At 40.1% G+C, this 235,711-nt stretch overlaps 4 protein-coding genes across 10 annotated transcripts; 2 read left to right on the top strand and 2 right to left on the bottom strand.

The window, feature by feature from the left end:
• Positions 1-21,648: 21,648 nt before the first annotated feature.
• On the bottom strand, positions 21,649-99,342 carry CNOT4 (CCR4-NOT transcription complex subunit 4). 6 transcript variants are annotated; one of them, XM_040062266.2, is made up of 14 exons: positions 98,991-99,341; positions 80,783-80,891; positions 64,626-64,869; positions 57,137-57,334; positions 54,394-54,480; positions 53,773-53,874; positions 52,625-52,750; positions 47,744-47,868; positions 43,595-43,750; positions 40,925-40,982; positions 40,165-40,414; positions 37,794-38,291; positions 22,989-23,201; positions 21,649-22,223 (listed from the first exon to the last, which is right to left on the bottom strand). In XM_040062266.2, exons 2-14 carry the CDS (start codon positions 80,812-80,814, stop codon positions 21,922-21,924), a joined length of 2,391 nt encoding a protein of 796 aa, XP_039918200.1. In that variant the 5' UTR covers positions 80,815-80,891; positions 98,991-99,341; the 3' UTR covers positions 21,649-21,921. The 6 variants fall into 6 exon arrangements, with proteins under 6 accessions (XP_039918200.1, XP_039918199.1, XP_039918205.1 ...); XM_040062265.2 differs by having other exon boundaries at positions 47,735-47,868; XM_040062271.2 differs by lacking the exon at positions 22,989-23,201 and having other exon boundaries at positions 47,735-47,868; positions 98,991-99,342.
• Positions 99,343-115,613: 16,271 nt separating this feature from the next.
• Positions 115,614-161,247, top strand: NUP205 (nucleoporin 205). 2 transcript variants are annotated; one of them, XM_040061957.1, is made up of 43 exons: positions 115,614-115,702; positions 118,788-118,930; positions 119,886-120,057; positions 120,991-121,135; positions 121,991-122,150; positions 123,331-123,559; positions 123,716-123,880; positions 124,466-124,641; positions 126,858-126,974; positions 128,157-128,294; positions 129,355-129,505; positions 130,286-130,491; positions 131,906-132,088; positions 132,724-132,774; positions 133,360-133,569; positions 134,345-134,444; positions 135,946-136,083; positions 136,332-136,521; positions 137,200-137,320; positions 137,844-137,925; positions 138,358-138,522; positions 140,583-140,707; positions 141,668-141,782; positions 142,766-142,915; positions 143,904-143,978; positions 144,715-144,872; positions 145,853-145,933; positions 146,753-146,944; positions 148,517-148,787; positions 149,231-149,329; positions 150,482-150,630; positions 151,329-151,520; positions 152,243-152,364; positions 153,406-153,544; positions 153,762-153,888; positions 154,850-154,926; positions 155,723-155,851; positions 156,379-156,505; positions 157,206-157,372; positions 157,771-157,894; positions 158,416-158,544; positions 159,259-159,332; positions 160,331-161,247. In XM_040061957.1, exons 1-43 carry the CDS (start codon positions 115,675-115,677, stop codon positions 160,481-160,483), a joined length of 6,045 nt encoding a protein of 2,014 aa, XP_039917891.1. In that variant the 5' UTR covers positions 115,614-115,674; the 3' UTR covers positions 160,484-161,247. The 2 variants fall into 2 exon arrangements, with proteins under 2 accessions (XP_039917891.1, XP_039917892.1); XM_040061958.2 differs by lacking the exon at positions 115,614-115,702 and adding an exon at positions 115,938-116,063.
• A 487-nt stretch (positions 161,248-161,734) lies between these two features.
• On the top strand, positions 161,735-167,894 carry ARL1 (ADP ribosylation factor like GTPase 1). The gene is made up of 6 exons (XM_040062470.2): positions 161,735-162,003; positions 163,801-163,938; positions 165,273-165,354; positions 166,366-166,477; positions 167,172-167,350; positions 167,540-167,894. Exons 1-6 carry the CDS (start codon positions 162,000-162,002, stop codon positions 167,568-167,570), a joined length of 546 nt encoding a protein of 181 aa, XP_039918404.1. The 5' UTR covers positions 161,735-161,999; the 3' UTR covers positions 167,571-167,894.
• Positions 167,895-168,356: 462 nt separating this feature from the next.
• Positions 168,357-233,067, bottom strand: UTP20 (UTP20 small subunit processome component). The gene is made up of 62 exons (XM_040062469.2): positions 232,932-233,067; positions 232,255-232,335; positions 231,070-231,136; positions 230,731-230,863; positions 230,070-230,258; positions 228,999-229,080; positions 227,764-227,901; positions 227,228-227,383; positions 224,752-224,898; positions 224,119-224,253; positions 222,614-222,691; positions 221,780-221,958; positions 219,685-219,840; positions 219,084-219,172; positions 214,037-214,142; positions 212,703-212,853; positions 212,250-212,312; positions 211,778-211,936; positions 210,798-210,874; positions 209,871-209,950; positions 208,976-209,219; positions 208,197-208,409; positions 206,459-206,549; positions 204,618-204,703; positions 203,937-204,062; positions 203,239-203,405; positions 202,525-202,733; positions 199,660-199,803; positions 197,257-197,336; positions 196,161-196,387; positions 195,089-195,233; positions 194,562-194,649; positions 192,566-192,709; positions 191,915-191,965; positions 191,671-191,823; positions 190,997-191,152; positions 190,466-190,606; positions 189,540-189,677; positions 188,163-188,302; positions 187,587-187,666; positions 186,495-186,784; positions 185,883-186,022; positions 185,279-185,435; positions 184,386-184,484; positions 183,610-183,777; positions 182,218-182,384; positions 181,215-181,356; positions 180,807-180,923; positions 179,840-180,010; positions 179,250-179,378; positions 178,677-178,787; positions 177,358-177,437; positions 176,539-176,608; positions 175,558-175,740; positions 174,576-174,707; positions 173,284-173,416; positions 172,015-172,214; positions 171,584-171,655; positions 170,892-171,158; positions 170,090-170,216; positions 169,117-169,262; positions 168,357-168,757 (listed from the first exon to the last, which is right to left on the bottom strand). Exons 1-62 carry the CDS (start codon positions 232,974-232,976, stop codon positions 168,602-168,604), a joined length of 8,391 nt encoding a protein of 2,796 aa, XP_039918403.1. The 5' UTR covers positions 232,977-233,067; the 3' UTR covers positions 168,357-168,601.
• Between the last annotated feature and the right edge of the window lie 2,644 nt (positions 233,068-235,711).

Raw genomic sequence — 235,711 nt, forward strand, 5'->3', positions numbered from 1 at the left:
GAAGGGACCTAAAAGATCATCTAGTTCTAGACTAGAACGGCACAATATTCCTCTGGGACTAGTCTATCTTCCCAGTAGATTTTTATTTATATAAAAAAAATGTCTCCTACCTCCAAATTTCAGCCTAGCCTCTGTTCAATGACTCCTCAGTCCTGCCATAACCTTGTTTTCAGATGAGACCCAGGCATGCAGTAGCCAGGTCTTCTTAAACAATTTGTATAAACTTGTGTAACATTCAAAAGGCATGGATGCATAACAACACCAGTGTCACTGTCTTAAGTTGCAATGCAAGATATAATCAAAAGTATGTATTCTAATGCTATCTGCTGGAACTGGTTGAAGAGGTGTTTATCTCTTGTATAACCCATTCCTCATAACTCCGGGGTTGAAGGGGGGGGGGGGGGGGGGGGGGGGGGTTTGGTGTCGGGGCGGGGCAGGTGTCTTCTGTTAATGGGCCAACTGTTAAAACCAGGCAGGGCAGTGTTCTTATCTCTTCCATGGCCCATCCTCCCTTCAGGGTGATATCTTCTGTCAATGTGCCATTGAGTCTCACTGCATGACTGATAAAATGACATCATCCTGTTGTGAGATGCTCCACCCAGTGGGAGGAGCCAAGCATTCCACAGATAATATCTGAGAGTCAGAACACCAGGACAGCCTGTTTTCCATTGGGTTCCCAAAGGAAGACTGGACGCATCTCACCACCACTGGACATTCAGAGGAAAACTATACCCTTCTACAGGATCATATCTGCTCCAACAGAACCACATCTGTCACTCCAGGAAGATTTAATGGGACTGCTACCAATACCCTGACCAACAGGGTTGTATTCTGACTCTGTCGGTGTTTTCTTTTTGTTTGTTTGTTTGCTTTTTTTGTATTACTACATTTTAATTTTTAATATTCCTAGTAAAGAACTGTTATTCTTGTTACCATATCTTTGCCTGAAAGCCCATTAATTTCAAAATTATAAAAATTTGGAGGGAGGGGGTTTACATTCTCCATTCCAAGGGAGGCTCTGGCTTTCCCTGGCAGACATCTGTCTTTCCAAACCAAGACAGTCATCTAGACTAGCATGTAAAACTGCCCACATAAATAGTATTAAGTGAACAGGATGAGAAGATAAAAAAAATAATAACATCAACAATCCTTTTCCTCAAAAAAGCTGGGTAGAAAACCAGTTTGCCCACCTGGGAAATCCTCCAGTGCAAAAAATGCACTTTTTAAAGTACCAAGAGATTGTAGATTTCAGTAAAAACACAAGAAGTAAGTCCTACATAGCCAAAAGCCTGAACTTCAGAGTAAGATTGTTAGGAATGAAGAATTTAACAATACCAACCTCTGTCCAACACAAGGTTAATAATCTAGAATCTAGGTGAAGGTTATGAAATAGCACAATGTATATGTCAAAGTAGAAATTTATGCTTGCATTGGATTACGTAACCTAAAAATGTGTATTCTACTTCCACTGTTGAAAGCTGGTTTTTTGGGAGATGTTTTATCCTTCTCTTGTAGCTCCAGGGGGGGAGGGGGGCAGATGCCTTCTGATAATGGCCCAGCCATTAAAACCAGGTGGGGCAGTGTTTCTTATCTCTTTCACCACCCCTCCATCCTCCAGGGGGACATCTTCTGATAATGGGCCATTCGGGCCCACCAATGACATGACACATTCCATCATCCCATTGTGAGATGCTCCACACAGTGGGGGAGGAGCCAGCTGTTCCCAGCTAGATAAAAAGTGGGACTGAAGGACACAAGGTATCTGGTTTTTCCACTGGATTCCCAGAGGAAGACTGAACCCATCTCATCACCACTGGACTTTCTACAGGACCATCTCTACTCCACAGAACCACATCTGTTACTCCAGGAGGACGTACATGGACTGCTTCCAACACCCTGATCACCAGGGTGCCAGGTTGTATCCCTGACCATGTCAGGGTTTTTCCAGAATTTTTGTTTGCTTCCTTGCTTGTTTGGGGGTTTTTTTGTTTGTTTCTTTTTGTTTTGGTTTGTTTTGGTTTGTTTTTGTACTACTGCATTTGTATTTTCCTTTTTTTAAAATATTCCTAGTAAAGAACTGTTACTCCTATTCCCATATCTTTGCCTGAAAGCCCCTAATTGCAAAATTATAATAATTTAGAGGGAAGGTGGTTTACATTCTCCATTCCAAGGGAGGCTCTAGTTTTCCCTGGCAGACAACTGCCTTTCAAAACCAAGACAATGGGGGCCATGTGAAATGCCCCAGCCTAGAATATCCTGCCTTTGGAAATAAGCAAGAAAAGTAGGAAATCTCTGTGTACATGCAAATATTTGTATACATAATGTATACATGCACATTTATGTGCATATTTAAGTATATATAACAGAATTATCAATAAATTACTAAATTGTGAGTTTTTTCAGAACAAAGAATTATACAATTAGCAAAAATGCATGTTTGAACAGCAGTGTTGTAAACTACTGATTATTGATGACAGTCTACTCATTATATAAATGAGTTTTAAGTATAAATTGGCAGGTACACACCTTTTCAAGTTATTTAAAATGTTTTAGGAAAGAAAACAAAAACAAAAACAAACAAACAAAAACCAAACAGAGATTGCCTTTAGACTTGTGTGTTGGCATATCGCTTGCTATCAGTCAAGTGACCTGGCCAGCTGCTCATGATAGTAAAAAACTGGCTCAGTTCATGCCCCTGCAGGGGGCATAACTCTTACTTTATGCCTCTGCAATGCAAGCACTGACACAGGGGCTCCCTTTGCCATCAGGGGGTACCTCCAAAACTTCCAGTGCGCCTTAAAGTTGGAGTCCCAAGTGAAACAGATTCACAGATTTACGGACTATTCTGAATTAGAAGGGACCCACAAGCATTATAGAGTCTAACTCTTAAGCAAATGGCCCATACAGGGATTGAACCCACTGCCTTGGTGTTACAAGCATCATATTCTTTCCCAAATTATGAACCAACCAAGAGTGACTGGCATGGATGAAGATGACTAAAGCTGAGTGAGAGGCATCCCTCCATGTAGGGCCATATACAATGTAACCTGGGGAGATGCAGATCTGCTGAGTTGTGCCAAGCCCCTTGCTGAGAGGGCAGGTTCATCCACAGTGCTCTCATAAACCTGTGGCACTGAATCTCAACTACTGGGTTTGAGTAACAGTGCGTTTAAAGGGAACTCAGAGCTGTGAAATAAAAGCAGTGCAGATGGAAGAGGCATGTCATGGAGACTTCGTGCAAAAAAGCCCAACAAAACACCAAATACTGCAGACATCTTTCTGGAGAACAGTTTGCTCTTCCACAGCTCTAGCCCTGTTTGGTTTGCATGAAGGATGGACTAGCAAGGGAACTAAGCAAGTGACAATTACTAATTTAGTTACAAAACACCTCTATGTCCTTCTGTCTGCAAAACCTTCTGCAAGCAAAGAGGATTACTCGTGTCACTGACTTTAAATTAGTACCTGTGCGTTCACTGAATCACAGAGTAGTTTGAGTTGGAAGGGACCTTAAGTGTCACCTAGTTCCAAGCCCCCTGCCATGGACAGGAACACCTTTCACTAGACCAGGCTGCTTCAAACCCCATGCAACCTGGCCTTGAACACTTCCTGAGATTGAGCATTCACAATTTCTCTGGGCATCCACAACTTCTCTGTAGTTCAGAATTCAGTAGTGGGAGTGTAGGAGAGGGACACTTCTACAGAGGGAAGATTTAAAAAGGTTCAAAGGGGCACAAGAGAAAGTAGGGGGAAATGCCACTGTGGCTCAGGAAAGGTTTACCCCTCAGGGCATCCCCATTAGCCAGCGGGGAGATCTGAATGCAAACAGAAGAGACACTTGAGCCAGCTTTGAAAACCATCAGCTGAGCGTTGCCTTGCTGTGATGGAGAAGCAGCCCTTGAAGGAGATCACCCATAGGGAATGCACCGCAAAAGTGGATAACCCCAGCCAAGACTGGAGCTAGGAGAGCTGCAGCCTTGTGGCCATGACAGCTTCCCCATTATCTCCTCCTTCCTCTTAGCTTTCCTCACAAGGAAAGGCCTTACAGACCTGGGGCATGGACATGTTCCTCCTGCAGGAATAGCCTGGTGCCCTGCTCTCCCGCTTGATGCAGATGTCTGCCTCTGGAAAGCAGGAACTGGAAACAGCACTGAAGTCCCACTCCAGCAGGATATTGATTTTGTAATAATAAGCCCCTTTATCTCCCTCAGCCACAGGGTAGCTCTTAAGAGCATTAGCAAAGGGTTAATCCATGTCATCTACTCAGCATTTTGAGCACAAGTGTGGTTATTGTGTCACGCGGGTTTTGCTGAGCCTGTTAATTCCCTGGCATGCGTGACAAGACTTAATGCTGCCAACCCTTCACTGAAGGCCATGCTTTTGGCATGTGCTTAGTCCAGTGCGTTCACATTGGGACACATCCAGAAGCAGGAAGGAGCGCTGCCTTAGGTTCTTCCCACTGTCTTCCAGCCATCAGCAGCAGAGGGACCAGCTTGTAAGCCACAGCAAAGGTACACAGATTCCAGGCTCAGGCTCAATAGAGGGACCACTTCTGGCTCGGTCCTGTCCAGACAGATGTATTCCCAGAGCCCAGGAGGCTGCCTTCGCTCCTTCGCTTCCGGCTGCCAGGAGATTAATGGTGTTTGCACCCAGGGCATGCCTCAAGGCAGGTTCCTCTGCCATCAGTGTTACACCGTCACACAGTCCAGCCTGCCTCAAAACTTTTACCTTTATTGCATGAGCAAACAGCAAAATCCCTGCTGTCAGATGAAGAAAAGAGAAAACTTAAAAACCGAAAACTCCTAAGAAACCGGCAATATTCACTGAGACAGGGAGGAACATACCTCCTTGGTCTGCTCTCCAGGAAGAACCAAGGAAATGTCCCTGTTTAAGAAGGATTAACCAGAAAAGTGAAGAAATGAAAAGTAGTTTCTGAGTAAGATCATTATGAGTCATGGGAGGCTGAAACAGGTTTTTCTGAGAAATTAAGTAAATCCCTTGGAGAGAAGCCCAGAAGCACCAGTCTAGCCAAAACAAATAAAGGACTGAGAGATGGATGGGCAAACAGAGCAGGATTAAGGCGTTCCCACATCCAAAGTCCCATGGAGGTGACAAGAGACCTCTTTGTAAGTGCAAGGAGGGCCAGAGTACTGCTGAACTACCCCAAGTGAGAGCAAGAGCAGGTCTCACTGCTGGGGAGGAAGGCAGGCAAGGTCCAGCTAGTGCCTGGCCCCATAATTCCTTTCCACTCTGCAGATGGCCTCATCTGCATCCCTGTGTTGGGATGGGATGTGACAAGAGCTTGATTCTTTATGACATTTTTATTTCTCCTTTAAGCACTACAGTAACTCACACTGAGATGGTAAGGCTGGGTTTTAGAAACAGAAGCTGCTCACGCATCCAAGGCAACATTCCCCCTCCAGAACCCTCTGGGGCAGCCATAGGCAGCCAAGCATACTGGCTGCAGCTAAAGGCCACAGGCATAAAAAGAGAAATTAACAAAAACTGAAGCATCTCCATGCAAAGCTGTATTTGTGCCAATGCTATTAGGAAATAACAGCCTCCAACTCTCATACCAGCAGTACGTCCCAGGACAGGCAAAGATGCAGTATAGAAGAGGCAAAGGAGACCCACAGGGCCAGGGGAGCTCCAGGGGATACAAGGAGGGGAGAAGAGAGCCACAGAAGGGGATGCTCCAAAAAGTCACCCCAAAGTCCTGCTGGTCACACAACTGATGTACTGGCTGCTGGGGAGAGCCTTGGCACAAAGGCACTGCCTGCTCCAAAACATCTGGCTCTCAAGCACTCAGGCTACATAGAGCATCTTTTCTCTTCATGGGTGTACACAAGTGACCCGGCAGGTAGGAGTATGTAAGAGGAACATGCATTCCAGGAGGCAAGATGTCATTGCTACTACAGCCCCTCCAGCTATAAAACATCAAAGCCTGAAATGACAGGCAGAGAGATGCCACACAGACAAAAGGAAAAGGAAGAACAGATTTCTCTGCAGTTCCCATAGTGGCAAACCCAGCAGGATTGCTGCTATGAAACCCTTTTGATTCCCATGGCTGGTATTCCTCTCCACTGCTGTTGAGAGAATATCAGCCCTAGGTTCTGACAGGAAGGGAAGAGCACAGGAGGGTCTGCAGCTTAAGAGTCTCAGCAGTGAGCTCGAGCATGGATTTTGACAGGTAGAGGAGGAGGAGAAGGAGGAGAGTTCTTGCTATGCAGTTCCAGCACCTGGAGAGACGTTAACAGCCAGTCTCTGTAGACAGGGACAGTAAAGGATGGATCCTACGGGTCTGCTCTTTCTCACTCCGTTTCCTACACCTCATTTCCTTCTCTGCGGGGCTCTGGAGCCGAGTGGCCAAAGCAGGGCTGGCAGTGCTAGGACTGGGGACACAGGGCTTGTGCCGACGCGGAGGAGACGCAAGCTCCGGGGGAAGAGCGGCTGCTAGCTTTGCTGCTCAGGGCTTAATGCACTAAGAGCCCAGCTGATTCGTGCTCAGACACAAAGGGAAACGGCAGGCACCCGGGGCGGCCAGGCACCCAATGGTACTGTGTTGTCCCAAACCATGACGGGACAAAGGTTCGGGAAATGCATCGTCCTTTGCCTGCTGCCCTGGAGCTGCCTGAGCTTTGCCTGGAGTGATGCTGCTGGGCCCGGGACCGCCTCACTCGGTGCAGGACACGTCAGAAAGGGGCTGCCCAGAGACGCCGCCAACGGGAGCGATGTGCAGAGCAACATCTCAGGTACTGAAATGAGCGATCGCCCGCCTCTCCCTCTGAGCGCTGCCTGGGGCCCCACGGTGCAGGCACACAGGGGGAAGGGCGCAGGGACTCGGTGATGAAAGCACGATGGTGCTTCTCTCGTCGGGCACAGCGGCACTCCCAGGGCCTGCATGAGCACCGCAAGGCTTTGTGTGGTGGCCGCAGCAGCTTCTGTGATATAGGAGAGATGTGTCAGACCAGAAGCAGTCAGGAGGCACAGGGAGGAAACTCGACAGTGGATGCTTTCCTTGAGAGTAAAGTCCTCTTCCGTGTTAACGTCTATGTATATCATGGTGGACCAGCTGTCTGCTCAGGGTATAGGTGCACTGAACACATTCCTGTCCCTAGAGGAAATCTCCATTTCTTCCCAGCTCAGCTGGAGACCCTTGGGAAGAAATGGAGATTTTTTTTTAAAAAAAAAAAGGACAAATAATCTCCAACTGCTGAGGGTGATTATTTTTTCTTTAATCCACTTTCCAGGGCAAAGCACACATCATTCCCCAATGAGTGAGCCATGACCTCAGGTCTGCTCTGGGGTGACCACCAACCCAGGGTTGGCAGCAGGTCAGAGAGCCCATGTCATACTCTAAATCATGGTGACTATTGGCAAAGGTCATAACAACCAGTGCTGGACAATACAATCACACAAGATCCAGTCCAGGCATTCAGCAGCCTCCCTGGCACCGCTGAATTAATTCATATAGACATCTGTACTACCTGTTAACAGCACTGCTGAAATTAGAGAAAGTCTGATCTTACTCAACCTGATTTGTTTCTTTGCAGCCCCACTGGAATAGAAGCCTACACCATCTCAGTCAAAGCAGAGGGAAAACAGACCTCTCTCACACATTAGCTTTACTGTTCCATTTGGAATTCCCCCAAAAGATCCCCCTAAGCTAGAGAAAGCACATTTCTGCCTGCAGGTTTTAAGCTTGGTTAAATTAGAGTTGATCAGAGCATTTTCTTATAGTTTAGGATATTGATACCCATGATACCTGTTACCACATTCTCTTGGCCTTGTGGCAGAATATCCAGATGGGGGGAGGCTGGCAAGTATATGGTCAGACTGATGTTCTTCGTGGAGCCTACCTCACTTTTGGCTCTCCCTAGGTATTAGTGCAATACAGGGGAGATGGTCTAAGCAGGATAACTAAGTAGGTCTGAATAGCTGTGGGTTACAAAGTAGTTGAAAAATTAAAGGCTGGGATGATAAAAGCCTCTCTCTCTCCAGCAGAGAGTAATATTTCTTTGTTTTGAGTTTCAGCCATCAATATTCTCCCAGAATACTGTGTTATTAAAAAGCATGCTCTTCCTTTCCCTCCTAAAAATTGCTCTCTGCATACTTTCCCCAGCCTGTACCTTTCCAGTCTCACTTCTTTTATTCAGTAGCTGTACACACTGGACAGTCTGCAACTGAAAAACTTGTTTTCCAGATAAAACTGCTAGATTTTCTAATTTCCTTTGGACTATGCAAAAACCCACATACACACACACAAAAAATAAAACCAACAAAAAAATATCCCAGAGACTTGCAGGTCCTGCAGGAGTGACACAGGGGCCTGGAAGCCTTTTCACAGCATCATCCTAGTGATGGGGCCTTTGTTACCACCGACACTTAACATGTCCCCCTCTCCCTCAGTGCCATGCACAGCTCTCCCACCGCCACGCTACGGGTACTACTACGTGGACAGAGGTTCAGGCGTCTCCTTGGGCTCGGTGCTCGTGTACTGGTGCCAGGAGGGATACCAGCTGGTGGGCAGCGAGAGGCTCGCCTGCCTCCGCCAGGACAGCACTTCATCCTGGAGCCACCCCCCACCGCAGTGTCAGGGTAAGGAGCCCTCGGGCGGGACCCGGCCGCGAGCCCACTCCCAGGGGCTCAGGGGGCCGCGGGGGCTGCGCTCACTCGGGTGGGGAGGTGCAGCCACCGACCCTCATACGGGGGCTTCCTCACTCTGACCAAGCCAGCAAGGTCAGCAGGAGGTGGGATGACCTGGCCATCCTGAACCGGGACAAGGAAGGTCCAGCTTGACCCGGTCGGTTCTGGTCAGCACCGCTGAAATGCCTGCTCCAGCAGCAGCACTGCAACAGCGTTTCAGGAGCTGCAGAAGGCGGGGGGCTGCCAGGGGGTGAATTCACCTGAGATCAGCGCAGCAGATAACCAGAGCTTCCCTCATTCCCAGTAACTGCTGCCCAAGTCATCAGGCTGGGTCAAAACCTGGTACTGGCTGAGACCCAACTCCTGGTGCCAGGCACAGGGAGTCCAGGGCACCGCCAAAGCTTTGAGAGCAGGAGGAAAATGGAACTACACAGTAACCCAGTACATGCTGAGCACGTGTCAGTTGCAAGTGGCCCTCCTTAATACTTTTAACTTCTCTTTTTCCCTTTTTAACATTTTAAATTTTCTCCCTTTTTTATATGTTTTCTTTCACCCTTTTACATTTTTTTCTTTTTTACATTTTTCAACGTTTTTTCCTTTTTAGCTTTTCTCCCTTTTAAACTTTTCTTTCCCTTTTACCCTTATTATTTTTTTTTTTTCCTGTTTAGTCTTTTTCCTTTCTTATTTTAGGGCTTAATTTCTACTACCCTTCTGCTTTATGCAAGACATATCATTTTTTTTTCTGCCCCGTGTGATTATTTTATATTAATTATCTGAAAAAAAATATGACATATTAATATGTTGTGGGGTTTTTTTCCATTAACTTTCCGGTGTATTGAGCCGGCGTGGCACCACCCACGTTCACCATTAGCTTTTATAGTGGTTACGGGGAAGGCGGCCGGGAGTAAGGGGGTGGGGGGAAGGAGGGGGTGTCCCTTTTCCCGGCCCCGCTCATCGCCCCCACTCCTTGCCCGCAGCCGCCCCGCAGCCCTCGGGCACCGGGTCCCGCATCGCGGTGGCCGCCTCGCTGCTGAGCGGAGCCGTCATCCTGGCCCTGTCCGTCTCCTTCGCCGTGTGCTGCTGGAGGGACAGGGCGAGGAGGAGCCGCGGGGGGTGAGTATGGAGGGGGTGTGGGAGCGTTGGGGTGGGTTTGGCAGGAGTGAGGAGCAGCTGCGGGAGCTGAAGGAGTGTCGCTGCTGCCATCTGCTGAGACACGCGGGTTGCGCCCGCTCGGGACACTTGTGACCCGCCTATGCCCTTTCACACCCCTCCTGCTCACACATCTGGAGCTATCAAGCATAAAAAAAGTTAAACCACTGCTCCAAAGCCAAGGTATGTTTGACTGTGGAAGGGATTTCCATCAGCGGGGATGCTGCTGCTGATTGCAGAGGAGGCTCTTGTTACATGCGTGAGGAATGGGATGCCATACAGAGGGACTGGACAAGCTCACGAAGTGAGACCATGGAAACCTCATGAGGTTTAACAAGACCAAGTGTAAAGTGCAGCACCTAGGTCGGGGCAATCCCAGGTATCAACACTGGCTAAGGGATGCACAGATCAAGAGCAGCCCTGCTGAGAAGGATTTGGGGGTACTGGTGGGTGAGGGGCTGGACATGACCCAGCAATGTGCACTCAGCCCAGAAAGCCAATTGTATCCTGGGCTGCATCCAAAGCCCTCTGGCAGCACAGTGAGGGAGGGGATTCTGCCCCTTTGCTCTGCTCTGCTCTGGTGAGAGCTCACCTGCAGTGCTGCATCCAGCTCTGGGGTCCCTAAAGTAAGAATGACATGGACCTGTCTGAGTAAGGCCCAGAGGAGGCCACAAAGATGATCAGAGGGGTGGAGCACTTCTCCTATGAAAAAGGCTGTGAGAGTTGGCATTCAGGCTGCAGAGAAAGCTCCAGGAAGACCTTATAGCAGCCTTCCAGTATTTGATGGGACCCTACAAGAAAGAGGGGTACAAGCTTTTTAACAGGTCCTATTATGACAGGACAAGGGGCAGTTATTTTAAAGTGAAAGAGGGTTCACTAAGGTTGAATATAAGGAAGATATGTTTTATAATGAGGGTAAAACACTGGAACAAGTTGCCCAGAAAGGCTATAGATGCCCCATCCCTGAAAATATTCAGAGTCAGATTGGATGGAACTCTGAGCAACCTGATCTAGTTGCAGGTATCCCTGCTCATTGCAGTGAGGTCACTTTAAAGGTCACTTCCAACCCAAATTATTCTATGATTCTGTTAGCTTGGTGATTTACAAAAAGCTCCCCATTATCAGAGAAAGAAGTGAACAGACAATGCATGGAGGATGGTTGATAGGAATATGACTTTTCTGAGGCTAAGTTCAGTGCAACTGTCTGCACACAGCACAGGGCAGGGAAGGGAAAGGAGGAGTATTCTTCTCTGGGAAGAACTGGGAGAAAAGTCACGGTGGGAAGCAGGACTGGACAAGGAGAGGTAGCAGGACCACAGCCACAGAACATCATCTCTGCAGCAGCACTGCCCAGTTTTTTTGGCCTACGCTACAGTCCAGCAGGGCCTCTTTTGTATCCTGGGCAAAGGATTTCAGTAACAGACACCATGCCACCTAGGAATGCACCTTTAATCAAGAGCCTAACTCATTACCAGAAGTGCACAAGGACAAGGAGGAAAAAAAACCCTGCAACAAGAGAGAGCATCTCAGTCTTTCAGCGGGCACCAACCACACCTCTCCCCATGGGCCTGCTCTTCCCCAGCTGGTGCAACCTTTTCCTGCAGAGCTGAAACAGCATCAGTCCTTTCCTCTGGGAACAGAGGAAGGGGATAAAAATCATTGGGTGACAGCATTGCCTTAGTATACAAACATGCCAGATCCTTCCAGGGGTGTGAGTAAATAAAAGCCAGACCACAGAGCATGAAGAAAGCATCTGCATGGGCGTTTCTCTCTCACCACCCTGCAGGCAGCAGCAGCATAGAAGGAAAATTAGAGGATGGAAGCGTGACCCCTCCAGCCCCGAGAGGGGCAGGAATGCCTTTGGAAGACTCAAACACTACCACCGGCGCGATTACCACCTCTCGGCGGTCTCTAGCTCTGTGTTCCCAGGAGCATTCGCAGGCTGCAATAACCTGGCTTTCCAAAGGTACCGCTCATCCCCTCCCCTGCCGATGCCCACCCGAGCTCCTCACACAGGGAACAAGAGCTGCTCCCAGACTGCCCGGAGGCCGGAGCAGCCAGCTCGCATCGCTTGGGCAGTCAATCCTTTGCTTCACCTTCTTACATGCTCCCCACCTAGCACCTTTGCCCCCGCTCTGTTTCAAGGGGGAGGGGAGCCAGAGGCCCCGGGCTCCTCTTTGCCCCGCCTCAGCATCACCTGTGGGCTGCAGCTCCCTTACCACGCCCTGTCCCGCTTGCCTTTCCCAGCAGCCCTGCCCAGCAGCCGAAGCTGCCCTTGGGAGGACGGCGCTCCGAGGCCCAGGCCCTGCCGCTCGGCCCGGCCCCGCTCAGCGGCCTGCCCGGCCCCCGGCCCCGCACCGCCCTGCTGCCGGCATACCTCCACAGCGACCTGCCGCCCCCCTGCTACATAGGCGTGGAGGAACACAAGGTCTTCAGCAAGTTTGGAAAGCCGGTTTGAGAATTTCGACTGCCATTCCACTTTCCTTCCTTGTTTTCTTTTAACGCTATCAGCTCCTTGAGCTCAGGAAGGAATTTCAGAAGAGCCAATTACTGCACCTGGCTTTTTAAATGGAGAAAAATCTGTCACTTTATGCTGAAAGTTTTTTGTTTGTTTGTTTTTTTGTTTTTTTTTTTTTTTTTTTTTTTTTTTAATCCTTTCATTTCCCTCCCCTGTCCAGCACATTTCAAACAGGAGTTTCTGGGTTATAAACTTCTTAATTGATCATTTTTGCATAAAGCATAAAGCCAAGTCTGAGCGGACCCAGCTTAACCTAAAGTCTATGTGTAGACTTCTAGGTTTTGATCATGAATCTGATTTTCTGTTTAGGGCTCTTTTAAAGGCTGAAAGTGAAAAGAGACAGTTATCAGGAACAAAGAATGAGATTAGTTATCTGAAAGTATTTACAATTAATTACACTTGAATACAGATGGAGACTTACAGGGTTTTTTTTTGTTGGCATTCAGAACTCACCATATCCTCCCACTTCTATATGGACAATCTTAGACTTGGAAGATGTATTGACAAGAGTGCAAAGCTAGCCAGTCAAGGGGAAAACATGAATTTAATACAAAGAGCCTAGCACTTCTGAAAACAAACAAACAAAACAACACCCCCCTCTAGGAAAAAAAAAAAAAAAAACAAACAAAAAAAAAGCCAACCCCCCCCCCCCAAAACAAACAAACAAAAAACCCAAAACAAACAAAAAACAAACAAAAACACCACCAAAAAAAACCCCAAAAAACCAAAACAAAAACAAACCAAAACAAAAAAAACACCAAACCAACAACAACAAAAAACCACCACCATCACCGACAAAAAAAAAAACCAACAAAAAAAACCCCACCAACAACAAAAAAAACCACCACCCAAAAAACCCCCCACCTAGCAAACATTTGGGGGGTTTTTCATCCCTTCTCTCCAGCATTAGAAATTCAAATCACATGTATCAGGACCCATAGCAGGACTCAAATAGCTAACCCAAGTGCCCATCAATTGCATTCAGAAAGCAATGACTGCGTATTTCTGTCCAACATTTCCTGGGTGGAAGTCCAGGGGCACGTTCCAGGCAGCATATGCAGAGCCTGGCCAGGCAGCTTCAGGACACCTCAGCCCGCTTGCATCCCAGGACAAACCCGTGCTTCCGCAGCATGCCTGAGGCTCCGGGCTTGTTGAGTAACATCAACACACTTGTTGAGTGGCATCAGGTCTGCACAGAGATGCTGTTGGTATCTGGGGAGGCACTGTGGTGGTAGTCAGAGGAGGGGCTGGTAGCCTCAAGAACTGTTGCATGCCAGGGGCTGGGAGTAAGAATGAGCACCCCCAGTATGCCCTGTTTGCTCAAAGATCCAAACTGAGATACTCAAATAATCCTGCTACAAAGGCCAGGAGTTTTAGTCTGCTTACTTCATTTCTGTCAACATTTGCATCACATTTCAAGGAAACAAGCCTTAAAAAGATGCAAGGTAGCACTTCCTTGTGATAAAACAGGGTTTGGTAGATGTTGATATCACTGCTGGTTTCCCCTGGAATGACAGCCATGAACACTGTTTTTTTCTATTTCTAATAAAGGACTATATCCCAATTTCCTCTCCTATATATATATATATATATATATATTTTTTTTTTTTTTTTTTCACATGACTAAGCTATGGGAAGTCTGGAAGCAGGTGGTAAACTTTTACAGATCCCTGGAAAATGATGATTTTTCACAGTGGCCATTTACCAGCAACTGCATGAGAAGGAAGAAAAACCTTTCATTCGCTTAAGGCTCCTGATGCCTTAGAAATGACAGGGAAAACAAGACCTGCTCTGAGATTCCCTTCAGCTTATGTCCTAACCTTACCTTCTCCTCCCTCTTTTTCCAGCCAAGTCTAATGCACAGGGAGGAGAATAATACTGCTTCAAGGTAAGCTGTTCAAAAGAAAAATTGAATAGGATAGGAATGAGACTTTTTCTATCCATTTCTTTCTCTGTTCCTCTCCCTCATTGTTTTAATGAATCCAAAAAACTTCACTACAATCCTCTCTCTCCAAAGAGATTTTTGTTCAAAAAATACATTTGGGACTCAGTTTGTTCTTCCTTGGATTGAAGGGAGGCTTTAAAACCAAAAGTGTGATTTTTTTTTTTTCCTACATAATACCAGAGACTGACACCTGCTTTCAGTACAAACTGAAATGATGCACATTTCAGATGCAAAAAAATTTTGCCAAACCTGTCCAGAAAGTTGCTGATTCTGAAGTGCCATGACAAAAAATTAGCATTTTCAATAAAAAACTGACAGAGTAGTTTTTTGTACAGAGAAAACTGTCAACTTGAAAAAAGCATTTAATATTCCTTGGAGTAACATTTTCCTGACTTCCACACATCCCCCCCCCCCCCCCACCTCCCGCTTGTATGCAAAGCTCAGCTTCCTAACAAAACTATTTGATCCCAAAATATTGTCTTAGCCAAATTTCTCCATCAAGGAAGAGTACACAGCCAGGTCTTCCTCAAAAGTCATCTCAAATAGCAGGAGAACCAAGAAATACGGGTTAAGGGCAGGAAGGTCAGCTCTACTCTAAGTTTCCCTGTCTACCCTTTATTCTTTGCAACAGCTCCTTGGACCAGTGCAGCAAAGAGCTGAGTTAAAGTGTAAAGAGCCACACTCAGCTTCAACTCAGGAAGGCACCGTCAGCTAGGCAACAATAAGCAAAGTTTGCTTTTATTTACCAAATGAGGAGGGAGGAGGACAGCAACTATACAGAAGCTTAAAAGTAAACTGGAAGAAGCGAACCTCTGAGACTATAATCCCATGCATTCTTGCCATGTTAGTCAGAGGTTCCTGTTGGAGCAGGCATCCACTGAATCACATATATCACTTTTTTTTTTTTTTTTTTAATTATATACATTCAATATCCTGCAGAGAGGTGGACCTTGGAACTGAAGGAAATCATGTGAAGAGGGATTGAGATAGCTGCAAGGCCAGCTCATTGCCCATTCTGTCCCAGGCAAACCTCACAAGCAGTAGCTTTCTGCTGAGGGTCTGAACAAAGCACCCTCAGTTCTTTTCTTTAAACAGAATTTTAAGCTTCAGACTCCATACTGTAAACCTCAGCCTGCACGCTTATCTCAAAAGAGCTAAACAAGTTTTGGTCACAACTTTAAATTCTCTAGTGAAGGTTGGTGTACCAGCCTCCCGTGACTGATTAGCACTGGCAGAAGAGGTCTTAGATTCTCTGGATATCTGGCCAAGATTAATGCTGGGACTTGTAACATCCAAATGCTAAAGCCATGAATTTCTAAAAAGATACTCATTGTGAGCTTGAAAAGCATGGCCACCTTCTGGCAGTACAAGCTTTCAAGAGTAGTATTTTAAGTGCTGGTAGGAAGAGGAAAGAGCTGAGCAAGTGTCATTGTCTCTCCATGCACCTCAAATACACATATTATTTGTCAATTTTTTAAGTCTGAGGACTGGGAAAAATAAATAGCAATCTAGCAAGATTTCACAGGAGACTACAACAGTAACTACGTGATGCCTGTATCCCACTGAAAGGCTTATCTGTGTTGCAGGAGATGGAACCTCCTGACCATCAGATGTCAGGCAGACCACTCTCTCACAGATTTTAGGTTATAAAGGACTTTTCTGTACTGTTTTCCCCTGCAGTGACACCACCTCTGTTCAAATGACTTCCACATCTTAGTCACTGCATCAGACCACCCTAGACCAGTACTTTTCATCAGCAAAGCCAGTAACAAATCTGCAGCTGCCAGGTCACCCAGCTCACCTCAAACCTTCACAAGGCAGCAGCTTGGAGTCCCGCAAGTCACTCTAGCTCCCTGAACTTGTATGGCAACAACTTTGTATGGCTATTTTCATCTCAAGGGCCTTCAGTTTGCCACAGAAACAAAACAGCAGTATGTCTAGGACAAAGGCAAAGCCCAGAAAGTAGGGAAGATGAACATCTCACTCATTTACAGTACTCTCACATGTAGATTTCAGCATTCTGAGGCTATGCCTTTTCTTACACTGCAATCCAAAGTTATGATGATACTTCCTCTTTTAACTCTTTAGAAGCTTTGTTTATGGTCTCAACTATTAAAGAGAACTCAAGAGATCCTTCCTATAGTTGCCTGGAATCAAGAGATAAAAACTTTCCAAACAATATTAAGAGTGGTAAGATAAAAAGCAATTATTTAATGAAAGCTTTCAGGTGCACAGGTACATATGCACCGTGATAAAGGATTTCTACAATTTTTTATAAGGTTAATTACTTGGTATATCTAGCAGGTACATCCAGTAGGAGATCAGTTGCCCCAGTAACCCACCCTTAAGGTCAGCCCCTTGGAGTTGGTCCAGGGGCTTCTTTGCCTTACTTCTTGTTACATCTCAAGTTCCCGTGGAAAACAAGATGTCCTTGTCAGAAGTTCTCTTTTTAAGAATAAGACTAAACAGAATTCCAACAATGTGTTAGAAAGATTTAGCTTCTTATTCTAAAACACGAAAAAGGAAAAGTACTACAAACCATACAACTGTATTCAAAAATCTACAAAGTTACAAATATATGAAAAAGGTAAGAATCTTTAGGCATGACTATCAGTTGAACATCCCAAAGAAGGAAAAAAGATACTGAGATTTGGGCAAAGGGCAAGGAGCACAAGGTCTTACACTTCCTGCATCTGCATTCAGCTTGCACAGATGACCATACACGAGTGATGTGGAAAGCACACCCACAGCAGGCCATACAGCCACACACTGCTGGAGATACAGAGCAAGAACCACTCAAAAGCACAGATTCATGCCAAACACCACTTTACAGTACATGCTTGGGCCACACTGAAAACTCAGGTCACTGACAGCTGGTACTGTAGGTACTTGCAACTTCTTGAGGTCATCCCCCTCAAGAAGTTACAAGTACCTACAAGCCCTTCAAGTATGACTGGTGACAACCCCCAACCCTTTAAGCACTCTGCCTGCCACCCCTCAGTTTTTTGACACACCTCAGTTCTGAGCAGTGAGTTTTATTCCAGCATAACAGCTTTCCTCAGAGGGAATTAGTCCCAGGCAATGCAACAACTGCCATGCACTGGATTTATGTGTGCTAGAGACCAACACCAGTGCCAAGCTACTTCGCAACTAAGGCAACTTCCACATGTTCTGAGGAGAGGGATGAACAATAAGCACCCAGGCATTATAAGCTTTTCAAGTGTGTTTTTCTAAACTCCCTCGCAAGCATAAGGATGGAAACTGATGCATGACCCTTTCCCTCCCACCAGAAGAAAAAAAAAGCCAGAAATCTCCACAGCAGCATGACCAGTTCTACCAAACTATAAAAAACTCCAAACAGAACAAACAAAAGCACAAAGCCAAAACCATCTCCCATTTTCCCTAAAATCCAAATACTTCAATGTTTATGATTAAATGAGCATCCCAGGGTGGAGAAAAACCGTACTGAACAACAGAGTCTGTGATAGAGAAGAAGCAAATCAAAAGTTGAGTTCAGGAAATCCCTAAACCGGGACAAGGAAGGTCCAGCTTGACCCAGTCGGTTCTGGTCAGCACCGCTGAAATGCCTGCTCCAGCAGCAGCACTGCAACGGCGTTTCAGGAAGGCGGGGGGCTGCCAGGGGGTGAATTCACCTGAGATCAGCGCAGCAGATAACCAGAGCTTCCCTCATTCCCAGTAACTGCAGCTCAAGTCATCAGGCTGGGTCAAAACCTGGTACTGGCTGAGACCCGACTCCTGGTGCCAGGCACAGGGAGTCCAGGGCACCGCCAAAGCTTTGAGAGCAGGAGGAAAATGGAACTACACAGTAACCCAGTACATGCTGAGCACGTGTCAGTTGCAAGTGGCCCTCCTTAATACTTTTTAACTTCTCTTTTTTCAACATATTACCCTTTTCCCCTTTTTAGCTGTTTTCCTTCTCCTTTTTAGTTTTTTTTCTGTGTAATTTTTTTGAAGTGTAATTAAAACAGCTCTGTCAAGACACTGTATTTACAATGCCAATACCTGCTGACATTTGATTTCCAACTAAGAAATGAAAGTTATTAGAGGAAAAAACATTCATGCAATGGCTCTTCACCTCAGCCAAAAGGTGACATTTTATTCCTTAATGTAAACTAGAAAAACATCATTCTCTTGTTCAATATTACAAAGATGGGGGAGAAAAAAAAAAAAAAAAAGAAAAAGACTTGGGCCAGGAACGCTTACTATCAATCCAGCACTGCTCACCATCAAATTATTACACCTGAATTGTAATTTTGTTGAAAATGTCACACAGCTTCTTATGCCAACAGATTCATGGCCAATAATTCCTTCCCTCAACACACCCTCAAAACATTTTGGAAGAGCAGTCTGGCCCATCCTTTATCTTCACCAGACATTATGTACCAAATGTGTTGCTAGTCCTGGGTCACCAGCCTTTCAGTCAAGCATTGTTTTTTGCTTAATGCATGAAAAAGCTGCAAGTATCCATACAATATAAGAAACAGCAGCCCATGAACTAAGACAACCACATGGATGTTCTTTTCTCAATAAATGTTCCTGTACAGAATTTCTTGTCATAGGAAAACTCCATCAAGTAATTAAAAGAAACAGACAAACAAATCCCAAAACAAAACCACACCTAAAACAAACCCCCCAAACCCCCAACAAAACAGAAACAAAACCCCACCTTCCTCTCCTCTCCACCAATAAATCCAAAACTTTGTAAGAAAAAAAAACAGGTGAGCTCCACACAGTTGAACAGAGTGCAACACCAGGTTGCTTCCCAGCTGAGGTAATGCAGAATCCACATCAGACAGTACACAAAACTAGGCTAAATGTGTCAAAAGCTGCACCCAACACACATCCATCTGATCACTGATACACTTTACTGTTGTAATGCCAATGCTACCCACCAAGAAATCTTTCTTGGGAAAGCACCATCACATGGAGAAAGTCATTATACTTGCACACCTTCTTCTGAAGGCTAAGGGTTTGTTGGTAGGCCAACCACACAAGCTGCTGCATGGCAGCTGGGAGTAAGCATCTCCCAAACAGCTGAAGCTTGGTTTCCAGTGGCAGCAGACAATGGGCACAGGGTTGCCACAGTACCTCCTAAGCTGCAACACAGGGACAACTGAAAAACTGAAGAAGGCAGCGGCTTCAGGAATTGCTGTGGTACATAGAAAGCAGTTGGAGCTCCTTTGGGAGCCTTGCTAATTTTCAGGGTCAGGAAGGACCCTCTTCTAAAACAAAATGTTAAAGGTGGAAAAACATCTAGCAACTGTAGAAGGAGACAAAAAAAAAAACAAACGAAAGATCATTATCATCTTCACCAGGACCTCCAGCAGACAGTTCCTGCTGGGCTGCACCCCCAGTTCAGGGACACCAGTAGGCAATGCAACAGATGAGGCCACTCCAGCCCACAGCACTTCCCTTTCCACTACCAGCAGTTTCAGGAGATGGCTGGGTGACAAAAACATAGTTTGTTTTTTGGGGAGCACTGGCATCAAAGGGTGTGCATACTCCCCCAAGTGACCAGGGCACATGACATCTGCAGCAATGCTGCCAGTTTAGAAACAGCACATACAGGCCCATAATAGAGTAATAAACACAGCACTAAAATGGCAGTGCAGGTGAGGGAAGAGCAAAAGCACGTAGCCACCAAGTGATGTTTTGCATAATAGGATATTTAGAAACACTGCACAGATTCAAGACTTGGCTCTTTTGTCCAGTGACTGATTCAGGATTTGTTTCTACTTCCTGAAAGGCCAGTTCCTCACCCCACTCCATCCCCATTTAGGTGCTCATAGTTCATCAGTGGAAATTCCTTTCCTTGCCCCTGCCAGCAGCAAACATTTTCAGAAGGCTGCCAGTCTGAACTATACAGCTCACACTAGAGGTGAGAAATCCTGCACAGGCATCTTTAAAATTTCAGGCTCTCCGCCACCCTTGTAAGCTACAGCAATCAGCAGCCCAACCACAAGGTTGCAGGTTTTAAATAAGTCTGCTTGCAAGTCTAAAATCTTACTGGAGGACTTCTATCCATTAAGAGCTCTTCATCCCCTGTTGTGCAGTGACAGTGTTTTATACGTTTATGCAGGGCTGATGATGAACACAGGGAGTCATAAATCCTCTGCCCTATCTTCAGACATATTATTGCATGCTATCTACTGAGTGCCATGGCATTTAATTCAGAAAAAATAAAAACAGGAGTTTAATGTTTCAGATTTAAAAGGATACCACCAATAACAGTTAGAGACCGACTGCCTCTAGCTATTGCTATGAGTCCCTTTAAAAGATTTAAAGAATTATGCTTTTTCTACCCTTCAATACAGAAGTACCTATACAAAACAGTATTTCCAATGATAAAGTCGTTCTGGTTTAGATGAATAGGAAGAAAACCCCAAACATGCAATGACATGCACTTTTTGCCAGATGCAGTAATTAAAAATCCAAGGTTAAAAAAAAAAAAAAGGCAAACATAATTCATCATCAAGTTTCCTTTTTTATTTAAGATTTTAGTTTTAATTCTGAAGAAAGAGGTACATTTCCTTGGTTTTAGTTTTAGCGTCAGGTTATAACCATGTTTATTTATCTGTTTCTTTTTTCCTGTCTTTTCAATACTGCACAAACGTCCAGAAACTACAGGGTTAAGTGAAAGCTGCAGGCAGAGGTCAGAGGTTGCTCCTGATGGTGATCATGTGGCCCCAATGCAGTGCTATCCCAGAGTGACCTAATCACGTGAATCTTTTTAAAAAAAAAAAAAAAAAAAGAGACCGACAGAGGAGATAGAAAGACTGAAGTAAATATCACTTGTGTTTCAGCTGCTTATATTATGTATATGCTAGGTATTAAATCTGTGAATATTTTTAAAACATTAAAGTTTACTTGAAATCTAAAGCCAAAATTAAAGAAAAATCTTATTCTCCCCTCTTTACACCACTCTTTAGCAACATGCCAGTTACTCACAGCTCTAAGTGTTTTGTCTCTCCACACACGCCATGTCAAACTCTGACTGATGCAATAAAACCCCCTGCTCAAAAAAACCCAAAACAAAAACAGAAAAAAACAAACAAACAACAAAAACCCAAATAAAAACAAAAACAAAACAAACAAACAAAAAAAACCCCCAACAAACCAACCAACCCCAACAGCAATTTCCCTGTGTAGTGCCACACTGAATGCAAAATAAATGCTGGGCCATTGCTTGCCCCACATGTTCAGTAACTTCATTTAAATTAAATACCTTTTTTATGTTCTTGCATTTGATTCTGCATTGCACTTTTCCCCCTACTGCAGACTGACACTTTTCTACTAGGCAGAAATACTCATGTGCAAAAGATGTAAGACAGTAATATTCTCCTTAAGCATTGAGACTGCATTTTGATTTCCCTCTCTCTCTTTTTTTTTTTTTTTTTTTTTCCTTAGAATGGTTAGAAAGTATTTCAAACAGTGTATTTCAAGTTTCTGCAGAAACTTAACAAAAAGAATGGTCATGACCCTGTGATGGCATTGCATTTGGGGGGGAAGTTTGATCAGGAACTGGATTCTTTAGAAAGAAAGATATGACAGGGGAACAGTAGGTGGGCATGGGGAGGAGTCAGGGTGGGACACTTCCTGCATTTCTAACGTTTTGGGTCTTATTTTTTTTCTTTTTCCTCCTTTCCTAATGACGATCCAGCGCTGAGCTCTGTAGTAGATCTGTGGGGGTTTTACTGGGAGGTCTGAAGGCTGTCTGAAAGCCTGGAGGTGGGGAATGGAAACTGGTGGGGTTTGAAGGAGGAGAGTAGGGATTCCAACTGGCTCTGTGCAGAGGGATCTGTGTGCCGAAGGGGTTACTGTGGTGCGTCTGTGATGGCGCTGCACTGGGGCCGTCCACCTCTGTGAGGGCCTGAAGAGATTTTAGCCAATGTGGAGGATTGTCATCTTGAAGGCTGTCTAAACTGTTTCCTGTGGAGGCTGGGATACCTAAGAAAAGAAGAAAAAAATAGGGATACAGGCAAGTCAGAGGAGAAGCAATAAACTGACCATGAAGGAGGTCAATTTAACCTAGCAAAAAGCAACAATGAGAAAACATGATTAGTTTGTACAGAAAATGCATTATATATAATTACCCTGCCCACAAAAACATTTAACATTAAATCGAGATACGAGAAAGTTCACCCTCAGAACGCTTCTTCATGAAACACACATTTTTCTATCAAACATTCTGCTCAAGAACTGCATCCTGTCAACGTGACCTTACCACACCAAGCTGCCAGTACACTACATCCTTCACCTTTTACTCTGCCTACTTGAATCATGCTTCAGCCTCTCTAACAGGGGAACACAACCAGACAGCCTTATAAAAGAGAGCTTTATAAACAAGTGGAGTATGTCCCTTTTTAAATAACCAAGTCCAGTGATTGCCTTCAGTGCCTCAGGACCAGCGACGCACATACCGGACATGCCATCCTGCAGAAGGGACACCTTAAAGATTGACCCTATAAGAAAGCGCTGATCCACCTGACTGCCTACAAAGGTCCTGGGCATGCATTGCAAAGGCCTAAGTGATGCTCTGTTATACCTAGAGGTTCCACAAAAAATCCTGGACCCCTGAGGTTTTGTGGATGGAAGCTGGAAGAGACCACCGCATAATGACTTTTTTTTTTTTCTCCTCAGATGTAAATCAGTTTGTGCCAAATACCCATGTGATGGTTTGCCAGTGGAGCTGAAGGAGTGAGAAACGGTTACCTGTGATGATTGCGGGGTCCATCCAGCTGCCAGGGCTGTCCCAATTCAGGCTGTCGGTGGTGGCAGTGTTGGACGTTGGTACACTGTGGTTGGCGTTGGAGGGGGAAGAAGCATTGGGCAGTCCACCAAAGTTGATGTTAATGTTCGGTAGAAGTGCCCTTAGCCCGTCCTGCCATTCCTTCATATTTAAACTCTCTACAGAACTGCTGTTGTCTGGGAGATTTACCAACAAAAAAAAAATAAAAGATAAAAAAAATAAAAAGCTGAAGTTAGAAACAGATGTCCTTCTTTGGTGGGGTATGGGATTTTGCTTTTACTCTTTAAGCTAAGCATTTAATACTTTCCCTGTCCAAAAACCTAGGCTCAATGTTTCCATAACTGATTAATTACTCTGAGGGGCTGGCAGGTTTTAAACAAAATGTGAAGGAATGGGAGAAAGATATAACTACTCCCCCAATATGTATTTCCCCATTTTGATTCAGACTTGAATAATCAAGCGCCTCTCCCTCTATTACTAACAGGGAAAAATCTACCAGGTGCTTGATGAGAATACTTCTGCTGCAATTTGGCTGCTCTATTCATGGGCAGCAGGCTCAAAAAGGTTGTTTTGTTTGATGTACATCAAAATAAAGAAAGGCTAGGTAGGGCTCTGCAATAGAAATGGAATGTGAGAAACCAGGGAGGCTGAGGAAAATCACAGATGTCTTGTTTTGTTTTGTTATAGCTTGCTCATTCACAGCCCTACAGACGTTCTTCCGAAGGAAACGGCAATGAAGTTGGAGGGAGTTAATTTCCCTCTTGCAGTTGAAGGATAGTAGTGAAAATTCTTTAAAGACCTTTCAGAATGATTTCCAACACAGCAATATCCTCAAAATTTTGGTAAGAAGCAAACCAGCTGGACACCAAAGCAGTCAAATCTCAACTAGTTGCTTGAACGTTTCAAGACATACTGACTAAGGACAACAGGATAATGCGGTTATTAGCACTACAGCAAATGATCCCTCAACACAGAAGTTATACCATGCTATCTAGAACGGACTATCCAGTTCTATGATCCATCTCTTGCTTCAAGTATCTCAAAGCACTCCAGTATTTACCATCCAATACAGGAAGTCATACTTTATTAGCTTGTGGTCAGTTATATTTGGAAAGGAAGTGTTAGGCAATACGTTGGCACATGGTTGTCTTTTTGATAAATATCTAGATTACAACCTTATTTTTAAAAACATCTTTGCCTATCCTGTCTGAGGAAAGGACCTTTATCTCAATCAGAATTATCATAAAGAGATACTTTCACAATACTGCTACTTCATCAACAACAAGAGATTTAAGTCTTCTTGGAAAATTAGAGGATATCACTAACTCACAACCTTATGTTGGAGAATAAAGAAAGCAGTCTCAATTGCTATCAAAACCTGCCCTGGCAGTTTTTGTAAAGCTGAGTGTTCAGAAAAAAGTGGTGCCTTGAGCAATTACCTTTTGTTTCTAGAGTGGGGAAAAAAACCCCAAAACAAAACAAAAAACTCAAACCAAAACAAACTACCTACTTCTTGAAATCCTGTCCTTTCACAGCTCCTTCTTCTTCCTTTACAATACTAATGCACAGAATAAATGCTTTTAAAGAATTTGGTGCCATATGGTTTTCATCAAAATCTACAATCCTGAGATTAAAAATAATACATCAAAAATTTTAGAAAGTATTAGTAGAAAATGTCCTCAAGAGATTTTGTTTCACAACCCTCTTGAATATCCATAAGCCCATTCAAGACAAGTTCTAAATTAAGTTTTTTGAACAAAAGTAGCCAGCTCACCATCACAGAAATAACTGCAGCAAATTCTGCATTGTACACCACTAGTTTCCACTTTTCTGCTGCTTCAAAAAGCTTGTGCAAAGAAACACAGCTCTGTTTAATTATTCACTTCTAGTGCAATGCAAAAAGCATACAAAAATGCTTACTGGGTCCATATGTGAGTGAACATACTCATCTCAATACCTGTGAGCTAGGGATCTGCAAAGGTCTCAGTCACTGACTTTACTAACCCCCAAAATGCCCTCAAAACTCTTGTGTAAGAAAATTAACATGTAGTTTAACTACCTGCAACATGCCATGGAGGAAGACTAAGACAAAGCCTGCAGGATATTGCAAGGAACAGGCTAGGAAAATTAATGTCATAAAGCATTAGGCCTCCTTGGGCTAAGAAAATATGTATGTTTTTGTCATGTTATTCTCCGTTAAAAAAACCCCATCACACAAGGGTCAAGAAAGGTAGGAAGTGTTTAGATACAAGACTCTTATGGAATGGAAAAGGCCAGCACTTTCTGGTGAGGACATGCTGCTGTCTGAGGCAGGCACAGTGCACCACTGCTGTGTATTCTCTCTAACACAAAACAGGAAAGAAGAAACTGAGGGAGACTGCTCTTTACCTCAACTGTCTGAACAAAATCCACTTGGATTCACAGAAGTCAAGAGATGAAAGGCCTAAAAGGATTCAGTATCTACCAAAACAGTGTTGTTAGCTAACCATAAGAAAGTTAGTTTAATAAAATCTTGTGCTCCTAGGTATAAAAGTGACAAAATAGAGAATTACAAAAAATTTACTTTACTGTCTTTCCCAAACAGGTGTGTTTATGAGGCCGCAAGGCAAGCTCGGCCAAAAACATTGTCCCCTGACACAAAAAACTCCAAAGCACATGTCTTTGCTGGAGTCTGGCAATTTTAAACAGCCTAAGTGAAAATGCAAATCGACCCCAGAGACAAAAGTTACTTCTACCAACTGAAGGAAAGTAATTTCTTCAGAAATCATTACTGATCCCTCAGCTAGTTTGTACTTCCTGTTAAGTAAGTCCATGCTTCATGATGAAGCCAGGACCATAATTAAAAATGAGAAAAAGCTAGCTCTCAGTTAATACAGATCTATTAAAAAGGGCATTTGCCTATTACCTTTCCCTGCTTCCAAAGTTAACTGGTTGGAAGGAGTAATTTTCTGACTATTAATGGATTTCTCAGTTGGACATTACAACCTGGGGGTGTGAGAACCAATACAACACTGTTTCCCCCTCTCAAGGAATGAAAATGCTGTCTCCTTCCATAGGCTAGTCTTAAAAGGCTTAAAGCAACATGCCCACTGATAGTGGGAAAACACAGAAGAAAACAAGATAGAACCCAGATGACTGCAAAGAAAGTATTTTATATATCAAGATAAATATGAGATTCCTCCCCTCATGCATTATCTTCATCACTCAAACGAGAGAATAACCTGGTGAAGCACCACTGAAAGCACCACTATTAACATGAAAAACATTTTCAAACACACCCCCTCAACTCTGGTCTTCCCTTGATGCACATTCCATAATCCTGTCTGATCTAGTGGAAATTTGTGTTTACAGGGGTGAACAGATCCCCCAGTTCTAGCACTGAAATCTTCTTGTGTCTGAGGAGGTATGTCAGTGTGAAATAAAAGCACTTGTATGTAAGATTTGCAAAGTCAACCACCATCTCAGAATGAGAAAAGGAAAGGAAAAAAAGCTTCAACACAAATCCAACTTGTCCATCCAATCTAAATAAAAAGCCATTTGAAGTTAACTTAAGAAAAAGAATACATCTGAGAAGCCTGAACATTAATTTGTATAAAACTAGTCATTTAATGAATTTCTAAATAAAATCATTGCCCCGTTATCACATCCAACCAGACAGTCAAGTAGTTTTACCTCATTCTCTACCTGCAATGCCTTAATGCTATTTCTTCAAATCAGACAAGGCAGTGTATATTTGGGGGAGAGACCATGAAGAGGATTAATGGCTGAGCCAGAATACTGTTCTGTTGCACATAATCAGTACTTTCGAAGATGTTTGCACAAGTATCTGCTGCACTGATGTGGGTTGTTCTGTGACTTCCAAAATTCTGACGACACTGCAATAAACCCAAAGGTGTTTCAAATTTGGCTGTCTCATTTTGGTGACATTGACACACTCAATGTTTTATATTGATGGGACAGCAGAATTTCCAGTTTTCTTGGTGTGAGACAAGCCCACTAAAATTAACATACCACAGTAACTAGATCATTTCAAATCATTGCCTCAATTCTGATACAAGCCTATGGTAAAATCCAAAGCAAAATTCATCCAGTACATGCTTAAGTAAATACAACCAATAGGAAAGATCACAAGACTGTTACATTAAGCATGAAGCAAGTGTATGTCTTTGCTCTACCAAACTTATATTCCAAGCCATTGCAACAGCCTATTTTCATGCTAATTGAGTAAAAACATCAAATACCTTTATGCCAAGTCTTAAATATTCTAGTCCCACTGAAAATCAAACAGTCCTGCAAATCTAGTTGCAATTTTATTTTTAAGAACCCATCAGTAGGTTGTATGCATGACCAAGACACACAACAGTATGTAAACTACAGAAAAGCTTCAAATAAGCAAAATAAAATCTGAGGAAAATCTTCATATTAGAAAAAATAAACTTCTAGCCAATGCCACATACCTGACTGCAAAGAGTGGCAACAAAAGAAGCAAAGAGACTGTCAAGGTGTATTCAGTAATATAATAGCTATTTCAACAACCTGCCTGTAAAAAAGCCCTTGTGAAATCTTCAAGGACACTGTACAATAAATTCTGAAGCCAAAGAAAGATGAGAGAAACAAAAAAAGAACATGAAAGACTACCAGGAGCTCACCAAGAGTCTTTCAATTCAATTAGAAACAAATGGGGCCACCAGAGGAGCATGCCCTTTCAAGTGACATCTCTGGTCCCAGTCTCTGTCTTGTGCTACCATGTTCACAGATAGCGCAGATCATACTTGCTTTCCCTGAAACAGCCTGCTGCCCTGTTCTGAGAAGTGACTGGGGTTTCTCTTTTTAGATCTCAAAATTACTTTCAACTATTAGTATTTCTGTTTTGAAAACAGCTGTCAGTACTTCCCTTTAAGGGGGAAAGATAAGGGAAGGACAAATTGTCACATCCAAAAAAGAAATTATGACCATCACATTACATAAACTCAAAAGCTTTTCATCCAAAGGCCGTATACTTAAAAATCAATTAAGGTAAGAACTATACCTGTTTCACTCTAGTATGACTAATAAACTTGCTTATGAAAATATTTTAACCATGAATAAAATCCCATCTAAACACCTAAAATACGAAGGATTTCTCTCGCAGCTTCACTGATTCTCAACAGCTACGATTCCTAGTAATCTTACAAGGCTTAAACCAAACAATGAAGTTTCATCCATTCACAGAGACCCAAGAATGTTACTGGCAGATTAGAGAAGGAGGAAACTGTCCATATTTAAACAGCAGTGCTGCCCATCAAGAATACAAGTAGCCACCTCATCATATTAGGGAGACATTAAGTGACGGGAGCACTAGAAGGTAAAGCTGTTTGCAGGGAACCTTTATAAGCCTCACAAACACTGTCTATACAAGGGAAACAGATCGACAATTCACAAACCCCAGCTTTTTAAGTGTCATTTCACAGTGTGAATTCCAAATGAGAGTTTAAAAGTCATGAGCTCTAAGAGCTGGGGAAACAAAAGATGCACACATACAAACAATTTATGTACATACACACACAGAAAATTGCAAGAGACACCAGACTACCCTCAGCTTTAAAATACTGCAAATAAAACACATTTTATCTCTATTCCATATTGATTTCCAAGGTTATAGTAATTACATTCCATTTAAAAGACAGCTATGTAAACATAAGCACACTATTCTTCAATGTCAAATAAATCCAACTGCAACTTAACTTGCCAGTTAGCCAAACTATGAAGTAAAATATATTCATTCTAAAGTATATTCTTAAAGGGGGGAAATAAGATTTTCTAAATGAACTTGCTTTTTGATGATGATCTGACAGTACAACTTTTAAGGTTTCTGTGACTAAATAAGTGTTGAGTCAGAAAATGTCATTTCTTTTCAGGGCAAATCCCTTCAACAACATTAGTATGGGGATGGTAAGAAGACTCATATTTGCTTGCATGTATAGAGTCAGAATTTTTAGGCTTGAGAAAAGCAGTTTTACTGGAGTATCTGGAGAATTCTTGTGATTGACTTGCACTTACCACAGCTCAAGAGACCAAACTATAATTACAGCAACCAGCAGCCCAATTTTAATCTCTAAGCAAATTTCAAACTGAGATTCCAAGATGGTTTGAAAAACATGCTTCTATAGAATCCCACTATTTTTTATTACCGACTCCAGAAGAAAATAGGTTCTGGTGCTGATAATCTTTAATATTGCCATAAATCTAAACTAAGCGCACAAAGACTTAAGATACTGAAACAAATTAAATAGATACTTGAATCCTACACATAGAACAGTTTGATTAAATATCTCAGAAAGCATGCAATTCCATTCATCTGAGAAATAAAGTTAATTTTAACCGTAACTGCTTCCTCTCACATGCATCAGGGTTCAATCTCACCAGACTACCCTGTCTGTCAATAGAACAAACTTTGACTTCAAACGAAAAGCCCACATGTACAAATGTACTTGGATAGATACACGCATAAATAAAAACAAAATATTTGAAATTTGCCCCATGGGCAATGCAATAACTAGAAACTGCAAAATGAAAACAAAGATCTTCAAAGCTATAGTAACAATTAGCAAGAGCCTATCTTGTTACAGATTCTAGATTCCAGGAATATCCAACCAATAAACAAAACCTCTGACTTCAGGCTTTGAGACCAGCATTAGCACAATGAAAGCATGGTCTGGCAAATGATAAACTCATTTTTAATCTTCCTACATCTGCAGACAATTAAGGCTTATATATTTGTAGATTATGTCAATAATTCTGTGGGAAAATCAGATAAACTGCAAGGAAGCCAAGTTTTCACCTTCCATGACATGAAATCCATTCTGATTACTAGATGATGTCTTCTAATAGAAGTGACCTTATTTTTAAAAATTATTCCTCCTAGGACAAGATGAAGTTCAAACAAGGCTGTGTAGAAGAAACCAAGAGAGAGCAAGGGATGGGATTTTTTTTTCCCCCCTCAAATGTGATTTGGCAGTACTGGGAGGAGAAACACTATTTGCAAAGCAGCTCTTTCAGTTGCTGCTATTCCTTCAGGATTCATTTATGCTCCTCCCCCAGTACAATTTTTAAAAAGATATTTGCTCTCTTAGTTGTTTTTCAAGCTGGAGTACTTAAAAAAAGTTTGTACAGAAAGCCTGTGAATTATTTGTACATTTTGCCAAAATGCACCAGTCATTATTAGTATATTGTTAAACGGACCTAGAAAGAGCCAACGTTTCAGGTCCACACCAAGGCACAGCATTCTGTTAAGACACTGAGGTGGCAGTGCCAAGTGCACTCACTTTCCTTTCAAAGACTCCAGTTTTTAACATCACTAAAGTTGCACCTTTTAACCCATGCCAGCGACCTATTGCATATTTTGAAGTGACTTCAGAAAAGCATCTAAGAGAACACAGCGTCCTAAGGCTAAGCATCTACCTGCTGGAGGAAGGAGACACACTATGTAAGGAGACTGAACTGCCTCTTACACAACTGCAGGGCCATCCCAAGATCTTACCAGTTACCTGTGAAAGGAAACAACCTAAGTTTTGGTGAACCAGTCCTAAAGGGGTTTTATTAACAATAAAAGCAGTCTTCCATCCCTAAAACCCAGGCAAAAGCCAGCATTGGCGTAGCTGAAGTTCCTTTGGTGACCACCACAGACACAATCACTCACAAAAACTGATGTGAAAAGCCTCCTGTCTGCTTGTTTCTTCCTGTTTCTGGAAAGTTATCAAAAATGCTGTCAGGACTAAGAGTCCAGAATACAGACTGGGTCAACTACTCAGGCCACCTATTTCAGCCAATCCCACGGTTATTTCAAATGTAGTAGAGTTAATGTGATTAGTCACTCCTCTGATAATTGCAGCCAAGTTGAAGACTTTTTTTCCACTTTCCTTTGTTGCATACATATTCTTCTTCCAAAATAAAATTACACATTTAAAAATAGGCATCTTGCTACCCAAAAAGTAGGATGCCTCTCTTTCACTATCATGCCTAAAAATCTTGCAATCAAAGATTTTAAAAAAAATTGTAAGAGCTTAAAACCAAGCCAGGGAGATGAAGACAGATATTTATGTATCCAACCTTATTTGAAACAGTATCACCTATATAATCAGAGGAAAAAAATTCAACTGAATTTAGAAAACAGTTGCAGTATTAGCACTGAAAAGGCACTGGAAGGAAAGTGGGTGGGTGTATGAGATGAGATTTTCAAACAGATGAAGTAGCAAGACTTAAAGGACAGGTGCTGTGGATGAAGTTCTCTCAGAGATCATGACAAGATTACACCAAGGAAGCCAGGCCTTTGTAGTAAATGTAGGAAGTGTATGGGAATTAAGGGACAAGACACCAGAGCTAAGGAAAGAAATATCCCCAGTGGATTTCAATCTTGACACTGATTTAATATTTTGGAAATTAATCTGAAGTCCCACTTCCATTTAATTTAAACCTGGATGCATTAAAAAACCCACTAAACTCCTCCAGAGAAACAGAAATGACCAAGCCAAAAGTTTATTTTCAGAACACATTAATTCCATATTGTGCTGAACACTTCTTCACCAGTGAAACAGAAAATTATGATAGAAAATAAAAAGAGAATGAATTTCAAGGTAGGGATACACACACACAGAGCATCTCCTTGATGAGGAAGAACGGAGAACCCTAGAACCTCCCTGGAAAAAATGGGGTGCTGTGAGCAAAATGACTGATGAGAAGAACAAAACATTCAATGGCAAAGGCTGTACTGAAAGTCATTCTTGTTGAGGAAACCAGGATATATACGAATCAATAGAAGCAATAATGGAAACAGCTGATGGGTTTTGTACAAAAGGTACTTTTAATTTAAAATTTCAAAGCAGTTTCAAATGAGGAGTGACCCTGTTATCAGAGCAACACATCCACTTTGACAGCAGCTGCTCTGCACTCTGGAAAAGATACACAAGCCTTTGGAAATGCAGTAAGTGGTACCTACAACTATTAGTTGTGTAAGCCAAGATGTTCACCAGATTTGCTATTTTCAATATTTATCCCTCATCAGAGACAGACTTCAGGCAGGCATAGATGTAACCAGGGGGCACAGAAAAGATGTCATTCAGCTGCCATGCTTTCTGCCCAGCTGCTATTGGAAAGCCAAATATCAAGGAAGATCACCAAGTGCTCAAGTGGTCTTCTTTAAAAGATTTGGACAGAAAGTAATTTACTAATGCCTCTCTTACTGTTAAGATAAGGAAACCAATATTTAAAACAGGCATTAAAACTTTAATATACTGTCAGGTCAAGAAGAAAAATAGAGGAAAATGTTCAACCATGGCATCCAAATAAAGGCATGTGGGGCACCACTGTTGAAGTCACACTCTTGTTGCTGTTTTACACAGCAACTGGAGAATTTTTACAGCATGCTGACCTCAATAGCCATAGTACATGGCCCAAATCCTCTTTTAAAAAGGCATAGTAGCAGAACACACCCAAACCCCCATATCAAATTATTATCCTGGACAACAGGAAAATGTCAGCTGGTATGCCACAAATTCCATTTCTTGCCAAGATTGTATAAAACAAGGTATGGGGCATGTGTTTGCTTGTTTTCAGGAGACAGAAACAACCAAGGGAGAGGAGACAAAAAGACAAAGACCAAATAAAAAATGTGTCGCAAATGAAAATGCAATTATGTTATGAGAAAACAGCAAATCAGACAAGGAATTTTAGTATTAAAGGGAAAGCATGTTAACCCTTACTCTGGTATCTCATCCTTTTTTGTGCTGTAAATAGTCTTTAAATAATATGACCACAGCAACATACAGGGATCTGCCCTTGTTTTATGAACATCTTGTCCCAAAGTTAGCATTAGGCAAGAAAGGATTTGATGTTCAAGACAAGTTCAAGGCTGGGGGCATAGAGGCCAGAAAATTTAAAGCAGCAGAAGATGCAACACCATAAATTGTCCAGAAATGGAAGAGCTCAGTATTTAAAATGAGTGTAAAGACGTTGGACCTTCTTAATAAAACCGTCATTGCTTTGTCCTCTCTGCTACCTGCTACTGTTTCACAAAAATCTTAATGCAGCCATGACAGGAAAACATGTATGCTAATCTGTGTCTGGATAAGGAATGCAACACCACCCAGCTGGGGGACAGCCAAAATTAATAGAATTGTCTACCCATTTATTGTTTCATCTTTAAATATACTTAATATCATCAATAAGGATGCAAATATTCAACAGATATAAGCCACAACATCAAAACTAAAAGGTCTTAAGAGAATAAAATTTTGATTCTTCATTATATTCTATTACACAGACTTATTACACTCAACTGCCCACATTCCTGAAATATCAGGAACCGCTCACAGAAACCTACAACAGCTTCTGTATCAGTCAGCTGCATGGTTAAAATATCTTAATGAACTTTACATTGGTTGTCTTCAAAGACAATGAATAAAACATTTTTCCCTATCCTAAATAGGGCTTAATTCTTTATGCTTCATATCTGTCTGTGTCCACTTGACTCTTTCCTCTATTTAGATCTTCAAGATATGTATGATATACATAAACTGTCTCTGTTCAATTGTCAAAGCATTTGGACAATGCTTTGAGACATACAATTTAATTTTTAGGCTGCCCTGTGCAGAGTCGGAAATTGGACTTGATGATCTTTGTGGGTCCCTTCCAACTCAGGGGTTTCAATGTTTTTTTGGGAAGAATATATACATATTATTGTGTAGGAATAGTCTCGTAAGAGTTCCAACTACTTTATTATGGTCTACAATTAATTACAATTAAGTTTTACATTCAGGGTAATTATGACATTTATAAATGAAGTTATACTCAGTGTTTCAAAATGTTGAGTACTTCATCTTGTATAGAACTGATGGGGAAAGTGGACAAACCATTTTCAATTTTTCCTAATACTTTTAAGTCTGAATTTGTTAGTGTACGTATCTGAAACAAAATCAATGACTATCAAACACTCAGTAAATTCCAGAAATAGAACTATATATTTCTATTTTCAAATTAATATGCGTTCATCTCATTTTCTAAGCATCTGTCTCAAAACACACTGTTAAACTGAATCCTACCTTATTCTATGATCCCACACTATACCTATTATTTTTGAACACACCACCAGGCAGTAGGGTAGCAAAGATGATAGTGTACTAGCTATCAAATTACAAAGAGTTTCCTGTTATCCTATAGTAAAATAAAGGCACACACCCACCCACACTACTGTCAGTAAACCAATCTTTCCTTTGGCATTATCTGCAGAACAAAGCATAGCTGCTGGCCAATATTTTTAGGACAGTTTGCATACAATCTAGGGTAAGATTGCTTGTAGCAACAATCACACTGTCCATGAGGAAGTCACTGAACCTTTCTCCTGAAGCACAGTTACACATTTATAATCTCACAGTAAACCATCTAATCAATCCCACTCCAGAGAGCGGCAATAAGCTCAATTGTCTCTGAAGATGACAACATTAAACATCTGCTACAGCTTGAAAAATGATACAGTGAGGGAAGGGGAAAAAAAGGTACTTTGGGAATCAATCAATCAAAAAGTTCATTTAAACATGGGACAAATGTATGCCTGATGAATATGACACATTTCAAGTACATAAATCTATGAAGTCAATTGTGTCATTTTGCTGGGAACTGCATTAAATACTACTTCCTTTGAGAAATAAGCAACCAAATTCCACACAGAAACTATTTTTAAGTGAGAGCTTGAATTTAAAAAAAAAAAAATGTAGTAGTGCCTGTGTTCCTCTATTTAAATTGGGTACACATCACAGAACAGCCTTGCCTGAAGCTGTGAACTTATGAATACAGCACGCTCCGATTCTCAAATAAGCAAAAGGCAAATTACATTTAACATGCCACACACAAGCATTTCAAATTCATGTGAATAATAATGTCTAAAGCAGAAATAGCAGCAGTTTAAAATATACCATTTTCTTAATAGAAGCTTCCATATCAAAAATACACCTAGTGAAACCAACTTAAATTTAGAAAGCCTAGAAAATACTATACTAACATGTGAATTTATAGAAATTATTAGATCTGCTTGTTTTCACATAAATAAAAAGCTTCAGAAGAGTTGATTAAATAGAGCAGGCAGACAGACTAATGTGCCTGTTCTCAACCTGCCTTTTTTTTTTTTTACCTGTAACTGGTCTAGTATTAACTACTTTAGAAATTTATAATCCAGTAAAAACCTGTGATTAAAGACCTTAAGAAACATGCAGCTTTTACAGCAGTAGAGGGTCTCTGCTACTAGACAGAATGTGTAGTGGCACCTGCACTTGGTTTCTTTTCCTGTCACATGTGAAGCAGCCAAGTTGGTAACATTTACTAAAACACCCTAATATGGACTAATAAAAGAGCCAAGAAAAAGGAGCTTCAAGTGTACTACAACTCACTGTTCCACACTGCTAAACAGCTGTTATGATATGCACTGCCTTTCTAGCAGGTCAGCTAGGGTACATTACAAACTACTGTAAATAAAGTCTTATGCATGTACTTGGACACCACTTTCTTGCCCCAACCCCACCAGATAGATGTATCTGTAAATTACCTGAGGAAACTAAGAAAATTCTGTAATTAAATACTTGCTACTGATAGATTAAAAGCATACAAAGGATGGGAATTATTTTTTTCAAACAGGATATAAAAGGGATTCATTGAGAGACCTGTACTCGAGCTGCAGATAAAAAAAAAAAATAGTCAATAAATTGGAAACTACTAAGTCAACGCACAAGAAAAGAGCTATGAGGTCATCTCCTGACTTTTCAAATTATTTGTACTTCTGAAGCAGTTAGAGCACTAAAATAGATATAAATAATACAAACTCATAACCCAGCAAACTAAAATGAGAACCGAGAGTTAATTTCTGGCAGCAGGAAAAAAGAAAGAGGTAATCTGTCCTTGTGGAAATTACTCTTTTTTTCAAGATATATCAAAGCTGATATACATCAGCTGAGAAGTATTTGCACTGAAGCAACTGCTATCTAATTGTCAGCCAGTCACCCAGCAATGTTTTCTATAAGAAGAGATTAAAACCAACACAAAGGAACTTTCCATGGTTACTACAGCAGATGTTTATTTCGGTTTTAGCATGGTATTTGCCAAAAATATTTTTAGATTAACTGGTTGTAGCAGTTGCATACAAAAAAAAGGACATACTTAAATATCAATTCTGTTACCTTAAAACCTATGGGGTAAGTAGATAGCCTGGGCTGTGCACCAAGCAGCACCACACAACCCACTCTTCAGAAGTTGAAAAAAATATCTACAAGTCTTTGACAAATACAAAAGGTTCCAGTTTCAAACTGCTGAATAAAATTAAAATAATGCAATACTTTTGCAAACCTAGAATCAACCCATACTATGAACAGATCCTTTTCAACTCTAAAGGACTTTTCTGGTACCCCAGGCCATAGACAGTCTTGTTATTGACTCGTCAAAGTAAAAGTGTTTACAATTGAGTGGTAGAGTTGGAAAGTGATGTCCTGTTGTTTTCCGGAAAGTTCTTGTGTAGCTTAGGGAAAAGGGAGCAACAATGTAGCTGTGGATGCCATACTTTGTTACTCTGTGCCAGAAACAACTTTTTTTTTCTGTGCAACCTGTACCGGTCATTTTAGGCTTAAAATGCTGCCACTGCCAGTATATAGTTTTGAACTACTTGCATTTGTAGTATGGACCATGTTTATACTTGAATCAGCCTGAAGACCCTACAGCAGTACACTAGCTCCAACAAGCCTTCAAAGAGGACAAAGTAGAGCTAAGTAATAACCAAAATTAGTTCTTGAACTAGAGCATCAAAAAACCACTAACTTTTCCTAGGTCAATTTCTTATAGTAAAGCTAGTACTTCTAAAATCCATGAAAAAAAAATAATGCCGGCAACATCTCAAAGAGCAGTTTTCTCCCCCTCAAGGCTACAAAGAGCTAAGAGAGACTTTCTACCTGCAGTTCATGATTCATGTAATACAATTTTTTCCCCTGTTACAAGAAGAGAATTTGTTTGGGACAAGCTAAATTGGAAGAACTTCAAACCCCAGAAGTGAATTTTTAATCAAGACAATTATTGTTACACTCAGCTCCCTAGTTGTAATGTTTGATGCAAGAGCCTATTAATCCACTCAGGGCAGCCTAAACTGGCATGACTGCACATTTATTTTTCTCCAACATCACAACCCTCAGAATCAGGACGAATCCTCTTACACACATTGCAAGCATCCATGCAGTGAAGATTAGCATAATATTAAGGCCATCTGAAGTACACAAATGAACAGCACAGAACGTTTTATTGTGCAGCCATTTGGTTACATGCAAGAGGGAACAACCCAGCGAAGACATTTGGCACAAATTACCATCATTACAATTTTTTGCATGATTTTAAGAACTCTGGTCAACACCTGCATGCCAACGTCAAAGTCACAATGCACCTCTAGGGCCTATTCTCAAGTAAAGCCAGTCTGGCAAGACTGAAGAACCAAAATACCAATCTGTTTTGGCACAAAATTAAGTGGGCACATAATACTCCACCTTCCTTATAAAGCTCAATATTTACAAGGCTAAATATCCAGTTACTTTTATTTTAATACAAAGGACCTATTTAAAACAATATTCCTCCCTCTGTTCATAACCTAGTATGACAGTCAAGAGATAACAGTCTACTGCTTGTTGCTGGCTATTTCCTCTTCCTGTTCTGACCCAGAGAAGCTGAGAGCATGAATTAAGTCATATTCACCGCTATCCCTATTCACCTACCTGATATAGGGATCCCTCCCAGACCTGTGCTGTGTTGTGGTGGGAGATTCAAGTCCAAGAAATTACTGTTTGAGGTGGGATTTGCTGTGTGGTTCAAGTGCATGATGCTATTGCGTGGGAAGGCCATCCAAGGATAGCGAGCTGCTTGGCCCGGAAAACTGAAGGAGTTGTAAACTGCTCGATGCTGTTGAAACTGTGGAAACCTCTGTGGCATAACTGGAAAGGTGCTACTGAGAGAGTTGGCATTTGTGGGTGCAGCAGGATGCAGGAATCCAGAACCTGGCCCTTTGGCAGTTGTAGTGTGTGGGGCAGGGTTCTGAAGAGATGTGGGTGAAAGGGAAGGTTGGTCTTGGACTGACAGTTCCTTCTCAATCAGGTCTGCTAAGGCTTTGCGGGTGATGTCAAAGGGATCAAACCCTAAGTCATCCTCTTGCTGTTTGGAGGAACCAAACCCAAAAGCTGCTTGCCAGTCTGTGGAGGAGGATACTGGTATAGTTTCTGTTGGAGAAGAAAGGAACAGGATTTAGAACCAGAATTAGACATCATTTTTCCATATAAAGACTTCAGCCTGTATATCTGACTGTGGTCTTTTATCTTTCATATAATACTACTTTATACACTCCCCAAAGACCCCTTATTCATCAGCTTAGAATGCCATTTTCAGATCAAACTTTCATAGACTTCTACTAAAGGTGAAGTGCTAGAAGTACCAAACAACATTTTTACTGCACAGTTGGTCTGTTTTTGAACTACAGAAAAGCCTTATCCAGAAAGTATTTTCAGGAATAGTCCCAAATAGAAAGAGACCAACGACCACTTGCTTAGAACCTTCTTTACTCCCTATTACTTCATGGAGGTGTGAGCAAACAGAGTTTAAATAAGGTTGTTGCTCAGATCAGTATTTGGCTTTCACCATTAATGCTGTGCAAAAAAGATAAGCAGGATGTTCCCCCTCAAAAGAAAGAACGTCAGAACAGTAGTTCAAAAACAAAACCAACAAACAAAACCCACAAAAAAATCCCCTACTGTCAACCATTATGAAGAGAAATAAGCTAAATTCTTGAGGAGACACAATGATAAAATAGAAAAGGGAACTGCATTACAAGATATTGTTAAATATTTTGAGGCAGAGTTACAGAAAAAGTTATCAGAATTTGCCTTCATTTTCAGTTACTGCTTCTTTTCATGATTGCATTAAGTTTGTTACTCAGCGAATGCTGGTCTATCTTCACATGATCTTTCCTCAAAATTGTGGTCAAGCCAGCTGCTAAGTACAGGGTAGCATCAGTCACAACATTAGCTCCCTCTGCTGGTAGGGACCTGGTCTGCCTTTTTAAGAAGGTTCAGTATCCTCTCAGAGCAGAAATTTACACTTCCATTTTCACTCTAAAATCCCTGATGATAGATAAAGAGTTGCTAGACCAACAAGAACTTGTCCTTTTCATTCTTATTTAAACAGCAACTATACACTCTGTATTAACTATGATCTCTACTACCTGGAAATTGTCTCTCACTGCTACCTAATCCTCACAAAATTGGTGCATCACAAAGTAAGTGCCTTAGCAGAAAGGAATTTCCTTGGTAATATTGCTTACAAACAGAATTATGATATCCAGGAGCAAGATAAACATCAAAAGATGACTATTCACTAAGTAAACTAACTATATTATAACCTGTTATTTACATTCAATTTTTTACTGATACTGTTTAATTTAGTTTTCTAGCAATTCTCTCAGACTTAAAATTTGTGAGCTCTTAAATACTGTTAACCATTCCCAAGACAATATCATTACAACTAAAATGATGTTTCATGCATATGACAGGGTATACATAGGAGAGTACCTGAAAAACACAGGTATCTTTCAGCTGATGAAATTAAACATAAATTGTCCAAATTTATAGAATCTCACCTCAGGAAGAGAAAGATTAGACACCTTCAGATAACTGTGTGGGATACTAAGAAAATTCTGAATTCTACAGAACAGCTTCTGTTATTAGAATTAGAGATTATCACACCAATATATACTGATATCATGTATTTTCCCTACTCTCAACAAAAACCTCTAACACTAAATATTAAAACATACGTATCACATCCTATGCATATTGCTAAAAAAACCCTAAAATAAGCATCCTGATAATTTAGCCATGCAGCTTGAAAGCTCTTCTTTAAGAAGAAACCCTTAGGTCAGTGCAATTCAGCTGCAGCTAAGTGACAAATTGTAACCATTTGTAAGGGGGGGAAAGCACAGTATGGAACAAGTCCTAGAGCCTTAGGTTCTACAAAGTTTTGAGCTCTATACAACTCTGTACAAAGTTTTAAGCAACTACAAAAGCAAGCAATACCCGGCCATGTAATCTGGGGACGTACCTGATGTGAAGAGGCTCTGTGGTTCTGGTGCTGTGGGCCAGTCACTCGAAGTCTGTGGAGAGCTGGGGAATGGAGGAAGTCCACTAGGGATGGGGTTAGGGTGCCGGAAGTTGTCAGAGAAGAGTGATTGTGATTCTGTTACAGCCCCTTCAAAAGGAGACCGCGCACTGTGATTAGATGAACTGATGGGTATAACTGGATTGGGTTTTGTTAAACCAGGTGGTGGTGAAGGTGTGTCACTGTTTGTTATCTACAAGCAAGAGAGAAAGAGAAAAATTAGGAGTTTATATAGAAAAGAAAGAAAAATGAGTTTATATATAAAATATTCTTCACTAACTCAGATGAAAAGTTTCCTCAAAACTTCTGGCCACAGTTACGTTTGTTAATATGCAGCTCAGCACAAGGTCAAACGAAAAATCAACTTAGCAATAGCATTTTTATTTTTTTTTTACAATTATCACAGAATCAAGCAGAGTGGAAAAAGGTCCTTTGAAATAATTGAGTCCAACCTATGACTAAACACCACCTTGTCAACTAGACCATACCACTAAGTGCTACACCCAGTCTTTTCTAAAACCATACCACTAAGTGCTACATCCAGTCATCCGCCCAGAGACAGAGACTCCACCACCTCCTGGGACAGCCCATTCCAATGCTCAATTATGATACACTTCAGAAAATACTTGCTTCTCCAACTGCAAGGTGCACTAAGTCCTCAAACCCACTTGTTACTTTCAAAGCACTTATCTTTGTGTCTTACCTGCTGAGAGCTGTCACCATTTCCTATACTGAGGGAATCTGAAGGTTTATCGATAGGGCTGCAAAAGTGGGAGGGAAAAAGACAGTAAGAGACTCAAGTATTCAATGTGAAAACTCAACATTTGCTTTTGTAGTGGAAGAAAAGCCTTAAAATAAAGACAAAAATTAAGAAGTAGAAATTAGGAAGGAAAAAGGTCCACTTTTTTTTTAATGAGACTGCTTTTTTAATCATAAGCATTTCAATCATTTGTCATAGACTGTAATACTTTTCACCTCTCCATTCTGCTTGCTGACCACCTTAAGGAATAAAAGAAAAGTTTTGATTGTGTTCATAGCAACTCTATGCCATACAAAATCCCAGAACTCTGTACTGTGACAGTATTTTGTAACAGTCAGTTCCATCTACAATACTACTGCAAAGAAACTTGAAAAGATCTATTTTACGAACGCACAAGTTTTCAGTTTCCATACAAATTCTAAATAAATCTCAGAGAGATGAAACATTAACGATTTAGTCTTGGTGGCAAGTTAAGCTTCCTACCAGCCTTTAGGATTTTAACTAGCACACATTAGTCCCAAGTCAAAAAAATTGAGGTTTGAGATGACAGAAGGGGAAAAAAACATAGCATAAAAAACTGCTAAAAATAAGGATAATATAAGATACAGCAGAAAACCACCTCAGAAAGCTATTCACTGCAAATTATTGTGACTCGGCTAAAACGGCACATCTCAGGATTCAAGATTCTTATGGGCATCTGTGAGTTGCCTCAATCATGCTAAATACCGCATTAATGAAATGGTATTATTGAAGTTCACACTAAAACCTCTGCTTTACAACTTCAAGGTACTCTCATTTTCATCTACATGTGAGAAAAGATGCACAAGCATCAAGCTGCGCAGGTCAATACACAGATTCTACAAACCAGCATCAGAAATAAGAACATGAATGTCAGTTCCACTAGGAGGCCACAATGTGATACAAGTCAAATTACAGTCATGATGTTGAAAAATATATGTAACAATTTCTTTTAACTGGGTGCAGCCTTCAGATTCTAGATACACCTTGTTTTCAAACAGCCCTTGCTGCTGCAAAGTTTGATTACTGCATACAGCCATATAGTAAGGTCAACAATTCATAAGATTTCTTCCACTTGTAATTTTTCCCCTCACCCCAAAATGACTAATCAGAATTCAGCAGAATTACTTCTCCATTCTAAAAGAAACTGTAAGAGTAATCATCAATACATTTTCTTGTGAAAAAAGAGCACTGATTGAGTCAGTATCTCAAACAGATAAATTAAGCTGAAATATTTTTGACTATAAAAGAAAAATCACCACGTTACTCCAGTGAAGATTTACAAGTACTCTCTACTTAGTGATCCAACAGCACAAATAAAGCTCTTCCATTTGAAACACACTGCTTTTGGTTAGTAATTTCCAAATACCTATAGCACAGAAGTTTGCTGTAGACTCCTCATTACACAATCAATTCTGATTGAAGAGCTGATATTCCAGTCAAATTCTTTTCCTACAGAGCTAACAGTCACAATACTGTAGTTTAAAAAGCTATGAGTATGATAACTTTTACTGACAATCTAAGTGATGAAAATGATTATTATACTTGAACCTGCCTAAGGCACCTTTATTTGCAAGACAGACTTCAAGCGCTCAGGAATGACTAAAACTCATTATCTATTGACTACAATATTTTTACTTACATTAAATACATTATTTTCAGGAAAAGAAAAAAGAATTTCACATCACTACTGAGATGCAATTCACAGGCTCTCTGAGCACTCCTCAATGAGACTGCTATTTAGCCTAACAAGAAGGTACCACTTTCAACAACCCTCTCCATTTTAATGCATTGGTTCAAAATTGATTTAAAATTAAGACTGGCAACCTAATCAGCAGCACCACTGCTTGAAATAGGGTTTACCTTGCTTTTTTCCATACAACCTCTGAATGAGCCTAGCATTTATTACCTAAAGAGGTCCATAAACAAACCAGCATGACTACAGACTAAGATTGTAACTGCAAGTGATGCATAAGGAGGAAAAGGACACCAGTTCTATTCAAGAAGGGCACCAAAAAAGAAAAAATGTTGGCTGGCAATAAGAGATTACTGTAAGCAGATGAATTACTTCCTCTACACAAAGAAGCCTCAGTTGAATCTGCTGCCCTGTTGTCCCTCTGAGTCGTAAATGGGGAACCTTTTCCTTCATGTTATGTTCTGGAACACATCACTGGAAGGAAATGACAGATATTTTAGCCCTAACATTCAACTTGCCTCTATGGAAGCTCTTCCAAGTGACAAGCCCCTTGATGTACAGCAAATAGTGTGTTATTTTTGTGGAAACTTCTGTATAGAAAAAAAGGAAGGGCTCAGCTCTGACTGGGGCTGCACAGCTGTACAAGCTCTCAATCCACTGGTTATTCTGTTCCCCTCAGCCATTACCTGTACTGTAACTTACTAACTTCATGTTAGGGTTCTCCTGCACAATCTGCCAATCAGTCTTTTTAATATGGGCTACACTAAGCCCAGCTTTTTGTGACCTGATCAGGATTTGTATCCAGCTCTCCAGCCAGAGAGACTGAAGAATCATTCCCTCCACACCAATCAGTGAGAGAGAAAGCAAGCTATCTGAAGTATAAAAGGCAGCACAATTACCCGAAATCTGAGTCTGCACCATCTGGAGTCATGTGTTCTGGGTCTGTGCCATTTTCTAATATAGGAGGCGTTTTCCTGTGTTCCATTGTGAAACCGTTGGCTGATTTACTTGAACTCTGTAATGATGGCCAGGCATCTTTGTTATTACTGTTGGGTCTGGAAAAAGGCAAGAGTAAAAAAAAAAAAAAAAAAAAAATAGAAGAGTTCAAGTTATGAAGAAAGTGTTTTAAAAATTGTAAACACTGGGGAAATAAATCCTTGTGCCAGACAATCCATAACAATAGATTTATCTGGATATTATTTTTCAGATTTTAAATGGCGATGACTTAAAAAGTTAGTGGGATAGGTAGGGTAGAGAGAAAACCAGAGTAAATTCTGTTTTCTTTCCTGAATAGATAGCTGCTTTGCCAATACTAAATTGCAAACTTGTCCAATTGAGGGAGAAGAAAAAAAATGTAAATAAAAATGAAAAATGCCATCAGTAGTTCAAGTCTCCAGACCTCTGCATACCTCACTTAGAATTACTTGCTTTAGCCCATAACTATTTTTAAGTTCTGTAAGTTATGAGCTCAGTCATTCTTTTTTTAATATGTTTTATATTCCTGGTCCTATCAAGCCTGGCCACAACAGATAAAGTTTTATGTTTTACACCTACACAGGAATCCACACTGTTCAAGATGCTGGTTCCTTCAATTCTAGTTTAATGCCATAATTCCTTCCTTTTTAAAAAGTAATATTAAATTTCACTTTAGAGTGCACATTAGCACTGAAAAAAGTTCAAGAGAGGACTCAAAGCTCAAGTTTTCGTTGTAAACAGTTACATTCCATACAAATTTTCAGCAAAATGGAATATAATCTATAACCAAATGGATTCAAATACAGTGGTGTCTGCTAACCCTGCAATCTTACTGTAAAAGATCTGCTTTCATGTTCTCAAATTCTTCTACATTACCTGCAGCTTTTTGTTTGCTTCTGTTAGGAGCTGGTTTTAGTGTCCAAGCCCTGTCTTCGTAAGGAAGCAGCTTTCACAAAAAAACTCCAACAACTTAACATAGATGTCCCTCCTGATGTTCCCCTATGTTAGTATGCTCCTATTACATGGTCCAACATTTCCTCTACATCTTCAGGTCAATTGACTAATTTCACAGTCAGAATCTGAAAATTTCATGAACTGCTTTTAGAAACACAAATGTTTCCTACTTCTATTCAGATAAAATTAGTAATAGTAGCTCCCTTCAAATCTCAGTACTTTTTAAGATTTGCCATCCTATATCTATCTTTTCTCAACTACCTATACAATATGTGCATAGATGAGTACCTTGACCTGACTTACAGATCTCATCTTGGTTTTGCACACATTTGGACTAAGTTAGAGCTAGTGAGTTGATCAGATACAGAACATCAGGGAATGAAGAGACAGCAGCAGAATATCTGTCATTTAATAGTCTCACTTGTACAAAAATTAACTGAACTAGATATATCAAAATTGTCAATCCATTAACAGATTTATTTTAAATATCCAAATTTATGTTCACTACAGTGCAAAGCCATCTTTATACTGAAACTAACTTTAAAATGCCACTTAAAAGTCAGTTTTGCATCTAAGGAGAAAGGGAGAAATAAATCCAAGAGAAAAAAAACTGGTTTATGTTTTGAGGTGGAGGGTTTTGTGGGTGTGGGGGGTTTTTTGTTTGTTTGTTTTAGTTAAGTTCAGGCTGCATGCCTCTGAAGGGCTGTTTCCTAAAAGACTCGCATGTGCTTCACAACCAGCACTGGTACTTCTTGTAGAAAAAGAAAAAAATCATTTCAGTTCATCAGAAAAATGTCATCAAGAAAATAAAAAAGCTTAACCTGTTTTAAATGTGGAATATATACCTCCAATTTTAAGAGAACATAGTCCATAGTCACCACGACTATCAAGTAACATACCAAGAGAGAGTACACAAAGTGGCCCTAGGGGATTTTAACAGTTGCTTTCAGCAGGATGAAAAGGTCTGCAAGTAGGACCTTTCAAATTAAAACAATTGTAGAAAAACACTTAGAGTTTTACAAACTGTTTTCTACTACTGGATATTTATAATTAAGCATCTATGATTTAGAACTCAACTTCTGTTTTATTCCATTATGAAACAGAAATTCTGCACCCCAGAAACACAAGAACCACTTCAGAGTTGTCAGAGGCTGTGACAAACTTCTAGAAATATGAATATCGTGTCAATGAATCCTACAAAAACAATCCTACAAGAACCCAACTGGCTAGAAGCTGTGAAAGAACAATGTGCATTCACCAGTGCAAAAGCCACATTTTGTACTGATGAGATGGGTCTTCACAAAACACGTCAAAATCCCAGCTGCAAGAAATTCACTTCGCAATCCTAAAGGTGGTGCCTAGGCATTAGCAAAGAACAGAGTCCGAGTTGTGATTATGCTGTTCAACTGACAAGAGAAACTACCTCCAAAAATTATCACTTGCTGCCTTTAGAGTAACATGAAATTTTTTCCATAAGTGCTGAATGTTAGCACCACGGACTGGCCAAGCTCCGTCTCTTCATTGCTTCCTAAAGGCTTAAAAGTTTGCTGGAGTTTCAGACAGCGCATTCTTCCCGCACTGGTATAATTTGTTTCACTGGGATCTAATTAGGTTTCAAATTAAAATTAGTTCAGTTTTCAAACATAAAATAATCAATACCCAAATTCAAGAAGTGGTGTATTTGTTTTGCTTGCTGCACTTTGCCTTTGGAGTCAGTATCGAACCAGCGCCTGAGAAATAAGAAGCAGCTCTGTCCTTAAGAAAAAAGATTCCACTGGAAGCCCTGGCCATTTGCAGTCGAAGTGCATATGAAATTGCCTTCAGAAATTAAAATAGTCCCAAGTATACCACCTAGAATACCAGTTCTCAGAATTGTATTCTGCTCATTCAAGATGCTTTGACAGTATTTTAGTATAGTACCCGCTTTCTTATTTAGACGGCTGTGCAGTGATGCTGCCACTGGCAAACTATTGTCTGAAAAATTCAGCAGTGCATGAACTGGCACACAACCCAAACCCTGAGTAAAAGGTCAAGGTACATATGAAGTGCAATCTAACTTTCACACTCCCCTCTGCTCACCTCCTTTATCAAACTCCTACAAAAAGAAGTGGAAGAAATTACCAACAGTTTTTACTTCTTTATCTTAAATATGACATTTGAATGAATAATTAAGGACTGGTAAACCTCAGACATTCATTTACCTTTGTGTGACTTATACACGCATATGGACAAATCTTTTCACAACTTACTGAACAAACTACTTCAACAGAATATTATTTTAGCAAGCCATAGTAGGTGATATCTGCAACTACAACATAGTAAAAAAATATATGGACTGCACTATAAATCATGATGTAAAAAAACATACTAAGGTTATAAGATATCCTAGTTGTAAAAATACAAACTGCATTTATAATGACGCCATACCAAGAGAGTAGACATCTGGTCTTTAACAAATACATTTGGTTTTGCAAATATAAAATACAAGGTCCTCTTTCAGAATATCTTGGTCTGAACTACTGATCCAAACACAGACACGTTTCTTTTCTAAGAGACACATTCTGATTTAGAACAAAGTGGTGCATGTGTTGTGGTTCTGTCCCAGACAGGGTTAATTTTCGCAGCAGCCAGGAAGGGGCATGGCTAGGACAAGGAGGCATCAATTCTATACCACCTTAAGTTATTTTCTGGGGACTGGGGAAGGGCGCTCTTATGGGTCAGCATAGCCTAGCAGACAAAGTGGTCAGTACTGCTGGGGCCTTCTGCAGGATGAGCAATCACTTGTGAATCACTTGACACCTTTGTACCCGCTGCCATTTGTATTGTTGCTGTTACTGTTTTTTTTTCTTATCTCACTGCTGTTTCCAGTAAATTGTCCTGATCTGTGCCTCCAATTCTCCTCTTCTAGGGGAGGAATGTGGAGTGGTTTCAGAGGGAACACTAAATTGGAGAATATCACTCCTAAACAGTTTCTCCACAGAGAAAACCTATCAGATTTTATCATATATAGGTACTAAAAACAGTAGGCAATATTGGGAATCAGATAGGAATAAAAGTTTCCTTTGGAATAACCAGAAAGAATAACCAGGCAGTCCAGCATCAGTACTTACGCATCATACCTCTGCAGTGCTGTCACTTTGTTCTTGTTCTTGTCAACTGTACCCGTAGATAACTGGAGAAAGTTGGGGTTTAGTTTGTATAATTCTTGCAGTAGTTTCTGTTCATATTCCTGGTGCTTACCCGCCTAAGTAAAGAGAAACTCTCAATGAATGAATACTCATTTAATATATATATTTATAGCTATATTTTAAATATATTTTATATATATATAAAATAATGTTCTAAAAATACTTAAAAGGCATTTTATCACCAAAACACAGATTAGTGACTAAATGTCATATTGCTGCTTCTTTAAAGTTTCTCATCCTGTCTCCCAATTTTCAATCTTTCTACATTGCATTTTAATATATATTTTTATATATTATATAATATATATTTTATATATTATAGGTATTACATATTATAGATAATACACATATTTATATATATATAAAAATATCATATGTCCCCTTTACAACTTATCAGGTCACTCTTGCCAAACTCAAAACAGTGTTTCTCACTCTCAGCACAGATGTGATCTCAACAGCTCTAAAACTTGCCTAGAAATCACTTGGATCTACCTACCTATTTATAACTTGTTGAGACTTCAGAAAAAGCAGAAAAAGCACCTATACCCTTACCAGAACTTGCTCCTCAGTTCTAATCAAGAGCTTCACAAATATACCATAGAAATCATAAAAAACGACATCTCCAAGGCAGTCCTGCATTTCATATTTCAACCATATTAAGCTTTTCAGAAGATGGGAAGAACAAAAAGTTGCTTTTAAACAAAAAGTTCTTCCAAAATGAATGTAATTTTATATTGGCTTAATAAAATAGCTGATGTGTATGACATGACAAACAGTATATTCTAAATAATAACTGACAAATCATTTTTTTTAATAACTGAAAAATTTAAATATTCTTTCAGCTAGTTGAATCAATTGAGAAAAAATTTTTTTTTCAGAAATTGTGGAGGTCCAATCCAACTTCAGACTACTAGAATCTGGCAAGTGAAGGGAGTATTTTTCAGTCTAGCTTGCAGATAATATTCTGTGGCTTAATATATAAAGCAAAACCAGGAAGATCTACTCCTACCCCCGACATTTAAACTAACATCTGAAATTCAAGATGAGCCTTCATCATTTTTGTATATTATGACATCCCAACCTAAGAATAACTACTTGAAAATCAAGTATTGTTATGAGTTGAATCAAGATACAAAATAAAACAGTGAATTTGTTCCAGCTTTCTCTACAGTTTCCAGATACTAGAATATATCCTCTACCAAAGGAAATAAGTGCCAAGATTTATGGTCGGGTCTCATGAATCTTAAGTCTGAAACATCAAAGTTATTATCTATCACATCTTCAGTACTGATTTAAAAGCTCTCACACTACTTGCACATATGAAATATAACTTTTATTTACATTAATTAATTAATTAATATTTTGTTGGAAAAAGAATGGAATTACTGCACAGGCAATGTGGACATACCTCTAGAAAAATTTCACAACCTACGAGAAAAATATAACTTTTTTTTTTAATAATTAAGCATGAATAGACAAAATTCAAAAAAATAGTACTGTTGATAAACTACATTCCCTTATGGGTGCCTGTAGAAGGCCAACTGTGTATCTCACTGAAATACTTCAGATCAAACCCTATCAATGCCACCATTCTTTTGCTACTTAATTCTCCAGTTCTCCATTACTGTTTGATTCTGAACATGTCCTTATGTAGTCAACTTACACACCTCTCAAGAAGGATTGAAACATCTGGTGTACGCATCATCTTACCCACTTTCTCAGTGTCTACGCCCGAACTGCTACCTATAGTAGGAAAGAGTGTGGTTCTACAGTACAGTTCACCTAAATGCAAACCTTGAGATATTCTGCACCCTGCAAATGCCTCTTTCACCATCCAACTATGACTGTAACAACTAGGTAGATGCAAAGATTTGCACAATCCAGAATTTGCAAATGTTAAGCAGCTGAGTAAGAAGAAACTTCTCTGGATCTCTCAACTTGCTTCAGTGACTAAAGACTGAATATCATGGCCAGGTACATCAGGGGTCAGTCTTCAGTTCATTTACTTGCCACATAAATGCAAGAAAGAAACAAGTTTAAAATCCTGTATAGGAGCTTGCAGCAATGATGTTTTATTTATAACAACCCAGAGGCCAAACTTGGCATCTCCAACCCACCTAAAATTCCCAGCTTCACTTTCCAAGACTTCCTGGAGTTATACCAATTATTTTTAGTTTGCCACAATAATTAGATCTATTAATTATTTAACCTATAATACAAATATGCCCATTGACAACTTTTTTTTTTAAAATACAAAGTCTGCAACAATGAACATTCAATCTCATTAAATGGACCTGGAAATTCACTGACAATTCACTTCCCAAGTGCAGGAAAGCGGGCACACCGAAAACAATATACTTAAGAGGTGTGTAATTTCCAACTACTTTTAAGAAAGCAATATGAAATTCAAAAAAAGTTTAAGCAATATAACAAGGAACAGGGAAGGAAGATTCATGTAAGTCACCAAGATGATGTAAAATCCACTCAAGACATCCAAAGAAACTCATACATGAAAATTAAATCCTGACAAAGGTACATAGCCTATCAATTTTAACTAGCAGTAAGGCCAGAGGACTGACAGTTTGCCTCTGACTTCTACATAAAGGGCTGTAGAAAAGATTCTGTGAACTACAGACTGCTAAGTAAAGCTCCATCCTTCCAAAGATTACAAGGAAATAATAACAACAACAATTTTTAAAAACAGAAGTTCATGGATAAACACAAGTCACTGGGATTGAATCTGTCTTTTGTAAAGGGAAACCCTGCTTCATTAACATGAATCCTTTATAAAATCAGTAAGCATAAATAAAGAGGTATCACAAAACTTTAAAAGAAGTTTTTGATAAGGTTTCACACCAATTATTTATTAATCTGCCATGGAAGAGTGTGTGAATTGAAGATGGTTCAAAGTGTAACTCCTTAGGGTGCAGAAGCAAGCAATGAGGACTGATGACTGGCATCAGTTCTATGCAACACCATCAGGATGCATGAGAAAAGACTGAAAAGCAAGTTCTTTGCTAACAATATCAAGCTTTTTGGGTAATGTTGATAATGAGGAGCTCCAAAAGAATCCCAGAGAAATCAGCAAACAAGAAAATGGAGACAAATAATCTTCACCAAAGATATGTCAGATGACACAAGAAAGGAAAAGTAGCCTAGACCATAGTAACCCACTCCTGATCTGTGAAATGCCTGTTACAGCTCAGAAAAAAGATGCTGAGGTTACTGCCAACAGAAATCTGAAACTGTTAGTTGATTATGTACTAGCCACAAAAGATGTGCTGGGCACCACTAAGAAGGCCACTTCAAATAAACTGAAATAAAATGAAAAAAAGCACATATCACACTACATAAAATGCACTGAGAACTGGTAAATTAAACTTGGCTTCCCTCATGTCATGCATCTGAGCTCTGCATCTCAAGGAGGACACAACTAGAAAATATAGGAAGGGAAACAGATATTGCAGAAATGGAGCAATTGCTTTAAAAAGTTTAAAATACTAGAAACTATGATTTGGAGAGAAAGCTAGGAGAGACTACATCAAGTATTGCCGCATCACAAAAGCAATGAATAAAGTGAATAAACCATTTTGCTTTCAGCAAGCACTGCAAAGCTAAGATTAAGGGACACTTGACAAAACTTAACTAGTTAGCAGTTTAACACAAGTAAAAGAAAGCACTTTATAAAACAGCTAGTGAATTTCTAGGGCTTGCTGTCACAAAAGACTAAAGGGTTGGCTGTATCAACAGGTTCAAAATAGATTAAATAAATTCATGGCTGACAGGTCTATAAAAAACTAAAAAGACTAGACAAGAACATACCCTCAAACATGCACACGTAACAGATCTAGGTGGTAGGAGAAATACAGGGGAAAAACAGGGAAGGTAGTCTGGTTTGCACATTGTCCCTGAATTTCTCCTATTGCAATTGTATGCTGAAATCCTCAGAAATAATTTGTGCAAAGTATTCAATAGATACAGACATTCTTCGTTATTCTCTGGCTTACATCAGCCTAACACATAAAACAAATTCTACGAGAACAACATTTGTGCTGACACTAAGGGTGGGAACCCACCGCTTCATGGACAGACCACATGCAAAAACTACAGCACAGATGCAAGGCTGGCATACATGAGTTTAAAAGCTTTACCATACCTCATGTAGAAGGACAGAGGCAGATCAATAGACCTCCAAATGCAAGGCATTTGAGACAGTAAGGCTATCCATTTACTTGGCTCCCTAACCTAGACAATAAGCATTTTGATGCTGAGATAGTAAAAAAAAAAAAAATCCCAGCATCATTTTTTAATGTGCTATTATAGTGACCCTCAACATTTTATTTGCAAATGGTTTCTAAATGCTTCACAAGCTAGAAGAGTTATCAGCATTCTGACAGCCTGGTCAGTCACAATACAAGAGTCAATCCATGATAACTGTCCACACACACCAATTATACAGTAAAACCTAGATATGCACTAACTTCTTTCACAGAGATCTAAAATGACACTACCTTACTTTAGTATGAAAAAAGGGATAGTTAGCTCAGGTTATTTGAATTCTTGGCTAGGAGTTTGTCTTTATCTTTTTTGCTTCAAGAATACTCACCGGACTTCTCAGACTTTAAAAACAGCACGCAATGAAAAAAATTGAACTAACTGTTCTTTGCAATACCCAACTGGTTAATCACCTTCTGGATTTCGAAATTCATTGCTGACATAACATTCAGCAAACACATTACACATACTAGACTAAATCATAGACAGTAAGACACACATGCCACATTTCATGTGTTTCCCATTCACTACACTTACCTGCATTTCTTCTTTTGTGAAACTGGCTGCTTCATCACCTAGTTCATGTAGATACATGCAGTCTGGTTTTGGACACTGCATATTTTTTAGAAAATAACTGCAATATTTTGTTGTACCTAATGATGCCTGAAGGAAAAAGAAAGTAAGTACTGGAGGTTAAAAATGTCTCTAGCCATATAATACAAGAAAAAGTTATATTTAAAAAAAAATTACCTCAAGATTTGTAATTCCATCATAATGCATTTTTGATGCAAATAGAATAAAAAGTCCATTTGTAAGAAATATTCATATTCTTGAGGATTAGATAATTAGGATGCATTTTTATTTTTAACAATTCTAAATAATTGCCTAAGTAAGAGCTTCAGTAAATATTTGCATAATCATACGGAGGCAAGTAGCAGGATCAGGAAATGAAAAGTAACTAGATTTTCTATAGCCACCAATTTGGCCAAATCAGCCTGAAAAACTGTTTACACATACACCAAAAGGAAAAAAACCTTTGATTTCCCAGGGAGCTTTTGAGAGGTGTATATGGACTACAAAAATGTTCTGTGAAAGCAAACAGTGGGTTTTCACACTGTACTATTATGCTATACAACAAAAAAGCCACAGTGAGCTTGAGAAGGAGGTACTTAAAACTTTGTTTTAAAAAGTTATCTGCTAACCCACCAAAATACTGCCTGCTGGATGCTCACTGAACTTCCATTTTGATATTAATACCAAGAAGAGAAGTCAAAAACCAATGTGTCGCTAGAGGACACGAAAAGAATGGCACTTACACAGCCAAGTTTAGAGCAAAAAGAAGGGAAGTTTATTTACTTGACCTCGCTTATATAGATTCTGGACAATGACCAGGGATTGGAGAATAAGGTTGCCACCTCTCCACCCCACTGGCCAGACTAGAAGTCCATCAACTGTCCCTCATCAGAGAGGAATGCAAAAACAACCACTTTTGTTTATGTTACAATCCGTGAGAAGACTCCACTACAAAAACGCAAACAAATCAGAAGGCTAAAACTCAGAGCAACACCAATGCACTGGACATTCTTGTTCAGCAATACAAGCATACCTATGCAAACAAAACTGTATACTAATCCCTGATATTAGTGTTCTAGAACATATATGCATGAACATAAAACTACTACCACCTTAAGTGTTCTGCCGTCTACCACCACATTATTGACACACTGTATGGCTCTGAGGGCATCTTCTGACCGGATGTAGGTTACATACGCGCTGGCACTTGGACCCTAGGAAAAAAAACACACACTTATTACTTGTTTTTCTTTCCCCAGACAGATCTGATCATTAAGTCACCTTTTAAGCTGCTCACTTCATAAACTGGTATATTCAGGGCTTAATGTTTTTAATAAGAAACTGACAAAAAAGGTAGAAGCCATAAAAACTCATATGTGATGCATTAAGAATGAAGAAAAGAGGAAATGCATCAGTATGTTGCATGAATGTTCTAAAAATACTTAAAAGGCATTTTATCACCAAAACACAGATTAGTGACTAAATGTCATATTGCTGCTTCTTTAAAGTTTCTCATCCTGTCTCCCAATTTTCCATCTTTCTACACTGCATTTTGCATCCAACTTTGAGGGTCTGGTTGGAAAATGCCTCAGTAACTTAACAGTAATTTGATTCTTGCAAGGCCTTTCTTTCTTATCTACTGCTTAATCAGAAACAGGGAGCCCTAGATTCACTCTGCACACATGTATTCTCTAAAGGAATTAAAAATAAAAAATTAAAGACCTCTGGCTTACCTGTGAGCCTGCATATGATGTGCTGTTATTAATGACAACTTTATGTATTTTACCAAACTTCCCAAAATATTCTGGTCGTTTCAAAACCTACAAGAAAAGAAAGTTCAAGTGGTATACTTGTTCTTCTCTGAAACTGTGCAGCTAAAACTTTTAACTAATAAAAACCAGGTCTCTCCTAAAAGGAGAGCACAAAGACTTAGATTTGCTTTCCCACATAAAAACATTGTTACTTGCAATACAAAATATGTTGTCACTGCAGAACTTTAATGACAAATATCCCACATTTCATGCTGTATTTAAAAAAATTCTTTCAGTACTCTGATTACCCAAATCCCACCCTGGCAAAATATATCCCATTCAGCATAAAACATTCCTGCATATATCTGTTTTATAATTTGATTTAAAAATTAAAAATCACATTCATTCTCATTTCCAAATAACCATACACCTTAAACTTGCATTCGGCTATATTAATTCTAAGTACAAAATGCTGAATCCTGACTACCCTGCTCCACACTCCAAAGAAAAAGGGAGTAAATCAATCAGCTTAAGATAATCTCTAATTTTCAAAAAAAACAGACTAAATAAAGGAAGACAATAAAGAAAAATTTTCAGGGACAAGAAAAAACATATCAGAATCAACATCATGTCGATACGAATGAGTGACTATCATATCAGTAAAGGAAAAAAAATAGTCATCTTGCCCTTTCTGGAATCAGTACTAACAGATGATTTAGGGACCCTCTGCAAAGCAAGAGCATCACCAGCATACCAAGCAACTCTGCTGAATAACTGTTACCTGTGTGCCATTAAAATTGGCAACATATTTCACGAATTTATACCAAAGGCCTTCCTCCTTTCCTCCCGCCCCCCCCCCCCCCGCCCCATCCCTGTGATGGAAGAAGGTGCAGAAGTACTGACTACTCAGACTGAAGCTCGACAAAATAAAGGCATTTCTGTTCTAGATAATAACCTGAGAGTTTATAAAGGAAGACTTGTTTCCTCTGCTCCATCTTCATGGAGCATCACACTTGGAACATCCCAAAGAACTACATGGTATGTTGTATAGACAACCAGTCATTCAATGGTCTATTCTGACTGCTCTTCACTTAGTCTACACCTTCTTGAAACATTCTACACCCACTCTCCAAGCATCATTCCAGAAGAGATTGACAATCCTAAAGAAACTTCCCTTTTACCCAAGTACACTGCAGATTATAGTCCAGGCACTATATGTCAGCATAGCCTTCACAATCCTCCTAAGAGCATGTCAACAGAAGAGGATCCACCTGTACTACATCATGATCCACAGACATATTTCCAGAAACAGCACATAGCAGCCAAGCTCCCACCAAATAATCTCAATTAATGAAGGAGTTTTTTGCCTGCTTCAGGAGAAAACTTGAATATATTGTATGTTTTTTTAGCTCATCTTTCTCAGGCTAGATTTCTTGAAGATCCAGTCAGCTTGTGCTATATGCAATAGTCAGTAAGTACACGTTATTTTCTGGTATGTCATTGATAACACTGCTACCAATACACAGAGTGCAGCACATCCCCACCCCCCAAATAAACCCACTCCTAGTTACTTCAAATATTCAGTGTAAAATTACCAGAGGTTTTTTAAAAAAGGAATAAACAGTATCTACTACTATTTCTCTTAATTACAAATCCTCCATCTGGTCAAAGAAACAAAATTTCAATAATAAATTCATATTGCTTTTTCAATGATAAATAGCCCCAAGCCAGTGCTGACAGCTGCTTGCAAATACTTTTAGTACATACTGAAGTGTTACACACCAGATCAGTTTTAACTTGATTTTTTTTCTCCTCCCTTCTTATCCTTCCTTTTTTTCTCCTTCACTAAAAGCAGCTTTCCACATTTGTTCTTATACCAGTCTTCTCATACCAGTCTACCAAAATACAGACTATACTCTGAGACCTCAGAAACAGCCACTTCTGTTTGCGACGTCTCCAGATAATTTAGTCTGATAAAATTAATTTAATCTGGCACCATAATTTTGAAGACATCTATCTTCCCCTGCAGTACATTTCCTCTGTATCTAATTCAAGATACTTTTATGCATTAGCACTTACTCCATTGGCCACCTGCAGCGATGACTGATGATTGAAGTAAATAAAGCATTTTAAAACATAATCAGTTTTCTCAAATGAAAACCTCATTTTTGATGATGCAGAGCAGTAAGCCAACTTTTTCCAGGGTCTTCCTCTTATTAACTTTCCCCCACAACTTCTTAAGGACATAATCCTTATAGTTCTTCCTAGTATACACTTCCAAGTGCTGGCTTTTTTCTTCTGTCTCTACAGATTTGTGTGATACTGTGTATCAGTATCTTGTAATCCAACCAAGCTCCCATTTTAGAATTGGTGATTCATGATATAGCTGTATAGAGCCAGCAGCTCCAACCTAGGAAAATTGAGTCCTTCTGCTAATTTTTAGTTTAAAACTAAACACCCATTACTAAAAAAAGAACTTCCCCCCCACCCCCCCCAAAAAAAAAAATTTATATATCTATCACAGGGCACCTGTACTCCCTAAAACAGGGACAAACACTGAGATTATTATGGAGGAAGAAGCTAAGTTCTTTTAAGAAGAGGGGCCCTAATGGCAGTGAACCTTTTAGACATGACTTCATTTTGTACCCTTCAGGGAGACACAAGGGTATTCCAGTGTTTCATGGCAGCAAATTAAGAGCAAGATCTGCAAGCGTGAACTGCTCACCTCTGGATCTGCTAGGCGCTGAGATAGCCCTACCACGAAGACAAGGTTCTTCTGTACAACCCGTACACTGGCCAAATGTTTGCGATTCTCTGATATCTTCTGTTTCCTCTCATTTTGTTTCTGTTTCTTTTCATTTTTTATCCTCTGCAGCTCTTCCTGGGAGAGTGGTTTGTACACTGCTGGATCTTCTGGATATGGCTAAACATAACAAACAGCATTAAAACCAACCCATATAAGAAACAACAGCTTTGAAAACCATTAACCACCATGGTTTAAAGTAAAAATTTCTTTATTATACTGATCTGAATATTATGGCCACCCACATTATAGAAGTACATTCAGTCCTTTGGGAAAGGTAAGCATCTTGCATATTTCCATGGATTTCTTCTATTTATAGACATAATATTGATTTGGGCAACAACCACATTCTACCCCAGCTGCCTAGTCAATTTGGTCAACATTACAAGCAGTTGCAACATGACAGCCAATGCATCCTATTATAATTCCACTAACAAGAGCTTAGTGTAAGCAGGATGAAAGCATGCACTTTACTGTCTGATACAGACCTGGGTACTTAAATGTCCTCAAGACTGAGGTATCAAAATACAGACATAGCTTCAGTGCTCTACTAAGTTCAAGACAGTAACACCATTATACTACTCAAACTTTACATGGTTAATTTCTTGTGAAGAGACAGATTTCAACACAATTAATGCATGCTGACTTAACAGTATTCTTGCCATGCTTATGTACAGGTTTGAAATTTGGTCTCTCCCTCTTAAAGGTAACTCCTCAAACACAGATATAACATTATATTTTAATCTCAGAAGTATACAAGAGAAGTACAAGTATCCTCAAAGTTACCTAGAAAGACTGCTCTATTCATGCTATAAAAGCACTGTTTTAGCTGCATCTTGCAGACTACAGCACACAGTTGTCTGCCCCAGATTACTCCTCAAAGGAGTCCCACATTCCTTATCTGTCCCAGTTTTTTCAGACTGAAAAGTCAAGTTTCACACTGTACACAGAAAACAATGCTAAGCACAAAAACAAGTACATAAAACAGAACTCAAACAAAAAGTTTCTAAACACCAAGAAGTAAAAAATGAGAAGAGTACAGGAGATGTGAATTAAGACAAAGACTTCAGACCAAGAAGCTAAGCTCAAGCTCACCAGTATGTTGAACTAAGATCTTTGCTTGTACTACCATAACCAAAGGTTTCAGTGTGCAAATCCAACAAAAATGAATTTAACTTTTTCCTGACTGTCCTGTGTAAATGACAAGAGTACAAAACTAGTTGTCATACTAAATAATCTGAGAAAAATCTAGAGCAGATGAATATGTTTTAAGGTAAAACCGTATCTTCCTCCTAGTAGCATGATGTTACTCAAAGAGCCACCAAGTGTTCAGACCTGATAGTCTTCTGAGTACATCCCCAAACAAATCCAGATCCATTTTTCAGTTTAAAGTTCAGCATTGTTATGCTATACGTGAGATATCTTCTGAAAATATGCTACAGTTGACTTGAGCAGAGGGCATCTCACAGTCAAACATCAAGTCCTCTGGAACATGTCTTGGTATCACAAAGGAATTTAAATGTATAATGTACTTTAGCAGTAGCCGAAGGTGTCCTTAACATGAAAACACAATACAGACTCAAGTTATCCTTGAAGGACAGTCAAAACCATAACATTTCTCAAAAAGATATGTTACTCAGAGTTAACACTGAATATGTTAAATAGATTTCAGAATGTACTGGATGAACACCAATGACCTACTAGTAAGGTCATCTGAGATTTCCTATAGCCAACTATTATCTTGTGTTTTAACACATCTACATATGAGGAATTCTGAGATGCAGAATAATTTTATATTTAATGAGCTTTTCAAAATCTGTATTAGTCGATCTTGTAAACTAAAGAATGAAAATGTAGGGTTTTTACAGGAAAGAAAGACTACTGAGTACAAAGAGTGAGTTAACTCAGTTATCTTTGAGTTCAAGTAGGAATGGGAAGAAAAGTGTACCAATATAACAGATACAGTTCCAAAAATATGGCTTGCTCTACATCAAGTGATGTCCTATCATATCCACAATCCATTCCTTCAAAGATTAATTCCTACTCCACATCCCCTACAATGCAAGGCAAAACTTGCAAGAGTGCTGCTCTCTGGTACTGTACAAGAAATGCATTAATGGAGAAATGCATCAATGGTTTTCAGTAGGTTCAGTAAGGCTCCTGAAGTTCCAAGGAAACTACAGCAAACAGCGCCAAAATTCATCAGCTTCTTTCTTGCCAAGTACAGCCACATTCAGAGCATACCCTCAAGTGAGTATCAGGTCAGACAGGACATTTCTTCCCTGTACAGCTATTTGCTGCTGGAGGCTCTGAACATCAATCAGGAAACATCCTGGGTAGCTCAAGCATAACCTCAAACAGAACATTTGTATGTCCAAATAGTAGTTTGTATTTCTACAGGAAAGCATAAAAACTCCCAGTAGGAACACAACTTCAGCAGCTTCAGAATCAGGGGAGGATAAGTGTCTCCATCTCAGCAGAAAGCTTGAGGCTAGCTGAATAGGAATTTCAATCATTAAGCAGCAGCAGTAATTGGTTTGCCACCAAGGATAACCACACTTGTTTGAGCAACAGAATCTTCCGAAGTTCTCATTAGATACTGCAGAGCTGTATTAAATACATGTTTTGTACGTATATCACTCATATGACATGCTTATAATGCTTCCAAGGAATAGAACTAGTTTGATATCTTGACTTGCAGAATCTGCAAATGAATCTGCACACATCTCTTGAATCCCAAGAATAACTCAAACACAACTGATGAGTAGATGATTTTCCTATCTATGTATTGTGTGTGGCACAACAAATTAGGAGATATTGCACATTTAAAGAGGGTGGAAGGCAAATAAGCCCAGCATCAACATCTCAAAAACTAATTCTAAAAAAAAAAAGTATTAGAAATAATTTTCCTTTCAAATAAAGGACAAAATCAGTCTAGAGATAGGAATATAAATTATTTCATCTTCAGAGTCATTGTTTCCCACAATGCTGAAGTTCCTGAACTTGGATGATGGTTCAACTACAAACAGGTGCATGCACTGAAGACTGCTGGAACAAGTCTCTGAAAGCCAAGCAAGGTGGACTGACAGCTGGTGTACCTCACAGCACCATTACGCTGTCTGACACTACAATTCCGAAGTAGAGAGAGGACTATACATACCAGAAGCTCTCAGGTCTTGCAATAATTAAAATGGAAATGCTACTGACATGCCCACATCTTACTGTTTTTTAAACAATGTACTTGCTTAACATACTGTCTCTAATGCCTTGGCTGATAAAGGATTTGAGATCCAAACAAAGTAGCTACCTCAAGTGTTATCAGCACTGATGTATTCTCAGATGCAAGACATTAGGAGATATCAACATCACTGATTCCTTAAGTTTAGCTGACACCTTTCATTTAAGTTATACCAGAGCTTTTCAGAAAAAAAACATTGAGGTTCCCCAAACAACTGTGCCGTCATGGAATATGACCAAATTTTCTTTACACTAAGTGCAAGGTAGTCCCTCCAAAAACTTGAACAAAAGTTTGAATTTCTCTTTTGAAGTCTTTGTTTCTATAATCAGAGATAGCCCTTGATGAATTCTCAGTCTTCATGACTAATTTTGTCTTGTTATTTAAGGTTTGCTTTCTTTCAGACTTTTTTCCCCATTTCCCAATAGTTGAAAGCTGAGCCGTGATTTATCATAGTTTATTATGACTTTGCTTTTGTTATTCCCAGATGGGTCACATTCCTTCCACACAATGGATGCACCAACATTTCCCACTTGTTGTCTTGCTACCAAGTAGGTCCTGAAACAAGAAATACAAAAAAAGACAGTAAAGTTTATGCAGAGTATACACTACTATACTTATATTAAAAAAAAGGCAATTTCCTACTTATTTCAAAATATCAATTGTTGCACCAAACTACTTAGTTGTGGGATTAAAAGCATAGGAGGAAACACTAACATTTGAAGACTGTGCATTAAGACTAAGTGTTCCTTTTACACAAAAGTAATAGGAGAAACATGGACAAAAGCATGCTTAAAGCATATTAATTTCTTGATCATACATCTAGCAATATACTACTTCCTTCATCCGTAACACAAGGTGCTAGGAGAAATAAAGGTTGCTCAGCCAAGGAACTGGAGAAAAAGCCAAAGCCACACCACAGGAACAACTGTGTATCAAATTATATTACTTGGTGGAAGAGCAAAGCAATTAAGAAACATGAACAAGATAGGCTTTTTTGTTGCTGGATTTAAAAAGTGCAGGAACTAACACTAAGGGCTGAGAGTGGCATATTCTAATTAAGCACTTGAGATGGTATGCATTATTCACATGACAAACAGGACTTAGACTGCTGAATTTTACAGAAAGGAGATTAGAAATATCACTGCAAAGATAAAAATCACTGTCTTTACAGTCAGAACCAGCATGTTTGCTGATCGCAAACCAGCTTTGCCTACAGAAATCTCTTCTGAAGACAGCATATATTCATTCTAATTTGACTAGTTAGAAGCTACTTCACTCACAATTAAGAAATTGATTAACTAGAAAAAACAGGAAGCCTTGCTAAGTATCTTAAAATTGGCTACACCTTCAATTCCAAAGGGCAACAGGATCCCAAAGCAAGACAATTCATTTTTTTTTAAGTAGGTATTTTTGCAGTTAATGAATTAAATAGAAACAATTTCTATTTCTCTAGAAATAGACTATTTTCTGAGTCTATTTTAGAAGATTTAGACAAAGTTTAGAAATTTTTTAGTATGTTAATACTAAGAAGTACCAGTTTCCAACCAGCATTTAAGTTTAATTCACAGTAGCACCTGACTAAAGCAAATGTTTTTGTATTACTATTATTCACAGGAGGAAACTTAAGGCAGACTAAATCAATTGACTGCAACCACATGAACATATTCTGCATGTGCAGATGTTAAGCTATACAACAGTCCAAACATGTAGAAGTACTCCCTCCTAGGTAGAAGAAACCACAAGCTAACACCTTTTCAGTTAGAAGTGAATTAAAGAAGCTTAGGAAGACAAAGCAGGTATATATGCAATGCACAGTTAAGAGCTAATGGCACAGGTGCCACTATAGCATTCAGCCAACTATTTTATTACAGACTTCTCCAAAATCTCCCCCAAACACTTCAACCACAACCCCAGAACAGGGAACTTGTTCACTGCTCCTCTCCATGGATTACTGCTCAAATTACTGGGTAAATCATACTGCATTCTATAACACTGGCACAAATAGCAGATTTCTACTATATAATTGTAAATAACATATTCGTCCTTGTTTTAATATATGTTTATCCACAGTCCATTTCACAGTAAGTATTCTGCACTGGTATACTCATTATAAAAATACGGCATACCTGTTGAAACCATTGTACCTATTAAAATCTTTCCTGCTAAAATTTTGTTGCTTTGCCATGTTCTATGCATCAGCATTTTGGCCACAATCAATGTACACTACAGTAGTTATGAACAGAAAAATGCTCAGATCTTTCCCCAGAAGCATTACTATGCACAGACAGGGACTACTTAGACCCACTGAAAACAAATACACATACCTGGCTCCCTCTGTCCAGTGCACTTCAAAAGATAGCTTCTTTACTGCAACTCTGTAGCTCAAGATGATGCATTCCCAAGATCCCGGTGCAGTCTCTGCATCACAATGTCTTTGTCTATACCACAGAAGAAATGTCCTCCTCAGCCAGCCTTCTTTATGCAAACCTCTTACAATCCAGCCACACTGCTCCAAATCTGCTCAAGAATATCTTGCAGTCCGTGGATGAAGAAAGTATCAACATGATCTGTTATGACAGAAGACGCAGCCTTTCTCTCCAGGAATGGTGAGTATGTTTCAATCCAATTGTAGCACTTATTTGAAGTTTCCTCATGAAACAGCTTTTCTGACAAACTGTATCCAATTAGGCAAAATATTTGCACATCCAATCATAGGGCAGTGTGTTCCACATTTAAGAGTTCAGCATATTTCAAAGAATTCAGATATCCAATGACAGTGAATAGCACACTGCTTCTGTGACTCTTCAAATATATTTCACAAACTTCAAACAGCGAACAGGTAAAAAGTAGTGTAACAGATCCAGGAAAACGAAGCAACTTACACAGACAAGGAAATCACAGAAATCTCGTGTTGTATCAGAAGAGTAGAAACTTTCTTGTACTATGGGAAATTATTATACAGCATGTGTCATCTACAGGAGGTATCCCGAGTGGAGAATGATTTGGCTGACGACATGTGGATCTTCCTTGTACAACATGGAGCTCAAATATTGCAGCAAATTTGCAGAATTTTTAAACAAACATGTTGCTGTGGGATAGCCTTCAGGCTTGCAGAGGCATCCAAACACAGGTGAACAGTAACAGCTCTAGTGCAGCCAAAGCCCAAAAGAGCAGCAAGAAAATATGACTGGAAGTGCTTATAAAAAACTGTGCCAGTGAATAAAGATAGTGAGACCAAGTAAGATTACTTGGGGTCTGAAAAGGAAGCTGTAACATGAGACAGGAAGACAAGAAAGGCATAAATTTGGGACAGAATCATGATTAAATAGGAAAACAAGAAGACATAAGTAGTTGCAACTACAAGAAGAGAAAGGCCAGGCAAGAAAGTTACAGTCAAGGGAAGTCTTAAAGACAGGAAGATACTGAAAAAGAATTTTATTAAACACTGAAGATAAGGAAACAATGAGTTTAAGCAAAACACCAGAAGGAGAAATAAAATAATTCAAAGGAAATAACAGGCAACTTAGTGAAGCTGAAGTTTTTAATTGTGGCCAGCCCAATCAGCCAGATATCAAGACACAGGGAGATATCAAGTAATACCTTCAAGCATTTGGCAACAAGACCAGAATACTAGACATACAGTCTAGATTTTTTAAATTCTTCAAAATTTAACACCACTGGATATTTTTCCTAAGGTTTTATACATTTAGTATCCACTAAAATATGGATTAAAAGCTCCAGTGCCACAAACAAAACAAGCAGGTGCTTTATAAACTTGCCTCCCAGTCAGCTCTGTCAGTTTAACTGAACCTTGGCTCTCAGCAAACCCCTGATGCTGGAATTCTCACAGTTCTTCCTAAAAAGACTGTTAATGCGTGAGCATCCCAACTCAAAGGATTTTTACTTCTGGCAGTTCTCTCAGCATCAGTGTGCCTTGGTTCTGATCCACAACTTCCCCTATCAATCTGGTTCTGAATTTAATAAATCAAGACCAGCTGCTTCATAACAGCTTCAGTACATATGCAGACAGAATCTGAAAGATCCAACACCTCATCTTTGATCTAGGCCATGACTAGATGATTGTTTCCCTCAATGAAAAGGATGTCTTTGGTACCAACACAATGCAAGAGCCTTGTGAAATATGCAAGGCAAGCCGCTGTTCCAGGGATTTACCTTTCTGCAAGCAGGACAAAGTCCATTCTCATCAGTGCGAATACGATGCCAACAGAAACGACAGATTTGGTAGCCACAGGTGCAAGGGAAGAAATTGATGTCATCAATTTCCAGAGGCTCCATGCAAAGAGGGCATTCCACAGGGTCTTCCTTAGCGTCAGGGCTGCGAGACATCTTTATATGTTCACAGAGCAGCAAAAGTTTATAATAACTTAACAGACCAAGAAGGTCAGCACTTGAAGGTCTGCAAGAGGGAACAAAAATGAGAAAATATTATTAAAGCTGTTGACAATTTTTCTTTTGTACCTTTGAACATTTCACTTTTTCATCACTTTTCTTGTCCCTACACAAGTTACCTACTAAAACACAAGTTTCTGCCAAGATTGATTGTTTTTTCCTACTTATGAGCCTCACAAATAATACCAAAGATGGTACTGATGATGCACCCTCCCCACCTGGACAAACAAGCACTCTGGCAGTTCATTAGCCTGATTTGGTTTCAAAATGTAGATTGCAAAGAAATCAGTGTACACCATACATTGTTGCATGCTATGTATGTCAACCTCCTTTAATTATTGCTTTCTTGAAGTCCTTTACAAATCCAAAGTCAAATCCTTGAATGCAGGACTTAATGCTTAAGATCGATTTATTCCTTTGCTCAGAGACTTAGAACAATGAGATTTGCAGTAACATTTAAGTCATCCATTAATATTTTTGAGTATGTTACAAAATTAACAAACAAAACCAAGGAAAGCCTCTTACTCTGGCCAATTTATTTCTTTTGTCTATCTCATTGTTTTGGTCCAGAGACTGATCTGAGATCAGCCTTAGGACTACTTCATTAGCCATGATTTTTCAGGTATGCATCTTTCTACACATGTCAAACTTTCATCCAAGTCAGTTATGCTTTTCATCACCACCCAAATCACACCAAAGACAAAATACATGCAATGTGACTGAAAAACCACAAGTCGTAATTTGGAGTGCAGCCACAAGAAGGTATTTATGAACCACAATTTTGAAGAAGGCCAAAGATTCAAATCATCATTTTCTTAATTAATTTCCTGAGTTCAGACATTTGAGTATGTTTCTATTCTCAGTTTAAGGATACAGCACAGGAAATTTATTTTCAGACTCAAAACAAGACACTTGGAGTCACCACTGAGATAATTAATTGGGTGTTTTCTTATTTCTTTTAAGTACTACTCTGGATATGTGAAACTGTATCTAATCACAACAAGCCGTCTCCATCTGCCCCATGAGACATGCATATAGATGGACAGAAATCAAGGGCAACAGTAGATTTTTTAGGTGGACCTTTGGAAGAAAAATAAAAGGAAAAAATGAACAAAAACTAAATACCCATTGAAAAATACTGAAAAGATAAGACCAGAACTGATAATCAGATGGTCATACTAGCTCTAGTGAACTATACCATTTCTTTAGAAATAAGTGAACTCTAAAGTTTTTTTTAAAATCCAGAATTCTTTTTTCAATACTGTTTTCCCAAAACATCATTAATTAAATTATAATTGAACTACACACACACAAAATTTGGAGACCCCCTCTGCTTTTCCAAAAAGTTTTTTGTTTAATTGCTAACCAAAAGCTATTACACTGCATACTCTCCAATATTCCTCCAGGCTTTTAGGAGCAAATCCAGAAACCAATTGTCACATCCATCTATTTGAAGAAGAATGACATTTAATTCTGTCCCTGGAAATAAGATGACAATGTTGTAAGATCAAACCCTTGTTCACAGATTTCAGTATGGTGTGATGTTAGCCTTACGCAGCATTGATATCATACCTACACCACCCCAGAAAAAAAGAAAAACCAATCAACTGGTTGTATTTTCATCTTCCTCACCCCATATCATACTTCCTTGCATGAAGTCTATCTTAAAAAGACCAAGAGGTTACAGCTCAAGTTGCCCCCCCACCATAGAGAATCAGATCCATTTAGCATCAGTCTGCAATACTTGTCTATGTCTGCACACTAGGGACAGAAATTCCTCTACAAGCAGCCAGGAAAGAACCCTGAGGAGGACAAACACACATGCACACAACCAAAGCACCATCCAAATACAAAGCAGAGAGCATACAGCTTCGTATCCGGGAACGGCTGCACTGTAACCAGGTTAACCTGTAATCACAGGCTGATACCAGCCCAGACTACCTGCAGTTCCAACTAGTTTGGTAGGGAGCAAGCACAAAGTGTAGTTCTGGTAAACGTATACCACTGCCTTTGAGAGAAAAAGTTCCACTGCATGACAAAAAAGTAAGGATGAGAGAGCAACTTTTAGAGCTGTAAGCGTAACTTCTCTATATAGTATGCACTAGCAACAACACTGTCCTCTCTCTGACCATCACAATGACTAAAATCAAAGAGTTAAACTTCAATGATAATACAGCAGCTTTGGTTTAATTATCTATGCTTTCATTCATGCTATATTCACAATCATTTTGATAGTCTCAAAAACAGGTTTTGGAAGTTTACCAGTGTTTTCTACAAAGAACACTAGCAGAAACTGACCTGAAGGGAAAAAAAGGATTAGTTTGTTTGGGAGCTTTGTTTTTAAGAACACATCCCCACTGGCTGAAGAGTGGGAGGGACTGTTAAAAGTCCCCAAAACACCATTCAAGTGGCTATTAGGCAGATAACACACATTTTTTCAGTAGCCTGTAAACATTTAATGCAAACTTTTCACACTTGTTTAGCAGCAAAACCATAACAATATGAAAGTGACTTTAAACCAAAGCATAGGATAAACTCAACAGATTTTGTTCAGTTTGGCTTTGGATTTAACTTTGTCGCAGATCTCCAAACAACAGGTCAGTAAGCACCCAGCATTTTCTCTTCTACTGCATACTCATTCCATCACATGCTCAGCAGGTCTGAGCCTACTGAAACACATTTAAATGAAGCTATACTAGTGAAACTGTAGTTAAAAGAGCAGTTTTGAAGAAACTTTCACTGCTAGAGTAAAATTACTGAACTTAGGAAGTTATTATTTGGAATCTCCACCAAGAAATGTCACCAGTTCACGTGGAAAAAAAGCATGAAGTATTAGCTAGTGCCTCAGGGATATGCAGATGAGATTGAACAAAACTGCAACATAATTAACATTTATGAGCTGTTTAAGTTAACCTAAGAGTTCAGCAGTGGCTAGGAATAAGGGCGATAGCTTGCTTCAGTAAGCAAATGGCCCGCTATTTTACAAGTAAGGAGTAAGGAACAGCTGCGTGCCATGTTTCTTCAATCTGAGGAAATACTTATTTACTTGGCCACAGACCATTCAAGCATCCATCCCATGTAGAGATACTCCACTGAAGTGTGTCTCCATGTCAGAAGGATTTACATACTGGGATTTGTGCCTGAAATCTGCATCGGAACAGTGCTTGTTTTTTTTAAACTGGAATAACATGCATAGGAAGGCATCAAAAATGCATTCTGCACATAATTCATTGTCTTGGGTTGCAATATGTAACCAAAAATGTGTATTTTATTTGCCATCTGTTGAAACTGGTTGAGGAGGTGTTTATCTCTTATATAACCCATTCCTCCTAACTCCGGGGTGGAGGGGTGGAGGTAGGGCAGGTGTCTTCTGTTAATGGGCCAACTGTTAAAACCAGGCAGGGCAGTGCTCTTATCTCTTCCATGGCCCATCCTCCCTTCAGGGAGGTATCTTCTGTCAATGCGCCATTGAGTTTCACTGCATGACTGATAAAATGACATCATCCTGTTGTGAGATGCTCCACCCAGTGGGAGGAGCCAAGCATTTCTACCTGGAAATAAACAGTCCAAACACCAGGACAGCCTGTTTTCCACTGGATTCCTAGAGAAGACCAGACCCATCTTGCCACTGCTGGACCTTCACAGGAAAACTACACCCTTCTACAAGATCATCTCTGCTCCAACAGAACCACATCTGTCACTCCAGGAGGACTTAATTAGACTGCTACCAACACCCTGACTAACAGGGTGTCAGGTTGTATTCTGACTCTGTCAGTGTTTCTAGGATTTTTCTTTTTTGTGTGTGTTTGCTTGGGGTTTTTTTGTACTACTACATTAGTATTTTTTAATATTCCTAGTAAAGAACTGTTATTCCTATTCCAATATCTTTGCCTGAAAGCCCCTTTAATTGGAAAATTATAATAATATGGAGGGAGGGGGTTTACATTCTCCATTCCAAGGGAAGCTCCAGTTTTCCCTGGCAGACACCTGTCTTTCCTAACCAGGACATTCATGCACTACCAAGCAACACAGTTAGCTCTAGGCTATTCCAGATAATTCCAGATTAACAGCATGGGAAAAGTACTGCAGCAATAGCAAAAAACAAAAGGCAGCATTACATGCTGTGCTTAATTCAGAGTATTTGGCCTTTGGGATCAAGTTCAAAGAGATTTAATTAATTGCATCTCAGGAGTGGAAATGAAGAAGATTGTGCACATGTACACATGCCTTACAAGCAGCTAGAATTTGTACATACGTTTCCAAAACTCCAGTAACTGAAGTTAAACATGGCTCCAACAGTTCCACATCCTGTTTGCAGGACACTATGCCAAAACATTCACACAGGGATGGAGCAGGAGTAACAGTATGCTTTAGGGGTAGTGATTTTGTAAAAGATAATAGCCAAACTACAGAAATATGAAGTTGTGTGCTTTATCTCTTCTACTGTACCAACTAATAAGTTCTTTTCCAAACACATACAGAATGGAAAAAAAGGAGAAAATTTTATTAACTTTAAGTGCTTAGCAGATGACAGCTGTGTCTAATCAGCTTCACCAAACAACTGTTATTCCTGATAAAACCCTCTGGATTTTGCAGTTGAAGAAGAAGTGATCCTAGTGTTTAAGAGTACTCACCTAAACACAACTTAATTTCTAATACAGCTAGTGATTTCAGTCCATTTAGGAGGCAGATGCTTGTTGCGTTTCCCTTTTACACTTGAGGTGAGCAAGTTTAACTCCCAGCAGTTTACCTTCCCTATTTAATTTTAAAAAGGGTCACAAAAAAAGGAGGGGAGAAGGCAGGGGAAAAAATTAGCTTGTTATGCATTTCTTTTCCTCAACAGTTTGAGACTTGACACACACTCTTCTTCTTTCCAAAGCAGACACGAGATCATCTCCATTTGCTAGTAGTTCATTTTAGTAAACACATCCCTTAAACTTTAAGTTCTCCTCCAGGAGGGCAGCTAGCTCCAGGGAATATAGATACATTCTTTTTCTCACACAATGGACTAAATCCAGGCTTGCTACTTGCTTTACGAAAATACAAGTGTCACAGAAAAAAGTTCTCAAAATCTAGTCAAGAAAAACCTCAGTAAAGACTCACATCCCAGAAAGTATTTAGAGACTTAGGGCCCCTTGAAGGAAAAAATCCAGACATACATTAGCTAATGTTTCACTTAAAGTTCAAACATACCTGACACTTGAAGTGAAACAGGTCGGAGTCTATGCACTGAACCTTTAGTAAGGACTCACTAAACTTAGGCAAACATAAACCCTTTCTTTTTTTCATGGCCTTCTATCTCTTGAAATTCATCAGCCATGAGAAGTCTCAAAACATCAGTGTACGTAGATGTTTGCCTGCATAATGCCACTGGGAAGGCAGCTCCCTCTACTAAGACCCCTGCCCCCACTCTACTGAAGGATCACTTCCCTTTCTACACTTCACCTCTGTGCTGATGGGCATACAAGCTGGAGGGAGAAAGACAGACTACAGACAGCAGCTATAATGGGTTGTCCCCTCCTTGAATCAGGGGAGAATCAGCAGTTCTGTCAGCACAGCACTCTCCTTCTGTTCAGCATGGGGGCAAGAGCGGCTGAGGCACATTTAAGACTACCTGCTCCCACTAGTGACTGCTGAAAGGAAAACAACACCCACTGTCTTCAGACTGCAAGTAAGAAAGGCTATCACTTCACTGCATTTCAGTGACCACTTGAAGCATTACATTAAAACCTTTTATAGGCACACTACAAAGGAGAGCCCATTTTTACTGATTTAAACACACAGAACTCATGGAGATTCAGTGAGTTACCTGATGACCCATATGGAGGAAAGTTCATGTATGTACATCCCGAATTCTTGTAACAGACGCAAAACTAGATGCTTGCATAAAGTCATCCACACAATTCAGAAGAAATCTCTGAAACTTCCACAGAATTTTCCATCTCTTTGACGTGCTACCCTGTATTTGCCTGTCATTCTTCTGAGCCCTACCAAAGAAGGGCCCCTTTCTCCCATCAGCCCTTCACTCACATCAAAGTACAGTGATATTTTACAATCACCTGGTTAGCAACACTGACATATGAGACAGCCAAAATTTCCAGGAGTACTGAAAGGGGATATGTTTTTCTGAGTTTTATGGCTCTGTTACTGACTGAGAACAAAGACACTTCAGTAGCAAGCAAGCAGACTTCTGAATTCATCCAAGTTAATTTTCATTTGAGACCAATGAAAAGTTCACTTCCTACTTCTAACTCTTGACTGTGCTGAATATTTAAAGCAAAATGTACTACTAATTGTAAAATCATGTCGAGTAATTACAAAGTCCATTTTCCCCCATGTGCTCTTTCTGGGATGTTTATTACTCTGCTTGTGATCTGCAGCTACATTTTGATCACAGTACAAACAACATCTAAGAAAAGTAAAGACCTTGACAAAATCCCAAATGTTTGGAAAGTATGACCAGAAATCAGGCAGTCATCTCAGTATTTCTAAAATCACTGTTTGGCTGGCCAGGATTATCCCAAAATTATTTAGTTCAGAGGTCAAAACTGAAGCCTCTAGACACTCCTCTGCTTTGTGTCTCTCCACAGATACCTAGAGAGCTCACCCTCATTGTCTCAAACTTTGAATTCTGCCAGTGTAAGCAGTTGTACTGTCACTTGAACCAAAAGACCAAAACATAACTATCCCTGCATGATCATATTTAACTAAATCAATCCTCCATCTCCTTCATCACACAGCTAGAGAAAAGCTTGCTCAAGTATTGTGAAAACACAGAAACAAGTATTTAGAGGTAGCAACTGCTCAAGCAGCTTATTCAGCAACAGTGCAAAAACTCAGCCAAAGAAATCACCTGAGAAACTGCTATCTAATGCCTTCAAAAAAAAATATTTGTCCTTGTTTAGGGCAAATTTGTGAGGAAAACTTCCACAGAGGTCCCTCTAGAAAACAGGTTCAAGTGGTCCCTCCCCCCTACTCGTTCGGGAAAATATTTCCTTGGAGAAAAGTGGAAAAAAACTGTCTATTTAACAAGCAAAGTATTCACAAGCATAAAAAAATTGAATAATATTATTCAATAATAACCACCGTGGGGGAGGGGCTGCTTGAACCCGCTTTCTAGGGGGACGTCTCCGGAAGTTTCCTCACAAATCTGCCCTAAATCAGGACAGCAGCTAATAGCAGAAATAGTCAGATGACACTTGCTAAATGAAAAGGGAACTAATCATTCTTTATAATCCCAATATGAACACAAACTATTTCAAGACAGTTATGTGGCAAAGAGAAGAAAGTTATGGACCACAAAAAAATAATCTTCTCTCCTTTAAACTAAATCAAGAATTGGTCATTATCAGTTTATTGTAACTGCACCCAGAACACTGCATAAAGGGCTACATACTATCAGTGACACATAAATGCCAAGTAAGATATTATTTACTCAGATAACTTACTTTCTTACAAGTCATGAACAGAATCAAGACATTATATTTTAATTAGAAAGAAAAAAAAGCCAAATTAGATTTTGACAAATTCATCCACAAGCTCATAAAGGTCTGGACACAATTATACAAGACAACACTATCCCAGCATGTAGGTCATCTCATTCAGTGGAATTAAAAGCATAATACTGCTCTCTGATTGTAAAAATTAATTTCCCACATTCATTCACATTCAGTTCTGCAATTCCTTTTTTTTCCCCCACTTTCAGCATGCCCCCATTTCTTTTTTGTACTTAAAGCACCACTATATATAAATATGTGTTTAAAGCAATTGGATTGTGAATTAGAAATAAGCTATACAATTATTAGTTTACATATTTCAAGTCTCTGTCACACACAAAAACTATGTAATATTGGCATACATATTCCAGCACAGCTATTTCCTGCTGACAAAGCAGATGCTCAAGTAACAAGTGAAGCAAAACACATATTTTGCTATACCTGTACACATTTGTATACAGCAAATCATATATCACCAATTGTTGTCAAAGGATGTTGAAGAGACCATAACATGCAATACTAAGAAATCAGAAATCTGTCAGCTCCTGTTAAATATGAAATATGTTCCATCTGAACTAAATTCCCCAAATCTCTCATTACTGGGAAAATGGTACTACTCCATTCCTTGTACCTTTTCTTCAGAGCATCTGCTACCAGTCACTGTCAGAAAAAAGATCTAGATATATCAACTTGCCAATCATGCAGCAACCACAGGTCACTATTAAACAGGCTGTTTGAGGAATGGAGTGCCTTTATGGTGCTCACACAGCATGCTATCTAGCATGAAACACTCATTTTGCAGTTGGGGTATCTACACATCAGCGTAGATAGTTCATAGTTCAATTTTTCCACAATGCTGTGTTCTATCTAGTCCCTACTAAGGTGCTACATACTCCTACACATGATCTACATATCAACGTAAAACTTAAACTCCAAAATTCACAAAAACTCAACATGCCACCCCAAGTCACGATATCACCAATATCCTTCCCCTTTGCACTGCCATTTAGGATATTCGTCCATCTCCCATGGCACAGCTCAGCTCTCTGCCTCTCAACATCTCCCATTTTCATTTGATCACCATTTTAGCTCTCTGTCTCCTAGGTAGTTCTCTCACCATCTCCCATTTTCATTTGATCTCCTGGTGCCATTCAAGCTATTCACATTTCTATAGGATGCCTTCAGCCAAAAGATGAAAAAAAACAGCATTTGTTTCAGGCTTCCAGGTATCAGAGATTTTATCAGTCCATTTATTTTTTCATAGAAGAGGTAAGAACATGCAATTCTATAACAAAAGTGTCTTGCATTAGCTCTTATTAGATTGCATACTTAATAATAATGGCAAATATTCTCAAATCCAATTAGAAAGAACAGCTCAGGTCTGAAGAGCTCCACATCCTTTAAGGAGCAATGACCCAGAAATTCTGACACACACAGGAAAAATCAGCCCACTTGAGACTGTAAGACTGGATGTTTTTGAATATAACCCATTTGTATAACTCTGCCTGTAGCCATCACCTTCTACATAATTTTCCAGAAGGATTTACTTCTGACCTGTTGCTTCAACTGATCTGAAAGTCATACCATCACTGAAGAACAACCTAGCACAGAACACCGTCATTACAGTATGCTCAGAATGAAGCATATGATTTTTTTTTTTTTAACTTGCACTCAAGGACAGCTCAGCTTTTACCTTATAAAAAACCTCCTGATTTGCATTTTCACCGCGCAGCATGAACAAGACAACTGCAGCATCTTTAGAAGTCCTAGCCTGCCCATCCAGCTGTACTCTCTAAAACTACAGCAGTTATACTGTCTAGTGCAAAAAGCCTGTAAGCAGTCTTCTTATTAACTCCTGGATATTTATGTTATCCAAATGAAGGAAAAAGAATATTCAGTTAAACTTCCTGCAAACAGACCTCCAGAGATTTACGTATCTATTAGATAACTGCCTTCCTCTATGGCAGAATAATTATCTCTTATCTCCCCCTAAAGAGGCAAGTATAGAGACAGTATCACACAAAGTACAATTAAAGAAACTAACTTGTCATCAGAGCAAAAGCACACTACGCATGAAATTTTTCTCGGGATTTTTAAAAAAAATTCTAAGATCTTTAATTGTTAAGAGGCAGCACTTTTGCTCTTGGGGGAATAGCATCCAGTAGCAAACACACACACTTCTGAAATTATCTGGGGAATAATACTTAGAAAGTTAGAGCTGCTATGGGGAGGGGGGAAGAAGCACAGAAAAGGGGATAGAAGCTGACCACACTGAAGAGATATGCTCTCTTATTTGTAGCACCATGCATTATAAAGACACACATATATTCCTTTAGCCACTAAGAATTACCAAAATGGCTTGCAGAAAATTAGCTATAAAACCCAAATCAGCACGATTACTGCTTATGGCTTCTTTTCTCAGCCTGCTAAGTGTATCAGGAATCTTCCAAATTCTTTAACTCTCCTTATGAAGTGCCAAGTTGTCAGAGCAATATTAAGTAATAAACCAGGGAAATGTAGCAGCCACATACTAGTATTATCAAAAAACCCTCACACAAGACACACAGGAAATAGTAAATTTTTTGTTTATGCATAAGTGGGGGGTTTGACCACTCCACATGCCTTGTCTCTAGTCAAGAGCCCCCTTGAACATCGTTCGTGATTTCACAGACTGTTTGAAACTATTTTCTTGAATAGAAAGAGTATAAATCAATGCACAAGAGTTTTATACTTGTCTCTGTAACAAGGAAAAAGGTTAAAAATTATTCACTCTGAAGCTTAATAACATGTCACAGCTAGTCTTTAGCTAGACAAAATAAATCTGGTCACAACAAGCCCAGTGTGGCTGACCTGGCTTATTCCTGAAGTCCCCAGGTGAATAAGAGAGCTTGTGCCAACACCTCAGCCAATCCAGCCAGTCCAGAGAGCAGACACATCGCTGCTCAAGGAGCTGGGCAGGGCTAAGGCTCAGACCAATCACTGTCTAGGGCCGGGAGTTTTGAACTCCCCATATAAGGGAGTTCTGAACAATAAAACACTGCTGTTTGTCACACGATCAAGAGGACTCCAGTCATGATTTCTGTCTCCCTACCCATGACCCCAGGTGTCACAATACGACAGCTAAATATACTTCAGATCTAGGGTATGGAAGATCCAGCCAGGCTTAGTAACTACTTCTCAGTTCCCTTTCACTGCATCCTTGAAATCAGGAAAGCAAACTAAGACACCAGAAAATCTGAGACAGAAGAAATTTTAAGTAATTCTCAAAGATTTTTTTATGTATATGTTAACTTTTTATTTAAAACAACCTTGAAAAACTAGGTAAAGAGTACATAATGTTTATTTGTTTCTGCCTTCTCCATTAAAATGTTTTTATTAGGCTTCAACTCATGAAGTTGTCCAATATTTTCAAATAGCTTGACCTTTACAAAGCAATGGAGTTATTATGCAACTTTCAAGTCATTTTAAACAGCAAACGTGAACATAATATCAGCCTAATTACTGACTTCTTAGCAACAACAGTAGTAAGTCTCTCATGTTTTTCCATGAAAGTAAAAATACTTTTTAGTTAGGTTGAAAGGCGAGAAAAGTACCAAAACAAGTTTAAGACAGAGAAAGAAATCTATAGGTTCTGGATGAGTAGTGATTCCAGCTTGAGTGCTTCTACTAATCAAGTAATAATGCAAAGCACTGAGCTCAGAAGAATAAAAAGTCTTTGTCAAAATCCATGCACTTCTCAGTGCTCACAATTCCATCTTGAACCTCACTGGCAGCTGACGCCAGAAATTAGAAGACTGGCAATAGAGTATGCTGTATGACACATTGACTGACAAGTTAACAGCCACATAAAGGACTACATTGGAAATGCTCTCTTATACTAGTAAAACACTATTACTGCATCACTTCTCTGGTCACAAACTGGGAAGCATCTATGCCAATGCCTCCCCTAGCAGTTTGTACTTTATATCTAACATTAACTTAAAAAAAAAAAAATCATTTCACTCTGAAATTACATGGATGCTTACAATGAATTCAAATCAACATCTGATTCTCCAGATTGTAGCTTTATTCCTCACAACTCAAGTGTCCTACTGGATGACACAAAGCAATGAAGCCTTCAGTCTTTTTAAGTATGAACTGTGATAATCCACACAACTTGAATAGTACAGATACAGTATCAGCCAAAAGCATGTCTCACTGCAAAAAGTTTCTAAAAAGACCTCAAAAGATAAAAAAAAAAAAAGGAAAAGCAGCCTAATATGTATATAATAAAATCATTTTTTTAATCAGAGTCAAAAAACAATGGAGGAAGCTCCAGAGATCCCTCTCCTCCAAAACTGCAACTGCTCCTCTGGAAAGCTAACAGGAACCACACTTTCCCTTCTCAAGGCAGTGTTTCCACACCTAGGTCAGCCCTTATGAGCAGCAGCATCAGCAGATGGCTACTAACTAGACCTCTTGGCTTTAACTGAAGAGGACCACAAGAGAGTAAGTAGTGATAATGATCAAACCCCCACCCAGTAATCACCATATAAGCCATTCTTGAAAAGGTCAAGATTAAGGAGAGACAGCAAAATTATTTACTTAAAAACTATTAAACACTTTATAATTCTGGACCTAGAGAAATGGTGTAGGAGCAATAGTCAGCTGCTGCCTTTCCTCTGCATAAGACAGAATTCAAGGAAAACTGCTGGAGCAACAACAGCTTCTGACAGACTACCAGCTTTTTTGCACTATACCATTTAAACTATTTCCAAGTCTGAATCAAGTATTTTGCCTTTTAGTGACTCTGATTACACATGGTCAAACCAAGATGAAGAGTTTGGGGCATTTTTTAAATCAGGTAACTCAGCAGTAATTTATCTTCATGTAACTCACTTTTTTTGAATACGCTGTGGTCTACAACTCACTTAGAAAAGAAAGAAAAGGAGGAAAAAAAAAAAAAAACAAACAGATCTCCTGACTGTGTTCCTGATTCAGCACACAGAGAACAATGCCAGAATTTTCTCTTTAGGAGAATCAAGGCAAAGTTAATGAAGTTGCACTGTGAATTTTCAAGAAAAATACAGTTTGGGAAAGACAATGACAATTAGCAATCAGTTACAGAATGCTGACACATGAATTGACATTCCCAGTTACCAGATACTACAAAGATATTGAATGTATTAACCTGTAGTCTAGAACTGGGATTTCTTGCCTCCATTGATAACTATAGAAGCTCCAATGCATTAGTACACATGGCCAGAAAAGTTGGCAGAAGTTTCTCCCTCCATACATGCATATTCATTCTTTATCCAATAATTTTTCAATACAAGTTCTACTTGCTACAAATATGGAGTGAAAATTTATAAAATCAAACATAATTAATGCTTGATCTATTCTGAAACAAACTTCAATGAGGTAAAGAATAAATCTATTCGCAAACTCTGTATGCAAAAGAGCTATAAACTCTAGTTCATATTTATTTTAAAAGCCATTTTACTTAAGAGTTTGACTGGGTTTGTCTCTCCAAGTTTATAACTTATTTCCAGGTTTACTTTCATAAAGTCTTGTCAGTAACACATGCTGATCAGGCAACTGATGATAAGCCCAGTTTTTACCTGCTGAGCCTGTACTTCACACAGAAAAGATAGGAAAAGTATAAAGATTTTCATCTTTAACTTAAATCAAGAAAAGCTCTCCCACCATAACTTCATTAGAAGTCCTCAAGATGGTTACCAGGGGTTAGTCAGGCAACAGATACACACTCCATGAAATTTCACAGCTCTTTGTAGAAGTACATCAGGAAATTATATTGAATGTTAGGAGTTATGTTTCTGATCAATGACACCTATGAGAAGCTAATTACAAATTGCTGAATCACCCAGGTAACCACACTCACACTACATGCAAAGATCTGCACCTGCATCGCTTTTATTTTCACGGTAACAGGTGAAAATTCCCAGAATTCACTGTTGTATTGCAGTGCTTTCACTCAGAAGACTTTAAAAGACTTCATAAGCACATCTCCAGAAAAAAGCATTTCTCTGTACAGCAATACCAGATATGGAGAAACATTTATCCATAGCACTGAGATACTGTCCACAAGCATGCTCTTCTAGTCACTAGGAACAGATAAAAATTTGAAGTAGACATTAGTTACATTGAGATTGGTTCAATCTACTCATAAGCCGGGAGGACAGAAGTTTCTGTAGTATTACTTGAACATCATAACACCAAAAAAAAGTTATAACTCCGCTCCTTTAGCATTTACAGAAGAGACTAACCTACCTACTGCTAGTATCACTTGGAACAAGCTGCTTGTGACCATACTATTCTTTGTTGGTTTGCTTGTTATTATAAATAAAACTTTTTTCTTGGCACAGCAGTATCTCAAATAACCAGATTCAAGCACCTCCTAATATACTGCAAATTCATACATAATCTGTACAGCCAGCCACAATTCAAATCTTAAACATTTGAAGAAAAAAAGAAGCAACATGTCTACAGTCAGTAAATTACATGGCCTCATACTCCCTTATTAGGACTCTCCTCTAATGTTTTTCACACTGGTACTGTTAGTTCTGTTAGTTCTCATTAGCAAATGGTTTTCAACAGCCAAGAGGGCAGTTTCAATCTAAAGAGCAACAGATGTAAATTCTGGAAAAGGGCAGCATCAAAATACACAGAGCTCAGAGTTGAGAAGAACTACAGGTATACTACACATAAAATGTGCAGGGAAAAAAAAAAAAAAACCAACAAAAAAACCCCCACCAAACCTAAACAAAAGTAGGCTATACAAGCTGAGTTTGAGCAGTGACCATGGGAGTCCATACTTATCACCTGGTGGCAAACTTTATCATGTCAAGATTCCCTCTAGGTGGGAAAAGATCATCTTCAATCATTTTCTGCTCTTAGCTGAACAATATAGTCAAGGGTTTTGATCCATGCATTTTTACTTTGCCTTGGATAAAGTTTCTGTGAAGAAAATTACTAAGTAATTTAGTTGTTCAGATTAAGAGTTTGAGCCCACTTCTGTCAGTAACTCAGGGCCAAACTTTACACTGCTCTAAAGTTAGATTAATACATTAACACTGTATTTATGATAAGGTAAATCAAAGTTGTGACATAAGCCTGTACCCCAATGTTCCTTCCAGTTAGCTACCAAAGTAAGCTTCTCATTTTATTTTGCCTTCATAGGTATAAAATAGAGGAAGCAGGCTGTCATGGATCAAAATAGTCTACCTAAATCTTTAGGATCCAAGGCATGAGGAAGACTCCACAATGGGCCAAAAAGCCAGAGTTCTTCTGTAATGAGGAGGATGGCAGGAGTACAGAGATCATACTGCAACTAGCATCAGTTGCACAGCATAACATAAACAAATCATCACACTTAGCCCAGGCAGGTTCAGAGAAAGCCCGAGTCCCCTTGGCAAGGGCAAGCACCCCAGAGAGGTCAGTACCACAATCAAGTTGCTCTTTACTTTTTCTGGTGATGATCAAACCTACAACACCAACAAACAAGAATGAGAGAAGTCCCTAGATAAGCATTCATACAACCAGCATACAAACATCTACCCATCTTTACAAATCTGGCCCTATCAAAGTAACTTGAGAAAAGCCTAAATCACTTCCTGGAGAAGAAAAAAACTCCAAACCAATCACAGCCCAGAGTCATGGTTCTAAGAATTAATCAATGTGTCCTAAAACTTTTGGTTTACAAGATATTCTCACTGACAACTATCAAAGATTCCCAACAAGGGAGGTCAATATGCAAGAATTTTGTTTTAAAAGGCTACTGTTAGTCCCCCCAGATAACTGGCATCTTGAATCAAGGTAAGGTCTTTTCCTTGTCCCCCCACAAGGCACCTATACTGTGAAATAGCAACATTAAACTTTGAAAGTCAGGCATCTTACCCCAAGCTGCAAGCTTCTTTGCACAGTTTGTTTTACAAAAGAACCCCTCATTTCTACACAAAGCCCATTATACTCAACCACTGCACTAGACATAATGGAGACATCATGCATTATGTGCACAGAACCTATCTTGCAAAACAGGAATTCAGAGGGCTGGTGCTAACAAAGCTGAGATGACAGTAGTAACACCGCCTCACAAAAAAACACCTAGATTTTCCCTGAAACAGGACTACACAAGATTTCAAGAGCTAAGGAGAACTCGTAAGAACATAGTATTTTCTGTGGATTAGGTTGCTATTGAAACAATCAATGTCTGAAACTACAACAGAAAACTCATACCACTGTTAAAAAGTGTCACATCCCTTATAATTCAGGATCAGCTTTCAGAATATATTGGCAAGTATGCTCCATTCCTGGAAAATCTACAACTCATTCCTTAACCGTATTAGAGACCAGTGAAAATAGACTTCGGAGGCTGAGTGTTTAGATCTCAGTAAAATCTGAAAGCACTTGTAAAATATTTCTTACCTTTCTACAAAACAAGCTGAATGAGTTTGCATTGTAGCCTTCCACAGCAGCTGAGATCCTTGCCTTTGTGATAGGTAGTTTACCACATTAAGGCTTCACACCATCCAACCTAGTATGGTCAAAAGATTGTGGAAGCATCAAAAAAAGCAAGTGGGGAAAAAAAAAAAAACAACTTAGTATGCCATCACAACTTTCTGAAAAGCTGTAGCTTTCTCTGAAAAACCTTGGGCTTGATTAGCACTGCCCTTTTATCCCACTACGGGGGGAAACACAAGTAGATATCAGTATCACTAACAGTACAAGCATTTTTTGTTTGGGGCCAGAGATGTGAGCATCAGGAAGAGATTTTTTTGGACCGTAACCTATATTGGCTACACATTACTCTCAGGGACAACTAAAAAGCTCTGTTTATTGTGGTCTGTTACAGTGCCAGACTCTGCACAGCCAGCACAGTGATAATCGCCAAAAGTTCTCAGGACTGAACAGTGCCAAAAGCTTCAACAGTCCTCTCTAGGTAAAACGTCAGGAAGAAAAATTCTAGAGAAACCTCAAAGTAGTAGGTCTAGAATGTTAAATACAGAAAGAACATCTTTGTTTCTTGATCAGTATTGCAATCCATCATAAGTCTTTCAGCAGAACAATCCTTTCTCTTTCAAGACAGTGGTCATGAAAGAGGCCTCTACAGTGTCAGGAAAGCTTTCCTAGCGTTTTCTATAGAGAAGTTGAACCCACACAAAAATGTATTGAAGCAGGCCACCAAGAAATAAAGTTACAAGCTGCAGGGGCTTCTTCAAAAAGCAAAAAGTACCTGGTGTTTTACTCAGAAAATCACTAGTACCAAACAGCAATTTGAAAGAGCAATAGATTCCAAACAAGCCAAACACTAAAATCAATCTATCACGCCGACCAATTTATGATCAGTTATTCCGAAATTGAGGCAAATCAGAACCAAGAGGTGTCTGCACCCTTACTTCTCCTTATTCTTTCAGCAACCTGGGCCAAGTACAACAGCTACTCAGGACAGATTTGTTCAGTGTGTCCAGCCTAGCATACAAGACCTCTAAGAACAGACTCCAGTGAGCAGCAAAACATTCTTTTCCCTTGCTATCACCACATGTTTGAGATGTGCTGTTATTGACTCTTGTGCTTTGGTTTTCAGAGCTCAACAATTTCTGACTAGTCTTCTGACAATGTCATTCTCTTTTCATTAAGACATTTAACTTAGTAAGATTTATGATATTTGAGTCTTGGACATAACTACAGGATTATTCACATATATCCTAAAAACCGGTTCTCTAAAAAACCAAGTGACACTCTGAGTTTGGAGGAAAATAATTTGCAAATCTAATTTTAAAAGGGAAAACGGCTAACCTACATAGCTGTTATAAACAGCCATAAACCCCTGCTAATCAAGGTATTTGAGAAATTAATATGCAAATAAACCTAAATCAGCCCAGCAGTTGCATTCTACGAGAATTTCTAGGGTCTTGGCATCAGGAGGCCAAGTAATAACAAACCAGAATGAAATACAAATGTGTGCTTTTTAAATTTATGCTTACTATGGGTACTTACTACAGGACAGACAGCACTGGCTGTATCTGACATGCAATATACTTTAGGAAAACAGTTAAGCACAGAGCCTAATTTGATGAGAAAAAGTCTTTCAAGATTAATCTTAAAGACACAGATGCTCCATCTGAAATGTACGTGCAGAAATAAGAAAATAAAACAATGGGTTGTGTTGCACTGCTACTTTTGTGTGGGCTAGCGTGACTCCAAACATATAATAGAAACTTTACAGGGTGGCTTAGTCTTCATCTCCAAGGTGCTGAATAATAATTGAGTGTTTTAAAGAACAATCTGAAAACTCTTATTACTGTTCCTATATCAGAGTGGAGTGGTTGCGGCTGTCCCTAATAGCAATGTCCACTTTCAAAACAAAAGCATTAGATTTACTCCCTGAGTTATACAAAGATATTTCTCAAAACTTTTTCTGAGGGCTTTGGAGAGACAGCAGAGGAATATCATATTATTCAGGGATATGATACCCAGGTTATCTGCTTCCTGACAAGGAACAGTTTACACATTCCAGGTTCTTTTAGTACCCATCTGCATAAGGGTCAGAGCCATACAGTAATGAAGAGAGGATAAAATAATCTGTACAGACTGTAAGGCCACAAAGTATCTTTTGCTCCTCTGACTTAATAAAATTACAGATTTTTATCTGCTTTTTAAAATGGGACACTTGTCTTTGGAAGAGGTTAGTGTTTTATCCTTACTTACTGTATTAAAAAAGGCTTGTGATCAGTATTGTGCATACAGATTGGTAAATCAGATGCTATCAAGAGTTTACGCTGATAACGCACATGGAAAGATGCTGTAGCTCCAACTGCCTATAAAGCATTACTATGGCTTTAGATAGTTAACAATGAATATCCAGGGTGAGTAAAAGTACCTTTGGTTTTGTCCTGTTCTCCTGTCACTTTGTTTCCATTCTGTTTAATAATATCTGGTTACATATGCAGTCCCCAAATTTATAGTAGAATGTCAGTCAGATAAAATCCCACCTCTTATACAAACAGCAAACCTTTGGAAAGGGATGAAGTATTCTTCCTACTGCTGGAACATCAGCAATTCAATTTCCTGACCTTGTGGAAGCAAATGCACATTGGGTTGTGTAAGTAGTACACAGAAGAAATCCAGTTATAGAGTAATAGAAGAGTAACATCCTCTCCCAGGCGGAGGAAAACATGCTCACATCAGTCAGTGGCAAGGACATGCTTCCCACTGCCCAATTCCTTAGGGTAACAGATTGCAACAGCTGCCAGGTTAGCTGCTTTCTGTTAGGCAAGAGCTCCAAACCAACCACACCCAGATTTTACATTACTTCTCCTCCACGAGGAATCTCAAGGTAAAGAACTATGTTTCCAGTAATCATCTTTCAATGAAAATTCCACAGTTTAGTTTTTCAAATTTCATATGAAAATAATGTCTGTGAAAGATTAAAAATTGTTCTGAACACTTTTAAAAGGGCATTAATAGACACAGAGTTTTTTAAGTCCTTGAAAAACATGGCTACGCATAAGACTAAGAATGTTAGAGCATATAGAATATTCCCCCTAGATTAAATTCACAGACAGCATATAAAATAGCACATGACTACGCAGAATTAAGGTTTTTGACATGAAGTCACAAGGCACTTTGCTACACCTGAACACAGAGGTACCAAAGACAAAGCATGTGCCTACAGTTTTCCTTCAGCAGGACAGTGATCAAGGACAGCCACAAGAGAAGATGAGTGTGAACACGAAGCAAAAGAAAACTTGTCTCCTCCTACCAGTGCACACCTCTGCAGAGGCCTGAGACTGCCAAAGTGCAGAGTCCTGAGACTGCCAAAGATGAGGAAGCCACATCCTTGTGCCTTGCATACACTCCTACATTCATCCTACTCTAAAAAAGCCACAGGGTTTGTAGGTTGAGATTAACATCTTTTATTAAACCAACACACATAATGAATTAGAATATTGGTCTAACACAAGGTACTATCTCTGCATCCAAAATGATGCTACTTCTGCAGCCCTCATCTTGGACAGGTATCAGGATGACAAAGTCTAACACTTTAAAAATTCAGTAATTACTCACTGATATATTAAAAGTCCTACTTATAACTTACATTCAGCACTTGATACAAAACTACTGTCCCAAATTTTTATCACCATTAATGATAAATTTATCCTAGAGTGTGCATAAAAATTAAAATTACTAGCAATTTACCTTGTTATTCTCAGTGAACAGCAAAAGGAGAAACATTGATTGGTAAGTAAATAGACTAAAATGAACTACATCAGGGCAGAGAAAACCAATAGCTGAGGGGGTGAGAGGGGTAAAAGATCTTTAGGATATTCTTGGAACACGCACATTCTAAGTTATCCACTATAGCAAAGTCTTTTCAGACAAGATAAAATGAACCCCGCCCCCCCCCCCCCCCAAAAAAAAAACCAAAAAACCCAACACCACAACCAGAGCCTTCAGCATATTACAACTGAGCAGTAAAATAAGCATCTTGCATCAGTTTAAATGGGATCAAAAATCCCTGAAGTATCTATTATACAGTCATTACAGTGTCTGTAATAGGCAGCATTATCATTGCTGAACATCTCAACAACAATCAAAGCTTTCTATTTAAACGTGTTTATAAATCTCACATTTGCTCTTTTCTTACAGATCAACACAAATTTGGGTATAGGTGGCAAAATTCATTACATACAGGAATGTAAATAATGCCCAGTATTTTAGGCAGAACTGCAGTGGTGTATAGTTAGAATACCTTATCACTATGCACTTTGCACAGAAAAAAAATAACTTAGCTTAAAAACGAAAAGTTTACTTCTCTCCACAAAACATTCAGGATCTGCTTCTTAACTTTCATCAACCTTTAAAAGCAATTTTGTCTTTCAAAACAGTTATCTTATGCTAATTATCTATAAAAGGACTATGATGTAGAATTGAACATATAAGTAGCCTTTCCCCCACCTTTCAAAAAAGTTTACACTTGTTACAAATGTTACACTTGCATTTTTAGACAAAGACAATATTATTACAGATGTAATTCACTGATAAATTATATTGGAGGGAAAAAACCCACAACAGAAAACACCTTTTAATGTTCGACAATTCAAAAAAAAAAAAAAACAACCCAAAAATAGTACTAAACAAACAAAAAGCTCACTCAAACACTTCCTTTACAGCATTCTGTAGAGGTTTACAAACACATGTATTCATATATCAATCCCTAATTAGTTCTACTTTGCAAGTGCCATTAAACCCCCACAAGTCTTAAGAGTCAAAAGAGTGATTACTGTCCAGTGCTTTGTTTTTAAAGGAAATAGAAATCCTAATGCGCTGAAAAATTACATGTCCTTCATATTTCATCTAAGAGCAATACTAACATAACAACGGGTTAGTTTAAAAACACTTTTCTAATTACTCAAACAGAATTCCCAAGCCTGGGAAAGAATATCTGCAAAATCTAGAATAACTAATATAAAGGACATTATCTATTGGTACAATGCAAAGATGAAGATAATTGCTTTGACCAGATTTTCCTTCATTCTCCCAAGAGACTCTGCAGAAGATATGAAACATCATTACAATGTTCAACACTTAATTTTATCTTTCATTAAGGGCTCTATTCATAGTCCTGATCATCACACTGAACCTACCTAAAGACTAAATTCTGCCATAAGATATATCATAGTGCACTTGCAGTTTTAAATTGGGAGAAATTATTCTGGATTATCAAAATTGAGCTTTTTAGACAACAGAAGTAAAGTACATTTCTCCTCCTTTCTAAGTAGACACAACTACAGAAACAAACATTTAACCAAATACAGTGTTGCTGGTATTCCTGGGGCTTTGGACAGAACTACCTAATCTGAAGGACAAACAAGAAAAACCTTACAAGGGAGACTAGAATAAAAACACCCACAACCACCCCACATACATACAATTCAGCCCAACTTCAATACTAAATCACTTTTATTCCAACACTCTCAGCCTGACTACTGTGGAAGTGAAACGTCAGCAACTGCAGTACCATGGACAGTGTATGGAAAAGTTGACAGAATCCTAGACTAAGCTGAGTTGGAAGGCATCTGTCAGGATCATTGAATTCAACTCCTGGCCCAGCGCAGGACACCTCACGAGTCACACCATGTGCCTGAGAACATTGTCCAAATGCTTCCTGAATGTGCCACTGACATCTGTGTACTCCACACAGTCTACCCCTTCCATTGAAAAAGACATCACCCTCATCCTCCCCACACCTCTTCTGCCCAGCCTATCCCTCCTAAATAGCCTGCAACCATCTGACAGGGCACTCCAATAACAAGACTCATCCCACCGAGTTTCACTCATGCCAATATCAAATTTCTGGGACTGGGCCAAAGCTTGGAGCTAGTCTTGGTTGTTCCTCATGCTGCCTGCATTGGTGTAGAAACATTTCAGGTGTGGTACTTTGTAGACAAACACCTCCTGAAGCACATTGGAGGATGCCATTAATGCTCATTTCCTCAAGTTTCAGCACACCATCCCACTGCTCATCACTGGCAAGCCTGGTATTTTCCCATTCCCTTTTGAGCATTACATCACTGAGTTTTTAAGCAATCACCTTGAACTTTAGGAAGATAAACATCTTATGTCAGTGCAAGAGATTCAGAGATTCTGCATTACATTCATAAGCTTCAATATTTACATCAAGGAGTACCTTTAAGTTTAAATAAATTTTCCTGCATTTCCACTGAAGCCACACTAAGTGCTTTAAGCCTGTTAACATCGAATCACAGAACAGCCGGGATTAGAAGGGACCTTAAAGATCATCTAGTTCCAACACCCCTGCCATGAGCAGCGACACCTTTCACCATAGATCAGGTTGCTCAGAGCTCCATTCTTCCTGTCCTTGAGTATTTCTAGGGATGGGGCATCCACAGCTTCCCTAGACAACCTGTGCCAATGCCTCACCACCCTCACAGTAAAGAATTTTTTCTAAAATCTAAGCTAAACCTCTCTCAGTTTGATTGTTGCTATATGATGCTGAATAAAGTCCCTCTCCATCTATTTTCTAGGTTCCCTTCCGGTACCATAAGGCTGCAATCAGGTCACCCCAAAGCCTTCTCTTTCCTGGTCTGAATAATCCAAGTTCTTTCAGCCTTTACTCAGAGAGGAGATGCTGCATCCCTCTAAACCTCTTGGTCACCTCCTCTGGACCTTCTCTTGCAGGTCCATGTCCTTCCTGTGCTGGGGACCCAGAGCTGGATGCAGCACTGCAGGTGAGCTCTCACCAGAGCAGAGCAGAGCAAAGGGGCAGAATCCCCTCCCTCACTGTGCTGCCTGAGGGCTTTGGATGCAGCCCAGGATACAATTGGCTTTCTGGGCTGAGTGCACAGTGCTGGGTCATGTCCAGCCCCTCAAATCCTTCTCAGCAGGGCTGCTCTTGATCTGTGCATCCCTTAGCCAGTGTTGATACCTGGGATTGCCCTGACCCAGGTGCAGGCACCTTGCACTTAGTCTTGTTAAGCCTCATGGGAGTTTATAGGCTCACCACTAATTTTTAGCTTCAAGCTCTAACAGGGGCAACTTTATACTCATGAAATAGAGTATGGTTATAGTTTTTGCTAGAGATTCACAGAATAATTCCGACCAGAAAGGATCTCTAGGGTTCTCTATTCAACCTCCTTCTCAAACCAAAATCAGCAAAGTAAGTCTATATTACACTGTGCTTTATCAAACTGGGCATCAAAATATGCAAAGCTGAACACTGCAGAACCTCTTTCACCAGTTCCAATAACTGTCCTGAATACTCCATAGAGAGTCTTCATCTTAAATGAAGTTATTTTAAGGCATGCCTGCCATCTCTTGCCTGCTTTCCACACCACTCTAGCAAGTTTGGCTCAGTATTCTCAATAGCATGCCCATAGATACTCCAACAATTAGTTCCTCCTGTTTCCCACAGTCTTTTCTAGAGACTGAGGATGCATTTCCCTAACAGCAGACAAGAATTTTAGCAAACTTACTTCTTACACACATCTGCTCGATTTAAAGTCTTCTAACACAAAGTTTTGATGCAAAGCAGCTGTTACCTTTATCCCTGCACTTCCCCAGATACAACTGCAGGAACCTCATACTAAAATCTGTTCTAGTACAAGCTAAACTGAGTTATACACTGCCTTTCTGGGCTCACTATAACCCCTCTCTATGATATACATCAACCCTAAAGAGAGCATCTCCTGTTCAGCCTGCAGCTCTGTTTCTAAACTATAATTAAAAATTATGGATGAACTTTGAAAGAAAACCATACAGTTGAATGAAGAGTTATAGTTTTACAAGCTCATATTTATACACACACAGATACTTACAAAGAAAATAAGATGCCCTGAACTGAAGGGGAAAGAAAAGACCAAACCAACAACCAAGCCTCAGAGATCAGAAATATATCACGGAGGAGAATAAAAGTACATTATTAGGGCTGCTGTCTAAACAATTGCTGGTTTAGGCAAAAACCAACAACAACAAAAGAAGTAAAAACATTAATGAAGATACCACAAGTACTCCAGTACCTGGAGCTAACTCCTGGTAAGGTATAGTATCCTACCAACAATTACAAACAAAAGTTCCTGTATCAGTCTTCCCCCCAGTCCTCCTACGTTACTTAAACAGTAAGATATTTCAGGACAGCAACAGCTCTTTAGAAAAAGTCCCACACTCTTTGACAAAGCAAATAACATCAGGAATTATTAACCACTGGAAAATTCCCAGCATGACTAGTCAAGAAATCCCAGACACAAGGGAAGGGGTGAAGAAGAAGAAATGTATTCCAAAGCTTTATATACTTCCTATCAGCAAGTGAGATGTGTTCCAGCACTTCTCAAAAGAGAAGGCTGGGGGTGCTACAGCTACTGGAAGCAGTGATCCTTCCTTAACAGAAAAAAAAAAGCAATCTTCTCCACAGACCTCCATATTTCTCCAGAAAACCGACATTCTGTATTTCACTCACAGCTGAAGGGGAGCAAATATGTCAGAAAAAAAAGTCTGTACTCCTCATCCAGCGCCTATTAAAATAATCCATACAAATAAAATAAACACTTGCACAGGCTTAAAATCATTCTTCAGAGTCCTTGAGAAACTACCAAGAAATACAGGGAACAAGGAGGATTTGATCAGCCTCTTCAAACTCATCCTAAAACTTGTGAGACAGCAGCCACTGCCCCCAGATTCACTCTCAGCCATTCACACTCAGTATCTTTAGTCACAAGTGGAAAAAAGCAAAATTGACTTTTGCAAAATGTGACATTTGCCCGTCAATACATAGTGAGGGGAGGCAAGTCAGTTTAAGCCACAGGTTTAAATGAACACTGGATAATTGCGAGACAACATTATTAGCTGAATAACTAACTGGGGTGCCCAGCATAACAAAGAAGAAACTGTTTCAGTAGGTGCAGAGAAGGGTCACAGAGAGCAGAAGCTGAGGTTATCCAGCCTGCAGAAGAGAAGGCTCCAGGGAGATCCAGATAGCAGCCTTCCAGTATCTAACAGGGGGCCTACAAGAAGTATAGAGAGGGACTCTAACAGGAATCAAAGTGATAGACAAGGCATAAAAGTTTTGAACTGAAAGAGGGTAGATTTAAATTAGACGTTAGGAAGAAATTCTTCACTACGAGCGTGGTGAAGCACTGGAACAGGCTGTCCAAACATGCTGCGGATGTCCCATCCCTGGAAGTGCTCAAGGCCAGGCTGGATAGGGCTTTGAGCAAGCTGGGTGAGTGCAAGGTGTCCACGCCCATAGCAGGAGTGTCAGAGTGAGATAATCTTTTAAGGTCCTTTCCAAACTAAACCATCCTGTGATCTATGAACTTGTCTATACTTTCCACTTTAAACCTAAGTCAACAAAGAAATGCATTAGAACTTAATTGCATTTAGGTGGTGCTCAAGGCAGAAAACCAAAATACTGCATATTAAGGCTGTGATCCTACATACATTTAGGTAGTAAACTTTACCCAATGGAATAGACCTATTGATGATAATGTAGTTAGAGAACACGTTTCAAACAGAGAAACATGGGCTACATTTGTAATATTAGCTCCAAAAATACAAGTTTTACTACAACAATTCCCTACCACGAGCACCGCTGTTACACAATATGAAAGTCTTAATATATAAATACACAAGGCACAGTGGAACTCTAAAGATACAACAGGAGTCTAATACATACAAACCCACATCCACTTTAAAGTGATTACAGTTACACCAAGGTACCTACACTTAGAATTTTTCAAGAGTGAAAAAGTAAGTAAAGCATTAGCCCCTGTAGCCAATAATTGCAAAGCCCGATGGAAAAATAAATGAGCGAACCATTTCAGCTTTTTCTTGATGTGTATCTGGGATGTAAAGTCAATTCCAAATATAGCACATGTCCTGCGCTTAAATTTGTGGCACTATCTGAAAGTAGGTGGAAATGAGGACTGTGGCTTATTTCTTGTTTCATGCTGAAAATGACAAAGGGTGACGCTTCTCTAAAATCTGAAATTCTCTAGCACACAATTCAAGGCAATAAAGTATCTCTTTTAGCAACTGATAAAACAGTTGGATAACATAAAAGGTACATCTAACTAAAATGCAAGAGCAAATAAATCCAATGAGCTATCTGTTCTATTAGCTGAAGAAAGAGATCAACTTGGAGTTCAGTATGGAAAATAAAAATACTATGCTTAAGACATCATCTGCCTCAGACAGGAGCAGGATACTGCTTTCAATAACATGCACTGACATCTGAGTCAACAGAAAATGGTAAAAACATCTACCATGTCACAGACACACTCAATCCCAGTTTGGAGCTGGTTTGGCTTCCACAGGGAATACTTAGAATTTTACTCTACTTTCCATTCTGTAATTTAAAAAATTAAATTTATTTCAAAAAGCAAACAATTCATTTAATGAGAAGCAGAGAAAAGCTTCAGAGAGCGGAAGAACCTTCTTATCACTCATACTCCACATACCTGCTAGAAATCCAAAAAGGTAGTTGCTTTGTACAATATTCACCCACATCATAAATACCCATTCCCATATATCTGGTAGACAAGCTACTACAGCCTTCTTCTGCTTTTCAGGGATACTTTCTGCATACTTGTTACTAAAAAACAAAGTTGAGAAAGATCAAGTCCTGCATTGATGGAAACACCTTTATCCCAGTGAGGAACAGAATATAAAGAACTACTTGAAGATAATCTATATGCTGTAGTAAACAAATTTTAGAGACAGACACATATAAAGCAATTTCTTAGATGAGAAAAGGGAGAACAGTGGGAAGTAACAGCATCAGCTTCCACAATTTTAAGCAGGACATGTAGAATTGGATTTATATAAATTCCTTCTGCTACCTCCACTACCTGGAGCCGCATTAACTCAGGCAGGTGAAGTTAAGGAGTCATTTGGTACATATGAAGTGCTGAATGAAATTCCAAACATTTTGTCAGACTGTGACAAATATATGCTGTAAAAAGCACACAAGTTCAAGTTGACTGCAAATACACTTGCCCAACACATCCTCTAGATGCTCTGATTTTTTAATGCTAAGGGTCAGGTCTGAGGTTTTACCAACCAAGAGCAGCTGAATACAGTTCCTTTGGAGAAGCCTAAGCCCATATGAGATGCAAACTAACCAAAACCCATAAGAAAAATCAAACAACCGCCTTAAGAGAACAAAGAACTGGCTGATAGATTTAAGTTCCTCTAAAACCAGAAGAAACAAAATACCAACTGAAGACATTAAGGATGCCTCAGAAACATTTATGCTGATGTCAGCTTTGAGAAGATGCTCTTCGATATCTGACTTTATATTTAGTAAAAAAAAACCAAAAAAAAGTGAAACAAAACCCCAAATAAAACACAGTAGTCCGTCTCCTTCCTTATACTTTCATATACCATGGTATTTTCTATGTCTATCACGAGTCTCAGGAAAAAACAGTACAATCAAAAGATGCTGCACTGCACCTCTGTAGAAGTTACCTTCACCATGCTTTCAGAGGCAGCACACACCCAATACAGAAGAAACAGCAGCTCGTACTACGCAGCTCATTTTTAAGAGTGGATGACTACAGCACTGCAAATACCAAAAGAAACCTCACTCCCTCTCACCTCATTACACCAAATTACATGTTTTTGAAAACAAATTTTCCTTCACCTCTGTCAACAGTTTAATAGATACGTGCAAAGAATTTTTTAAAAAAATTCTTCACAATAGCTAGTATTGAGTAGAGACAGAATAACCATTTGCCTCCAAATCTGCCTGTTTTCTGATTCTTCACCTTTACTTATACTCTATACAACTATGCTCAAAGAATAAAAGCCATGTGCCACTGCAGGCTTCCTTATAAAGATGGCTGCATAGTGTTCTCTTTTTGGACACTGAAGTCAAAAGCAAATACCTGGTTTCCCAGGAAAAGATACTACAGAACCAATTCTGAGCAGTTTCTGCCCAAGGTATGGTGTTTTCTTCAGACTATCACAGTCACGTGGTCACACAACACAGCTGGCTCTCAGCAAGTTTCACTGTGCTATGTATTCATACTGTAGTAACCAGAGGAATAGTTCTCATACAAGGTATGCCCCTGTCCCACCCCCAGAGAATCACAAGCCTCAAGTTGAATCAGAATGCGACCATACGCAAAAAAATTAAGACATTAATGTCCCTAAAATGGCTCAATGAGAGGAGGAAGCCATTACACCGGTGAAAACATGAGCATGGACATACCTTGAGGCATGGTTACAATTATAACTACTATTCAAGAATGAATGAGTAGTTTCATTCAAATGAAACTCTAATTCAGACAGATGATAACACCACCCATGTGCAGAAGACAGCCTGATATAAGAGCTGCTATTTCCTTAAACTTCCCAGCTGTTCTTCCATATTTTCAATGTACACCAACAGTTATGTAAAGGAAAACCAGCAATCATCTTCTGGTTTCAGACTTACCACCTATGTTCTAGAACCAGTTTGCCACTAACTGTGAAACTGCATTAATATGTTAAAAACATGCTTTACTAAATGAAAGGATTAGCAAAGGAGCTTTCAAAGACGGGAGGAAGCTCTAACTTCTCTAACACGGTTCCTCAGTTATAAACTACTTTACCCTTTACCTAGGATGAAGTTTCATAAAAGGGAAGATTTCCTTCTTAGGAAGAGGGATCCATTATGCTAAATGATCAACAGAAACACATGCAAGAAGGTTTGTTCAGAGGAACAGCAATTACATGATAAATGGCAGTAAGATTAAGTCACTAGACAAATTGGATTAATGCCACTGGGCCTCCCTCACTTAGACCAGTGTATTTAGCATAATTTCAGGAGTTTAGGGGTCCCTACAGTTCACACTGATTGAAGGAAATGCATTCAAATTAACTATTGGGCATGCTGACCTATAAACACTAATTTTGACCTAGCAAGTTTTGGCCTTTTATTTTATGCTAGTTTAAGAGCTCTCAGGGGACAGACACATTTTATGAATGAGATACTGAAGATTAATTCTAGATTTCATTCAATTTAAAAAAAAAAAAAAAAGCAGCACATGTCATGAAGCAGGAGTTATTCAAAGACAGGGAATAGTTTCTACTTCTGCAACATCCAACAGCCCAAGGTAATATCTACAGCTCATAGAGAAGCTTTAGGTCTTTAACTGACAGGCACAGCCACAGCTACACATACTTCATTCCTCATACCTGGAGAGAAGACAGAAAAAGACAAAAAAAATATCTGAATGCTTTCTCCCCACACCTAGTGATGATTGCTATGTGCTTCAACCCTATCCTGTTTTTCTATAATTCTAGGCTGTAGTAGAAAAACTCTGAACAACAGCCACCACATGCTTACCTATCTGGGACATAACCTTCATCAAACTTCTATCACAAACTCCCTCAGGTAGGCAGTTCCAAAGCACATACAAGTATAATTACTTCCTCCCAGTCCTACACTCAAATTCTATTGTTCTTTTTTAAGATGGCAACCTACTGTAACAGGTAACAAGAGACAGGTTTAGAAATAACAAAACCACTCCACTTGCAAGTACAGTATTTCACACTCAAGGCGTCTTAGCTCATGTATCTTGCAATTTAAAATTAATATACACTATGAAAGCAGTTTCCATATTAAATCCATAGCGGTGAAAGCAACTTTAAACCAAAATATGACATGAATCTTGCTTTCAAATAAATCACATCTGTTGAGTTCAGTGTTCCTGAAACAAATTAACCTGAAAAATTGTTAGCAGTGTATTTGATCCTACAAGGAGTAGGATTCCTACCCTTTTAGTTACTACTTTTGTGTATTGAATCTTATTTGGAAGAAAAAGTTTAAGAACATCCACACTGGGAAAAAATAAATGCCCCTTCTGTTAAGCAAGGAAAATATTAGATCTTAGCAGTCTGAAACATAAGCACTCAACTACAATAAAAGCCTAAAAAAGGGCCAAAGTAAAACCTGGGATGAAGCACTAATTGGAAAATCACAGTACACATGTCTATCACATTTCCTGGCCATCCCTACAAAGCTTGTGTGATTCTGTCCCAAATTTGAAGAATGCATTAGAAGTGAAGACAGAAATGTGCTGCCATTTTTGCACTTTCACTTAATTTTTTTTGAAAAAACAAAAAACCCAAACCCTGACAACACAAAAACACCACCCCAAATTTCTAGTGCTAATAATTGATACTTGCAATCAAATACAAAATATTGCAATATCACCTTCCAGCAATGAAAGACTGCTAAGCTGAGAAAAGTAAAATACTCAAAGCCCAGAAAGGGACAGTACAAGAACCCGCACTACAACAAGGGACCCTCCATCTCACAACAAAGATATGCAGAAGTACAATTACTTTACAACAGATTTTGTAGTCAATTGAAACCCACTTCATATTAGGCATCTATTGCTCTCAAGACAACAGTGAGATAGAAGAAACAGATGCTGGGATCATAGTATGTTAGAAAGCAACTCAGACAGATGAAGTTTTCCCTCCTTCCCTTGCAAGTGAACAGAACCAGATCAAATAAGACAGCATCGATCAGAGAGCAAGCCTTAGCAAAGATCCAAGCTCCCTTTCCACCAAGTTCAGTAGTATGTTCACTTGATCTCTACATCCACCTTTATTTTTAATGATCAGTGACTAAAAGATAAACAAGAATACTTCTTAGGCTGATCCAAACCTATTTTTCCCCAATCTGAAAACCAGCAACAGATGAAATACCTTAATAAAAATACACTAACGACTGATTAATTATTATGAAATCAACACTAACATATTCTGCTCCAGAATAAAAACACAGTACATAGCTTTCAGGATACACAGAAAAGGACGAGAAGTGTCATTCTCTTGACCTGTACTTGTCATTTCGATGCAGGCCTCCTCAAGTTGTTAAAGCACATGCATGAGATCTATAAATACCTTATTTTATACATACATGTTTAGAAAACACTTGCAAGCTCCATTTAAATGATGACAGACTCCTACTAGAAATAACTTGGAGTTGTCAAGTTCTCAGAAGAGCCAAGGAAGGAAATGAAAGAAAACACATCACAAAAAAACTTAGTTATCTTAGTAATATGTGGAAATCACTAGTTTAAACACTAATTCTTCCCTGTGAGCTGAGGCAGCCAGTCCAATAACAGCTAACCAGAAACCAAAACCATATATTCTGAATATTCACTAAATTTGTATAATCTTGAATGCAATTCTGAAATAAGGAAACGATGAAGATTCCTTTTTCAAACTCATACAAGAAAAATGCCATCTGACATAACCAAGCACATGTGACAGAAAAAACCACCAGTTTGGTAAAAACATGCATCTAACTGATCCAAATAGTCTAATGCAAAAACATATATATGCTTTTACTTAGAGATGCTATATTCATATTTCCTGCTAGACACTTGCACTGCCCTCCCAATTTATTTACAGGACGAACCAGGTCAGAGCAGCAGCTCAAGCCATGCCAAATCATTTGCTGCTATACATAAATATTCCAAGTCTGGAAAGTGTTTGCAGTTGTTAAAATGTTACCAAATGTTAACCAACTTTCTGAAAAGAATAAATTCAAAGACTATTCTCCAAGAAACAAGAGGGTGGCACAGAGGGATGGGGACTTTATTCATAAAGCTTTAGCTTCTCACACTGTTACCACCCAATAAAAAGGGGATGGAGCAGTTAGAAAGATACATACCGAAGAAGAAAAAAATAGAAAGCATGAACATCTTTAAAGGGAGAAAGCATTCTGGACATTGAAGCAAGGTAAATTATGCAGTCTTTCACATATGCACTTACTCAAGTTATCTCAGTGATACAGCATAACTGCAAGTGAGACAAGAGGTGGTTTGTACAACCTAAGGCACTATTCACCGTGTGAAAGTTGAGGAACCCTTGACCCTTAGCAATCTTGCTGAGCAAGTAATTTTCTTTCTGCATGTGTTAAGGCCTGTAAGATCAGCCTCATCTTACCAGAGCAACCAAGGCCCAAGATGCAATCTGTGATCAGCCACTTAACAGTTAGCTGCGCTTACAGAGCGGTCTATTCGAAATAATCTCATTTATTTCAAAGAGGCAGGTGAGATTTTGAGAAATAATTGCCAGAGTTAAGCCTTCAGGGCCCATACTTAGGATCTCGGTCAGAGCTATTTCAAAACCATTTAACTCACAAAGAATATCCTAACTTCTATGGACAACAGCCATGAAGGAAAACATGTAATTCTACATACAGATTATTTTTAATTAAATAAAAAAAGTCATGTACTTGTGTAAACTCTCTCAGCAGCCTTTTTAACCCAAGTTTTTATTTAGCGGGCACTCTAAGGATGTTCTTAAACTTTCTGAGGTACTGAGAAACTAACAGAGGACTATTCCTGACAGACACTCACCACCTCTGTGAGTGAGTGTCTTTTTCTCTGTAAAGAGAAAACCTGTTAGGATCCTCTAACACTCCTAATTTTAAAAGCTAACAAAGAGGCACCTGAAGAAACATGCAAATCAAAAGAAGACATTATTTTATCACTGTATTCTCCCTTTCCAAAACAATCTTTTCCCCTAAAATGAACTTAGTTTGCAATTCAGCCAAGTTCAACTGCCAAGCATTTCTAAACATTTGCATGTGTTCATCTTGTTTATGGAATGGAAACTCTATCACAGAATTCCAAAATCCTAAGATGCAGCACAGCTGAATCCCAGACCATGAGTTAGATCACTACATTATTACAGAGATGCTAAGAAACTAGCAGTATATTTGACTATTTGTAGGCCATCTGAAACTAATTCACCCTCTGGAGTCAAACAGCTGTTTTATTCCCTGCTCTTCATAAGCCTGTATTTTATTTTTTCCCCTTTCCTTTTTAAGCAGTGAAAGGGGCTAGAAAAAATTTCATTCATCTACATACTCATCTTTCAGTATGTGTCCTCTTCTATTAGTGCCAGACACCATGTTTACATGAAGATGAAGTCAAAGTACAGGGGTGTTCAAGTCAAGACATTTCAAAACTAAACCAAAATACAGACAATTAAAACACAGCAAGTTAGAAACCTGTACGAGCTCAGTAAACATGTGACTGGCCAACACTAACAACTAAAACTTTTGGACAGGAGTAAGCCAACATCTGCAGGTCTAGAATTTCCACAGCTTTAACCAGCTGATAGGTTTTGCTTACATTAACAAATGCTCTGGAGAGAATTGCTGCTCCTATGAATGGCATACTTGGTATTACCACCCTGAGAGAAGCATACAAGCCATGTACAATTAAATCCTTTCGTGTATGGTAATAAAGCATTTAACATAGTTATCTAGTGTATTTTCCCTCCCCTTTACTGTACAGACAAAGGTATCGGCTGCTCACTTTTAAACTGGCAGGTAGAGCTGTAGGACCGTAGCTAGAAGCAGGATGAGCACCCATATACAGCCTTGTCATTTGCTTCTGCTAATGCACAAAATAGAAAGAGCTTCTAGGATTTTGCAAGCAGGAGACAGAAAGTTACATACCGGTTATTTTACTGACAGACAAATCTCAGGAGGTTGCACGGACTGTCCAAAATAACACCAAAATTAAGAGGCTGCCATTCACCATCTGTTTGCCTCTCCCTCAGAAAAAAACTGCATATCCCAAGAAGAAATGGAGCCATGCTCCAGGGAAGAGGAAGAAGGGGAGAGAGGAAATTTCCACGCAAATTCTAAGTGAATCACGCCGCGATGCCCGCGCCGGCCTGCCCCGGCAAATGCGAGCGGTTCCGGGGCCACTGTCCCTCCGCCACCCTGGCCGGTGGCTCGGCCCGGCCCAAGAGCTTCCCCGCGCCGGAGGGGGGTGGGGAGCGAGGAGGAAAGAAATACAGCCTCCTCCGGGCAGCGACACGGAGGGAGCCCCTTCCTCGGCGCCCCCGGGGAGGAAGAGCTGCCCGCTCGCCCCCGGCGCCCTCCCCTCACGGCCCGGTGCCCTCGGCGCCCGGCAGCGGCCCGGCGCGCCCTCCCGTCGCCGGGGCTGCACCGGCGGGTGGGCTGCGGCCTGCGCCGTCCCAGTGAAGCCTCGGCGCTCTCGTAGTCAGAGCGGCCCGGCTCCCCCCCGCCTCCTCCTCGCCTCTCCTTCCCTCCCTCCTTCCCTCCCCGGCCCGGCCTTCAGCTCGCACTCACCCGCCTTCCTCCTGCCTGCCCGGCCCGCGGTGCGTGTGCGCGGCTCTCCCTCTCAGGCTGCCCGGCGCGGCGGGGGCGGCCGGGTGGGTGACTGAGTGAGCGTGTGGGAAAGGAGGCGAGGGGAAAAGGAGGAGAAGGGTGGGGAGGGAAGGAGAGAGGCGGCGAGGAAAGAGAGAAGCGGAGGGGAGAAACCCGCAGCGGCGCTCCTGGGACGGGACGTGCGGCGGCGGCCAGTCAGGCGCTCGGGCGGCTGCTCCGACGACCTTTACGCGAGGGACGGGCGATCTCCTAGCTCAGGGCGCTCCGCTGCCAGCCCGGCCACCATCTTACATTGGGGAGACTTGCCCCAGACACCGCCTCCGCTGCGCGTGCGCTGCCGGCAGTGGGCGGGGAGCGGCGCGGGAGGGGAAACGGGGCGCGACGGCAGCAGCCGCGACGGCGCGGGGCACGAAGGGAGTTGTAGGCGTCGGCCGTGGCCCAGGCAGCGCGGGAGGAGAGGGAGGCGCTGGCCACACCGGCCCTAGCCGGAGCGCGTCCCCCTAGCCGGAGACCTGAAGCTCTCCGCCGGGTAGGGCCGTCCCACCGCCCTGTTCCGGGGAGTCCCCGCCCGTAAACTCCCTGCAACTTCAGCCACCTGTTGCTGGACGTTAAACCGCAAGGTTTTCAAGCACGGGGATGATATATATATATATTTTTAAATTTATTTATTATTATTATTGTTTTGGTTTTTTTTCTGTCATTGGTGTTGCTTTACGGTTTTTTTTCACCCTGCCGGGTCGAAGCGATCCCATGTACCTCCCCGTCGGACTTTGCCGGTTGTCGGCTACAACATCAGTGACTGTGCTGTGCTGTGACCTCCCAGGAACACCTGACGCGGCTGTCAGCGGCTCGGTCGGGGCCGGACGGGGCTCCTGCGAAAGCCACGGGCAGCTCTGCCTCACGGCGCGTCCGGCCCCTCGCCCGCGGAGGGGACCCCCGCGCCGCCTCCCACATCACCCTTCTCTTCTTTCGCTTTACTCTCACTTTTTATTTTGTATAAACTCAGAGGAACTATATTGCTATCCCCTCTTTCTGCCACAGACACCCTGAGTCATGGACCTTTTCAAATTGCACCCGTATCCCTCTCATTTTCCTGTGATCCCCGATCCTGCACGAAAGACCTCATCACCGCGGCTAACAGGGTGTACTTTTACTCATCGCCTTTATAGCTCTCTTGTGGCTTTCCTGCCCTGGCATCCTTAGCTCTCCAAACAGACAGCCTCATAGGTGTTTAATTGTCAGTTATCTCCTTCTGTGCACTACCTATTACTACTTTTGCCATGATAGTATTCACCTGAGAATTTTACTTATTTCAGCAATTGATGAGACAAAGAGGTGTTCATCACCAAATGCACTGGCACAACTATTACATTTAATGGTATGGTTTTATTCTTCTTTACTTTTGTTTCTTAGTTTGAAGTATTACACTAGTGCAGCTCTGTACAATATGCCTGTTCTACTAACAGTGGAATTTGTGTTGACATAGCTTATCTCCTTCCTAAAACAAGTTAATGTTAACTTGTGCATATTAAATTTTAGACTGATATATGTATATCCTCCACGGGAAAGTTCTAAAAATTAACTTTACTGCTTCTTGCTGTAGGCAAGACCCAGGTCTGTGTAAAAAGATATGCTGTCTTCAGCAGTAGTCTTGACACATGAACTCAAAAGCAATGCTATTCAGAAAACAAAACATAAAATGGAATGTAAACAACTATTTAAGTGAGAAATTCTGTGTTTCTCTGCATATAACTTAGACTGTAACATATTAATGTAAAAGTAACTAGTTAGTATATGCTAATCAAATTCAGGTGAATGTGTGTATATAACAATGTATTTTTCAAAAACTTTTTTTATTTTTACATTTTCCTATCAACTGATATATAAACCATTAGGTTCCAGAAGTATACCCACTATGTAAGTATCTTATATAAGTAATTAATTGTTGACACACCTAATACCCAGCAACATTTCCTGTTGAATAAAACCAAGTACTCTGACTTGGAAAGAAAGGTTTAAAATAATATAACTAAAAGCTGCAATTTTGAGTCAGAATTGAGACTGTTAAGTGAATTCTGTGACTTCTTTTAATTCAGAATTAAGGAGTTTTTCCCTTAGTAGAAGTTTGTTCAAATCACTTTGCTGAGACCTGCATGGACAGATAGCAGCAGCATCCGATATTAATGCAGGAAAAAATCTACATGGCTGAAAACTACTCTGGGTGATGTTACCAAAAGTTATCCGTAGCCCTGCTTCCACCTCTTCTTTAATCTGGTAAGAATAATTCACTTGGCCAATGTGTGACCATTTAAAAAGTTTAAGATGTCCTTAAATTAATTATTTTATTACTTTTAAATAATTGTAATGCTTTCATAAGGTTACTTAACCTAATTTTGACACCTTATTTACTTTTGGAAATGTTTGGGTTTCATTTGTTTTGAATGGGTCTGATAACTCAGCAGGGCTGTTTCTAAGAAATTATTTCCATGTTTATAAAGAAAAGCTTTTGGAATACATTTTCTTGGAAATAACCAATATGCACTAGCTGGAGTAAAAATGTCTATTCATCTGATTTATATATTGTGGTTCAACCCCCAGTTCCCTGACATTTGTTGCATATGCACTGTCATGCATTGATTCACACTATGTACTGGGAAATTGTTCTCCCAGGCAATGATCCACAGTCACTGTCTTGTGGAACAAATATGGGCACCTACTAGGATTCTGCAGTTTGGTGTGAAGCCAAGCTATTTCCAGGATCCCTCCAGTGTTAAGCTACCATTTCAAATAGCTGCCAACCTGTTTGGAGGAAACAGTGGAGGGTCCAGAGAAAGGACTAGAGAAAGACATGATGGTGGTGTACTGATACTGGCAGAAAAGGAGGAGGTGGAGATCCCGTAAGTCCATGCCTGGCCGGGATAGAGAGTAATTATGCTGTGGCTTTAGGATGGTAAAGGTTGCAAAGCATCTGTACAGACTCCTGTTTGAATATTCAGCAACAAAGAAACAATACAGAAGCACATCTACATGTGGACTTTCTGCTCACTGGGATTGATATTCTACCAGTATGTCTACATGTATGTGCTAGAAATATTTATCACACATATATTTCACTCTGTCAGTACTGAGAAAATACTCCCAGTTTTATAAAGATTGTGACCCCAAGCTCTGCTGGCAGCAGTGGCTGAATGTATGTGCCTATATTTCAGACTGAACGTTGGGTTTCATAAATGGAAAAAAATTCTTTTTCTCAAGCTTCTGCAAAGCCTCATGGATCAATACAGAAAATTCACTGATATTATTATAGAATGATATGCAATGGTTAATAATGTGGGGTGTGTTTGGTTGGTTGGTTGGTTGGTTTTTTTGTGGTTTTGTTTGTTTGTTTGTTGTTTTTGTTTTGGTTTTTTTGTTTTGTTTTGTTTTTCTAATTCAGCCCTATTTACTGAAAGAGAAATAAGAATTGCTCGGCAGACTGCAATGGATGTTATTGATGTGTCCCTCCTTTTCTCACTCTTGGAGGTCCAAACATCTTTCTGCTTTGACTAATGATGCCTTTTACTTGGCAAATGCACTGAAGAAAGGAAATGCATGACTGTTTTGACTAACTGTAGAATAATAATGAAGGGCTTTGTTGGGAAATTAAGGGCAGGTGGAGGAGCCTTACAAACTCTCTGGTATTTGCTGCAAGTGGCAGAGGTTCACTATGTCTTGTTGGAAATCCATGAGAGGAGAAGGAGATCTCCATGCTGCTGAGGGAAACAGGATGCATGAATTGTCCTGCTCTTTCTTAAAGGAGAGAATGGAGTGGTAACAAAATGAATGCATTATAGCCAAAGATATGAGAGAGATGTATCTTTGTTATGTTTTTTAATTATTAGAGGAAAATGAGAACCTCAGTGGGATGCTTCAGCCAATTTTTTTCATTACAATCTTATTTGTTCAGCACAACTGGCACAGCACACATTATCTTCTAAGTGAACCTATCTTTGCAAATGAAAGCAGAAATCACTCCTATTTTTGGCAAAGGTGTAGTGGGGACCTCCAGGAAGCTCCCACTATTTATTAACATCAGAGTGCACTTTAAGTCGTGGCATAGCATTCTAATATTCTTCAGAGGACTGTGTTTTTTTCACAATTTACAGCAAATCTTCCTGTGTGTTATTTTTTTTTTTTTCTTTGTCCCAAACTCCTCTGAATCTAGAACACACGTCCAAGTTAACATAGGTTGTCATAAACATCCTTCCAGCTCTTTTTTAGCCTTCTGACTCCTGAGCTGAAATCCATTCACAGAATCCTTGAACTTCTCTTTCCTATCTTACTTTTCCTTTTTGATGTATTTTTTATTCATTAAGCAATCTGTTAGGCTAAAGTTCTTCATCATAATGGGGCCTTTCTTGTCACAGATAAATTACAATTATTTGTTCTTTCTGCATTGAACTCAGTGCCAATGATCATAATTTTTTATTTTTTTTTTTTAATCGGTTTTGGAATGCCATTCCCATTCCAGTTTGGGCTTCCCTAGGAAGTGGTTGTTCTCAGGGAACCCCACAGTGTGTAAAAGATAAGAAGCTTCTCTCTCTACATCTCTTTTCTGTAGAAATCCAGTGCTGGTCTTGGAACGGGAGGGAGGGAAGAAGATGCTAGGCTAATGAGAGATAGTGTTCTGCTACTGAATAGTAACAGGACTTGATTTTGCAGTTTTATGTACACCTCTGTAGCAATGTTACCTTGAAGTATGTTTCCAGGAGCTGAGAAGAAGTCTTACAGCAAAAAGGAATAGATAAATTAGAAGGATGTGCAGCATTGCATAGAAGGGTACTGAAGTATATTCAATTGCAGAAGTGAGAGAGACCATACAGAGAAACCAAGAGGGCTGCACTGCTTTGCTCTATGCATAAAAATGGAGCACAGTCTTTGCCCTGAGAACTTCTCTAACACACTCAGGTCAGCATCATGTGCACTAGAAGGGAACAGACTGTAGAGCAATTGGCCTGAATTCAAGAATTTTATATTGCTAAAGGTTTGATTACAAGTGTTTTATAATCTCAGCATTTTGAAATGCTTAATTTTGGTAATTCATCTCATAAAATGTGAAAGGAAGCCAAAGAATGCTGAACAAATTATAAACCAAAGTATATTTGCTATCACTTTCTGCTCTACTATTGCTGTTGCAATAAATATGCCTGCCCTGCAATCTGCATTCCTTTTAACTCATGGGATGCTGCCACATTATTTCAGTGGCAGGAAGAGCAGCAGCGAGCCCAGATGGGTAGCAAGCAGCACAAAGTGGGAAGACAAGATTGGCTTCTTGTTTGTGGAGCATCATGATGACTACAGTAGAGAAGGTGGCACTAAACAGATGGAAAGAGGCTCATGGTTCATACAGCTCATTTTCCCCTGCCAGTGATGACATCCGGATACCACCTGGCTTACAGTGGCAGAGTTATGACATAATATAGGATGTAATAGGAATACTTCCTCAGCAGCATTTTCAGTCTGACCACCTTTATGGATTTTAAACAGCTTTTTTGTAATCTCAGTCTTTGCATTTCAGTTCAGTGGTTTGAAAAAATATTAGCTCTACACTCCACATTTGAAGTGACATCATTTGACAGCTGTGGTAAGTCACTTGGGTCCATTACAATAGAGGGGTTCAGCAGTTGACTTCCCTTGGATAAATCTGTCACAGCTTATCCTATCCTGGCCCTTCAGAAGTCCTGGAGGTTCTGTTCACATCCCTTCAGTTCTTGTAGAAAAGCCAGTGTTACTTTTCTTTATGGCAGCACTGGTCCATTTCTCAGGAATGTCCCTCTCTTGCAGTCAGTTTGACCAACAGTCACAAATTGTAATATTTGAGGCAGTGCCATGAAGTTGGGGTTAGATGTGCTAATTACACAAAACCCATGAGACATTATCGGGGAGGGAAAGAGGTGGTGCTCAAAAATGTGTGCATCTGGAGGGACACACACATACTGGAATTGCAATGGAAGGCATCAGCATTCAGCAGGAGAGATTAACATACTTGATCCAGATGATCTTGTAACAGAAGAGGGCACTCAGGGGCCAGACAGCAAATAAACCTCATCACTTTATACAATGAGGGAAAATTATTAAAAAATGAGCAGAATCCTCTCATAAACTGGATGCAGCTCATAGCTGAGAGCTGGTGAGCCTGGGTTTCATACATGCAAAAAAAAAGAAAGTCCAGACACTTTAAAACAAATATGCTCAAGACAACTAATCTGAAATATTTGAAGTAACATGCCTGTGTAGACAGGACTTCATTATGTTACTTATTATTGTTTTCAGGGAGTCATCACCTGCTCTTTAAAGCAAAACATACATTATGAGACAGAATGCTTGCTCATTATTGTCATATTCCTTAATTGCCTTCTATATTAGTGCATTCAAAGGAATGTACTTTTCCTCTTCTGCCCTTCTCTGCCTTCATCCAACTGCACTCAGCATTCTCCATAGAGCTCAAAATTGCTCACATTCTTATAAAAATGCCTCGACAGTATGGGATTTGCTGAGATGAAATAAAAAGTGCATGACTTGAGAAAATGCAGTTCTTTGTCCTGCATATTGATTCCATGGCTGCTGTATAAACAGGAACTGTCTGTTACAAGAACTTCCACTGACTTTTTCTTGTGTTGGAACTCATATTCTGCATAAGCCAGGTGTGACAGGAGCTCACCCGTCAAGAAAGCGTGACATGTTGCATTAAAGGGTTGGCATGAACTTTGATGCTTGTAAATAAATATATTGCACCAGCCAAGCACCAGCTGCAACCTTGCAATTTTCCAGACAGATACATTTCCTTTTGCCAAAAGGAATGTGAGTTACTACAGCTAATTTTATGCTATATAAACAATGTTGATAGAGAGACAAGCCTGAGATTAGATAGGTTAGATAGGCAAAATAATAGATTAAGTAGGAAAGTCAAAGCATTTATTAATCAGAAATATGGCTGTGTTCCTTAAGGAACTGCAGGAAAGCGGCTGTAATGATGACAAATGAGAGATCCTAGGATAATTAGATTGGTTTTGCATATAGGCAGCACTGTAACTGAGACTGTATGAAATAGATCTGCTTGTTGTACAGAGAAATTTGGCTCATATTCTGATAGAGAATATTTCCACTTCTTAGCCTGTGCTTGACACGCCAACAGATGGAAGGTTGTGCTGTGTGCCTTGTGCTGCTCTGCCCTCTTTCCCCTTCTGCTCCATCCTTCCTCCAGCACTCTGCACCATGACAAGGCCAGGCTAAGAGCTGCTATGGGTCGGGAACATATCCAGGGGGAGCAGAGACCAAGCTGGTATCCTGACCATCTTTTATAGATTAAGCAAGACAGCTAAAGCATGGTAGATAATTTTCTATTTTAATATACATTTTTGTATTCTTCCATATGAATTTTAAAATTGTACTATGTTTTCCTTGGCAGCATTGTAAAATCATTGGTACATCAGTGTATGAATATCAGAATTTCCTGCTAACAGGCCAGACATGGAGTTAAAGCCTTGGGTAGACCCAGTTTGTTTTACTCCTAATAATCTAGCATTTGTGGGGTTTTAAGGAATGATAAATTGCCTCTGCTTAAATAGGTTATATTAAACTGTAGCCAGTCATCCTCTGGTAGATGCAATATTTTGCTAAAGAAAATAAATTAGGTGCTGATTTTTATTTTAACCTACTTTCATTTTGTTTTCTCCTGTTTACTTTCTTTATGTTGCTACCAAACTTGGGAACCCAAAATTAATTTTTGCATGGAAAGCTTCAGAAGAGATGTGCCCCAAACATTTCCACTGATAGTGTATTGTGTCATGCTTGCCTGAAGTGTTCGTAATTTGTTTTATGCAAACTTGTATGCTGGGCCTTGAAACGTACTGTGCGGTTGTCACGTTGTCATGGGAAGAAGGTAGGATATGCTCAGTGTTTTGTATGGTTTTAGTCCTTGCCTAGCAGTATTTCTCCTGGCTAGTACACAAACAAGTGTAATGCCTAAAAGGCACAAAATTTGACACTGTTAAGTGTTTACATTTGCGTGGGTTCCCACAAAAGTAGCCTGATTTCTAAGACAACTGAGCATTTGCAACTTCTCCTGAGGACAATGAAAACTCATCTCTGAAAGACAGTTCCATTCTGCAAGTTTGCACACAGGATTTCTGTGTTGAATATTAGACCTACTCCGTGGAAAACACTATGTACAATATTATGAGCATGAAGATTAGGTGGGCAGCCAGCTGCTTCCCGTTTGTGTAAAAAGACTTGGCCAAAATCAGGGACAAGAGAGAAGTGAGTCACTGGTTCATTGCTTCTTCACTCCTCCTCTTTGCAGATAGGAACCTAGACATTGGACTTGCTTCCTTCTGTGTAATATATACCTATATACCTTTCCTCATTCTTCTGAGCAGAATATACTTTGACTCATCTCAGGCCTACTTCAAAGACACAGAAATCAGAGAGAACACTCTCAGACCTTTCCTACTGAAGTGAAGTCATACATTAGCACCTCAGGACAGAGTTATCTCAGCTGAGATCTTAGTAAAGACAAAGGAGTTAATTTTTCATTGTCAAGATCGCATTAAAATTCAAGTTTATTTAAATTTAATAATTTACATGAAAATGCCACTATGGATTTCATTTAAAAATAGTTAAAAAGGTGAGATATCTGTTTTTTGAGGTACATCTACTTTCATGCACAAAAAAACCCCACCAAAAAAAACAAAACAAACAAAAAAAAAAGAAATAAGCTCAGGTCTCAAAACATGCAAATTGCTGAAAAAATAATGGTTCTGTTGGACTCCTATAAAAAGCAGGACCAGGTGGCCTAATCAAATTTTATTAGGCATTGCTTTGTAATTGTTGACATGACTGAACCATCAAAGCTATAAAAGGTGCTTGTCTAATATTCTGAGCAGTGTACTTCCTTAAGAAAACAGCTCTGGTACAACATTCACCCTTAATAGGTACCTTTCCTCTCAGATACCTGTGGAATTAAGATGATAAATAGAGTCAAATTAGTTTATCAGGGCTCATCTTTATCTTAAATAGAGTTTTAAAGTTTAGAGCATGGCATGTCCTTCTTACAGGAGGTCTGCACGTCTCAGTCTGCAGAGGACTGACAACTGCCACGGAGCAGACTGACAGCACAATTACCTGCAAGGTGTGCCCTGCTGGGAAAAGGTTGAGCTTCAGCAGTTTGGTCATGTCACAGCATGTGACAAAATGTTACCAGAGAGGTGATTACTCCTGTCCTACCACGGCAGTCCTTGTGTCAATTGGTTCGAGCAATGGCAGCCATGCTTAAATTGAAGAACTTCTTACTAAGCTATCTATGGCTGCCTCCAGCCATGATTTGGATGAGAACATGAGGGATGTGGGCAGAGAAGCACCATGAGAATAAAACACACTGCCCTGGGTGATACTGTAGCTGAGTGTGCACTTACTGTACTGCATTGTATTGTTCCCCTGCATTTTAAATACCCACAACAAATAACTATCCCCTTAACTTTGTCCAAGTTTGGGTTTGCACAGTACTTAAACAGGAGGTAAGTTGCTTACAGACAGAGATTCCTAGAAAGGAAGAAGACTGATAGTATCCTTCTAATCCTAGAGGGATACTATCTCCTCAAACAATTCTTTTCTTGTGTTATGCATGAAAGTTTGTGTGAGGCAAGACTTGAAGTTGGATCACTATTTCATGGACCCGTGAACAGAGAGAAAAGACCCAACTTTCAAACAAGAAATTGAGAGCACTGGGGCTATATGGCTCACTGATTTATCTAAGCAGGCAAACAAATGAGAAAGTATTGAAAGAATAGCTGTGATCAATGAAAATAAAAGCATGATTTTGTTCTTGCTGAGATCAGAAAAAAAAAAAAAATCCACTCTATGAATACAGATTGCCTAGGTTTGGAATACCTGTAAAGGAAAAAGTTTATAGCTGTTTAGGTTGACAGAGCCGGTAGTTCACTTTAACATAGAGCTCAGGCTTTCAGGAACTCTCCAAAGTGGTTAACTTTTTTTTTTTTTTTTTTTTTTTTAAGGGGGCGTGTGTGTGTGTGTGAAAGGAAAGTGAATTAGTATTTGAGTCAAACATGATGATGTGTTTGTCAAAAAGACTCAATCACTGAGATAAATCACAAGAGAAATATTCTTCACCTGGTGGTCAGATTAGCCTTTTGAATCGTGAGATTTTCTCTGCCCCTTTACCTGGCAGGTTCCAGTTGCATATCTGGTGGAAGTTTTCACAAAATTAAGTATCACTAACGAGACTGAGACCACAGAATGTCAAAGACCCCTCCAACATTCATGGGAGGTAGCAGTTGTATATTAAGGCAGGAGGGAAGACTTTAGCAAGCCTCTCACAACCTGAACAAGTAATCTGAACTCCTCCAGTGAAAGGAAGGCATCAATCGTCCCTATAATGCTCTTCAGATCTCACCTCAAAACTGACACTAGACTTGCTGACAAGTTCTGGGAAAACATACTTTGAAACACATTTATCATCATCTAATATCAAACAATGTCAAACTAAGACACCCAAAAGGCATAATCAAATCCTCATTAAAACTATGGCCACCTAATTTTTAGGGGTTTCTCATAGCTTAGTGTCCTTGTGTAGGTATAGTCTAAATATACCTGCAAGCAAACCTTTCCCTCAGTGTTTCAGAATGAGTCAGTACCTCAAGCTTCTCCTGGGCTGGACCTCACCATAACTATTTGTTTCTGCAGACAGACTGCTCATTAAAGAGGTCTCAGTGTGATGCATAAGAAAAACAAAATTATATTGTTAACAGGCAGATGCCTAGGAATGCAGCTGAGTGATGCAAATACAGCAGGAGACTTTAACAAACGTGACTTCCACTGAAATACTTTGACATCAGAATCAATTAAAACAATTTCTTCTTCCAGAAATTGAGTTTGTTCAGTCTATGTCCTTTAGATTCTTGCTCCTGAACATAATTCTACCTGATTCTTAGCAAATTGAATGAAACAAAAAAAAAAAAATGGACTGGAGCAGAAAGCAAATCCGTTCTTATGGTACCTATTTGAACACAGTTTTTCTCAAATAAGTTATCCCAGAGCATCATGACAGCGATAGTACTTCAGTAACAAATTGTCAGAGCTATAGTTTGTATAGACCTTTTGTGTACATGACACTTCTTGTCTTCTGCCCAGAGAGCTCCAAAGAAGTGGACAGTGCTGGGAAGATAATTTTAAAAATGACAGCATAATTTGTGAAGCAATTTTACATTGCAGTAGAGATGGCATTGCAAGATACCCTTTTCCTGAGGATCATTGGTTCCCATATCAATTTCATTCAGTTTGTAAGGATAAAATAATGGTTTATTTCAGTTTAGCTTAAATTGATTCCCTCTCCCATTTCTTGCATTATATCTAGTTACAGAAACTCTCTGCTTTACATTAATAGCACAGAGATTTTTGTGCAACTTTACACATCTTCAGTGTTGCCCAAGTGGACTCATTACACTCTCATATCTTTGCACCTATTCCAGCCCACCCATTCTTGGATGGGAACCCAAAAGAATGAAAGAAAAATATAAGTCAGCTGCAGAATATATACAACATGCTTCAGAAAGTGCTCAGAGTGAATTACAGGATAAAGCCTGAATAGGCAAAACTGGCAACTTGCAAAAAACACCATCCTTACATCTGATATGTAAATCCCTGAACAGAATGAATATCAATATGCCAGTTGATATGCCAAGACTTCTATTTACTATATCAAATATCTCCACTTTGCTTATGCTTTTTTTCCCCCCAGCATTTCCTTGATTGTAGGTTTCTGCATCTCATTTTGTCAATTACTAGCAGCAACATTATTACACTAATCAGATCACCTTCTGGGCTAATAACTGCCTCATTGCCCTCCATAGCTGAATGGAGAAATTTTTACCAAAAAAAGGAAGGGCTATTCTTCATTCCAGGATAGAGAAGAAAGAGAAACAAGACAGATAGCTTTAAGGGCCCCAAAGTAGGAATTAGGGAAAAAAGAACTCAAATACATCACAGAGCCAAGAACGGTATTTTCATTTTACCTCTGAAGCCTGGACAAGGATCATAAAGACCCAACTGACAAGCAGGATATTGATTATCAAGGCATTCATTTCTGGTCAGATGCCTATAGTCATTAAATGTCCTCACTTACACAGGAAGGAGAGCGCTTGCTGTGGTTTGTCTCCCCCTGCTACCTAACCTCAAGGAAGGTGTTCATATAACTTTGAGAATATTTAGCTCATCGTTGCTTCTGACTAGATAAACCACTTACACAAGCTAGTGACAACCTCACACAGTTTCTTTGATGAGCTTAGATACCATGGTGACACTAGAAATATCTAGGATGGAAGACAGAGAAATTACAAAGTTATTTTCTTGAGAAATGCTGCATAGAAAGGTCTCAGACCTTTTTCTAAGATTTGATACCAAGCTAACTCCATATATAAAGCACGCTTTTTTCAGCAAAGGCAGGATTATAGCCAGCTAAGAAGTTTCTAGGAATTTTAGCCAGCACAGTAAGACAATTCAGGATTTTTTATTCCACCAACTAACATAGCACAAAAATACATCCTTTTTCCTCTGTTCAGATGACGGGGCCAGGCTGAAGATCCATTCAATTGGCATTCCAGGCCTGCTGTGAGATGCTATACGCAGTTTTACAGAACAGTAAGCTCAGATGCACAGAGTTGGTGTCAGTCAAAACAAGAGTTCCAGGAAGTTTTATGGTCTAATCAGTAGCCAGAAATGTTTTTGGTTTTTTGGGAAGAGGCATATTTCACAATGCAAGGACTGGTCTATTTATATAGATGCACTTCTACAAGGCAAATTTTTCAGTTTCAGCTGCAATACAGAAAAGCCTTTTTTCATTTTTCTCCATCATGCGAAGGAGATGTGAAGGATGTGATCATAATGACACTGAAGATTAAAGGTAGGAAATTAAGCAGGGCCTCTTAGGCATTTGAACAATACTCTTTTTTGGCTAATAATTATTCTTCCTGGTAATAATAACATGTAAAGAGAGTAAATTATATCATCATCATCACTGTTATCTTCATATCTTGATGTATGATTTGACTATGAACCACTAAATATAGTACTATCAAAATTAAGACTGTTACACCTGTAGTACATCACAAACCACTCACAAGTTACAGAGTAAGTTCTCATTGTGCAGGTCATTTTAATTATTACTAAGAGTATTTCCACCTATAGAAATTAATGTAGGTCTCTCACCACACAAGCAGAATTCACTACCCTACAGGCAATTCAGAACCTCCTTTCCCTGGAATCCAGGAGAATGAATATCCATCCCAAGTATTTTGTGTCAGCTACCTTTGATACTTCACAGGTTTCTGTCTAGTAATTAAGGATGAAAGACATTGGTGTCCCTTCTTGAACCCATCTATGTCGCAGAACTTGTTGAGAGCTATTGTTAGGGACAAGAATGAGGTATTCGTTCCCTATAGTGACTTGTCAAAAATAGACTACGAAACCAGCCAGTGATCCTGGGTAAACAATGGGAACCTAAATTAAAGGACACCAAATAAAGCAAGAATAAGCAAGAATTACTATTCATGGACTTCCCTACTTATTAAAGCATGGATGGATGGATGCAGTTATGCCAATAAAAATATGTGCAGAATGTATGGTATGGTGTATCTAGATGCCTCTCTTAATTCATCCATACTAGGAGCTGAACTGTGACAACTATTTTGCATTAAAATATCACATTGTTAACAGAGAAAGAATATAATAAATGCTGTGCAGCTGGAGCTAAATGTGGTGTTTTTTCTTCTGAAATTCAGCTGCCCAATGACCAACCCCTTGCCATCCACTATTTCAGGCTGTCTTTTTTTTCTCATTGCTATGTGACCCTAGGTCAATTGTCAAGGAGAGGAAAGAATTATCTGGAAATTTAAAATACTAAAACTGCAGTGGTTAGAAAGGATTTTTTCCTTCAACAGAGTTAAAAAAAATGGGTGCAATATGGCTGTATCTGAATGCCAAAAGAAATATGATGGCTCTTAATGCCTGGGAAAGTTTTTTTAAAACAAACAAACAAACAAACAAACCCCGACAATTATTTATTTCTCTCTCTTCTTTAAAACTTCAAGTTTATTAAGGAAACACAGCTTAGGAAATCACACTGTAAGCCAAACCTTTTCAGTAACTTTTGAACCTGCCGCAAATTCTGAGTCAATTACAACCTAATATGATCAAAGTCTAGAGGGCTCATAAACTTTGTGTGAAAATCAGGGAAAGTATAAAGGAAAAATATCAAAATTAGAATCACTGTGGAAGGAAAGACTGAAGCAAAACCTCAAGCTATCCACTATATTTGCTGTGGTCAGGTGGTCAGCACACGCATCTCCAATCTTATCATGATACCTGCCTTTCATAGTCATGGGTCTTGGGGTGGCACGTGAGCAGCATAAGAGCAGAACTACGGCTTTGCAGGGAAGGATGCGCAAGAGAGGATACAGAATGCCCCACTCAGGTACCAAGGCTGCTTTAGCTGAGCTGATTCGGGATTAACTGCACTTATTTTCTACTTTTACCTCTTGCCTGGTATTCTTCATTTCCTAGAATAAAACGAACAGTTCACTGTCATTCTCATCGTTATAGGTCTAGTCTGTTCATGGCTAAGACCAGGAAAAGGTAAATCACAAAGAAATATGAGGCCTCTGACTAAATCAACAAATTAGGCCAAATTATTGAGAACAGATTCATCTATTGAACTCTGGGAATTCCCCCCTTTTCTAAAATGTCCATTTCTCTCCCCCCTTCTGTCTAAGTGAAACAGTTTCTCTGTTTTCTGTCCCTTTTTTTCTTACAGCTGCCTTGCCAATTCACTCTCACCCTCTCGGGTTTGGCTTCCCAAGATTCAGGTGGTTTTAGGGTCCTTTTGCCTTCTGCAAAGCCCTGAGTTGGACGCAAGAAAGAGACGGAGTCCTCAGGCTCTGATTTTCAAGGTTGCATGCTTTGTTTATTGTTTCTTATCTTACAATTCTTTCTGTGCCCAGCTAAGATCTGTGCAGCTGCTCAGGCATCTGACAACTCCCCCCACACTGGGCTGTCGCTGCCTCTTATACTAATTGTTACATGTTCTTTATTTATACCTATTTGCCAATATCTACTACCTATACTAAACAGGTCTGAACCCAATCTCCTTAAATTACTTTGTGCCACCGTCACTACAGAAAATGGAATGAATGAAGAAGAAAGAAGATGCAAGAGACAACACCCAAAATCCTCCATCTTGCTCCCATTCACCTCCATACTAAAAAACCCAAAACTACAATTTTCCACCCTGTGATAAGCTAAACTACTGTCTTTCACACTCTTGTGGCCTGTAATTCATCTTGCAATGTAGGAAGCCTTTCCCATGGACTGGGATCAAAGCCAGTGTCTTCCTGGGCTCTGTGCCAGAGTCCCAGACCCCGCTGTCCAGGTCCCAGACCCCTCTATCCAGGTCTCTGACCTTCCAGGGCAACCAAAGGAATGCCCTGGACTCCGACATCACCCCAGGAGCACTGCTCTCTCTCTATTTACCTCTTCTGCCATCCCATTATAGGGGAGATCTCCAGAAGCAAAGATAGTTATTTTGCCAATTTCTCGTGGTTCCCACAGCTCATTGGACGTAGTTTTGCAACCATGAAATACTGGTATAATAAAGTTCAAGAGGGGAAACTACTGGAATTAAAAATTAGTACTTTTGGTGGAAACTTTTAACCTAAAGGTAATACATGAGGGAACTTCTGTAAGGATGTTGATTACTATCGGGACAGAGAATGGTAGATTGTCTTCAGACACAGACTGCTTCTAAGATACTGATATTGTTCCTCAGCTCCAGAGATATAAGTGTATAAACATAGGTTTTTTGGCTTTTTTTTTTTCCTCTTTCTTTCTTGCACATACTTTGAGCTTAAATGCAGCTTTCTTTACAGGATAAATCTTATCAGAGCGGGTGTTTTTTGGTTTATTTTTTTCTTTCTCCCCTAGTTCATAATCAAAACTTATTGTCTCTATTTTTTAAAGACTTCAATCAAAAACCAGAGAAGCTGGAGTCATCCTGGTGATCTTTTTTTTTTCAGTTAAAAAATAAATTATAATATTTTAATAAATGCATCTCCTAGCGCAGCGTCTGGATTCAGGTATTGAGCCATATTCACTCAAAACAGCTCATAGAGCAAGGCTTGGAAGGAAAGACTCACTTGAACGCGGCATGGAGAGGAAATGAAAAGCTAAACGGCACGGCAACGATGTGTAATTTACATCAGGGGAGCGAAGGCGGGAACGCAGAAGTCCGGAGTTCTCCCTTTCCCGCAGCCGCCTCGAGGGAATACGAAGGCGACGGGCACGATGAACGACGAACCCGCAACTACAGCTCCCATCAGCCCGGGCGCGGGGCTGCCCCGCTGCCGCCGGAGCCGCTGTCCCTGCCGGAGCTGCCGGCGCGGAAGCGGCCGCCCCGCGGTTGTCCCCAGCCGCGCTGTCCCTCGGGGCGAGCGCGGGGGCCGAGGGGGCCCGGCCCGGCCCCGCCCCGCGGCCCGGCGGGCTGGGGCTGGCCGGGCCTTCCTCGGGCGCCGGCGCCGCGACGCGCCTCCCTCTCGCCAAGATGGCGGCTCCGTTGGCGGTAAATTCGGGTAAGAACAATCTGAGCGCGGGGCTGCGGCTTTTCCTCCGCCTCTCCCCGCGGCCCTGCTACTCCCCGGCTGCCCCCGGCCCTGTGCCTCTTCTCCGCGCCCGCGGAGCCGGGGACGGCCGCCCTGGGAAGGCCGGGTGTGGCGAGGCGGCGAGGCCCGGGCGGGCAGCGGGGAAGGGCTGCGGGACGCGGTGTGCGGCCAGGCGCTGGGAGAGCGGCCTCCCGTGCGGCGGTACCCGGGCGTTGGAGCTCCGCGGTCAGAGCTGCCGCCGTGCCTGGCTCGTCCTGGCGGGGAGTCACGTTAGGCGGCCACGTCGGGCAGCCGAGGCCTCCTTGTCTAGAGAGGACCGCGGTAACTCGATGTACGCGTGCTTACGTCTCACTTCGGTATTACACTCATTTCCTAATGCCATGTTGTGTAAGAGACAAAAGAGGAATATATGAAGAATTTTGCCTTGCTTTCTATGTGTAGTGCCATTCAGTAGTTAGAAAAAACAAAGCCCCTATCCCTCTTCGGCCTTCTTTTTGTAAGACTGAACCAGATCAGTTCTTCCAGCCTCTCATTCATCCTGTTCTGTGGCTCACTATTTCAGTGTCTAGCTCTGAGGAGCCCGAAACTATACACAGTGTGGGAGTGAAGGACTGAGATGCCTCAATAATCACTTGCATCTACAGGCTGCAGCTGTTAATACGGCCTGGAGCCTGTAGGCAGCCTTTGCTATGAGCGTGTGCTGCTGACTGGTGTTCAGCTTCCTGTCTGCCAGGACACTTGGCTGTTTGTGAAGCTGCTCTCCAGCTGCTCCCTTGGTCCCTAGCCTGTGCAGTGATTCTGTGTTGGGTGCAAGATGTTTCATTTACTCTTGTTGAGCTTCATTAGGTTGATAGAAGGAGAATGACCACCCTGTGAAAAACACTTATCACTGGAATACAGGCCAAAAGGTCTGTAAATAAGGTTTTGCATATCAATCGTGACATTATTAATTTTAGCTAATGAATTGAAACCTCCGTTGCTGTGGCAAGGAAGGAACAAATTTTACAGAGAAGGTTTTTTGATCTCACTGAATGGATTACATCCCTGTAGCTTCACAGAAAAGCAGTAATAAAGCAAAGACTCTTCATAAAATAACCTATTGCTTTGTTGAAGTGAAAACTGGAGTAGTTCACATAAGACTATTAAATGAATTACGTTCCAAGAGAGTCTTGCAGCCTTATAATTAAAAAAAAAAACAAACCAAAAAAAACCTAGGGGAAGAAGGGGTTTTCTACAGGAAATATGAGAAAAAAATAAAAGGAGATGTTGCACTAGAACTAGCGCAGATTTTGCCTTAGTTTATAGTATATTGTTTTTGGGAAGAGACATACCATGGTTGAGCCTGTCTCTTGGCAAAATGTTTAGGCTTGTAAGTGTCAGCTGCTACTGTTGCCAAGAAAAGCAACTCAGTCTGTCCTTCCTTGCCGTCCCTGATGGGATGGTCAGCTTTTCTAAAACTAACAGTAATGAAACAGCTTAAGTGGGAAAAAGCATGGTTGCTGGAGTCCAACCTCTTCCTGTCCCAGGTACTTACTGCGTTCTCTGCAATATCCATCTTTGTGCCGCTGCAGAGCAAACTGGGTTGTAGATGTGATCCTGCTGGAAATAAACTCCTTTTTGGATTAGATTTTGGTTAGAGAAGTTAGATCCTTAATTTGTTTTAATTCCCTGCAGTACATGTGTTTGGGCTGGTGCAAAGCAATTATGTGGTAGGAACAAGAGCAAATACATGGGCCAGGGAGGTAGCTGAACAGCTTTTGGCAGGCACTGTGGTTTGCTGCTGGTGTTTATTGGACTTGGTAGTGTAGTAAGAGTGGAAAGATAATTTTAAGTGGAAACAAATCTCTCAACTCTGAAGTTATATGGGACAGCCAGTTACAGCTGAGTGTGAAATTATGCATTCAGTAGTAGCTATTTCTAGGCAGGAGTAACATTGTACAAGTTAAAACACTGATGCTCAGAAAAGGCAAATTTGTCCCTTTTTTACAGGTTGCCCAGACACAGCCGTACTGGCACTGCTAAATGTGTTATCTCAGTTATTTGTAAATTCACTTGGAGCTATTCAGCATGAATGGCTTCACCATTTAAGTGTGTAGACTTCACCATTTAAGTATGGCAGTCTTTGATCTGACCTTCTAGAGGTACTTTGAAGCTTAGGAGATTTGCATTTTGATTGTTGTTGATTTTAATTTGAGTAATCAAAGGAGTTTGTGCTCTCTCAACAGAGGATGTTTTTCTCTGATTAGTGAAGCAGGATTTTACAGCCCTTTTAGATGACTAGCTCAGTACACATTGGTTCATCTCTGACAACATAGGAGCAATAAGGGTGATTTAAATAGTTTGCTTTTGCATAAGCTGCTTTTTGGTTTTCCCAACTTGCTCACTCTAGTAGTAATCTTTGGAAATGGTTGAAACCATTTTTCCTTAGCCATCTGCTGTAATGCAAGAGTATTGTATTTTTTGATTTGATGGGTTGTTTAGCTTATAGTGAAGGTAGTCCTTTTCTGGAATGTTCTGTAGAAGTGGTAGAGTCACAGTCCTGGAGGGATTTAAAGGACACATACATGTGGCATCTGGGGACATGGTTTCGTGGAGGACTTGGCAGTGCCAGATTAATGCTTAAATTTGATGACCTTAAAGGTCTTTTCCAACCTAGTACCTGTATCGTAAGTATTCTTGTCAAAAGACTTTCAGCACCAGAATTTAGGTGTGTACATCATCTGTTTTGGTTCTTTACTTCCCTAAATGCAATTAAGTTTTATATCAGACCATTTTGGGGTGTTTGTTTTTTGTGGCTTTTGTTTGTTTGTTGTTTTTGGTTTGGTTTGGTTTGGTTTTTGTTTGGTTTTGTTTGTTTCTTGTTTGTTTTATGTTTTGGTTTGGTTTTTTTGGTGCCTTAGGAAAGGAAAATATGCTTTCCTTCACAGGTGTAAGAGTATACTGATATGCCAAGAGTAACAGAAAACTAAAAACCAGTTTACTTATTGAAAACAATATATCAATATTTTTTCTTCTTTTCTCTATTTCAAATACATTGTTTTATCTCCTCTTTTAGCTGCAAGCTTGTGGGGTCCATATAAGGACATATGGCAGACTGTAATGAATGCCATTTGGAAAAGGCAACCTGAAGCTGTTCATCGGCTAGATCAAGTTTTAAAGAAGCACAAATCTGACTTCATTTCTCTCTTCAGAAATCCGGTACTGGACTAATGCTCTCTTCTGGAATGAGCTGGAGAGTTGATGATTTACTCTGTCTTATATTGTTGTTTTACATGCCATTTTAGACCCTGACCATTCTTTTCATGTGAGATTTTTACAGTACATGACATAGAGGTGTTATACCAGTCTTGTTTTGCTGTAAGAATACAAATACTATTAAGTGGGGAAAAAATAATGCATACATATATTTACTATCTATTGATCCATCAGTCCTGCAGTCATGTATAAACTTTTTTTGTTACTCTCGTATGTCTGAAATAAAGCACAAAGCTGCTGGTTTTGCTCATGTTTCAGTCAGATTAACAAACACACAAAACTGGTGAACACATGAACTTAAAAAATACAGAATGTGTCTTGTTTGGAATGCCACATAAAGTGAAAAACCTCCCCATTTCTTGGCTGGTGTATCATAAGGTAGTAACTAGAAATATATCTTCTTTCAGTGGTGTTATTTCTCCAGTAGTAGATGGCTTGTTTAAATTGATAGGTTGGAAAATTTAACAGTCAGCTATAGAGTTTTATCAGTATATTTTAGCATCTCAGTTTAATGGAAGAGGAATGATGTAGAGAATAGTTGGGAGTAACAACAGTTCTGATCAACAACTCAGATGTCTTTCGCTGAGTTGATACCAATTCCTGTTGCGAATTGTATCAAAGTTTACCTTCAACCACTAGTATTTTGAGTAAAGTAAATGTCAGCACTGATTGTATAAGATTATTTTTTTTACATTCCCACAAAGAGACTACTGCTGCCCAAACATGAAGCATTTTTAAGATGCTTTTACTATCTCTGTTTAAAAGCACTGCCTTTGGTTTTATGATGACAACCGAACCTGATAGAATTGTATTTGTGAGGAAGGATTAATGTGGAAAGCTTTATTCAGTATTTGATCTTGCCATTTTGAATAACTTGCAATGCTTGTTTCTCTTGCAGCCAAAAAATGTTCAGCAGCATGAGAAAATTCAGAAAGCAAGCACAGAAGGAGTTGCTATCCAGGGTCAGCAGGGAACTAGGCTTTTGCCGGAGCAGCTCATCAGAGAAGCTTTTATCCTCAGTGACCTCTTTGATATTGGAGAGTTGGCAGCTGTTGAGCTCCTTCTAGCTGGTGAGAAGGGAAAATATTTAAGATCTGGAGAAATACAGCTTAAATAGGGTCTTCTTATTTAAGTATACTTTTAAGGTGAATGCGTGATTGAGTGAAGACCTTAGCTTCCTAGCACAGAAATGTTCTTAAAAAGAGATTCTCAGTGTAATGTCATATGCTAGCAGTGTTCTGAACCCTAATGTTTGTATGCTCAACTATTGCAAAGGAGGGAATTTTCTGAGGAGGTTTTATGATGTCCTTTCTGTATCACTGAATTTAAACATAATTGAAACAGGATTGAGAATTTTTCCATAAAACAGTGTAATAGGTACTGATTCTTCAAATTATGTATTAGTTATACATTGCTGTGTGACTCTGTAATCTAATAACTGATAATTAAGAGAAGTATTCTGGAGAGTGACACATTCTTTGTGTAGAAGATTGATTTTAGAATCGTTAAGTTAAAATTGTTAGTTGTTATTACTAGCTATTGTTCATCAACGTGAAAAATTTGTTGAAGAAGTAGATTGCAAATTTGTCACTGTTGGAAAGCCATCTTCAAGTCAGGCTCGCTTTCTATTTTGAGCTTGAATGTTCAGTGTAATTTCAGATAAAAAATTAATTTTGAATAAAAGATATTTCAATGATCATCTGGAATTGGTTATTAAGGTGAGTGCATATCAGTGGAAAATACCATTTGGACTAGGATATTTATGGACTAGCACTTAAAACCTTTTTGTATGTTTTAATAGTTGAATAATAATTTTACCAATAGCACTCAGAATATCTGGGATTTCTTTTAAGTGTCTGAAACACATCAAAGTGCTACTGAATAATCACAGTTACTTTGAATGTAGTATTTATGTTTCAATTAGAAATACAAAGATATAGAGCTGTTATCAGGTGTGTATGTTCAGCTTTCTTTGGCTATTCCTGTGCATTTTCATTCACTAGGAGAACACCAGCAACCTCATTTTCCTGGCCTTACAAGAGGTCTAGTGGCGGTTCTGTTGTACTGGGATGGAAAAAGATGCATTGCCAATTCACTGCGAGCCCTCATCCAGTCACGCCGAGGCAAGACGTGGACATTGGAACTCAGGTCTGTATCAGGGCAATGGGCTTGTCAAAGCACTTTGTTTTGAGTGCTTTTAGAACTAATTAGACTAAAGGAGGTATGTATAGTCTTGAATTGGCTTTTTTCTCATAACCTGATGCAGCTGCTTCATGTTTGTTTCTTAAGCATAATCATTTTTTGCACATATTTTTGTTGGATTATAGGGATATTTATTTTACTTTCAGTTCTTTCACGCTACTTCACCTTTTGGCAGTGTTTTACTTCAGACATTCTCCCAGTCATTGTTGCTCTAACTAATGGTGATTGCTCAGTATTTGAGAACCCTGCTGTTTTCTGACTTTCTGTGTACTGTAAAAGGGAACTGTGCTCCTGCCTTTACTTAAAAGGAATGTGCTATCTACTGGTGAACATGATATACTAGTATTTTTTTGCCTTGAAAAGGAAGTGGTGCACACTACTTGCTTCCAAGCTGGCTAGAGAAAGATGAAAAAATGTGTTCTAGTGTAAATATAAATTCTGAGTGCTGTGTCTGGACAGTTGCCTTTATGAGTAAGGAAGAGCCTGAAAGCTTGTGAGTTATGTGCATCTTGTATATAATACTTTCTCCTTTTAACAGCGATCTTAACTAGCTGATCCCTGTTGTATTCTCATATTCCATGTTCTTGAACTTTCAGCTGCCTAAAGACTCTGTATCCATTCAGCGTAATGTTTTGAGAGGGCAGTACTTACTGATTAGCGATGCACATTTAGCTGCTCCCTGTATATAATTTATTTGTATTTTTTTGTCATCAAATACATTTAGTGGGATTCATTATTTTAGACATGTTTGTGTCTGGAAAACTATGATTAATTATTTAATTTATATTCTTTCTGTTATAGTCAAGAGTTAATTTCCATGACAACACGCTTTACAAATGACCTAATGGAGCAGGGTTTGACTCAGAAGATCCTTACACTTCTGTCTCACATTGATTTGAACAATGAATTTGATAAACTCCAGAGAGAGCGAGGATTGGGCAGTGAGAAACATCGCAAAGAGGTAAAATTCACCAAGCAGAGATATTCTTCTGTGTTGCTGAACACATTAGGATAGAGTTAGACTGCAAAGAGTCCTTTACATTTGCACAAAGTCTGCTACTGTCAGAGATCACAGGTGCTGCTCCACAGCTTGTGCAGTACTGTGTGGAATTCACATAGCTTCCCACATTTCTGTTTTGCTGTTGCTCCCAGATGCTAGGGCATGCCTTATATTTGGTGAAGAATTGTAATGGTAAAAATCTAAGCCTAATATTTATATTGTATGTAAATTTCTTCTTTTTTTAAAATCTGAAGTCTATATTTTAAATTATCAGAACTACCATTATCTGCACTATTGGCATAGGAAAAGTGAACTAATTCAGAGGTTATTAAATTAGATTGTAACCAAGTTGAGTCAGGTGAATAATTCTCTTAACAATCCCATTGTGTTAATATGAACGGAAGCATTCCTAATAGTCAAGTGAAAATTGCTTGAAAATACATTGTCATTGTTGTAATTCTTGAGCTTAATTGACGCTGTGACTAACTGCAGCATAATTTTTCTAGCAGGAAGGTTTTAAACATTATTATTTTAATTTTTGATCTCCGTTCTAATGGGTGATCTGCCTAAAAACCATTCTGTGTAATAATAAGTCAATTTATTTTCCACTGAATAAAGAACTAGTCTTACACTTTTGCTATGAGTCTAGAGACTGGGGAAAGCATATCTTTCTCATTTATCTTAAATTACCTTAATTTACCTTAGTTTCACTTTAAGATTCTTTTTTTGGGGCAAGGGGAAGGCTGACTGTATCTGGGGTAACTGCCAGTGCAGTTGTGTAATTATAGAAACGGAATGTGACTACTTTGTGATACATTGACAGCGATGTAAATTCTGTGTAGATTGAAGTCTCCTGTCCTTGACAGGGATGCTGGTTTTGCGTGTAGTCATTTCCCCAGCTATCTACTTATGCCTCTCATGAAATACATGGGAATATAAATGCAATTAACAAGCAGAAGTGTCCTTTTGTTGTTTAGCAAATAAACCCGACATTTTCTGTAGCTGCTGTCTTTAGAGTGATTTTTCGTTTAAGCCAGTCGTCATGACTGACTGAGAAGGACAAGTTGAAGATGTTACCAGAATATCTGTATTCACCGGGTTGTTTTGTTGTTGTTGTTGTTTGTTTGTTTGTCTTGTAAAGGTTTCTGATCTCATTAAAGAATGCCGACAGTCCTTGGCTGAAAGTCTCTTTGTCTGGACTTGTCAGTCACCCCTGAATAAGGATGACACTCTAATCCTCATAAGTTACCTGGAGAAGGTAACAGTGGAAGCCGATGGCTCGTTGGATGGTGTGAACTTGTCTCTTCTCATGGCTCTTCTTTACTGCTTTGATGTCAGCTTTCTGGAACAAGGGGTGGAGGATCGTGAAGGTAATGCTGGCAGCTTTCCCAGAGGTTACCTTGTACAGATGGATATATTGTTGCTTAAGCAATTTTGCTATTGATCAGTAACGAATTTGCAGGATTTTGCATGTGTTTTTTCCCATTTGTTTACTGTGTATTGGTTTTGTGTTTTTGTTGTTGAAGACTTGATGCACCGGCTTCCTCTCCTAGCAGAAAGACAGTACATAGCAACGATCCACACTCGGCTTCAGGAGTCTCAGCCCTGGAAATTACCAGGCCTGCAAGCTACTGTTAGATTAGCCTGGGCACTGACATTGCGAGGAATATCCCAATTCTCTGATGTGACAGGTAAATTACCCTAAAGTTCTGTTGCTGCACATCAGTATTCAGAGCTTGCAGTGGTGTAAGTCAAAGGATCTATTACCTTCCTTAAGTGTTGTTATTTACCTTTGTGGTAAAATTACCATTGACACTTCCTTAAACTTTTTCTGTGTGAGTTTGGTTGTAGTGAATTGAATTGCTCTGAAATGTACACAGATGTAGAAGTAGTTATTTACTAGACAGTAATAGTGCCTCTTGAAGTGAAAGAGATTTTAATGTACTGGAAAATTCAAGGATTTTGTTTTCAGCTTTAGTATAATTTCAATGCTTAAATCCAGAATAGATTCTTGATTGTGTTTTTTTACATCTCTAGATGTTAGACCTCAGTATGTTGGGATGATGAATCTATTCATAATTTTCTTTTTTTGTCTCCGAACCTTAAACCTTCTATCTTTCTACTACACCAAAATTGAGTCTACTCCGAAGTATCTAATAAAGAAAATGCAAACATTATAATTAATGCTTAATTAAGGTTGGTTTGTGATTTTTGGTTGACTGCCTTAGGTTTTTTGGTTACTTACTTCTTCCTCTCTTGTGAATTTTGTTGCCCAGCTCTAGCAGAATTCACTGAGGCAGATGAGGCAATGGCAGAGCTAGCGATTGCTGATTATGTTTTCCTGTTCCTGACTGAATCTGTTGTGGCATCTGAAAATTTCTACCAGGAGGAATTTTACATTCGCAAAATCCATAACCTTGTCACAGACTTCCTTGCCCTCATGCCAATGAAAGTAAGTTGTGTGAATAGCACTTATTGAAGAAATGTGGGCACCTCTTATATATTTCTGTTATTTAGATGAGCTAGCACAGAAATTCAGACATGATGCTCAGCTTGAGGTCCTGTGCTTCAGAAAACTTGTTCGCTTTACAGAAGCAGTAATGTTTGGGGTTTGTTTTCCACACTGAAGTAGAAGGTTGTAGCAATGGGGAACAAAGGCATGGACCCCTTTGTGCATTCAAAGGGAATCACTTTATTGTAGAAGTTACTCCCCTCTTATACCTTTAATAACAACCAGACAAAACCCAAACTTGACAGAAGAAGACAGGGCTTTCTGTTGAACATAAGCTTTAATAAATATGACAATTATAACCCCATATCCTACAGAATGTAGTTTTTAAAACACTTCAGTGTTTTAAGCTTTTATGGTGGAAGTAGTATTTGTTTTACATTATTAAAATTTAAATGAATCCTGAAATTCCATAATTCCATTTCAAGTTGGTGTGGGGTTTTTTTTTTTGTGGTGTTGTTGTTGGGTTTTTTTTGTTTGTTTTGGGTTTCTTTGTTAGGTTTTTTGTTTGTTTGTTTGGTTGGGGTTTTTATGTTTGTTTGTTGTTGTTGTTGTTGTGGTTGGTTGGTTTTTTGTTTGGGTTTTTTTTTGGCTTTGGCTCAGATTTCCAGTTGCTTGTAGCTAATGCCTGAAGATGAAGAGAGATGTTCATTACAAGCAGAATTTTGTAATATAGTGTATAAGATAAAATCAGACCATTGATTTTTATTCTAGTTGTTTCACAGGAAATTTTTGGTAGGCAGTTGGGGTATAGCCCTACAAAGTAACTTTTTGTCTTAACTGCTGATACATAATGGTTGGCTTATGTCCTCAGCTATTTCTACTGAATCTCAAATTTTAGGTAAAAAGAAGTGTCTGTTTTGCAGGATCTTTGTTTTGCTTTGTGTATCTGTATAACCTTTGTTCAGTTTTACTTAAATTGCTAAGTCAGCATTTTAATTAATTCTCCTGCAGGTTTAGCATTTATGCTGCTTGCCAATGATGATTTGGGTAAATCTTTTGGTTGCCTGCGTTATATTCGTTCAGAACTTGATAATTGGCTTTGGTACCTCAAATAATTCATTATTTAACTTATCAGTATTCATTTTTTTCTTATTCAGTTAGTATACTGATTTAGCTGGTTTGCATTGACCCTTTCCACAGTTACTTCTAGTTTTTAATAATTTTTTCTTATTATTATTATTTTAAAACTATTTTTTCCCTATTATTTTGCTGCTCATTCAGTTTTGCACATTGAAATATTATAGACCATGAGCTAGTCTCTATTGACTGTCAACACGTTGTATTTTTTTAATGTGTTGAATTGGTTGTTTACCTGTTTCTTGCTCTTCAGTGTCTCCTTAATATTTAACAAGGCTTTTAATCTCATGTCTGCTTGCTTTCTATAAGCCTCTGTTGGGGTCTCATGTCAAAAGCTTTTTGAATTTAAAATTAAATGTCAGCTGTTTTTTGTTTAGTAATGAGCTTTTTCAACACAAAGTAGTTGAGGATGCTGATTAAATGGCTACTTTTTTTTTTTTTTTTTTTTAATTGCTGCTGTTCTTGCTCTCCTTTCAGTTTTCCTGTGGTATTTATTGACATGTGATAATGATCCTGGCTGAGACAGATTAACTCCAAAGTTTCATCAGTTCAGAACTTTCAAGTAATAGAGTAGCTGCAAGTAGAAGCAGTTTTTAATGATGAAGAAAGGTGCAATCCACAGATCTAATATGGAGGAATCAGTATTGCGTTCATGTTTGCATTTGCATTACATCTTTCTTTTCACTCCTTGTGAATAACGGTCTAACGTTCTTTGAAACTAAGCTGTCTGGCTTTTAAATAAAAAACAGGAAAAGGATTCACCTTTTCAAGCCAAACCAAAGTATCTGGTAAGTCAGTTAGGAAAAAGTCCCATGATTTAAGTTCAGAGCTTTTGCTACGCACGTACTTTGAATGGCTTTGCCGGTAAGCAAGTGTTTGACTATAACTTTGAGTGCAAGCTCTTGGAGGGGAGAGAGGATTGAAAAAGTAGAAAATTAAATATTCTTGTCACATTGGTGCGAGTATATTTGCTTTCTTAGTTTTAATAGGCCATAAAGACAATTCCGTTATTTCTGTTTTATTTCATTCTTAGCTAAATATAGGCCACTGTTTCTTTTTCCACTTCATAAATCCTGTAGGTGAAACAGCTGAGAAATCGTGCTGATGAAGATGCTCGCATGATCCACATGAGTATTCAGATGGGTAATGATCCACCTATTTCCCTTCGGAGAGATCTGGAGCATTTAATGCTTCTAGTAAGCCTTATTTTCTTGTAAATTAGTGACAAATAATGATTGTGGCTTTCATTTGTCATTTGAAAACCTGAATCTGAGTGATACCATATAGTGCTGGATCTTTCCTTTTTGGGATGAATTTTTTTTTTCCTTAAGTACAGACACTTTTCTGTAATTTTTCATATAAAGGAATTAATTTACTGCCTTGGTTTCTGATGTTAATGTCATGGGTTTTAACTATTTTTTAGTGAGCAAATTCACATTGTTTCTTACATTTGAAGGTTTTAGAGGTTTTACCCCACGGTTGACAATTACTCTGATAAATAATTGAAACGTTTAAATAATTCTTATGTGTTGATATATTTGTAATTACTGTTTTGGAAAACTGTTTTGTATTTTCCTTAGAGTAGGCTTGATAAGGTGACTCCATCAAGGCTGATGGAATTACAAATTCCCTTATTTCAGTAGAGTTTTGATGTTAAGCGTACATTTAAAAGAAAGAATTTTCTGTCATATTTTTAATAAAAAAAAAGAAAATGGAAATAAAAATAATTATATTTGTTCAAATATTAGCTATTAAGATTACTTAATTGCACTTCCAGAAAAATCCATGTTGAAAAACAGATTTGCATATTGAACTGAGGTGTTTTATATTTTCTGGAAATTTAAAAACTTGTGTTACTCATCTTTTCCAAAGATACTCCTTTAGGTTATAGACATTAGTAGGAAAATTTGTGGTGAAATGCTTTCTTAAGCAGCTCAGATAGATACAGTAAGCTTAAATGAAAAACTAGAAATAAAAATTTGCTGTGAGAAATTTGTGTGTTGGCAGATTGTACTTAAGCAGGTAAGATTTCTAGTTGTGATGCCGACTAACTTGTAAAATTAATATAATTTAATTCAGACATATGGTTGTTTAAGGAGAAATGACACTGGTTTTTTTTAGCAATGATTTCATCCATATTAATTAAACAGAAAGTAATTAAATTTTCACTGATACGTGCATTTTGCTGGCTGTCGCTGTTCCAATACTGTTATTTAGAAGCTGTAATTTTCAGAAAGTTATAAGAACTAGAACACTAGCCCTGCCATGCTGTGCCTCTCAGATGTGTTTAGCTAATCTAGAAGCAGTGCTTATTCTTGAAGTAACGTTTTTTTCTTCCTGGGGTTGATACTTTTCTAGCATCTTCCTTTTTCTGACAGATTGCTGAGCTGTATAGGAAAGACCCCTTTAATCTGGAACTTGCTCATGAGTACTGGTGTCCGTCGGAGCCTCTGCAGACATCCACCATCATGGGCTCCTACCTTGGAGTAGCTCACCAGCGACCCCCCCAGCGCCAGGTTATCTAGATTTTCTTGAGTAATTACTAGTAACTTCAAACCAAAGTAACAAAAAAACCCTCAAGCAACAAATTTCTTGGTGTCCTTATTACAAATAGCCTGTAAGAAGACCTTACCTTTTAGCAATGACTGATTTGCATGTGTCCTGCCCTGCATGCCGTGGTTGTGGTTGCTTGCCCTAAAATGAGCTACTGCCAGTCATTCATGGTTGTCAATAAACTTAGCAAGAAAGAGTACTAACAAATCTCTATGAAAATGTTGTTTAGGTTTGATTTGTTACGGTTGCTAAATGGATTCTGATAGTTCTCTTGTGTTTTTTGTTTGATGACTTCTACATGCCATTTTCATGTATCTGAGAAGTTAGATTCCTTAACAATAGAAAAAAAACTTTATTAACTGCAGTTGATAGTATTTTAGGGGTAAAAAGTCCTAAGAATATTTTAATTATTTGAAGTCCAAAAATTATAGTCCATAAGAGACAGAGCTTAAAATTAGAATGAAGAAACAATCTAAGCAGATAAAGAAGACATTCCAAAAACTCTTCGGATACCTGGGGTGCTGTCAGCTTCTTGAAGGTCTATGCAGTGCTAGGCAAAACCATGTACGAGACAAAATCAGACACATCCCAAGACCCACCCAGAATACTGGCAACTTAAATTAGGGCCAGGTGCAGTCTGCAAGCAGCCTAGTATGACTCTGAAAAGAACCACTGTGCGTGTGAGTCACTGTTCAGGTATATGACGCCCACACTGAATTCTTAACTTGCACTATGAGATGTGCTAATAATACTTCTGCGGAACATTCGGGAGCTGAAGTAAATTTTATCACTAGAAATACAAAATTGGAGAGTTAGTATATTTTGCAGTCACGTGAGTTATTTTGTTTAGTTTCTCTTTCAAGCATATCTCACTGAATAGGCCAGTCTACAAAGAAACTTGTCTACCCTGCTCTGATTAAGTTAGGATCTGTTTTCTTGCTTTTACGGCCTAATGTTTTCCTGTAATACTCAGATTTACCTTTTTTTTTTTTTTTTCTCAACACTGATCTTTATTTGTTCTAGGTTGTCTTGTCAAAGTTTGTTAGGCAAATGGGAGATCTACTTCCTTCCACAATTTACATTCCATACTTGAAGATGCTGCGGGGACTGGCTAGCGGACCACAGTGCGCTCATTACTGCTTTAGTTTGCTAAAAGTCAATGGCAGTAGTCATGGTAAGAGAAGTGACACTCAGCTTTCTCAACTCCCTTTTCTTTCGATAAGTGTGAAGACTCATTTGAGATTAATTGTATCCTCATACTTTTAACATTTAATTAATTATACAAAGATAAAATTGGAAGGCTTTACTCCAAATTGTAATCTGAAAAGAACCCTGACACATAAGGTTATTAGATATCTGAGTGCCTTAGCAAGCAATTCACCTAGTGGAATAATGTTTTTTTTAAAAAAAACCCTGTGTCTTAACACCATGAGAAATGTAGAATGTCAGTGTTGCTTATTATAAAACAAAAAATGAGTAATGTCTTAAAGTTAGTTGTATTTACAAAATGTACAGTGTAACTTTCATGAGCTAACTTTGTTCGGAGGCACTTCATTCAGTTAGAATTTTTTGATACGTGTAATATAATAGCACTTCTCAAAGTAAGAGATGATGGTCAGTCCTGTGTTTTGCATTGGGCAAATTATTAAAACCCCCCTACTTTAAAGTTACAAATAGTGCTGGAAAGATTCCAGTTCATAAAACAGAAAACTTATTTCTACAAGTTCTTCATATTAGCACCTTTCTGTTTCAAAACAAACAAACAAACAAACAAAACCCATAAGCAAGCAAAAATCCCCAAACCTAAATGATTAAATTTTTGGATACAACAACTTTCCTTTGAACTTTACTTTTTCCTTTAGATAAGAAAGTTTTCCTTTTAGTTTTTGCTACCCTGCTTTTCACCCTGTGAAAGAATAGAAAAAATCTTGTCACCTGTTTATCATTTTTCTAGCGGAAAACATCCAAGGAGCAGGTGGCAGTCCTGTCTCCTGGGAGCATTTCTTCCACTCTTTGATGCTTTATCATGAACATTTAAGGAAAGACTTGCCAAGCGCAGACAGTGTCCAGTACCGTCACCTGCCTCTCCGAGGCATCACACAGAAAGAACAGGATGGATTAATTGCATTTTTACAGCTGACCACTGTTATAGTCAATTGGGTAAGTAACCTTTGATTTGGTTTGCTTTGTTAATGCTTTTTTTTCCTTGCAAATCATCATCATTCAGCTCTGAAGTTCTCCCTCACAAAAAAAGTATGTAAGGAAAATTTACCTAGCAGTTGTCATTTTATTAGTGAACTCCAAAAGTATGGGCAACATCAGGGATAACTATAATGACAAAAAACTGAAAGTGTACGTGAGGCAGAAAGAGATGATGGCTTTTCCTGTGCTGTTGGTATTGCTGATTTTCTTGCTTCCTTGACTCTGGTGGTTGTAATGGAGCTGTCTTTCAGAAGTGAGGTATAGTCACAGTAAATCACTATAGAGTAGGAAAGTTCATTGTCTTTATTTATGAGTTTGAAAAAGCAAAAGTAATAGTTGAATTAAAAAGGAAATGGTAGAAATTTGGTAAGGAAATTGATCAGCTCTGAAACTTGTCTCCAGGGTTATGATTTAAAATGTCCCCAAACCAAGAATATAAAATGTTTTAATGAATTGACTGGAAGAGAATTCCAGGAGAATAAAATTGCAGTGCATAATTTTGTGTTGTGAATTATCTGTGTAATCTGATTAGTGTAGAATTCTGCTCTTAAGCACCCACCAGACTTTGCAACCTAAAAGTTCTGTAAATAGAATTTTATATCGTGAGATAGCCTTGGTTTTGTTGACACAAACACAAGACAGAATGAAAGTGAATGTGTTTTTTAAGAAGCGTCATTGGTTGTAATGATGATGGGGTGATCCTGTTTGAGCTGTAATGTTAGCATTAGATATGCATGGAGAAAAGGGAGCTCTTAAAACTAGTATTTCATAGCATCATCAAATCATCTGGGATGAAGATAAATTTGTTCTAAGGATGCAGGGAATTACCATTTGATGAGGCTAGAGGCTTGTTCCTGTCCAGTGGTTCATCTCAGAGTCTATAGTGAGCTTACATGAGTGATGATCCTGTTCTTAGACTAAAACAAATTGATACAAGTTCTCAGCAAACATCCAAATGCAGTGTGAGTTCAAAGAAATATATTGAGATAGGAGTATATAGAATGTATGTAATAGAAATACTAATGAAAGTCCTTCTACCTATGCTTGAAGAAGCTGTTAGAGTGTAAGTACTTAAAGACTAATTCCATGAATACGTGTCTACTAAAAAAAGTGGGTTGTTATAAGAAGCTTGTATTATCGAAATAATTTTGCTGTGTGGATAGGCACAATTTTAGTACTTGTAAGTTTTTATGCTCAGCTTTTTGTTTAACTAAAATGGTTTGCTTTGGAATTGTCTACTATTCTTTTGATATTTTGTGTACCTTCAAGTACAAAGCAGAGTCTTTGGTACTGGAGTGTGAATTAGAGATTGTAAAACATGAAAAACCTTCGAAGTAATAATCTGCAGTTCATTTTCTGTTGGACTCTGTAGAGTGAGAATGCTCGCTTGGCTCTTTGTGAGCACCCTCAGTGGACGCCAGTAGTGGTCATCCTGGGACTTCTGCAGTGCAGCATTCCTCCTGTTTTGAAAGCGGAGCTATTAGAAACCCTTACTGCTTTTGGAAGATCTCCTGAAATAGCTGCTTCACTTTGGCAATCTCTGGAATATACACAGGTATTTTAGGATTTTCAACTGCTTAGAACTGTAGCATCACAGTTTGTTGAAACTGACAGTATTCAAAATAGTATTGCTTTCCTCCTAAATGTTCTTTTTTTGCCATTGTTGAATATAATTTTTTTTCACATAGTTAATGCTTTGGAATGATTTTGGAAATGACAGTATCTCCTCAGAGATTGGCTGTGCTTATTTTACATAAATACAGGTTTCCTAACAGTCCTGTTTGAACTGTAATTGCTGCCTTATTTTTAGTCGCTAGTAAGAGACCCTGACAATGACGACATCTCACCACCTTTGCTTCCTAATTTATGATATTTCTTAAAATATACTGTAGAAAGAGATAATGAAGGAAATGTCTTTCCCCAACACAATATAAGATAAAAATCATTAACGTGAAAACGTGATGCAGATCTTGGAGAATGTAAAGCTGGAAGCATACAAGTGTCAAACATAATCCAGCCACTTAGACAGAAAAATGTTGGCTTTTTATCCTTTAAAAGGATTTAGAAAACCTCTTCTTAGATCTAAAATGTAATGAGTATTGTTTTCTTACTCCTGATAAATATGGTGGAAATGCACTTGGATGATGTCAAATGTGTTGGTCTGTTTTCATTTCTCTTTCTGTTTTGAAGATATTACAAACTGTGAGAAGTCCAGGCCAGAGACAAGCAATTGGTATTGAGGTAAGAGAGTCTCTGTACCTAAGCAGCCTCTCTGATCATCTGCATATGCATTCGGGAAGCACTTGCAGAGGCTGCCTCTCCTGCTGTGTCCATGGGAAACTTCTAATTGATGCTGTTGTTTCACTGCTTTGTAATTTACTTTCAAGCCTGCTTGTAATTTCTGGAAAATTTTATCCATTTTTCCATGTAGTTCAGCTTCATACTAGTAACAGAGCAGCATCTAAACACTCAAATTCCTCATGCACACTTCTTGCTAAGATTTTCCTAAACTGGACTCATTTTGTTACAGCTTGGTACAGCTAACTTTGCTTCTAACAACAGTGGTAAATAAAAGCGAAGTAGGTAAAAGTTGAGGCATATCTTCTAGTAGCTCAGAAAGGAATGAATATTTGTTGCTGTACTGAAATACAGTACTAATAGTGCTTTGCTGCTTATGCTGTTTGTGTTGTACTGTAGACAGAAATGCTGCTAAGTTGATTCAATGTGAATTAATCCACAGATTATAGTATTATATTATTTCTAACATGTTTCTTCCTCCCCCAAAATCTGTGATTTGTCTCCTCTTTTTGCTGTCCTCCTGGGAAGGTTGAACTGAATGAGATTGAGTCCCGATGCGAGGAATATCCTTTAACTCGCGCCTTCTGTCGACTCATCAGCACGCTAGTGGAGAGTTCATTCCCAGCCAACTTGGGAGCAGGTCTCCGCCCTCCAGGCTTTGATCCCTATCTCCAGTTCCTCAGGGATTCTGTGTTTCTCCGATTCCGCACCAGAGCTTACCGGAGAGCTGCTGAAAAGGTAATTTTTGTTTGAAAGTAATGTTTTTCTTAGGATATGTTGTTGTGGCTTGGAACTGTTTGAGAAAGCTGTGCAAGTTTGATCCAGCAAAAGTAACCTAGAGCACTTGATAGTGTTTCGATTCTGGAAACAGGTGATATTTCAACTCATGGGTCGCAATATAATTCAAAGGAGCCTGTATAAAGTACCTTTTAAAAAAGAAGTTTTTTTTATTCCTAAATTTCAACTTGCCGTACAGGATTCTGCAAGTCTACTACATGGCTAATGACTTCTGAACATGATGTGCCCAAATCTACAAGTCAGATTTGTCCTTTTCTCAATATTACCTCAGAAAATATTTCTGGCTTGCTGAACCAAGGAATTTGGCTTTTTCTTTTTTCTTTTTTTTTTTTTTTTTTACAATATTCTGGATGAAAGCACATGCTAAACCGTATCCTGAAAGCTGGCTATTCTTGATCTATTTTTAGCTGTATAGCTAATAAAAACTATTTATTGCTTATAGTTACAATATCCTAATATGCATATTGTGTAATAGAACCTAAAATAGGTAATAAATCTGTTTCAGTGTTCCCTTTCATTTCAGAAATAAATCTTGGGCTTTCATTCGATGTGATGAAGTATAGTGTTGTTGGCATGACTATCGAATTTTGAAATACTAGCCATGGTTCTGATCCAGTACATCACTGCACTGTGTGTTGTGTTCTTTGTTATCCTGGCCTTGTTTCTTCAGTATCAGTCTTAATCTGTGCATGATTTGTTCTCTCATTATCTGCAGTGGGAAGTAGCTGAGGTAGTTCTGGAAGTGTTTTACAAATTATTGCGGGACTATGAACCTCAACTTGAAGACTTTGTGGACCAATATGTGGAGTTACAAGGTTAATTTGTTCATTTGTTCACTGACAAACAGAATTGTAGCTTGTTTTAATCTGTTGCCTCTATCTTGGGATCTTGTTTAATATTGCAAATAAGCTGGTGGAAAGTTGACCAAGATTTTAAAATAGGAAGATGTTAAAAAAATTTCCACGTAGTATTGACATCTGCATTGCTGACTCAGTAGGTCTTCATGTACACTGTTTTCTACTTCCCTGTCTCTGCTAGGAGGATAACTTTTGTCTCTTTAATTTCTGATTTGGTTTAAGAGCAACATTTGATACTTGAACAGCACCTCCATTTTGGCTTGTTCCTCTGGGCTTCTTTAGTCTATATCTAAATCACCACTATTTGTAAGGTTACTCTAAAAGCATCATTGTATTAAAAATAACCTTTGCTATTAATATTATTGATATATGAATTATTGAAAGAAGACAGTAGCAGTGGAATTGTGACCTGAAGTAATTTAATTCTGAACAACTATTCTTTGAAAGGCCAAAGTGGATTGCAGTTGCCTCATTATAGGATCCCTAAGGCTTATTTGGGCTCTAAGTTTCTTTTTCCTTGAAACAAAGTTTCTTATGAATTCCATTGTGACGCCTATGGATTTTCTTGTAGCAGTGCTGTGAGAACCACTTTTTAATTGAAAACAGCTTTAGAGTTGGAAGGCCTCTGTGCCTCCTGCTTGGACAATGACTACTTGGCAGCCTAACTAGCTCAGAGAATTTGTTAGCTTCTTCCTGTCCTCAGCTAATCCTTCAACTTGTATGATTATTTGTGGGTTCCACGATATGTTGGAGAAGTGGGTTAATCTAGTTCTGAGGAGATGCATTTTTCGAAGAGATTCAGTGTGTGGCTCCACAGTGGCATGGCTTGTCTGTTGGTGTGAGGTGGAGTGGCACACGTGGAATGAATGGAAGAAGGGCGTATTTTAACCTGGTGCCAAAAGAAACTACCCTTGTTCTCACTTGTTTTAAAAAAGATTCTTACTGTTTTCCTGCTTTTATCTACCACAGTTTATGAAGAGCCTAAATTAAAATCATTAGTCTTCTCCTTTTATTTCATATCATGAAGATCTTTGAATTTTAGGCTAGTATTTTCATTTTTGCATACATTGTTACAACAGTTGTGGGCGTTTATCCCTACACTGTGCGAATGTGGGGTTTGGTGGACATTTCCTTTTGACTTCTGGAAATGGTTTTTTGCTCATTCAGGGTCTTCATGCATGTTTGGGGGGGATGTAAACTTTTTCCTGTTTCTTTTTGGTCAGATCTGCTTGATCTGAAATTGTGCTATTAGATACTGGAAAGTAACGGTAGTTGCCTCTACAAATGTTCCCAGACTTTTAAAATTTCCTCAATGGCTTCTATATAAGAAAATCTCTGAAGACTTGGTACAAAGGATGTTGCTTAGAACCATGGGGTATGTTTTGTAGCTTATGCTGAGTAATAGAATGGGATTTTATTAGAGGTTATATATTTTTTGTTTTACACCTTCTGTCTTTAGGAGAAGAAATAATAGCATATAAACCACCTGGATTCAATTTGATGTATCACCTGTTGAATGAGTCCCCAATGCTGGAACTTTGCCTTAGTTTGCTAGAAGAAGGGGTTAAGCAGCTTGATACTTACGCTCCATTTCCTGGTATGTGCCTAGAATTAATTTTTCACATGAAGTTAAAATGTATAGTAAGCAGGATTTAAAGCTAACATTGCATCTCTGTAACATGATGTTGTATCTCCTGCATATAAAAATCATATTTGGGGGGAAGTTTTCCTGCTGGTAAACAACTGACAGTTTTTTTTCTTTGTGCAAGGCTTGATAAATGACATTTATGAATGTAGTCTATTTAGCTGCTCCTTTGTGTTTCTCATGTTCTTTGTGCACTGTAGGGAAGAAGCATTTAGAGAAAGCTGTACAGTATTGCCTTGCACTTCTGAACTTAACCCTCCAGAAGGAGAATATTTTTATGGATCTGTTGCGGGAGAGCCAGCTTTCCCTCATTGTCACACCACTGGAGCAGCTGCTTCAAGGAATCAATCCTCGCACTAAAAAGGCAGATCACGTGGTGAATATTGCTAGGTATGTACAAAGTACTGAGAAGAGAGGAGTTGTGGAGATACAGAACTGTTTGGATCCTGGATCCTTTCACTGGTTTCACTAGCCAATGCTCCTCTTTACGCAGAGCATCTCATGAATTTTTTTTTTTTTTTGGTGAGGGGGATGTCTTCGCAGGTGGTATGATCTCATATTGTTTAGTGCAAGATTGGGATCTGTATTTATAGTTTTTCTTTCTGAAGTTTTCCCTCTCTCATGATTTTTTCCTGTCTACCTTATGTTCAATGATTCCAGTGCATATAATTTCATTTTGCTCCAGACTCTGGTTGCAACAGAGTGGGAAAGTAAATGAACTTGGTTGTTGGCCATGTTTTACAGTATTGTCCTTTATTTACTGTATTAAATGCCTGCAAGCAGTTGTTTTAACTTATGTAGCAGTGTTTAATGTAGATTTTTGATAAAAAGCATGATAAAAATTCCAGGAAAGGTTATTATCCCTACTCAGCCTACTCATCTCTCCCAATAGGGAAGCATTCAGTGTTTCATATAGAGTGAAATTTTTTTTGAAACTTTAATGTTATCTCATGTAATTTGATTTGTAAATGTTTTAGTTCTAAATGTTGTTTAATTTTTCCGTGCATTACCATCTTGAAAATGTTAAATTCTCAACAATTTCATTGCCATAATCTTGTGTCTTTGAAGGTATCTTTACCATGGAAACAGCAATCCTGAACTAGCTTTTGAAAGTGCCAAGATTTTGTGCTGTATTTCTGATAATTCCAACATCCAGATAAAACTAGTTGGTGATTTCACGCACGATCAGGTAAGTGTCTGTTTCTTTGAATCTGGAAAAAGAAACTGATGGAGAAATTCTGGAGCTTCATAATATTTCTTTAAAGAATAGGTTTCTAGATTAACTACATTAAAACTGTATTTTGTTTTATATCTGCTCACATATAAAATGTCTTTTACTGTGGCATTGGAAAAGCAGTCACTTCATTAATTGAAAAAAACCAAAATCATGCATGTTTTCAAGAAGAAAAAGGGCAATATTCTTTGAGATAGGAAGATCTTTTTGTGACTTTATAGTCTTCAATTTTTGAGAATAATTTATATATGTGTATAAATACATATATAATGTAACAACAGTAGATTTTTTTTCTGTTCACTGGCTATTTGCTAACCTGTTCTTAGAACAGCTGTGACTCTAAACTCTTGCTTATTAAGTAGGTTGTATAATTTTTGTCTAGAAGTTTTGTCATCTTACAAAAAGGGAATTATTAAAAGTATTTGGTTTAGTGCTCCTAAAATCGTCTTCATTTCTATCCTTCCATTGTTGAATACAGAGTGTTAGCCAGAAGCTGATGGCCGGATTTGTGGAATGTTTAGACAATGAAGATGCAGAAGAATTAATTAATCCGGATGAGGGTATGTAAAAGCCTTCTTAAAATGGCTTAAACAGTTGTCTTTTGCATGAAATGAAATTAATGAAAGAGGTGTAAAAAGTGCTTTTAAGTCCAGAAGCAATCTTCCTCTGTTTTCTGTGGAATTGAGCCTTTAACAGAATGAAAAGCACTTATGTTTTGTTAAAGTATGTCTACAGTATGATGAGCCAACTCCAAACTGAGTCTGTTTTCGGAAGATAACTATTTAATGTTGCTTTGGATATATTATTTACAGCTGTATTAACAGTAATTTGGAATTTTGTTCTTATATCTCCTTGCAGTAATATAAGTTGATCCCTGAACATTCTTGTATTTAATGTGAAGACACTGAAGATTATTCTATTAGATGGATTTTTTTACTTCATTAGTCACCATATTTGCTTCTTCTCCTTTTTCTTTTCATTTTCTAATCAAGAGCTGGAGCTGGAAAAGAAGCGGGCACAAATACATCATGAAACAAGGATCCATATTCTGAATCTCCTTATCACATCTCTTGAGTGCAGTCCTCCCAGCCTAGCACTGTATCTCTTGGGATTCGAACTAAAGAAACCTGTCAGTACCACCAATCTGCAAGATCCAGGTATGAAGGGGAGAGGTTGATCTGCCATTTAATCAGTTCTGTTAACATCACTGAGAATATTCATTGGGAAATTCATGGGAAAAAGCAGTTCCTCTTCAATTTAAGAATAAAACAGCAGGCCTTGTTCAAGTCCTCAAAACCTACATGAAAAAATGTATTAATACCCAAATGCAGTATTTAAACAACTTTAGGATTTGATTCTTTGTTTGAGTTGGATTTTGGAACAGACATGAAATTAGAATTGTGGGGGGAAATGATAATTTACAAGTGAAACATTAATTTACTTACTATTTAGTATAGCATAGTTGTGTCCTTAGTACAAAGAAGCTGATTTGATGATCCGAGTAGTACCTACATATGACTGCATGTGACCCCACAAAAGAGACTGTCACTTTGATCTAGTTCTACTTCTTGGCTACTATTCTGTCCTTTCATAAACTCCTGTCTAAAATTATTTATAGGAAAGAAAACTAGTTTTGTTTTTTAATGTTTTAGAAGAAAACCTTTTAGAACATGTGGGGTTTCATTCTAGTGCTAGGAATATTTAAATATGTTAATTTAAAAATATATATGACAATGCAAACTTTAGAAATATCACTCTTGCTGCTTTAAAGTTGAATTTGTGAGAATAATAGTGTGTTACTCTGTGCCTTGTTTGCCTCCTCAGTTTCTAATTGGTATTTTAAAAAGAGGCTGAGCAAGTCCAGCAGAGATGGTCAGGGAGCTGGATTACTCAGTCTGTGAGGAGGAGCTGAGGGAAGTCTGGAAAAGAGAAGGGCTTTGAGGGGACCTGAAAGAAGTCTTTGAACACCTGCAAAGACATAAATGACAGGATAGAACCAGACTATTCAGAAGAGTGTGGCAGGAAGATGAGAGGCAGTGGGCATAAAATGAAACAAGAGGGGCTCAATTTGGATATAGGAGAATTTTTTTCACCGGAAGACAGTGAAGCAGATTGGCTATAGAGGTCATGCAGTCTTCATGTTTGGAAGTTTTCAAGATCCAACTATCTAAAGACATGAATAATGCTCTGATATCATAGCTAGCAGTAATTTGGTATTGAGATGTCATGGTGTCCCAGTCTGAAATACAAGGTTATTTCTCAGCTGTTTTAAAGGATCTTTTATATAAACAAGTTTGAACAAACATTCAATAATTTGATTTTAGTTTTTTGAGAACAATATTTCTTGTTATCTTTAGGTTTGTATTGGATGCTATGGCCCAGCAGTTTTTATTTCTTCATAGTTCTAAATGAAGGGTAGATAGGACCTGAATTTTATATCTTCAGGTATTGTGAAATTCAGTAGTTATGCAACACAGGTAATTGATCTGCACCCACCCAATTTTACAGGGTGTTATATATTAGGTCAGCAATGAAGAAATCTGTCTCAAAGGTGTGAGACCTTGCCCACATCTTTCAATTATCTTGTTAATAATGTGAAAAAATAATGACTGTAAGACATTTACCTCAAGATAATAATTTCCTGCTAAAGCATAAGTTATACATATTCAAACACAGAAGATTATTTCCCCTATAAGAACTCCGGTTACTGATGCTTTTAGTGCCTCAGAACCTCTTTCTGTGTCGATTAAAGAATTAATTAGCTAAAGGAAGAATGCAAAAAGACAGGATTTTGACTTCAGTATTAAAATCTTTTCCCCTTAGTTGCAGTGTCAGGTGCCTTTAGGAGAATTAGTCATATAATGCCTGTATTTGTAAAATAAGACAGGATTTTTTAAAAGCTGTTCTTTGAAATTGTCAAATGGCTTTTCGTTTAAAAGTGTAAAAGCAAGAATTCAAATTGATGAACTACCATCTCAAAAGCCTAGAGACTAACTATAAATATTTTCGTTAGGTTTGCGCTGAAATGTGATTCCTTCTTTGATTTTAAGTAATGGTGAAAAAACCTTGCCAGATGTTTTTGCTGTGGTTCTGTGGAGCGGTATAGTGTAGCACAGGGTATCTGAACAATTTAGGTTCTGTATTTCTGTGTACTTGACCTATATTGGCTATAGAGGAAAGTATGATCAAGAATGTCAAGTTATTTCTCTCTTTCCAGGTGTCTTGGGTTGCCCACGGACTTGCCTTCACGCTATTTTGAACATACTGGAGAAGGGTACTGAAACAAGGAATGGACCTACAGCAGTTCGGGAATCTCCCCATCTTGCAGAACTCTGTTACCAGGTATTCAGCATATTTTCTGTGGGCATATACTGAATGTAGACTAAATAAAATTAGCTGAAATTAGCTTCTTGGTTGATGAACACAGATGAACACAGATGGTTGATGACTCTGATAATAGTTTCATTTTTAAACTGAATATGTCAGGTTTTTATGTACATTGAACTCTTTCTCTTTTACCTTCTGTTTAAGAAGATAATCTTGTAGCATCACAGAAATGAAAGGCTCTGCACTCATGTCAGAAACTTGGAATTAGGACATACTTATAGAACTAAAACTAAATATTTTTTGGTCAGGCTTCAAGTCCATTGCGACATATGCCAATTTTATTTTTTTTTTAAATTTAAGGGTTTTTTAATTTTGGAAGTGTAGTATGACAACAAATAACATAAAATTCTAACTTAAGCCAATGAAATTCTCTGCTTTATTCTGTAGCCATGAGAGACTGTATGTATGTGTGGCGGAGAGGGTCAAATGGGGGAGACAGCTGAGTTAGACAGGTGTGTGAGGTAGCTGATGTCTGCACTTAAATCATAGAATCATATGATTACACACTTCTATGATGTTGAAAATCCATGAGCTCTAGAAAGGATTTTAAACATTATTAAAAGCAAAAGGCAATTCTGTAGAAGCAGGGAAAATTTATTATATTTCCTGTCTTGATGGGCATGCAGACAGAAAAAGACTCATTTTTAAGTGAGCTGAGCAAACAGGCTCATCTATTGTCATGTTGTGAACAAATAGCCGTTGTAGTCATTCACATGCTGGTAGCCCTTAATATCATAATTCAACATCTGTTACAAAGAATACGTTCAACTTTGAAGAAAGCTGATGGAAAACTTACTGTAAATGCTGGTAATACTGTTTGAGCAGTAGAACAGTATTATGCATCTTTTGATTTGGTAGTTGGTTTGTTTTTAAAATAAATTCCGTACATGGATATCTACTGTTTTTGATTGTCAGGTGATCTATCAGTTGTGTGCATGCTCTGACACTTCTGGTCCAACGATGAGATATCTGAGGACCAGTCAGGATTTCTTATTCACTCAGCTTCAGTATTTGCCATTTTCTATCAAAGGTAATTTTTATGCTACGGTAAGATTGTGCATGCCAATGCATTTTTTGACTCCCTAGGAGTGAAAGAAGAAACATAGGTAGCATTATTAAACTGAATTGACTGCAGACTCTGCTAATCGTTTAATTCTGCAGAAACTGAATTCTCTCTGCTTGAGAAGTTCAGATTATTAGTGCTGAACTTTTGGAGAAGAATGTCAGCTTTGGAATACACCGAGTCTCCAGAACCACATCCTAATCTATATTGCAATTGTCATTGTAGTTTTGTTAGATCATGCTACAGGAAAAAAAAAAAAAAAAAAGAAAAGTAAGAGTGTTGTAAAGAACCAAGGAAATATAAGGCTGATGGTTGTAACCACCTGTGTTGCCCCTTTCTTTGAATAAAGTACTTTTAAGCTAGTAGGGATGTTTTATATTCAAATCAATATTTCTCAGGTGTCTTAAACTGAATAAATGTGCTTTATCAGATGCTTGACCATCAGTCTTTTGTTCAATAACAGTAAACTTAGCATTCAAGTACATTATCCAGCATGTATAAATTGCTTTAGATGATTCTTATATAACTTAGGAATCTAAATTAGATTAATATAGGAAGATTCTAGGAGACTCATGTTCCAGTCTCACCAATTTTGATTAAAGCTACAGTTCACTTGGATAAACGTCTGGTCATTTTCACTGAAATTGTAACTGACCTATTGGCTCGTGAAGCACTGCATTCTTCACAATAACTGTTCTAACAGGTTGTATCCAGTTTTGTTATGTATGTGTATATGCTTATTGCATGTATGTGTATGACTTGTTTTCAAAATAACCACATGTTCATTTATTGGCTTTTGTCAGATCTGTCTTTTTGTCTCGTAAACAATTGGTAAACAAATAATAACTAATGACGTCCTCTAAAAGCTTTCTCAAGTGAAAAATATTTTCCTTGAAGTAAGTAATATTATTTATGCTCAGTTTTATAATTGTTGCCTTATCCCCGTCCAGAACACGAGATTTCGACACTGAACCAAATGTCTTGGCTAATGAAGACTGCAGCTATAGAGATGCGAGTGACATCGCTGAACCGCCAGCGCTCCCACACACAAAGACTGCTGCATCTGCTGCTCGATGACATGCCTGTGAAACCATACCTGGGTAAGAGGAACTTATGGTGAGGGCAAACAGGCTGGAATAAATGGAGAATGAGAGACTTAATTTGAGTTCTTTTCTTCATAAGCTTGGGACAGTTCATTTGTGGTATCAGGTACGAAATTGCCACTGGAGATATGGGAAGAAAGATGATGGTGGTTGTAGACTCCAAAGTGAAAGAAATCGAGGCATCGTTTTAGGTAGAAAAATTAAAAACAGTTTATGAGGTGGGAGGGGGAACATTAAAAAAAAATTAGAAATGTAGAATAATTTATTTTGAGCTGCTGTTCAGAATTGTTACAATACAGAGAAGGTGGAGGGTCTTCCATGGTAAACAGTTTTAGACAAATTTCATCAGTCTTCATGTCTGTCAAGCTCTCAACCTTCCCTTGCAGAGGATAGTAGCTACAGGTGCGTTTTGCTTTTAACATTATAACATCATGAAAGTGATATTACATCCCAATGTTATGTAAAATGCAATGTTAAATGAAAAGGCAAGATTTCAGAGTTTTAGAACAGGGTAGAAATGAATCAAGAAAAGTAAAACCAGGTGGCAATAAAACCATTTACATGAAGGAAGTAGAATAAATGGAAGATATTTTAACAGGCTACCTGCAGTATGGTTTTTTCCCTTACTTTTATCAGCCTGAACACTGTTCCTTCCTTGTGGGGATCTGAGCATGGGAAGCTGTGTTCTGATATGCTACTCATTTTATGATGTCCATCCAACTGCATTATTCATACTGGAGAGTGGGATGTCTGTTGAGGCATTTCTATTATTTTCTGATCTGTATATAATAGGATAGCTTTTGTCAGATAAGTATTGTTTTCATTTGATTAACAGTTCAAGGCTATATTGTGTTAGAAAACTTCAATGTGAAAGATTTATCAGTTTATCACTGTGTGCCCTATCTTTCACTGTTAATAAAGTAGGTCTTATTTTTCACTTAGATTTGGTTTTTGTAATTTATTTAGTATGTTTTATTACCTTCAGCTGATGGTGAAGGAGGGATGGAAGATGAAAGTCGATCAGTCAGTGGATTTCTCCACTTTGACACTGCTTCCAAAGGTAACTGTCATGACTGTTGATTATTTATCAATCAATTGTATCTGCTTCAGAACAGGCAGGAGAGCCACCGCCAGAAAGGACACTTTGGAAAAGAAAGTAGTAGGTGTTCTAAACAGCAGCAGTATGTGAAACAATTTTATTTAGTGTGGGGAAAAAAAAAATAAATTAAAGAACCTTGATGCAGATGGTTAGAACGAGTGAAAAAACACTGAACTGGAAAGGCAATTTGAAGAATGTGTATCTGTATCTGTGCAAGGATGAAACAGGAGAGTGGCAGTTTATCAAATTTATTGCTAACGGTAGAAACAGTGAGACTGTTGCTAAGCCTGAACATATTTGTATTTTCATGGCAGAGAATAGAAGTCCCACATAAGAAAATAAATTCAGATTCCCTGTGGTTTCTCAACAAAAGACTGCAATGATTATAATTGAAAACCAGCCTGGTTTCATTTAGGAGAAAAAAATTAGTCTTGTGTTTGTGAATATTGGATGACATGCACGTGCAACAGGAGAACTCTGCAATGTAAGACATATTAAGAATTTAAGGCCTTAGAAAATGTTTTTAGACCTGTTACATAGATTGATAGCACTTTCTGAAGATATAATGCTTTCTTTTGAAACTTTACACATTAAGATGGAGATTTAGATTTACAAAGGTAAATTATGCTCTTTTTGTTAATTTTTTGGTTTCCCCTTGATACCTCTGAATACAATTTGAATTAATTTTCATTTCCAGTACGCAGAAAAATCTTAAATATCCTGGATTCAATTGACTTCAGTCAGGACATTCCAGAGCCCTTACAACTGGATTTTTTTGACTGGGCTCAAATTGAGCAAGTCATTGCTAATTGTGAGCACAAGAATGCACGTGGACAAGTGGTCTGCAATGTCAAGGTTAGCATTGGTCTTTTGTTTTCAAGTTGCATGTGCTATTTTATATCTTAATAATAATTTTAAAAATCAGTGTGTTAATAATACTTTGAAACTTGCTTTTACATAAAAGGTGTATGTTTCAGATATGTATTTCTTTGATTAGCAGTACACAACTACCTAACACTACATATGTGTACACAATTACATGCGCAACTTTGTTGTGTACTGCAGTAGTTCTCAGAGGCTTTACTTAAGATTGTGTCACACTGTAATGAGTACTTGACAATGTATTATAAATAGTCCTGAAAAGTTTATGACCCTAAAAAATGAGTAAAACTTGTTCGAATCCCAGTCCATCTGTTGCATCTGTCACTATGTAGCCATCTTCTAGATTCTTTTAGGAGGTACAAATACATCTCTTCTGTCAATTGTCCTAGTTTTGGCTCAAACACTGTTAATTTTCTTCATAGTAGCTGGTACAGTATTGTGTTTTGGATTTCGGATTTGGGTAATATTCCTAACACTTGGATCCTTTAGTTGTTCCTAAGCAATATTTACTTAGTGAAGGACTTTTCAGCTTCTGAAACCACCCACCAGTGACTAGGCTGTGGGCACAGGAAGCTGGAATGAGACACAGCCAGGACAGCTGACCCAAAACTTGCCGAAGTTCCATACCACGATATCATGCTTAGTGTATAAACTAAGGGGAAAGCTGGCTGTGGGCTGCTGCTCAGAAACTGGCTGGGCAGCGGTTGGCAGGTAGTGAGTAATTGCATTTGTGCATCCCTTGTTTGTGCTATTCTAAATGTTGTGTTATTTCCTCCTGCTTTCCTTTTCTGTTCTATTAAACTGTCTTTAACTCAACCCACAAATTTTACTTTTTTTTTCCCCCCCCAATTCTCTCCCCTACCCCACTGGGCCAGGGAGTGAATTGCTGTGTGGTGTTTACCTACCTGCCAGGTTAAACCATATCGTCATTAAAGTTGCAATTTTAATTTCAGTACGTTCACAGAGTTCTGGTTGCAGAAGTCAATGCCCTTCAAGGAATGGCAGCAATAGGCCAGAGACCTTTACTTATGGAGGTAAGTAGAGAAAAAGTTAACTACTCTTTGTTGTTGCACTCTTGGTGGATTTCATATACTGTCAGGTAGTAAACTTTACTATAAAAGATTTTGAATATGAGTTCTAACTTAGAATTAGTAATTCCTGAAGACTAAAATCCCAAAGTTGATAAGCTAAGGTACTTCTTACCATAGTGTTCTCTAAACAGCTAGCCTGCAGTCTGTTTTCTTTTTTTAACCTCTTCTCTCCCCATTAGTGATAACAATTGCAACTCCCACCCCACCATACAGAAAGCAGTTACACACTGATGTCATGTTTGGCTGCTGACAAGTAGAGTGTGTTCATCTTACAGCTAAGATAATTTTGCCTTTCTCTCACAGGGGATGCTGATTTATTTCTTGTTTTTTCTGCACAGATACAATTTCTGTGAACTTGGGGATTAGTTATTTTCTGAGTTTCCTGCCATCTTTTAAATTATGTTGAAATTGGTTCAATGGATGCAAAGGGGAAATTACTCAGCCTAAATGGGAAAAAAAGGCACAAATAGTTTTTCATAGTTATTTTTGTTTCAGTTTTAAAGTGCTAGAAAAGAATTTTCATGGTCTTTTTTTTCCTATGAGATTGAGACATTCAGGCTGTCTGCACTGTGAAAAGCAGCTCAGAAATGGAATGGGCTACCTTGTTAAACTAGTAATAGCAGCTTGTTTCTAGTAAGCTAAAGACTTAACATTTTATTCTGAAGACTACTGTAATAGATAAAACTGTCATCTTGAAGTCTGTCTTTGCCATGAATTTCTTTTAGCACGTCGTAACTGAGTTTCTTTGTGGTGGGTTTTCAGGAGATCAACACTATCCTGCAGTACATAGTGGAGCGAAATAAGCTGCTGCAATGCCTCCATGCCAAGAGGCATGCTCTGGAGTCATGGAGACAGCTGGTGGAAATCATACTCACTGCCTGCCCCCAGGATCTCATCCAGGCTGAGGACAGGCAGCTGATTATCCGGGATCTGTTGCAGGATGTGCATGACAAGGTAGTGCTCTGCTGGAAATCAGCCCTCTCTTTCAACTTTGTTGCTGCATCTTTTTATGTGAAAGTGCTGCAATTTTGATTGTAATCCAAAAAGATTTTGTCGGCCTTTAGTGTTCTTTTTAGTTTTTTGATTGCTGCTATGCTGAAGTTGAATCTGCTTTGGACTGGGGGGTTACTCTGTACTCTTGCATAGCTACTGTTGAATTGTGAACCATATATTGACAGATTTCAGAGGCACTTCAGTATTACCAGCATGATGGTAGTCTGGAAAAGATGTGTGAGGAAGAATTAGCTTGCTTTGATGAGAAACAAAAAAGAATTTGCTGAAGGCAAACTGCTGCATTTGCTAATTGACTGTGTTTAGACGACTCACTGCAAATCCTACTGCTGCTGCTGCTTTTGAAAAATTAAAGAGTTGAATGAAGCATCATAGAAGAAAAACTAAAGATTTTACAGTTAGAAGAGCTTTTGGAAGTGTTGAGAGTTTGTCTTAAAAGTCTAGGTGTTTTACTGCTGAGTTATAGTAATAATTTTTGAGACAAACTAGATAGTTACTACTGACCCATCCATTCTAAAAGGCAAAATTTAATGAAGCATTGTATTTTTTAGTTTGCTGGAGCTTTTTTTTTTTTCTACTTTATTGCAAGAGTTATGTGGTTTGTAGTTCTGATTAATAGTTTTGTTTTGAGAAATATATATAAAATGTTATATCTTTTCAAGGAAAAGAGTAACCTTTTTGGGTTTTGTTTTTGTGACTTCCATTATGTTTTTCTGTAGGAGTTACCTATTTTTAGTGGAGTGCTGGTTTTATTTTTTATTTGAACCAAATTTAAAAAACAGGAAACAAAGAAGGCCTTCACTAACTGAAGAAACTTCTTTCCTAAAATCTTTACAAAGAGGAAATTCCAGACTCTTAATTTTCTGCAACACCTCGGTGAAGACTTTTGTGAAGTTGAGAAAAAAAATTGTTACTGTCTATTGAAAATAATTGAACTACAGTTCAAAATGACTATATTGCTTAAAAGGAAAGCGCGTTCAGTATTAGTGATAAAGATAACAGATTTACTCTCTAAATAATGGAGTGAACAAACTTCTTGTTAGTGTTTTACCACAATGTCTTAATGCTTCTTTGATGCTCAACGCTTTGGGTTTTTTATGTAGTACCTTCACATTTTTAATGGTAATAAAATAGATGTATAGCAAAGAAGGTACCAGTTGTTCTTTCCCTAGCTTAGCTTTAGATATTTTACTAATAAAGCATCTCAAATGTCAACACATGTCTTCCCTTTCTGCCATCCAGATTTGATTATCAGCCTCCCTGTGATTTATGTAAAAAAACAGAATGCAATGGTCTTCTCAATTGAAATATGTTGAACTCAGGTTTCTAAGGAAGTTTGTGACGTTACTGATTTTGATGTGTTTTAAATAATGTCATGTTAAGGAAATCCTTATGCATACATAAATCAAATAGTTATGAGATACTAATTTAATTACTTTAAAAACTCACGAAATCACGCACTTCTAAACATTTTTTCCTTTTACTTTTTTTTCTTCTTTCTACTTCTGTGTTAAGATCCTTGATGATGATGCAGCTCAGGAGTTGATGCCAGTGGTGGCAGGGGCTGTGTTCACTCTGACTGCCCACCTGAGCCAGTCTGTGAAAACGGAGCAGAAACAGCCTCTTGCACTCCCTATGGCAGGACAGTCCCAATATGTCTTGATGCTGGATGGTTCTTTTACCTCATCACCTGGCTCTGAGGGCATATCCATGGGTTTTGCTTCCATTGGTGACTCCTCCCTCCATATCATCTTAAAAAAACTGCTGGATTTCATTTTGAAAACAGGTGTGTTGACTTTTGGAGGGTGTGTACGTGAATTCCAACTGCCAAGAGTAATAAGATGGGCTGAGCTGCTTTCAGATAGTGCAGTGAAGATTTTTGTTGGAGTCAGGTGGATCTTACATGATTAGTATAGATGTAAGTGATGTTAATAACAAAAAAAAACAGCAAACACTTTAAAAAAATCTGAACAACAAACAGAAGAAGAGATATGTAAATTACTGTAAAGAGAACTTCATATTGTCATTCTTTTGGAGCAGCATAAACTTGCTGAATTTACTCATAAATACACTTGTATGCAAACAGTAGAACTTCACCTTAAGGAATCTAGTTCTTTTGTTTATTTCTGCCAGCACTGCCCTAGGAAAGTTAAATTAAGTGCCACGGGAAGATGATGTTATGGAATTTACATTTGTTTGGTTTTAATTGTGAATATTCCCTGTTAACAGGTGGTGGCTTCCAGAGAGTGAGGACACACCTTTATGGATCCCTGCTTTATTATTTGCAGATTGCTCAGAGACCAGATGAACCAGACACTTTAGAAACAGGTATGATCCAACCGTATTTGGAAAAGAGCAAAAAATAAGTTGTTATTAAACCCTGGAGGGTACAGTTTCTGCATGCTGAGTTGTCTTTGAAAACAGATGGAAAACATTTTGCTCCAAGAGCCTCCAAAATAAATTGCTTATCCGTTCACATCTTTAGGTATACACATATCCTAGTGGTTCTGTTAAAAAAAATCAAAACAACAAAACAAATTCCAAAGCAAAAAAAAAAAAGGGCAAAACACCAGCCACCAAAAAGCCTCAAAACAAACCCCAATGATTATTTAATACCCTTTCTCTTCCTTTGTCTGAAGATCCCCCTCGGGGGGAAGCAAACACAAAAGCCTCACACACACCCCACCACCATCCCCTCCCCCAAAAAATAAATAGCAACTCTGGCTGGCTTACTTTTTGCTTCTCTGAAAGTGCTTACGGTAAATATCACGTTCTCTCCGTGAATGGCTAAAATACTTAAACTGTTAGCATTTCTAATAATTATTTAGAGCTCAGGCAAGGATTAAGAAAAAGTCTTGGGCCTAGTACCTGCATGCAGATTTTTACTTGGCCTGTGTTTTGAGCTACAGTAGTAAAAGAAAAAAGACAACCTATGAATTTGTTACAACCCCTTTGAAGTGCATGACTGACTTTGGTTTCATTCTCTCCTATTTAAATCACCTTGTTAACTTAGCTCAGACTGAATGCTTTGGTCCCTGTGAAAGTTCATTGAATGCTAGGGTGATTTGGGTTGGAAGGGACCTTTAAAATGATCTCATTCTATCCCCCTCACACGGGTTATGTCAGACCAGGTTGCTCAAAGCCTCATCCAACCTGGCCTTGAACACTTCCAGTTCTAGCTCTATTAGTTTACCTATGTAACAAATACTGAACATTTGAATTATTTTAAGCAGACTGTTTACAAGGGTGATGTATGTATACAGGCCCACACCTTTTGCTGTGGCTGGTCTATGTGATATTCAAGGAGGGTGGATCTGTAGAACATTTGCAGCTCATTTAAAAACCCTTGACTATTGTTTGGGGCATTTCTGTTCACGGTGTAGAGAGAATGCCCTGAAGCATGTAGCATCAGCTGTAGCTAAGCTAATACTAAGATGACTATCATTTTTGTTTGTTTCATTTTTTATTTGCTTTTTACAGCTAAAAAAACTATGTGGGAACATTTGACAGCTCCTGAAGATGTGTTTAGTAAATTGCAGCGGGAAAACATGGCAACTATTGAGAGTTATGGGGCAGCTCTGATGGAGGTGGTCTGTCGTGATGCTTGTGATGGCCATGAGATAGGCCGGGTAAATGAATCTATTCTTTTAAAATTACTGTTCTCTTTGTTTTAAAGAACATCATCTGTGCAGAGATGGGAAGTTTCATGAGGTAGAACTAGAACATTTCTGTAGATACTGGATCTGTTTCATGTTTCTGTCCTGCCACTCATCCTTCAGGTTGCTGAAAGTAGAGCCATACATGCGTATTAATTTTTTTCTTAACAAGGCTACGTGTCCTATTGCTTAAAAATAAGGGTAGGAAGCTCTGCTGCAAAACATGTATGTAGGGACCTCGGTGACAGTTATTTTTTAGTATTTTTAAGTCACGGACTTACCTTGGGAAGATGTGACTTCATGACGAAATAATTTCTGATAGTAGCCAGTAGCTGAGAATCTAGTCAGAAGGCAAACTAGTTTTAAATAGTAATGATGCTTGAGGCCATACTTCATTAAAATATTTTGCCTTAGTTATTGGTCAGCAATATCCATAATGTTTTTTAAAAGAATAGTAGAGAAAGGTAATTGGCTCATACTATACGAGTGTCAAGAAATCTTAAAACATTTTTCACGTAAATGATTACAACTGTAGTGAAGAAATGCATTCTGCTTATAAGAAGCTGTTAGAAGAAGCTGCTTAGCATTCTACATTTCTAGGTATTTATTAAAATCTCATTGATTTTACAGATTTAATTCTGGTTTTGTTTGTTTTTCTTCCCTCATCCCAGATGCTGGCATTGGCTTTACTTGATCACATTGTTTCAGTAGACAAGCAGCAGCAGTGGCTGTTGTATCTCTCCAACAGTGGCTACCTGAAGGTGCTTGTGGATAGCCTGGCAGATGATGATCTGGCTCTTCAGAGCCTGCTCACACCTCAGCCCCCTTTGCTTAAGGCGCTGTACACCTATGAGTCCAAAATGGTAACAGTACTTTAGAAATGATTTTGTTACAGTGTTTATTTCTAAATTTTACTTTTTAGTACAAGTTGTTTGTCTGCATATTTCATCTGCTGTACTCAGAGATACTGTTAAGGAAGCTTTCCTGTCTGACCATTCAGAAGCACTCTGGCAGTCACACTTGCACCACCAGAGATTTTAACTGCTGGGACCGAAACCCCTTTGCAGCAGGCTGCTGCAGTGACTGATGGGTGTCCCATTTGACTCCCTACCCTCAGCACACTCACACACTTAGGTTTCCCAGGGCAGTCTCAGACATCTGGATCCTTAAAATGATTTAATCATGGTGCAACAACAGAGTAAGGGCTCAAGCTGATACCTCTGAGGAGGGACCCTGAACTAACAGCAGTCTGTGTGAGTCAGTCTGGGGTCTTCCAGCTGAGTCCTCATCTCCTGCCAGGTCTCTGAATGTCCAGTCCTCTGGCTGGTACCCCACGTCCCTCGTGCCCTTTGTTTTGCAAAGGGTGAGCAATTCACAGGCTCTTGCTTGGGGCTCCTGCCGCTCAGAGCTCAATCTGCAGCTGCACCGCAGCTGCACACTGAGCTACCTGCTCTGAAGGTATTCCTTAAGGATATTTTACTAAAATAATATATTTGAAATGATGCTAAAATCAAGTGAAAAAGTAGACATTATAAGTCTCATTGTGCATCTCCAACAAAACTTAACCTTCTCTACTCTTGTGCAGGCATTCCTCACTCGAGTAGCCAAAAGTCAGCAAGGTGCATTAGAGCTGTTGCGGTCTGGCGTGATTGTGCGGCTGGCACAGTGCCAAGTGTACGACATGCGACCTGAAACAGACCATCAGGGGTAAGTGTTACCTCCCTGGCTGATGGTGAAACCATAATACAGTCTTCCTGGAATCATATCACATCTTTTTATAGCCTCATGATTTTTGAGTAATTTTTGGGTTTATTCTTTGTGTATATGTTTCTTAAATCTTATCAGTTCAGTTTAAAGCTACCTTTCATTGAAAGCAAAATTTCAGATGGTGTGAGGTTGTACTTGCATGCTAATTACTTAGACTACATAAAAATTTATTTGATATCACAGATAAAAATTATTAGTGTATTATTATTAAATAATTTATACTGTAGTGTTTGAAAAACAGCTTACACTGTAAACTTATTTTGGGGGCTTTTCAGTTGGTGAAATTCAGAGTTTGTCCTCCACCATAAAGCACTGAGAGAGCATTTAACTAAATGCTATTGCAGGAATATTTTATGATGTGTTTTTTAAGGAAAATATTCACAGTTTTATATTGCTTGGCAAGTTTCTTGATGTGCTGCCAAGTTAGTCATTGTGAGGTGATTGAGAGAAGATCTCAGAGAAGGAAATTCCATATTTGGGGGAAATTACCTGGGTTGATTTCAAGCCTTGGTCCCTGCTTTAAACTTACAGTTCTTAGTGCCATACTGGGAGTTCAAACACTTTGGAAAAGTTTAAGACTCAGAGAAAGTTCCAATTAGACATAATAAGATTGTATAAAACTATAGGACATTTGTGGAGGACTTTAACAGTTGCTTTAGAATTAAGCACAACTCTTCCTAAAACATTTGAGAATACCTAGTTTTGTATAATGATAAGCAGGTATACTATTTCTGCAACAAAGTTATCTGGTTTAGTGTAGCATAATGCAAAAGAAATTTTCCCTGCTTAAAGAAAATGTCTTGCAGCAGCTATGTATCATAAACTTTTCCAATATAAACTCAGTTCAGGTCTAAACCTCTTATATATGAGTGTTTTTAAGTTCTTGAGTGACTGTAGGCTGAGACTCTGCCTCACTAGTGGACTTCACTCTTGAGCTCTTTATCTTTTTTTTTTTTTCCCTCCCTTTTTAAACCTCCTAAGAATGTATGCAATGAGAGATCCCCCAGTCTTCATTCCTGCTCCAGTGGAACGTTATCGTCAGATTCTTCTTCCAGCTCTTCAGCTGTGCCAAGTGATCCTCACATCCAGTATGGCACAACACTTGCAAGCAGCGGGACAGGTAAATTCCAAAACATGCTTGAGTATCACTACTACTGCTCATTCAAAGAAATTTGCTCTGATAGTTGGTGGTTTTGGTAAGGTGGTTGTTTTTTTTTTAAAATCCCATCCTCACCGATGCACAAGGTCTTTTAAAATTCTTCAGAAGCATTGCTTCCTCTCTGCTTGCCATTAAATTTTGAGTCATTCAAATTTTCTCTTTTTTTCTTGTGGTACAGGTTTTGCAGTTCCTAATTTCCCATTCAGATACTATTCAGGCAATCCTGAGGTGTCAAGATGTAAGTGTTGGATCTCTCCAGGAGCTGGCCTCCCTGACAGGCATAATCAGCAAGGCAGCATTGCCTGGTAGGTACTGCCATTTTGAAGTCTTAACCTCATCTGCATCAATCTCAGGCTTTGTTTTGTGTAAAGAAACAGTAAGACAGGAGAGAATATTCATGGCAATACAGGTTTTTTTGGTTTTTTTTTTTTTTGACATGTAGAGCTCTGAGAAAAATGAAGACATATTAAATAACTTTTCTTGATGTAAACATGGTGGATTTGCAGTAGACATAGTGCTCTTACCCATATGTATCTGACTTTTCATTTTCTTTGCATCATTCTACCTTACACTAAGTACTTTTTGTCTTGGAGGTGACTTGCAAATAGAACTGCTCAAAGTATCTGTGGTATCTTCAAAAGCCATTTTTTATTCAATAAGGTCTGTAACTGAGGAAATTAAAATAGACAATGGTTTGTATAGCCATTTTTTTGATGTCTTCTCTGTTTTTAATTATTTAAAATACGAAGATTCCCTGGGGAGAAGCATTGCAGATTAGCATACTGCCATTTCTCTTGGGTGATTTACCTTCACGAAGAGCTAATAATGATTGTAATGGATATAGTGGTTTCTTCTGCATGCTTACCAGTTCAAAGTAACTTCTGCATTTTGATTTAATGGTTTTCTTTGGTCAGGAGAGATGTCTGACTACAGTAGAAAGGAGTGCAGAGCTGTAGGTTAAGCCCAGGTGCTTCTTTGCTTACAGTATACAGAGCTTTGCATGACAGCTGTAATTTCCATGCCAGCCTCCCTTCCTCCTTGCCCACATTTGATTACCTAACCAGAACAGTAAGCTACATGCTCTCATGCATCTCCTGGTAGCTGCATTCATATCTGAATGTTTTGCTCAAAAAATATGCAAAATACAAGTTGAATGTTTGGCTGAAATATTTCTGATCAATGCTTATATTTAAATGTATATACTCCATAAATCTCTTTTAAAAAAACCCAAACAATCAGTTATTTAATGGCTGTATCTTTTATCAGGAGTGTTAAATGAGCTGGACATGGATGTTAATGAAGGGACGCAGATGGAGCTACAAGGACACATAGGGCGATTTCAGGTAATAAAGTTGTATACTTAACCCATGTCTTTTTAGAATGGGCCATCTAGATGTGTTTCTTCCTGTTTTTTTTTTTATTTTGAATAGTAGCAGTTGGGAAAGAGGTGTTTTCCAATCAAGAAGAATGTGTGGTGGTTTGAGGTTTTTTTTGTGGGAGTGGGATGGGGTTTTGGTAGTCTGTGTTTTGATGTCTCCCCACATTTCCCTGTCCAGAAGAAGAGATAACAATTGGCAACTTTGGAGTTGCATCAAGGACTTTGTTTTCCATCCTGGCTCACGACTTATATGAGAAAAGTTTGAAGCCAGCATCATAGCATGTGAAGTAATGCAGAAACAGTTTGTTACCACTTCGGCCTCAAGCATGTCTCCAGCTCAACAATTTGGTGTATCAGACATGATAGTGGTTCATTTATTTGTTACTGAATTAGTTTTTGTACTCTACTTTTACTGGACTTACCTTCAGATTTTGTTTGTCTATATAGGTAAAGGTGTTTTAGGTGTGGGAATGGGTAAACCTAAACTCTCATTGATAGTATTCTGTATAATAGTCTGCAGGAGACATAAGAAGAGTTATGCACTTGTGAGTTGCACTCATTTCTCATTGGCAGTGTTTTAGGGTGCCATTAATTTCTAAATTAAATCAAGGTAAGTTAAAACACTAAAAACCTAAATTTTGTTTACAAAGTGCTAAAAGTTTCATCTGCATTGCTTTCTTGATGCTGTGTTTTAAAGGACGTGTATCATTTAAGTGAAAATTTGTTGAGATGGTAATTTAAATGTTCATTTCTTGTGGCAGCGCCAGTGTTTAGGACTCCTGAGTCGGTTTGGAGGATCAGACAGGCTACGTCAGTTCAAGCTGCAAGATGATAATGCAGCAGGAGACAGAGTGAACAAGAGGGACGAAACTGAGTTGGCCATGCAACAGGTAAGGACACAAGATGCTAGAACCTTCAGTCTCAACATTTTACCTGCTGTGCAATTTCACATGATAGTGGTAATACTCTACACTGGTTTTAGTGTGGTACAGGAGTCCACATTTTATTTAAAGTAACTCTTGAAAATGTATTTACATACATTTGCATTAGAAACCTTTGTTGTTTTGCATACAGGCTCTGTGAATTTTGAAGGCTTACATTGATCAGAATTTTTCAAAACCAAAGCTCTGTATAGAGGGCAATGGCTAACAGTAACTTAGAGCCAAAGGGGCCTTAAAATTATCCGGAAATTTTAGCTAGCAGGTTTGGGAAAGAAGCAAAGTTGCAAGTCATAGACTTGCAGTAGAAGAGAGTCTGTAACTGATGAGAAGACAGAATCATCATATTCTGGTGAGAAGAGAGGAGCAAAGCATGTTCACTGACATTTGTCTATATAAAATTTAATGCTCCAAAGCCTGTAGATACTGTAATTGACATGCTGTCCTTTTTTTTTTTTTTTTTTCCCCTTTGTTGGCAGATCTGTGCAAATGTGATGGAATACTGTGAGTCACTCATGTTGCAAAGCGCCCCCAGTTTCCAGCACACTGTTTGTCTGTTTACTCCCAGCCTCTCAGAGTCAACCAACCGAGATGGACCTCGACAGGGTGAGGTTTTTGACTTGCTGTTTTATGAGCCTGAACAGTGTGACATTTGGGCTACTAGAAAATAGTGAACCAGAGGCTGTAGTTTCACATACTCTTTAAGTCACTTTATGCTAATACTGTAGCTGCTCACGCTCCCGTTCTAGAATCCATGCTTGTTTAACCTTGCACTAAGCCAAATCAGGAAACTAATCCTAGTTAAAACAAAAAATTGTTTTTTTTCATTCACAACCTCAGAATCATATGTCAGTAAAGAAATGTATGTTCGTAAATAAATAGCACAAGACGGGAAGGTCAAGATATCTTTTTCAGCATCTGTGCTGGATTTTACATTATTTTAAACTAGGACCTCATGACATGTAAGATGTATTTTGATGCTGTTTGGAACTCTATTAGAACACATGGCAAGAATTTACACTGTATTATTCTGCAGTTGAATAGCTAAAATATGTAAATAGTAAATAGTCTAATCTAGTTACATTTCTCATGTTGTACTCAGTACTGCACTAGGCTGACTGCCTTTTAGTACTGCAGTCACAGAACTTTTTGCCTAGACTTACATTTATGTTACTTCTGACACAAGTGTAAACTATACTTGCCAGTGCTTTCCTGTCTTTTACTAGGTTATTGACAGAGATTATAGCTTATTGATTTATTGGGGTTTTTTAAAGTTTTGTTTTCTTATCTTCAACATGTTGTCTAGATACACAAGCACCCATGGTCCCATATTGGCACTTGCCTGGCCTGGGCATTATTGTTTACCTGCTGAAACAGAGCACTAGTGATTTCTTCAGTTACTATGACAGCCATCGTCAGAGTGTTAACAAACTGCAAAACGTGGAGCAACTGCCACCAGATGAAATAAAAGAGGTAATTGTTCTTCTGACTCCGTAGTTTCTTTATTATAGTAACTTGGACACAGCTGTAACAAAGGACTCCAGAGCATCTTTGATAAGCAAGTAGTTGCACTTCTTGTGCATATTCTTCTCTACTGTTGATGAAGGGGGTCCATAAAATGAGTGGTCTAAAACTTTAGGGAAAATATTTGGCTCAACTTTGTAAAAGTTGTGATTTTTTATTATAGTTGCTTGGAGATGGGTTTCATTTTTCCATTTTTTGGTCAGCAAGGTTTTGCAAATTCAAAATGGAGAGCAAGGTTTTAAAGATACATGAAAGTTCTAGATATTAATAAGTAATCTTATTTGCTTATTTCTCTTGATGTTCTGTGATTTGCTACAGTCTTTCTCTTTTTTCTCTTCCCATCACAGTTGTGTCAGTCAGTTATACCAGCTGGAGTTGACAAGATTTCCACTTCCCAAAAATACGTATTGGCAAGGCGGCGTCTGGTGAAACTAATAAATAACCGAGCCAAGTTGCTCTCCCTCTGTTCCTGTATCCTTCTAAACTTGAAATGACCCTCAAGGTGATGATCCAGAAAAGCAGAGAGATAGAAACAGAGTTTTTTAACCTGGGTTTTTGACCACTTTGAACAAAAATGTTTTACAAAAAGTTAATTTGAAATACTGACAATTAACTTATGAGGGTATTGCTCTGCTATTGTAGCTGTTCCTCCTTGGGATTGATGTGCTCTTGTACACTTCACCTGTTTTCACCTAAAGCCATCCCTGGGTTTATAACCTCAGCTTTAATTTACTGTGTGCAGCTGAGGTACCTTTATAAACCACATGAGCACTCCATACTCTGCTCTCCACCTGAGGGCTGGATTGAGGCTCTGCAGGGTGATGAGGACAGTGAGTGTGAGCGATCCATCACTGGGCTGTGACAGTGGAGGAGGTGACAAGTGGTTGAGCTGACATCTTCAGCTGTTTCAAAGTTGTGTAAATATGCTCATACAGTAAATGTACAATCCAAAGACAACCAAATAGGAGTCCTTCACTGAAATGTGTCTGCAGATATCATAGAAATATGTCTCTTCATTCTTTGGCGTCATCTGGAACACTATCTACTGCACTGCACACCCACTGACTCCCAAGACCCACTGCTGCCCTCTAGGATGTCATTTAAGAAAGGAAGGCTGCAAGGTAAAATTTCTCAAAAATCAAAATGCCTTTGAATAACTTCTGATGGTTAGCTTTAAAACTGATTCCCTGCTATTAATATCTAGCCTTTTATATTTAATAAAACAGATTTTGTTTGGATTTGGCACACTTTTGTGTATTCCACTGGAGAGTTGACAATACTGATACTGTTTACTCACAGATATCTGGGTTTTGTGTATTGCACATAACCTCCAAAGTAAAGTAAAAGTAACTATTTTTTTTATTTCTGCTCTTCAAACTAACTGAAATTCAGTTAATACAATCAGGTAAGTGATCCAAAATAGTTTATGGGAAAATATTTCAATATAATCCAAGATAAAATTAAGAAATAAAGGTAATATTGGTGGTTTTAAAAGTATTTTTTTTGAATTATAGCCACCATTGATTCACCAGAGGATTGTAAGTTTGTTGAATTTTGTCTTTTAAAATAAGAAAGAAATGGAAGGAAATCAGGGCGAGTGATTTGTGGAAGAGTCTTTTGCTTAAAGTGCCATGTTGTGTGATCCAAATTATTTATGACTCACTCTTTATGTATTTTCTCTAAATCATTTAAGTCAAAAATTTAGAGTAATTTCTAATGCATATGTTTACTTTTGGATCAAATTGCGACACTGTTTTAAATTTGTTATATGACTTGATACAGAGAGAGCGTGGAGCAGGCAACATTAATTTTACCATTTTGTTTTCTATTGCCAGATTCCTTTGGTTCAGAGCCAAGCTTGGATTTCAGTAGTGGACTGAATCGAGTGAGTCAGCACGACATAGAACAGGTGAGATGTGACAGTCTGCTGCAGGGTACAGAATGCTCCTGGCTGCCATGCAGCTTATTGGGAGCAGTCTGCTGTTTTCCCACTTCTGAACAACCTGCAGTGCCACCAACAGCATAGAACTTAATTTAGGATTAGTGAAGCATTACAAAATTGTTTTGGAAGATACTGTGAAACAGATGGCACTTTTGCTGCTGTGCACGTATCTTTGAATCTTAATATGAAGAGTTAAAAAATGAGCTATACTTACAAAATAGAGTAATTCTTTTTCTCTACCAGCCAGTCAAACAGTGTTTTTTAATAACAGCTTTCCAAAAACACCAGCTGTTTCTCAATTTTCTGTGATCCAACTGTTCACTACAGGTCAGCTTCAACTAGGAACTGAGGAGACTATAAAATGTGAATGGTAGAATAGAAGTCATTTCTATGTAACAGTTTGTGTAAATTTGATGCAGAGGTGACAAGGAAAAAAAGAAGGTATTTATTAATAAATCCCACTGACATTTCCATGACTGTGCAGAAAAAACCCTATTCTTCAAAACTGCAGTCTCAAGTACGTTTGTAAGATCTAGAATTGTAAGAAAAGTTGCTGTGTGTTTTGTGATGAGGCATCTGTAATTTATTTTGTTTGTTCAAAAATAAAGTCTACAGTATCATCTTGGTAAAACACTTAAAATGTAGTTAATTCAGTGACTCTTTACATATGCATTGATGAAAAAATGTTGGTGCACATGGACTCTCTAAAGAGTCCCTAATGGGCTAGGAAAATTTTAATTGGAAGATGTGTTTGTATGACTCTGAGTGAAGAAGCTGAATTATAACCAATAATTCCTAAAACAGAATAAGTAGTACATATTAGAGAAGTCAGAAAAACCCATTCTTTGGAAAGCATGTCAGAGAGTAAATCATAGGAAGGGCTTGACAGGCAGTGGATGATAAGCCGGAATTTCAGGAAGAAAAGATTTTTGTGTTGATGACTGCATCAAATCTCTGTTTCTCAGCTTCAGGTTGAAGCCACAAACAGCTTTGGTGAATCTCTGCAGAAGAAGCTCCTGGACATCGAAGGTTTATATTCCAAGGTTCGCTCACGGTACACCTTTATTCAAGCTCTCGTTAGACGTATCCGCGGTCTCCTAAGGATATCAAGGACCTAAAAGACACTTGGTACATGCTGTTTGCCCAGTGAAGCAGTTATACTAGAGCAGGCCTTCTGGATCGTTGGATTTTATACATCAAACGTTTTCTAAATACTGCCAAAATTATTTTGTTACTTTTTTTTATCCCTGTGGATGACTTTTGTGTATTCTTTCCTACTGCTCCCAACTTGACGTAAAAAAATAAAGAACTGTTTTCAACTGAGTTATGAATAATGTAAAATTTCAAGCAAGAAAGAATTCTAATGGAATTCTCAAGGAAACTAAGGACGTTCTGCAGTGTGATTATACTACATTTGTTGATGCTTTCAGAGAAAACTAAAACATCTTTGTCCGTGTTCCTGTTTCACACACAGATTTAATGAAACCATAGAGTTCACATTTCATCACTTGCAGACTGATTACTGTTGTGTGGATTTTATATTCATTTTACATTGTGAACTGCTAATTTTTGCTGCCCCTCATCCTGCCTTTTTATCAGCTGAAAGAAGTACAAGCTGCTTCTCTTTGAACAAGTTTAAATGAGAAAAGTGATAAAAGTCATGGAAGGTAACAGCTATAGGTTTGGTTCCTATGGCTGGAGGAGTAAAGCTATCTGTGCTTTTCTTGCTGCGACACAATTATAAGGACAGAATAAAGTGCATGGGGAGGAAGCCAACAATTGTCAGTGGTAGGCTGGTTCTGCAGTTAGATTGTTCTCCTATGAGACATTCATATACTTGTATCTTCTGTAGAAAAGCTATTAAAAAAAGCATGATCATTAACATGAGATCTGTTGCACTTCTCCCTTAGCTCAGTCTCAGCTTATGGCCCAGTTCATGTGTGCCTTGTCCATTGTCTTCTCTTGAGTTTTTGTTACATAATAGTTCACTTTTTTTTTTTTTTTTTTTTTAAGTTTACTTATCTGCACACCCTAATTACATGGATGACATAATTTTCACGCAGGGATGATGACAATGCTGCTGTCAGGTGAGGCCTGTTAGCTAATCTATAGGAGCAGCTTGCTCTCAATTACACAGCTGGACTTTGACTGTTGCCTTCCACCAGGGTTTTTCTTGTTTCTCCACCACTCGGAAAAAACCAAATCCGAGGCTGGCTTCGAGGGATCCCCGGCACGCTGGCAAGCAGGCCTCTGTTCCGAGCTCTCCGTTGCGGGGCCGGTGCCAGCGGGGAGCTCCGGGCCGGTGACGCCGCCGGGCCCCGCCCGCCGCGCGCTCTCCGCCGCAGATTCGTCACGCGCGGGCCCCGGGGCCGCGGTTTTTATTCCCAAAACCTTTCTCCCCGCTCTGCTTCCCGCCCGGGCGCGTCCAGGGAGGGCGCGGGGAGCGTCCCGCTCTCAGAGCGTTCCCTCCGTGCCGGGGGCGCTGCCGGGTTCCGTGTGTCGAAACGGCGGCGGGCGCGGAGCGCTTTGTTTACTCGCCGCGGCGTTCGACGTGGAGCCGGGCGGCGGCGGCAGGGCCAGCGCGGCGAGGGCAGCGGAGCGGGGCGGGCCGGAGCGCCGGCGGAGCGGCTCGACATGGGTGAGGAGCGGGCAGGAAGCGGCCGCCCGAGGGGACCCGTCCATCACGACCCTTCCCGGCGGCCATGGAGGCGGGAGCGGCAGGGAGGGCGGACGGGTCGGTGTTGAGCCTTCCCGCGGGGAGCGATGGTCTCCTGGCCGCCGGCGGCGGGAGGCCGAGGCTGAGGGCCGCGCTTGGGCGATGCCCACCTGCCCTCAGGCCAGGCCCTGCCCGCGGGCCGGTTCCCGGGCAGCCGCCCCCGGAGCGCCCGGAGGCCGCGTTAGAGCTGCCTTGCGATGGCGAATCCTCCGAGCAGCCGCAGGAGGGTGTGTTCGGTCATATCCTCAGGTTTCTGTACTCCTGACACCTATAATGGGCTGCTAATAAGGAGAGGAGGTCTTGCATACTAGTAAATTAAGCAGAGGGCATGTTAAAGAGAGGCCCTGAGTCTAAGGGTTGAGTGATTGAGGTGAACCTGTCCTATTGCAGATGGTATTCGAGCAGTGTTCTAGTGTGGGAAAAGCACAATACATATAAACAATATACACAATGGCATATAAAAAGCTGGAATGAGAGGTGACTGGCATCAAGCAAAGTTACTGACTGAGAAAATTTTAAAATTTCAGGCCTCCATGCAACCAGTGGTTTGCCAGTCTGATGTTTCTATTGAAATACCTTTTTCCAGCTCATTTCTTTTGAAGTTATTTGCCTGTCTGGCAGTAGGAGGTGCCATGAGCAGCACTATGCAGACTGGCAACTGTTGGTCCCTTATACCTTCTCCTGTTTTCCAGGTCTGTAGCGTGTATGGCTTCTGTGGTGGGATGGGCTTAGATGAGTTATTAGTCTGAGTTCGTTCAGAAGTAAAAGCTTGTTGCTCCCTCCTTTCCCTGGAAAGGCAGATGCCTAGACAGTCAAACATAGGAAATATTTTTTATCAAAACATCTTTCAGTAAGATTTTGGTTGCAAATCTTTAATTTGTCTGTGATACATTTTTCAGTGTTGTCAGTGATTCTGGCTTGTTGGATGTTTCATTACCTTTTGCAGGCTTTAAGTGTATTTGTAAAGTTATGATTTAACATTAGATGTGTTATAAAAAATTTTGGTAAAATGTAATTGTTACTGGCTTAGAAAACTAGTATTCTTTCTGTGATTAAAAATCTAGTAAGCATAAATCAGATACTAGCCTGGCCACGAGTATTCTTGCATGAATTTTGAGAACAAATGAGATGCTGGGACAAGCCAGTTTTTTTAGAAAAAAAACCCAAAAAACCAAGAAGGACATTTAAAATCAGCTCCTAGACTTCTTTGTAGCATTAATGTACTTGATTTGGTGCAGCTTTGCTGTTTGTAATAAACTGATTTAACATGTATCTACTGATTTATACCTAATTTTAAGAAAAAAAGAAGTGGGTGGTCCTGTAGAAGTCCATAAGCATCTTCTGATGCTGAAATCTTTCAGGCTTCTTTTGGCCCTTTTATAGTTTCTGGAACTGAAAAGGTAAAGTCTGATATAAGCCAAAAAGAAAATGACTCAGATTTTGGCAAGTGAGAGAAAAGGAAAAAATAAAATTGTAACCGCAGTGAGAAAGCTTGACGCTAGTGCAATGTGATTTGCTGGAGTGAGCTACCATAAAATCATAAAATGACAATGTTGTTGGGCACACAGCCATCTGGGCAACAACCTGGACTTGTCTTTTTTCACTGGAGAAAAGAAACATCTTACAGGCCAGTAAGAAATGAGGTCAGTCTGTCTGCCTTTGCATATGTTCCACAGAGCTGGCGGACATTGAAATGTCTTTCTCTTCTGGTTTTTGTAGGGGGCTTTTTCTCCACCATCTTTTCCAGTTTGTTTGGAACTCGAGAGATGAGGATTCTCATCCTGGGGCTGGATGGAGCTGGAAAAACAACCATTCTCTACAGGTTACAAGTTGGAGAAGTTGTTACCACCATTCCAAGTAAGTGGTCTGCCCACAGGGAGAATATTTGCCTGTAGCCTGTGATTTGCCTGTAGGTCTGACACATAAACTTTGCCAGCTGAACTTACTGCGTGCTTCCTTCATAAACAAAAGAATCTTATGTTGTGGGAGCCTTGCATTGTTGTATCTAAGAACTTTTCTTGGATAAAAGCATTACAAAAGAATATTTTATGCTGCCCTTCAAAATGCAAAAAGTATTTGACCTCAAGATTGTTAGCGTGATTTTGCAGGCTATTTGTGATAGGTCAGCATTCAATAGATGGTAACTGTGGACTGTATAATTATTTTATTTCCAAATATAGCTATTATGTGAATTTCAGAGGTCATGTTGCTGTACATAGGATGGTGTACCTTTTTTTTTTTTTTTTTTTTTTGACAAGGGTTATATAAACACTTTCGTTTAACACGGAGAAGAAGAAATCAGGTGATTTAACTTTATGTTCTGTAGAAAATGTAACAAAACTCAGTGTGAGGTTTCAAAGGAGAAGGTGATGCTTATTTAAAAAACTGCAACTGATTTTACCATTTGTCTTGACATTCATGCAGCCACACCCACCCAGTGTGTTTGCCCAAGTGTTCTGGCCATGATTGCTTTGCAACATGAAGGACAAGGGATGATTGATTTTTTTTATGTCCCTGTCGTGTTTGCCGTGTTCCTCCTGAATCTGACTTTGCTCAGGTCTCTAATACCTTTTAGAAGCCAAGTTTGCTGGGCCATAATCTTTTTGCCTGAGGGTTTTGCTTAATTCAGCCTCTATAAATTTTAAGTACCCTATGCCCATTGTTCACTTCCCTGTGCTGTGTTTCTCTGGGCTGACAGGAAAAGGAATGACATATGTGATACTGCAGCCTTGTTGCTGTCTTCCAGACATTGGTATTGAGTCCTCTTCTCAGAAATTGGCTGTGGTTCTGCTGTGGCTCTTAAAAGAGTGCAGACTTTGTATGGACAGAAGGACACATTCCTTAGTGGTCTCTTGCTGTCAGTTGTCTACTTGGTTATCACAGCAGGCCAGTTCTTTAACCATTGCTCCATTTCTTCTGGTGATTTCAGACACACTGCTATTGACTTTTAACAACCTTAGCATTTGTTACCTATCTATACACTATGTTTACAGTGTGGCTTTATTAGTTCGAAAGAAATATTTCTGCATTATTTTGAGTCATGATTGTTGGGGTAGCTTTTCAAAGGGCATGAATTTAATGATGCAGCTACTGAGAATTTTCAGGTCTGAAAATCTTAAACTGAGTTCTGTGATATTCTTCAGAAAAACAGGAAAAACACCAGCAGTAAAATAGTTTTAACTTTGTTTCAGCCATTGGCTTCAATGTTGAGACGGTGACCTACAAGAATCTGAAATTTCAAGTCTGGGACTTAGGAGGACAGACAAGCATAAGGTAATAGATTTCTTAAAGTGAATTATCTTTCTCTAAAAAGTGCCAAGTTCTTGAAATTCTCATAGCATGCACTAATGGAGATTGGTTAAGTTTTAAAAAGAGCCCATTCTCAGGAGAGCATTTTCATCTGATGGAATTCAGTTTGTAAAACGTGTGATGCACTATAGATTGGAAAAAACCAAGCCAGTATTTTCATTTGTTTCCAGTTTTGCTTTGAAAAACAAATTTATCAGTGTAGTAGGCAACTGAGTAGCATTCTGGAAAGAGTGGAGTGAGTGATAAAAACCCAAAAAGATACTTCCTAGCTTTGCATTCTTAAGAATAAAGAAGTTGGATTTAGGTATAGACAGTAATTTTTTTTTTTTCAAGCTTCACAAGTTTTGTAATGAGTCATTAACAGTATCCCTGTATGATTCTCTTGGGATTCCTTTTTCAGTGCTCAGTAGCAAGGTGCAGCGTAGTTAGCTAGTAAGGAAGGTGCAGTTAGTGAGATAAAGGTTCCTTCCCTTTTTAGTTTCAGTACAATAATTCTGAAAAGGTGGTTTGTTTTGATCCTTGATAATTATTTGCCTGTATTAATCAGTCATTTAAGATTTTTCGGGTGATCCTTCTTTGGTGACTGTAATGAAGATGCTTATGTCTTTAAACTTTGCTTTCCTGTCCCTCAGTTATGGACCTGATGTCCTGCAGTCTGATTCCCAAATAAATCTATCCACAGCATTTCTGTTCTTTTCCTGTTTTCAAGTTACTTCTTTATTTGCTTTGTGTTGGGGGTTTTTTTTGCTGTTTTTTTTTTTTGGGGGGGGGGGGGTTGGGTTTTTTTTTTTTGACTTGGAGAGTATTTGTACTCTCTTCATTTTTGTAGCCTGTTGAAATCTCCTACTTACCTCCTGGGGTATTTCACCCCAGAGACAGTTTTTACTTCCTCTGGGTGATCTGTTTTTAATTTTTGAGCTAAAAAGAACAGCTAACATGCAAATGACATGACTGGAACTTCTCTCTCCTCTGCAGGCCCTACTGGAGGTGTTACTATTCAAACACAGACGCTGTCATTTATGTAGTGGACAGCTGTGATCGAGACAGAATTGGCACTTCAAAATCAGAGCTTGTTGCTATGTTAGAGGTAAGAAAACAAGGATCGCAGTCATTATCAGTAAAACTAACTGAGAAAACTTTTTTTTGGCATAAATATGAAGTTTGATTCAGTGAACCAAGTGAAGCTCAACTTCACTTACGAAACTTCAGCCTGCAGTGTAGCCCATGCAGCACTTTTGACTGAAAAAACACTGAATATTCTGCAGGTATTTCATGGGTTTGTGCAGCATTATCTGGACAGTTAATTTCATGTAGCCTTGGGGTCATATGAAAATTTACCTGCCTGCCAGGACAGCTCAGTACTGCAGGGTGGCAAAATCAAGCCCTGAAGGATTGAAAATAATTAGTATCCTACTATGTTTTGAAGCTGAAGAACAAATGTAGAACAAGGTATTTAATATAAGTAAGATGAGTTGAGCAACACTTCCTTTCTCTCTCTTGCCTTGTCTCCCAAAATACCTGCAAGCTCATTTAATGTGCCTTATTAAATCCAAGTTTTCATAACTTGGACTGGCCATGTTTTGAAACTGCTCCTATAGAGTATCATACTGGAATTGAAAATAAACACCATTCTTTCACTGAAGAATTTTCTACTGAACAGGAATCAGCAAACAAAATAATTGAGAGCTGCTGAAGTTCTTTTTTGTTATATAGGTTTTCTCTCCTTAAATAAATTCTGTAGAAGTCTCTGCACCAACTTCCACAATTTTCCATTTTTTTAGGAAGAAGAGCTGAAGAAAGCCATTTTGGTGGTGTTTGCAAATAAACAGGACATGGAACAGGCCATGACTCCCACAGAAATGGCAAATGCCCTTGGCTTACCAGCTTTGAAGGACCGAAAATGGCAGATATTCAAAACCTCTGCAACTAAAGGCACAGGGCTTGATGAAGCAATGGAATGGTGAGTACCAGTCTAGTTATGCTTCATTCATATGCCCCATTTTGTACATTTGGGGGGATTTTTTTATAAGACTAGATTTGTGGATAGTCTGACATAAAAGGGTCCACACTGGAAGAATGACTGGTTTTCTGCTGGAAGTGTTTCAGCAGAATAGAAATGACTTTTCAGTAAACTTAACCTTTTTCCTAGGTTGGTGGAGGCCTTGAAGAGCAGGCAGTGACACAAAACTGACCAATGCAAGGAAGTGTCAGCTACAGCCAGCAGCCTTCTTTCTGAAGTTAAGTATTTTCAGGCCACAGATACTTGTAAATAGTACAGATTTGAATTTGACTTCTGTAATGTGGATGCCTCTCTTCAGCTGTAAAACTGAAATAAGGGAATGTGTACATTATGATACTCGATTTCTTTCTTAAGAATGTACTTATGTTAATTTGTATGAAAGTCTTACTGGCTGAGAAAGTTGGTGTTTTTTTTGTCATCCCCCCTTCCTTTGGTGGCCAGCATATTGGTGTAGATAGAACACTAATAAAATCTGGAACTGTCAGCTATACTCAGGGGTGTGTTGCTTGCTAGAGGCTGCTTGCTTGCTTTACAGAAACAAGTCCAAGTGCTGCCAGTTCCAGCAGCCAAATAGCTGAACACCTGCAGAGGTTCCCTTAAGCTGGTATTGGTCTACTTCATAACCTTCAGTGCAGACATACTGTTACAGTGAACTAGAGCAAGAGAACACAAGTAATGCAAGTCTGGCTGCCAACATGGTGTTCAGTGGGTGTCTGAAAGGAAAATCAGTGTCCTCAGCACACACTACTGCCCTGATGTGCCAGGGCAGTAACTTCAGTTTTACTTCCCCCTTCATGAGCTGTTGTTCTGCGCTCTTAGCCAGAAGTGACAGGTAAGTAGCTCAGTATAGCTGCAGAAAATGAAGGCCAAATCAAAGTCAGGAGGCCGACTTTTCTCTCCAGGACCACTGTGGTCACAGGCAGGAATGCAGTCATCACAGAACCCATTTCTCACAAATGAAGTAAAATTTAATATAAAATATAGTTGTTGCCCATTCAACTGTACATGCTCTGGTAAATGTACAGGTTTGGAAAAAAATTACAAGATTTTATTTAAGATCCTCGATGAAAGAGGACATAAAAAAATACTAATAAATACAATTGAAATATGCAAGTACTTTTTAAAAAGTAATTAGTTCTTTAGCTCGATATTACTTTTCATAAATTAATCCTCCAGGAAGGAAAAGCCTTTTCATTCCACCATTGCCAAATCTTTGAGTGCATGACTTCTATGTCGTTTGGCCTTGTACATAGGGCGCAGGGATTCTATTTTTCTCTTCCTGGTTTCTGCTTTATTCTTGTGTCTCTTCAGCTTCCTCCTTGCAGCAATGTCAGGATTTGCTACAGTCTGCGGAAAAACAGTACACTGTAAGTTCATTGACAACTAACAGCAGTCCCTGTAAATATCATGAACTTCCTAAGAAACTGGTGGCTGCTAAGACAACACATGGGTGTTGTTGGGTTCCTCAAAACTGAAGGTATTCATTCAGGCTGCTTTGCCCTTCACATAAGCAGGAAACCATCCCTGTCAGCCAGAACGTGCATAAGGGGCTGATCATACACAGCTTCTTCCAAGTTTTGTAAAAGAACTGATGAAACTATCCTAATTAAGGATAAAGTTCTTCCTCAAATTTCCCTTCCTGGGTAGCTCTCAAGCCTTTAAAGAAGCCCTATTTCTTTTTCTCCCAAGAGAAAGTGGAATCTTACCTGTAAAGCCCTCTGCTTTTTCCTCATTGCTCTTTTCTGGTTAGCCTGTTTCTGCACAGAAGAAAAGGCCAGTGAAAAGGCCTCCAGCCCCACTAACTTCTTGAGAATTTCTATGATTTCTTGGGAAAGGTTCTTCAGTGTTGGATCTATTAAAACAAAATTGACTTACTTCATCCTTTCAGCATGTGGAACAAAAGCCAAGAGCACATTATGGGTTCCTCTTTTTTCAATAAAAGATGGCTGCACTGATAAACCTTGCCCAAATGAGCACCTGTGAAATCTGCTAGTGCTTCACCAGCTTTCCCAGAGAGTGGCTTTTCAACCAGCAGACACAAAAAAAATGCTTCTGAGAGGCAGAAATTTTTTTAGAAGGGTAAAGTCATCCCAAAGGTAATTACAAGTGGCTTTCTATATATAGCCACTAGGCTTCTAGTGAAATAGGCTGTGTTAGAAATAAAGATGATTCCAGCCTTGTCAGTCAGCATCCTTGGTAAGCAAAACAAGGGCTGGCTTAATTGCTGGAATCACTAGTTAATGGCAATACAATCACTGGGGGGAAAAAAAAGGTACTGGGGGTGAAAAAAGACTACAAAGAGGTGCTAAGGGAAAACTGAGAGCAGGGCAAATACTTCCCTTTGCCTCTCAAACAGTTCTTCCAAGATCCTCTCAGCAAGGATTCTGCCACCATGAACACACCCTTGAGTACTACACTTTTCCCATTACAGCACATGCTCAAGCTTTACCCACTTGGACACAGGAGGATGCCTAATTTCATTCCAGTCCTTGAATATGCAGGTTTCTATTTCAGCTGATACACACTCTCCTCCCTTTCTGGTATTTTGGTTAGACAGCAAGCAGGTGAAATTCATTGATTACAGTATCAATGCCTCAACAGACAAAAGGAATGACAGGTAGTGTTTGTACTGGGGCATAGCTGTGATGCACATTCCTCTTTGTGAGGGAAATCCCTTACCTTGCTCTGCATAGTTGCTGTTCAGCTCCCTGTACAGAGGGGTGAGAATTGTTGGAAGATAGGGCTTGACCCTGTCTTGCCCCAAATCCACCGAGATTGCTCCCAGGAACTTAAAGATGCAGCTTCTCTGAAAAGAAGTATGTGGGAGATGAAGTAAGGAAAGCTGGAACTGAACTGCTGCCAGAGGGGCATGCATCACTGCTCAATACAGCAGGTGTTGTTTTAGACACCTGAGTCACAAACTCACTGCTGTTTCAAGGTCTTACTGCATCCAAGTACAGCCTTTAGACACAACCCCTGCTCTGTGAGCTGGGACTGGGCTGGCAGCTGTTGACACTTTGAAACAACAGGCTTGTTCTTTCTATCCTCAACTGAGGCAGCTGAAGACACAAAAGTTCAACCTAAATCTGCACCGTGGGGAATCACAGAGCTTTTTGTGATGCTCTCCCACACGTCCCCTCTCCTTCTAGCAAGTTACTCCATACTGCCATTCCCCTGCCTGCATGAGCCTAGCTAGCACTCTTGGGCTTTGCTCTGACCCCTTCAGCTTGGTGCCTTGGGGTTTACCACTCTTGCACCAGTCCCCAGGAGGCTAGAAGCATCAGCAAGAACCAGACTGGCACAAGCCTTTCCTGAGAACCCCAAAATGAAAGGCTTGTTTCTTCAGCACCTATTAATCTTCACTTCAGTGCCAGCTCACAGCACCCTCTGCACCTTGTCCCCTGAAAGCAAAGGGCCAGAGCAAAACTATCCTGTAGAAGTGCCCACCTCCCAAAAGCAGTGGGACTAACACTGTTCTTACCTTTATAGGGACCTTAGGGGAATACGCTGCTTCTCTCTTCACCATGACAGAGAGCTTCTTCATTAACCACAGCAGTGTGGCTGGCTGACCTTTTTCTTGTGTGTCCTCTCTTTCTTCCTCTCCTTGAGCAGAAGTATCTCTCTCATCCTCTGAGACCTCCTGCTCTTCCACTTCACATCTGAGTTTTCCATCTGTCTCTTTACCTTCTTCTGAGGCAGGGGCTAGCAAGTAAACAACTTTGGCCACAAAAAGTAAATTCTTTATAACCTGAAGTGTGGAAACAGAGGGGGCAGTCATTGAGAGTTACCTCTGTAAGCACCAGGGCATGTTAAGAGCCAAGAACTGATCTGACAGAGGAGCTTGCCAACCCAGGAGTCTCCAATGGCAGAGGCAGGCCAGTGCCAGACAGGCAATGGCCAGTCCTGCCCTGCAGAGTGCTCCCCCTTTCTGTCCCTGCCACCCCTCAGTAGGCCGACACCACAGAGGGAACTTTCTGGGCCCCATGAGGCTCACATGTCCTGGGCAGAGCAGCTAGCCCTGAACCACCTGAGCCACCTGCCAGACCATCTCATTTGCCTTAAGCCACCACCACCAGACAGCAGCAATGATGTCCTGACTGGGACACAATATCCCTCAAGTGCCAGGGCCTGCTCTGTGCCCCCCTGCAACTCCAGACAGGCTCCTGCCCTTACCTGCTCACTCAGAGTCGTGTCCAGGAACTTGGACTGCAGCTGATGGCAGAATGCAAACGCGAGTTCCTTCATCTGAGGAAACAAAAAAGGAGAAAGGAATGACTCCACTGAAGGGAGCTGGTAGCAGAGACTCAAAGCAGTATTTTGTAGTCACCAAAGGCAGTTCCCAGGGGAAACCAAAGGATCAGCTCAACACAACTTCTACTTGCATCTTACAATCTAGAAGGGTATTTTTGTGCTGCTGAGAATAAGACCCCAGAGAAGCCCCCTCCCAGCAGGAGAGACACCTCCTCAAATGCTTTAAGTGATGAGGATTAGACAGCACACAACTGACTAAAAGAGAAACATGCATGCCAAACTATGAACTATTTTTATGTCCCAGTCAGGGAATGGGCATGAGCAGAGTGAAGGAGTAGTACAGACATCATTACCTTTTTGTCCAATTCAGCAGTCAAGAAGACTACGGATGCAGACAGTTCTGCTGGTATCTTTTTTCTCTTCCCTGACCTTGTTTCCTTCCATTTGTTGACAAGATCTTCTGGCTTATAAGATGCAAACAACAAGCCAAAGATCTCGGTGGCTGTCAGCCACACCCAGCTATGAGGATACCACAGGTGAGACTGGACATGATCTGGGGGAAAAAAAACCCTCTTTCAGCAGTTTGGAAAGGAGATGGTCCATTGAGAGCAAAACCAGAACCAGCAATAAACACTCCCAACAACTACCACAGCATATGCTGCAATAAAAAGGTGAACGAAATGAACTGTGCTCATCTGCTCAGAACATAATAGAAGACTTTCTAGCAACTCAATCCAGCCAAAGTGGAGAGGAGCAAAAACCTACAGGAAGCCAAATGTCTCCACAGTAATCAGGCAAGTCATGTTCCTGCAACAACTATGGTCCCCTCAGTGACTCGGTGCCACAGATCATCTGCTCATGATGCCTGGGGACTGGCTGTTGGTGAGAATTGTGTCAGCTGGCCCTACTGCTGATGGTCAAATGAAAGCCCTGGAGAAAGGCCAAGGATACTTCAGAGAAGAAATGGAGCTGTTCTCCTATTTCACCTCTGTCCAAGCTGCCCATCACCAAAATCCAGGATAACAATGGTTATCTGCTATCTCACTAAAGGCATCAGGCAGGCTGGACTCTTCGAAGTCACTAATCAGCCACATCAGGTTGGAGCAAATGAAGCAGTTAAAATAAGGACAACAAAATGCCAATAAACCAGCCTGATATTGTACCATCTCAAACACAGGGGAATTGCTTGAATCGAGTAACTTCCAGTTCTTCACATCCTGACAGACACACAGTATTTAGAGCATTATTTACCATGTGTCATCATTTGCTGGCTGATATGTATGATCAAGGAAATCTCATCTTCTCAGGAGAGCTCAATGTTTTCATCCAAGAGATGTAATTATGGTGAAACATGCAATAGTTTCCAACTATCTACTCCGGGGGTAATAGAAAATACTTCCCAGGAACTAAGACAGAGGGTTTGTTGTTTTCATCAACCATGTAACCTTTTCCATTAGCAACTTCTCTTTCATTGCCCAGTAACTGCTGTGTGTTAGCATTTTGCAGAATGGAAACTTTGTACAATAAAGTTCAGTCATTTACATTAGCGTGTAAAAAACCACAGGGCATACAAAGAATCTTTCTTGTAACACAGCTGTAAAAAATTCCTTAATGATACTTACTCCAGATAGTGCTCACAACATCATTGTTCTTGGTTAATTGAATCAAGTTGCATTCTGTGATTAGCTTTTTCACCAGCACAAGAAAGCTGAATAGCAGCCTATCTGCAGCCTTCTCCTCTTCCTCCTCAGTTATCTAATAAAATCAGCAAGTCAAGAAAGATACTTATGAGAACCTGAGGACAGTGCTGATTAATCCTCGCTAGATAAATTTCAGATCAATTGTTCAAAAGTACAGAAGACTGACTTGTACCCAATTCCCAATATAAACAGGACACAAACACCTCCACTGAAGCAGTTCCTCTGGAGACAATCTCTGCAGGAGATTGTATTAGAATCATAGAATCACAGAATCATTCTTCTTGGTTTTCATACAGACATTACTATAACAAACTGCTGCGTTTCTAAATGGAAGCAATTACACACATTATGTCTGTGCATGTATTTATGTGGATTTGATTCTCATCATTTGAGCCCAGCTGAGTGCAGATTTGCCTGTATCACCTGGGAAGCCCTGAGCTGTTATGACAACACTGTATACTGCCTGTAGGCCTCGCCCTGCCTGCAACCACCAGCTGGCTTGATGTAAGTTGTCAGTACATGTCACAGCACAGGGTGTGATTACACCAAATCTCTCCTCACTGCAGGTATTTTATTTTCATCTCTTGCCAATTTATAGGTCCTGAGGTTCTTTTCTCTCTTGTCCAAGGGCAGCATGCTGAATATCAGTAACATCCATGGCCACTTCCCAAGCACAGTGACTGGAATGTCTTCAGGATTATCACATGCCAAGCAGAATCTGAAGCAGCCTTGTTATTATGAGTTAATCATGTGCACTAAAAAGATTTTCCGTACAACAAAACCATGGTCTGAAGTACAGGAAGGGAACCCCCTTGTAAGTTAAAGCTGTAGATAACACTAGCAGACAGCCACAAGCCATCCACTCCTGACATGCAATGCTTACACAAATCTCTGCAGCTAGTGGACACATTTCCCATATTGCAAGGTGCAGTGTATCTGCTGGTTACACTGTATGGCTGTAGGCTCAGGCCAGGTGGCTTTGCAAGGTTTGTTTTCCCCTTATGTTGTGAGACATGACATCAAATTTGGGCTTACAGACAAAAAATACGGTTCTAGGTCAGCGAGGTGCTCTTCAGGACAAATGTGTGTGTTTTATGTCTTTCCTCAGTCCTGAACAGTAAGCCCAGCTGTTAAATCTCTCCTACACTTCTTCCCTTTTTCCATTTTCTTAATTCTCTTTCCTCAAGCTTCATGCATGGAGAAAAGTTACTTACATTTTCAAATTTACTTGGGTTGATTTCTTTTTCAATCAAAGCGAGGACGGCTGCAAGCCGCCGTTCAAACATTACTCCGTCCACTTCAACAAACAAACCGCATGCCTGGGCAGCCAACCTCCTGTGTGAGCTCTGACACACAAAAAAATAATGCCCCTTGTTAACTCTTAGAATCAAATCCTGGTATAAAATCTTAGAATCAAATTGCTGGTAGCAACCCTTACTTCCTGCCTGCAGCAATAGCTGCTATTAAGAGAAGCTGGTTTTCAGAATATACTGAAAAAGGAGATGCTGCCAGTGAGGTATAAAAGCACCAGGCAGCACAAGTTATCCCTGGGAATGCACCCTAACACTGAATGCCAGAAGACCTTTTCCAGCCCAGTTCTCAACTGCAGTGATCCGGGAGCTACTTTGCAACTCTTCACAATGCAACAGGCAGCTTACAGTTACAAACCAAAACTGAACATATTAGGATGGAAACCATGAAGTGTTGAGGAATGCTAACTCTACTACTGTAGAGGGACAGAACCTAGTTTCAGCTAGACGACAGCTTATCACCCAAGCACCCAGATCAAAACAGCAGATCTGGAGGACCAGGTTTGCTGCCTTCCAGTTGCCAGCAACAGAAAGAACCATGTCTGAGATAAAGTTGGCACAAAATGATGGGATCAGAAGAGCTTTAAGGAATTTGCTCAAACCTCTAATCTGAGCAAAGACTACACTGTGAAATACCTGAGCCAAAAGTGGAACTGTTAGAAAGCTGCAAAATGCAGCTGGGAAGAATCTGTAGGCTGACCTAGAGAATCAGCAGGTTCCTGTATTTGTGCAGATTTATGAAGCTGTACCATTTCTTCCTCTCTAAGTCAGGAACAACTAATCCACCAACCCACCAGATCTGGTACTAGCAATCTCTCACTTGCCTTAATCTTACTCAGCTCTCCAACAGAGTTCAGACCTGGTCAGTGAAAAGACCAAAGAGTACCTTTTTGCTGTGAAACCACTCTGTGACCAGTGAAAACATCAGATCTTGTTTTTCATTGCTGATCTTACGGAGAAGAGATTTACACGTCAAAGCTGCCATCTTTTTGCATTTGGCTGAGTCATCATTTATCATCATCATACAAAGAGAGAGAAAAAACAGCCCACAGTATTTGTGCAGGAGATCCTAGAAAGAAACAACCATTATCAACCACAAATATCCAAGGAGCTACCAGCATTTAAAGAGAAAAAAGAGGGGTATTTGCTGCACTATATTCAGGAGCAGTGTTAGCCCTGAGTGGGCTTCATGTCAAGGCAGTTGAACTGCTAAAGTGGGATTACCTTGTTGTTGGAGCATACATTGTTTGTACAGCAGCCCCAGCCCTGCTCTGACTCTGACTTGCTACCGTATCCCTGGGTCAGCAAAGTGAGTGTGAAACCTTAAAGGGCATTTTCATGCCCAACTTTCAGTAAAATAGGCTTAAGTACTCAGCATAGCAGCAATCATCCAAATGCCCGTCTCCCAGAGATTGCAGCTCTTTGCCACTTTAAAGAGTTCCCAGGAACCAATCTGAAATACTATATCATCAGGCACAGTCAACACACCAGTTCAGTTAACAGTCTCTCAAGAATATTGAAAAACCCTTACAGTGAGAAAACTCACTTTCTATTCCTACCCCATTTCCTAAACTGGTTGTGATTCTTCCTGGCATAAATCAGTATTGAGTTTATCCAAACTCCAGCTGACACGGCTTTATTTTACTTGCAAACAGAGCACATTAGGCAAAGAAGTACTGCAGACATTCCAGCATGTAATTTCTCTTTTAGAGCAATGCCAGGTTCTTTGGAGATAAGTGAACGTTCTGCTCATGATAAGAGGTAATAGGAACTAGCAAGTGCTTCCAAAATAAACTGCTCGGAAAATGCTGCTACTTCAAACCACAGTAAGTGCTTGATTCTTGGAACACCATGGGGTGCTCATTACCTGTGGGAACGTGTCAAGGAGGTAGGCAATCATCTCTAGTGCAGATTCCCTCCCAGTTTCATACTCGTACCTGTGAAGAAATAAAGGATTAACTGTTAGAGGTGAGTTAATCCTCCTATAAAGTTGCCAACAATTTACAAGAACAACCAATTCCAGAAACACACACTGATAGGCATCCTTCTACAACAGCTACCAGACCTGGCCTGATACTGTGGACAAGAGAAGCAGCAGGCCCATCAGCTCTGTCTGTCGGAGAATCCACACAGGGACACGAACAGGCCATGAAGGGTTCCAGCCCACCTGAGTCAGCACAGCCACACTGTGCTCACTGGGGAACCTAGTAAACTGCTGTCACCTTGAGCAAGGGAGGGGTGAAGCTCAGGAGGAGGCTGGAGGCACAACACTCCTTTGGAATCGGTACAGTTGTTTTAACTACGCCTGCAATTGCACTTGAGACACTGCCATAGCAGTCCCCTATAAATGTACCTTCCCTTACGCCTCCTGGATTTTCCACTTCACCTGTGTCCTAGGGTAACTTTATGATGATTCACAACTAGTGGAGGAAGTTAACCACTAAGCAAATAACAGAACCTTTATTTACGAACAGATAAAGAATGAAATCAGCTGTGAAACAGGAATAAAAACAAAGGATTTGCTTCATCAAACAGCCTGTCTTGGGAAAAGGGAAGTGTTACAGAAGTAGGAAAATGAAGACTTCAGCCATGTCTTCTGCTCATTACGAAGAGCTTTTTGGCATGCTAGAGTAATATTTAAAAACAAAGTTCTGTTCTCACAGAGATGTCAGGAATATAAACTCACTCCAGCTGTGCAAGCACAAAATCCAAATTGGGTTTCAGTTTGTCACCAAGGGGATAATCCAGAATGTATTTTAAGTAAATCTAGAAAGAAAAACAATACAGAGAGGAGTTAAAATAAACACTCAGGTAAGCGTGTAAAAAGGTTATGAAGAAAATTTTGTGATGGAGCAGCAAGCTTATGAAATTCATCCCTTTCATTCTGTCCCTATTACATAACTGCTGCCAAGCTCTTTGCCTGGAACAGGATCAGTTTTTAAAGTACTACTGTGATTTTCACAGGCATCTGTGAAGCGATCCTGCATACTTCTAAATCCATCCCGTAACTACGAAAGCTGCATTTTGTGCTCCTACTGCACCTGTATCCCAATGCTTGAGACAAAGTAACCAGTTCTATCTTCTGGTTAGTTTTACCTTGGAAAAAATGAGGAAGTAGAGGGAAGCAATCATGCATTTGTGGCAAATTCGCTTATCCTGGGGTTTAAAAAAGAGCAAAGCTTAGTTACATAGGCTTAAAAGCCTCCAAATGAGGGACCATGAAACTGCTGCTAAGCAGTTCTCCTGTACTTGGCACTTGGTGAGGTTGCACCTCAAGTACTGTGTTCAGTTTTGGGCTTCTCACAGCAAAAAAGACATTAAGGTGCTGAGCAGCAATGAAGCTGGAGAACGGGCTGGAGCACAAGTCTTAGGAAGAGTGGCTGAGGGAGCTGGGGTTGTTTGGCCTGAAAAGAAGGTTCAGGGGAGACCTTATCACTCCACAACTGCCTGAAAGGAGGCTGTAGCTAGGTGGGCATTGGTCTCTTTTCCCACGTGACAAGTGACAGGACAAGAGGAAATGGCCTCAAGTTGTACCAGGGGACGTTTAGATTGAATATTAGGAAAAATTTCTGCACTGAAAGGGTGTTCAAGCACTGGAACTGGCTACCCTGGGAAGTGGTGGACTATTTAATAAAACAGGCCAGAGGTATTTAAAAGAAGTATAGATGCACCACTCAGGGACATGGCTTAGTGGTGGATGGGACAGTGCTGGGTTAAGGGTTAGACTCAATGACCTTAACGGAACTTTCCAACGTAAACAATTTTACAGTTCTATGAAGGCACACCACAGACTCACCATAGGCAAGGAGTCTGGGATTCTGCTATGCACCAGTCTCAAGAACTGAAGCCAGATAACAAGGGGAATAAATATCAGTAAAGAAGGGGAAATGGAGTTCAGGGTTCAGCAGAGCCAAGGCACATCTGTGAGCGCTAGGATGGCGACACTAAGCCCTCTAGCCTGTTAGACAGCTGTAAATAAAGTGAGAAACTCTTCACTCCACCAACCTGCCTGCACTGGACTCGCACTGGCTCACTCTGACCCGTGATGGCCAGCTGGGCAACCTTCTGCAGCACACCATCAATTTCAGGGACAATCAGCTTCCGGGATAAAATAGCCTGAAAATGTGAAAGCACAGCTGGAGTCACATCCTTTTGCTGCCAATGTGAGATGCAGTACTACAACCCAGACTACACTGGTGGTACCTTAACACTGACTTTTTCACACACAGACAGAGCAACTCAAAGAAAAAAAAAAGAAAGGATGGCTTACACATCCCTATCTGTTTCTTTTGGGCAACACAGAATACCTATTCTAATGATCAGAGATGTTGATTCTTTAACAAAAACATACTCAGATCCAAATACATTCTCATATGCACTATGCATAAAACAGCCTTCCAAACAATTCTAAACAAGTCAAACAGTAAAGCTTTGTTGATTTTTCCTCTTATAACAGAGAACTTTAGCAGCATTCTGTAGCCTGTTCCTGATGTGAGAACCTACAGCCTTTCACCAGGAAGCAGAATCAGAGCTACTCCAGTGGCTCACAGAACACCCACGACTGCTGCACAAAAATACCTTGAGAAGGCCAAAGGCAGTGGCTTGGCGTGATGAATCATAAATGTCCTCTTCAGCAAAGCCAAGCAACACTTGGAGCTGTTTGCTTGTTATCTGACTCTTTGCATTCTTCACAAGTATTGTTACACACTACAAAATCAGATTACACATTGTCAATACACAGGCAGCGCCATAAAATAAAGATTCATGGCAAAGTCTGACTTGATTTATACCACTTCAGCTTGAAAAGACAAACTGTTGCTCTAGAACATGTGGCCAACACTATTCTCATCACATTTTGCTTTCAGATGGCAATCTTGAGATTAAACTAAACAAGTGAATTGCCCCCTTCCCATGTCTTACTTCAACAAGATACTACTACAATGAAGAAAGAAGTTATTTCTTCAGATCCAAGCTGTGCATTTTCATGGAGCAACTATCTTTAAATGTGCACTCGGGAAAGAATCAGCAAGGCCACTTATTCCCCACTAGCTTGCTGTTTCCAGACTACCTCTCCAGGAACAGCTGCAGGGGGGAATCTGTAGCTGGAAGAGTCTCATTCTAGAAAGTTAATCCTAAAGCAGAAATGAGCAGAGCTGGGTCTGACTTACTTTGAAACAGCTCACAACCAGGTGGAAATTCTGGCCTTTGGCTATTCCAGTCTTGGCAAACTCTTTCAGCAAGAGGAAAAGCTGCTTGATCAGTGACTCCATATTTGTACTAACAGAAGGCAAAGGGAACTTTAAAATCCATACCAAGGACTGCAGAGCACCAGTTATCACCTGGAAGAAAGAGTCAAAGGACAGCATGGAGGTACAGTGACACTGAGAGAACTCTTCTCACTCTTTTACAGATGTCTGTAAAAGGTCAGGCTATCTACAACTGTGGTAAAAGACAATTAACTAACAAACTCAACCTCTCTGAAACCATTCATAGGTAACACAAAGGGTTTCTCAGTTCTAAAAGCCCTATCTGCAAGTCCAATATTCTGTAACTTTGATTTTACGAGGTAAAGATATTAACACAGCACTGTTTTAGTAGATGGCAAGAACAATTTCTGAGGAAGAGCTGCCTTCAAGACACAGAAAGCCCCACGCCAAGTATCTGACAGGATATAAGGTATGCCTTCCACTCCTGGGAAACTCAAAGTTAACAGATTTTCTGGGCTCGCTCAAACCAAAAGCTGTCCTAAAAAGCGTCTGCCTACAGTGCTAGGAATAAAGACTTTGAAGTTGGATCAAAAGAAACCAGTTTTGTGACAAAACTGCTCCCAGCAGCTACAGGATCTTATGAACATCCTCACAGATAGTCTGTAAATTCCTTGTAAGAACATTCTCCAGGAGAACTTGCCCACAGTTAAACCTGCAACATGGAACAGACCGTTCAGTTCTCCATCAGCCACAAGTCTCCCTTGGGATTACATATCTTCAAACAACTTCATCTGCACACCTATTAAAGCAGATTTGAAAAACTGGTGGCTTTCTCATCTCTTGCAGGTCAATTGCAAGATGACATTTCTGGGCAGGACTCTTCTTAGTACAGCAGACAGAACAGACAGATTTCAGCTCAGAACTGTACCTTGACATCCATAGATTTTAGGCAGTCTATAAGCAGCTGAACAAAAGGGTCTAACATTTCCAAAGCATGTTCCTCAGAAGAATTTACTTTGGATCTCTTCAGGCTCATATGCAGCAGCTGTCATAGAAAAATCAGGACATACATCTCAAAGTCAGCCAGAACACAAGAGTCAAGTAAGGTCCCACCACTGTTTCAGGTTACAGTAGAATTTATGCCATATCCCACCCATATATTTCAAGAGGCTGAGCACTTTTTGAAGCTCTCTAAGATGCCCCACTGGAGTTACAATGTACAAAGTGAAATTAAGGCTTGTGGCTGTGCTATTAAAACAATATATCCAGAATACTTTCATTTACATACTCTTAAAAAAATTTTGAATGCAAAGTTTTTTATCTGAGGAGATCTTACCCGAAGTCCCGAATCAACCAGGATATATGTGTTAGTCCTGCTGCTGACACGTGCTTTCTGCCCTCCTCTTGTAGGAGTGGGCTGGAGCAATAGGCAGCTCTCTGGCTGCAGCCGAGGATCTGGAGGAGGGGTAGCTTTTTTCCTGAAAAGCAGTGTATGCATAGCAAAGGAAAATATTCAGGTATGAATCCTCTCCACAACAATCCTGCTGCTGGGAGTAAAAAGAACTGTTGGGAGTAAAACTGAAATGTGCTCAGCTGCTTCCCACACAGAAAGCAAAAGCAGGTCACTGATGGACCACAATGAAATAAAATAAATTTGAAAGCAACATGACAGATGGGACTCAGACTTGAGAACAATGCCACTATTCCAGAGATAAATACAATCAATCATTTGTGTAACATCCTCACTTTTTTCTTACTGAACAGATTAACTTTGGAAGACCTTCAAGCAATTACTGATGGCCTACAAACACTGCTCCAAGAAGTCTGCAAACAGCTGTCAGATCTAAGGGAAAGCCAGCTTACATAAGAGCAAATGCAGGACACCCAAACCCAGCTTCAAGCACTGACACCACCAGATGGAGAGAAAATCTGGTGGTTCTCCTCATCTTCTGCCCCACCAGCAAAGCGATAAAGTAAAAGTCCATGTTTTTCCTTGTTCCTAGCCACATGGAAATACTTGCAGCCTGCTTCTAAACACTGTTCCTTCTCCTTTCATCCTAACATTCAAATGCAAGTTATCAACTCATCAGACAGTAAAAAAGCCTTGCTGAAGGTCCTGAGCACTTGCAAGAATAGACTCCCATAAGTTCAACAAATGCTAATCCCACTCCTACGCTTTCTCCTTGCCCTCTGATTGCCCAAATGATTCAGTTACATTGAAAACAAAAGGCGGAATGAAAACAAGGAAACTCTCATGCATTTGATCAGTTGGATTTGACAACTGCCATTTCTGCAAGCAAACCAATACCAGACCATCTGAACAACATCCTGGAACTCACTTGGCCTTCTCAGTGAGCAGAGGCAAATTTTCACTGATGAGACCATGACTGAGGAGGAGGAGGGATTCTGCTTTCATGTCTGAGTTGAAGATCAGCCCTGCCATGATATGATTCAGTGCCTCATGCACCTTCCGGACTATCTTCAAGCTTGTAGTGCTCTCCAGAGTCTGCAAAAGTAAAACCATGAGAATTTAAGATGACAGCCTGATGGCAATTATCTGTTATCTGTATTCAGAAATCATGGGAAAAACTAGAACAATTTTTCTCTCATCATGTTGTCACAGTTCCCAGTTATTTGTGTGAACAACATCCCATTGCCTCAGCTCTGCACCAACATCCCTCCCTTCCTCTCTAGCCTCTTGTCAGCCTCCAGCCAGTTCACCTACTGCCACCAGAACACAAGAGCTGATGAGCAAACCAGGGTTCCATTCCTGTGTGAGCTTGCACTCTGCTAAAAATATGCATCTTTGAAAAGGCAATTACCGCATGTGGATAGACCCTGGATACATTTTGTTGACATTTCTTTCATACACAAGAGGTTAAACCACAGAGCAGCCTTGCAGGACTTCTAAGCTCCACAGGAAACAGGAGCGGGCAGAGGGAGAGTGCATCGAGACCTCTGGTGTCTCTCTCTTGGAGCCCCAACTCCGTTTCTGCCTCAGCTAGCTTGAGAGACAAACCGCAGTTCGAAGGATTTTTCCTCAGGGCCCCAAAGATCCCAGAGCGGCTGTGAACCTTTTCCTTTAGAGAGAGCAGGAACCTGCTGATGGCAAAGGAAAGGGTCTGCACTCGAACCGCGGGGAATCAGGGCTTTATTCAGTCTTTCTCCTGTGGACCTGCCCCTGCAGGGTCAGGAGCCCTGTCCCCGTCCAGAGCCAAGAGAGCGATCCACGTGCTTTTCCTGGCTTTTATCCAGGGGGAAGGGGCTAAAGGCAGAGACAAGCCACTACCCAATCAGGGATAAGGTAGGAGTGGAACAGAGTTGGATTACATTCCAGTGTGGGAGAATGGGGAAAAGGAGCAGGGACAAACCTTGTGATGATAAATTTTCCAGGGGAACAGGGGAGTACAGAAGAAACCATTACAAAACCTAATATAAAAATGAAATACAATATAAACCCACATAATGCACAACAACAGAGACCTCAATGTGAGATGTTTCTACTCTAGCAGCAGTTAAAAGCTTCCCAGAATGTCCCTCCCCGCCCTGGACATCAACAGTAAAGGTTCACTTTATGAGCTGGTTGCACACTGCTTTCCCAAAGGAAAATGAGAAGCCAAAGCAAGATTCCACAGGTGATTTCAAAGTAAACATCCAGAGGCTCTGGAATCACCTTACAGAATTGAGAGTGCTCCAAGTTAGTAAGAGAGACTCTGGCTGACTTTTCTTACCTCTTTCAGTGGCAGAATAAGTTTTGTCACCTGGCCCCTTCCTATGAACCTTCCAAGAATTTCATAGGAATCGTAACTCTTGTTTTTGCGCGCTTCCATGACCTTGGAGACAATTCCCTTCACTTCTTTCTCTTCAGCTACATTCCCAAACAACTCTTGGTTGAAAATCTTTGGAAAACAGGCAAGAGAAGTGAATGAGAGAAAAAAAGGAGGTTCCACCAGTAGCAACAGAACAACACTATTTTTCCCTACTCAACAGAAAAAATAGTTCTCCAGGTTTCCTACAAATCATGTCTTATCTTTCCTCTGTCAACACAGAACATCCTAGTTCACACACCAGATGAGAAAACTGTTCTCACAGCACTCTGTTGTGTTGTGATACAAGGAATGGGACTGCAGTCAGATCAATACATCCCAATATACCCCATCTGTGTGGCCAGCTGATTTCCTGGGCTCTGTGGACTGTACTGTTGTAGATGTCTGTGGACTTGCTCAGACATTTAGAGTACAGGAAAACACAGTTAAGTGTCTTAATCTTGAATCCATCCTCTCTCAGATTAGAGGGCTCAGGATACAGCCCCAGAGGTATTTGACTTGTCTCTTCTCTTGATTCCCCTCTACAAGGGGGTCTACTGATGCCTCCTTCCTTGGCAGCACACACACACAACAGCCTGGTTTGCACCAAGTCAGAGACAACCTACACAAAACCTTCCCCTCTCAGAATATGTCCCAAGCACTTCAGGGTGCTTTTTCTTTCAGTCTTGAATAGCTTTTACCTCAATCAGGATATCTAAGCAGGGGTCCAAATCACCAGCACTGAGCCTGGTAGTAAGGCCCTTCAGTAACAGGTTCACAGTGAAAGTCAGCACATGGAGCTAGAGAAAAAGAGAACAGATCATGCTTCCAAACTTCTGCACTGACCTCTTTAATCATACCCATCTCCCATACCAGAGACATCTCAAGTCACACACTGCACTTGAGCCCTCATTACAGGAAAAAAAAAAACACCGGGAGGATGAGAATCCATGTAGTGGCAACAGGAAAAGGTTCCCTGTCCCACCATGTACTGGCAAGAGGACTGGAATCTCCCATCTCCCCAGTGCTCTTACTGATATATTTAGGCTGCTCTAATTGGTGCTTTCACTGTTACAGCAGCTAGAAGCTCATGCTACTCCACTGAGGTAATTCATGTGAAAAATGATTCACATGAAAAATTATTTTTAACCCAAACCATGGAAAGAGGAAAGATGAATTAATAGCCTTGGGTCTGGATCTAGGAAGCAAGCCTTCAATTAGCATCACCACACACTGTCTGTGCAGTCTCCGTGGCAACTCCCCTCAGATACTACTTAGCCCTCATGACCTTACTGAAAGATTTCCTCTAATCTTACTGGAACCAGAAATTCGTTCTTCCCCTTCATACCTCAACTCTTCACTAGGAAAATGGCTTAGACTCTCAGTTCTTTGAGGGTACAGACCCTTATGTGACACTTGGCATGGCAAAATAAAGACTGATATAGGCATTCACAACAGTATTTTACTTGCATTATACCAAGCTATTCTACCAGTGTAAAACAATTTTGATAGCAATTTCCCTTTAGATTCGCCTCCCAATACATTAAAAAAAAAAAGCCTACAGAGAGCAGAAGAGGAAGAATTTCAGCATTACCTGATAGCCATGGATGAGTGCAGACCGCATCTCCTTTAAGATATACAGAAAGTAGCGCACTCCCAACACTTCAGTGATTTTAATGAGGGTGTTACGGGCAATGTCCCGTATTTCCTGAAATCTGTTTCTCAGAAATGTGCAGACTTTCAGTAATATGCTGGAAACAAAGACAGACAGCTTTGTTCATCTCCAAGCAGAACAGAACTAATTACACTGCCAAGAAGGCTGCTTCTCAGGTCTGTTTGACAACCAAGGCTGCACTCACCAACACACGGCGAACCTCACAGAGAGGTTTTATAGGCATACACACACCTACTGTCCTTCAGGATGTTTTACTGTTTTCTGTACATTATTCTTTTCCCAGCACAACCAGCCCTGCTTCTGCACCTTGATCCACAGCTCTGCTCTTATGTAAAGATTTACAGAAGTCAAATGCTGAGGTGCAGAGGTGCGTGTCACTAGGAACAGGAATTTCCAAATGAAGTATTTAAGGTCTGTTAGGATGTCCCTCTTGACTTCAGCTGTGTACATAACCACAGCCTGAGAAAGGTGCCTGCACAATGAACAGCCCCACTGGGATTTAAGGAGCCCCACTGGGATTTACCTTGGTAGGTTAGCTTCCATCACTTCCTGGGGAAGGCACTGCATCATTCTGACCATTGCAAAAGCTAATGGAACACGAACTACCTCATCATCATTCACGACATTGGATTTCACAAGCTTGTGCTCCTCATCTCTTTTAACCTTTTTAAGAGAGCAAGACACAATGCACTTTTAATACACAGAAACAAATCCTGCTTCTTCTCAGCAAAGAGGTCAGTATGGCAGGCTGCTATCCTCTGGTGACTGCAGGAAAAACCTAGACAACTAAAGGACAGGTGAGACAAATCCCTGCGTTTTCAATACAGAAACTACACTGGTAGCAAGTGGCTGAGAACTCTTTAAGAGGTTGGACAAGATGAACCATTTCACTTGTGTAGTTTGAGACTGTTCTCAGCAGGGAAGTTAAGAAACCACATCCACACGGACCAGAGGGTCTGTCAGTAATCTCCTTGACTCAGAAAAGGGCTTGAAGCCTTTTTTGTGCTTTCAGATGGTCTCTCTCGAGTTCCATCTATGTTTTTTCAATGTGTTACATTTTCACTGGCTCTGAAGCAGTATCCCAATCCTTAAAGTAGCAGCCCTACAAAATGCCTAGCAAATGTCAACTCCTCACCTTTGCAACAATACACCTGTGCAATTTAGGCAAGATGTTGACTGTAACAGTTTCTTGAATATGTTTGATCAGACATTGAAGCTCCTCTTTATTTCGGGGTAAGAATGAAACAGGTTTGGGCACTTGTTCAGCATTTTCAGATGGTTCAGCTGCTTGCTCAGGTTCTACTGCCTTCTCAGAGAGATTTTTCCCATTCTTTTCTTCAACTTCTTCCTCTTCCCCTTCACTCTGCTCCAGCTCCATGGCTTCTTCAGCCTCCACCACTGGCTCAAGGTCCATGGCAGCAGCTTCTATCAAGTAATTGCCAAAAGTACAGGTAAATACAGGAGAACACAAAACCTGAGCCCTTAATTGAGACTCCCATGACAGCTTGGTTCTAGACAAAGCTCCCACCTATCATCAGTGACAGCAAATCAGCAATAAGCATCAGGCTTCCTCTACTGGGTAAAGAAGCTTTGGCTTGCTGGTTTCTGATAACCACCCCTCAGGGCCAGGTTTAAAGCAAAAACTATGTTACTCTGTGCCTGTACCCCATAGTCAGATTAGCAAAAGTCATTGTGCTTGAACTGTAAAGAACTGTCATTCACTTAGAACTGAGGATTTCAGAAGGCATGAGGTACCAACAAGGACAGCTGTGAGATATCCTCCTCCTTCACCCAAAGGTCCCAACATAGGTAGCCTCAATAGTGAAGAAGCTGAAGATATTATTTCATCCCGTGAAATGATGAGGGAAGCAAGGTGAGGAGATCTTGGCTGCAGATAACCATGAGGGCAGCCAACATCAAAGATAAAAAACTCAGGTGTGTCAGCATCCACATTGTTCAGAATCACAGAGGTTCTGGACTGTTTCGGCTTACAGACGCCTGGAATGGAGTGGTAATGTGGAGATGACGCCCTACACCTCTCCTGACTTTGTCAACACACAGGAGGAAAATCTGCTCCTGAGGAGACAAGTCAACACTAGCTTCCAGTATGTCCATTTTAAAAAGAGGGGAGCAGCTGAGGTCAGAAGTAAAACTTTGACAAAACTTTGATTAGCTACATTTGAGCAGTTTGAGGTAGTATTTTAACAAGCAGACACAAAAAGCTCACCTTGGTTGTCAATAGTCACAAGCTGCTTTTCAAGCGTTTTATGGTCAAAGTGAAAGGCTTCCAGCACTGTCTCTAATAAGCTGCAGAAGGAAAACATGAAGAAAGATCAGGCCTCTGCCCAAAAAGAAGAGGATACGTAGACAAACACAACAGAAAAATCTTACAAGCACTTTTTGGAAAACATCAGATTTAGTGACATTGCACCGCAAGGAGGTTTATCTTGAAAAACCCCAGAAAATAAAAACTGGTTACTTCTCAGCTACATGCATTCTGTGACCTAGATCACTGTGAAACCTCACAGAGTGGTACTGGAGCAATGGAGGTGTCCCAGGAGCAGGGACAGACTGACAGAACCGCTGCCATGCATTCAGTGAGACACGGTGTAAGAAAGTTAAAACTTCACTGTTGCAGGTAGCAAGCCATGCCCACCTTCACTTGCCTAAGTCCACCTCAAAGTCAGCAATCTCTCATCTCAGGGAAGAGTTTAAAATCCTTGTAATGCTCCTAAAAACACTGAATTGTGCCTAAGCAGTCTTTGAAAAAACCCAGAGCAGCAGCATTGCTCACCATACCCACCTGACTCCCAGCTTTGTACCGATCTGTCCTGTTTGCAAGACATGGATGAAATGCTTTAAGTGGTACAAATATGCTGACCATGAAAGATGTCGGCAGATGGCTCCAACAACTTCAACTGAGGCTGTTACCATATTTTCATGCTGCCCAAAAGAGAGAAATTCAGTTGCTGTTAGCATTCACAATGGTCATGTGTCTAAAACATCCTTTACTCAAAGCCACAAGAGACAGAAGTAACATCTGTCTAGTGAGGATGCTTGGGATTCAGCATTTTTATATCTCCACCTGAGAGCCAAGTTAGGAAAAAAATAAATAAATCACAGTCCATCAAGGAGATCTCCAGACCCACTTCCTCCACATTTTTCTGCACACATACAACTTTTCTCACATACTTAAGCCTATGGACTCACTTGTATTAAGAACTAAGAACAAGAAACAGTCAAGGAATCTGCCAACAAACACATGGCTATGCTGATCAACTATAAAGCCATTTAAGATGTGAAATAAAATGTATCTATTTCTTCACCTAAGTTTCAATCAACACATTTTACTGCCCTCTGGTCGAAGAGCTACTCAGTCACTCTACTGAGGGGCACAGCCTGCACTGCTGCAGGGGCTGGGTCCTGTGCCTGCGCTCTAATTGTTTCAGCTTCAGAAGAATATTTGACAGTAAGCAAATTTGACATTTACTTGGCTTGACACAAGCAAGTCTGCTGTTCTCCTGGTAGTGTGCAGGGAACTACTGAAGTGTGAAACTTTCTTTTCAAAGCCACAGGTGGAAAGTCTATCCACACGGAAATTGCAAGTAATTTCACTGAAAGTGACTAAAAAAATATCCTTCAGATTTTAATTACAAAGCTGCTATTGATTTCAGATGTTCTCAGCCAATTCCTGCAGTTTCCCTCTAAATCCAGAGCAAACTGTGTTTATTCCCATCTCTGTTACTAGGCGCAGACTTTATTCCCACATTCTACTGTTAAAGAGTAACTAATCTCACAACTAAACAAGAAGACAGAAGTTTGGAGGCAGAGGGGAAAAAAATAAGCTGATTACAAAAAATAAAGGCAAATAAAACCCCAGGTAAAAAACTAAAACAAAACAAAAAACCCTAACCCAAACAGTTAAGAGATCAACCTTTGAGAAGGCAGGACAAGTTCAGCAGATATAGGATCAGGCCCAGACTGCATCTGCACTTTCTAAACCCTCTTTCTGCCACCAAAACCATCACAGCACTTTTGTCCACAATGGAGACACTCATTCCACAAACTTATCACAACTGTCTGTTAACCATTTGTTTCACAGAGGTTAGGTTTTTAAGATAAATGGTATATAAGAAAGGTGAAAATATTCAAGCGGATGCATTCAATTAAAAGAGCCTACCTTAAGCATTTTTTCACAGAAAATGGCAGTTGTAGCATAAGGCATGATGTAGTTCTGGAGGGATTTAGAAGACAGCACAAGCTTTTCTTCAGTGAGCTGCTTTGCCAGTTTCCTCAGAGCTCGTGCCCTCCTGTGGATCTGAGTCAGACGTGGGAGACAGTGAATGAGATGGTGCTTGAGTCACAGCATGAGAGAGCACCTACATCCAGCAGTTCTGAAAATGTCCCAGCTTTAGGTAATGGCATAAACATATTACAGTAATTTCCAAGGCACGTCTTTTTCCTCAAATCTCTGGGCTTTCACCTTGTGCCTCAATTGATATTCCAAGTCAATGGCATTGTGGATTCACAATCTTAAGACTGTGCCATCTTCAGGTGTTAGACAAGGGAGGCAACTGCAAACAGCAGTTGCTACAATGAGATGCAAAGACCAGAGAAAATAACAAATTAAATACTTAGAACTTTGCATATATCTACAGATACAGCAAAGACTATCTCAGATTACATCTCTGAAAGCAGAAGAAATATATTTTCATGCTGTAAGAAAAATCAGGAGACCAGGCTTTGTGTAACATTTATATTGGAAAGGTTTGTGAATGGGAAGGGGCTGCAGAGCCTCCAGACTGAGAGCAGCAGGAAACACACCAGAAAAAACGGAGACCCATTCCATACCTTTGTCAGAGGGATCTTCAGGATACTGCTGACTGTGGGCTATCATAAACCTGAGATTTCTAGACAGAAAGATGACTTTGATTCTCAGTCACTCCTGATGATGTCCACATCCCTCTTTTTTGTAACAGTATCTAATGACACAGATTCAACTTCTTCCCAGACACCACACAGATGCTTTGCAAAATACACCCTCACAGTAAGATGCTTTTGCTTGGCAGGGGGAGAGAGGCACTAAGAAATGCCTGGGTCTTTTACCTGCATGTGTTTCATGTTCTCAAAGAAATCCATGTCAGGATCATGGCGGTTGGTCAGCTGGACCAAATCCTGGAATTCGGGATTTGTTGGGAACGTCTGAATGAGGCAGGAAAGCAGTGATGTGTAGTCCTGCTGGATGCTCTACAAATAGTAAGCAGTGAATATTAAATATCCCTTGCAAAGGCTGCTACACACTCCTGAGAACAGCAGTGCTGTCATTTACAAGTGTTTCAGTCAAATGTCCTAATTTTTGGCAACAACAAATGCACCTATTATGGACTGCATATAAATTAAAGCCTCACCTCCAAAGAATGAGATACAACTAAGAAAAGTTGAATAGCAGCAGAGAAACACATTTTTTTTAGAATTTTATAAGGCTTCAAATGAAGGTAAGTTTATATGGCACTTCTTAACCCAGTAGGGGACTTTGAGAACTCACCCCAAAAATGCCGGACTTTGAGAACTCACCCCAAAAATGCCTCATTAACCTGAAGATAGCAGGAAATGTGTGATCAGATACCACTGTCTTACCTCAGTCTTACTCTTCAAACCCCTTCTCACAGACTCCAGGAGAGTGTGATGGATTAGCTCCTTGTACTCATCTTCTGTGTGGTTGATTTCTGCCAGTCGGTGGATAAAACTGGTCAAGCAAAGGCTTGCGTTGTCACTAAGAGCCATATCCCCGAGCTGAGTGGATGAAGAAATGGCACCACGTGAGTCTGGCTATGACACCTTTTTCTTCCCAAAAGCATGGACAGAACAATATCACTGGACACAACAAGTCCTGTAGACTCAGAAACTTTTAGGACCTTTCCTATAGAAGTTACCAAATTAATGCCCACCAGACAAAAACCTTTTAGATTTACCGGCAGGCGCACACACGATTTTCTATTTGTTGTAGCGGAATATGCTATAACAAATAGAAAATCAATCCTTCAAGCCTGCCATGTGCCTTATATCCAGTACAAATGACTAAACCGTTCCAGGGCTTGCTGACAGAAAGTTGTGCTGCACTGTATTTTCCTTTTGGGACACACAGACGAACAGAGAAACAGACAAAACTTCAAAAAGGTGTTTGTACGAATACCTAAAGATACTTCCTGAATGTTACGTGGTGCCAAATAACAGCCAATGGAAGTAAGTTGAAAGTTAGATTCATCATGGACACATGGTGCATATAGCAAGAGAAGGAATATTCAGCCAACCTGGATGGTATAGAAGCAGTTGTGCATAACAGGGATGAGGAAGTCAGTATCCACTGTTTGCATTTCCTTGATGTGGGCTGTGATTGACTGAAATGCTGACAGACGCACATCAAAGTCGATATCATCCAGATGTCGCTGATCAAAGGCATTCACCTAAGACAGAGCAACAAGTTGTTAATGAAAAATGACAGAAATGTGATCAAACCATACTGGGGGCAAAAGGGAGCAAAGGAACTGTGCATACCTTAACAACATCAGTAATATACTTCAACTTAGTGTCCAAGTCAGATAAAGTCTAAAAAGAAACATAAAACCCCCAGTTAACTCTTACAGTTGTTAAAAATTTGGATAACTCAAGACTTACCACTTGAGACAAAAAATAAATAAAGCAGCAGCATTAGTCTTTCTCCTGTTAGAATCTCCATAAAAGCCTTTCTTATGTAGGTTGGAGGATATGTTTTAAGTGTCTAAGTATCTACACTGAAGGTTTTCTGTGTTTTACTGCTAAGTTATGTAAGTCACTTCAAAGTAACACAGAACAGCCTACTATAAACTGTGAGAGAAGAATACAAATAAAAATCATCTTCAGGATACTGAAATCCATTCTTATTTCATCAACATGCAGGATTAAAGCACTTCAAGTGCTTTACTTGGCTTCTCTTACACTAAAGATCCCTGGTGAGGCTCACATCAACCAGGCTGTAAGCCAAAACTTTTACAAATCTTTGTGCAGCTCATTAATTTCTATCACACAGAATTCTGTTATTTTCACTTCACAGAAGAAGTAGACTACAAAGGTTTTTAAAGTCATGTACAAAGATAAGTACTGCTATTACTTTGTTCTTGATACCTTAGAACAAATTTAAAAAAAAGCATAGATGTAGAAACGCAATACCTGAAATACCAAGCACAACTTATTTCGAGAGAGTTTGTTCTGAATGACAGAAAAAAGCTTTGCCAGTGGTTTGAGAAAGCTTGTAGGGTTTGAGCAATGCCTCAGCAAGTTCTGCACCGTTTCCAGAATGTCAATTTGCGTACTCTGAAAGAGACACATAACTCTCAATTAGTATTGAAACCTCAAAAGATTATTTAATTTCCTTGGGACATATTTCAAGACATGAAGTGAACACTGCTGTACTTTATTCAGATTAGAGATACTGAATGAGAACAAAGAATTAGAAGGACACAATGCAATCATCAAATCTCTCAGAAGTACTTGCAACCTTTCAATTAGAAACAATACAGTGTTAAGACATGACTGTCAGCATGATAAAGACTTCTCTTATGTGTCTTTCCCCACAACTCAAGGGTCAGGAGAACTAATAGAGCTTCAAAAAGTAGTCTTTCTTGAATATGTGAGCTGAACATTAACAGCACCGTATACTTCACTGAATCATAGAATGGGTCAGGTGGGAAAGGACCATGGAGGGTCAATTTTGTCCAACATCCCTGCTGAGGCAGGGTCATCCCAGAGCACATGGCACAGGATTGCATCCAGACACTTCTTGAGTATCTCCAATGAGGGAGACTCCACAGACTCTCTGGGCAATGTGTTCCAGGGCCCAGTCACTGCACAGTAAAGAAGCTCTTGTATGATCTCTCTCAACAGAAATCACATGTGGTCCCCGAATGATTTACAGATTTAAAACCCCCAAATAGTACTGCATACGGTTTGCCTTTGCCTTTTATCCTGCAGCAGACTAATGCAGCACTGCCCAGTACACCGCACGTACTACATACTCAACCATATGTATTCACATTGCTGTAGAGATGCTGTGGCTTTGGCTTTGGGGTGCATAAAATCCACAGTGAAGAAGAGCAAATATTTCAAACACTGCAAGCAATTTGGTGGATTGACTACAGCGATGAAGAAAGTAAAGACTCTGCTATAACTTCTGCAGACCCTCCCCATGAAAAGGGGGAACAGAATCAGTCTGGGCACTGGCACCTCTGGGTGAGTACTGCACGTCAACAGGCAGCGGCACCACGTTCTGAGCAGACTACTGTTGAGGGTTAGGCTTGTTTCTTTTTGTCTCAAAGAATTTTTCCCCATAAGTTACTAGGAAACAAAGTGCTAGTACTTAGAGGGTACTTGACCCACACAAAAGACATGGCTGAGGGAGGGGGAAGACCACATAAATTTGGGGGAGGGAAAAGGACAGGGCTGGGGGAGCTGAGCGGGCTCTTCCTGCTCTCGGCATTGGAGAGGACTGTCAGGCTGCTGCTTGCTGCGGGAGGAGTCCACTGTTAACAGAAAGCCCAGTCCTGGGAATTCTACCATCATCTGCTTGTGTGCCCAGGAATTCGGAGTCCCTTCACCTGCCCTGCTGGAGCTGGGCCAGCCCTGTCCGGCCATTGCAGCTTCTTCAGCACTGCTCACTTTGCCGGGACACCCCCTTGCCTGCTGGGGACATCCTGCCTTTCCAGCCACCAGCCCAGGAGTGTTCCACCATTCCAGCTTGGTGCTCTCGGGGTCCCAAGGGATCAGACTGCCCCAGGCTTTGTGAAACAAAGCCCCTCGAGGTTCCGGGTTCTGTTTATTATTAATGCTGAAGTTGTTGTTGTTTGTTTGCCTTGTTATACTTACTAGTAAAGAACTGTTATTCCTTTCCCCATAGTCCTGCCTTAAAAGCCTCTTTAATCTTCTAAATTATAATAATTTAGAGGGAAAGGATTGGAATTCCCCAATCCTAGAGAGGCCCCGGCCCTCCCTAGCAGATACATGTCTTTCAAACCAACACAACCACAAACACACAAAGACTTGACTGCAGGCTAATAATGAGAAATGGGATGCAATCAACAAGACTTTTAACTGTACCTTAAACAAACAAATATACTTTATTAAAAGAAAAACGTTGTCTAGTGGGGGAGGGGAAGTAATTTTTACCTACCTGCTCCATGTTACTCTGATAAAGGAAAGGGAGGAGAAGGCTCACAAGCACTGAATTCTGGCTCTTTTCTTGTATAAATTTGCTGATCCTGCAAAATTGAACAAGGTAATTTACTCTTCTATATAATTTCAATCACCAGTACAGAGCAAAGAAATGTGTCAGCAATAGTGTCATTTCACAAGGCTTTGTGAGCCTATCCAGGCTAACAGAACGTACCTACCAAATTCACAGTCCCAGTCTAAGCATTCAGTTCCACATGACTGCAGGCATTTCTGCACCTTTTTCTACCCTCAAGAGACATTAGGTTTGAGTACCAGCAACACAACCACCTAGAATCAACTTCTGAAAACTTACCACCTCAGCAATTTGCAAGGTCAATGACAGATCCAGGTATTTACAACCGTTGTACATTTAAAAAGTTTGAGGCACAGTGTTTTTTAATTTGGAAACTATTACAATAAACCTCTTTCTTCTTCCCTCCTCCCTCCTTTCCTTTTTAACTGTTTCAGGCTCTAAGAATCACTTACTTGGAAAGTATACTCAGCTCCTTGCTGACTTGAGCTCTGTACTTCTTCTTTTTCACCTTCTCCACATTTAACATTGTTTTGCTGAAGTACTGAAGTATGGCAGGAACATGAGGCAGGACCAATCGGCAACCTAGGCTGAGGGGTTCTGTAAGAGGTACCACAGTTAGCAACACCCAAGAAACTCTGCTGCAAGAAATATGATGGAGATCCAACCCTATACAAAGAGGAAATTAGGAAAAATGAGGCTTCATTAGTGGAAGAATAAGTAAATGGGAGCTATGAACATGCAGGGCAGCTGGTGGCTGGAAAGAAGCACCAGCCTTGCCGAGACCAAGTCTAACATGTCTGAGATGGCATCAAAGAAAGCTCACACCATTCTCCTCACAGATTTCAGTAACAGCCCTCATAAGTGTTGGCTTATCGGAAGGTACCAAGAACATTCCTTAAAAGTAGTAAGATTTCCTAAAATGACTGGAGCATTTGTAGATGTGGTTTTCTTTATTCCACCACTGACTTCCTGTGTAATATCAAAGCTGCCATAACAAAGGCATATGCTCCTTTCCACTAGCTTTGAGTGTTGTAGGTTAAAGGTGTCTCCACAGCTTCAAACAGAGCACACTACTGTTCTGTCTACTAACTCTCAAAGATGCTAGGTCCTCCCTGTCAGGGAGCAGACTAAACATCGAATTGATACAGGATCATGTTCATACATGAAGGAAGGGAGCCTTTATATAAAACGTGGTGTTATGCGCAGAGCCAAGTCAGCAATGTAGTTCTTGAACCTGTTACCAGTCAAAGCTTCACAGACAGAACAGGTCAGCACTTCCCTCTTCGTAAGGAATATCTCCATGCTCAGGACCCCAACAATTCAAATGTGGATCTCATGAGTCATTGAGCAAGCAGGACTTACAGTTCTTAAGCACAATAAGACAAATTCATACACTGATGTTTCCATCTCTGCCGGGAGGTCGTCTTCCCCAGTATTCTTAGCCAGTGTCGACAACCTCGCCATAATCTAACACCTCCATCTAAAGCACCCAACAGGTCTCTCAGAACTCTCAGGCAGGCATACCTTCTGTCACGTCTCCAGTGGCCATGACAACACAGTCAGTCACGCTCAAACTGGAAACCTGCTCCGTGGGTTCAAAATCTGGGCTGTTGAGAAGGCTATCAGCGATGTCCATCACAAGGTTGGATGTTGCCTCAGACAGATTCTTGGCTGACAGCACAGCAAACACATTTGTCAGTATATCACTCTCTGGATGATCTGGCTGCTGCTTGGCCAGCAAAGGGAAATACCTGAAAGAAAGATTATAAAAAGGTGCAGTGAAAATCAGGTTCAGAATTTTCAGCTCATAATTCTTTGTGTGAGAAGTCACACAAAAAATGACTGTTTTCCACTTCAACCAAGAAAAAAGTGCACAAAACCCAGAACAGTGTCATGAAAAATACAATGAATGGAGGTTGACAGGTTTCAAGTCCCTTTTCTAATCCTTTCTCCACAGCCTGAGTCTCCTCTTAGTCTGCTCCTAACCTAGTGATCCAACACCATTTTTAACAGAGATTTGTATATAAGGTCTTCATGCCTACCAATGAGGTATCTCAAAAGAAGCACCAAATACTTTTAGCAAAGGAAAAACAGTGAGTCTGTGGAAGAGGCAAAAATCACTCAACACAGTTGAGCTGGAACTTCTCACAGTGTCTGAACCAAAAAAGTTTTTTTACAACTTTCAGTAACAGACTCTCAGCCACAGATTCTATGCTGAACTTGCCCACACTCTTTCATAGCATAGAAAGAAAAAGAGACTCACAAAAACATGAATGAAATTATATATTGTAAAACTGACTTTTCACCTCGCAAGACTAAGAAGTCATTGGTCAAGACAGACATATCCTCAGAAGTCAGACCTCCTCTTCACTGTGAGTTAGATTTGGGCTGCATATGTGCTTAAGTTATTAATATATGGAAAAAGCAGCCTATTAAAAAGTGAATTCTTGCATAAACTGGAAAGCTTCCCAGTTGCTTTGACTGCTATCAAAAGAATGAGAGTCTAACGGAAAAAGAAAATATGGTTTTGGACACAATTATTCACTGCCTGTTAGTGTGATATTTTTTGTGGTTTATGTATTCAGAAGTACCTAGGCTTCTTTGCCAGAAGAACACTTACCTGGGGTTCTTACTCCAGGTGTGAATGAGTTTGAGCAGAAAAGTTGGAGAATACTGACTTTCTGAAGCTAATCTGCAGACCTAAAGGAGAGAAAAATCAGATACCAATGCAACATAAGTAAAAAAAGCCGCTTAAAAACCTCATCTCTAACAAAGACCTCACATTCTATAGTTTATCTCTTTTATAAAGTAATTTCAACCTCTTATAAAGTAATTTCCCATCCTCCTCAATATTTGTCAAATGACTCCTTAGATCATCTCAATCTTGTTTATACAGTATTCCAGCTACCATTTTCGTTCTCCCCTTGAAACTAGATCCCATGATGCCTCCCATTTGCCACAGAGACTTAGCAACCTCTCTCGACATACCTGTGAAATCTCAAGCACAGCACCCAAAACTCACTCCTCCCACACTTCCTATGCCCTGACTGCAGCAGCTGGTCTGTATCTCCACGGCCTCACTGGAGAGGCTGGAACATTGTACTGTATCCCTTGAATGGGATCTCCTAACAGGGTTCTGTGTCCAAAACAATCCCAGAGGTACCCAGCCTGAGCCCCACAGAATAGCTGCTGCTCCCTCATGACTGGACCCAGGCTAAGGTGACCCAGTGCACCCTCCTCTCTGCCACTCCACAACCCAACAGGCTCCACCCAAGTCACGGGTGGGTTTCCACCGTGGCCACCGGTGGCCTGTTGGCAGGGCACCACTAGTGAACGCACAGGCAGAGCACGCTCCAGCGCATTCAGGGGCAGCAGGCAGAATGGTGCATGTGGGGTTTGGACTAGCTCAGTTTGCTCAAGACCTAAGCATAACAGAAAAGAAGGCAGGTCTGACCATCACAGCCAGGATCTTAAAAATCTCCTCCTGTCCCAAAGGCTGGTAATATTATTGCACTACATAAAACAGAGATTTCCTGAATGATAAAAAATGGAGAGTAAACCATTAATCCAACCCTGCAGGAATGCTGCTGTGCAGGCTAACAAGCCTCTGCAGCAAAATCCTGGGCTATGAACAACAGCAAACTCCAACTGCAGATCCAACAGGCTTAAAACAATTTGCCCTCTCCATAAGTTTTTTACACACCTCAGTTCTGTAGTTTTAAAAAAGGAAAACACACAAGTCAAAACAACTCTTTTGCCAAAACCAAATCTTCATGAAGTTCACAAGAAAAGACTCCAGAGGGAGCTTCTGAATTGTACTACCATCCAAGCTTCAAAACTGTCTGTCCTCCTGGCATATGTAAGGATGAGAGGCATTCTAACTATTTAGTAGCAATAGTACATCTTGTTCAGAGTTATTCAGAATTTGCAAATACCTTGCTCTCTGAAAGCTTTAAGTGCTTTGACTTAAAGCCTGACCTGCTCTGGAACTGCAATAAACGTTCACTGCTTTTCCCCCTGGCTCTAAGAAGATTCCATTGACAAATCAAGAATATGCATTTCCCTGTTGCTTAGCCCAGTGCAATACAGAGCTATATGCACTTCCTGGTACTATTTTATCTACTGTTTGTCCACATAACCATACTACACATCACATATTGTTACTGGTAGAGCAGAGAAACAATGTAGGAGGAAATAAACACAATATTTAGAGAGAAGCAGCTTTGTGGCTTCACAGACTGTACCAGTGCTCTTTAACAGGCTTTTCTGCTGCTAGGAAGTCAGACATTTGGATATCTCAACTGCCTCTGAGGAAGAGCACTCCTGGAGTTAGCCCTTCTTACTCAGTTAACCTTTTCATGGACACAACTGCTCTTAGAGCAGAGACCACCCAGCAGCTGGTACAGGCACTGCCTGACCCCAGAGCCATAGCACTGACAAAGACAGCACAATTTAATTTTAAATTCTGTGTTCTCTCTCCATCTCACAACAGCGCATTTTTCAAGCTCAGAGGTGATCTTACTCTGATAAAAGCCACAAGCTTGTGCTTTGTCACTATGCTCACATGGAACTCCTGGCAGGCAGGCACAAGACCACATAGCCCACTGACAGACCCTGCTGGGTCCTTCCTCTCCTGCAGCAGCCTTTGTTCCTGCAGTCTCCTACTCAACAAGTGTCACACAGAAAAGTAGTAAAGTGCACCTAGAAATGACTTGTATTATTTAGCTTCCCTAAGGCATCTAAGGAAGAAGTCTGCTTCTGTGGTTAAAGAACAAAGAAATGGCATCCACTTTATTAAGATGAATTAATTTGTACTTTAATCTGTGACTTGATTATTCCAGGACTAATCAGATATGAGCCAATAAACTGGCCTTGCATGGACACACTTGGATGCCAGCATCTGTTCAAGGTCACATCCAATCTAGCAATGGACATAGCTGACACGATGGACTCCAGTACTGCTGGAGTTTTCTGCATGGTACATGTTTCAAACAAGTTATTTGGAAAAACAAGAAATACTTACCTGAGGCCATACCACAGCATGGAAAACTGCATCAATCTCTTCCACAGTAAAGCTGTAGGTCTCATAATCAGAAAAAAACTCTGCCACAAGCTTGAGACCAAGACGTCTCAAATTCTTCAGCGGATTAATCAACCTAGGTTGGACCTGTCAAAAAAAAAAACAACAAAAAACCCAACCCAGTAAGACCTTAGCATAACAACTACTAACTACTGGTACTGAAATTAAATCCAGCAATTGACTGACCGCATCCAGATACATCATTTGCAGAAACTTCTGTCTTCTCTTGTAACTTGCTCATGGTACCAATCTACATCTAGAAGTTGACCTAAATTTTTCTAAAAGAGGTCTGCCTGTTCCTGCATAGTTCCTGCAAAGCACTTCAGCTCATAAAAAATCCATGCTGATAGGTTTAATTCAGTAGCAACTGCCCCTTTTGGACACAATGAAGAAAGCTACACCACAATTAATCAGATTTCCAATCGTGACACTTAAACAATTCTGTTTTACACTTGAAAGGACCCAGATCAGCTCTCCAAAGTGAAGTTGCACACCGAGACCTGGGAGAAATCAACAGATGAAGAGAAGGGGGAGGAAGAGAGAAGGGAAGAAGGCGAATTATGTCTTCCAGCAGAGTAGGGTATAGCATCTGGTTACAGGAAGGTGCTTCCTGTACCCATTTAGTGGTTATGTTGCATAGCCTTTCTTGGGAAAAACATTTCAATATGGAAATTCATGCACTGCTGCATTCTGACTCTCCTCCCTGAGAGGAATCTTGACCTGAGTAACCTTATTATTTCCATACTGTGCAACACAGCTCACAGCACGAGCACATGAAGTTGCTCCACAGTACCGAGGTAATGAACTTCAGCCTCAGAAACAACAAAGCCACATCAGAGCAAGAGCCACTGTCTGATACTGGAGCTCTTTTGGGTCTCTAGCTCTTATCATGATCCACCACACAGAACCGAAAATCACAGGTAAAAAAGACAGAGGAGAATGTGGAAGAGGAACCAAACAAGCTCTTGCAACAGGATCTCCCAAACTATTTCGAATGCGTACTAATGGAGTGCAATCAGCTTGTGGATGGCAAATGAACAGCATGAAAGCCCAAAGAAAGCACAAACCAGGATACTATTGCTAATGGTGACCTCCAAGTGAAGTAATTCTGGGTTTCCCACTATTCAATCACTGTAAGAGTTCTCTGTGATCAAGCCTTTGAGAGGAAAGAGAAATTCAATGGTGAACACAATCAGTAGGAAATAGTAAATTAACAACTTGTCTTAAAGTGGTCAAAGTTGATATTTAACTCTCCAGGCAGTATCAGTCTGCAATAAATTACTCTCAAACTCCAAGAATGTCTTCTAATTATTAGTCAAGATAAACATATTTCTCACACTTTTCCATGAGCTTTTAACAGCCCCTGGGCTAATGAAGTGCTAAATGAAGTTCAGACAAACAACAGACTGTCACTCCTGACATTACACAACCATGACAGGATTACTGTAGCAACTCTGGCAAAATGCAGCTTTCCTTGCAGTTAATTAAGCAGTTTTTAGAACTCCCATCTCCTGTCTTCATTGAAAACATGTAGGTATATGCAATGCACTTCTGAAGTCAGACTGTGGGATGCTGATGTCCTCAAACTTGCTCATCCTCTTCATAAATTAAGAGAGTTACAAGGTTCTGTGCAGCCCACAGGCAACTATGAGATCTTGGATACTGCCTACTGTGAGGACTTGCTTTGTTTTGACGCCTTTTTTTCAAAGTTCTAACCTCAAATGCCCACAGCTGGGTCTTGGCAAGAACATGCTCATGGTGAGAAGACATACATTCCCACTGGCTCAGTCCATCATCTTGTAATTCCTTTCAACACCACAGAGATGATGATGACTGTGCAGTTTGCTTGTTTCCCACGTAATACATGAGCAGGCTCTACACCAGGAAGACAGAAAAGCCTGGCTCACTGTTACAGCTCCTGAGCAGCTGGCAACAGACCCCAGGTAGCTCGACTAGAGCTCAAGGATGTCTGCACTGCCCCTGTGTACAGGGCACCGATAAGCCAACAAGCCCCACTCCTAGGTGCAACCAATCTTTAACAGGATGTCTTCCTCACCTGATCCCTTCTGCATGTACAGCCATTGCTCAGCGAGGGAAAAAACATCTGCAGTGCTCTGCAGATACCTGGCTAAGACCCAAATGGTAACCCTGGATTAGTATGACTACTCCTGATACAGAGCTGAAGATGCTTCTAGTGTGCAGAAAGCATGGCTGGTAGCCATGTCGTTCCTGTGTCCCATGACAGGAGACACTCAGGGTAGATAATCACTGTGATCATCCACAATGCTGAGATCCCCTGAGGTCTAGCACTGCAACAAAACACCTCATGGATGAGGTTTGCTCTAATGTCTTCAGGCAAGGAACTTTAAACCTCTCCTTCCCCTGCTGAAATGTTATACCCTTCCAGCCAAGAAACTCCATCTTTAAGGCAAATTTCAACTTCCAGCCATAAAATCTTGTGACATGTTTACAACAGAACATTTATCTCTCTCTAATGCCTATCTCTCCACAAAACAGGTAGGAACAACGCACAAAGATCGCCTCTGACTCTCTCTTCAGTAACACAAACAAAAACACAGTTCAAATTAGTTTTCTAAATACATCAACTCTGTCTGCACTGCTTGAGCCACTTTCAGACAAGCATCACTGGCCTCTATTTTGACAGAATTCTAATTGCTAAGCTTCACAATGACATTCAACTTATCTTTACCTGAATCAGTAAAGCTCTGTTTATATATGTAAGCTCAGAGGAGTAGGAGAGAAGCAAACTTCATTTACATGTTTGTATATTGTTTGCATATACTGTACCTTCTCTCTTTGCTGAAGGATGCAGGATACCACAGCAGTCATGCAGAGCAGAATCTGTAGAATTTCAGGCAGGTAATGCTGGATCAAATGTCCCATGTTTTTCAACACAACTTCAAGACCATTGAAGAGGCTATGCTGACGGCCAAGAGGCAAGACTTTAGCTAAATCCAGCTCTGACATACTTTGAAGGACTGCAGTCTGGCAAGGCCCTGTGATAGGCAAAGGAACAGCAAATTATCTAGAGAGGCACCATGAAGACACCCATTACCAAGAATAATTTTTCAGTGAAAAATAGTGGAATTTGGCCCTAATTTACAGATCCGCATAGTCAGGTTTTTAAATAAGAACAGCTCTGTGTCTCCATCTCTCTGACACTCAGATGTCTCCCACTGCTACAGAATCAGAGCACCTTACAAGCTCTCTTTACCGCCATGATACTCAGGCTAGCCTATGACGACAGCCACCACCCACTCCTGGCCTGCTACAGCTTACATGCATAGCTGTGGCAAGTTGTTCAGTTTTTCTGACCTTGGACACGTAAAACAGAGCAATCGTGCTCTGTAAGAGGAAACTCAGGGGAAACCTAGGCCTTGTCAAGGATTTACCTCCATCCTTTCAAGGAACTGAAGCACAGAACAGTACTAAGCATATTTATCCTCTCACGTCTCTACAGGTCACGGAACACCACACTCCCAGTTTTGATGGCCTACCTACCATTACTGAATTGCTTCACAGCTTCAAAGAGTAGATCCAAGAACATTCGTATCTCTTCTGGCAGCGAGCCGGCCAGAAACCGCAGAACGATTGACATGCGCGTGCTCGCTGAAGACTTGCCCTGTGTTTTGGTCCCTGTTTTGTTTCTCATTCTGCCATAGAGAATTCTTTAAGAACCAAAAAGAGGTTGCATTAGCTTTCAGCAAGACATCTGTTTTCCAGCATCTTACTCTGCAGGAGAAACTCAGTTTAAAAATATTCTCCAGCGAAAGTTCTCCCTTCAGGGTCTCCACTGAACTACTACATATTGTCCAAAAACATCTTAGTGAAAGATCAGCTTCTGTTACCATGGAAGGAAGCTCTGATGGAAACTTCAGGTACAAAAGTGGTTACCTTGGACAATTCACATCACTGCAAATAGCTGGCAATACTCAGTGAACTGAAGCATCCTTACAGATCTCTGTAATCCTTAGTAGAAACAGTATTACCCAAATGCTGTTCTTAAAGAAAACACCGTTTGCATAACACATTACATAAAAGTTAATAAGGAAAGCCTACAGAATATCACAAACTAAGTCATCAAGCTATACCATTAACCATGGGTTGACCTCAACTGTTCAAAATGAGAAGCAGCACTACATCTCTCTGCTCATGGTACTCTGCCATGAAACTTTTGAACTCACAGTTCAAGAACACACCTCATAAGAACAGGGATGAGATCTGGTCGATGCTCTGTTTTTACTACTGTGGTCTCCTCAGAAATACTGAAATGGACTATCTCTTCTTTAAAGCTCTTGTCCTCCAGTAGCCTTTGCAAGTTCTCCCTGAGAGTAATAAACATTATTTGAGGGCAGGTAGGATTATAAAAATACAGACACACAGATGCATCTATATTTAATTATCTACCTATCTAACCTTGCTATATACAAAATATTAAAGCACAATTTTCTCATCCTTTTATTAAAAAAAATGTTTTAAAAGCTACCAAGTTCAAACTAATTATGTAGACAAGTAAATCTTGGACATATTCAAAAGAAATTATTTAACCACAAACTAGTTTTATACTATCACTTTCTCTGCGTGGTTATAAATCATCAGTACAAAAGACATCTTTGAAAATGATGGAACTACTAACACTAATGACACAATTCTGAGACAGAATGAAGTGCTGCTATTTTTCTCTAAACAGAGAAGAGACACTGATCAGCCTCAAGACCAGATTTCCTCTCTTAGATACGAAACATATAGTTGGTTAAAATTAAACTTTACATATATGTCTTCAACAAACACAGGATTCTAAATAAAACTGACCCCAAAGCAGGCTTCTGATATGACAGCAGGCTCATTCACCAATGCTAAAATAATATAAAAGCTTTTACCTGTATGGCAGTAGATGAGGATGCTTGTATGTCATTATACAGTCAAGAGCTATTCTCTGTACATTCTGGTCTTGATGAGACAGTAACTGCAAATAACAAAAGAAAGAAAATTAGTCCCTATCTAGGAGGCAGAAGTGCTTACTGAAAATAGTGAAACAACCCAAAGGCTACAAGCTCAAGCAGGTTTTGGACTAACTTATTCAAATGGAAGCAGAATGTATGTGTTACCAATATAAAGCCAAGATGTACATGCACAACTGCCACTCATAAAATAGTTGCTGATAGTTCATATATACTTCTCCTTCCTATCTACGTAGGACAGTTATAATATTTGTTTTTTCATAGTTGTCTTTGGACCACTATAAGTTTGCATTTATCATCAAAATCAGTTATCAGCTGTGTATCTAAGAAGACTGGATTAAAAAGCAGACTACCCAAATCATTTCAAGATACCTGTATTTCCTTCCTGTGACAAACACAAACTACTCGGAAGACTTGGTATGCAAAGTCTCACTGAGATTCGCTCTCTCTTGAAGATGACTATTCATAACCTAGGCACTAAACAACATCAAGAAGTGGTCACAGCACCAAGACTATCTGAGTTAAAGAAGTGTTCGCACAATGCACTTAGGCACACGGTTTGATTCTTGGGGTGTCCTCTGCAAGGCCAGAAACTGGACTCAATGATCCCGATGGGTCCCTTCCAACTCAGCATATTCTGTGATTCTGAGATTCATTAGGACCGGGAAAAGATGTTGAGAAATACAGATCATTTTCCCAGGTGGCAGCTTTATCAGTTGTTCTGCCTCATATCAAATAGCACAGGCATGTGTCATCAAACGTCCTTTGCCACGATGTCCCTAAGCCAGATGGACACACCAGCCGTGACAACGCATCTACTAAGACACAGAAATGCAAACAGTAAGTGAAGTAAGCTTTCCTCTTGTGCCAGGCTGTTCTTCCCAAAGTGATTTGACCTTTACACAACTGTCCAATATTTTGCTAAGAACACAGGCAAGCAAACACATGGATCAACTGTTTTTCTAAGCAATACTTGGAGACAGATTGAAAGAGAGTGGATGTCTACTAGAGATTCTCAAATTCAGGGACTAACGAATGGAGCTTTCAAGTCCCATAGCCTCAGAAAACACAAACTGGGAACAAAGAGAGCAAACCCCAATCCACAAATTGGGAACAAAGAGAGCAAACCCTGAACAAATCCACAAACTGGGAACCAACACGGCCCTGTAAAATTAAAAAATTAAAAACCAACACCGTCTTAATGATTGTAAAATAACAACTTAGAATCCCTCTCTGAAGTCATACTTTTGACAATTCTTTCCGGGAAATCCCTAAGAAAATAATCAAGCAAACTGAATATTCTTCAAGAAGAAAATCCTTTTTTGATGCTTGATGATCTCTTGTACATACTAGCCATACTATTAGTACACAAAACACTATAGGACCAAGATAAATCTCCTTAGATCTTCCCCATGCTTTGGATTCTAAGTCCTCCTCCAGATCTTACAGGAAGTGTAAGTAAAACAGATATCCTCTGCAGCCAATCTTCCACCCTGCCAAAGACTACTACTTGTCTGCTGTTTGCAAGTTTGCAAGTGCCACTCCTGCTAAACTAAGCCAGGTATCTTAAGCAGGTCTTTGCCTAAGGGGCTCATTTCAAGTGATGCCTTTTAGGAAGTCCTCTCAAGGCCAGCTCCTTTTTTAGCTATCACAGCTGAGTTCAGAAAACGACAGGTTTCCCCAGTATTAGACAGTGCACTCAAGTAAGAAACAGTTAATTTATTAGTAGCAATTCTAAAAAAGTAAGCAAATAGCCTCACCTGGGTGTACAAGGCATTCAACTTCTGCTCCAGATACAATGCACGAGGATTTGAGAATTTTGAGAAAACTTGTAAGTGGGCTATTAGTTGCCTGCAAAACAACATAATTATTTTTAAAAATATCCAGGAGACAAACAAAAAGGAAACTATAATTAAAATTCATTAATAAGAAAGAAAACAAAAAACAATGCAAGAGGATCCCAAGTCTTCAGCAATGCCTTTACTTCAGTAGCACTGGGTAGGCTCAGTTTTTTCATGAGAAATGGGTACAGTCAGGATGCAGTTTACTTCTCTCTGCCAGTCCAGCCTAGAACACCAAAATTCTGCACCTATCTCTTTGTTTATTCACTTGTCTATAACTGGTGCCCATGTTGCTCTTACCAATGTGATGGGCTGCATTCAGCCACAGACTGCACTGCACTTAAAACTGGGCTGCAAGGACAGATGGGAGACAGTTCCTCTAGCGCTGGCAGGATCACCTCACATCTGCCCCACCTCCTCTTCATGGAAAGGGACAGAGAAGACCAGGATAAGGAAGGTGCGAGATCTCCTCTACCATGCGTGGCGTGGGACTGGTAGATATCCTCATTCAGCTGCTCCCCCTGCTAATTTACACTGAACTCTCCAGACAGCTGAGCTGGGCCGCCCTCCTCCATGGCTGGGCACAGACAAGGGATGAGTAGGATGCCTTCCAGGAACCCCACAGGGAGCCCAGGGAAGGTGCACTCTCCCTGCTTCAGCCAGGCCTCCCAGGACACAGGGTGCAGCCCCGCCAGGGAGTTCTCCCCAGCACAGGCCTGACCTGGGAAGGGAGGTAACTCCACAACTCATTAACACACCCCCAGTAAATCTTTTATACCATTACAGCTACTGGAAGCTAATGTTTTCACTTCACTACGTGGATGTTTTGAGATGGAGGTTGGGAAAACAACAAAATATCTTGGACTGTCACTGTATTTTAATTGCTGATAACTTGCAGATACAAGCCAGAATCTGGGAGAAAAAATGAAACACTCATAGGACACCTGGGATGAAATGACACTTTCGGTCACATTTCAAATACTTGTCCCGTTCCAACACATAAGGTGACATTTTGAAGTTCTCTGTCACTACAAAGTGTCATCTTTTGCAAAAGAAGTGTCAGAATATAAATCTTTGTGCTGTATTTGTAAGGGATAATTGACAGAGGTCATCACTGGGGAGAATACACAAAAAGAGCAACTTTCTCCATGTACTCAGCGCTGCAAAAATGTTATTCAGCAACACGCAGTTTCAGCCTACCAAATAAAAACCCTGGTCTCTAGGAAGATAAGATTTATAATGGGCAGGAAACAGCAGGATCCCAATATTAGAATACCTAAACAAACAGTCTAATTTTTTGAAGTGTTTGGCAATGCCCACAGTTTTCAAAGACTAACAGATATAAACAGATAAGCCAGGAAATTCAGGTACAAGCGTCTCTGAAAACTTCAGAATACTACACATTTTTTGGTTTAAAGTAAAATACATCACAGACTGGTCAGCAGGTAACAAGATAATGACAAAGCCTAGACAACATATTTGGATTTCTAGTACTGTAGAGACAGAATTTCTGATTTGTAATCTACTGAGAAAAGATGAAGCACAAGCAAAAGAAGAAAAAAAATATATACAAAACCACAGCTTGTATCTCAATTAGAGCTGCTGAATCTGCCTTTCAATGAAAGCACTAGCAAAAGGGAAAACTAAAAATACTTACTTAGCAGCAGCTCTTCTGGTTTTCTTTTTTGGTACTCCTACACTAATTGGTTCCCCTTCATCCTTTTCTTCTTCCTCCTCCTCCTCCTCTTCCTCCATAGCAACATCATTCACCTCTTCAGCAGGAATTTGTTTTGCTGCTATGGTACCACTAATTTTCCTTCTGAGATCCTGAGATGGAGCCACTAAGGAATCTGCTGGGTAGTACTCATTTCTGTGTTTAAAAAAAAGGAAGGAAGGAATTAAGAAGCATAACATTTTTCAAGGTTTCAGGGCAACAACAACTGAAAACCACACCATTCTTATTATAACATCTTACTGTCCATCATACTGTCTGATATGTGCACACATATGCAAGCACATCACTGCTTTCCCTCCGGGGGAAGAAATTTGACTCAGCCTTTAACAGAATCAATATTTTCCCCATATTGGGGGAAAACATTTTGGTATTCTGTGATTCCACATTAAAGCCTGTTTTCATTAAAGAGGAACTTTATTTCCACTGAAATCACTCCATAACTGAGTAATGAGACTGTGACAATGGCCAGTCAATGAATGAGAAGCTGAGCAGCAGAGACCTACTGGAAGTTTCATTTCAGCCTGCTCCATTTCCAACAGAATCCACATTCCAATTAAAAGGTTATTTCCACTGGAAACAGACATGTCATCAGCCATGCATTCAAGAAATAAAGTCTGTAATGGGATAGCTAGTCTTAAGGCTCAGATTGCAACAGATTGAAAGCAATGTGTCCACTCAACTGAAAAACAAATTTTACTTACCGAATGAATCTCAAAAGAAGTGGAGAAAGTTCCCTTGACCGAGGCTCCACCCTGTCTGGAAACTTATCCAGTGCTTTCCACAGTAGAAAACGGTAATTTGTGTGATCCAGCCGTTCACTGCAATCTGTTCTACTCCTCAGCTGCTCCAGAAAGACAGTCCCCACCTCTCCTTCTGGCATCTTCTCACTTTCTGTTTCAGCAATGCTCTCCTCTTGCTCATCTAGCTCATTTTGTAGCTCCATTTCTACAGGAGAGATAAGAAAATCTTTTCAGGTTACTTCATAATCATCAGTAGCAAGGAATACACCCCCCACTGCAAAAGTAATACTTTTGGTGACATGCACCTGTTTAGACACTACTGTATTTAACACTGATCTGTAAGATAACACACTGCTTAGAAAGCATTCTAGGATGCATTACAACCCTGGCACTTCTCAATTTGGCTCAGTTCCCTTGAATAATGGAGAAGTTCACAAATGGCTGCATATCTGACTCTATATTGAAATATTAGATTGCATATGCCCAAGGGTAAACCTCAAGAGCACACCCAAGAACTGTCTGCAGAAATTCCATGGAGCAGAAAGATGGTTTGCATCATGACACAGGTTCTGTCACTGTTCCTGACCAGTCTTAGCACTGCCATCTTTGCTTTAAGCAAAGATGAAACTGCTGCATGTTTCCCACATCCTGCAACTCCCTCTTGCATCTACTGCAACAGTAGGACAGTAGACATGGCTTCCTCCCAAGCCTCTCTACTCCTGCCCTGGACATGACAGTAGTATGACAGGTTCTGAATTTCCCCATCACACATAAATTTGGGGCACATGAAAAACAGCCACATAATTCACCATTAGCTGGGTTACTATGATAACCATGCTTATGAAAGGTGACTTACCAGCATAGGTAGCAGCCCTCTCCAAGTGCTCATACAGGACCTTCCAGAACTGTTTGTTCTCCATTTCCTTTGCATGAGAACTAACAAAGCAGAATACAGCATAAAATTAGAAGGAAGATAAGAAGAGGCAAGCATCACTCAGCCAGTTAACAACTACCACAATCGAAAGCTTTGATCACTGCTTTAATGTGGCCGTTGGGAGATAGGACATCTGCACAATGCAGCGGTAGCACTTCCTTGTCTTTTCTCATGGATCCCAAATGTCAACTGTTATTAAAATAATCTGCTTGTATCCCATGACTTCAAATGAACTCAACTGAGTAAAGATGTTCTTGAGCTTTCTACTGACTTCTGTACAGCAAGTCATATGGAGTCAAAGGAAGACATATCCTTGAAGAGCTGGTTTAATTTTTTTTTTTAAATGAATTCATTTGTTTGAAGAGGAAAATCCCATCTTTTTTAATCATACAACAGAGGGAGGAAAAAAAAAGAAGATAAAGTCAAGCTGAAAGTAGCCACTACTTTTTTCACCATGGTAAGACTTCCTTACTTTTTAGTAGGATTTAGAGGTTTTACAGTAAGGAAACAGAAAAGCTGGCAGTTGAGGAAACTGAGAGAGACTTCTTGTTCCTTTAAGCATTTGAGAAACAAAAATCAGATCCTGCTACCTCAGACTAAAAACTCTGATGCTATTTGACTGTATTTGCTGCAAGTTCCCTTTAAAGTAAGAAAAATCAGGAAGTTGAAGAGTATACATAGGTGGAGATTTGAGAGATCAAATTAATTTCAGAAGATCTCACATGAAGGTTTCCATGCACAAATCTCTCCAAATTGGACATTTTTTACCTCAGCTTCTGTTCACAGAAAAATGAAAGGAATATCCTGTGAGACAACTACAGATTGCAGCATCCAACTGCATATACTCACGTTATAAGTTCAATTACAGGATCCCAGAGAGGGCTGAAGTTAATATAAAGCATTCCTAGTAAATACCGAAGAGGCACCTAGAACGACATACAATACCTTGTTTAGATACAAAAACAGTAGTTAAAGACCAACCAAGCTCCCCTAACCTTTCTTCCTCTCAAAGAGGAAACTTCTAACAAAGAAGTTCTCAGGAGTGCTACAAGAGATGAAGGAAGCCGCACACATAATCATTTTTTGTCTCATAGCTTCATGTGGAAATCTAGAACCCATTTACTGTAAGCTACACTGAGACCTCATAACTAAAACAAAATAACATGAATATGGATAGACCAGTTCAGCACAGATGATCTGGACTGTCTCTCTCTCCAACTTCAGTGCTTCCCCAGCAAAATGAGGGACCTCAGAAAGATGAAAGTTTGCCCAGATGAGTATTCACTGCACTAGGCCTAATAGCATGTCCTCTAGACTGGCTCCTTGCTGAGCTACGTGGAGGAGTGACCTAAAATCCTTCCTTCATGGATGTGAGGCCCCCTTTAGCTCAGCAGTGGAGGAGATTCAAGAGTCACAGGCATGAGATATTTTCCTGTTGAAGCAAGATCCAGAAGTGAGGTCACCAACAGCCAGTAGAGTCCTACCAATGTTCAACCACACTGAGGACGTGGCAAGGTCATGAGTTTAAATTTGCTCACAACTCACTTCTCCCTGGAATAATTTGCCTTCCTTTCCATGACATCAAACCCAGATTAACCTGACTGTGGGCCATTTATCTAGATACCACTACGTTCTACTAAACATAGTACTCCTGAGGACAATGGGAGCTGTGATCCCTACAAACAAGTAAGTTTTCTAAAACTTAATCTGGGAGTTAATTAATATTTTGATGCACTCTAATTAAAAACTCTGCAATACATGTGATGGAATAAGAACATTCTCTTGGAGTAAAGGAATGTGACAACTGCTTTTTGACAATAAATCCTTACCTCCTGCAAAGATCCACTTGGTATTGCAGGCTGCACTATGTCACATCTTAGTTTTCTCAAATGGAGAAGTTTTTCTCTGTAATCATTCACTGTTGCTGGCACAAGTTCTGCTTGGAGCAATATGGCAAATACTGGCCGGAATTCCTCTGTGCCATCACCCTGAACAAACAAGTGGCATGAATTCTGTTAGACTGCCTTTATCTCATTGAAAAGTACTTCAAAAAAACTATACAGACTCACGGCCACAGACAAAAGAAGAAAGTTAAAGGACTTGCTCTGGTTTCCACCATTTAGGCCGATATTTGAAAACACCAGGAGGTGGGAACAAAGAAATAAAACTGGAACGTGAAAGCAAAAAAGCAGAGGACCACCTCTACCAGATACATTTTGTTTCTGCAAAGTGAAGAACATTTCACACAAAACATAAAACACAGACTGCTTTGAAATGTTAAATGAGAAGTTTTAGCCCTACCTCAATGTGTGCAGAAGGTGGATTATCAAAATGGTTTAGAATTCGAACTGTCAACAGCCGGACCTAATCCAAGCAGAAGCATATGTCAGGCAATATAAACAGACACATACACACCTACAGAGAGGTTAATGTCTGGAAGAGCACAGTGATTTCACTAGGTTCACCTTGAAGGTGAGAAACAGAAGAACACCTGTAGTCTAGAAGGCAATCTGAAGTGAATGCATTATGCTCCTGTCCTGGTTTACCTCTAGGGAAGAGACAAGGTCGACAGGGCTAACAGTTAACCTCTGCTAACTCATGCTCCATTGACACAGGTCTAAGCAGACACTATGGAAGTAACAGCTTTACACAGTCTCACGCTTCTTCTTTCAGACTTTAGCACTTAACTAAGTTTACTTATATTCTACTGTTAAAATACAAATTACTTTGCATGTGCCCAAACCAGCAGATTACCTTGGAAACACCAGTGGAAATATTAGGATGCAGCTTCTCAAACAAGTCCATTAGGTTCCCTTGGGAAAGGGGTTCCTGGCAGCCACATAATGCCAGCCTCGTGTAATAGAGATCAGCCAACAGCAACACAGAGGGGTCTGAAGGGAATGTGCTAAAACAATGGATGATTTTATTAGCATACAGAAAGCACTGCAACAACATTGGTATTTAAAAATAAGGCAGTAATGATAACTACAAAATCAAGGGAAATTTCCTCGATTTCAGACTCTGCTTGCACCAGCAGGACACTGAAGTCAGATTTCACTAGCACAATGACTTGCAGCTGCAGAACCCATGACAGCTCAAGAGGCATGAGATTCCCCCTTTGTGTTAATCAGGCTTGTCAAGCTGAGACTTGATACTGGACACACAGCTGCAGAAAATAAACCGGAATATGTCACATGAGGGCTTCTGCTACTGCCCAGGTGCTCAGTCGGTGATCAACAGAAGAGAAATAATCTAGGTGTTAGGTGAGACCCCAGGAATCCTGTCTGCTCACAGAGAAACTTCCTTCTGCTACCTTACATCCCTTGCTCCAAGCAGGTTTCACATCCCCTGCTCAGAGCTGGCAGGAAAGTATTAGGCTGAAGCTCGCTGCCAGTAACTCCTGCCTGATTTGGGTTTTATCTCCATTGTGCCTCAGACATGAGCACCATAACTTCCTAAATAAACAGGATGTTTTGAAGCTCAAGCCACTAAAGACTTGGAGATGGTAGAGAGAGATTAATGGTCCTCCTAAATCCCTCCGGCCAGACACATTTTTGCTAATTATAAGTTAAACAGAGTCAAAATAAATAAAATGGAGTATACAAAATCTCCTCCCATTGTGGAGCAAGTACAAACATGGATATGTAAGGACATGGTAGAATCCCAACACCAAAAGCAAACTCAGGCTTTTGACACAGTTCAGAAAGTGCTGTTCCTGTCTCTCTTATCGTTATAATGTAACACAGAATTACTAAGTGTAGCATTCCAAAGTAAAACTAGAACCAGCGTGGCACTCCAGTGTAAAACTAGAACCAACTTGACACACTACCCTGAAGCCAAGAAAGCATCAGTTTGCAAAGAAAATGTCATTGAACAGGAACTACATCTACCTGGTTCTCTAAAAAAAAAAAAAAGTGCCTACAACTTCACTCCATTACGTAACCACAATACTGAAGGAACGTACCAGCATAACAGAATGGGCAGCATAGAAAGAAGCATTTAACCAGCTCCTATATAAAGGCAAAGTCAAATTTTTGCCCTACCAACGAAAGCCATGAAACACCACAAAACAGGCAGAGTTTACTTACGTCACCAAGCTCTTGACACGCTCCACAGGTAACAAATGGAGTACTTCAGCAGACTCTACCAAGCTAAGTAGAGTACTTACAGCTTGGCAGGCCACAAATAGGTTTCCTGGAGCAGAGAAAGAACAAGAACACCTTGTAAATTTACGCAGCTCTGAGTGACTTGTGCTTGTATGGTGCTTGCCCATCCTGAAAAGGCTGGAATCAGAGAAATAAGGTAGCATATGGATCCCAGAACTGGCATGTGTACTTTCTAACCAGAACACACAATCATAACCCATAAAAGAAGTGCTTCCCCAGCTATCAAAGTAAGTGCCTCCTCCAGCAACCAGCACTGAAAGCTGTGACAGCTCCCTGTTTGCATGTTTCCATCACGCCCATATGTGCAGAAAGCAGGGATTGGGAGTGAAGCACTGTGGTAGGAGTCACAGACAGCACTCTGCTAAAAAGGAAGAAATGCTGCCAAATTTATATGAATGTAGGAAAAACAAACCAAAAATGAATGCTGATGCTACCACCACACAGGTGCCTATAAATGCTGCAACTTTGGCAATGCACTGCTCTGTAAGATCTTCAAAGCTATCCCATCTAAAGACTGAGTATATATTAGTGAAAGGCAGGTGGGTTTGCTGAATTTTCTCTCCTTCCTAAACATCTCAGACTCCTTTAAGGATGGAGGGTTTCCCAAAAGCACATGATAGCCAATGCCCTGCCAGGTAAGAAAGGGAAATTCCTTTTCCCTCACACTTGTAAGTAACCAAATAGTTTGCTTTTAAAAAATAAAAATATTTCCCCTCCTTCATCTCTTCCCAGGCTGAAGAAATACTGTTCCTAAACCAGGCAAATTAAAGAAAGTTTTTAAAAGATATAACTGTCCTACATACTGCCAATAGAAAAGAAAGGGAAGTGAGCATTCATATCCTATTTATTCCTCTGAAAACATTCCTCTGTTCCAAGTTGCTTAATTCCCCAGGTATGTGCCAGATCCTGCTAACCATTAACCTCCATAAGGAGCTCCTCAAAGAGAGAAGAAACATCGAGTAATGACTGGAAGCAACTTTCTGCACCTATAGTGTAGGGACAGCTCCCAAACTGCAATCTGCATGCCCTTTGGTAGCAGTGTGCCAATGCTGGACAAAGACAGCAGCTTCCACCTCACTACAGGCACACCTGTGAGATCAATAAGTGAAGCACTTCCATAATGGCCCGGAAGAGCTGCCAGTGATAACTTGCTATTGCTCTGACCCAGTTTTCAAGTCCATTTCCTTGCACTCCACAGCAACCAGAACACCAAAAACACGCAGTTCTGGAACTTGCACTTTGCCTCCGGGCTGAGGCCAGGGAGGTCAAATGGAGCACAGGGCTGGGAGCCTTACACAGGTAGTGAGAGGAAACTGGAGTCCTAGTTGAAGGTGAAGGAATTGCAGGAATCATAGAGGTGGAAAGAACGCTGGAGGATGAGAAAAAGCATCCAGGAACCCTAGTTTGGGAGAAGGGTGAAGAAAACCACACAAGTAAGTTTATTATGGGACAATAGGAGGCATGAGTACAGGACTGTGGATGCATTTATTTTCATTTCCCTTACCAACAAAGGAAGAAGTAGCAATGTGCCTCTGGCACACACACAGAGCCTAAGCAGCACTGCTACTACTGCCAGTAAAGATGAGACCCAAGAAAAGAAATTTTAGATATTCCTTTTCTAGGCTAAGTACATTACCAATAAAACAATCGCGACAGCATGAAAAACCTGCAAATATGATAAAAGACAGACCTAAATCAAAAAGGCCCGTGCTTAACAAAGCTTCTTTATAGAAGAAAAAGCAACAGAGATGATTGGTGGATACATTTAGGAATATTAATAAAGGTATGGAAAATGGAAAATGACAGCCCTTACAAACAAAGGAATAATGAACACTCAGCCTGGGACACTCTAAAACTCGTCTATAGTTTGTCACCAGGCCAAATACTTTCTAGCCCTCTGAGTAAAACTGCCCTGCTCTATGCAGGCGCAGTTAAATTTTTTTCTGGCGAGAGAGGGAAGACAAGCAGTGACCATCTCTTCCTGGAGAAAAGATGCAATATATAGAATTAGTGGTGTCACTTGGGTCAGAGATGATGTGCTGGTTTTGGCTGGGATAGAGGCAGTTTTCTTCATAGGAGCTGGTATGGAGCTGTTTGGGATTTGTGCTGGAAACTGTTGGTAACAGAAGGTTACAGTGCCTCCTTCCAGCCTGCCATGTACCCTTAGCTTCCCTGCCAGCACGGCAGCAAAAAAGCAGAAAAGGCCTCGGCAGCAACAGTAGGCTCAACAGTAACAAAAACATATCTGTATTATCAACCCTGTATTCAGCACAAACCAGAACACAGCCCCATACCAGCCACTGTGATGAAAACTAACACTACTCCAGCCAAAACCAGTGGAACACAGCTGGGACAGCTGACCCCACTGACCAAAGAGATATCTCCTATCATATGGCACCATGCTGAGGATTTAAAACAGGGGGTAGAAGAAGGCATGGCATTTGTCTTCCCGAGTAACTGTTATGAGTAATGGAGCCCTGCTTTCCTGGGGATAGCTGAACACGTGCCTGCCCTTGGGAGGTGGTGAATTAATTCCTCATTTTACTTCACTTGCATGCACGGCTTTTGCTTTATCTGTTAAACTATCTGTATCTCAACCCAGGAGTTTTCTCCCTTTTACCCTTCTGATGCTCTCCACTCATCCCTGCTGAGTCAGCAAGCAGCTGTCAGGGGCGTAGCTGCTGGCTGAGGTTAAGATACAACAGTCCTTTCTGGCATCCAACATGTGGTTTGCAAGGTTAGAGATAATGACAGATTTGATTGAAAAGTGCTAGATCAAACCCTGATTGACAGTGGTTATTGCTGTTTAGCTATTAATTGGCAAGCTTCTGTCCCTGCCATAGAGCTCACTTGTCTAACTGTATATTAGCAGCCACTGATCATTACTGACTGCTTTTTGCTTTCACAGCTGCAGTGCTGTATTGCTTATCAGCCCTCACTGCTGTACCTGGGAACATTTTGATAACAGCCATGGCAATGCACTCAGGCGGGCAGGTGGTCAGGTGGCCAGGGCAGTGCTGCTCCTTTTGTTCTGCTGTACTGGCCAGGCTGGAACTCTAGAGTGAACTTAAATCAATTGGACTGTGGACAAGTCCACACAGGAGCAGGACACCCCAAAGCATCTGCAGCTGAGGTAAAGTCCAGGACAAAGTAGGTACGTCTCAAAGCAACTGTGGCTTTAGTTATGTCTATGCTGCAGCAGGACTGAAGGAATTGTTACCCAAGGATAAGTCCATGCTGGAGGAAGTACACTTGAAGCATTTGTGCCTGTGGGTAAGTCCACGCTGCAGCAGGTACACCGTGAAGCATCACCAGCTATGCATGAGGTCATGCTGGAGCACCTAAGAGTGTGTGGCCACAGACAAGCCCATGACAGAGCAGGTGCACTTCTGAGGGAGAGCAGCCATGGTTAAGGCCACATTTGGAGCAGGTATATCTCTGAAGGCACTGTGGGCCATGGATAAGGCTGTCCTGGAACAGGTGCACCCCAAAGCACCTGTGGTGATAGGTAAGTCTACACCACAGCAGGCATACCCCAGGAGAAACAGGGACTCACAGGAAAAACTCCACGTGGAGCAGGTACTCCCCTAACAAGACTGTATGGAAGTCCAAATCCAAGCAGGGGCAAGGGGAGGAGTTCACTGCAATGTTAAGCCCTGTGGCCTGGCCACAGGGACTGGGGTGGAGACTGTAACTTTAAATTGTTGTAACCCATTTCAGTTGCGTGATTTAGGAATTACTACAGCAGGAACCACCCAAACCGGTGGAGGACAAGCTTTACAAGAAGCAGTGGAAGTGCAGCAGTGAATTAACATGATCTGACTCTGGTGGCAAACAATTCCACACAAGACACCAACTCTCCTGTCCTGAGTGACCATTGTAACAGATGGAGTCCAGATTCATGGACTAAATGAACTCAGTGGATAGCTGTGGAGGTTGGACTGGCAGGGACTGACAGTAAGTTGGCCCTAGTCAACAGTGAAGTCGGCATCAATCTGAAGCCACAGGAAACGAGATGCTAGGAAGAGAAATGTCTTTTTATGTTATGGTGAGAAGAATGGGATTCTGGGCATAGTTATGTTAATGAAGTTGTACCACAAAAGGTTAGGTTCTGAGTTCTTGCATTTGAATGCCTTTTTTGTGCCTGTAACATTTTACATACAAGGTAATGTAATTGTTCATTGGTTCGCTATCTGGGACAGAGTTTATATATTGTTATGTTTGCCCCATTGTGGGGTCTTTCAAGGTTGCCCCATACTGGGTTCAGCTAATGCTCTCTTGTTGGCTCAGGCTATTACTAAAGTTATTTTCTCGGCTTTGCTTTACCTATTAACCTGCCTTCATCTCAGTCCACAAACTTCCCCACTTTTACTATTCTGATTCTCTGCCCCATCCCACTGGGCAAGTATGAGCAGGTGAGCAGCTGTGTGGGGCATAGTTGTCAGCTGGGGTTAAACAACAATGGTCTTTTTTGGCACCCAACATGGAGCTCAAAGGGTTTGAGATAATGACATTTAATTGGAGTGTGCTAGGTTGAGTTTATAGCTGTTATTGATGTGCAGATATTAACTGACCATGGTAATATCTTAAACTTTGCACTGTAGGCTTGAATTGGAGCTTATCAGTCTATAGTCTCTCCCTCACTTGATAGCTTCAGCCTGGATTTGATTTAGATAGATTTCCTTCCTTGTTTTTTCCGTACTTTCTTCTTTTCCTTCCCAATGACCTCTGTCTTCTGCTATGCAGGACATCTGTCACTCCATCATTATTACCAAAAGCAAACGCAGAATTGTTTCCTGGAGGTTGTTTCCTCCCAAGTTTTGCTGCTCTAGTTTCAGTCAAGGTGATAAGTAATTTTGGATACAATGCTACCACTATTCATTTTCATGCTTTGTGCAGTCAGAAAAACTGCTTTTATATTTCTATATATCAACAAAAAGCAAATAATCAGGAAGTAACTGTAACTGACCTTTGCAGAGGATTCCTTTTTCAATGGCTGTGAAGAGAGAGTCTATAAAACTTGTCACACAAGGCAGAATGTGGTCTTTGTTCATTGGTCTGTTGAAAATAAATGGGAAGTCTTTTACTTCTGTGACACTGACACCTACGTATAAAAGCTTTCTACCACATCTATCTCTATTAAATTACAGGTAGCTCATTCCAAGTTTGAAACCAGCACTAAAACATTTTTGCTATTTCTACTTCACAATTTAGGTTGTAGCATTCACTGCATCTTCTTTCTAACTAGACCTTCAATAATTACTGAAAAAATACTGTTGAAAGAGGATAAACAAACTGAAATGTGTCAAGAACATCTCTATATACTAAAGCACCAAATTTAGTCAGTAGGCAATCAAGAAGCCGATACTCTATTCCAGTCTTTACTGTTGGCTCATGGTATTTCCATGCAGCACTTGTTTTTGTCTTCTAACCCCAGCTTCCTGAGTCTAGTACTAGCAATTATTGTCCTTTCCTTAGTAACGTAATTTCTTCCAGAGAGCTAATAGGCAGTAAGAAAGTAGACAGTATTACTGAAATAAATTACAATAATACCTTAGAACATCCCTTACCTAATATGTGGCAGTACAACCAAGGCAACCCAAGACCGTGAAAGGTCAGTGATGTCTTCCTTCTCTGGTAAATGCATTAAAGATAGTACATGATCCAATACGGGAACTTCTGCCTTTTCTCCTTGTCTTTTGCTTGTTTGTTGCCTTGTATTAGAGCTAAAAATAAAACCAAACTTTTTAGTAATCCACCACTGCATATCAGAGATTGTTCCTTTTGCTCCTATGATATTCAAAATAATGTTGTTTACTTCTAGCAAAAAGGACTTGCACAACACAAGGAATTTTTTCCTCTCAATATCCTCTACTACACAAAACATCATCTAGTCATGCTAAAGAGCACAAACCATGGCCTACAAGAAATGTCAGCAGCACTTTATTTCAAGTACAAATATTTCTAGAAGACACTGGTTCTCAGTTGGACACCCTCACAACTATGGGACATATAGACTCTAGGAACGCCTGAGAGTCATATCTATGATGGCTGTTAATAAACCTTGATGACATTGACATAGATGGATGACAGAAAACAGTCAGTGAGGTAGAAGTTTTGGGAATTAAATGGTATCACAAGGTGACTCCAAATCAACAAGCTTATTTGCAGGCAGAAAGACCATACTGAAACATATGAATAGGAGTCCTTCACACTCCATGTGTAGCAATCTTTCCATGCCACCCAGTGCTTGCAAGATCACAGGCAAAAGGCTGCAATAGGCTTCATCCTTCAAGAAATACAGAAGCTCATAAAAAGCCAACAGTAAGAATCATTAGAGGCTTAAGAAAAAACATTTATGAGGTAAACCTCAAGGAATTAGCAATGTTGATCCAGAGAAAGAAGATGTCAGACATGTCTGATGATGAAAGCCCACAATTTATAAAAGCTGGATGCAAAGAGTAAGAAATATTCTGCTCTTTATGTTTCCAGCTGGTAAGATAAGCAGCAAGGGATTTAATCTGCCATAAAGAATGTTTAAGTTATACACTGAGGACTGGGGAAAAAAAAAACAATCAAAAAAAAAACCCAAAAACAAAACAAAAGCCAAAAAGCCCAAATAAATTAAAAACCACCTGATAAGTATAAAGATATCAAAGTACTGGCACAGACTGCCAGAGGCAGCTCAGAAATCTCCAGAACTGACGTATTTAAAAACCAGGCTATGCAAGTCTTGAGATGTCTCCTGGCCATAATTTACAACACTGACATTGCAAGAGCACAAAAAAAAAGCCCAAGCAGGACCAAGGTCCTTGCAGCTCTGTACTCCAAACCACTGGAAAAATAGAGATCAAGAAACAAAGAAAACAAGGGAAGAAAACCAAATTTAGTAATTTTGACTCAACCTTCTGTTCCTGAAACCTCAATGCTTATTATTAAATAAAAATAGGAAAAAGCCATACAGAGTTGACTACTTTAAGTAAAAATAAAACCTTACATAAAAGGCAATACAAAGTCAAAAGTTTTGAATTAGCTGAGTTAGAATTACTAGAAAAATTGCTACCATTAGATTAGCAATGGTCATTCTGTGCTTCAGTGGTTACCCCTAATTTTTCCAAAGAGGCTCCAGGGGAAACAACTACTTCACTGCAACCAAGCTAGGTTTGCAACTAAAAACAGTCAAGCTGTGCCAGCACAGTGCTGGCTTCTGCATTAATTACATGTCCTTTGATATCCAGCTGTGCTCTTTGGCAAGACTTTAGTACTGCTGCCAAGAAAGCTCCTGGACAAGACATATGCATACAGGGAAAAAAGCTGGAGCATAGGCAAGAGGCGATGATAATGATGAGAAGCTGAACTGCTGCACTCACTACAAAGATTAACTGCCAAGAGACACAGTTTGTGTGATGATGTAACAGGTCCCCATCATACATGTAACACTGCTCCTATCAGTGACCACCTTTACAAAGCGGCATCTCTTCTCATATAATCTCAAAAAGGAAAGTGATATCCTACTATATCACTTGGTTTGCAAATCTGCCAGCAATGCTGCCACTTACGCAACTCCAGCAAATACTGGAAGGCAACTTTTATGTGCTCTGCACTGCCTTCAGGCCGAGAGCCACACAGACACATCTAGTGGTAGCTAAACTTGAGAAGGCTCACCTGACAGATGCTTCAGTGAAAAGAAGAGGATACTTTTCAAATGCCATTGAACCAATGGTAGGAGGCTCTGCTTTCACCAAAATGAGTTTAGCCAGAATTGCCACAGCCTCATCCTTTGCGACAGCATCTGTGCCGGAGAAGCAATGTTCAATGTATTCTAGAAAGCATGGGAGAAAATGCTGAAGAGAAAAAAAAAAAAAAAAAAAAAAAAAAAGTCAACATTGGCAAGTTTATTTAATCATCATCAAATTCACAAAAAAACCCACTACACCAATCACAAGGAAATCCAAATACTCACAAGTAAGCCAGCAAAGCAATGGATTTATCAGCTCTGGTGCCCCTAGACACCAGCACACAGACATTTTCCTATCCCAGCAGGGACAGTAATATAATGCAAAAACCCATTTTGAACCAAAGCCAGTCTTATCAGGACATTCCAGATCCTTGACTTGGCTTTCACTTCCCACTTCCTTTAATTAATTTGATTCCTCTAAGATCACCAGTTACAGGGCTTATTCATTTCCACTTAATTTCTCCAGAACTCATTCTCTTCCTCCCACCCATAACACACTCACCCTCTTCAGTCTCCACAGACAAGCTTCTTTTTGTAACAGATACCTATCACCTTCTCCAACCCTGAGAACCCTTACACAGCTTTAACACAATAGCAAAAGTAACCTCTTTCCTTCTTATCAGATCATGCCAGAAGTTTAAATAAACATATCAATACACAACAATCCTTCAGCATACAAGGCCGGCAAATATACTGTGGATTCTCCAGTTGTTCCCTTTAGCAACAAAAATAAACAATGATGCACAATCATTTCCACCTACCCTCTCAAATTGCTTCATTGTGAACACTGCTTCAGAGAAGTCCAAAAGAAAATGCCGTTCAAATCCACTTGCAAATACCTGCAAGACGTAAGTGAAAGGTTGCAGAAAGAGACATTTCATAGTCAGCTCTTCACTGCCCAAGAGACATTTTTTCTGGTATACAAATCAAAGATGCTTTGAACTCTGAAATAACTCTGTCTGGCTCTCTTGCTGAGTCCAGCACGCAGAGCGGCATCGTTTCCAAGTGACAATTCAGGTACAGAAATGCACAGTCCTTTTTAACAAACCCTACTGACACAGCCCTTTTGGACAAACACTGCTGGATGCTACTGTCTCTGTGCAAAGACAACTGAGCTATCTCTTCAGTGTGATATGGAAAATATAAAGTTCTAGGACTGCAGCACAGACACACTAACTGATAGGAAAAAGCTTAGGCCCAAAACACATTTCAACTCAGCATTTTTTCTGTGCAGCAGGTTGCAGAAAGTTTACTACCTCTTGGGCAGAGTGAACCTCTGTGCTTTTGAAAAATTCAAAACAGGAATAGTCCTTTGAGATACTCAGGATCAGTAGTCTTCAATGCCAAGATAAAATACACACCCAGATCTCTTTCCCAGACCCTTCAGAACACAAGAACAGCTTTAAGCCCTCTCCAGTTTAACAGAAGCCCACACAAATATCCTCAAATGTTTGAAGAAGTCTCCCGAGCAAAACTGGCCTCATGCCACAGACAAAACCAATCTTACTTCAGCACACGTCAACACTGAAAACCAGATGAAATTCGATCTTTTTTAAACAAATGCAAGTCTTGCTTTCCCATTGTAAACTGCATGGCATTTTTGTTTCAAATATTTTCACGCACACACACACAAAAACTATGGTCCACACTGTTAATTGCAAAATTACAATGTACTGTAACAAAAAAACTCAAGAATCGGACTCCATAGTATAATCTCCTGTTAATCTTTGCAACACTACATTTGATAGGAACATATGCAGCTAATCATGTCAATGCTCCAGGAACAAAGGCAGTACTGAAATATGCTTACCCCTGTACTTTTTAAATCAAAACTGCACTTGGGTGAACCTTATTCACAAGGTTAAGGCATGCCCATTAAATGCTTGGAAACTTAATGAAAAAGGTATTTTTTTCCACTAAGTTTGACTGAATGATCTACTTTATCACCATAGGCAGGACATATTCCTTCACTGTTCTCCTTTTCTCAACAGAGGCTGTAGGTGTTTGAATCAGAACCTGGATTTCATTGCAATGATGTCTGCCATGGTGGCATTGCTATACTGACAGCCTGTGCAAAACTGTCAGGTAAACCCAAGACCCCATCAGACTTTATTTAAGGCATTGGTCAGTTTCTTCATTATCTGTGCAAAAAGGCTATAGGGAATCTTACAGCATATTTTCAGCCTGAAACAGAATGCCCAGAAATCACCCTCCTCTAGGGCACTTGACGGCTGGGATTTCTGGCATTGGCAGCAACCCTCGTTACCTTCTGAACAGCTTCCTTGGTCAAAGAATCTGGCAACAAAATATTTTCAGCCAGGAGGAATGCAGAAATGGTGTTTAGTAGCATCTTGCAGCAAGATGATGAGAGATATGGCGTTTGTAACATTTTTATTAAAACCTGAAACGAAAAAGAGAACTCCTATTTGTCTATGAAGATAATGATTATCTGGTCTGAACAGCCTAGACAGTCCCTGGACCAGAAGGGCACAGGGTTCTAAGCTTCAGCCCACAGAAACGAATCCTAATAGTTCCACTGAAGTCTGAAGGCCCTACAATCTACCCTAATGGAGCCAAATGTATGTGAATCTGCCAGAACTGCTCTATCCCACTGATATGGGGGGGTTGGTCTCCACCACAGTGGCAGGAACAGGCTCTAGAGGCAGTAACCCATTTTTCCCATTGCTCATTTAAAGTTGGGCTACACTAGCATTACAATATAGAGGTAAAATCTCACAGGATCAGAGAGGTAGCAATACCCAAAATATAGGTCTCTGTTCACTCAACTCAAATCCTAAGCCCAGTGATGCATGAGAAACGTGTACAAATGCTTCAGCTGACAACACTTCCATATTCAACCGTTACTTGTCTGACACATCTAAGTGACAGTCGGACCTACCTGACAGACATCTTCAGGCAGTGAGACTTTAGATCCATTTGCATGTTCCACTAAGATGAGATAAGCTTGCAGAATTCTTTCCATCTGCTCTGAAGCCACAGAGCAGTTGACCTTAGTTATTTTCCTCTGCAAATCTAAGAGTGACTCCTGTTTAAATAAAATAGGGAAACGAAATGCTTCAAATAAATGAATAGATTCTGTTTCACTTACTGCTATTTGAAAGACATTCTAAAGAATCAATATCTCAGCTACCCAACAAATTATTGTTGGCTGTCTCATACGCATTCCACAAATTAAACTGTGAAGAAACACTGTGAAATTTCCCTTAGGTAAAAACACAACCCAGATTCCTTGGACAGAAACACAAGGAGAGCCAAAAATGAGGGTCTCCAGAAACACTTGAAGTATGAAATAGGAAAGAAATATTGGGCTCCACATCCACAATGGCTTGGAAGCACCCAGCTTTCACTGGAATTATCAGAATTTAGGTACTCTTACACTTTATGCACCATTTTGCTAATGTGAATGCTGAAAGATTACTCATACAATATACATTCAACATTCACGTCTCTTTCTGTCCAGAAGATAAAAACTCCGATCCTTGATCCAACAAACTGAACAATTTGGACAGCTATCAAAGACTACATGAATATTTCCCTCTGAGCAAGATATCCCCATGCACCCTCCAGTTCCCAGGGTAAAAGAAAAAGCCTCATTAAAAATATAAGGAAGAATGTCACGCATTTCCAAGATTTTGTAACAACTGCAGATATTGAGTCAAATCAATCCCTGCAGATGCTCAGAGATACACAACATTCAGTGACAAACAAAATCTGTAGCTAATCACAGTCAGATAAAAACTGCTTATCATATTGGGTGAAGCCAGAGGAACAGGATGGGATTTTCTAGGAAACTGGTTAGTTACAGGAAAACAGTCTCAAGAAGGAACCAATAGAAATTATTTAGCCATGCTGGAAGGACTACCCTAAAAAAGCTCATGTGAACCATTTCCTGCAGTTTCCCATTTCATCACTCTGAGGAGCACAACTGACAGTCTGTTGTCAGACATAAGAGGCTTCAATCCCCCTTGGCAAATCCCCCTATACCAGATGTTCGCAAACTTTTAAATATTGGTCAGGTAAGTGAAACACACTGCCAGGCTGTGTCATTGCAGATTATTCTACATCATTATAATCCATCATAGCTGTCTTGGTTTTGAAAGACAGCTGTCTGTCAAGGAAAGCCAGAGCCTCCCTTGGAATGGAGAATGTAAACCCCCTTCCCACCAAATTATTATAAATTTGCAATTAGGGGCTTTCAGGCAAAAATATGGGAATAGGAGTAACAGTTCTTTACTAGGAATATTAAAAAAAAAGGAAAATACAAATGTAGTAGTACAAAAAAAACCAAAAAAATCCTAGAAAAAACCCAGAGTCAGGGATATGACCCGGCACCCTGTTGGTCAGGGTGTTGGAAGCAGTCCAAAAAAAATCCTCCTGGAGTAACAAATGTGGTTCTGTGGAGTAGAGATGGTCCTGTAGAAAGTCCAGTGGTGGTGAGATGGGTCTGGTCTTCCCCTGGGAATCCAGTGGAAAAACCAGATACCTTGTGTCCTTCAGTCCCACTTTTTATCTAGCTAGGAACAGCTGGCTCCTCCCCCACTGTGTGGAGCATCTCACAATGGGATGATGGAATGTGTCATGTCATTGGTGGGCCCTAATGGCCCATTATCAGAAGATGTCCCCTGGAGGATGGAGGGGTGGTGAAAGAGATAAGAAACACTCCCCCACCTGGTTTTAATAGCTGGGCCATTATCAGAAGGCATCTGCCCCCCTCCCCCCTGGAGTCACAAGAGAAGGATAAAACATCTCCCAAAAACCAGTTTTCAACAGATGAAACAGAATACACACTTTTAGGTTACATAATCAAATACAACAGCACAGCCCACAGCACTTAGCTGTGCTCCTTCAAACCAGACTGTAACCCCCAAGCAGCAACACAAGAATGCCAGACTGAAAACATTCTGATTTTCAGTACTTGGCTGCAAGGTTCAAACTTGGATTTCCAGGTTTAACCCAAGTCTTAGCATTAAAAAGATCTGTAGGGCGAAAAACTTCCCTTTCACTGTTATAAAGTGCCTTTGAACCACCAATAATTCAGCAACATAAAACAAGCAAGGGTTCTGCAATGTGCACAAAGGCAGACTGTACAAACCATCCTTGCCCAGTCATAGGACTGAGTTCCGAGTCTCACTGGCAGTAGCTCCCTTCTCACTCACAAAACAGCCACCAGGGTAACTCTGAACTTAGAAAAGAAGTGGGGATTTTTTCCATGACTCTGTATTTTATGTTTCCAAAGCAGAAAAAAACCCGGTTCTGGTCCAATAAAATAGAAATACTTTCCTCAGTAAGTGCAGAATTTTTTCTCAGTCACTCATGAATAAAAAATTAACAGTAAGAAGAAAAATAATGTGTACCTCCAGGCACTTGAAGACAATGTCAAAATGCTCCTTATGGATATGCACTGCAGCTGATCTGATCATTTGCTTGAAGGCTTCTCCAACAGCTAGCCATGGCAGTTCGATTTCTTCTTCAGTCATAGGCCCAAGCTTTAACAGAATTAACTTCACAGCCTGCACAGGAAAAGAGCATAGTGTGCTCTCACACTTAGAAAACAAATCTAGCAATCCTTGAACTAATTAGTGCAATATATTGTTAAAATACTCCAGTGATTTCAATTCTTTCTAGAATGACTACAGCAGAAAAAAAAAAATCTGAAATATCAGCAAGAAGTATGGTTTCAGCATACAGGAATATTACAAAGGAATTATTTAAAACAACCTTCCTGTCTCAAAAAATATTCTTAGAAGGCTTTCAGATCCTCCTAAGTAATTAACAACATGCATATCCCCAAGGATCCACTGAGGTGAATGAGGAAACACTCGATGGTTTCAGTGAGCACTGCCTATGGCCTGTTACAGGAACAGTTAAAAAGCAGCAATCTTGTCTTTACCGGCTCTGCACAAGAGTGGAACATGTTTCGAACACCCTTGCACATCTCAAAAAGCAGCTGTCCTACACCTTCCACCTTTTCGGGATGCTCTCCCAGGTCACGGAGCATTAAATTGAAGAGTTCATTTTTATCAGAAACCTACAAAACATAAGGAGAAAAAAAAGTTACCTTCTATTCAGAGCTGCCACAATCAATCAAAAGGCTCTACAAGAGGCAATCAAAAGGCTCTACAGCACCATGTTGTTCTCCTAGTCCTCCCTTCTCACAGCAGCTCAAACCCCATTATTTCTGTGACCACACAAGGAAATTCAAAGAAATTTGATCAGCTATTTAGTCACTACAGCTGCCACAGTCCCAGAATGTACACACTGCAGCTGAAATATATGTGTTTGATTCCTCTCATGATTTTAAACATGTGCATAAATGCACTGTTAAACTGGTCACAACTGAAACAAAAAAAGTCCCTGTCCTGATGAGAAAGAGATGTCTATCAGCTGAACACAGAAACCGGTCATCTGAAATTAGAACCACACTTGAGAATACTGCAGGGACTTCTGGTCCAGCATTTTAAACACCTCAGTTTCTGAGGATTTGAATTAAAGTTTAGAAATTTCCAAAAGCACACAATCAAATGAACATGCTTTATTAAGGTCTTTCAACTTAGGACAAAAATAAGGATACTCAAACTTTCCTAACCAGTATAAGGAATCGTGACTTTTCTATGTTTTGACTAAAGAAAACCCAACAACTACCACTTCCTTTCCTTACTCCATGAAAGGCTGCTGTCTGATCTCGGCTGATCTGCCTGGGAATGTTACATATGGTCATCTTCAGGAGTGCAAAAACACCACAAGAATTTCAGTTCTACAAAGGCCTTAAAGTATTTGTGAAAAAAACAGTGGGAAAACATGCATATACAAAGTCAAGCCTCCCTTCTGCAGAATTACCTTACTATTTCTAGCCATTTTAGATGAAGCAACCACACACATTTAGTTTAATGTCTTTAAACAGAGAGTGCTAAGGCCTCTATTTGCCACTACTGACATAGAATGCATGACATTCTCAGTATGATAAAAAAACCCCTAACAAAATGACAAAAAAATGACAACTCAGGACATGCTGTATGCTAGTTCAGGCCTCATTATCCCATCTCAGGAGAAAACCTAGCATCACACACTGAATCCAAAAACCACCTCAAAATGAAGATAGCACTAAAGCACAAACATCCCACTTACCTTTCTCATGAGAAAGACAAAACTTTCAGCAGCAAAGTTTCTGATGTGGAGTTTGTGGTGAGCCAGCAGTGTGCTGTACAGGCTACAAAGACACAAAATAATCCATTGTCTTGGGGCAATGCAAGAATTGCCATCAGCTAATTAAAAAAACTGTTTCCAGTTTACACTACCACTTTTTTATAAACGCTAAGAACCTGTCCTTCTAGAGAGGGCCAATACCTTCCCTCATCTTGACTCCCTTCCACTCTCCCTGCATAAAGAACAAGAGTTTTGCAAAGAAGGTCAAATGATAGTGCCAAGCAAATTAAATCACAATCAGAAATACCTTTAAAATCTGCGGATCCACACAGATTCACTGCAGCATCAAGATTTAAGATATATGTTTAGCAGCAATAAGTAAAACATAAGTTGATTTATATACCAGATTAGTATTTCAGTTGAGCTAACAGGCTGTCCTGTAAACTTCAAAGTTTTGATATATTCAGTTTGCAAGGCTGATAAATATTTGCAGTTTGACAGTATCAGTAACAGTGGCAGGTGGCTCATCACAGATTCATGGAAGAGGAGGTGGTGCCTTGGATTCTCTCAAATTGAGCAGATAATTTTTCAGTAAGTCTGACAGCTTAGCCTGGGCTGGTGAGAAAATCTGTAACCAGTTTTTCACTCCATCTGTTCCAAACTGAAATTAGGAGGAAGAAACATGGAACCACTGTCTATGTCAAAAGGGAGAAGATAGCTACATCAGCAATTAAGACCGAACAATTGCTCACACTGGGTCAGGCCACATGCTCAGTCAGTCTATAGACAGAAGCTGCCAAAGGCAGATACCCAGGAAAGGTTTAAAAACACAGCAAACATGTACGAAATCAGCCTGCAATTCAGGAACTCCCCAGGCCCAGAAGTCCCTGAATTTGGTAACTTCCTGAACTTTGGCCAGTTTCTCTCTGAGAAAAGCTGAGAAAGCATGCTAAAAAGTATACTGAAGCACTAAGCCATGTATTCATGTGGCACTTACACTTCCACAGCATCTAGTAACTGCTGATGAAGTCAGACGTGAAATATGGCTTTTACCTGTATATGTTGTGTATGTCCTTCACCATCAATCTCCACAAATACTTGTAGAGATAGGAAAGAGAGGTAAAAGCCCATTCTAGCAGCTCTGTGTCCTGGGTATCCAATAATTTGGTGATGGCCAGGAAAAAGTCATGAAAGTGAGGATAGAAGTCAGCCTGAAGATCTCGAGCCAGCTGCACCACTAGACTGTTTTTCAGAAAATACACCAGTGTTAGTGCACTTCAAACGCAAACCAATAAAAACCTAGTCAAACATTGCATGATCCAGCACAGTCTCTTTGCAAAGAACGGCAGAATCACTTCTACTTCTCACTTTTAAAAACTATCACCTGTTAGGCAGCTGTGGATAGCAAGAATCTTAAGATTTTTTAAAAATCAAGCAGCAAACAAGAAAACAAATGATTAACATAAAACAAAGCACATTAACATAATGAGTGACATTCAGTAAGCATTCCAGCTAATTTGTTTGCCTTGTCACAACTATATTTTTTGAAGACTTAGAATCATAAAGCTCTACCAGGGTAATATGACCACTTAGGGCATCACATTGCTTATTTTCTTCAGGCACAATAAAGATATAGAACACTTACAAGAGGACTCAGGTTTACTTGTGTAATACCATTAAGGCTTACAACTACTTTTTGTGACCATACACTTACTTTAATAGGGGTTGGTAAGCAAGACTGCCTTCAACTTGCAAATGTGTCTTCAAGCTCTGCACAACAGCACTTTGGTAATAAACCAGCTGGTTGAAGGACTGGCATTTGTTGGCCACTTCACTGTAGAATTGCACTGTTCAAACAACAGAAGAGAAGCCCTGAAAATGACCAGTTTTCTACCTGCACCTGGTAAACATGTATGTTTAGGGTGTTAGAATAACAGTGCTCCAGAGCCCAGTCCAAAAACCAGTCAATAACTTCCCATTGGGCTCTGGATGAAGAAAAAACATATTTTTAGCAGTCTAAGGAAAGTAGAAAACATGAATATAAATGACATACCAAAATGCTGAGTGAGGTTCAGTTCCTTCCATTTCCGCAGTCCTTCGAAAAAGTAAGTTTCAACCTCCTGCCAAAAGAAAGATGAAGAATAGCTACCAACCCTAATGAATGTGTCCTGTAAAGATGAGAGGTTCAAATTAAGGCAACTATCAAGGGCCTTAAGCATTTAAAGAATATTCCAAGAAATCTCAATGACTAATTTCAACATGTACTATGGAGTTTCTGAAAATAAGTCTTTCTTTCAATATTCAAAACACATTTGAAAATATTTTCTGGTGGCAGGACTGGCTTACACAATTGCTTTTTATACCTCTGTTGACTGGCCTTAATAATCTAAGACTCTGAGCCATAGCTCACCCAGCACAATGCCTTGGGATTTCTTTTGGCACTCTCACAGCTACTGAGTGGGAAGTTCAGAAGAACAATCCAGTAGGCCAGGGGCTATAACCTGCAAAGCGTTATAATCATAATGATGATTTATACAACACAGAAATGATCCTTGTGATCCACAAAGACACATGCTCATGCTTTACATACATGCTATCAGTACATGGGTGTCAATCTCTTCTCCCAGGTAACAAGTGATAGGACAAGAGGAAATTGCCTGAAGTTGTGCTAGAGGACGTTTAGACTGGATATTAAGGAAAATTTCTTTACTGAAAGGGTGGTCAGACATTAGAACAGGCTGCCCAGACAAGTGGCTGAGTAATCATGCCTGGAAATATTTAAAAGACATGTAGATATGGCACTTAGGGACATGGTTTAACAATGAACTTGACAGTGTTAGGTTAACAGTTGGACTCAATAATCTTAGAGGTCTCTTCCAACTTATGGTATTAAAACTTCTGATTTTATTGCAACTACTCAGCACCTGCATTTCTTTCTTAGTCAGTTCCAGACTGCCAAATTACACAGCAGCATCCTTCATATTCAGAAACAGGCCGAATAGCCACATGGAAGACATCAGGGTGGTACTGTCAAAGTGCCTCTATGGCAATAATGCAAACCAGGTAAAAAAGTAAAAGGGAACAAAGCATGAAATGAGGCTCCAAACTGCTGAAAAGCAGTTATTGCAGGAGAAATTATTTCCAATTTCCTCCTAAATAAATTTATTAAGTGGCACTTTCATGGAATATATATACTCGTGATGTGATTTCAGAAAATAATCACAACTGCTGCCCTCACCTCAGCATAGCTTCCAGTTCTGTCAATCCGATGAATAATATCAATATTAATGTTGCTTAGGCGCTCCGAAAAGGTAAGAAACTGCAAAAAAAGGACACATTTCTTGCTCAGTCCTGAGCACAGCTCTTCTAAATCTCTCCCGACAGCACACACACTGCAAACAGAAACCCCATTTCTAAACGCAGGCTGCCAGATAACACTCCCCAATATCAGCCCTACAAGATCAAGGCAAAACGCCCAGGAGCAGGACTGACCATCTACCCACTCCGCGACATGCAAAACCGAGGCTCCCAGCCCACACGTCTGCGCAACGCGATGAAAGAGATGCCGAGAAATCTAGCTAGATTTCATCAAACTGCCCCGCTCTCAGCCTTCCTGAAACAACGCCCCGATTAGTTTCATTAAATTACGCCAGGGTCCTACACTAGGGCGGCGCCGCGGCTGCTGCCTGCCAGGGACGGTGAGCCGACTGCCGGGTACGGGCCAGAAGCCGCCTCCGGTCCCGCTGTCTCGGCCGGGGCCCTCGCAGCACTGAGCAGATCCTGCCACGCCGCCCGCCCTCACGTCTCTGCCGCGGCGGCGCTTCGGCAGGCGGGCACGACCGCTGAACTAACACCGACGGCGGAAGCCTGAGTTCCCCTCCCCCGGCCAGCAGTCGCCTCCGGGCGGGCGCTCACCCGGTGCGTGTTCCCCGACTTGGGGGCCGAGGGCTTGCTCTTCATGGTGGCGGCGGCTGGGGCCCCACAGCGAGTCCCGCACGTGCGGCCCTACGCGGCGGGCGCCGCCATGCCGGGCACGGGCCGCCGGGAGCAGGGGCGGGACGGCCGGCGGAAGGGGCGGGCGATGCTGAACGAGCGCCGTGCCCGGAGCCGGGGAGGAGCCGTGCCCGGGGTCGGGGAGGAGCCGTGCCCGGAGCCGGGGAGGAGCCGTGCCCGGAGCCGGGGAGGAGCCGTGCCCGTCTCGCATCGGCCGCTGGCGGCGGTTCGCTGAGAGCTCTGGGCTCCGTTCCGCCCTTGTCTGTGCTCTCCGGTGTGGGGCGGCGGGCTGGGGCACTTCGGTACCAGGGGCAGACGGCGGCGGGGCTCGGGGAATATCACTTTGTGCTATGGCGAAAGCATGATGTGGCGGAGCACAGCCCACAGCGCAGCACTGATGGCTCGTCCCGAAACGGCCTCTGCCCGGCTCCCTGATCTTAGTGATTTTTGTCCGGATCTCAACAATTCAAACAAAAATATTCATCGCAGACAAAGTACATGCAAACCAAGGCCTCGCACAAGGACAAATGTTTACGGACTAGTCGTCCCTAGCAATCCCACGGCTTGTGGGAGCGTCTGTCTGCGGCTGCAGTTACGGGACGAGAAGGACGTGTGAGTGAGGTTGGAGATGAACTTTAGATTGGAAGGACCTATAACGTGGGCAGGTGTGGAAAAAAACAGCTCAGAACCACGCGACCGTTCCGGGTTGCATCTTGCGTAGCTTGAGAATTTGGCCCTGCCGAGGCTGCCCGGCCTGCCTGCTACAGGCAGCTCAAGGCCACTGTCAGAAACCAGGCTTGCAGGTTATTCAGACGAAGAGACATAAAGGTGTATTTGAGCACGGCCGAAGTTCACGATTAGAAGCACGTCGGGACCCTCGACTTCGAACAGACCCAACAGGTTAAACACTGCCAGGTGCATCCAGAAAGGCTGCCCACAGGCAGGCGGTAAACCATTAACTTGATAGTCATCTGGACAGGTAGGGGAACGTGCTTGCTTCAGCACCTGTGGAGTCAGAGCCACCGAGACAGCTGTTAGCTGTAGACCTTGCTCTTCTGCTGTAGGACTAGAAAGGACTTCTGGCATTTGCATTAGGTGGGAAGAGAATGCCTAATTAGGCATTTAAGTTTGAAAAGGTTGGCTTAAGCGATTTCAAGGCCAAATATCTCCATAGAAAGTGCAGCTAAATGCATTTTGAGAGGTCTAGATCCACAAGAGCTTAGGGATCAATAAGCAACTGTTTAAGAGCACAAATAACTCTCCAGAAGTGGTTAGTAAATTCACTTACTATGTCTTGTACATATTGTATACTTGTGGAAAACAGTCTACAAGATCTTTTCTTTTATTATGAATAGCATCTATAGCAGAGCTGTAGAACTTTGTGGGATGCATGCGCTACAAAATCATCCAAGAAAATGAGCAAAATCTAACATTCATGTAAAGTAATGGGGAGAAGAGCTCAGGTGTGCTCTGGCTGTTGCAGAAGTCATCATCAGCAAAAATACAAGACATTAGAGGAAGTTTTTAAAAGGCTAAAAATGCTTTTTTTGTGTGTTTGTAAACTTGAAATTTCTCAGAAGATTGAGACAGGGTAGACCTGCAGCTGCTGATGTTCCTGGGAGCTTCTGGTTGCAAGAGCTAGTCATGGACTGCATTTCAGCCAGCACTGAATATGGCACTTGGAGGTACATCTGAGTGAGCCTCAGGCTAGTAGCCCAAGTATCAATACCAGTATGGCCAGGACAGTAGTGCCTCAGCTGGCAGGGTTCAGTGACCCAGAAGGGCCCTTCCCCACTTGTGTAAGAGCTGCAGCTATGTTAACAATATGTTTATTACATACACTCCCCTCTGACTGCAATGCCTCAAGCCTCAGGCCTTATTCTTTTACTTTTCCAGTAAGAGATACAGTTTTCCCATCTCTGGGCAGGCCCCAGCACCAGCACCCTGTGATTATCTGATGGTCCCTGCCAGCAACTCTCCTCCAGAAATCTGTGCTAAAAGCATTAAAAATTAAAAGCAGATGGCCTTCTGAAGAGGAATGACTTATTGGTAATTATACCTGTAGAGACATGTAGAGGAAAACTTTGTAAAATAGTGCATGTATGTCTGTCAAAGCAGTCACCAATGCAAATCTGACTTCTTCAAACACCCAGTGTGGGCTACAGCCACCAGTCCCTGACTCTAATACATCAGCACTTCTGAAACAGGTCTAAGATTCCTGTATCTCCATTCCTAGGCTTTTTGAAGTCTTGCAGTTCAAAATCTACTTCCTGGATTCAGAAAGAGCCAGAGCCACTTTATGTAGAAGCAAAGCAGGCTTGGCTTCTGGTAATGTGTAGTTTAGCTCAATAATAGTAATTGGGGTGATATACCTCAATATTTAACCCAGGATGGTCTCACAGGGCAGAATTCATCTCAGATAACCTACGTGTTTACAATGCGTGTATCCGCCTTTGAGCATCAACTTCAGGCTCCTTTTATATTCACTGAAGATCCAGACACATTTTTTGTACTCAAAACATCTGTGTTAGAATAGAATTAATCCTAGAATTGGTAGTCTCCAAAAGTCTGAATGACCCCATTATATGTGCATATCTACAGCTGCCCCTGTGGATGCCTCCTACATGACATGGCTCAATAGCTACATAAACACACGCTATCCAAACTGTTACTGAGTTGTCCTACTTCTGTCTTATTTTTTT

Source organism: Hirundo rustica, chromosome 4 (assembly GCF_015227805.2).
Source record: "Hirundo rustica isolate bHirRus1 chromosome 4, bHirRus1.pri.v3, whole genome shotgun sequence".
NCBI lineage: Eukaryota > Metazoa > Chordata > Aves > Passeriformes > Hirundinidae > Hirundo > Hirundo rustica.

Bases quoted from the DNA above. Each gene is read 5' to 3' on its own strand.
- CNOT4 (XM_040062265.2), bottom strand. From the start codon at position 80,814: ATGCAAACTCATTCAGCTTGTTTTGTAGAAAG. The intron at 64,870-80,782 runs GTAAGAAATATT...TCCCTCTTGCAG, and splicing joins TCAGCTTGTTTTGTAGAAAG to ACCTTCAAGTGCTGACCTTC. The intron at 43,751-47,734 runs GTAAGTACTGAT...GCCTTTTTCCAG, and splicing joins GCACTGCAGAGGTATGATGC to ACCCAACAGTAATAACAAAG.
- ARL1 (XM_040062470.2), top strand. The intron at 163,939-165,272 runs GTAAGTGGTCTG...ACTTTGTTTCAG, and splicing joins AGTTGTTACCACCATTCCAA to CCATTGGCTTCAATGTTGAG. The intron at 165,355-166,365 runs GTAATAGATTTC...TCTCCTCTGCAG, and splicing joins GGAGGACAGACAAGCATAAG to GCCCTACTGGAGGTGTTACT.
- NUP205 (XM_040061957.1), top strand. From the start codon at position 115,675: ATGGCGGCTCCGTTGGCGGTAAATTCGG. The intron at 148,788-149,230 runs GTGTGTTGACTT...CCCTGTTAACAG, and splicing joins GGATTTCATTTTGAAAACAG to GTGGTGGCTTCCAGAGAGTG. The intron at 155,852-156,378 runs GTAAGGACACAA...CTTTGTTGGCAG, and splicing joins CTGAGTTGGCCATGCAACAG to ATCTGTGCAAATGTGATGGA.
- UTP20 (XM_040062469.2), bottom strand. From the start codon at position 232,976: ATGAAGAGCAAGCCCTCGGCCCCCAAGTCGGGGAACACGCACCGG. The intron at 203,406-203,936 runs GTGTGTTCTTGA...TGGTTCTTAAAG, and splicing joins CTCATCCCTGTTCTTATGAG to AATTCTCTATGGCAGAATGA. The intron at 188,303-189,539 runs GTAGGCTCTTTT...TCTTTTGGGCAG, and splicing joins TCTGTGAAAAAATGCTTAAG to CATGAAAATATGGTAACAGC.